Source organism: Acipenser ruthenus, chromosome 5, assembly GCF_902713425.1.
Source record: "Acipenser ruthenus chromosome 5, fAciRut3.2 maternal haplotype, whole genome shotgun sequence".
Lineage (NCBI taxonomy): Eukaryota > Metazoa > Chordata > Actinopteri > Acipenseriformes > Acipenseridae > Acipenser > Acipenser ruthenus.
The window spans coordinates 27,094,650-27,383,007 of record NC_081193.1 but is presented as its reverse complement, the minus strand read 5'-3'; the positions used below and the strand labels follow the sequence as shown (position 1 = coordinate 27,383,007).

Genomic DNA, 288,358 nt, shown 5'->3' with positions numbered 1-288,358 from the left:
AACATGATGTGGAAATTATGAGTGTCTTCTGATGGTATTTCAACATATATGACAATAAATCATACAAGCAAGACTTATCCGGTTCCTGCGAAATGGACTCCGATATATTATATTTTATCTTTGTATCTTTAAAATTGCGATCATCTTTGTCATAAAGCTCTGGGTATTTTTCCACGGTAAGTATTGTTTTTTCTTCCATCATTTTGGCTACTGCTTCACCCTGGTGGACACCGTGCACTGAAGCTGTTCTCTGATTGCTCAGTTCCCTAGTTGCCAAGCAAAGAAATTGCAAAAAATAGGATTCAATCCTGGTGTTGCCTGTGGTGTGAAAGATACTCTGCAAAAGTACAGGTTCTATTAATTTCGTCGCATCGCTTCTGGTGTGTAGCGACTTTTGTATGTGCACTTCCGCTCCCATACAGCACCCCCATAATACTAATTGGAACTGCTCAAATATTACAAATGACACCAGGAGGCTTTGGCACCACTGGAATTACCGGAACAAATGAACATTTCCATTTGTTAGACTTAACCTCAATCATATAACATGATAACTAATTATGAGGAAGTTACACCTTGAAATATTTCACACCAAAAATATATAGGTTTCCTATTGTAGTGAATTACAAGTTATTTTTGTTTAGCCATTTTTATAACATTATAGAATTATTATTACTCAGATTAATTTAATTGCTCTAAAATGTGAGTAATGTATTATTGTAATTTGTGCACTCTTTATCAAATGAACTTTGAAAAGCTCAGTACAATTGACAATATTTGTAGACATTAAGTATATTCTAATGATGAGTATCACAGCCAGTGCAATTCAGTGGTCTGTGTAAAGCACAGTTACAATCTAATCTAGGCAACCAGGAATTCTTACACTGTTACAAAATAATCTTGTAACATTGATGTTTACCTCTTCTCTATTTTATATGCACAAGTGTAACAGTGTTACTTTAATGTATTTTTATTTGCACATTCACAATATTGTTTGTCATTTAGTATTACTTAGATTATTATGATTTATTATGAGTGTTGCTTTTGTTTATTCACTATTGGATTATTGTTTGATCACTACATAAAGTGTGTGTGAATATTTAATTTGTTTTGTGTTCCTACCCCTGCATGTGCCTTGAGTGAATGATCCTGCTGAATTTCAGAGTGTGGAGTTGATTTCTAGTGATTGACAGCTGTCCTCCGAGCAGGAGCAAGACGACAGAAGCGTTGATTGAATCAATTTGCGCCTGCGGCTTACTTCAAATGGTGAACCAGGTTGGAAAGAGAGAGAATGGAGAGGGCAGAAAGAAAGTATTCCTATCTCTTGTGTGTGCTGTTGTTTCTTTCTTTCTTTGTCTGTTGTTGTTGTGTGATTTGTGTGAGATATAAGCTACCTTCAGTCTCTTGTCTTTTTAATTCTGGTTTTATTTTTGTAAACCTAACAGGTTGCAGACCTCTTCAAATATACATTATGAGCTATAAAAGGTCTTGTGTTAAAGAAAATGGGTTGAAATTATAATGATGCAGGAATGCTATGTTTTAAAGCGAGGGTGATTATTCTCCTTTGTACGGGGAAACTGAGGTTTGCATGTTATCTAATGAATAATGTACAGGAATTTAAAATGTGTTAAAAACAAAACGGAGGTACTTGAATTAATTATAAAAGTGACTTGAAAACTAATAAGAATGAAACGAAACTAAACTAGTTTTGAGAGTGCAATATGTTTTATGGGTAATCCTTTTTGTTTTATGTTATCAGTCTTAGGTTTGTGATTTCTAAATGAATGCTGCATGTAAATAGTAAGATCAGGGTCTCATACTGGTTGTGGACTGTTTAATTGATACAGGAGGGAGGTCATTTGGGCTAATTTGTATTCCTGAGGTGTGTACCGAGTAGCATCCTCTGTACAATAGAGGGTTTGGTGCTGATTGGCTGGTCATGTAGGCAAAAAGTTTAGTCAATGAAATGGTAAGGTAAGGGCTGCCTAGGATCATCCCGGCTACAAGTGCTTATGTGTCCCCTCACACAAGCACTTGTAGTGCATGGAACTACTTTATTCTGGATTGCCTTTATAGCTGGGAGGTAAATTAATTAAATCATTCTAGGGCATCTCTCACCTCTATATAAAAACTAAAGAGAGTGGCATAGTTGGGACTACAATTATTACCTGCCATTGACTGTAATAGTAGTGATGAAATAAGTCAATGAATATAGTATGTATTATCTTTTGGTAGCAGGGTGGGCTCTGCACTTCCTCGCACCAGCTCCCTTGTTCCACCAACACTAAGAATTTAAATTACTGATACAGGGATAATGGTTGAACAACTGTTAATGATTCCATTCAGAGAAAATCAATGTGAGACTATGAGCTGGTCTGCATGTAGCAAATATTATCCTTTGCAGGTGTGAATATGTTTATTATCAATTGAATTCAGTCTGGTACATTAAGTGGAGAGAGTCACAAATCAGTTTTTGTGATGTATACTAAGTCAGTACATTTTATGTTAGTTACATTACTGTTTGAATACATTTTGTTGTCAAATATTATTTTTGCTCAAATCTTAAATTCAATAAAATGAGTTCAGTGGAAGCAAATTCGTAGTATCTTTTGTTTTAGCTGTTATATAATATATATATATATTGTACCCTTGAGCAAGGTACTTTACCTAGATTGCTCCAGTAAAAACCCAACTGTATAAATGGGTAATTGTATGTAAAAATAATGTGATATCTGTATAATGTGAAATAATGTATAATGTGATATCTTGTAACAATTGTAAGTCGCCCTGGATAAGGGCGTCTGCTAAGTAATAAATAATAATAATAATAATAATAATAATAATAATAATATATATATATATATATATATATATATATCATCCATAAAAGTAATGTCATTGAAACACTTAGGAATTCAGTTTGTTCTGAAACCAGGTCTTTCATGTCAATTCTCTGAAGAAAATCGGATTTTAAAGGAAAACACATGGTCTGTTTTGCACTTAATACTTATTAAATTGGTTTCATTTTATGACAAGTTTCACAGCTGAAGGAAACATATGCCTTTGCACATTTGTGTTAAAATAGGTAGGGAAGGTCAGAGAAAAAGCTTTAAATGAGAATTGTTTTACATGTATGGACAGAGCACTTTCCCTGGAGAGTATCTTTTGAATTTTGTTCTTGCATTTAGAATCAAGTGATTGAGACGAAAAGAGATTTTAAATCTCCAATGGCTTTTAAAGCACTCAAAACCCATTGTGAACTTTCAATGGTTATTGCACTAATAACCTACACAATTGTGTAACTGAGCAAAAAAAAAAAAAGTTTGAACATTATCTGGAAATAATACACATTTTAATTCCTGCTATGCTTGCCATTCCTAGATGAGAATTTTTTTTTTTTTTTTACTGCAATAGACATGGCCTAATCTAGCAATGTTTCCTAGAGATACTCTAACATTCTGGGCAGACAGTAAACTGTAGGTCAAAGGTAATATCCATATTTGTGATACCTGTGCTTGGTTCAATGACAAGATCAAGTTTATAATCACAAAAAGAAGATTAAAAGGACAACTATTTTGACTAAAGTCTTTCAGTGTCTTCAAATTAAGCTGATAGCCAGAGAGCATCTTGCATTCTTTTTTATGCAACCTAAATATTGCAGTCGTAACATTTGAAAAATGTGCACCATGGTTTCAGAATGTGTAGATCTAGGTGGTGTATACAGGATAGATAAATGTAACTGTGGGAAACTTTGACACATCCACAATGTGTTGAGGAGTTATAACATAGCTTCAGTTTTGATAAAACCAAAATCTATTGTCAGCATAAAATAACAAATGTCTTCTCTATGAAAAGCAGCAGTTGCAGAACCTGAAGAACGTAATTATGCAGGTGTGAATACAGTAGGTCAATTCTCTGTACTGTAGAAACCAGTGACATAAGTTTCAGTGAGTAAAAATAAGTAAAAATCTAAATAAAATAGGCAAGAAAAAATGCTATTAAATAGAGCAGTACCAGGGGATGTATAAGGGCAATGTGATGGTTTTTGTTTGACAAATGTATAAAAGGAGAAGAATGGACATCAAGAAAGCATTAATATATTGTTGTAGACTCTGACTCATGGGCTTATGCTGTGAGCTAAAAGAAAACTGAATCTAAAAGTTGACATTATAGCGTTTGTTTTGCCAAAATTCCCAGCCAAAAGTCAAAATGGAAATAAGCCTAAAATCACAAGTGTAGAATCCAATATGAGCTTAAAAAAAAAAAAGAACACTGCAGTTAGAAAGGGGGAGGGGGCCTTACAGCTGACAGTTGGGTGTCAACCTGAGAATTAGCTTGAGAATTCAAACTGGAATTGGTTTAAGGATGATATCAGATTCATTTTATTAACTTGAAATAAAACCAACTCAGTAAAAACGTCATTGTTATTTAACATTAATTATCTCCTGAAATGTAACTTTTTTCACATTATTTCTTTGCTACAAGACAATACTTGAGAGAAAAAAAAAAGTGTTCTCTGACAACCATTTAATTTTCCAGTAGATTTAAAAAAGTTCTGTGAATAAGGCACTTATATTGGACTATTAATTATTTAGAAAACAGACCTTTCGGCATTGACACAGATGGCAAGGGTCAACAACTAAAGGCTGGTTGATGGACAGAAGCAATTATGTGTAAAATCTCTGGCATATAGAAACACACTTAGAGCAGATAGAGCCCTTATTTCACTGCTAAATAATGCATGCCCTTAATATTTAAGTTCTTTAACCAATGATAATGAAAACCATTACAAATACCACACATGGTTGTCAGCGTCCTCTCAGTCTGCTGAACATAGAATGTAGATTGCAGCCAACAGTGGGTGTAAAGCAATGATTAGATTTCTGTGTTTTAACTTCCATCCAATTGTCAGACCCCTGGGTATTGGGGATGACTATCCTGAATTATTTTCTTGCAGAACTGCCACAGGCACCAATTTGAAGTGAGTACGCTTCAAATAAATGTTAATGTAATTGGGTTAAGACACACAGGTTCACTATATCTGGAGAGGCAGATATCCAGAGGGCCAACTTACATACAGAGAAGGAACCAGACACAAATTTCAATAAAACATTGACAGATTTTATTCAGGAAGAAGTTGTACAAAAAGTTAAATCTAAAAATCTCCTTTTTACCCTCCCTAGTATCAGCAACAGTAAGTTGAATAGCATGCTTAGCAGTATTGTATACTTAATACAGATATAGTTTACCATCTGGGATGGACAAAACCCTCAGACACAACCTTTGCTCACAAAACCACAGGCTAGGCCCAGTGGGAGGATTCCACACCCACTTCCAACCTAAACTTTCTAGCTAGTAGCCAATTAGAACCCCAAGCGGTTCACTGGACAAAAGGGTAGCTGTCATCTGTGGGGGAGTGTTGCCCTTTAAAGTTTAAGGCTCTCCACACTAGTTTAACTTCTCATGGTTTACTACACAACAGTTGTTCAACAGATACAAACACAATAATAATAATAATAATAATAATAATAATAATAATAATAATAATAATAATAATAATAATAGCAACTATAGCAATAATAGTAAGAAAAGTAAAATCAATAATCTGTGTGTCCCACTTTAGTTAATTTCCCTAGTTCAGAGAAGGCAAGATGTAGTTGACATTGTTTTAGAATTAAGTTGCATAGCACCTTCTGTGGTTTTAAAGGTCATGAATGGGATCTGCAAAGTCCACAAGCTTGTTTCTCACAGGATCAATAATACTAGTACAGAATTAAGAAAGGAAACTGACCCAGTAAATTCACTTAAACTTTAGAGTTTATAAATATACTTACCACACAATCCTCTAATCCAGAGGCTTTCAACTGGAGGTATGCATACCCCGGGGGGTACTTCTAAAGGTCATAGGGGGTACGCAGCATGAATCAGAAATGCAAACATTAAAAATGAAAGTAAAAGAAAATAATGATCTTTAATTGATTTTTTAAACTATTATATATTTTAGCTCTAAACCACTGCATAAATATTTCATTTTTTTTGAGCAGCTCAAAGTTACAGTCTGACTATAGTTTCAAACCTATCATCCACCAGTGCACGTGCATGATTTCAATTGAGCGGAGTGATACAAGGGTGGGTGAAGCAGGCATCTGGCCATTCTGCCTATGGAGAGCTCTGCTCAAAGTGTCTTTGCTGCTCATGACAGTTTTCAACTCATCGTATAATTGAATACAAATCAGTAAAAGCACAGTCTTTCTGCATTATTTAGAAGTATAAATGCTCCGGTAAACATAAATAATCATCACAATTTTTATTCTATTTATTAGGTGCAGATGTATTTTAGTAATAGCAATAGCGGCCGTGTACCATCGAGTCAAAAACTGATACATTTTCACAAAAGGGTCTATAGAAAGTGCCAAGCCACAGAAAGTTCCACAGTCCCTGTGAATAATTTGTGTTGGTGTGACCGGGCAAGGCTGGTCTGCGCTTTTGAAATATGAGACCCAGATGCAGCAGCTGTAGTTTAAGTGCTCTTCTGTACACTTTTAAAAAATAACTCAAATAAAATCAAAACACAGGAACAAATTAAAGAGTTGAACAAAACATTACTACACCAAACAAAACTCTTCAAAATAAACAAAACGGGCACCCAAGCTACGGCTATCACAGTGCAGTTTTAACACCTCTCTCTCAACAAACATCTCCTCCTTTTATACCAAGTGGCCAGGGGTGATTGACAATCGATCAATCACCACCTGACTACATTCCACACACTCAATCCAATAATTAATCATTCAATCCAACAATCAAGCAATCAACATCTATGTGGCGGTGCAAATGGTGGCCATCTTGGTTACAGGCTGCCCTTCACCAAGATGGCCACCAGCCACCAAACTCACTCTCACACAACTGTGCACCCCCATGTACAGAGTCTATGCTCTATTAGTTGGCTTTAATCAATGTTAGTTATTATAGTTGTTTCTTGTGGTTAATGTTTTTGATGTTGTAAACATCTTAAATGGCAAACAATTGTGCTGACTGTGGTACCATTCAGTAGAGTGAAAACTGTAAAGGGGTATTTGAGCTGAAACCTCCAAATTGAAGGGGTACAGTTTAAAAAAAAAAAAAAAAACTGCTGCTCCAGTCCATACGCCCAACAGCTATACTATTGGTCAGGAGAGGTACAGAATGAAAATTAGTTTCATTTTATTAATATTTTATTTAATCTAGAAGGTTAACAGGAAGGCAAGGGAACATAAAATGAAAAACACATATGCAGTCACACTTATGCCTCTAAAATAGTTTCTCCATCACATACAAATATTATAAAACATGGCTGGCAGTGGTATACAAAAATAGGGGCACATTTATATTTCAGGTACTTTGAATGCATGTAATCTGCCTTTTCTCTGCAGCAGTCAAATCATAAGTGAGCAGAGGCTGGACATAAACAGTTGCCAGTCTTGAGTAATACTGATATACTGTAAATAGCAATGCAGGGCGTTTGGTGCAGTTTTGTTGATAAACTTAAATAATGTTATTAACTATGCACATTACAAAAACGTAATTATTGAATCGATTATCCAGTATTTATATCAATGTATATAATGAGGAATGGAATCGATCGAAAAATTAAATTTTCAATTTAATCGTAGCAGCCCTAGTACATATGCGAGTTCCGGTAGTTCACAAACACTTATATAATTTATTGTGAATTCTGAAATTGAAAATGTCTTACATATAATGTAGTATTGAAGTAGTTCTAATAGATTTCCTTTACATGAGAGGTTACACAAGCAATCTTAAAATATAATCTGTGAAATGCCAGTGGGCTATATTTCTGTATTAAGGCATTACACTTGTTGTTCTGCTCCATGAAGCATACCCTGTGTGCTAACGGACCACGCTGGCACAAAAGCGAACAAGCAGAGGTGGGCAGAATGGCCTTTCCTCGTTCTAGAATTTCTTATGGTCTTATGTATGGTTGATTTGAGTCAGTTAATAGAGACTGGGTCAGTCAATACAAATCAGGAGTGCTTGAAGAAAAATAGCCTATTAATTGATGTATGGAGAAAAATCATTGAAGAAACCCATGGAAGCCCAGGCCTGTGCCTCCCAATGCAATTCTCTGTTGCTGCTTGCAGTGCTTGATGCGGTTTCCAAAATGCCCTTTGAGGATTGAAAGTTTAATTCTGCAGGAGCTGAGATCACAGCTTCAGCATCATTCATCATCTTTGAATCTGGCAAGTATGACAACCATCTGACCAATATGTCACTTTCCAGAATTTCTTGGTTCGATGGAAGTTGCCGGCAAGGGGACCAGAGCATATTACTCATGGGAGGCAGGGCAGTTTTCCACCTCTTTTAAATTTTGCAAATACAGATTGCCTGGTAAATGTTTCCGGGCATTTGTAATTGAGTGTGAGAACAGATTCCACAAGATTTAATGAGGAAAAAAGTTGTTGCTTGTGCGCCACATGTCATTTTCTTAGTTTACACTGGAGATTATTTTATTAATATCTCCAAACGTTCCCCAGGTGGCCTTTCAATAAGCACGCAGGGAGGTACAGTATTCAATCTGGTACACTATTAGGCCTCACACCTCATCAGCCAGATCTGCAGGGTGGTAAACACTAAGGAAATGCTGTTGTTCAGTCATTAGTGACTAGGGAATTGGTCTGTGTCCTCTGGAAAACGATCTGGTTTACTCCAACAGGAGACAAGCAATGTATGTTTCCTTTACTTTGCTAATGAATGCTGACAAAGTGCAGCCATTTGCTAACATTTACAAAAACGTCATTAGGCAACATGCAATCTGTATCAGTATTTAATTTAAAAGAGATTTATCAGGTAGGCTTGTTTATATAAATCTGATGTTTTGTCACCTATTGGCTTTCTGTTGTTTCCTCCTGAACAGGATTATAAATTGCATGCATGGGATCAGCTGTAAAGTTTATGTATAGATGACCAATACAATTCCTGGGCTACTATGACTGAAGATTTGTGGCTTCCCATAAATCTTTATATTTAACAGTTTACAGGTAAATTAATTATTAAAAGAGCAAGTTGAAAGGCTAAAATTTTACTGTACTGTTAAGTAACATTTTTGTCCAGCACGAAGTGAATAGGATGCTTGTATGTTCTGTAATTTTCATGACTAGGGCATTATTTTAATTAATGTGGCTTTCCAGTTAATCATAACACTGTAAACTCAATTGATAGGGTATGAATATGTAAGCAATAAGGCACGACAGGGTATGGAATATACTCATATCCACACGCCCCGGGTGCATTATAAGTCACGAGGCAAAGCCGAATAGCTTTAACCGCCCGGGGTGTGTGGATATTAGAGTATATCCTACTCCACGAAGTGCCTTATTTATATATATATATATATATATATATATATATATATATATATATATACACACACACACACACACACACACACACATATTATATATATATATATATATATATATATATATATATACATACACACACATTATATATATATAAGGTTCGAGAGAGTGTGAAGGAACAGACGCAACGTGAGGGAGTGAAAGAAAAGTTTTATAGTAAAAGAAATATTATCTAAACGATATATTTTGTACTTTATTAGCAGAGTATAAGAGGCTAATTTATTTCAGTAAACCAAACGTTTGCTGTAGACAGTCACCATTTTATGGTATAGTCTTTTTTGTTTATTATTAATTTAATTTTCTGCTGGCGTCTGGAACTGCTGCTGAGACCCAGATAGCACTCGGGGTGACCAGGAGAAAGTCCCGAGTACCTCTGGCCACGTTGGAAAAGAAGATTTTTCAGCTGTCGTGTTTATTGTGTCCTTCTACGAACTTTCCTCGGAACTGTGTTGCTGGTCGTGAGTACTGCTTGAATTCAAAAAAACGTTTTTTGTAAGTATAATTTTGTTGCTTATTTGACATAAATAAGTGAAGGGGCATTTTGTTTTTTTATTATTGCCACTACGTACCCGAGTGACGGTTCAGGCCTTCAACGTGTTATTTCTTTTATACTGATGCATGTGTTCAGTACACGTGAGTACACGTGTGTGAATGTGTGTGTGGGCCCACTGTAGTGCAAGAGTTTAATTATTTTGCATAGCAACGCATATTATTTAAGAGTAAATATATTATTTGTAATATCGATTGTATATTATTTTGCTTATATTTATTTTAATACCTAGCCTTTGTTTATTGTGTGTTTATGTTATTATTAAAAATACTTTATTATTGCCTATTTATTTGAGTAAATTGTTTACTTATTTCTATTGGTGTGTGTTGTGTGAGTGGATACTGAGGTTAATATTTGATAATAATTCCTATTAAGGGGTGCACATGTATTTAGATGTCCCTTACATAGGTGGAGGCACCGCATTAAAGAAACAGTACACCTATATTTCTAACAGACAAATTGTAATTTAAATAAGTATTGGGAACCCAGGCCTCGCCACTTACAGTGAGTTAGGTGTTGTTTACTCCATACACTAACAGGAGTGGGAGGGGCGTTACAAACATACATATATATATACACACATGTGTATATATATATATATATATATATATATATATATATATATATATATATATATATACACACACACACACATACATACATATATACATACACACACACACATATATATAAATGTATGTGTGTGTGCAAATATGTATGTGTGTATATATATATATATATATATATATATATATATATATATATATATATATATATATTATATATATGAAGAATGAACAGCAACCAAAAAAAAATAATTGCGATCGCTCTGCTCTACCGGAGAAAGAAAAAAACTGTAAGATCGTTGTAGGTACATAAAATCCTGAAGAAAATAAAGTACAACGAATACCCTCGGCTGCTCCAGGTGAAGTGGCAGCACAGCAGTGTTTAAATAAATAAATACAGCGGGTCTTTTTAAGTTTACTATCCAATTTTTTTACATTTTTACTTATGGATCATTCCGTGTCAATACATCATTGTCACCCATAGGTCTCAGATTTGGATGAAAATCTGTACAAAGTTAGTAAAACATTTTTACAAAATTTGAAATCTGAACACTCAACTAATAGTTTCATTGATATGACAGTTTACGACTGGTTGAATTGACACAGAATGACAGATAAGTAAAAAAAAATGCTTAAAACGCCCTGCTGTATACTGTACTGTCTGTTTTGTTTGCCTGCTGTATCTGCATTTGTTTGAAAATGTAAATCATTGGGTAGGTTTCACTGGATTTTTCCAGAGATGTTTAGCTTCCTGTTCTGAAGTGAGTTTGTCAGCAGCGTACTCCATATTCCCTTGCAATTGCTTCCCAATCCCTCAATATTACCTTGCATACTGTACTTTATTAAAACTGTGCCAGCTAATGTCAATCTCTTTTCACCAAAAACTTTATATGAGGTACAGTAGAATGAATATCTTCCAAATTAATTAATTTAGAATTATAATAATCCCATGGTTTCCCCCAAGTTAAAAATACAATGTACATTTTTTATTAATTTTGTTATTGTTAAAATATAACATGTACACCAAATAAAATGTTTTATCGTTTAAAAGTCTGTCTGCAGTTAATTTATCAAAAAAATGCTTACGTTATAGTAGCAGGAGCATAATTATTTTCAATGTGGAGTTTAGCACAAAAAATATATATTACTTTGTTTACGTAATTATGTCTTTAATATTCACCCTGTAATCCCATTTGTACACCCACAGACCTCAATGCTGCAGCTTTATTAATATTGCGGTAACTCAATTGTTGTATTATACAACGCCCGGAAATCAGAAATTAAAGCAAACAGCTTTTCCTCCATTTTATTTTTTTATTTCTTCCTCGCAAAGGAACCGCCTACTTTTCTCTGATTGGCTGTTGGTAGGTTACATCACGACGTGGCGCGGAAAAAGTTGAAAATATTTTCTCTTGTGCACCGCTCTGCGGTGCCGCGTACCTCTTCCGCTGCGTGTAACCGCCTTCATTGAAAACCATTGCTTTTGCAGCGCGGCAGTGCTGTGCCACGTCTGGTGTGAACGCCCCTTTACTTTTGTCTATTCTTGCCTTACTGCGCTTGCGCGATCAACTTATTTCCTACAACACCGGTACAGTGAGCAGAACTGCAATATAAAACACGTGAACCCACTTTTGAATGTCAATTTCAGTTCAACATTAACAGTTATTTTTATTCATATACAATTAAACCTTTCTAATCCAGCTTCTCTGCATACTGGCATTCTGTATAATTCGGCATGCTTTTTGGGTCCCAACTAAATCTCCAATCGGGAACGCCAATAAAGGCACCACTAAAGTAGTCCCATTTATAACTTCGAACTACACACCGAGTTAAGCTGCGTAAATTGATTTAATTGAAAATGCAAAAGTTAATTTATTTTTGGCTTGTTTTAATTGAAAAGATCCACCAGGAGGCGGAGTTGAGACGACACTGAATTCATAATTTTTTTTTTTCTGTGAGTGCGAGATGCTATTGTTTCAGTGGAACGGGAGTAAAAAAAAATAATAATTCCTTAATATTTCATAAAGATTTTCTTAAGATGCGCATTTTCCACAGTTGAGATAATTAGTTTGTTTCAGCCAGTCCTGAAAGACAGCACATTTTTGGGGGATTTTGTTCTGTTTTGCTAGCTTCCAGAACATTTAATTGTTCTTTATCCAAATCGGCGTGTCTACTTACTACGTTTGGGATTTTTGTTGCTGGTAACTGGTCACTCAGTTTTATAGTTACTGTACACCTGTAACTGTAAACAAGGTTACCGGTACTTTAAATTCTGTGAGTGCGTAGCGATTGAATATGTGACAAGGATCCAACTGTCTGACCAATCAGATTGCTTGTTTCACATTCCATTGCCAGCCCTGGATTATAAGTATGCAATAAGGCCCGACAGGTCATCCGTATACATCGAATATACAGATGCCTCTGGGCCAGAAGTCTGTATATTCGACATCTTCGGACACCCTGAAGGGCCTTATTGCATTTATAATCCAGGTCAACCAGTGGATTTGAAGAAAAAGTGTAAGTCATGTTTAGGGCAAACTTTAATTAAATATCCTTACGCCAATAAAGTAGTCCCTCTAACAACTTTGAACTACACACCAAGTTAAGCTGAGTAAATTAATTTTATTGGAACATGTAAAAGAAAGTACATCTGTATTTTTGAGATTGTGGACATTGCCATTGAAAAAAATTCACCAGGGGGTGGAGTTGAGACAGCAATAAGTTATTTTTTTCCCCTGTCACTGACAGTGCAGACACACTGTTTGTGCACAACAGACAGGAGAAACAAAAATAAATACGTCTCGGATTTCAGTAAGTTTTCAAGGTATGTGTCTGTGAGGGGTGGATAATGTACAGAAATGTCATTTTGTGTTTTTTATGTAGCGTTTACAAACCGCTAAAAAATACATTATTTTAAGTGCCAAACAGGGTGACAGTATAAAACAGTGATTTTTTTTTGTTGTTGTTGCTGCTATCTTCCAGTTCATTTAATTATTCTTCATTCAAAATCGGCATGTCTACGTACTACTTTGGGATTTTCATTGCAGGTAATTGGTCACTCAGTTTCACAGTTTACATACCTTTGTCAAGGGAAAGTGTGTTTGAAAACAAACAGTGCAGGTATAGGCTTTGGATGTCATGGTAACTACAATTGTTTATTTCTATTTAAATCTGTTTATGTGATTGTGATGTCATTCACCACGTACTGTAGTTGATGTAATGATCTACTATTCCTTTCTATTTTTAACTTCACCATAACGAACCCACTAACGATCCAAGCAGCAAGAACCATTTTTTCAATGGAAATTAGCCCTATTAGAACGATCACTTTTACAAAATCTAACCAGATAAAATTATCTCGGTAGTGACTGACACTGATCTTTCTCCAGTGTGAATGTGTTATTCTGTCAGTGAAAACAAAGACCTTGGTAGGCTAATTCGAAGATAAGGCTGATTCATTCATAGATAACCTATTGTAGTGCGAATCATGTGTGACGTATGCAACCGTGGCAACAGGCGTGAGGCAGTAACAGGCGTGAGGCAGTAACAAGTTTGAAACAGCGTGCATTGAGAAAAGCACGAAAAGATATGTTTTTCAAGAGAAAGGACACGTAACTACTGTATTCAGCATGTAAGTGTACTTTTTATTTTTTTTTCATTTCTTTAACATTTTCTTTTAAATATACAGTTGATCAAGTTGTCTTGAAAGAACTACTGTATACAGATGTTCAATTCAATTTGGGCATTTCTTCAATCACTCTGATACAGCAAATTGCCAAACACTGTTATAGTGAACAACCTGATATAACATTTCTCCAGGTCCCAGAGGGGTTCGTTCTAATGCAGTTAGACAGTGTGTGTGTGTGTGTGTGTGTATATATATATATATATATATATATATATATATATATATATATATATATATATATATATATATATATATATATATATATAATAGCTATTCAAGAGCCCCCATCTCCATGCACAAGACTGAAGTGTCCTCAACTTCGCACTCACATACAGACAACGGGACGCACAGAAAAGTGGAGGACATCATCATCACTGATAATTGATTTGTAATCAGTTATTATACCTTTTAAGTACCTGAAATATCCTTTTCTCTTTTTTCTTATTGATCATTTTGGTACACAGCAGTTTTCCTTTTTCCATATTATATATATATATATATATATATATATATATATATATATATATATATATATATATATATATATATATATCATAAAAATAATCAAAATCAATACAGAATCAGTATATCTGCAGTAAACCCAACTTCATAAATGCTTTACTTTTTAAATCTCAGCTTCCAGCCTCCACTGAATGAAACTTATACTTTCAAAGGGCCTGTCTTTCATTTCAGTAAAAAAGTGATACAGACCAGTACTTTCAGAATAGCTGTCTATATCAGTTCAAAATATTTGAAAAAGACAACTGATCGTACTGGCATACCAAGGCTGTAAATGTCAGTGCCCCGGATGAGGACAATATTCTTCCAATCAGCTTTTAAAACACTCAATGCAGAAGTTAATTACCATTGATTGGTGCTGCTCAAGAGAAGACAGTGTTTCTTGTTTTGAAATCAACACATCAAAAATGGATTTATTAAATATCTGCAGATAAATACTAATTAAAGACAATATCGAGTATGAGTAACAGGTTTATGCACCCCTAATACTTAAGACTTGTTTTTTTTTTCACATTTTTCCATATATCCAGAGAACCGGTTATCCATTTGTAATGAAACTTTCAGTTAATATTATTAAGCATGAATTGTTGAGAATATCAGATTCTGTGGATATATGGGTCTGTCTGTCCATCTGTACTATATGCCACACTTACATTTTTGCAAATATCTGGAAAACTGCTCCTAATTCGTGTTAATTCTTTTTCTATACAATTCCATATCAAACTATTGATACATGGCATGGTCATTAACTTACTGAGAGCTCTAATTTTGAACTTACAAACCTGGCAGTGGATATATGTTACTGATATACTTGTTTTAAAAGTGTCTATTCTTCACCATGCTGTATGGAGTCTAAAGGTGAATATCTTTTAACAACGCAATGGAGGCCAGTGCTCTATCTTGGATTGGTCAACGAATACCACAGGGCTTTTGTTGTTGTGAGAATAAAGAGGAACTATTTTGGAACTTCTTACAAAAGATCCTTTTCCAGACTGGACACCGAGTTTGAAAAACATATGGGCTGTTACAAATAGTTTGAAAAGATTGTATACCCTAGGGAAAGAAAAATGTATTTCCCCCCCATTATATAATTTGTCACGCAATCTATATTTGTTTCTTCACTCTAGTATGTACTATTTTAAGGTGTGCTACATTTTGTAGGTACAAAATAAATGACCAGCTTGTCAGCCTGGTTTTACCATGTCACAGCAGGATGGGTTTAAAAGAGTCTGTCTCTGCTTTCATCTAGTTTCTAATTTAACAACAAACGTAGTGTAACGGAACCTGACCTGGCTAGGTTGTGTTCGAACTGGATTGAAACAGAGTATCGTGTAGCTGCCACCACCTTTGATTAACCGGGACGGTCTGGATAAATAACCCCAAAAGTAGAATGTCATATAATTATGGTAGCTAGGGAACAGAGTGAAGCACCAGGAAAACAGCTTGTAAGCCCGGTTATTTGTTTAACAACAACAATAAATACACTATGAAGTAAGTAACAGATTCAGATGTCCACAGTTATCAGTAGGCTATTTCACGTAACAAAGAAATAAATCTGTTCATAAAAGTGCTTGAAATAAATAGTCATTCAGGAATGAAATCTGCCTTTTGATGGCATCATCAGCCCTATAAATGTTCCCTTACGGGCTGTTGAAAACATAGCCTAAAGGAATCTACCAACAGCAATACAGAGCTACATGCAAGCACGTGGAAGAGGCAAAGAAAGGGCCGTTTTTCAGGCACATGAAAATTTGTTACTGATTGAAGAAGTTTTGAAAAAAATACATACAAATAGTTCAAAACCTGTGTCTTGAATTTGTTTTTTTTAGGGGTGGGCATGTGTGCAATTGTAAAGGTGTTTATGATTAGACATTTTGTGAGTTTAATAAAGGAAAAAAGAAAATCTAGACAAAATATTAAAATGTACTCCTGTTTTCCTTTTATGACAACCGTTATGAATAGACCCCTTAGAAACTAGTGAGAAAAAAAAAAGCGCAGATGGGGATATCTTGGCTCAATAAACTGGCCATGCATATACATTAACACTGATACACAGGGTGGGCGTTATATTAAAACAATTATTGTATGCACACATAAACGAAAATAGGCCTCATTATGTCTGGAAGTTTTACTGAATAGTGACATCAAACAGGGAAACAGTATGGGTCAAAAGGCATAGCTCTGTTTTTGATTGAACATCACCACTTAGTTTACGGACAGAGAAGCTGGATCCCAGGTACCTAGTTTTAAAATACACCCCCACCTTCTTCCCTTCCCCAACAAAGTATGCATTTTTTGTTTGACATGAAAGTAGTATAGGTCATAGACAGACATGGGTTTAAGGAGACCACAACACATCAGTCTGAAGGAGACACAAACAGTACAACATGTCACAGTACACTCACAGGTTTTGGTGAGATGCAGTCAAGTAAGCAAGTCACATGTCTGTGTCGTATGGTGGCTGTGCATTAGTACAGTCTTGGGAGAAGTAGAAATTAAATGTTAGTTACCAACAGTTAGCTTCCCGTTTCAATGAGTGAAAAAGTATTGTGTGCATTTTTCATTGTTTACATCTTCTGTTATACAGTTCCCTTTTTATAATCCCAGATTGACATAACAATTCCTACTCATGAATCAGCATGCTCTGCCTCTTTCGTCTCTTGTGTCTCAGCTAGGTTTGATTGTTTCAATGCCTTTTCATAGACACCAAGGGATACAATTTGTTTTATCTATAAAAAAAATCCACTGGTGGGCTTAACAGGCAATATGGGTCAATGTGTGTACATTATTCGTATATTAGGTCCTTGAGGGGAATATAAAAATGCTAAAACTAATAAAAATATATAATACACTTATCAGTAATAACTAATGTTAACCTGTAGCCCCACTGTAGAATTCATAGACCAAATTGTAAACTAACTCCCTGAGGCCATGGTTTTTATTCATTTGTCAGATTAAAAATCCAAGTAAAACATGTGTATATTTAATTCATAATTTCCTTCGGTATGTTGTATTTTGTAAACGTTGCTAAATCTGTACGGAAAGCCCTGGACAAATTGTAAACATAATTATCACCATAAAGAAAACAACGTGATTGTGTTAGCTGATGTTAAACAGGACTTGAAGTCCTCTTAAGCAGCTTCAAATTACAAAGCATATTCAGTTCTTGCTTGTTTTTACTGAAATAACTAATATCAGTGTATATGTTTTTCACCAATCATTTTTTGTGGTCATTTGACTTTCTAAATAGGGCTACATGTTTCAGTCTAAGGGTTTATTAATTATATTTACTGCTTTCTGGTGAGTGTGGAACAAAAGCCTTTAGGCTATTTTACCGCTCAGTCATATATAAATTTCAGTCAATATCGCCTTGTAATGTTATAGCAACAAAACATGGTTTATTTATAATAGCACTGTATATCTAGTTGTACCATCTTTTCTGTGCCATTGTCTTTGCCAAATTATGACTGATTGGAAAGGTACTTCTCTGCTGTACATCCAACCTGACTTTATGGTCGATGTTATAATTTAAACATCCCACCCTGATGGTTTGACCAACTCAGAAAAACGGAAGCATAAAGAAGGAAACTTGCTAACAGGCAATGACACAGGAGATAAAGCATTTTAACTGTACAAGGAAGCAGATTCAGCTCCCAGAAAATGCTTTCACCTGATTAACTGCACTTCTGAGCTATATAATTCTGTTAACAGTCAGATTCAGTGAGATAGATGGCTATACAAACAGTTTCTTTCCCCTTTTCTGTTGACACTAAATCGGACTGCTTATTCCAAAGATTGAAGGTGATAATGAATAAATACGGTTTAAGAAAATTTTAAAAAAAAGTGTCAGTCAAATAAAAAGTAATATAATATTGTCTTATAAAAATATATTTTAAGAAAATAACTATAACAGTATATCATTTTTGAATAATGTTGTTCATAGGGCTACGTTTTGCAAAAATTGAAGTAAAAACTGCAGATTGTGTTTTATTGTTGTTTGAAACTTATTTATAAAGTACAGTAAATGGGAAACATCAGTGACAGAAACAGAAGGTCACAGGATCACATCATTATTTTTGTAAGACAAATTCTTCAGTGCATGTTGGAATTCAACGTTAGATGATGCTGACCTTGATTTTTTGCTACCAAAATAAATCTACATATACAAACTGTACTTTTTTGCCATTTTTATGGAATTTAAAGTATTAGAATGTAATATGACAAATGAAACTCATATAAAATGCCCACTAACTAATTTTTGTTGGATCCTCTGGAGTACGTGCATGTGCTCATAATTTGAAAAATAGAAAAACATTGCTGGCTTGAAAGCTATTTAAAGTTCTCTAAAACACTGATTTTAAATATCATTTTTAAATTGTTATTATAAATAATATATTTACTTTCATTTTATATTAAACAGGTTTTTCAAAAGTGCATCCTATGACTGTGGCCATAAACACAGGTTTAAAGCTGCTTTATATATCGGTCAGTGCAGAGACCTGGGGTTTGGAATAAATGGCTCACCTTGCTTTTAAGATTTAATATATATTACAAAAGCATAAATAAGTGTTATACATTTATTTTAAATAAAAAATACTGTTAAGTAATTTTATAAACTATTTATTTATGTATCTGCTTTGCTTGTTTTTTTCTCACAACTTACAGTACCAGAACTTTAGGTTACTTAGAATAACCCTGGTCCCTGAAAGAGAAGACGACCACCAAAACATTACATATGGGATGTGCCTGCCTATTGGTAGGTATTCACTGAGCTCTCTATACCAGACAGAGGCCCCTTCTGGATGACATCCTCAGTCCCGCCTACAGAGGGGTTAAAACCGTCATTCCACAGAAGCCATTTTTCTTTTTGCATCAAACCCGTGAGGGCGACCGATGCGACCTTGCGATCTGTGGTCGTCTTCTCTTTCAGAGAACCAGGGTTACGGTAAATAACCTAATGTTCCCTTTCAATTCGAAGATACATTCGAAGACCACCAAAACATTACTTATGGGAAATGTATACCAGAGCCGTTGCGAGGGAGAAGGAACGGCAGCATATGAGGGATGCATCAGAACCACATAACCCAAGGTTAGCGGTGCTAGCGTGCAACCTCAAGAACCCTCGTGCCTAATGAAGGCAAGAAAGGATCTATCACATTAAGGCGATAGAACCTGGAGAAAGTATGCGACGTAGCCCAGCTAGCCACAGTACAAACATTGGACAGTGAGGCCCATTTGAAGAGGGCCCAAGATGTAGCCAACCCTCTGGTAGAGTGCACGGCCACCCGCCCAGGTGGGGACAAGCCAGCATTGTCATACGCAGTCAAGACTGTGTCCACAGTGCAACAGTTGCTGCTTCGAGAGGGGCTGTCCTAGGGTCCGTATACCGTGACAGAAAGAGAGCTGGTCAGAATGACGCAGAGCTCTTGTCCTATCCACGTAACACCTCAATGCCCATAATGGGCAGACAAAGTTCAATCGCCTATCCTCTTCTGAAGAAAACAGAGGTGGATGGAAAGACTCCAGTTCCACAGACTGATTCATGTGGAAGGCTGTGATCACCTTAGGGAGGAAAGCAGGGTTTGTACGTAGTGACACCCTGCTGCCATCCTCCCAAATACACATACAGGAGCTGTGCACCGACAGTGCCTGTAGCTCACTGACCCGCTTTACGGAGGTGATAGCCAAGAGGAAGGCTGTCTTCATAGACAGATACTTCAACTCTATGGAGTCTATAGGCTCAAACAGGGCCTTAGTGAAAGCCTCCAGTACCACATCTAGGCTCCATTCAGGCAGAACGTCCTTCTTAGGAGTACGTAACCGCCGAGTATCCTTCAGAAAATGGATCGCTAGTATATGAGCACCCAGGACACTGAGTCAACGGGGACATGGCATGCAGATATAGCTGCTAGGTACACTTTCAACATAGATGGAGGAAGGCAGGGAGCAGCGGTTTCAGCAGGAAAGCATACAAAAGCACTTTGCGCCACTCGTGGGCTAGGGTATCGACACCTAGTGGACTTCCGCAGCTGCGGAGGGAGAACCACAGGGGGAAATGGGTCATCTCTGCCGTGGCAAAGAGGTCGAATTGGGCTTCCCCGAAGTGTTCCCAAATGCACTGCACCACCTGAGGGTGCAGTTGCCATTCTGATGGTCGAGGACCCTCCCTGGAGAGGAGGTCCACTGCCCAGTTCACCATTCCCAGGAGATGGACAGCCTGGAGCGAAAGTAAGTGCCTCTGTGCCAGATCAAAAGCCGAAAGACAAGGCACCCGAGTGGCGCATCCAGTAAAGGCGCTCCACGTGGAGTGCTGCATGCGCTCTATAGTCTGGACGTCGCGAGTTCGAGTCCAGGCTATTCCACAGCCGACCATGGACGGGAGCTCCCAGGGGGCAGCGCACAATTGGCCAAGCGGCCAGGGTGTCCTTGGCTCACCGCGCACCAGCGAGCCCTGTAGTCTGGCCGGGCGCCTGCGGGCTTGCCTGTAGGCTGCCCAAGAGCTGCGTTGTCCTCCGACACTGTAGCTCTTGGGTGGCTGCATGGTGAGTCCGCAGTGTGAAAAAAAGCGATCGGCTGACGGCGCACGCTTCGGAGGACAGTGTGTGTTAGTCTTCGCCCTCCAGAGTCAGTGCAGGGGTGGTAGCGGTGAGTTGAGCTTAAAAAATAATTGGTCATTCTAAATTGGGAGAAAATAATAAAAAAAACCAATTGGCAACGACTAAATTTATTTAAAAAGAAAAAAAAAAAGCCGAAAGACTATGCGGTGTAACCCCGGGGACCGAAGCCCTCCCTGGTGGTTCACGTATGCCACTACTGATATGTTGTCTGTGTGGACAAGGACATGCCTGTTCTGGAGCACAGGAAGGAAATGTTGAAGCGCGAGGTGGACCACTTTGTGCTCCCGCACATTTATGTGCAAGGATGTCCAGCAACCCAACCAGGCATTAAGGAGAGCAGTACAGGGAAGCGCACTGTGCTGCACTAGGGTGAAGGGTGGCGATAACCTGGTTCTGGACCGCGTGCAGTCACGCAACGGGGCAGCAAGTAGCGTATACCGGAGTGGCACGCACGCTCAAGGAACTGCGGTGTGTTAGACAGGAAGAAAAAGTGTACTGCTTTTTTTTTTTTTTTTTTTATAACTGAGCGCAGAGCTGGGTCCCGGTTGAGGAATCGCGCTTCTTTTTTTTTTTTTAACTGCAAGGCAGCAAAAGAAAACAACACCTAAACACACACAACGGCAAAGGGTAAATAGAAGAGACACCACAGAAATGCGGGTGAACTGAATTTTTAAGTGCACTGAGAGCGGACCGAGACAATCCAGCGGAGTCTCACGAGGTGGAGGATCACGCGTCTCTTTTTCTTTTTTTTTTTTTTAGCTGCAGTAGCAGAGGAAAACACAAAACAGAGGGCGCTGTAAGGTTAGGAAAGCAGACTACAATCGCAAAGCGATGTAGGCTGTTGAAAAGAAAAAGAGTAAACACAGCGCAGTTGAGATTATGATTCCAGGGAAGTGGCAAGCCAGCTTCCAGCAATAAAATTGCAGGGGAGTTCTAGAATTCAAGAGAGAGAGCTGTTTCACACAGGCTTGATCCCAGCAACTGGACAAGGGTGTCTAGCCTGGACTACGTGCAGTCACACAACCGGGGCAGCGCGTAGCCTACAGCAGGGTGGAGCACCGACTACAGGCAGAGGGCATAAAAGCACCGCATGCACTGGGTGTACGGAGCACCGAGGGCGCTATGCGCACTGAGGCACTAGCACTGTGTGCGTTGGACGCCATGCGCACCGAGTGCACTGAGCACCATGCACGGTGTGTGCTGAATACCGCATGCACTACATGCACCGAGTACTGTGCAGCACCGTATCCACGTGCACCTAGTCTGGTTGTGGGTGCCAGAGGGTGCCTTTTTTTTTTTTAGTGACAAGGTAACAAGTCCATGGAGTGGCAAACCATCATGAAACACATTTATAATTTATCAAATAAGGAGTAAATACAATCTAGGCAATTTAGTGTGAGAACAAAGGAACGCTGATTAGTGAATATGTGTCTTAACTACCAACGGTGAATGCTAATAGCTGTCAATGGTTAACTAGCTCTGTTGACAACGACAGTAAATTATGGGTTTGTCAGTGTTGCCTTTAACCTTCTGTAGCTTTTTAAAGTTTGTCACTTTTTTCTTTTCCCACTTCTTCATTATAAAATAGAACACATTAAAAACCTGAAATGAAAATCAGGCTGGCAGTTTGTTGGGAAGATAATTTGTTATTGTATGCATCCTGAAATGATGATCAGAAAGGTGACCTGTGCTCTCCTTGATTAACAAGAGTCTTCATTTTCTTGAGCAAGTCTCCTGACTGCCATAAAGAGTCCATAATACTTGTTTAGCATAAATTGCATGCCCTTCAAAAATACCTTACAGGAAAATGCTACTTCCATAAGTTAATTGGCAGATTTTAAGCTTCTGCAAATAAACATAAATTACATATTTGGTTTTCAAAAGATTGTGTTCAGCAGCTGGACTGTCACTGCCAAGGAAAAGATGGTGCTTTTTCACCTACATACTTGAATCATTATCAGAAATGTAATGATCAAATTATAGGAAAGAACTACCTCATTTTTTCCCCTATAAATAAATTATAAGGCCTAAGGATAAAACACAATTTCTATTACTTAAATAATGACATGTGAAATGCACTGCAGGGTGTAATTTTCATGACTAGAACATTTCAAATACCTTCTTTTACTACTCTACCACCCCTGCTGCAATATTATTCTTGAACTATTATTATTGTCTATTTCTGAGTGATTCAGAGATTTGTAATGGCATGCTCAATTAATGACAATACCTGTATTATTCAATAATAATGTGTATATAGATACTTAAAGTGAATATTGTAGTCACTTGAAATTAACCTTTTTAAGAGGAAATAAACCCTGTAATAATGTTCTCCCATGAATTAGCATACACTCTAAATGAAATCAACAGTATTTTAACAGTTGCGGTAAATTGTTGGTCTTGTATGTACACCCAGCTTCCTGATGTTAAATGATAGCAATATGATCATCTTTTGTATTTCCTTTTATTGTGTAGATGGATATGATTACTTGCTTGTGGTGTTTAAAGCATACTGCACACACTAAACAAAACAAGCTCTTTAATAGTAACCTCTTGTTTATTATTTAAACTATACCACATCTACTGTATACAAAGGCGTTTAAGGGGGTAGTCTATGCACATAAGGATAAGGGAAGACTACTATTTCTTGCATACCTCTAAATCATTGGTTTAGAGATTTAGACTAGTATTTCAAAAGCTAGCATTCTGGACTGCTGTCATTCCCTTGTGCTCTATTCTGCAGTATTTTACATTACATTTTCCTTTTTTTGTTCTGCTATAATTTATAGAAAAAAGCAATAATATTTGCATGCTTTCTGAAAATAGGATATATTTTGTCTAGATTACCGGTTTCATTATGCTGAAGCCATGACAGCTCATTATGGAAGTTTAAAAAATAAATAAAGAAAGAAACAAGCATATTCAACATTGATTCCTAGTATGGTAAATCCATTGTAAATCCTGGATTCCAATATGCTGAGCCACAAAAATTCAATACCCAATCAGATGATAAAAAGAGAATATTAAATATACACATTGTCAGTCTCGCTGTGGCAGTTTCTGCGCAGTGCAGTACAGAAAAAGGTAGTATTCTCTTTCTTTAAACGGCAGAAGAACAGGTAGTAAATATTTTTCACTACTCTGGATGGAGAGGGCCTTGGAGAAAAGCCATAAAGAAGTAAACATAACAGAATATATAAAAAATATAAAAAATACTATAGTACCTTCCAAAAACACTACAGTATCCTATATGCTCAAGTATGTACTGCATTACACTAGTGTTTAAAGGAGGCAGGGATAGAAAGAGTTCATATGTATGTAAAAAGCTGTGGAATATAATAAGAAAAATGGTGCCCAGTGGTTTTAACAGATCATCCAAAGCCTTTTAATCACTGCTGGTTTGGGAGATGTGCAGGATTATTCAAAATAAGTTTAATTTAATAACACACATTTACATAAATTCAAACTTAGCACCCTAAAACATTGACAAGCATTGAAGCATCTGTGGAACGTGGATGAATACCATGGCAGACCTTAGGTGATTTTGTCAGATTTCACAGATTAATGAATAATCTGATGTTATCCTTCACATCCTTAATTTTATGTGGCTTTTTGTTTTACACCACGTCTTGCATTCATTAAATCAGATACATATGTTTGCCTGTTGTATGACTGAACACCATTCTTTAGTCTCATTTGCAAATATTTCCTTTAGGTATAGTATTATAATTAGGACTTGTGTTTTTCGGTTTTTATTAATTTCATTTTTCAGTGCTTATTTTTAGCTATTTTTTTTAGCTAGTTTTATGTAAATCATTTGTTTTCGCAGCTTTTGCTTTTTGCATACTGTATGAAATTATTGTTTTCGGTTAAATTCTTCTGTGTTTTTTTTGTATTAACTCGACAGTACTTGTACACTTCATGTATCGTCTTTCCTTTGCTGTCTTCCACAATGAAATCCTTATGGTCACGGGCATATTCTGAGTTTTCAGAACGTTTTTAGGCATTTTTTTACTTTTTGCCACAATTTGCAATTGTTTTAAGTTCCATGAGCATGTAAATACTCCGGAACTGTACTATATCTTTAAATCTTGCGAGAAAGAACAATCCTCTGCTCTAGTAATTATAATCTAATTTTAAATATTGCACGTGTGTTACAATTCTCCAATGTGCAAAACAGGTCTAACGAACATATTTCTCGTTTTCCTACTGCGCAACTGCCAGACCGCTAGGGCAGCTGGGATATCAAACTCAACACTGTAGTACAGTTGCATTTCAATGTCATTGGAGGAGACAGTGCTTTGGCTGGTTTAACGTCAATTCTTCCTGACGATGTGAGCACCCCATACCACTGCAGGAGGCAGCCGACGAAAATTTCGAATCCTTTTTGCTCATTCCCTTGCCTGAAACATCCTCTTCACAATTTCTACATTTATTCGAATTGCTGTTATCTATACAAACAGCTTGATCCGAATCTGATTTTACAGAACTTGTGGCAAAATATTTTCGTAGCATACTGTCTGTTTTCACACACCACCATTTTGTGAGAATTTGATAACTGTGATGCTACATAACTTTGGGTCACACATCATTAAATACATAATTTTGTTTTGTAATTATTTAAACCTTTTAAATTATTAAAAAAAAAAGTATACTGTGTGGGGGGGGGGGGCACAGACCAATTTGAGTATAAGAAGCTTTATTTGCAAGATAGAAACATGGGATGCGTCTTTACAAGAATCCCAGTTACACCTCAGGGAAAGTAACTAACTGAGCAGTTATAATATGGCATGGAAATTGAAAAGTAGGGAGAGGAGTGGAGTAAGAGGAAGTCTTTAATAATGAGTGGGTCACAATACCAGAGATGAAGAGTGATTCAGCAGCTGAGAATGAGCGTGCAGGCATATAAAGGCTGTAGGTAGAGCGAGAGAAAGACAATTGAGGCATGAGTTGTCCTTAATGACCATGAAGAGATTGAAGACGTATTATATGGAATGATAAAATATGTGACAGACTAGTTTAACAGCAAAGCACGGAATATGAAATTCCTAAGTTGAATATCCTCTTCTTTCAGTATTTCAATAGCTACATTTGGAAAGAGACCAGATGGAAGACCTGAGGGCAATAGAAATGTAAATAACTGTGGCATGATGCTACATCAGCTTGCAGTCGACCCAGAGTGGTAGCTATTCTTAACAGAGATAATTTGTGTCAAGTCAAATTGACATAGAGTAGGCTTCATGAGCAACATTTACACTCAGCTTAATGCTGGCATAGTGAAAATTGACTCACAAAACAGATGCTACCAGGAACGCTTGAATATAATTTTCTATAATCGCTAAATGGCAGATGTTTAATGTGTTGTTTATGGTAACTCAGTTTGTGTTCAGGCATTTTCTATGGCAAGCAAAATGATCATTTAGAGATATCTCAAATTAATTTAGGGATATCATAAATATTTAGAAATATCATTACAGTAAATCATTTACAGATAGATTTAAATATTTAAGACATTTTCAAACAATTAGAGAAATCTTCAAATATTGTAAGATAAATCTCAATCATTTTAGGACAACTTAAATACATTATGAGACATCTAAAAAATATATATCTTTAAATATTTATTTTTAGATATCGTAAAATTAATTACAGCTTCCTTTCATTTTCAGATATCAGTACTTCTTTTAAAGATATCTCAAAAGTACCTCCTGTTTATTTAGAGATATCTGTAATTCATTAAGAGATTTAATAAAATGTCTTGTTGTTCATTATAAGATGTCTCAAATTGGCTTCCTGTTATTTAAGATCTCTCAAATTTATTTTAATATATCTCAAAATAAATTCCTATGCATTTACATTTATCTTAAATGGACTTCCTCTTCATTTCGAGATATCTGTAATTTATTTGGAGATCTCAAACATGACTTCTTCATTTTAAGTTATTATAATTTATTTTGAGATATCGCTAATGTATTTAAAGATGTCTCAAAATGACTTCCTGTTCGAGTCATTTAGGGATGTCTTGAAATGAATTAAAGATAATTCATTTGCAGATATTTCTAATTCTATGTTTTTAGATCTTTAAAAGGACCTTCATTTGAAACAATTCATTTAAAGATATCCATGAATGATTTAGAAATATCTTGATTTAAAGTCTGGAAATATAGTTTGACAAGTGATAATTTGGCTTGCTATAATTTTCATGCTGTAGTGTCATACCTGATCCTAAACCTTAAGCGAAAAGCAAAAAGGGTCAATGGAATGTTGGCTTGTGAATTTCCCATTTATGACACAAAGTTCAGCCCTCCAAATAACTGTGAGACCTCCCTACCATAACTGTCCCACCTGCAAATTGTTCCACTGGGACAGAAATGGTCATTTAAGGACACATAAGTGTATTTCATTTACTAAAATGCTAGATCAAATTTAACTTTTGTGGTGAAGGAAAGAATTATTAAAATGTGGAAGAAAAAAGGGGGATACTTGTATGACATCTGGTTAAACAAGGACTAACCCTTAGGAATAGCAAGGTGCTGTATCTAATGAGGAACATCCATAAGTATTGATGCTGAAGACTGCCAAACTCAAATGCAAAAATAGACAGGACCAGAATATTGAAGGGGAGAAAAGAAGAAATCATTGACTGACTTGTGTTTAATCAAATAGGAGGAGGCTGATTGCCTTCCAGTTTAGAAATGGGTATACCTCTTACTCCTTTAAATCATTTCCTTTCTTAATGATTCAGTTTCTGTAAGTTTTGGCTTGTTAGTCACAGGGATCCCAGCAAGTAGAGTAAGGTGATTTTATTGACTACATTTTTATTCAGTAAACTATGTTAAGTCCATTTTTAATTTATATGAACACTTATCATTTGAATTCTAAACTTTTCATTTTTGATTGACCTCTAAAGGTGCTATAAATATATATAATTGTTGTAGTAGTTAGAGACCATATATTTACTGTAGGAAAAATAACTTACTTTTCCATATATAAACATTATGTATGAGCTCTTCTTTAATATTAGCGCATATGGTTATGATGTTATTTGTGTAACAAGTGGAATGTTAGTAACTACTGCCTGTTGCTGGTCCTCTTGCCAGGGTATCCTTATAAATAATTAAATTGCCTTGATGTGTTAATTTCTGATTAAAGAATAAACAAGTAAAACATTCTACATGTTTTATCATAATGTATAAGTTGGGCTTCTGATTTTCGATACAAAAAAGATGAAATCGGTGGATAGCCAATAAACACCGGAAAAACTGTGGAAATGGTTAATCAATTCACATTGACTTTACCCTTTTCCCATTAAAAAAATAAAAACATACTACAAAAATAATAATAAATACATTTCCCAGTGCTGCTGGACAATGTCCCGCCTTCCTGACTTGTATCTATCATTGATTTGTTCTGAATACTTTAAGCCCACCCCAACTTCTGAGTGACAGCACATTCCAACATTTCTATTGGAGACTCTGCTTGCGAGATTTAAAACAAGATTACAATCAGGAATGGAGACTTGTTAGCGGGATTTAAAACTATATTACAGTTAAGATATGGAGGATTTAAAACAGAATTGTGGCGAAATGTAAAAAAATGCCTATGCACAAAAACCTCAAAAGAATGTGCCCGTGACCATAGGGATTTCATTGTGGAAGACAGCAAAGGGAAGAAGGTACAACTTAAGTGTGCAAGTACTGTTGAGTTACTATACATATTTTGACAGAAAAAAAGCGCTCAAGCATTTTGGAAAGTAACCGAAAACACTAATTTCATACAGTATATGAAAACGACATCTCTGAAAAAACCCCCCCCCCAAAAAACGATTACATAAAACTCGAAAATAGATCAAAATAAGCACCAAAAAATGCAATTAATAAAAACCAAAAACAGAAGCCTATGTATAAGTTATACTGAGACAGTACTGACTTTGAAAAACCAATCACTGTATCAGGCAATTTATTTGTGTTATATAATATGGTAGCTCTATACTAAGGTATTTCAAGTGCTTTATTTTGAAAGATTAAAAACAATCAGATAATTGTTTGGCATATGGCATGTGGACCATAAACTAGAGATCATTGTTATTTTAATGAGTTTCTCACTTGCTATGAATCATTCATTCAATTTTGAAAAGATGGAAATATGGAATATCTTCATAGTTTCAAAATAAATAAACCAAAAGTCAGTGTGTTAGGTCCCCAGACACAACAGAATTGAGAGTAGCAGTCGGCCTAATTGCTCAATGTTCCAAGATTTTAAAAAATATATGTTATCTTTACAATTTTGTAGAGACTTGAAATTTGGAAGGTCCAATAACCACTAATGGGGAAGTTGTTGAGTGACCTTTACTTTGATCTCTTATCCACTATGTCTGTCCAGAACCCATCAGGGAGGTTTTCTTGATACCACAATTGCTCCAAAGCGGCTGAATGAGTCTGTTTCAAATTTAATTGAGCAATGACCTTTCATTTTAGAATCTAATTTAATAAAGGTGACTGACTAGTGCCCATCTTTGACTTTTTTTTTGGCAGATGGCTCCATCATCTTGTGTTCATTTGTATATCATATTTGTAGTTATTGAATGTTATTGAATGTTATTGGTGTTTTTTTACCAGAGATTTCCAAAGACCTTTGGTAGTGAAACCTAGAATGAGCTATCGATCCATTCTTTTGTCCACAATTCCACTTGAGCTCACAACAAACATGTTTTTTTTAATTCTTATATAAGTTATCCACTTAATGTTGTGTCCTTTTCAAAGGTCAAAATAAACACTAACAAACGTAAGTTACAAACTAATAAAGCTCTTGCCGGTTGTGATTTATGTGTTCTCTTACAGCTGACAACTCTTGAGGTTTCCTCTCTCCAAAAAAAAAAAAAAGCCACACAAACACACATCTTTAGAATAAGACAGTGTAGTATGATTAACATTAAACTAATGTAATTTATGATTGCACTTTTGACCGAATGTTGTTACTCATATATGGCTAGCAAATCATTAATGTAAAATAAATTATGTAAATCCCCTTACTTGTACTATATTTGAAAGCAAACAGTTGCAAATATTGATACTCAGAAGTGGTTCGATTCAGGCATCAGTACTGGAATATATTAACTATATGTATTTAACAAATGATAGTTGTTCATACATTTTACAACACTTCCATTGGGGAGGAAAGAAAACTTTTTGCTTGGGAGAATATGGCAGTACACACAAGGCAGATGCAGGTGCAAGAAACTATTAGTTAATGAAATACAGTCATTTACATTTAATCAAGGTTATTCTTTTTATCTTTGGGCACAGAGGAGACTAAGCAATTTGCAATATAATTGATTTTCTTTTAAAGAAGTTTTATGTCAACCCTGGTCACAACACAGATTCTCTGTAGACTGCCTTGGCCCTACGAACATGAGAAACATATACTGAGTTGAAAAGGTATTTTTTGATTGGAAAAATGGGCAACATGTTTTAACTGACAATACAGTATACTATATAAAACTTAGATATGGAGTAGAACCCATAGATGACATACATGTACTTACACGTACAAAAAATATTGTAGAGGTAGGCAAGACAAATGTGCTAACTACTTCTAATTTATGAATCAGAACTTCCATCACATTTATAAACCAGCCTACTTTCTCTTATAAACATGAAACCAGATTTGTGATTCAGCTAGTATTTAAATCAGTCAATTCATCCAAATAGTGCCAGAACTCAATTATGCCATTGTTTAAAAGATTAGAATCAGGGAACTTTATGAAAAAAAAAAAAAAAATCTCTGAAAGTGTGTGCAAGTCTTTTTAGTGTATTTTTCAGGTTTTAATATTTTTTTATATTTAAACAGAGCCAATTAAATAGCCCCCTGTGGCAGGGCTGTGGCCTGCCCCTATAAATAGTATGTTTTGCTTTGGGTTTCTAAATAAAATATGGTTTTGGTTGGGTTTGTAAATAATAATGTGTTTAATTTGTTTAATTGGACGGCAGGGCTGGGAGGTTAGACCCTGAGAACGCTCACGACTGCAGGTTTAACTGTGATCCTTAGGACCAGAGGTAGGGATTCATTTAAGGGATTTATTACTCCTACCCAAGTTTATTTTAGTTTATGCAGGGAGAAGGTTCCTGAAGCGGGACCTCCCTTTTAGTGGGAGTAGCACTTGGCCAGAGCTTGGCCACCTTTTATTTCTTAGTTGTTTTTGCACAATGTTTTTTTTTTTTGCATTTTTGTTATTCATGTATTGTATTGTATTGTGAATATCCTCCCACACTAGGAGTGCCATTTCTGGTATCCTAGTGGCCGCCACCAAGCACTGTAACTGCCGGCAATACTTGTAGTTAATAAAACCTGGATGCCTGAGCAGCGTTTCAGATACAAACCCTCTGTGTCTCTCATGCTTTCTCAGCGGATATCCACACCGTAACAGTACACCCATGTTACACCCCCGTATTATTGTTTTTGGAAACTGTGAATAAACTTTAAGAATTGATAATCAGAAAAATTGACATAGTCATGTGAACTTCAGTGGTTTTGTTCTGTTAGACAATCCTTAACAACATCACAGATGACAGACACAGACAGCTCTGGGGTATGAATGTACTGCTTGTGCATTTTAATTATAAATAAAAACATTTATACAAAACAAAACAGTTTCCAAAAGAAAATGGCACTTGGCCAAAATAGACAGATAAAAATTTTTTAACCCCATCCATACTGCGAAATAACAATAACAAAACATTGTGCTTTTACAAATTAAACAATACGTTTTAAAAAATAATTCAACAAATACAAAATAACACAAATACACACAGGGGCAGGGTGTACCCAGTCACATATCCTCCCCCCTCCCCCCCCTTGTGCGTACACACCTCCCCTCTTAAAAGCCAAAAGTCTTGCCTATAGTCCTGGGCCAAGCACGGAGGCATCAGTAGGCCCACAGGCGGCAATGTTGTAAGTGACAGTGCTGGCAGTGGCAATGCTGTCGGCGGAAATGCTGAGAGCTTACAGGCTGGCTTCTCCAGCCGGGACAGTCCTGGCAGCGCCAATGCTGACAGCAGGGCGAAGTCCTCCTCCAGTGGTCCCGCTTGCAGCGGAAAGGCTGACAGCGGGGTGGCACACTCCAGCAGCAGAAATGCTGCTAAGGGCAATGCAGACGTTCTGACAGTGGCAGTGGCAATGCTGACAGTGGTGTGACATATTCCGCCAGAGGCCACAGCAAATCCCCAGGAAACAACCCCCAGGCGGTAACGAACAGGCCTCCCCGGGTGATGGCGGTGGTGCTAGCAGTGGTAAGGCTGCCCTCAGCGCTGGACACTCTGGTAGTGGTAGTGGTAGCGGCGCTGCATACTCCGGTAGTGTAATTATCTCTCCCTCCTTCCCTGTAGCTGGCGGTTCCCATTTTTTGGGCTCCGGCCCCAGGAATTCTGGCAGTGCAAATGGTGCTGCTGGAAACAACAAAGCCCCGGGTGATGACAAGCAGGCATCCCTGGGCGGTGTGGTACAGGCCTCCCCAGGCGATTCAGGCTTGGCAGCCCTAAGCAGTGCAGGCTCGGCAGCCCTAGGCGGTGCAGGCTTTGCAGGCTCGGGCAGGAGTTGATCCTTGGGAGGTGATGGTGGGAGCTGATCCTCAAGAGGTAGCTTCAGCTCCTCTGGTGATGCTGGTGGGAGCAACAGGTAGTCTCCCTCTTGCGGTGGAGGTGGGAGTTGCAGGTAGTCCACCTCTAGCAGCGGAGGCGGGAGCAACAGGTAGTCTCCTTCTATCTCTGGAGACAAGTGTGGCTCTCCCTTGGTTAATGAAGACTGGTGGGCTCTCCATCGGTCACTGGAGACTGGTGCGTCACTCCCTCTCACGCTGGAGAGAGCGGGGCTTCTCCCTCTAGCGCTGGATACAGCAGGACTTCTCTCTCTCACGTGCTGGGAACTGGTACTCCTTCTCTTCCTCTTCCTGGAGGAGCGTGTAGTTGACCACAAAGTGGCCCCACTCCATGCAGACAGGGTACATGTTCAAGGCCTCGACAGCGCAGAGGTAGACCTCCCAGCTGCCCCTCTTGGGCTTCCCTTTCTTGGGCACTGGATGCTTGGGCTCCACCCTCTTGACCGCTGGATGCTCAGGCTCCACTCTCTTGGGCGCTGGACACAACAGAACATCCCCCTCCTCATCTGTATCCCAGTCGACCTCTGGGCAGCTTTCCTCCTCATGCCCATAGCAACAGCAGTAGGCTCACCACTCATCCTCCTGCTCTGCAGTGGAGTTCTGTCTTTGTACCCACCAGATGGGCGCCGATACCGCTGTACAAAAGAGTCGACTCCCTTGCAGGAGTTGGTATCAGGCTTATGTCTTCATATTTGACTGCGTCATCTACCGGCCCTAACCCCTACCCCAATGCCCGCTACACTCTCGGACTTGCTCACCAGGACTCGGACTTGCTCACCAGGCTACAGGCTTCCTAATGCATGCTGGGGTACCTGCATACCACTTTTCTGACACCATGTGTGGCAGGCTGGCTAGGTGGTGTGATGTCACAGACCTGGAAGAAAACAGACACAGACAGCTTGTGCTTTTACAAATTAAACAATACGTTTTAAATAATAATATAACAAATACAAAATAACAGAAATACACACAGGGGCGGAGTGTACCCTGTCACACCGTCATATTTTCAAATAAAGCCACTACTACTGTTACACTATCTAGTAAAAACAGAAGAATACAAGCAGCATAGTTCTTCTTCTTCTTCTTCTTCTTCTTCTTCTTCTTCTTCTGCTTCTATCATTTAAAACTTTATTTGGTAAATTAAGGTAGGTTTAAGAAATGATTCCTGTACCTTTACAGTGACTATAGACAATTACTCCTGCAATATTAGTTCAGGTTGGCTTGCTAAAATAATGAACTGGTGGGCTGAAGAATCAAACAGAATACATTACAGAATTACAAACAGTCACTCCATTACATAAAGCAATCAGCTGCTAGGGTTGTATATACATGTTAAAATGTTACAACTGTAGTATCAGTAACAATAGCATAAAGTAGTATCACACTTTATTTAAATCTATAACTGTAAAATAGATTTAAAAAGATGCATAAATCTTTTTAAATATATTTCATGTAAATTGACTGTTACATGACATGCTACAGTGTTTTGCTCTCTGGAAATGTCTCAGAAGTTAATTTCTTATGTAAATTTAGTTTTTTGCCTGCAATTCTCTCTCTCTCTCTCTCTCTCTCTCTCTCTCTCTCTCTCTCTCTCTCTCTCTCTCTCTCTCTCTCTCTCTCTCTAATGATGAGATGCACTTCAAATATTCACCAGTGTTGTTAGATTGCAGCTCCCTGCTTGCAGAAAGTCAATAAAGACTGTTAGGACACTTATTTATGGTTTGTTTTGTATTGATGGAGCCTTTTCTTCTAAATGCACTGTAATTGATAACTGCTCATTGGAGAGTTTCTCTAAGGAGCTGCCATTTTGTTTTGTTTTGAGAAAGGTTTTGTCTAACTTACTGAAGTGATTACTCTGTTGCCATCTGAGCTTCAGCTGCAAACAATCCGCTGGAACAGCAGTTGAGTCAGAATTCACTTTTGGTCAAACTGCAAGCGTCCCATTTCTAGACTTTCTATATGCCGTGCCCTATAACACGGAGAGCACAGTTTCCTTTTCTCTGCTTCAAATGGTGCGCTCAACACAGCGCTCTCGTTCCTGCCACACCACTCTCTCACTCCCATTTTTCCCTTACTTTTATTTCCCCTCCTAATGAGCAGGTAATTTACTTAATTGGTTAAAATTAACAGGACAATTAATGCAAAACTAGACATTACACTACCCCCTCCCTTCTAAAAGTCATGTCCCCGCGTCTATAATGCATCACCCAAGCCTGTCCACCGTGTCCAATAAGCTGGTACAGTTCATCAGATAGCCTTTTCGTCACAGTATAAGGTCCCAGATAGAGCTTCTGAAACTTAGGGCACTTACCTCTCCTCCGAGCTGTGTTTTTAACCCACACTTTCTCACCCTCAGAATAGTACTGCATGCTTACCTTTAAATCATAGAATGTTTTCTGTCTCCCTGAGGCCTTCTTCTGATGACATTACACAGTACCATGTACCGAGCTCAGCCTCTCTCCTAGTACCTGAGCATCATAATTATACTTCTCAGAACGTTCTAAATTCATGAGTAAATCTACTGGCATGACAACCTCCTGGGGAATGAACTTAGTGGTTGCCTGTATGCTACTACGGTATGCAAACAGCACATAAGGGAATAACTCATCCCAGTTTTTCTCATTCTCATTGGCAAGCACAGATAGCATGGTTCCTAGTGTCCTATTGAACCTTTCTACTAGGCCATCAGGGTAGTGTGAGTCTTGTGGATCTATAGGAGATAACAAACTTCCTTAAAAAGCCTACAGTCAAAATTTTTACCCTGGTCTGTTTGGATGGTGCTTGGGGCCCCATATCGCAGTACAAACTGTTCTACCAATACTTTTGCTACTCTACCAGCCTCTTTATCAGGGATTGGGAAAGCTTCCGTCCATCCAATGGCCACTAGGGGTAGTATGGAGAGGCCCTACTAGATCTATAGCTATTTTCTCAAAGGGGTGGAAAGCTTGAACAGGCCAAATTGGAGCACGAGGGGCTGCACCTTTAGTCTTAAAAACATTACATGCTTCACATTTCCCCCACCCATTTCTCTATATCCTTTACCCAACCCGGCCAATAGAACCGGTCCCTAACCTTCTCTTTGAGTTTTGTAACCCCCAAATGGCTCCCAGTAACACTATTGTGAAGGGACTGTAAGGCAACTGGTATTAATGACCTTGGCAATACAACTTGATACTCTGAAGCCAATTGATTAGGTTCTCCTAAGCATCTCTTCAGGATGCCACCTTGTATTATTATTATTTATTAGCAGGGCGACTTACAGTTGTTACAAGATATCACATTATTTTTACATACAATTACATTATTTTTTACACATTATTTTTACATACAATTACCCATTTATACAGTTGGGTTTTTACTGGAGCAATCAAGTACCTTGCTCAAGGGTACAGCAGCAGTGTCCCCCATCTGGGATTGAACCCACGACCCGCCGGTCAAGATTCCAGAGCCCTAACCACTACTCCACACTGCTGCCTGACTTGTATAGTCAATTGTCCCCACGACCCCAGGAACTTCCCCAGCTTAGGGTGGTTTCGCAGCTCTGGGCCTTCGGTCTTCTACTGAATGAGCTTACACAAGTCAGAGTCAGCACTCTGGGCTTCTTGAACATCTCCCACATGCTTGCTTGCTTGAAAAGCCTAATTTAGTGAAATTACATAGGCTGAAGCAACAGTGATCTCTGGTGGTCAACGCGATAATGCATCTGAATTTTGATGCAGACGTCCTGGGTGATGTATAATTGAATATTGAAATGGTGCTAACCGTTCCAGCCACCGTGCCAATTCGGGCTCTTTAAAATTGTGCAGCCATCGCAATGACCTATGGCCAGTTCGCAAAGTGAACTCTTTTCCTAGCAAAAAATTTCAGAAATACTCACAAAAAGTCACTTTGTAGTAGCGTAGTTGTGTTCCTGCTTGGTCAAGGCACAGCTTGCATAAGCTATCACTCTTTCATTATCTCCATCCATCTGGGATAGCACCGCTCCGATGCCCATATTACTGGCATTTGTGTCCAACAGGAACTGTTTATTCATTTCAGGGTATGCCAGGACAGGAGAATGAGTCAAGCGCTGTTTTAGTTCATCAACAGCATGCTGGCAGTCTGTAGTTCACTCAAACTCTTATTTAGTCGATGGAGAGGTTGGGCTTTGGTGGCAAACTCCGCTACAAAGCGCCTATAATATGAGGCTAAACCAAGGTAGCTTCTTACATCAGTGGGAGTCCTTGGTACAGGCCAAGATTGAATGGTGTTGACTTTACTTGGGTCCACTGAAATCCCCTCTCCGGATATCACATGCCCCAAGTACTGGACTTGGGCAGCAAATAACTGGCACTTGCTTGGCTTGACTTTCAGGTTAGCCTGTCCCCAGGCTTCCAAGTACTTCCCCAAGATGTGCCAGATGCTCCTCAAAGGTCCAGCTGAAGACAAAAATATCATCAAGATAGACCAAACATTTGGTCCACTGCAAGTCAGCCAGTACAAGCTCCATCGAGCGTTGGAATGTACTTGAAGCATTGCAGAGGCCGAAAGCCAAAACATTAAATTCATACAGACCATACTTTGTTGAAAAGGCTGTTTTCTCTCGGTCGTGGGGGTCCATCTCAACTTGCCAATAGCCACTGGCTAAGTCAAGAGTTGAGAACCACTGGGCTCCAGGCAAAGTGTCCAGCTTATCATCTATTTGGGGGAGAGGGTATGCATCTTTTACTGTGACCTCGTTCAACTTCCTATAATCAACACAGTACCGAAGCTTCCCATCCTTTTTCCGCACCAGTACCACCGGGGCTGCCCAGGGACTGTGTGATGGCCTGATGATGTCACTATCCAGCATCTCTGAAGGTGCTTGTTGACTTCTTGGAAGTGCACCGCAGTTCTCCTGGGTCCCATCTTAATAGGTCTGGACAACCCAGTATTAATTTGATGATACACAAAGGAAGTTTTGCCAAGGTCATCATTACCTGAACTAAACACAGGCAAGTATTTCTGTAACTGCCTCGTACTGAGCAGTAGATAACCCCCAATCTTGTAATCCCAATTCCTGAACTAGCACATCCACACTGGCACATGAATCCCATCCTCCACCTGATTAAGCTGCATCACTGTAACTCCTGTAGTGAACTTGGCAATGATTGTTGTTCCCCTTGTAAATTAGCTACACCTCAGCCTGTAATTTGGCTTCAGTGTAAGCAACAAGCCTTTTGTAAACAGCTATCAGAAAATTGTTCACGTTCAGCAATTCGTGCATGTTCAACATTCAAAAAAGCTTTGAATGTAGGCTGTGGTGACCTGCTTTTTCATGGTTCTGACAGGTACTGTAATATCTTTTGTACAAAGGATATGTACTGTAAGTCCCCAAAAACACTATTACAGTAGTTTCTACATTTTTAGTTTCAGTGTTTTGATCTATTTGGTGTTTTTGATTGCAGGCAGTAATGGTCTGAAAAAATACTCACAATATAAAAAATAACAGTATAACAGTAACCAGACATCTTTTCTTTTGCTTTGCTGGTTCTTCACTGCCACATCCTAGTACCTTTGCTGTAGATAAGAACATAAGAAAGTTTACAAACGAGAGGAGGCCATTCAGCCCATCTTGCTCGTTTGGTTGTTAGTAGCTTATTGATCCCAGAATCTCATCATGCAGCTTCTTGAAGGATCCCAGGGTGTCAGCTTCAACAACATTACTGGGGAGTTGGTTCCAGACCCTCACAATTCTCTGTGTAAAAAAGTGCCTCCTATTTTCTGTTCTGAATGCCCCTTTATTTAATCTCCATTTGTGACCCCTGGTCCTTGTTTCTTTTTTCAGGTCAAAGAAGTCCCCTCGCTCGACATTGTCTATACCTTTTAGGATTTTGAATGTTTGAATCAGATCGCCATGTAGTCTTCTTTGTTCAAGACTGAATAGATTCAATTCTTTTAGCCTGTCTGCATACGACATACCTTTTAAACCCTCGATAATTCTGGTTGCTCTTCTTTGCACTCTTTCTAGAGCAGCAATATCCTTTTTGTAACGAGGTGACCAGAACTGAACACAATATTCTAGGTGAGGTCTTACTAATGCATTGTAAAGTTTTAACATTACTTACCTTGATTTAAATTCAACACTCCTCACAATATATCCGAGCATCTTGTTGGCCTTTTTTATAGCTTCCCCACATTGTCTAGAGGAAGACATTTCTGAGTCAACATAACTTCCTAGGTCTTTTTCATAGATTCCTTCATCAATTTCAGTATCTCCCATATGATATTTATAATGCACATTTTTATTGCCCGCATGCAATACTTTACACTTTTCTCTATTAAACTTCATTTGCCATGTGGTTCACATGGTCTGATTGTAACTGAACCACTGAAGTGAGTTTCAACTACAACTCATGAAACAGGAAACAGTAGCAACACTTGTTTTTTTGCATTAGAAATAGCTGTATATTCCAAATTGAAGAATAAAATATAAGCAAAGAACCAAACGAACTTCCGCAAAATAAAGGGGAACTTTCAATTTGAAGATTGTTTTACCTGACAAAATCATTGCAACATCTAATTTAAACTTCTGGGATGAAAGTTTTGTCTTTTTCTTTTTCTTTTTTTTTTTTACTAACAAGATTGTCTGTACTTTACATTATTTTTTTTATTTTCAGCTCCCTGAGGAAACTGCCACCAAACCACATATCCAATCTTTGTAACTGTAAAGTTCACTCTACATCAAGGAAGCTTTCTTTGTCAGTGGATTTTTGCAGTCAAGAGATGCAATGTTATGAGCAAGATTCCTTTTTCAAGTCACTAGTTCTTGTCAAAAACAGCTACAGTGTGGCTCTCTACTTATTCAGAGAGAGCCAGGAAATTAGTTTCACATGACTGAGTCAGCACAGAGGCTTGGGGAACACCAATCACCCACTTCCTTAAACACTTGTTTATTTGTTACACTCATAACAAGGGTAAACAATACACTGGTTTAAAAAAAAGAAGTAATCTCAGGGCACCTTGTCTCAAAGCATTCATTCCCTTTAATTACTTCAACCACACTAGTCTGTATGACTGCATGTTATTTACTTTAATTTCCTTCTTGGAATCAACTAACCTTCCTGTCTTTCAATACATCTATGCCTCCACCTACAAATCTGTCAGATTCTACTCAAAAGTAACAGAAGGCTCTATGTACTTCAGTGCACGGATGTTTAATGAGTGGGTTGTCTAGATCTTAAAATGGTGACATTAATCAACGTAAGTTGATGTCATAGGATCTGAACTTCACAGAGGCAAGAACAACAGAAGCAGACACAAGCACAGCAGGCCAGCATATTGAGATCTTTGTGTGGAGTTCATGAATCTGTTCTTTGGCTTTTTTTTTAAATTTGACACCAGTGGCGCTTATAGGAACAATACTAAACTATCATTTACATTTCTGCAACATGCATTTCAGTCTGATTCTTAACAATCCTGTAATTTAAAAGATAGATGTTAGCAACCATTTGATTCTGTTTTTATTTACTCATAAAAATGTTTGTGTTGTTACAGCTTTGCCAGTTCAGCAAGCAACTGTGAAAATTAACACATATTTATTAAACCTTTTCTTTTAAATACAGCCTAAAATCATCAATCATAGTGGCAAAGTGTAACACTTCATCAGTTTATATTTAGGACAGTAAAAAACCTACTAATACAATAAATATAAAGTTGAATTTGATTTATCAAATTGAATACAGTACCATTCCTTTACAAATTAGAAATATAAATCGTAGCACATATTCACACAAGTACAGTATTGGTAATTTACACTTTGTAATGCATATTTGTTAATTAAATTAATCATGTAAGAATATATCCCCGCAAAATGCAATCCAGAACATGTCCCAATACATTTCTTATTGATAAATAGTGTGTGAGACTTCAACAGAAAAACTTAAATCATAAGCATAGAGAATAGGATTAATAGTACCACTTTTATCTAACAAGGCATAAAAAGGAGAAAGTTCTTATTCAGATGATCAAAAAATGAGGCATGAATGTTGAACACAAAGATTTAACTGATTATGAAGGAACAAAAGCAATGATTCTTTTTACTTTTATTTGAACAAAATATTCCTTTTTATAGTTTAGATGTCATCATTATAGGTATACATTATTATTTCAGCACGGAGAATCCGCAATGAGTGAATGATTTATTGATTGCAATTGCAGATGATTTAATGAACTGTGATGGGCGCTCAGGGCCCGATTGAATGATAAATTTGTCCGGAGGCGTCATCCGTGGGTGCTTGAGGGCTACCTGTGCGAGGCCGGCTGGAAAAACAGCTACATTCATCCCAGTGCTGCAGATAGGAAGTGGCTATTCGCCACCTCCCCCCAAAAGACGAGGCCGCCAAACCATGACTGGAAAAATAATAATAATGATTAACGCACCCCACAGTGGCGCACTGCCACCTACCCCCCAAAATATTGAAAAATTTATCAGCTGAGACACAGCCTGCATGACTGCGCTGGGGGAAAGAACCCAGCCTGACCATGCACCTCGCAGAACTAAATACAAAGCACTCAGCACTCAGGTAAGGAAAAAACCCTACTCACATATTTTTTATTTTTGATGTAGGGGGAAACCTCACAGATTCCTTGACTGAGGGTAGCCCTTCCTCCAGGCTCTAAGCTCCCATTTCAGCCTCCAAGCGCATGACTGAGAAGCCGAAACTAAAGAAGCGACAAGGGAGAATATTACACAGAGCCTTTATGCGCTTGCTGATGACGTTGGTTGGGGGCGGAATCTCCTTGCAATTAAAAAATTGAGAAGAAAGAGCACATTTTTTAACTAAGTGGAATACAGTATATTCTGTAAACCTCACAACTCTCGCTATACAGGACTATATAGCACCCAATTGTATCAGTACTTGCATCATCTTGTACTTGCACTGAACTGCTCCACACTTTGCTGTATTTTACTGCTGCTCTCAATCATAATTATATTTTCTGTATCTCGTACTTGATTTTACTCGTATTCCCATTTTTTGTAATTGCTCGTATTTGAAATCGTTCTTATCCATTTATTGTACTTTTACTACTTGCTCTTATTGGAATTTAAGTTTAAGTTAAGTTTAACTGCTCTTAGTCGTAATTACTCTCAAATGTAATTATATACTGTATTTTTTTCTCATTTGAATTTGCTCTTACTACTGATTTTATTGTATTTTATAACTGCTCTTATTTATAATGTGATATTTTGTAATGTGATACTTTGTAACAACTGTAAGTCGCCCTGGATAAGGGCATCTGCTAAGAAATAAATAAATACTAAATAAATAAAAAATAAATTCTGTTTAGACAATGTCAATTTTAATGCAAGTTCGTTAAGGGATAGAATACACCATTTTCAAATAGGTTCAAACAGCCAGAATAATTATATTCATCCATTTGGCTGATAGAAGGAATAATGAATCTTGTGGACATCTAATCATTCTTGCCTCCCTTCCCACAGATCCTCAGTATATGTAGGCAGATGATCTCAAGAAAGACAAAGAGGATGTAGATTTTGCTCTCATGTTTACTCCACTCTACCACTTGGCTCCTGCAGTTTTGTCTGCTGGTGCTGTTTTCATTTCACATCTCATTCAAGGAGAGAAATAAATTATACACAGACTCAAAATAGCATACATGATCTATTACTGAAACCTAATTATATATATATTAAGAGCATTACACAACTGTATATCACTGGCAGGAAAAGACTACAGCACAATAAGAAAGATCATGATTTATTACAGTATGCACATTTTAAAAGTGGCTTTTCCTATTATTTTCCCAACTAATTTTAAAGACCTTTCAACACATTCTTTACAGGATGTGCTTTGTGATATTTGTTCCTTTTAACCATAAACCCACTTATTAGCTTACTTTGCAACCGGTGTAACGGGATGTTACTATGTTTAAGTTATAGCTGTGTCCCACCTCCCAAAGTCAATCTCATAGTTTCCTATTCCTGATTGGTGGAGCCCGATCGTTTGTGTTTCCAAAGGCTCTTCCACTTGAGTGCAGACACGAGAGGAGCCCTCCAGCTCGGCGTAAGGAAAACCACCGTCAGATTGTGGCAGTCTGTGCCTGTCTGAGACTCTGGATTCACGGCTAATCAGTACGGCTCCCTACTGTACCTAAAACAAACCTGTTAATGAAAGAGAACCACATTGGAAAATAAGTCCTTTGTTTATTTTTAATAAGGACTATTAACAACATTAATACACCAGACATTGCTCTAACTGATTTTACTGCTTTTTTTAATGGAATGTATGTGATCTGGACACTTTTCAGTGTTTGCATGAATTGAAAAAGTGAATCCAATAAAAATTCTCTAAACATGCACTTTTGTTGGAAAAAGCAGGGTATTTGCATATATTTTTGTATTGATGAAGAGTGTGGAAATTGATGGCTAAAGGCTTGGTTCAGCCTGAAACAAAACCAGCTTTTAGATATCATAGTTGCTGAGTTTACATGTTTAAAAAAAGGACATCATTTTAATAATAGGTGGTCCAGTGGTTAAAGAAACTGGCTTGTAACCAAGAGGTCCCCAGTTCAAATCCCCCCTCAGCCACTGACTCATTGTGTGACCCTGATCAAGTCACTTAACCTCCTTGTGCTCCGTCTTTCGGGTGAGACGTAGTTGTAAGTGACTGCAGCTGATGCATAGTTTTGACCACACACCCTAGTCTCTGTAAGTTGCCTTGGATAAAGGCGTCTGCTAAATAAACAAATAATAATAATCTCTTTAATCGTAACATTTTTATTATAAAAATGTTCATAGCCATATACAGTATATATATATATATATATATATATATATATATATATATATAATTCAATAACTTATATAAGTATAAGTTAATGTGGAAATATAAGAAAAATAAACATCAAGGTTAAGAAGATTAAACTGCTAAGATATGTTCACTAAAACAAATGTGTTTAGGGCAAGAGCATCAGAAACATCTATTCCCAGCTGTACTACCATAACTAGTTTTTCATTTAAGAACAAAATGCACAACACTAAAGTGTTCTTTAATACTAAACCATCTTTCGCATGGGTGAATTAAATCTATTAACATAATGTATATCATGTTTTGCTCTTTGATTTTTGTACAAAAGAACTATCATTGGAGATTGCTTTTGTTTCACAATATACAGTAGTAAAGCTATTTATAGATGGCTGGTTGTATAAATATGACAGTCACCATTTATAAACCAGGGTTGAGGTGAGAAGACTGTTTTTTGCTTGCATATGATTTATTTAGCAATGAATAATTCAGCAATCACTAGCTCTAAAATTCCATATTCTTGTGAGGTGTCACATTTAAAATCCAAACTGAAGAATTCCAGTGTGTAGTTAGGTGGGAGGCATGACTAATGTATTAATTTAAAGGGGTCAACCTTAATGGAAAAAATGCTCAGTATTGCATATTTGTATATATTATGAGAAAATTGTAAGTGAATACTGTACCTGAATTACACTCATGCATCTGCCTCTTCCCTTCAGATTTAGGTCTAGGTTTTATGGATAAGATACTGTATTATAGAAAAAACACCTTAAAGACTATGTAGGTCATAATTTAACTGTCAGGTAACATTTTTAGTGCCAATATGCTTTGAACATAAGACAAAATCATCTATTAATACAAAAAGCTAAATACAGCAAAAGTTATGACCTACTAGAAGGTAGAAATTCCCTATAAATAGATTCAAGAAAAAAGTGTAAATCATTGAAGTCAAAAATTTCTTCTTTTCTGGTCGGCATTCAAATATTACCCCACAAAGAGGACACTGAGGCTACAGGAAGCACGTACGCTGGCATCAATGAATTAACAATACATTTTCAAGAAGCTGCAGGGACATCTGTCTGTGTGAATACAGTCCGTGAGTCTGGATACCGTGGTCGGAATATGAATACTAGTATACAAGGAACAGCATCAGTGGAGTCTTGAGCATTGCAAAAGTAGCACATGGAGTGATGAATCACTGTACATGATGATTAAAGCAGATGTCTTAGACTGGCGTCAACCTGGTGAACAGTAGTCAATGGCAAAAGTTAAATTGGTGCTGTCAGTTCTATCATGTTTTGGGTCTCCTTCTATTGACTTCGACTTAGACCAATATTTACAACAAAGGACTGTGACGGAGTACACCCCGCCCCTGTATTATTATTTGTATATATGTATGTTTTGTGTTGTTGTTATTATTATTATTATTGTATTTGTATGCCGGTGGACGAAGCCGTCTGTCCTAATTGTTATTATTGTGTTTATGTGCAGGCGGTCGAGCACCGTCCTTTTATTATTTACTGTTTGAGACCGGCGAAAAAGACGGTCTTGTAATGTGTAGTCGTGGGGATGGGGTTAAAATCCCTTCCCTAGATCTCGTGTGGGAATGTGGCTGGAGCCTTAATAAGGTAATTTATTTATAGGTAATTAAGGCTCCTGCCACAAATATAAAAGACCCACTCTCGACTCAGAAGGCAGAGAGTGTCAGAGGCGAGACGTGTTTTGCAAAGTAAGTAAGTAAGTAAGTAAGTAAGTAAGTGAGTGAGTGAGTGAGTGAGTGAGTGAGTGAGTGAGAGAGAAAAACATTTGCTATATACAATATACTTGTCAATGTTATTGTTTGTTTGTTTGTTTGGCTGGCCCTTGTGCCCTTTTGTTTGGTGTTCTGTTTAAATCTTTTGTTTTATTACTTAATAAAACACTGAGCGCAGCCACAGTGCTTCAGTTTCAGTGAATACTTTGTTTTTGACTGATGCTTCCTGAACCTGACGTCACCACCCACACGCCACACAAAGCCATCTGTGACAAGGACACATGATTGCAGAACACTGTTGAGATGTATTGGTTCATGAGATCTTAAGGCGGTGTGTTTGCGCTCGATCTGTAACCAGGTGGTTTCAGGTATTCTGTCGTGGCCAGCCAAAGATCTGACCTCAAAGGTATAGCAGGTTGTGATATGCATACACTGACAACTGATCACAGCTGTCCAGTATTCTGGATAAGAAACATAATGCAATACTACCTGAAAGCTTCAGAAATCTTGTATAAAGTGTGTCTAAAAGAATAAAGACAGCACTTAATGCAGTTTTGGTGCTATCCCTCACCACAGATTTAAACTTGAGATAGACTGATAGTGCCTTTCTTTAGAGTGGAGAGACTGAGACAGCCCAGAATGTGTGTTTCCTAGCATGAAAGTGGCATTCCCTGAAAGAAAGGATTTGTTAGTTGGTAACACATTCATTTTGAGGCACTGCTGTAGAGCCGTCTGTGAGGGAGGGAAAATAGGCTCTCTATCTTTTGCCTTTTCCTGCTGGCAGCATAAGGCTGTTGTGAGAATTCTTTTTAATTCAGGGTCAGAAATAACATGGTCTATTCCTGAGGTAGCAGAGTCACAGTCAAGATCGCACTGGGGAGGATTGTTAAGGAGTGAATAGGGAATTGCAGATAATCTGAGGTGACATTCTCCATTTTAAATCCACTGATGGTTTACAGTAAATGGTGGTCACTGAATGACCCTTGCAAAACACAGTTTAAATTTGATCCCGCTACTTGAGTTTATTTGTAGCTCGTATCTAGAGAATGTTACCCCAGAAATGTCATGGTGTTTCAATAGTATGAAATTAAAGGGTACATAAGGACCTTTTTATTTTATTGTGTTACATGTTCCCATGTGTTGCTACAACTGCTTACATAAGGTGTGTGTATTGTTGTTTTGTTTTTGTTTTGTTTACATTTTGACCACTTTTTTAAAATTTTAAATTACATTCCAATGTACCCGCATGGACCTCTCAGAACTACATTTCCCATTATCCTCCTGCTCACATATGTAACTTAGATGGATTTACCAGTGAACAGGAAGAAATTGATTTTGCACTCCATATGCTTTTTAGGTCTGGTAGATTGAGTGGTGAGCAGTGGGGTCCTGAGTAATCAAACTGCTCCTGGATTATATACTCCAGGGCATATTTATGGGTTTGCGTATGTTATGGGGTGTAATTGTCACCTATATATTATTATTATTATTATTATTACATTTCTTAGCAGACGCCCTTATCCAGGGCGACTTACAATTGTTACATACAATTACCCATTTATACAGCTGGGTTTTTACTGGCGCAATCTAGGTAAAGTACCTTGCTCAAGGGTACAACAGCAGTGTTGGGGATTGAACCCACGACCCTCCGGTCAGGAGTCCAGAGCCCTAACCACTACTCCACACTGCTGCCCGTTATATAATTAGTTCAACCAAAAGAGCCTGGTACTGCTGGCCTGATACCAGCTGAATTCTGGGTTGTGACAGCAGTGTAAGCATAAAGTTTGCAGACATTGTAAAAAAGTGTAAATTAGCTTTGATTTCTTACTATTTCTTCCTCCTTTTAACCACCAGAATATATACATATACCAGCTTCATAGATCATAGAAATGGTATCACTCAGGGACTGAGGAAGGAGGGGATATTCCGAAGGCAGTCCCTTCATGGTATAAATAGGATTGCCCATTGCACTGAGTGGATTATAAATAAAGTAATGGAAAATCCCACTTGCCACTTCATGGTTTATGTGGCAATTCCTGACTGGATTAGTCTTCATAAACCTTTTAGAAGGATGGTGTAACAGGGGGAGACCTGTACTGACTCTTCTGAGGTGTTCAAAGTGCTGCAGGAAGAGGGCAGCAGCCAGTCAATATTCGCCTGTCAGTCATGGCAGTGACACGGAGAGGTGGGAGAGAGGGTGTGCGGACTTTCCTTCTCTCTGAGTGGCTGAGAGGCGAGTCTTGGGGGGATTGCTGGCCCTATAAAATAACATTCTGCTGTTCCCTCAGGGCTGCCCTTTTGAAAAGACGTACAGACGCTCTGGTCCAGATTCGAGACACGGCCGAAGAGGAAAACCCCAAAAGAAACTAAAGACAAAAGAAAGAAAACAGGGTTAGCGGGGAAAACCGTGGGCAGACCCCATCAGTATTTTTTAGCAGGCTGAGGGAGCGGTGAGGGTAGGACGGAGACCCGGACCGTGCGGGTAGCAGCGGTCAGGGTGAAGCTGCCGAGTGCATCACCTTTTATTTGTAGTTTTTGATTACTGTGTTTTATTTTCCTTTTTTCTTTTCTCCTTTTGCTTATTCTTTTGTTTGAGCACCTGCGAGTGCGCCGTTACTGAGAAACAGTACCGCCTCTGGTATCTCTGTGGCTCTGCAGATCATTGTTGATAGGCAGACTACAGACAACAGCGCCCTCTGCGGGCCAAAAAGTGGAACTGCCCCACCAATAATAAAACTGGGCACCTGTGCGGTGTTTTCAAGTTCACTTGTGTCTCCCGTGTGTCAGTGAATTACCCACCACCCTTCTACAGATGGGTTATCCTTTATGTTCTGTATTCCATTGTATGAGCTGTTTTTAAGATATTACATAGGATGACTCTACTGTATCCTTCTCTGGAGGTATGCATACCTGCACTGATAATAATATTGACCTTAAAAGAGACCTATCAAATAATGTAAATGCCTATATTCAATATTTGTGCCCTTCTAGTTATTGTTGTTCTCGAATCTTAGTCAGCTGTTTAAGAATTAGAATAATCAGATTACAAACATAATTGCAATTAGAAATATTACGATCCTTATTGGATTGGAAATACAAAATCTCTGTGCGGCAGACAAGCTTTATAATACTTAATGGCATAGGTCCCAAAATCCTTTGTTTAAAAGCGAACCCTTTGTAACAACTTATCTATAGTAACGTTTTGGCATTATCCTTAATTTAAAGTTTATATACATAGGAATGGATGAATATGCTGGAAAACAATTACACTTGTTAAATAGATTAATTAATGATTCATAAATGTGGTTAAATCATGATAAGGACATGTTGACTGCAAATTTTACATGTACTAGTCATTCACTAATTTACTCCCCTGAATTTTGTGCAAGTCAGAGTGACAGTAGCATTTTGTTATGAAACTTTGCTTACTCATAATGAACACAGGTATTTAATAATTTGAAGAATAAGATTGCAAATATAATTTAATCAAAAGCAGCGACATTTTTTTCTTAATTTAATGTCCTTTGGTTTCTATTTGAATTGATAATGCAGACATTTGTATTCATACACAGTTGATAAATATCCCTGATAGTTGTACAAGATGTTCATTGGCTTATTTAGTAGATTCATAATTGTTTTCCAATTCTAAAGATAGGAATACAAAATCTGAAAGAGAATAGAGAAGCAAATAATATGCCCAGGCTCAGTGTACTGCCTGCACTTTTAATATAAGGTACCAAGGTGCTATGTATTAACAAAATCAAAGATAAACATGTGGGGCCAGACCAACATTGAACAAATGCACGATAAGCAACTGTACTGTATATTTTTCTATATCTGAAATATTAGCTTTTTATTTTTAATACAAACCTTACATGGGGACAAAATCTTATTTAATACGACCCATGGAACTTTAATAATACGAGTCCATTTGATTCACAGGGACTGTTGAGCACTTGACTCTGCTCTTACAAACTTAAACGTTAAAGAAAGTGTTATAGGTGGTAGTCCCACTTTACCAAAACATATTGGGGTAGATGTACGAAGGTGGGCCAGTCGCAGCGCAAACATACCGCAATTTGCATTTTTGTTGCAACAATTCTTAAAAGTGCACATTTTGATGTATGTACTAAGAAAAAATATGTTAATGATGACAGCCTCAATATAGTAATTTAAATATTATTTGCGTCACCTTAGCGAGATCTCTAGCGAGAGTTCTGCGACATTTTTTCAAATAAAATAGCGGCAGCTGAGTTGTGGTTTGGTGCAGCAGAGAGTGCCCGTCTATACATGCAAGGGTGTAAGAATCAAAATAACACTGTTTTTGTTAAACGTCATCTGTACAATGCATTCTGTTCCGTCTTCATTTTGCCTATTTTAATACTGTTATATCAGATTCTGTAGTGGGGCCCCACCCCCAAAAAGCTTGTCATAATCAAACAGAAGCAGTAGCCCCTCGCTAAAACGGACATGTTATTCCGATATAAGGAGGTGTCGAGTTTAAAAGCAATACAATAAAATCGTACACACATACATTTACAGTTCACAATGTATTTTAAATAGAAATCATTGCGCTGAAATAACACTAATGTGTTTTGGGTACACTACACATTACATTATGTTAAAATATAAATCTGTACAGTACGCCTATACACTATACAATACAGTAGTAAAATCAAATGAATACCTAGCGCACTTTTTTGTACTTTAGCCTACTGGTAACACAAAATAAATCATGCTGCTGCATTGTACACATTGGTATACAAAAAGATTATTTTAAATTATAACTAAATGATTTTACGTTTTTTTTCTTTTCTTTTTTTTAAATTATTATTTTTTAACTTGGTCTACTTAGTAGTCTAGACAATTAACACATCATAGCTCACGGTCCTATACAGATGGCACATGTGTGCAGTCTATTGCGCCCAACACGCTGGGAAAACCAGAAATGTCATATAAATGTGTTTTCAAGGCTTGTAAGTACACCCTGACTAGTGAAAATTAGGTATTTGGGTGTTCGTCTCAAATACATTGAGCACAACTGGCAACACACGAGAAAAAGCGTACTGGGAAATGCCAGCAACAATTGCGACTGTTTAAAACATGCTTTCAAAAGTTCTGAACAAATTGATGCAATTGTAAGTGTCGCAATTGCCTGCAGCTTTAGTACATCTCTTTACAATATTTTTGATCCCTCATTTGCATTATCTCCACCCTGTTTTTGCGAATTTCTACAGGAACGCCCAGAATTACATATTATTTTAAGGCTAAAGCGCAAATAAGAACTGCGGCTGCAAACCATTCCTTAAAATCATGCTAACAACGTTGCGTTTGTTTAACACATTTCATGCTACACGTACTTCTGGTTTGCATGTGGTTTGCAAAGAGTGCGACAGACGCAACACTTTAGTACATCTACCCCATTGTACTGTATAAGACAAAAATATTCCCCTGCCCAGGAAAGCTGGATAAATCCATCACTATGCAAATGTTTATCAGCCAGAAAGAATGAGCAGAGTTCTATTATCAGGGACAATGGTTTCCCAAACAAAGAAACATTACCATGCATATATTTCAAGTCCAGTAAAAAACAAACAAAAAAAAACAACAAAATGGGATATGCAGTGCAGCAATGACTCAAAGTGAACAATGCACAGAAATGCTTGTCCTTTTATTACTGGAGGGACTGGGACTGGGACTGGGACTGGGACAGCCCAGTGTAGCCTTAGAATTGCTGTATGAACTGACCACAATCTCCAGCACAAGTATATAACAACATATAAGCTTACAAGTGCATACCAGCTTGTGTTAACCAACACTAAAGATCTGTATATACAGCAGTAAACTAATCTTGCGTATACCTATTATATATGTAAATTTTCAGTATAAGACAATTCAATTATTTAATTAGATTTTTAGTTCTTTACCTACAATATAACGCTCTGGGATAAACTACAACTGGAGGCCATTATGATAGAAACCCAGCAAAATTCTGAAAATAACAATTGAAGAGTTTAATTAGTCAGTACATATAACTTATTATTATTATTATTTATTTCTTAGCAGACGCCCTTATCCAGGGCGACTTACAATTGTTACAAGGTATCACATTATACATTATTTCACATTATACAGATATCACATTATTTTTACATACAATTACCCATTTATACAGTTGGGTTTTTACTGGAGCAATCTAGGTAAAGTACCTTGCTCAAGGGTACAACAGCAGTGTCCCCCACTGGGGATTGAACCCACGACCCTCCGGTCAAGAGTCCAGAGCCCTAACCACTACTCCACACTGCTGCCCCTTATTAAAGCCACTAAACCAAACATGTTAAACACAAGGCAACAGCAAAAATTTCAACAACATTACATGAAGGTTACTGTATGTCTACTTACCAGATATTCAACAGCGTATAATTGACCTGGATTTTATGAACTGGAAGTCCCATTCTATATTATGTTTATGTTAACACAATATTATACTAAAGTTGTACATTTAAACATATAAAAATATTACATTTACATGTCTTGAATATTAGACCCAGTTTATACATGTGGGATAATGCAGGACGTGTCATTACTGCATATATGCAAGGCTTGATTTGACTTGGTATCTCCAACAAGATTTGGCATTTACCTGAGAAATGAGCTGAACTGTCTCATCTAGTTGTACAGAGCATAGAAGATCTTCAGTCCAGTCATTTTTTTTTATCCAACAAATAAAACAAGGTGGTTACAAATATTGTCAGATGTGTCACATGTTGTAATGCATTACCATTCCAAGTGAAGTACAGTAAGAAAAGAAAAAAAAAAATCTCTACCTAGTTATTTCAGATGCTGGCACATTTTAACAAATTATTTATCCAACAGCATTGAACTGGCTGCTGGTTCTTCTTTTCAGCATATACATATATATTAAATACAAACACATTGTTGCCACAATGATAAAATGAAACAAGAAATTCAGACCCAGATACAGGCATATTCTAAGGAAGTGACCCCAGAGTTTGAAGAAACAGTTCCTTGATCATTATCTTATTCAAGTAGGATGTCAAGTGACGGTCCACAAAATTCTTCAGTTGTCTATCTGGAATTGTTTCTGGACAAGTATTGCACCAATTGCTATGTCTCATCACAAAAAAAAGAATTCCTCTTTCAAGGGTTACTGGAAATCAATCCTTTGTTTAAACAGGTAAGTCAATTGGGAAGAGAGTTTCATTTTCAACAATGACCTGGCCAAGACACTCACCAGACTGCAGCAGTTCTTAGTGTTAAATACAATCACAAGCATCAGGAAAAACATAAAACAGGACAAAAAGGTTCCATACCTTATATATTTGTATGCTGTAGATTTATAATGAAAGCTTGCTTTCTATAGAATACATGCTAAACGTGCAACAATGCATTTACCATGAAGACACTTTTGGTCCTTTATCTCAATGCATTACTGTAGGCTATTTCAAGTAAACCAGCTGATGTGGCTTTTTCAGTTTTTCTTGTTTAATATGCATAGTGTGAGTGCATTGCTTTTGTCCCCACGTTTAGTTATTTCTACAACAGGCAATGGTTGTATACTCTGAGCCTAAACACTGTTTTTACTTAATACACATGCATGTCTATAGACACACGCATGAATCATATATAATGGTGGCAGTTTGTGTTACATTGCGGTGGAAAACACATTCATGCTGACATGTTTTTTACATTATGTCTAAAAGATGACTAACATACATATATGTAACATGACACTATGCAACCTTTCCTATGGTATAACATGCTTAATTGATTCTGCTGAAACAATCCTGAAAGGACTTAATGTATCTGTTTATTCTGTTATCTTCCCCTAAGCATTTGAATGTACTGTATATACTGTATGCCATATGGAACATTTAAACATTTAAATGCAATTGTCATCTGTTTGCCCAACAGCTGTAAAAAAGAAAGCAACTCCCATTCAATTTGAATACTTTTGTTAAGAAAGGTTATATATATATATATATATATATATATATATATATATATATATATATATATATATGGATAAGGGCGTCTGCTAAGAAATAAATTATATATATATATATATATATATATATATATATATATAGATAGATAGATAGATAGATAGATAGATAGATAGATAGATAGATAGATAGATAGATAGATATAGATATAGGCATGGTGAGGTGGTGCCCTGATCTGTGGGCAAAAAAAAAAAAATCTTCACCCTTCTTGTATTTATACAGTTTAAAGTGCAGTTTATTTAACCAATTACTTTTTTTTTACTGTAACCCATTTTTCTTAATGCTGTGAAAATTTCATAACTGAAAGATTAGCTAACAATTGTGTATTTTTAAGTAAATCTATTTTCCATTTAACTAATAAACTTGGTTTATTATGGTCTAGAATTGAGTATGTTATTTACACATCTAGGAAATATCATTAACTAAATTGCAGAATAAATAAGATGGTAGAACAGGAGTGTATTAAACCAGTATAGAGGTGAAAGGTATATTTACCATGCTTCGCCAGAAAGTTTTTGGAGAGAGATATTAATATCTGCAGCCACTGTCCTTGAACTAATTTAAAAAACGCTGAAGCACTTAGAAGTCTTAAATGCTAAATAAAAAATTAATAATCGTGCCATGGGAATATATACATTTCCCCATTCCCATTAACAATGCTAACATGCTTGTATTTTTATATATCTGATTAGGTAGAAACTAGGGAAATCTGTGTTACATGCAGTCATTTTCACAGTGGCTGAGCAATTAGACGCCTAACAATCTACAGTTCTATAGCTGTGATCCCATTAGACTGCAATTTGAACAGCACATAATAGAAAGCATATACTGCCCTCTGATTACTTTTTAATTGTGGTATTCATATGATGTGGGAAGGGGGAGGGGGGGCTTTAGGGCAAAAACATCACTGTTTCAGGGCACAGTGGTTATGTATACTAAATAGTTTAAGGATTAACATTAAATTACTTTATATTATCCACTCCTAGTTTTAATACATAGTATCCTTATTTATTATTATACAACAACCCAACACTGCTCCTCCATTGTTTCCTATGGAGGTCAGCCTTTTTTTATTACTCAATAATGGTACTGTAAATAAAGCCTGACTGAGAAAGGACTCTAATTAATGACACCTCTTCTAAAACCACTGCTAACTGATGCTCAAGCACTGCTCTTTCAGTGGACTACAATGCTTATTTCAGACAAAGGTAAATAGATCTTTAAAAAGTTGTTGTGTAATAGTGATAATGGCATTGCTGTAGCATGTTCCTCTGTAATAATGAATGCCTGCATTCAACTAATGACTCGCCACAGCAATGCCATTATCCCTTAATAAGGTATTTCACATGAAAATTGCGACTGTCTACTGGTAGTTACTAAATAAGGGTGTTTCATCATAGTGTGTATAAAACTAAAAAAGCAGAGCGTTCCTTTATCATGCTAGGAATTATAAAAATACTTATCTTCTTGAAATAAACTCCAATATCCAATGGGAATCGACTTATTTTTCTGAAGCAATTATTATTGTTGCCAATCTGTTTCTATAGTATGGTTTAAAAAGTTTTAAAAAATGTCATCAATGTATGACTGCATTTAGATTTCTGAAATGTTCTAGTAAAAACAACAATGTGTTTCTTAAAAAAATAATAATAATGATAATAATCTCTTGAAATCATGAGGAAGCTTTGTTATTTTTAAGAAAATAACAAATGCAATAGTCATGTGATTTAAAAGAACTTCCTTAGGAGGTATGTTTTAGGTTTAGCTGTCTAACATGAATGAGAGAGATTTACACAGTTTAAAAAGTATAAATCTACTTTCATTCTGTAATTCAACTGACATGTATGTTCTTTTTGTTCCTGATTTGTTGTAAGTACATACTGTAGAGCTAAGAAAAAATACAAGTATATGTATTTTGCATTACTCTGAAGAAGAGACACAATCTTAAAGAAACAGTTTAATTGCTGCAATGTCTTTCCTTTTACAGAACTCCAACTCCCAGAATCCACTGCAACACTTCAACTCTCCTGCTTTTCATATCAGTCACTTGTTTTCAATGGCTCTGCGTTCCTTCATTTGCATTTTACCTGTGGCATTAAATAAGTGCAGCATTGAAATGCATACAAACAGCACTCTGTACATTTTTCTTAACATTGTAAGAAAAAAAATACATTGCAAGAAAATACATGTTTACTCTACAGTTTTTGGTCATTCATAGCACAATGTGGCACCTTTCTATTACCCCGCACTTTATAATAGATATTTACTTAAAGTTATCAAGCTTCGAAAATACCCCACTCAGATAATTTACATTAACAGACAAACACTGATAGTAAGCAATTACGATGTACGATGTGAGATACACAAGTCATGCAAACACAATTTTATTTAAGTAGCTCATATTATTGTAGTTCAAGGGAGTTGACTATCATGTCATTTCTAAAGGTACAGGAAACAAAACAAAACAAAAAAAACAACAACACAGGCTTGAAGCAAGATGGCAGCTAGATAATATGGTGTCATGCAAGTCAATGGAACATGCAGATCTGTGGGCAATTCCGACAAACCACGCCAAAGTTATTAAAGTGCAGTTAGGGGTTATATATATATATATATATATATATATATATATATATATATATATATAACCATTATATATATAACCATTCAAATGATTGCAAACACCATTAAAAGGGTAGTGAAGGGATTAACAAGTCAAATTTAAAATGGCAATTGTAGCTATATGTCCATTAATCTCCCCCATAACACAGTTAGAAGGAGGCAGAACATCTTTGGAAAATATAATTTATTAATGCTCTTTATTTTTTTTAATAGTTATCAAAGACAATGTGTTTAGTATGTTTTTGTTTTTGTTTAAACTGTGGCAATGCAAATTAGACAAAATGAGTGCTGGGGCCGCCATTACTCCCAGTTTGGCTTTTTATACATTACAGCTCCAGACCCAAACAACTACATGTTTGACGTCAGTTGCTATTACAATACTGAGTCATACAATTTAATGTATAAAAGATTAAGACACATGTCTATTTAAAACAATGTCTAATGCCATCGAGGGCAATTGGCAAAACCTTTGTCTACTCTCTTACACTTCATTATTATTAATATGTTATTTTTTAATTGTATGTAGACATGCTTTATTAAAACAGAAAAAAATGCTGTACATTTAAGTAGCATGACGTACTTAAATACATAGTCCTACTTGGCATTAAAAAAATAGAAAAATATCGAAATATGTAATGTTGTATATTTTCCAGTACGGTAACTTAAAAAAAAAAAAAAAAACATGTTTGATGCATTTTATCAATCGTGTCCACTTAAAATATAAACTGTTTAAGTTTTCCAACAGAACACATGCATTTTTGCTCATTCTTCCTATTATTGCTAGAACCTCCCAGTCTCCCACACAAACTCAAATTGCATAATATGTCGCGAGAAGAATTATAATTTGACTCTAACTGTATAATTGTGTAGCTATGAATTAATGCAGTATATCTTCTGAAACAAACAGGAATTCCTCATTTATTTGACACATACGAATTATACAGGCTTTCTGCACAATTCTAAAACGGGTTGAATTCTGAATTGCCGTGGAACAGTTATACATTTAAATAATATTATACTATGACTGTAAGTAATGTAACAAATCGCTCCTTACAAAAACACAAACGCTCTTATCAACTCCACCATAGCACAAAGTTGGGTGACGACAAAGTAGTTACGGCCAAATAATTGCAACGCAAGAACGAATAAATAAATAAATACATAAATAAAATACCGAGCTTCTGCCCCTTTAACACCCGTCCTAAGCACACTTCCCATCCCAACCCCCGCAAACCTCAGTAGCAATAAACCAAGACCTGCGACTTTCCCTTGTGGTGCTGATGCGATAGCTTCTGTAGCTCAAGAAACTGTAGATCCAGGGCAGATTTACCACCCTGTCTCCCTTTCAATAAACTGGAATTAGTGGGCAAAAGGGAAAAAAAGTACCAGACGCAGCAAGTAGCGTCCTACGTGCTTTATCTTTGTGGCTGTGACGTGATATTGCAGACCCAGTCCTGAAGCTGAGAGAACAAGCGAGCCAGAGAGCGGTTTCCTATCTCACTCAGCATTCAAACATCTTCCCTCCATGGCATCAGCCAAGGATTTTTTTTTCGATCTGCTGCCTGTCTCTGTCTCTGGAAAGACACGCGGATAGAAAACAAGGAAGGAAAGAAGACACATTTATTTGCTTGCATATATATTTTAAAATATATAATTATATATTCTTCAGCCGATTTGTTTATCTCTTTTAATTACTTTAATTGAAGGCACCCGAAATCCTTTTTCCCTGTAATAAAATGTGGACATTTGGTTCTGTTTTGGTGGAAGAAGCAAGGGAAATGATCCAGACTGGAAATTAATAGCGACCCCCCCCCCTCCCCCCCTTTTAACTCATCGTTTTTTTTTTGTTTTGTTTTGTTTTTTTGAACTGGACTTTTACTGTGGGCAATGGGAAGTGATTATTTTAAAGAAGGCAGCTGGTTTTGATGTTATAACGAGAGCATGTGTGCTAGTATGTTTGAAAAATAGCCACTGCTTCCGGAGTGTAAGGTAATCTTTTTCCTTTCTTTTCTTTTCTTTTATTATTATTATTTTTTTTTTTAACATAGATTGTATAGCAAAATTGAGTCTGCTAGCTCATCAGCCAGGCAACTGCTTAGGTCCTTGAACAGGCGACTGCAGCTCTGTAGTTTGAAAGTTTAAGCGGCCCAGATAAAAAGAAGAAAAATGACCCTTTTAATCAATGTAGTATTGATATTTTAAGTCTAAACAATATGAGTTTGGCATTATTGCGATATATATATATATATATATATATATATATATATATATATATATATATATATATATATATCAGGGTTAATGGGAAGTTAAGAGAGGTGAAATACAGTGTGCTTCTTTAGTAGGACATTTGCTAATAATGGAGTTATGGCGCCGTCTATGTTCCATTAAATGTGTGTCATCTAGATGCCCAAGCTAACCCCCCCCCCCCCCCCCCCTTTTTTTTAACTTATCTTTGATTTTAAAATGTAAAGATTTGCCAGCAATTTCCTGTGTTTCGTAATTTACATGTAGTCTATATTACAAGTGTGCAAGCATGCTATACAAATATTACATAAGTGTTGAAAAAAAACATAAAATGAAGCTTTTTTATAATAAAACACACGAAATACTATCTTAAAAAAATAATATAAAAAGATTCACTGCTTGTTGTGGAACACTGCATATTGGAATGCTGCGCACCATTTCGTATTTTAGGCTGTTATAATAAAAGGGCAAGCAAAGTCCTCTGCATAATCTACATAAAGTAGACATGGGTGTGCGTCGTATAGTTGATTCCATAATTCAAACCAATTCTTTCTTAATAATCATAAATCAGGGTCATTAGAGAATCCGCTTAGAGAGTCTCTGGACACCATCTTTACTGTTTAACGCCTACACACTGCTGTGACTCGGCACACAGCTGCATTGATTGCAGGATTATTCATGCAATCAGGACACCACACACCATTTTAAGCCAGAAAGACGTTTTTAATGGAAAACGTTAACATGTTTCAGACCTAAATATGAAATACACATGACAAAGATGTGCACATCCTAATAATGTAGAATGGGGCAGGTGAAAAAGACTCCCACCCAGTGCATTTGATTCGGTTGCATTTTAGGGGGGTGGTTGGTTGTTGGTTGAATTAGTAAATGCAAATATATCCTGGCACTGAAAGACACATAACAGAATCAAACTTGATATTTTGTTCAACTTTCTTCATTATCTTTCATTAGTGGACAGGTTTGTGAGGGGGGTTGGGGTCACTGTTGTATCTCTGACTGTACTTAGGCACACTGGACACTTGATTTGATAAAAAAAAAACCTAGCTTTTGTGAGGCAGACCTAAACAGATGCTAGTTTGGTTGATTTCTCTCATTTTCACACTCACTTGAAATTAAATAGAATTTAGTTATTCTGTTGAATGTTTTCCAAAGATGCTTAACTTCTGGTTTTATTGAGCGATCTGAACACTTCATCTGCGTGTGTAGTCAAATCCACAGAAGCCGGAGTATTAGGCTACACAGTCGTGGGATGTTGATTTACAATCAGGAAATCTAGCAGGCTGGTTTATATTGAAATGACATGATGTATTACAAATACACAATATACATGTGTTTCTATTACTTGTATAGATCATTTACTTTGTATACAAAAATGACTCGCGCAGCAGGAATGTGAGTAACGATTCAGTACTTTTGTCAATAGTACAAGCATTATTAGACAGACGTGACAACACACAGAATAATGTATTTGATAAACTCAAACTATATATCTGAACAACAAACACGTCTGAGAGATTTTTTTTAAATACCCGCTCTATTGCATGTAGGGCTTGTAGTATCCCTTAAACCAGTTGCATGAAACTAGATTTTCACGTAGCATTCTGTTTAAGGGCGTCTGCTGATTTCAATAATACCCCCATTCCTATACAAAAGCCATTCGTTAATGGAAAAATTAAACGGTAACTATTTTAAACATGTTCTTTTCATGCCCATCTGTTTATTAGTGTTTAATATAATTGAAAATTCGCCCATACCAAATTTGATTTCAGACTAACGGGATTATGGTGCTGAAATTAAAGTAACAGAGCACTGTGGTATTGAAGACAGTGAACTGCAGCGCTGGTTGTACAGCATACAGTACGTTCTACATATTTTTTTTCGATCTTAATACAATAATGTATTAATATTTTTCTATTTTAGCTTTTCTATAAAAACATTAACATTATTTACCTGAAACAATAACAATAAAAAATAAAATAAGAATACAATTGTTACTTTTCCAGATAACCTGAGATTACATAATGAAATTCAGCAATAAAACCCCCCGTAAAAGCCTTTACCAGTAAAACAAAACAAATACATACATTACTACATAAACAATAAAACAATACACAGACTTTCACGCTGTAAAATAAATTTATAAACTCCGTGGCGTTTAAATAACTAGTAAATCCTTCCTTGCACACCGTTGTGGAAAGGGTGTTATTAATATTTTTGTTATATGGCTTCCACATGATGGCGCTGTTTGCCAATAGTTAATTTTTTCCTTCGGACAAAAAACAGTTTTCTACATTGTGTTACATGGTAACCTATCACAGAGTTGGACAGGAATTTTCTTTCTTAATTTTATTGGGCTGCAAAAACACTGATAATTAGAGTCTAAGGGAAAGGGGAAGTACAGGGAATAACCATCAAACTGTCTATGTATGGATCAGACGTTGCTCTCAGGGTTCAATTCAAGACTGTCTTGTGTCCTCCTGCAATCCTTTAGTGTTTTACTTGCATTTTTGTTTCCTTCTTGCAGGCCAAATGACAAAGGATGAGGGCTATTCGTAACCTGCTGATTTATATATTTTCCACCTATCTCCTTGTTATGTTTGGATTTATTGGTGCACAAGACTTCTGGTGTTCCACTTTGGTCAAGGGAGTAATTTATGGATCTTACTCTGTAAATGAAATGTTTCCGAAAAACTTTACAAACTGCACTTGGACGTTGGAAAACCCAGATCCTACCAAATACAGCATCTACCTGAAATTTGACAAACGTGACCTAAACTGTTCTAACTTTTCTCTGTTGGCTTATCAGTTTGATCATTACTCTCACGAAAAGATCAACGATTTGTTGAGGAGCAACGAATCCATCGTTTACCTGTGTGATTCAAAGAGCAGCTACATATTCTTGCAGCACGACAAAAATTTTGTGCAGCTCCGGCGGGTCTACCCTTATGATTTCCCTGGATTGATACAGAAGAAAGAAGACGATCAAAAGTCTGTTTTGGAGTTTTTAGTTCTAAACAAGGTCAGCCCTAGCCAGTTTGGCTGTCAGGTGTTGTGCACATGGTTGGAGACATGTTTGAAAGCTGAAAAGGGGACTGTAGAATCGTGTGGGATAGTGTATACAAAATGCAGCTGCCCTCAGCATTTGGGAGATGGAGAGTTAGAAAACGTATTTCTGCTTAATAACGTGGTGTTGCCTCTGAACGCTCAAACAGAGGGATGTCTAACCGCACAGCTCAGGACTGCGCAGGTTTGCAACCTCAGTGCCGAAGTCAAACGACCACCAAAAGAGGGTAAGCATGTCCATTTTCACATCTTCATAGTTGACGTATTTGACTGTTTCTGTACTTTTTTTGTAATAACCTAATTTATATAAGTTATTCCATAATGTAAACAATGCCATTACGTACTGCATGATACTTGAGCAGTTAAGGACACATACGAAATACATTGCGTCATTGGCAGAGCAGAACTGTCAAGATCAGGTTTTTAAAATCATCAGTCTACAGAGTGGTGTGATTATTCTGATGCCTTGTGTCTTTACAGTACTGGCTAACCTGCTCTTTCCATTCTTTTATGAAAGCGATGAAGAACTCTGGAGAGGGTTTTACTGTTGGCAGAGTGGTGATAGCTCTCTGCATGCTGAGCAGGTGGCAGAAAAACATACTGTGCAGACAGTCTAGGTGTTATGTAAGAATTTCATGTCAGATTATGTACAGTATTTAAATAGATTTTAGGACCATATAGGTAGCTAGATACAGGTGCTTCTTTGATATTTTCCTCCTACCCCACTTTTAAAATTATATCATGATTTCTAATTCAACAGTTCAAAGTACATTTCTATAAAATTAGATAGTGTTGTGCTTCAAAGTACATTGTTGCTACAGTCAGTACTGTGGGTTCAATGCAAATTCCCAATTTCTTACCTGCTCACCAAAGAGCACTATTCTATTGATATAAACAGGGGTGAATCGAAATAACGCCACCACTTAAATATTACATTTGGACCAGACCCAAATTGACAAAAAATACACTCAGGAGACACACACATTGTTAGAAATGTTGGTTTCCTCAAACATCCTTTGTTTTTTGATTGAAAGTATTGTGCTATTTTGATCTGCCACTGTTAAGATCAGTAGTTCTCAAATTTGCCTAGGTGGGACCCCATTTAATGTGACTTTTGTCTGATGTGACCTCCATTGAAAAATGTTCTAACTAATAAATCATAGTTCATAATCCTAATTTTGCATTGATTGCACAGGAAATTCATGAATACTAAAGCAAGATGCATCGAAATGTCTCGACTATAAAAGAAGTGCTGCTATAGTATATGCACTGTAGCCGTTATGTATGGTACTGGTTTTCATGTGATGTGCTCATTTATCAACCCCCCTCTGAAACCTTGCCATGATCCCACAGGGGGTTACGAACCCCAGTTTCAGAACTACTGGTTTATATCAACTGAGTATTGACCAGCTCCCTGACTATTTTTGCTCATTTTGGTGGTCATAATACAGGCATCAGGTGTATATTCAAGCGAATTTAACTCCAGTAAGAAATAGTATTTTATTTATGCAAATGAACAACAGACTTCATTTTTATGAGGCTTCGTATAAGAAAAATAGTAATAACAATAAACAGACCCAGAGTTTTCTATACAACACCCGTCCTGCTAATTAGCTGCTGAAATTGCTTTTGTCACACTTGGCGGCCATTTTCAGGAGGTCATTATAGAGCAGCCAATGAAGAAATCATAGGTCACACAGGTGCACGGCAGTTGTTTGGTGAACACTTGTTAGATTAAAGCCAATGGAAGAGACTGTTCTTTTTCTAAGGCTGTAGGTGGAGGCAATTGAATGTGTCCATGATAAATAATGCTTTTAATGCTTCCATCATGAAAAAATAAATAAATAAATAATGACTTGCGCATATCCAAAGTAATTTAATTACATTTTTATTTTGAGTTTGTCCAGGTGAATTATCGTCAACTGATTGGGAGATGCTCCAAAAATTTGGCGTCAGTGATCAGAAAATTGGGGGAGGAGCGAGGGCTAGGTTTTTGCACACCAATGGGGTATTGGTGTTTTAGAATGGAACACTGATTTGAGGACACTTTTCCTATACAGGAAGTATTATTGTATCAGACTTCCATCGTCATTATGAGTTTAAAAACTACAGAGGAAAACTGAAAATTGAATAAACAGATATATCCTCTTAATTGCTTTCACTCATTGTTAGTAGTGCCAGTGCAGCAAACCACAATTTAAATATGTCATGCAATCGTCCCCTTGTGCTTTGTTTTTCCACAGTAGCTCACTGTTTTAATATTGGTACCAGTCAAATTAAAACTGGTGCATTCCATTTCGCTGTTTCTGGCAGACGGAAATTAAGTACTTAGCGTATTCTGACAGGCAAATACATTTTCATAAAATTCTGAATTATGAAACAAGTCTTGCTTCAGAGGCTTTCAAAAGCAATTGTTATTTTTGTTCTGCCATTGTCTTAAACATCAGTCAAAATAACTTTCCTAGTTTTGTGTTTTGCTATTTCATATTTTTGATGGTTTTTTGTTGAAAAAAATGACACAAAGTATTGGATCTAGGGTGCTTTTTAGTGCTGGAACTAATGTTTCTAAGATAATTTTGTAATCAACCAGACAAAGCTTTTGGGATTGTAAAAAAAACAAAAACAACATAAATATTTCCACATAATCTGGTGCAATCTGTTTAATTGTTAAAGAGGCATTTAAAAAAAAAACCAGAAGCAGTAGTTTAGAACAAAGAAAAGACATAACATGTTTGTTTATTTGGGTAACAATTAACAATATTAAAGTGTATTAATCTAAGGTTTGTTTGAAGTTCAAAACTCTTTAATGAAATAGTAATGATTAAATAAGCAAAGGGGGAATTCTTCTATTTGAAAATATTTTGTTCTCAATATGTTGATAACCGCTTATCAAAGCCTACATCAGCTTATATTTTTTAAAGATTTTACTTGAAGTTCCTATTTTTAGCTCAGGGTTGAAAATCTCCTTTATCTGGATAACCACTGGATCACCAGCAATTGAAATGAGCACCGTTATGTCTGTTGCTTGCTGCATCAGTCAGCTGAGGGTTTTCTGATTAGAAAACTGATTGCTAACAGCTCACTGTGGCTCTGTTTTAATGAAATGGCGGTATTGTGGTACTGCTGAATGTACAGCACTGTTTTGGGTTTCAGTTCTCTTTTTGCATATTTTGCTCTTGCTTTTGCTGCACTTGGCTAAAAACTAAAACTCTTGATAAAATGGGATTCTTTATTAAAAAATGTGGTTAGCCTACAATTCCAACTGTTTGAGTCATTGGGGGAAGAACATTATTTTGTACGTGGTTAGTCTGTAGATATACAATGCTATGACAAATAGATATAAAAAGAGATTTTAATTTTATGTGCTGAATTTTAACATTTAGGGGGTTATGTAAGGATACATGCAAAGTGATTTGCGGCTGCAAAACACCAAATCGTTTTTTTTGCACACACAAACTGTGTTTAGCAGCCGTAAAATGGGACTTTAGTGGCCACTAAAAATGTGGTGTATGTAAAGGATGTTTTTCACCTGCCGTTCTGCACCCGCTATCAAATTAGCACTTTGCCATCGTTAATCCATTCAAATGATATTGAAATGTATTCAAATGAAGAAAAGAGCATGGAATTGGGCAGGGATCTGGAATACTATGCGGGAGCAAACATTATAATGAGATGTAAGGATTTTGCCTTGAACTTGCAGGGCTCTTCATTTAGATTTTTTACTACTGGCCCCTTGGGTCACTGAGGTAGTGTTTTTACTGGTCCGGATACAGTTTTAACTGGCCCAATAATAAGTGCAAAATTGTATCACCCTGCTCAGCAAGGTAATAGCAGAGTAACGTATTAGGTTGTGTGTTAGCGCCATTCAAAAATAAAATAATCAATCTTATGGATTGTTTGCCATTCTGATTAGGTGTATACCATATGTTTAAATGGTAATAGCTGATCTATTTTTTTAAATCTGGCTTTTTGTACATTTAACATGTTTTGTCTAGATGACACTATAAAAATAAAATAAGTTATCATCTGCAAAGGGGGAAGAAAAAAAAAAAAGCTTTAGCTTGCATGCATATTCTTTCATGATGGTTTTTCATTTCAGTATGTTTAGTAATGTGTACGGTAACCAAAGAGAGCCCACGTCTCAAATATAAAAGTGGCCAAACAAAGCCTTTCAATATATGCTAGTATTGTAGTTATTATAGCCATTGAACATGCACACATTGGTGTGCTTGTCAGAAAATGAAAATACTGTATTCAAGATTTGAAAATGTGTATGTACAAATGATACTCGTTTTTTACAAGCAAACCCGCAACCGAGCTGTTACCATATGGTCACAGCAACGCTAAAAGGTTAACAGATTTATACTAATCCTAATAATAAACACTATTCAAACAATAATCAGAATAAAAAATAATTGTTCTCAGAGCGTTGTCGTTTGTAGCCTCTCCCAAGTCAGCGCCAATCTTATTGCTGATACGAACGAGTCCTGTAAAGATTGTGAACGGCATTTCTGACCTGAACACATTGTACCCCAAATCAAAACGTTAGACAATTTGATCCCGTTGTCCAGCTTCCATGTGGTGTATCTGGGTATTCATCGGTGCATCTTTTTTCGCTGCAGTCACAGCAGCAGACAAACACCTGCTATCTTGCAAACTATTACTGTACGACTGGATATGAGGGCAACTAAATGTTGAATTCCCAACAAAAAAGCTGCTGTTTTAAGTCTGGGTAACTGACGTTTGTTTCACTGTCATCATGAAGCCAGATTTAATTATTTCTTCCACTCCACTCTATATTTTCGTCTTAAATCTTTTTTCATAATTTCTTTCTTTATCATTATTGATTTGAAAAACTTTTCTTTTGGCTTATTGGTGCAGTTGGTTGCTTAGTTGTAAAAAACAACAACAAAAAAAAACGAATTGTAAAAAATTGCCATGTTGAGGTAACGAGTATTACTAACTGTACTTCAGTACGTAGTCTCAGATGCTGACTGTACAACAAATACCACGTGCGGCGAGAAAGTCCGGACGAGTTCAATTACGCCGTTATCAGGGGTGGGGGGAGGGTATGTTTTTAAAAATGGGTTTGTAAATTTTTTTTTTCAGCTTTTTGGCACACTGACCCATTTTCCTGCGTTCATAAAATGGAAGCCATGTGGACTATACTATATACATTATACAGTTAAATAATGTTACTGGCCCAGTCGGGCCTGTGGTGCTTCATAACTACCGGCCAAACTGCGATCTCTACCGGCCCCGGGCCACCAAGCCATGGTTAATGTCGAACCCTGACTTGGGCAATTGCTGAGCCTCCAAAAACTTTGCACCTCCTCTTACATGGTGCAAACCATTGTAGAAGTGAGTAATTAACAGCTGTATAAAAGCACACATCTTCAGAGACCTGTCATTGGCTTCAGAATGGCTGCTGTGATACACTTCCTGATGCAGCGATGCTTGGCTCTTGTTGAGGACAGGCAGGAAAACCTTCAGAGGAGAAGGGCAAGACGGAGAAGACCCTGCATATTCAAACCCAGGGTCACTTTGTTTTGGATGCTGGAGGATGTGGTTGTAAGGTGTTATTGTCTCACTCATCCTAGTCATCCTAGACCTAATAGGTGAATTTGGCCTGTTCATCACCTGATTGACTGTCCTCCTGGTAACACCGACATCATTGACATTCTCCACTATAGAGGACCATATGGTCTCTTTGGTAGCATAACTGATGTTGGCTTTCATGGCGTAAGAACTCTCAGCTACTCCGCAGAAAACTTTTCTTTTCCGTGCATCAAGAGGACTTTGCTGCCCTTCCTCCGACATAATTTTTTGCTTGGTTTTATTTGTGTGCTCCACAAATCTCATACAGTGCCCACTGCTGTCTGCACTCCTAAATCACCTCACCTTTCGTTTAAGTGCGGCTGCTAAATAGCCCGATGCACAGATGGCGCTGATTACGACCCTCGTTATCATGATTGCAGCTCATTATTTGTGCTTGTTGAGTAATTTGCATTGCTCTTAAGTTTACATAGGCCAAAGTGCTAAATAATTAGATTTTGCAGCCGCAATAGTTTGAAAAAAAGTACCTATATACTTTGATTCTAATGTTCAAATCTGTATGCAGTTTAGCATATCTTGAAAGTACTGTGCTATTTGTATTGTCTTTGCTATTGTATTATCATATTATCTTTGCATTCTTCAGTTGGATGTGTGTTTACTAATGTCTTCAATGACAAATAATTTGACTAACTTATTTTAGTATTAATAGTTTATAGTTATCAATTCATATTTGAATGTTCCAGCAACCTTTATAGTAGTGTTAACCAATCCTTCAAAAATGTAGAGAGGCAGGATTAGACAAGGTTTACTGTGTATTTGGTTGCTGTCTCTTTAAATAATAAGAGGTATTATATGTCAAAGAATGTCATAATTAGATCACAATTTCATAAGCAGTTGTCTTTATATAAATGAATTGTAACAGAGGACATTTAACAGTGCAATAGATTTTGAAATGCTATTAAAATGCTGTTCTAATAAATAAACTATTGAGAACAAAATCACATAGTATAGTAATGTGAAAAAAAGTTATCAAGTACATTCAACAGATAAAACAATACTTATTACAGTACTTGCATACTTAAAAACTTAAATTGATGTTATGATTAAGCTGTCTTTCTAATTTTAATTGGTACTGTATAGCATAAGGTGTATTGTATTATTATAAGTCATCCCGTTTTGTAGTAATTGGTGAATTACCAATTTTTTTTCATTTAAAATTAACCACAATGGCAATGTGGGCCATCAATTTGGTTAGTACAGTGCGTCATCAGTCTTGCTAAAGAAAATCAATCATCTTTGTCCCACATAATATTGTTTGTGTCTAACTATAAAAATGCTACACTACCTGCTGCTGCTTATCTGTCTTCTCTGTACAGCATGCACCTCCTTCAGTGAATTAACCTAATGAAATGTTAATACTGTTCAAATAAATACACTCCATTTAACTATGCAGTAAGGAATTGCAGCTATTAAGGAGTTGTGATCACAGGTCTTTTAAACTATTAACTTCTTTGGGGGAAAAAAAAACAATGTTCGGTGCTGAATGGGTTTCAACCAAGACACACTGTGTGCGTTTGACCTTCTGGCAGACAATAATCCCCTTAAAGGCAATGCTGATCTTTCTTATATGACTAGGAATCTCCAAATGTTAAGGTAAATCACTGCTTTAGCTTTGTGTTGTAAATCACACAAGAGAATTGCAGAGGGAGAAATCTCCTGTCTTGTCGCAGTTGTAGTGCAGTTAAACACTGCTGTTTCACCCATGCAATTATTCATCTGAGCACGGCCAGCCAAAATGCATTTACAAAGGGATCTAGCACACAAGACTAATTCCAAAATAAAAATGACAGCTAAGTGATACTACATTGGTTTCTGACTTAACAGCTGAAAGCATTGAGAGACTCTTTAGGTTAAGTTAGATGAAATAAAAAATCCTTGCCTTTTCATAAAATTGAAAAACAACTGACTGAGCTTCGACCATAATTATAAAACAACAAATAGTGGTACATTTAGAAATGATAAAATGACATTTAATAAATTAAATGACAAACATTTTGACTAAAGAAATGGGTCAGAATTAGTCTAAACTGATGAACTGGATGGACCAAGGTGGCCTATGGCTGGACTGGATTATGAGCATGTTTCGCACACAATACACAAGAAAACACTATTGATTTTAGCAGCTGTCCAAACCATGGTGTCTTTGGTGGAAGTTTTCATTTGGCATAGTAACAAGATAAGTGACTAACGGTAAACTATTTTGGAAAAGGTTTCTTAAAGTAGAATTAAGGACTAAACCAGTTAACATTCTTCCTTCAACATGTTTTGCATGTACGCTGGACTTTAGTGTTCTGCTATACCTCATTTAGGAAGCCTTGATACGATACCATGCACAGTATCATGATATTAGATACTGTCATCTTATGAAGTACTCACATGGTACTTCAAGAATGAGGCTTGAAGTTGGAGCAATAAACCAAATGAGCAAGATGGGCCAAATGGACCCCCTTTTGTTTGTAACATTTCTTATATTCTTAAAATGTCACATACAACATAATACCTCCATGAATCTAAACTGTTAAAACTGCTCACTGGATTTCTACTTGGACAGAAAGAGAGAGAGGAGGAGGAGGAGACGTTCCCAAATATTTAGAAGTCACCTGTCTTTTCTGAGCATACACGCAATGTATGCAGCAGTTTCGCCTCAACAGACAAACAATCACTGACATCTGCCAACTGCTTCAGGCTGACCTGGAAGGAGACATGCGGAGAGCACACTGTTTGCCTGTAGCACTAAGGATATCCACTGCACTAACATTTTATGCCATGGCTCGTTCCACTGTGGGTTATACTGCAGGGATAAGTCAGTCGGCTGTATCATGTGCAGTGCAAGATGTAACTTCAGCTTTGGTAAAGCAGGAAGGAGAATTAATCAATTTCCCTGTCTCTCACGAGCTGCAATAAAATACAAAGCAGGGTTTTCTTGGGAGGTAGGGGTTTCCTGGTGTCCTCAGAGCCATCGCTTGCACACATGTTTAGCTACGCACATAAAAACAGAATAGGTACCTTTACATAAATCGTAAGGGGACCTATTCTGCAAATCGTGTGTGATGCCAACAATTACATCACAAATGTGTATGCAAACCATCCTGGTTCGGCTCATGGCTCGTTTAATTGACAGATGGCAGCTGCGTTTCAGCGGGATGACAGTCTGAGAGGCTGGCTGATAGGGGACAACGGGTATCCACTGAAACAGTGGCAACTGACACTGCTGTTCAACCCCACGACCAATAAACGTACCTTTTACATGTGCCTGTCAAAATGCGATTCCGATGTTTGGATGTCTCTGGGTGAACACTACAGTACACTCCTCAGAAGGTCAGCAATATCATCCTGGCTGGTTTGGTTTTACATAACAAAGTTCTCTGTAATGGATGTGATGTTGAACTTACAGAGGAAAGATTACAGGGTTTGAGGGAAGCAGATGCTGAACTTGAAGCCCGTAGTGGAGGTTGCAGATGCTGCAAGTGCCAGGCAGGTCAGACAAAGCCTTACAGCAGGGGTACTCAATAGACGGACCACTGTCCGAATCCGGACCGCAAGTACATTTTGACTGGACCGCAAAGTCATATGCCAATCTATGTTTTACTTGCATTCACATTGGAAATGCTGTGAATTTTTCAGACAGTACAGTTCTTATGAGAGTGTGGTGCGCGAGGGTACAGTGGGTGTCGCTGTCATAGTAAGTAGCAGATACTCAGTGCAAGATATGAATGAAACAGTATTAGCAGCTCAAATGCGTTGGCTGCTGTGACGTCAACATATCCCTTCTCTATGGCTAATAACACAAAGACCAAGAAAACAATGACAAGTACCGGTGCTACAAAGCCCATTTTTGTTAAGTAGCTTTTCCAAACTGATTAAAAAATATTACCGGTAAAACATACAATATAATGCTATTTTTAAAAACACAAACGAGTCAACGCTTATTTGTGTTACTGTTGGTACGCCTGACTCAGGGAAAGCACACAGTATGGTGCTGTACTGTACTACTGGTGTGTACGAAACTTTATTTTGCAAACAATGGTAGCGCAACGGACAGAAACCGTCCATGAGCCACGACAGATTTCTCATCAGTCCAACATCCACCAAAATGTGCTATGTGTGCAAAACTTAGCAATGAGTATGCTGATTGTATTGGCAATTAAAATTGTCAAATTCTGCGATCCAAGTCAGGCTTACAACACATGCAGTTAAAGTGTTTCCTGTCTCAAGTATCTGCAGATCACACGATGTGTGCGGATATTCATTCTCCAAGACGAACATTATTAATATTAATATCAGTGTTCTGTTCTGCAAATATTTGCATCTCTGTATTGCTGTTGCTGAGCTCACTTGTAACTCAAGGCCCTTGAGGACCTGCCACTTCTCCCACTTACTATGAGTATTAGCTGATTTATAAATGTATTAAATGTAAAATTACTGTGTTTTTTGTATTATTTGTAAGGTGTTTTTATTTTTAATTCACTAGAAAGAGAAAGCACAGTGATTTTTCAGTTCAGGTTTTTTCTTCTTGTGCTTCAGTTTTGTTTGCTACAATTTGCTTTGTTTTTGCAATTTTTGGCTCTGCTAACACAGACACATAAGAATACAGTAGTTCTACAATTCTATGGTGATAAGCATAGTAAAAATGAGACAGAGTTTTGATTCCCCCCAAAACTCCTTTAAACCTAGTGAAGAACTCTCAAACCAACAACATAGCTCTGTGTTGTTTGTCGGTATGGGGATGGGAGTGAAAATGTGCTCCGGACCTTGACCTTGCTGTAACCAAGAATTTTGGACCTTCACTAAAATAATTGAGTACCCCTGCCTTATAGAATACTTTTTTTTTCGTAGCCTTGCTTGAGGAGCTTGGTCATCCTCCTCACATGCTGAATAAGATGTCTGTGTTATAAAAAGTGCAAGCGCAGCTTTTCTTCAGTTCAGATACTGTATCACAAGGGAGAGACAGAAACGGAAGTTAGACTGAGAAGTTGTTTACAGTTTGAACAACCTATTTACCGTAGAAATAGTGCATGAATCACTAGTATAGGGACATGCTGCAGGAGCGTTATTCAAGCCAAATGTCTCTGTCAAAACAGCATCCCAGTGCACCTTAAATAAGAACATACAACATTTTACTAACGAGAGGAGGCCATTCAGCCCGTCATGCACGTTTGGTTGTTAAAAATCTTGCAAACAAAGTAAATTAGACAAAAGACAACCACTCTGGCTATAGTAATAAATTGGTGGTGTTTTCTCCCTTATTTTTCACTTCTTTAAAACACTTTTGACATTTTGGCTGTCCGTCTTCAACCAGATTTCCGTTGTTATCTGGCTGAAATCCAAAATAGTTACACACCAAGCTTCTCTCTCTGGCATTCGCCATGATTGATGCAGTCATTTAATTTTCCCAGAACGCGCAGCGTAGTTGGTCACTTCCGCTAAGAGGAAATGAGTAAGCTTAGTTCATATTGTTTTTAAAGCACACAATTACAGAGTTTTGTTGTAAAAGCTTAAAAAATCGTGATATTTCGATATTTTTATTTTACCCCGATTAGGTATCATAGGATTTTGGTACCGTAGGTATCAATATACCACGGAACACTATCGAACTTTAATCTCAATTAATCAGTAGAAGCCTGATTTAGAGTGTTGCTGTCTGTTTTTTTAGTTGAGTGGTTCCCAACCTTTTCCAACCTTGGTGTTTAGATTTTTCCCACAGAATATTTGCCACACATTTTTTCACATCCGCATTCTGAAACAAATTATGTGTATATGTATTACATGTAGAAAGTAAAGTATTTATATAACATACTTAACTTAATGAGATTCCTGGGCTTGGATTGTTGCTACCAGGTCAGCAAGGAATGTTGTCATTTTGCGCATTGAAAGCTGCTGATGGCAAAGTTCCTGTTTCTATTGTTTAATTATTTTTTTCACATTCTGAATGCTTTGTAGATAAATGGCATCTCAATTTTGCAGGTTTAAGAGCTTTGCTTGACAAAACCTCCTGACATAATACACTGGGTCATCCTCGGATCCACTAAATGCTAGTTCTGGTCCCCGCAGCTGCTATCTCTTGTAGCAAATTAATCTATCCATTTCTAATTCAACGTATTATTTGCCAAATTTGCTTGAGGTACTATATAAATAACACCAGAATACGAAGACGAGGTGGATGGGAAGCAATTTGAAAAATTTTGAAATTATTGGAGCGTGTACAGGATTTTACTTGCCACTTCTGGTGGGCTGTGATGTGTAAATTAATCAGGATTGGTGGTGCTCAATCCTAAGGATTTATAACATTTTATTTCCAGAAGTAGTGTTAATAGAATTTCCTTATGGCATATAGTCTTGTGAGATATTAGACCTGACTGAATAAACCCATATAATAACATGGAGCTGAAATCAATCATTCACACTACGGTACAGTTCACAAGTCAAGCTACAAATATAGTCTCCTTTTGTTTCACATTAACTTGTTACTATATGCAGCTAACCTCTCCAAAAACGTATGGAAATAATAGGTATATTCCTATATCCTTGGCAACACTGTAGCACATATTTTATGAAAAGTACCAAAACTGTGGTTTCAATGTTTTTTGTATTTTTTTTTATTTCCTCATTCTAGCCAAGTTAGGAATATTCAATGCAGTGTGTTACTTTTATGTGGAGTGAAAAGGCTGGGAGAGCCAGATTATGTTTTTTTCCCCTGAACAGTGAAGAATGAGCACAGATTAGACAGATGTGCATTTACGTGAATGCTAGATGTAGATTTTGTTTTTTAAATAATCCTGGCTAAAAACAAAAGTCTAAGTTTGACAAGACAAATAATGCTTTCATAATGTGCAAGTTATTTAGTGTTTCACATTAGAAAGCTGTTTCAGTTAATGGTGGCTTTGAAGGTCCAAGGTCATCTAGAGTGTGCAATGGAGCTTCCTGATTGGTTGAAGGAAATCCTGAGGTTCTTAATACTCTTTTATTTCCAGGCTTGAACAATTCACTACAGTACAGCTGAACAGTCAGCAGCAGACATATTATCTTTTCCAGACCTTAGCCTTTTTGCAACTTGCACAATGACTCAGCTCGCCAGCCTGGACCTAGCCCACAAATTTGGCTTCTGAAGGCTTGTTGACATTTCATGTTTCGTTGCTGCAGTGTCTGAAAAAGGGGGTTAAAATATTATTCTCAATGCAGGTTGTATTCTACAGCAGATCAACAGTAATATTTAATACAGCATGTCTAAAAGTAGAAGAACCTTTTAGTATTGGTTACATTCATACTTGTCATCCTTGATTGATGGTTCACTTAGGGACACTGCATGGCATAAGCTACAGGTTTAAATATGACAGATTTTCACAGCAGGGGCATGAATGACAGAACATTATGAATAGCTTCTCGTTTGTGGGTTTGCAGGTAGTTTTTTTATCCCTTGTATGCAAGAAGAACATTTAATTGGCTTAATTCCACTTTTAACATTTTGAGTATAGTTTAAGTAGACCTACATCTTGTCTTCTTTTACAGATTGAGTAATACATAGACTACCTATTCGTTTTGCTGACTACTTAATTAAACTTCTTGGCTTTTAAACACTAAAGCTCTATTTTATCTTTTTTTAGACATAAAAGTATATAGTCAGCACTCACATATCCAACCCTATAAAATTTTGACTTCAGTGCCGGTTAAACCCGTGTGATGCATACCTGATTATTTCATTTTGGCCCATTCCAGTCCTTCGCTGAATAATTCATTAATGTCTATCATCATTAACCTTCTATTTAAACCCCAATCTCACACTCCTTCTCGTGTTCTTGCATACACTGCGATCCATTCTCTGCGCAAAATTTTAAAACTCTTAATTTTCAGCATGAACCGACTCCAGTTCAGATCAGGAAACCTCCCTGCTGGATTCTCCTCAACAATATCTCATTAATTCTCCATTGGAAACTCAGTACCATCTACTTCTAATGCAGCTTCTCCCAGCAACCAGACCCACTGCCCCAGCATTACGGAGATCAAAACGCCCCTGCCAGCATGCTGAGCCTCCGGAGCAGCTATTTTACAAGGATCAGCCTCTCGCCTAACTTTTAAAAAACCCTGCACGACAACAATATCAACATTCCGGCTGGAAGCTGTAGTATGTTGTTCAATATTTATTGTACCTTTTATATCTGCTACACCATGCTGCCTGCTTCTCAAGCGCACTTCCGCAAACTCGCTCCCAGAGCTTTAGGACAGGCAGCAGCACCGCCCTCCTCTTCAGTCATGGTCACTTGTCTCCTCCCAGCACAGCAACCAGGAGCGCAGCCCACAGATCCCAAATTTCAGCTTTATAAACAACATTTTCGAGGACATGGTCCCTCATTCACCCCTTCGCTGTCTTGTTTGTTTCAATTAATACACGGAGCAACGATATGGACAAACAGATCACTGCCAATGCTGCAGCAATCTCTATCAAGCCCAGTATTCGCCACTCCAATCATGGCGGCCGTCTCGGTTCAACACTTAAGGTCTTCACAGCTGACTTTCCTACTTACAACCTGGTATCAGCTCCCTCAATGGTCCATAGCACGCGACTGTAGTGAGAAATAAAGTCCAGCGACCACATATGGCTTATACTTTCGATACTTTTGCAACATTAAGGGCTAGATTCTCAAAGCTATTTTCCAGCTTATTAATTTATTTTCTAAAAGAACATGTTCAAGTACAGTTCTAATTTAAGACTGCTTGCAAGTACTAAAAGATATGGCTAAGTTGTTGTTTTGTCAAGTTTATTTTGAAAACAGGCTTCACATTGATATTCGTACTGGATTTTCCCATCCTGTACATTTCCAGTTTCACCGCTACTGACTAAAGATATTTTCATAATGTATCATCGCACGTTCACACTAACTTACACTCGGTAACCTCGGATCCTTAATTTTCCAAAAAAAAAACCCAAAAAAACAGACCTTCTATCTTTACCGGGTCATTTCACTTACGCAATTGGCAGCATCCCCCAGGGTAGAGCCTTCATTTCACGTCTCCTCGCTCTTTTCTACAGCATCAAGCCAGGAAGCTAAGAAAAGCATATCCACGCAATGCAGGAAGGACATCAAAATGTGTGCATTATTAATTCTAAATTGGAACAGGCTTTCACTATTCTACGAAGACTACATCTCAGCCCCCCATGACTCGTCCCTTTTCACACACGCCTCATTTCTAGGATTCAGGGGTTTTATGAATCACCAGATTCCACACGCTCATTGCAGTAACAGCTCCAGCCCCATTGCAAACATTCCATCCCACAAAGTTGTCTTGCACCACAGGCTGTAACTGCTTTCAATCTTCTGTGCTCAAAACTGGATTATTCTTGCCCGTTCAATCAAGACTGGATCCTTGCTTTCATCGCACATGCAAGAGACTTTCTCCATCTGGCTCTAGGCACAATTAAATCATACAAAAAAAGGCAGTTTTTTCCCCTATCTTGCTGCCTATCCCAACAGTCCGTCTCACCCTGCAAGGAATCATCAAGCATAGGCCGAATACAATTTAGCATCAGTAATTGCATCCGGTTCTCATTCAGCCTCTACCATTAGGCACCACACTCTCTCCAAACATTCAAAAGCAAATAATAGGAGATATCCGTTTCCTCCAATTGGAAACATAGTTTAAACACTACCTTTCAGGTCTTACCAAATAAATAATCGACGGTAAAGATATCAGTGTTGCACCCAAGTCACACGGCATTAAGTTCCACACCGCTGTCAAGAGCCAGATCAATATCTATTCTACATTATCGAGCTCTGTTAGATACAGGGGTACTGTGTTCTATAAGTACTATAAAACATTGTCCACTAAAGCCACCGCCATATCAGCAGAAGATAACCATTTTGTCGATCGGTCTTCCCCTGATTTAGTCATCTTTTAACTGCATTTTCAGCAGTTCGCGAGCAGAGTTCGCAGGCGTTGGTGCATTCACAGCCCATTCTACCTCCCTCTGTCCAAAAATACAATCACGATACAGCATCAGAGCATTTGGTATAAACATTCCAATCAGAAGGGCTATTAATCACAATAATCAATTATTCTACCCCTTTCTAAAGTCAATGGTTTTATTCTAATCATAACCTCTAGAGGGCAGTATAACACCACAAGTTCTTTACATTTTAGCGGGTCCTCTTTCACTGAGTAAGTTATGTATTTTCAAATCAGGATCAATTTTACTTCAAAAGTTAATATTTCATTCAATGTGAGACACATGTTGGATACGGAAACCATGTCCTACTATTATCAACGTTTCAGTCATGGCACCCCTCTACCCTGCAATGGTCAATACACTCATAGACTGCTCCTAATCTCAGAGCAATGCATTCTTCATCCTCAAGTTATGCAGCGGCCTCAGATCTTTGCATTCTTCATCTCTGCCCAATCTTCGGCTCTGCCTTAACACTCGAAGTCCAATATTCACATTCAGAAGATCTCTGTGCTCCGCAGCAGTCCACTGCACACTACCGATGGCAGTCTACCATTCACTAGTACATATAACTGCTACAGCAGATCTCTGCTTTCTACAGCTGGCCCACAGCACGCTACTGACAGCACTCCATCGTTTACTTCCTCAGAGCTCCACACTACTCTTAACCCTTTGCGGTCCATTGTCGGACTGGGTCCGACATTGCAATTATTCCTCACAGGTCCTTTGTCGGACTGGGTCCGACATCATTATAGCAACGCAATAAACGGATGTTTAGTCGTTTTTTCTCCGGAAAAAGCCGAGAAAACCATTCAATTGCCGAGTGGGAGCGACAGGAGCCGAGACAAGTCGAAAAAAAAAAAAAAAGGCGTATCTCATGAATAGTCATACATGGTATCAGGTATCAGATAACGGGGCGTTCATAGTAAACAAGCTGGCTGAGTGCGTCAGCGCACAGAGACTATCATGGACATTTGCAGAGCTTTTTTCAGATGTTATAGTAATAAAATAATGACTTGGATCGCATTATTGAGGAGTTTGGTGATAAAACGAGTGATCCGGAGATGATCGATCGGTATGTACGACTATTATTATTATTATTATTTATTTCTTACATAGGTGAACGCTATAGCAAACGAAAGGGTGGGGCGGGGCTGGAGATGCCTAGTGAGTGCTTTGTTGATATGCAGGGCCATTTAAACCCGTTTGACTGTGAAAAAAAATACTTTTAAACAGCGCGTATAAAATTAACTGCGCGTGTGAAAATTAATTAGACCTGGCGTGCCTGACGCGCAGTCAATAAATGGACTGCAAAGGGTTAATTGCTCCTTAGTACAGCAGATCTCGGCTTACTGTTGCAGCAGGCAAAAGTTGCTTTAGTTTACCTTTAAATCTGCAACTGTCCTCCTCCAGAGCTCCCAACGCTCCACCTTGCCGCCAATACTCAGATCGTGGCAGCCATTTCCGCTTGACTTCCTCAGCAATCTAGTCGTATATCCACTCAGCCTTTCAAATACTACAAACTTTAATACATGGATGAGAGACCTGGTACGAGACTGGAAATCTGTCTTGATTATGAGTTAAGGAGTTCCACTATTAGGAGAATGACTGGAGTTGTGAAACCCAAATCTCTGAATGTGAATTTACTTTTTCCATTCCAAGCAGACATGATAGTAGCAAACCACTGATCGATCCCGTATTAAACACATAGGATGGTCTCACCACTCTTGTCTCCAGAACCGGCTTCCTCCCCAAACGTTTCGGATCGAGCAGCTACTTCCGCAGCCAGGTAGCCCGGAGTGGGGTCTACCTGACTGCCGGGGCCACCAGAGGTTTTCCCCTTCTAGGAAGGGGTTTTTCCTCTCCACTGAGCGTCAGGTAATCACATAACCATACCACACCAACACTATTTTAACCTCTCCTATTTGTCATGTATGTCACTTCCTTTCCCATCTTTTCCAGCTGTATCTTTTATGTTACTGGCGCAACTCTATTGTTTGTCTCATGGTGAGGGTCTCTGCGGGGAGCCGGGGGTCCATCCTTTGGGGGGTAAGTGCAGATTCACTCCCCCGACCTCAGGTTGCTACGATACCTTGACCTTGCTATAGGGGGGTTCTCACTGAGTGAGTCCGAGGGGACCCCCCGGACACACTATTCTTTCGCAGCTCATGCGCTTTTTTACCTCACCATGTGAGGTGTTGTCCTTCCTTCGCTAGGGACGTGGCCTGCTTTACGCTCTCAGTGCCCAGTCCCAGACTAACCCATCTTTCTGTTGCAGATTCCCTGCAGGAGCCTTTTTCCGGCTTCGGAGGCCAAGCCTCACCTCATGCGAGGGCAGCACCAGAGCAGTCAAGGAATCCTTTTCTATTCTCCTTTCAGCCCTACGATCGGGCCATTCCTATTGCCCCGAGAGGCGCCTCTGCCGAGCAGAGCAACTTTTATATGTTTTCAGATCCTCAGGAATGCTACCTTTGACCAAGCTCCATCCTCGGCAAAAGGAGAGCCCTTCGGTCGGGATCTCTTTCTATCCTAATTTAAGCGGGGCCCTATCTGGCCCATCTAAGCCGAGTTATGGGATCAAGCCTCTATCCTTGGCCGAGCATCACTCGCTCGGCCCGTCACGGCTAATTTCCCCGTGAATTAACTTTTACATTACTGTAGCTTGTCTTCTTCACTTTGTTTTTGCTGTATTTTCATTGTGTGAAATTGGAGCAAGCTCTGTGTAACTGCACAATAAAGACAGATTGATTTGGCATGCAAGAAGAAAAAAAGACAGATAAACAAGTACATTGTAACATTGAAGAGATGGGCTTTGTATCACAAAACTGGTGACAGTGTTGGAAATTGGTAAAACGCGACTGTCGTGTATCTTAGTAACGGATATCCTTGTGCTGACTGTACACTGTTCTTTTTATATTTCAAAAAGCATAAAAATTAAAAGAAAAAGTGAATGAAAAAAATAGCACAATTTCCAGCCACAGTCTGTCATCTATAGTGTATCTCTGAAATATCTGCACATTCAAATTTTATGTATAAAATAAAAGCAAAGAACCAAACATTTTCAACAGAAGAAAATTATGTCCCATGATAGTATTGGTAGTTCTAAAAATAAACAATAATTTTAAAAATGTATTTTAGCACTGCTTTATACAAAATAATGATGTGTAAAAACACAGTTTCTCATCTTGAAGTCTGACAATCTTTTAAAAGATTATAAAAATTAACTCTATAATGGTACATTATACAGGACCAAAGGTGTCTCAGGGCCCAGGTAAGTGTAAACTTTAACTCTAATAAGAATATTTAAAGCCAGCTAACCCAAAGTTGACTTTGGTTATACTTGTGTAAAATCAGTATTAAATAATAAGAATAAAAATATATTATCTGCAGTAAGTTTGTCTTAGAGTTGTGTGTCTTTAGAGTCAAATATCACTGTAAACGTGCAAATAGCACATTCTTCTCTTTATATCAGGTGACAAAAAATGGGGTACAGTCAGAGACTCCAGCTTGACTGTGCAATAGTCCTGAAAATGACCCTAGATGTGCAATGAGCCAACTGGCTTGAAAAATAGGAACTATAATGCCAAGACACTGCAATGGTAGCATCCATAGATGTTGACAGTTAGAAATATATTGGCCATAGAAATTCAAATGGGGCAAACGATGGACCAAGATTCTCCCAAGGTGTAATAGAAGTTCACAACACTCAATGGGAAATGTCTAAACCTAAATAAAACCCATAAGAAACAAACCAGTATTAACAGGTGTCTAATAACTATGTGAAAGCTGCTATGAAATATATGCTATTGCTGGGTTTTTATCAACCCAGGAGCAGTAGAAACTTCCCTTTTTATAAGTAAACTAATTATATATTATGAGTAATTGTTTTTAATCATTTAATACTATTCTATGTTGTGTTAAGACTTTTTTGAAACATACAGAATGCAGTATAGTAATTTTTTTGCTTGTGTAGTTCAGGATCCTGCTGAGAAACTATGTTTAGGGACTGCAGCAGATTGATCTGGTTGTGGTTTAGCTTAATACTTTTAGCGAATGTATTCTAGTTTAAGGAATGCAAAATTGGATAACTACAGTACAAGCAAGGACAAAAAGGAAAAATATACCTATGTACTATGTTAGTTTTAGTTTTGTGATTGCAGCTAACGGGCTCAATTCTGTCACGTTTTATAAAAGTAAAACCGGTTATTAACATACATTCATTATCTGCAATTGTCCCTGTTTTAACTGATAATAGTTTATAATAATTAGGTTTACTGTAGTTTTCGTACTTGGGTTTTTGGTAGTAACATTAAATAACATTGAAGAAGATACTTTTGTGTAAAATTACTTGCTAACATCTCAGTAAAAACAAATTCGATGGTTAAAATAAAGTATTGCCCCAATCCAATTTACCTTTTTTTGGTGGTGGGAACACTGAGGGAAATTATAATGTAATGCAATTATCAAAGCGAATGTGGAGCAATATTTACTGGGATTCGACAAATACATCATCAATCTCCTCCAGCTAAAAGTTAATTAAATTGGGCCCTTCATTTGGAAGAGTGTTCTAATAACAACAGAAACTGTCCATGAATTTTATGTACCCCTGCATGTCATTGTTATTTTCTTGGCTGTAATATTCTGAAGGCTTTGCAGTCGTGTCAATAGACTACCCCAACCCCACCACCTCTCCTATTACTTGCCGTCATTGGGAAATGTATTACTTTGCACACCACTTAACTCTGGCAATATTTCTTGCTTCATGCAAAACTGCATCCTTTGACTAATATTTCTGTCACTGCACATATTTACGGCATTGATTTGCTTCCAAGTATCTATTTTTTTTTCTTAATAGTAACCGCATTCTGCTTTGCATGCAAATTATCCTTTAATTTTACATAAAACCAGTTTGCACTTTTCATTTACGTGCAGTTATCTGTAAAAATCACACATTGAGAGTTCATGTTTGGAGTGCATGATTTGGTGTAGGGTTTACAATTAAGCAAAATTAAATTTTAAAACTATGAAGAAGTAGCACCCCAATTATCAATTCATGCATTTTAATTTATACAGACACAATGATATTTGATCTACACAGCCATAGTGGTATTTTGATAAGCATGGATGGCACATGTATTTGGGTGCTGAGTTTAGTTGTTAGCTGGAGAACAAAACTCAGTGGAGAACATAAGCAGACTTTTTAAAGGCTGTCCCTTGGCACTGCTGCAGTTGATGACAACATGAATGACGGTGGCTTTTGCACTTTAAAAAGAAAGGTTTCATCAGTGTAAGGAGTTTGTGGAGTCTGTGTGATGGACTTTGCCTACAAATGAAAGATATGTTGCAATAAGGAGGCTGTGTGGTCCAGTGGTTAAAGAAAAGGGCTTGTAACCAGGAGGTCCCCGGTTCCAATCCCACCTCAGCCACTGTGTGACCCTGAGCAAGTCACTTAACCTACTTGTGCTCTGTCTTTCGGGTGAGATGTAGTTGTAAGTGACTCTGCAGCTGATGCATAGTTCACACACCCTTGTCTCTGTAAGTCGCCTTGGATAAAGGCGTCTGCTAAATAAACAAATAATAATAATAATTGTATATGATAATATATATATATATATATATATATATATATATATATATATATATATATATATATATATATATATATATATATATATATTGACTAACCATTTACTCACACATTTTTTGTAAAGGGTTACTGCGAAAGGTAACATGTATTATAAGTCTAATTACAGCCCAAAATAGGACAAGATAATTAATGTTTTTTTTTTTTAAATCATTTATGCTTTGTTTATAGCTGCTGTTAATTTTTTCATTATATTTCTTATAAAGGGTATGTTGAAATAGAGGTGGATAGTATGCGTTACCTTTATATATATATATATATATATATATATATATATATATATATATATATATATATATATATATATATAGTGAACGTACCGGTAAATGAAAGAACACATCAATGTAGCATCAAATCTTCTAAAGGTGTCAGTTTATTTACTACTACTGTTTGTAATTTTGAAAACACTAAATTGGTCAAGGGCCCTGTGACAGGGTAGCGTCACAGCCCAAGCTGTAACCAGCAGCAAAGAGACCCAGAGACAGAAACCTGCATATTAAGCGCTGGTTTATTAAACACAAAATAACACAAAACACAAGAACAAAATAAACACGGCACAAGGGCCAAAATAAAAGGTTTAAACAAAAGAACAACACACTTGTATGCTGGGCATTAGCCTTCACTACCACATTGCAAAACAATACAAACAGCACAGCACAGACACTCATGTACAAGCTTCTCCACCAACAAAGGATTTCTGGCTCCTTTTACACATGTGGCCACTCCCCAATTAGCACCAATTACCTAACTGGGGAATGGCCATGTACTGTTTGAATTATTATTTAATTTTCGTTGCTTGCGATGGTTCCAGACTGTGTTTTTTTCTTGAATCAGTTTCCTTCACATCAACACTTGTCCATGTTTAAACAGTGCAAGTTAATTTTCACTGTATTGAATAAAATATTCTCAACAAACATATAACCAATAACAGTAAGTGTACAGATTATAAATATATCATGACCTATCTATATTTACAAACAGCTTGGCTGCATGTGTGACTTTACCATTGTACTACTTTTCCACTGCAACGATGTTATAGATACAATGGAAAGGTTAGCAGGATCCTTTCACAACTTTTTGTTTTTAGAATTCTGTATATTCTGCTCACTCACGATGTTAGATATTTTATGAAATACAAGGGTCATGATACGATACGAGGGTCACAATACGATACATATCATGATACTAGGGTCACGGTACAAGGGTTAAAATATGAAGGACACAATATCACGATACGAGGGTCACGAGTATCACGATGCAAGGGTCACAATAGGATACGTATCACGATACAAGGGTCACGATATGATATGTATCACGATACGAGGGTCACGATATGATATGTATCACGATACGAGGGTCACGATATGATACGTATCACGATACGAGGGTCACGATATGGATATTATACGTATCACGATACGAGGGTCACGACACGATGCATAACACTATACGAGGGTGTGATGGGGTGCAGCCTATTTTGTGGTGGTTCTGTGTTTTTTGTATTGTTTAGAGTGGATGTGAGTGAGTTTGGGGTGTGGTTCAGTGAATTTATGTGTGAGGAATGTGTGGAATGTGCCTGGGCTAATGAGGTGCGAATTGCCCAATTAGCCCAGGCACCTGTATAAAAGGGAGTGGTTGGGTATGTTAGGAGGAGAGTGTTTGTTAGGAGGTGAGTGTTTGGAACAGTGAAAAGACGTGTGTGAGAGAGTGAGTGATTCTTTCTGTATAGTTTATGTTTAAAGCCTGTTTTTGTGTTCGTCTTTTTGGTTGGCCACCGTGCCTTTTTATTTGTGTTTTGTTAATTAAAATATTTTGGTTTCACTGCACTTTCTGTCTCTGAGTCTTCCCTCTGCTGCTATCCTGCCACAGAGGGTCACAATACTTATCACGTTACGAGGGTCACGATAGGATATGTATCACGATGCAAGGGTCACGATATGATACGTATCACGATATGAGGGTCACAATACTATATGAGGGTCACGATACGATACATATCATAATATGAGGGTTGCGATACGATACGTACCATGATGCAAGGGTCACGATATGATACGTATCACGATACGAGGGTCACAATACTATGTAATTAATTTACTATGCGTACTAATTTGGCCAATCAGATCGCTGAAAATGAAATGGGAACCAGTTTAACGAAAACAGTGTATTAAATGATTCAATTAAAAGTCATTTTACATTTGCCACTCCCCTCCAATTCGTGGCGGTATATGGACTTGGCATTGAGTAAAGTCTAGTGAAAGATGGAGAGACCCGGTCTGACATTGAGTCTAATATTAACTACGGTAACTCAATATTTTAGTGTAGAACTGAAATAAATATAATTAGAAAATAAAAAAAATAAAAAAACGGTCGTGTACATTAATACAAAGTGAACCGTGTGACGGTCAGCATTGTCTGTCTCAAGAAGTCGGCAGAACTCAGCAAATCTATATTTGCACCGTAGAAGAAAATCTCTCACTGCCATGATTTGCAATTTTCCTTAAGCCCTGGACACACTGCCCGATGTGATCAATAGCTACGCGGTTTTTCAATCGCATCAGGCAGTGTGTTACAAGCTTTGACAGCCCCATAAGCATTGTACTTTTTAACTGTTAGACAAAATATTTACAGAATACTTAAAAACTGATTGATATATATACATAAATATATATATATATATATATTTATTTATTAAGATGTGACGGTCGCATCAGGTAGTTTGTTCCGGGTTTTATTCTTAAGCGTATTTCTGAAATTAAAAAGATGTTATTCCTAAGGTGATTGGCTACTCTTGTAATTATGCTGCATGATTGTAAAGTGACCAGCACCTACATAAGTACTAATGTACAATGACCAGCCCCTGCACAGAAAATGCATAGTTAATTTACATTTATTTAAAACACATACTATTTTATGTATTCTGATTGGTCCAAATCAATACGTGTACTAGATATGTGTTTTTGACTCAGATGGCCTACCATAGAATTTTGCTGTCACCCTCCATAGCTTGATGAGACGATCAAGAACATTAATAACCCGCCTCCGCTCGACTTCCCGCAGGCTTGATGTAACATCCTTAGCTACACACTTGGTATGTGAGGCTGCTAGGGTACATACTAATAAATAATATTATCTGATTATCAGTATTGACACAAATGAATGCACAAACATGATTGTTATATCAAATATATGCATATAAAAAAAAAACACGATATAGGTCACTATCGATAATCGTATCGTCAAGAAAAGTATCATAAGAACATAAGAAAGTTTATAAACAAGAGGAGGCCATTCAGCCCATCTTGCTCGTTTGGTTGTTAGTAGCTTGTTGATCCCAGAATCTCATCAAGCAGCTTCTTGAAGGATCCCAGGGTGTCAGCTTCAACAACATTACTGGGGAGTTGGTTCCAGACCCTGACAATTCTCTGTGTAAAAAAGTGCCTCCCATTTTCTGTTCTGAATGCCCCTTTATCTAATCTCCATTTGTGACCCCTGGTCCTTGTTTCGTTTTTCAGGTCAAAGAAGTCCCCTGGGTCGACATTGTCTATACCTTTTAGGATTTTGAATGTTTGAATCAGATCGCCGCGTAGTCTTCTTTGTTCAAGACTGAATAGATTCAATTCTTTTAGCCTGTCTGCATACAACATGCCTTTTAAACCCTCGATAATTCTGGTTGCTCTTCTTTGCACTCTTTCTAGAGCAGCAATATCCAATATCACGAGGTGACCAGATCATGGTGTATCGAGGTATTGGCACACACCCCTAGTAATAACTCGTGATTTTTGATGAAATATCTAACAATGAATAGCTACTCTGTGTTTAATTTATAAGACATTAATCTGGTCTGAAGTCATCATTAAATTATTTAAGTAAGATTCTCTTAATGCATTCAGCTAATGCATTTTACCCTGAGCAATCTGAAAAATCACAAACTGTCCCTAAATACCGTACCCCACTTGACCCTACATACAGAATATTAAAGTATATTAGTTTTGAAAGTAATCTGATTTGGATGTCTAGGTAGTCAAAGCATACTTTTTGGTCCTGAATAACTTTTTACCTTCCCTACAGGAATAAGATATGGGTAGATACTCTTTAGGGTCCTTATTCAAGCTTGTTAACCATCTGCACTAATTGTGTTCATCTGTCTCACTGTCACAAAAACATAGGACAACAGGCTTTGTAAAAGGTTTTATTTTCTGCATTAAAACAAGGACTGCTTTCAAGGTTCAGTGTTTCTGAAGAGAAAAATTACAGTATCATTAGAAGTAAAGCGTTCAAAGTAAGAGGATTCAAGTAAGAGGTCTTGATGTGATCTACAAGTAATTATGCACATTGAGCAATGAAAAATGAATGCTTTTACCAATGCATTTGAAGGTATGCGTGGAAATACATATCACTCAAAGGACGAAATGGTTAATGTAGCCTTTGGAAAAGAAGGTACAAGGAAATGTTATTTAAACATAGTGTTATAAAGTGGTACATAGTCAGAATGTGAAAAAGTGCCCCGTGTAACGTCAGACAGTGGTACGTTGTCACCTTGAAAGTGGTACACTGTCAGATTTTGGTACAAGTGCAATCAATTGCGATCTGATGGGTGTTTTCCTTTTGTCAAACAGAGGTACATTTACCATTAATTATACATAATTTTTTTGCAAACTTAAACTGGAAACAGACAATCAATTTCTCTAAAAAGAAAAAGCAATTAATGACAAACAATACAAAATGAGAAGTCCACCGCTAACCTGTACAAGTAAAATAATATTACAGAACCCAATGTATTGCATTACATGATAAATATTTGCATACTATTTTCTTAATGGAGTATAGAAACATATTTATACATTATGATCTGTTTTAAATAAGAACTTTTATAACAATAAACCACATTTGTGTTCTACGATTTACTGTTTTTCAGATAAACATTTAAATATTTAGGAACATTTGTTGTATAGTTTTTCTGCTTTAATAAACATTATGTTAATCATAAAATATCTTGAAATACCTATTTTTAGACTGTCAAATGCTGTGAAATAAGCAAATTCTCAGTGAAAAAAATACAGCCCTAATTATAACACACACAAGTATATTTCAGAAGTATATTTCAGAAATACAAGCAACGTAGTATAGGTTGTTTGTTAATTTGCTCTGTGCTCTTCAAGTGAACCACACAAATAAGATATGTTTGTGTGGGGCAGGGCCTAACAGTAGCCTAATTGAGAGGAACGGTTAGATCCTACAGTACAGGAATTGAACTAAAAGTGACATAATTTAAAGTGAAAATAAAGTTTGCAAAGCTAAAAAAATACAGATAGCAAATAAGGTACCAGTTGTTGTAAGACAATTGTTCTTTAGAGAGGTGGGAGTACAATTGGCCAAGTGTTCAGCATGTTACGTGGCTTGACTGACAAACAGCCGCTGGTTTAATTGTTATATTTGCTGCAAAATAATAAGTAGACTACAGATGGTTGTTGCATGGAATGGTTGCCAAATGCACAAGGGCACATACTGCAGGCCATATTTTGAGACACATACTGCATTCTGAGAGGTCCAGAAAAAAAGCAACTGTTTAAAGCTAGCAAGAAAGAACTTGGTTGCAGAAAGGTAAGTTGAAATATAATTCATAGTAGTTTGTTGCTACTTTAACCAATTAAACTGCTTGTATTTGTCTCTGAAAATGTTAAAGGCTCCAAAAAAGTCTGCTGTTTACTGCAACCAGCAAATTAAAGAAAAAATGGAAATGTAGAAGTATGCAAAAATCACATATAGTACTTTATGATAAAATCATATACTGATAATGAGAGCCCTGTGAAATTCTTTTTTTTATATATATATCATTTTCGTTTTATTTTTCACAAACTTAGTTTTATTTCATTTTATTACAGATACACATTAATAAAACAACTCAAATAGCTGTATATCAATAATAGTATAGTATGCATCATGTTTTAACTACACACATATTTTTTATTAAACATGTTGACAAAAAGACCTCGCACAGAAAAATAATTCAGTTACCATAATTTCTCATCGGCGTCAGTAACGGTAACATACAGTCTCCCACTCTTTTTAATTAACTGCCTTTTTACAGTAAATACTGCCCATGCCCTCTATTATTATGTGTTTATTTAGCAGATGCCTTTTTCCAAGGCGACTTACAGAGACTCTATAAAAATAACATAAAATAAAAACATATATATATTTACACTGCCCTACTATTGTGGGGCTGTCATAATAATTGCACACACAGCAATCTACCCATTAGAAAAACAATAGGAATTGTATTTCAATCCCATTGTACTGAAGCAGGGCTCCAGTACACAACAAGCTTGGGGATTCTCAGTATTTAAACACTAAGCAAAGCACATTCATTTATTGAAAACCAAAACAGCAAAGTGTGCACCATTTGAAATAAAACAAAGAACTAGCATACTAATACAAAATACTGTACAAGCAAACAAGTCATATTTTCCCCAAAAGGAATATACAGCTAATACTTTTTCGACTCCCGTTCCAGCCAACAGTTGCAAAATCTGCACATCGTTATTTTGTCACCATCAGCTGCGTGCATCCCCTCTTTGCAGTGTTGCTTAATTGTTATGCTCAGTTTAGACATTTTAGAAATAATCATCTCTTCTCTTCCATCATAATTTTAATTCCCAAACGACTCACTCCAAATTATACATCTGTGCAAGTGCTAGTCAGAGCTTCCGTGTCCCTTCAGACTGTCTATGGTAATGGCTGAGCCTTGACAATTATGATTGCAAGTATTTATTTGAAGTATTTTTTGTATAAACCTCCCAATTTAAAAATGTAATTCTATGTTTGCTTTATAATGATTTTTTTTTGTTTTATTTCGTTTTATATTTGCATTTGCATTTAATTTTATTTTGTTTAATATGTTGCATTTTGTTTTATTATGCTATTTCGTATTCGTGAAAAACACAGGGCTCTACTGATAATTCAATTTGATATTGATTTTGTATTTTAAAGTCAGATTGTATTTTTGATAAAATATATAGTTATGTATTATTCCAATAGTTGTTCAACTCTGACATTGTAGATAAGGCCAAACTGCAAACAGATTTAAAGGCAACATTTATTAACTGTGAACTTGTATGTTGTTCAGCGGACAGGAGCTAGGGTCAGTAATATCTGTCAATCTCCCTATTTAAACCCCAAGGCATGTCCTTATTATCTGTCTTGCATTTTTCGTTTGTGTGTCGCTATGTTCGTTTTTCGCTACACATCTGACAAATACTGCTGACCCATCTACCCTCGACACATCTGTTTTAAATAGATTTAAATATACTTTCATAATGATAATTTTAGTGTACAAATATTAAAAACTTCTTTCAAAGGAAAGAATTTTCCTTTTAATACTATTAATACACTCCTTGTCTGCCGAAAGCATGCAAGGTTGTGACACAGACTTGTGTCTCATCTCCTCACGGAAAACTCCATTTAATTTCCCACCACTACATTCTGCCATTATTTAGTAATTTTAAATATGCAAGCCTAACAGCACACCGGTTTCTACCATCAGAACCAATTAGTGTACTGAAGAGCTTTTAAAAGGCATAGAGAGTGTTATGGCCCAAAGCCAGAAAATATACTGTATTCAACATAATATGTATTTGCCCAATAAACATGCCCGATAAGTATGCAAAGGCCTCAGTAACGCTACGGAATTGCTCCTCTTGAGTTAGCATCCTGTCATTTCTGCAGTCTGGCCTTGCTAGTTAAAAAATAAGTGCTGTGATTAAACAGAAGAAAAACTGCCTTCCAGTTTCTCATTTAAACTGTTCGTTAAATTAGAATTAAAACAAAAAACAGAAAGCTTGCATCAAAATGCTACCAGCAATATATGTTTTTATTACACCCTTTACATAATTAGGAAGCAAAACGTGGAGAAACAAGAGAAGAGGAACGTAAAGACAAAACGTAAGTGTATATACAGTGCAAACAACTTCTTAATGGGAATGTTACCCACTGGTGATTGCATGAGATTTCACCTTCCTATCGGCAGTGATTGGCTAGCGCAAAGTCATTGAGTCGGATTACGCTAGCGCCAGGCGCTAAATTCGATCAAAATCACTCTTGGGTTAGACAACTCCATGCAGCGCTTCGGCAATGCCTTTGAATGTTGCCCTTACACTTGCCTCCGTGTAATCAGTGCTCAAAGCCATCCAAAATAATTCAAATCCTCTCACTGGTGGATAGTTCAGATTCCTATGTCTAGATCAGTGATTCTGTAATTTCCTACAATATGTTTATTCAAAGATGTCAGGAGGGCATTCATAAAAAGCAGATTTATAAAATCAGTTGAGGAGTTACCATTGAAATGATGAGACAGCGGGTAGTTAAAGTCTTTAAATAACTTCATACTGAACATGCATTTGTACAATAAGAGTTTAAACCACCTCAACATTTCAACATCATATACTGTACCTTCATCAGGAGTATTTGCTGTAATCTGCCAAGTGTTTAACCTGTAGTACTTTGTATTTAATCATATCCTGATGTAACTATCACTATTTAATCATATCCTGATGTAACTATCACTATTATCTGCTGTATTATTGAATTGTGGTTTGTCACACTTGTACTTTGCTTGAACAAAAGTTATTGTATTTCTTGCTCTTATTGTATTACTTGTATTGTAACACTTGAAATGTATTTGCTTACGATTCTAAGTCGCCCTGGATAAGGGCGTCTGCTAAGAAATAAATAATAATAATAATAATAATAATAATAATAATAATAATAATAATAATAATAATTTGAAAACTATTTGAAAACACTTAAGTGAGTGATGAATAAAGCTTTAAAATACCTCTTGACTCATTAATACTGGCAAAATATAACTTGGGAGTTGAAAATGAGGTTTGGTTCAGACATGGTTAATTTCTAGTATTGGTTCTAGTATTTTTTTCAATTTTGATAAAATAAAATAATAATGTAATAATATAATACTATATATATATATATATATATATATATATATATATATATATATATATATATATATATATATATGGACTTTATAATATAAGAGATGTGTATGAAAATGAAAGTTTGAAAACATTACATTATATTAGCATACTTCATTTTGGCCATTGAAAGGTTTTTGGTGGCAGGTTTGATGCATGCGGTGGAGATCCACAGTTGTCATACCTTTGTCTGTAGGTCTTAATTGATTAATGTGATATCTTGTAACAATTGTAAGTCGCCCTGGATAAGGGCTTCTGCTAAGAAATAAATAATAATAATAATAATAATAATAATAATAATAATAATAATAATAATAATAATAATAATTGCCTGCTGGAAGGGACCGAGATAACAATAAACAGTTTACCCTAAACTGTCTGGGTACTGGGAAGATGGATTTTCTAGCCCTGCTTTTAATCAAATTATTGCATAAACCTGAAGGCAGACTGACTTAAAACCATTTTTTATTCGAAAGTCGTTTTTAACTGCATAGGACCCACCTACATGGAGACAATTCAAATTGACTTTTTCACTATGATCTGCACTAATCGCCTTGTGCACATGCAGTCTGGTTTTCTCAACCATGTGTGGTTCATCTGTCATCAATAACACATCAGGGAACAGGGGAGTGAAATTTCATTTATTTTTTAAAAATTTAAAGCTGTAAATGAAATAAAATCACTTAGTCACTATGTTAAATCTAACACATTTGGAATCGTTTTGCTTTGAGCTTTAATTTCAGCCATTAATTAAAAGTCTGACCTAAATTCATTTTTAGCCCACAAGCTAAATTGTGACATGCAAACTGGTAGGGCTACACACCTACAATATGACATTCATGAATCTCTCTCTGTGTGGTCATTATCCAGGATTTGTTTCATAATCTTCAGGAGGTTTGTGCATATTATATATTATTTTATATTACTATTGTTTAGATGTACTGTTTTGTGTTTAAACAAAGTTTGGTATTGTTATTGTTTTATAGCATGGATGGGGTTAAAATCCCCCATCCAGCTAAAACGTGTGCATAATGTGGCCATTTCCCAGTTAATCAAGTAATTACCAATTGGGAGATGGCCACACATATATAAAAGTGGAAGGTTGATGAGAGTGGAGAATAAGAACGAGACATGAGTGAGTTTAAAGAAAAATAGAACTACAATTGCTACTCCTGCTGGATTTCGACCACCACAGTACTTGTTTGTTTCTGTGTTTTGTGTGTCTGTTTGTTTTGGCCATTGTGTCATTTTGTTTTCTGAAAAGTGTTTTGTTTTCTGAAAAGTGTTTTGTTTTGTTCAAACTTATTTTATTTAATAAATGCCCGCATCGGCGCCTCACTTGTAATACCGTGTCTGTGTATTTCCTGGTCTGACATCACCACACGCCATCCAGGTCACAAGGTTAAATAACCATCACAAAATATATTTATGTTGGGGTGTCTGTTATTCTTATAAATGCAACCTTAGGCATTGAGCACAACCTTAGAAAGCTAATATTTCAGGATTAAGTGTTGCTCAAGTGACAGTTACAAAGAATTAAGTAATCTTCTAATTATGTGTTTTTGTAAAGAGATTCCATAGAGAAAATAAAAGCTATCAATAACCTTGCAAGAGAAGTTAACAAATTCCTGGTGTGTAAAGCCCACAGCTTGCAGCAAGACTCATCCCATCTGTACTCTTCCAAATGATGTTCTGAATATATGTGTAGAAAATCCATATTGTCTATAATAATCTATATATCCATGGTGTTTGTCAGGTCTCCTTATATTATGCTGTGTCCCTTTGTTTAGTTTATTTGTTAGTTTTTGGTATTTTTCTTGCTTCCCATTTGCCTGTATTTTACAGATATTTGTGTTACTTCAGCTAGAAGTGTGAAGGATAGATAATTCCAAGCTTTTCACTTCCATATTTCCCATCTCCAAAGAAACTAATTACACATGGAAGCAGACAAGAAAGGAACAAGATTTATGTCAAATGTCATTTAACTGAAGGTTGTGGATGACTTCCATTTGTAACCCTAGTTATATCCATATTGACTACCAGTATAATTTAAACCTAAAATTGAATTAAAAAAAAACTGAGATAAAGTAAGATGATTCCCCATAGAAATAACAGCTGTTTATAGTGGCATTACAAAAAAAAAGCTATTAGAAACCAGCTGTTCAAGTTTCTTATTGCACTATCCATATCATAAATGCCGGGGGATTTGTAGGCTATCAAAAATTGTCATTAAAGTTCATAACTGGTGATGGCTATAGTCGTCCATTAGGACAAAAGGTTTAAGAGCAAATCCCAAGTAATGTGTTCAGTGCTTGTTTATTTATTTTGAGGCATAGTCGTTCTTTTTGGTTGCTTTTCTAGCACGTTCCTGGGTGTATTCATTAAAAATGCATGCCATGGAAGTGAAAAATGCAAATTACCGTATTTACAGTATTTACATTATTAAAAAATGTAAAATACAATACATGAATAGAAAAATGACAAAGAACTCACAGATTGCAAAAACAGGATTTACAGTTTAGTGTCAAGACTTTAGCAGCAAATAAGAAATATGTTCTGACAAACAGAATTATGATGCTGCCATTGTGTAGTTTATAGTTTTAATTTTGAATATTAGATACTTTGTGCTCAGACACGTATGGGTGCATACATAAACAGACGTTGTCCTCTCCTGTTCCACATTGATGCCCAGTATCTGCAAAACTGTGTAGAAGTCTCCCTCGTAGAACAGGGAGTTGCTGATTACGTGATTTTGTATGCCACCTGCTGGCAGGAGACAGAAAGCACTTTTGGTCTGCTTCGAAGCTTACTGAAGCTTGTCACGGATGAGAAGCGATCAGAACTAAGAAAGAAAATGATACCACACAAAACAAGAAGGGACTGAAAGGGACTAAAAAACTGCAAATGGAGACTTTACATTTAAACTTAAGGACAACTGCATATCTGTATTAATACTGTCATAATAGCAACAGAATAATATGTGTATGAATCAGCAAATATGAGCAGTACTGTTTAAATGTACAGTAACTGCGCAATACCACAAATAAGCTGTGAAATGGGGATGTAGCTGAGTGGTCAGTATTTGAGATTACTTCACATCAGGTGGCATTGAGCACATCAGCTGGTTTAGCTTGTTTAGGACTGTTAGCTTTGCCTTGGGCCCCGAGATATCAAGTACTCCCATAGGGTCTCAGTTGCAGTAAAATTTGGACTGGATACAAATTTCACTGGGTAGGTTTGTCATGCTGGACCAGGACAAAATGGTCATTATTATATTGTTAATCACATCTAAATTCCAGACCCTAACTGAATCATCCATGTTTCAGTAACAGCCACAAGCATATAGATTAGATCCTGTAACTTGGAATTGCCATCTCTTGTTTTTGTCAGATATGAATGGTTTTTTGACTGGAACTTTAACCTTGAGGCCAGTTTCTCATAGCAACCTCCTTGTGTTGTCAGATGTGTTTTCCATCACTTCTTTATTAACTTAATTGGATGTTTTGAATGTCCATTTTGTTACATTGTTCTTAGCTTCACATTTGGGCGGGTGATGTAAGGATATGCACTAAGTGATTTGCGGGTGCAAAACCCCCATAATGCTTCCGTAAATCATGTTTAGCTGCCATAAAGTCTGATTTTACCGGTTGCTAAAAATGCGTCGTTCTACACCCGCTATCAAATTTGCACTTTGCCATTAATCCATTAAAATTATATTGAAATGCATTAAAATGAAGAAAAGAGCATGGAATTGGGCAGGATCTGGATACTAAGCAGACGCAAATATTATAATGAGATGTAAGGATTTTGCCGTGCACTTAAGCAATTGCTGATCCTCCAAAAACTTTACACCTCTTCTTACAAGGTGCAAACCATTGCAGAAGCGAGTCATTAAGAGCTGTATAAAAGCACACACCTGCAGAGACCTGTCATTGGCTTCAGGGTGGCTGCTGTGGTACACTTCCTGATGCGGCGACACTTGGCTCTTGTTGAGGAAAGGCAGGAACACGTTCGGAGGAGAAGGACGATGAAGAAGACCCTGCATATTCAATCCCAGGGTCACTTTGTTTGGGATGCCGGAGGATGCGGTGCTAAAGCGTTATCGACTCACTCCGCAGGTCATACGTGACCTCATAGCTGAATTGAGGGATGAGCTAGACCCCAAGGTCAATCTAGGGACCGCTATCCCTGCACATGTGAAAGTGCTGTGCTCTCTGCACTACTTAGCTTCTGGTTCTTTTCAGACCACAGTTGGAATGTCTGGAGGGATAGCCCAATCCACCTTTACCAGAGTGCTGGCAAATTTTTGGATGTCATGCTAAAAAGGGCAGGACAGTACATATCCCAGATGGAGGACACTGCTGCTGTACCCTTGAGCAAGGTACTTTACCAAGATTGCTCCAGTAAAAACCCAACTGTATAAATGGGTAATTGATATCTGTATAATGTGAAATAATGTATAATGTGATGTCTTGTAACAATTGTAAGTCGCCCTGGATAAGGGCGTCTGCTAAGAAATAAAAAATAATAATAATAATATCATTTCCTAAGGATATTAGCATAACAGATGTTGGCTGAGGCTATTCCAAACAACTCTGTTTAATGCTGAGTGACCTCAGCTGTAAGGCCTCTCAGCTCCTTCTCAGAAAACGCTTGTTCTCTTTTCTGTGCACTAAGAGGACTTTGCTGCCCTTCCTCTGACATTTTTTTGGTCTGTATTTTCGTGCTCCACAATGCAATTTGAATTTTGCATCCACAATTATTTGCACTGCGTCTATACTTACATCACCCCCTTTGTGGTCTTCTTTGGCCTCCCCTCAAAGTTCCAGGTTCTGCCAGTTTTCTTTTCATTCTTTTTCTTGCACCTTTTGTCTTTAAATAGTACATTTTATCTCCATTTGTCTCTGTTCTAGTTTCTGTCGACAGTTTGCAGATTTGGTGAAAAGAATTTGAATCTATAAACAAAATATATACTAAATATCTTTATTTTTTTACATTTTTGTTTTGCTCCCCTAAGATATAGAGATACATGCAGGTCACTTTTAAAACCTCTGATTTACTATTGGTGATAGCAGGACTAGACAGAGTGACAAGACAGCTTCAAGCCTTAAGAAATGTAAATAAACCACTTAGGCCAAATGATTACGACATGTGCCCTGAAATGTAAACTATGGGAGAATGTAGCATAAAGTCACCCAGGAATATTTTACTTTTAAGATTTAGTTACTGTGCACAAGTAAAAACAAGTAAAACAACTGGTAAACTAAAAACAAATGGAAAAGTTAAACAAAATGCCACAAAGGTAATATGGTCATTATTTGCATTATTTCATAAATATGTTTTAGTAACAATCCTGCTGTAGGATATTGGTAAGATACTGTAAGAATAAAGCTGTGTTGCAGTTTTAGCAATACAATTATGTTGATTATAAAAATATAATTCCTTTGTTCAAGATAATTAGATCTAAGCAAATAAAATATCTAGACAACTAAAAGTGCCTCACAGTATATTCACCAAAAGCCTTGTCATCTTGGTGCTGTAACAATTGTTCATTATGCAACAGACTCGGGAGGTAACTCTGTAATGTATTCTGTGTCATATACAGTGCCTATAGTAAGCATTAACCCACCTTGGACGTTTTCACAGTTTGTTGTGTTACAACCTGAAATCTTGATGCATTTAAATTGGATTTGTTTTCCTTTGTGAAAAAAAGTGGTCGGCTGATAGCACACGCTTCGGAGGACTGCGTGTGTTCGTCTTCACCCTCCCGAGTTAGCACAGGGGTGGTAGCGGTGAGCTGAGCCTAAAATAATTGGCCATTTCAAATTGAGGAGAAAATAATAAAAAATAATTGGCAACGACTAAATTATTTAAAAAAAACAAACAAAAAAAAAAAAACAGTAAGTTGCTTAAATGGAACACCTTCATGAAAAATGAAAGAAATGCTTTAGCATACATGCAACATCCCTTGAACTACCTCCTATTGATGATTTTCTGTTCATCCAGTTTTAGAACAAGCCTCAACATTGCATTCCACCAGGGTGCCGTGATCTAGGCCAGCTTCTAATAGCAACCTCCTTGTATTGTCGGACATGTTTGATGTTTGGAATGTTTGGATTTTTTTTTACATTTAGTCTTTTCTTCACATTTGGCGGTCTTCTTTGGCCTCCCATCAAAGTTCCAGATTCTTTGTCATGCACCTTTGTTCTTTAAACAGCACATTTTATCTCCATTTGTGCCCTAGTTTCTGTTGGCAGTTCACAAATTTGGGGTACGAAAATAAATAAATAAATAAATAAATAAAACATTTGGAGGAGAAATAAACAGCATGAATTCCTTCATACTGACTGTGTCTTGTGTTGGCTACATGTTCTATGGCCATAAGGGCCATTTTTTTGGATTTCACTTTGCATGTTGCTCCTTTTGTGTCCTGCAAGTTGTACATTCATGTTATCATTATATTTGATGCTATGTCATGTTTAAGTGGTCTAACTGCTCTATAATCACACTGTGGCCAGAACATCATTTTAAAATCATATCACTAATATTGGAAATGTATCTAGTATGATAAAAAAAATGGATAACTAAATAGTTAATTGAGGTGGAAAGACTATTAACAGTGTTTTAATTTCCCTTATAACACTTTAGTTGACGTGCTACAGCAGTTTCTGATTAAATACATTTCAACTATTTGTATATAATTTCTGGTGTCAAAACATGTCTTTATTCTAAAAAAAAAACAATTTCCCAAATGTTTGGAGTTTCAGAATCTGTAGAAAATCTAAGTAAATATGGCAATAGTTAAACATAATGTCCTGAGCATTCCAGAACTATTTCTCTGTGCTTTGTTCAGGGCAGCAGTTCTCTAAAAATCATTAACACTGCTTGTGTTGTTTGCGTATCGCTATGCAGCATGGTAACCTATAACTGCCAAACCTTATGATAAGCCCTTTCAGGCTATCTGTAAATAGATGTTAATTGTGTAGTTTTTTTTAGTTTTTTTTCTATAAAATTCAAACAATCTTCACCCTGTTTTATTGTCTAAGTGTGTAATGCTACATAAATGTATACCTTAACTTGAAAAAAGGCCTTAATTGTGCAATGGGTGATACTGACTGTAACTGAGAACAATGGTTTCTGTCACAGTTATATAACTTTGCAGGCAGGAAGGTTTTTGCTGCTGTTTCACAACTACTGTAAAGAAGAACAATAAAAGCAATTGAATGTCTTTAAAGGGAACATATACATGATTTATTTATAAGAGGGTAAGATTTCAGTAACTGGACCTTAAGTAAATGCAAAACAAGAGCTCTGTTAAATGATCTAATTAACCTTTCATCATTCAACTGCTAGGCTGTCACCTAGGAAACCATACTTACCCTAATTTATTAGTACAGATTGGTTTTTTTTAGCATTTCCTAAGACTGTTCATGTTAACATCTGAATTTAGTCAGAGTGCTGCTGTAAAATAAAAATAAAAATAAAATAAACTTCAAAGTACAGCTCAAACGCTTGATACAATTGACACAAACGTTCTTATATGCGTTGTGATCTTCAGTATTCTTCAGTATGTCAAGAACTGAACTTCTTTGTGTTGACATTATTATTGCAGTGGAGACAAACTGTAACCTTACAGTATTTATCCACTTACAACAGTTTAAAATTGAAAAGTGTCCTTTTTTTAAAGTATTAAAGCAAAACTGCTTTTAATGAGGGTGGGGGGTATGCTTTGACTCTGAAGACATTACTGAGGTGGAATAACTGAGGCATGCAAACTGAGAGTTTTTTTTTTTGTTTGTTTGTTTTAAATACTGTGGGCCTCATTTACGAAAGGGCGCTAAACATTATGGTGCACCATAATTACAATTAGTGTGCACGTTAATGATTTCCGTATTTACTACTGCAATTGTATCGCAAAATAGTGGCCATATTATGGCACACACTGATTTTATTGTGCCACACTATGGTAATCAAAATGAATATGTGATGTGTATGGTAATGCATGATAATGAATTTAAATGAGGCACCCCACTCAGAATAATAAGATGAGCTTTATTCACACCATATTTACTAAAGGGTGATAATCGTAATGTGCACCTTAAAGTGAGCAATAATTAGTTTGTTTCGAAACCAGGCTTTAACCACTGACAGGCACACTATTTAAACCTATTTTTCTGGGCTGAAATCTATCTGGCATCATGGAGGCATTACTTGCAGTAAAGTTTTATATAGAGCAGTGGAAAATACCTGTAAATAAAAGGTTATATTAAGCACGAATAAGCGTGAATTAATGTTATCATTTATTAGATTTTATTTTATAGTTCGTTAAGTTAGTACAAATTATAGAGTGGTTAAATAAAACACTACACCAAACAAGGTAGAGTATTACAATTTAAAACCTATAATTTCGAACTCCTCTGCGTGCAGTTTTAGTTTTAGTTTGCGTTGCCTCTGTCTGTCCCCTGTGGAGGGCTGCATCTGTTGATCGCTCATTTTTGGTCAATGTAAGCCACCTCCACCTTTCACAAGAAGATGCTGACCAAAAGATACGGTTTATATCACTGTGGTCACGGATAAGTCTTGCACATTATCGTGCGCTTTAAATAATCGCTCACAATACATGTAGTGCACGCTATGGTATGTAAATGAGACAAACAGTGTGCAATTAAATGAATGTGTTCTCTGTTAGTAAATAACACAGTACATTTAGATGTATGGTGCCCTTTCGTAATGCTATAAGATATCCTTCTTTCACTTTTGCACGTCATACATTTTGTACCAAGTGAATGAAAATGCACAATAGGTAAGATTATTACCATACTTTAAATTTGTCAATACACTAGCTGCTTTAGAAAACATGAATGAACTGTACTATCAAATTCTAAGTCATTTCCCTATACGCCTCAGTATAAATGTACATCTTTTTCTGTGTGTTTGTGGCTTATTTTAAATCTCCTTGAACGTTGGTGATTGGTACCGTACTCCTCTGCCAAGAAAGCCATCTGGCAGTAACTAATATTCATTCATATTAGTCTTACTGGGGAACTGTACTCACCCTACCTATATTTTCAGGGCAAATAGATGTAATTGCTGTTGTGCTTGTTAAGAACTAGATAGACCATAAAAAGTTTATCGTTTAACACAGAATACATAACAGCAGTGGTATAAATAGAATAGCTGATATCATGCTATTACGTTTGTATAGAACATAGTACGGACGTTCTGACAAAGCTACATAAGGAGGCTTGGTGGTCCAGTGGTTAAAGAAAAGGCCTTGATACCAGGAGGTCTCTGGTTCGAATCACCGCTCAGCCACTGACTAACTGTGTGTGACCCTGAAAAAGTCACTTATCCGTCTGATAAGTGACTCATTAATGATACAACTACTAATAATACATACATTTTTTACTGCTTTTTAGATTATTGCTCTGGCATAAGTGTATAAAGTCATATCGAATAGTCTAGCATCAGCTGTCCTACAGATACTCTGTTTATCACTATAGATGAAAAATGTATCTACTAGAATTTAATTGACTTTTTTAGCTTAATATAAATTCATTACAAATAAAATGAAGAATTAATATTATTTTTATATGAAATTAGATTAAATATTACTCCTCATTCCCCTAGTTTATTGCATAACACCTCCCACCCCCAAGAAAAAAAATAAAATTCCAAAACCTTACTTGAAATTGGTCATATTTTGTAGGTAATCCTCACAAGCATCTAAACAAGTAACTTCCAGTAGACTTCAGAATGCATCTATGAATAACATACCATGATGTAAATTATTTTGTGAGTTTCACCAGGAGAAAAATATAAATTACTCTTTGCTTTGCATATTTTACTATCTCTATCCTCTTTTTGAAAATGTTTTACAGCTCAATATACATATTCTTTACTGTGTGTTAGTTGCTAAAATGTGTTCCACACCTAGTAATCTGGAAATCATTTTTATTTCAGAGGTAGTGAAATCCTATTAAACTTGTGTGATATTTCTGGGTTAGAGCTGTATGTTGTACTGCAATTGAAAAATGTAATCCTCTCAGACATGCCAATAAGGAAATGCGCAAAGATTTTTCAGATGTTGGGATTTGACATTAGCATTAGTATTTTTTGCTGCACCTTCGTTTAAAAAGTGGCAGAATTTACATTTATTTTGTGAATTAGTTTTTTTCAATGTTAACTGTTTTTAGGGGCTTTGTAATTCAGTATTTTCTGTTTATCATAATAACGTAACGAAAACTTATATTTCTAATATAATATCTTACTATAAAGCTGTGACATATTAAACTGACATTATTAATACTATGTACAGACGTGCTCAAATTTGTTGGTACCCCTCCACAAAAAATGAAGAATGGGCACTTTTCTCTGAAATAACTTGAAACTGACAAAAGTAATTGGCATCCACCATTGTTTATTCCATATTTAATAGAAATCAGACTTTGCTTTTGATTTTTTATTCAACATAATATTGTAAATAATAAAACAAATGAAAATGGCATGGACAAAAATGATGGGACCGCTAACCTAATATTTTGTTGCACACAATTTTGTTAGAGGCAATCACTGCAATCAAACGTTTTCTGTAGCTCTCAATGAGACTTCTGCACCTGTTAACAGGTAGTTTGGCCCACTCTTCCTGAGCAAACTGCTCCAGCTGTCTCAGGTTTGATGGGTGCCTTCTCCAGACTGCAAGTTTCAGCTCTTTCCATAGATGTTCGATAGGATTCAGATCAGGACTCATAGAAGGCCACTTCAGAATAGTCCAATGTTTTATTCTTATCCATTCTTGGGTGCTTTTAGCTGTGTGTTTTGGGTCATTATCCTGTTGGAGGACCCATGACCTGCGACTGAGACAGAGCTTTCTGACAATGGGCAGTATGTTTCGCTCCAGAATGCCTTGATAGTCTTGAGATTTCATTGTGCCCTGCACAGATTCAAGGCACCCTGTGCCAGGCGCAGCAAAGCAGCTCCAAAACATAACCGAACCTCCTCCATGTTTCACTGTAGGTATGGTGTTCTTTTCTTTGAAAGCTTCATTTTTTCGTCTATGAACATAGAGCTGATGTGACTTGCCAAAAAGCTCCAGTTTTGACTCATTTGTCCAAAGGACATTCTCCCAAAAGGATTGTGGCTTGTCAATATGCATTTTAGCAAATTCCAGTCTGGCTTTTTTATGTTTTTCTTTCAAAAGTGGAGTCCTCCTGGGTCTTCTTCCATGTAGCCCACTTTCGCTCAAAAAGCGACGGATGGTGTGATCAGAAACTGACGTACCTTCACCTTGGAGTTCAGCTTGTATCTCTTTGGCAGTTATCCTTGGTTCTTTTTCTACCATTCGCACTATCCTTCTGTTCAATCTGGGGTCGATTTTCCTCTTGCGGCCGCGCCCAGGGAGGTTGGCTACAGTTCCATGGACCTTAAACTTCTTAATAATATTTGCAACTGTTGTCACAGGAACATCAAGCTGCTTGGAGATGGTCTTGTAGCCTTTACCTTTACCATGCTTGTCTATTATTTTCTTTCTGATCTCCTCAGACAACTCTCTCCTTTGCTTTCTCTGCTCCATGTTCAGTGTGGTGCACACAATGATACCAAACAGCACAGTGACTACTTTTCTCCATTTAAATAGGCTGAATGACTGATTACAAGATTGGAGACATGTGTGATACTAATTAAAGAAACTAATTAGTTTGAAATATCACTATAATCCAATTATTTATTATCTTTTCTAAGGGGTACCAACAAATGTGTCCAGGCCATTTTAGAATATCTTTGTAGAATAAGCAATAATTCATCTATTTTCACAGCTTCTTTGCTTTATTCTATGACATACCAAAGGCATGCAAGTATACATGATAAAATAGCTTTTAATTTCATCACTTTTCAGGAGGAATGAAGCATTATTTCAATGAGCTGTAAGGGTACCAACAAATTTGAGCACGTCTGTACATGTATAATAGCGATAACTATATATCTGCACTATAAAATATTTTATACAAAGAATTTATTTCTTTAAACACGAGTAATATTTAAAGTAATTAAATCATAACATTGCTAACACTGTCCTTCCTAAAACAATAATAAATCGGGGAGAATTCAGTTTCTTTCGCAACTGGGTGTCTGGAGCTCTGTGTGTTTGCTGTCACCATTGCTGTCTCTGGCAAACTCATACTCCAGTCCCCTCCCCTTCCCTGCCTGGGGCGTGCCCTACGATAATGGGTCCCCTGGAATACTGGAGAATACTGGTAAAGGGTTCCTTATTTACACATTAACTCTGGCATGTCTGCAAAACCACATCCATTATCTTAGCATAATGCTGTGAAATCTTACATACATACATATGATGTATTTTGCATCAAAATTCTCAAAGTAATGTTGATGTTACTATGTACATATATTATATTTGTATAGTTTTCTTCCATTATTTAAAGGTTTGGTACCCTTTTTTTCTAAAAAAAACTGTCATTATGCATTGCATATTTTAACATACAATGCAGGATTTTCTTAAAATTAAAATTCAGTGTGCATGCTGTTTACTGGATTTCAAAACTAGAGAAATCTGATCTCATAGTACTCCTCATAAATCATGCAAATCTTGCTTGAATGCTGGGGGCTGCAGGTACAAAAATGCTGACCCAAAACAATCAGTTCTCAATCAAGTTCATATTGAGACATTGTGGAGTGCTCCAAACTAGAATGGAATGAGGAATGAAATTATGTCTTTTCCGAAGACATTACTGAGTAGTATGAAAAAATAATCTATAATCCTGTTGATGATACTGTATATCATATTCATATTACACTCAATTTGGGGCTGTAAAGTATTCTTTTGTACCAAGAAAGCATAATTGTATTTGACTACAAGACACTACTACGACAAGCGTCAAACTGCAATGGATTTGTTTCTTGCTGTTGTGATACAGTACCATGATGTATTTCTGTATAGAAAATATACCACTGCACTTATTGCTGAAGAGGGCCATTTCATTTATTGACTTTAAATGTGGTGCACAGCTGTATGTCTTAGTTAAGTTCCATTTCTTGTGTAAATTTGAAAAACAAAAAGATTCAATTTAGATACGCCACTTCCTCAATCACTTAACTGCAATTATATCACAACCAGTGGAAAGCTTTTTTATAGGTAGTCATCCAGGTTTTGTATTTATATAATGGTTCCATTGAAATCAGTTAACATAAGCTAATTCATTTACTTCAAATTAGTGGAATCATTGATGTAAACCATTATATATTAATACAGTTACGTAACGGGTATTTTTTTTCCTTTGTAGTCTTTCACTTTCATTGTCTAAAAGCTGTATTGTTTACACCTGCTGGGCAGCAGTGTGGAGTAGTGGTTAGGGCTCTGGACTCTTGACCGTAGAGTTGTGGGTTCAATCCGTGGTTGGGGACACTGCTGTTGTACCCTTGAGCAAGGTACTTTACCTAGATTGCTACAGTAAAAACCCAACTGTATAAATGGGCAATTGTATGTAAAAATAATGTGTAAAAAAATAATGTAATTGTATGTAAAAATAATGTGATATCTTGTAACAATTGTAAGTCGCCCTGGATAAGGGCACCTGCTACAAAATAAATAATAATAAACCCTAGTGGGTGATTTAAAAAAAAATAAAAAAATAAAACTCTTAAATGTTATGGGAAAACACATCTTGGTGCAAAGTTGTAATTCTTCTACTGTAACCATTATTCTTTTATATTATGTTTGGATGTGTGTGTATGAACCACATGGATAAATAGAAGCCACGCCAGCCAGAAAACAAAGAAAAAATGCACGTATTTCTGTCTGCTTGACTACCTTATAGTTTTATCTGGTTATGATTTGTTTGTCTTACAATAAATGTATGGATAAAGGTCTGAACTAAGTGCATACGATAAACCATATTTAGCCCTATGCAAATATATATTTTAAAATCTTTGTTAGTTACACAGAAGCAGAAGTTTTAGAACACTCTGAGCAATAGGCAACAGTGTCTACTGTCAGCTTGGAACAAGCAGGGTCGAATATCTTCAGTGTTGCCCTATGTACAGTATTGGATAGGGCCATTGAGTGAACATGGTTTAGCAGATGAAAATTAAGAAATAAAGAAGCAGAACACAACAGTAGAATAATAGAGCAATTTGTGTAAAACAGGGGGTTGTTCATTAAAATGATAATAACAAATAATATATGCTGAATTGCAATAGAAAATAAGAGAACATCTGCAGTTTTTTAATTTTCAGAAGTTGTTTTGTGGGGGCGTATTAAAAGGGTTGTTTGCTGGTGAGGCACTGTATTAAAATGTATAATGGTAATGATTCAATTTATTGGTATTAAAAATAATAATTAGTAGGGGTGGATATTGGGACTGAGAATCTGTATTGCAATATATTGCAATACTGAAGACAATATTACGATATGTATTGTGATACATATTGGAATTCAGCGCTGAATGATGCTGATGCTGTTGATTTTTTTTGCTACATATATAAACTGTGCTTTTTGTCATTTTTATGCAATTTAAAGTATTAGAATGTAATATGACAAATTAAACTCTAATATGAAAAGCCCAGTAACTAGTATGTGTCGAATCCTCTGAAGTACATGCAGTGCTCCCAGTTTTAAAAATAGAAAAACAGTGCTAGTTTTTAAATGTAATTGTTACATTTATATTATAAATAATATCTTTATTTTCATTTTATATTAAACATGTTTTTCAAAAGTGCGTCCTATGACTGTGGCCATAAACAAGTTTAAAGCTGCTTTATATACTGGTCAGTGGGGTTTGGAATAAACGACTGACCTTGCTTTTAAGATTTAATATATATTACAAAAGCATAAATAAGTGCTACACATTTATTTAAAATAATAATAAAAAAATAATAATAGTGGTAAGTAATGTTAGAAACTATTTATTTCTGAATCTGCTTTGCTTGTTTTTTTCTCACAACTTACATTACCAGAACCTCTGTTTTTTTTTGTTTGTTTGTTTTTTTTTTATATCTGATGTGATCAAATGCAGTTGGTCCAGGGAACAAAAGATTGAAGATTGCCAACATTTTGACGTGTAAAACCTATTAATATACAGTAAATAAATATTTGCGATCACACATCAACTAATCTGATTAACAATTACATTTTTACAGGCAGAAAAAAGCTGACAAGCGTTTAACACTAGGCCTCATATAAAGAGAGACGTAAGTTACAGTATAACTGAACACTTTGCATCGCACGTATATTTTACAGACTGAAAATAAATAAATCAAAAAGAAAGTGGTGTGTGAACACATTACCATATGATCTGGCAAATAAAATGACCAGATAGAAAATGTTGATTCATGTAGTTAACCTCTGTTTAATCAAACTGCAGCCGCGCCTTCATTTTGCCTTACTGCACTTTTTCCCCGGTCTACTAATTCCTCATGACACCGGTATTGTTCAAATACAGGTTATTGTATTGCCTGATGAATATTGCTATTATCGCGCACCCCTAATAATCAGTAAGAAAATATTATCATTAGAATATGCTGATAAATTACAGTTAAAGCAGACATTTTATTTTACTTTTGTGCCTTTTGCAGTTTGCCAAGTGAAAATCTTGAAATTACTTCAATTTGTAACAGAAAATAAACAGTAAATAATCACATATATTACTTGGAGATTTAAATTGACAATGTTACTGTGTAGTTTATTTATTATAAATCTACTGTAATTAAAATTGATCTTGTCTCTGATTGGCTTTGAGGCAATCATTAACTGATAGGAATGGACTGATTTTCAGCACTGCTATGTTAGAACCAAGTTAGTCATACAGTTACAGTTTTCATGTGAAACAAAACCATACGTATGTTTATTGTATTATCATGTTATTTCCTAATTTTAAAAGGTATTGGCAAATCATTGTCTCTTGTTTACATTATCCCACCTGGTTTTTGCTTTAATTTTTTTAACCATATATACCGTATAATGACATTCGTTGGTAAAGAGTGAAGAAATAAGCTGGAGACTCACGATAGAGCTGAACTGTGTGTGGGTGAGGGTCAGCTCCTCCTTGTTCAATGAATGGAATGAGAATTGTGTGAGGTTTAGATTTGTACACAGTATATAAAAACACCTTTGTATAGTTTGCAGTATCAAACTGCTGGCAAGACCAGACTTTTTGATCAAATGTCTGCGTATGAGGACCGATTTACCAAAACAAATCATGGGATTACCAGTCTGGTATTAATGAACATACTATGCAAAGTTTTAACAAATTCCATTCATGTAAGATACAGTAGTTCTGTATAACATGTATCACATTTTATCTTTGACTACTTGACATCTAGTCAGAGTATTCTTTCTATAATTGAATATTTGGCAGGCTGACAAAAAAAAGGTATCTCAATGTGTATAGGAAACCAGAAGCTGCTCACCTAGACTATCAGAAGAAAAAAGGGAGATACTGGATCATCCAATACAATTAATTAAGGGGGTATGTATTGAGCTGCAAGATGCCAAACAGCCTCCAGCCAGATTGGTGTTTTGGCATTTTCTTGTACTTGGGTCTGAATAAACAATAATTATTATTATATTGTTTAGGAGTTGAAACAGAAGAGTGTTTCTGTGTCAACCTTCTGCTGCAACTTTACCGGTTGGCAGAACCCTGTTTTACTAGCATTTAACAATATGTACACATTTGTATGTTCTATGTTTTCCTCCTGATTCATCTGTTAGAATTATTGTTGCATGTATATTTAAAGATTCCACGGCAGTGATGCAACCAGCATTGACTAAAGTTAAACCCTTTGCTCTTGTACCTGACTTTAAGCATGTTGACATTAATTACAAGGCTGAGGCTAATGTGGTCCAGTGGTTAAAGAAACGGGCTTGTAACTTGGAGATCCCCAGGTTCAAATCCCACCTCAGCCACTGACTCATTGTGTGACCCTGAGCAAGTCACTTCACCTCCTTGTGCTCCGTCTTTCGGGTGAGACGTAGCTGATGCATAGTTCACACGCCCTAGTCTCTGTAAGTCGCCTTGGATAAAGGCGTCTGCTAAATAAACAAATAATAATAATAATAATAATAATAATAATAATAATAATAATAATACTTGTATGTACAGTAAATGACTCTGGTACTACAGTATGTTATCTGGATCCACTGCCACTTGTTGGACGGAGGTGACCACCAGACACAATATGAATAAATAAATAAATAAATATGTATTACTTGTCATGAAATGAACAGAATAAGAGAAAAACAACAGGCAAGTGTATGTAAATAAACTATAATAATAAAGCAGCAGACAAACTAATGTTAATAAACTGTCAGACTAAATTAACACAGCACCCCTACACACATAAAAAATGCAGCAGCAGCTCTAGATTAATTATGAATACCTGTACAGGAGCAATATTCAAGACATGCACTAAATTATTTAACAGAATGGTGACGCAACTCACCAGAACGGAAAACGCAAAATTGCTCAGCGACTTGTGTCTGATTCAGGTTTTTTTCAGGAGCTCGAACAATTTCCAACTTTTTGAAGCAAGAGAAACACTGGCATGTTTTGCTGTTTGTTTACATGCCATTTTGTAGCGATGAGGTGCAGTCATGGAAATCAGAATACAAAACGAGGCAATGATAAGATGTGGTTCTGGAAAAATTGAATAAACCATTAAGTGTGCCTCAAGACACTCTTGCGATGACAAGTCACATTTGAAAAGATTGATAAACCATTTGAATTTAAGTTTAATGATGATGAGTTATCAGGTTACACAACAGTACAAAGCAGTGCCAAAAAGGTGTTCTTTTAAGCAAACTTCCTGTTCCTTTAGGCGAAGTGTCCTCTTAGGAGGTGTTCCTATACACAGAGACTACTGCATTGAAGTGGTGTGTCTTAAAAAGGGCTGCTGAGTTCTGAAATTCCAATTAATGGCTCTTTTGAGGCCCAGGGTCCCCAGGACTCCCTCATGGCTTTTCTTGAAATAAATAGAATAGAGCTGTCATCCACCAATACAGTTAGCAGTCTTGGTTTAGGCTGAAAGCTTGAGCTTTTTTGTCTTGGCCAACCTCTTCTGGAAATTCTTGTGTGCTGCCTCTGTTTCTGGGAGCAAGTCCAACCTCCACCCTCAGTTCACCTAACTAACTAGCCTGCTAAACTGGAGCTGGTATGGATTCTGACTGAGGGTAGCTACTCTCCATGCCTGTCACACCTCCCCTGAGATGTGCTGTTTCTTCTCAGTTGTTGGGCTCTCTTTTGCTGCAGTTTCCAGCCCGTCTGGCCTGAACTTTGTCTCCATTTGCCTCATCTGTCCTTCTTAACAGTAGACTTCCTAAATTTGACAAATAACCCTTCTTTGTGGTATCTGGTATGCAGATGAGGAAGATCAACATTTGCTTGGATATTGTTGCCAGGCAACTAAAAACAGCAGCAATAGTGTGATTTTACCTTGAAGATCTATCCCGACTCAGTTTGTCAATGAGAAATATATATACAATAATATTTATTTTAAAATGTGCAGGCAACACAAAATACAAAAGTATTTAAAGGAAAGATACTCTAAAAAAAGAAATAAAGAAACATGAAAGAATATCATCCAGAACTCTGCTGCCCGCCTGGTGTTCTCTCTGCCTCGCTTCGCCCACGCTACTCCACTACTCCGCTCGCTCCACTGGCTCCCGATCACCACTCGCATCCAGTTCAAGACTCTTGTACTAGCCTACAGATGCCTTGACCAGTCTGCACCCAGCTACCTCCAGACCCTCATCTCTCCCTACACCCCCACTCGACCTCTCCGCTCCGCCTGCACTAGAAGACTAGCTCTACCACCGCTACGCTCCCCTGCCTCCAAAGCCCGCTCCTTCTCCACCCTTGCTCCGCAGTGGTGGAATGACCTTCCTACAGATGTCAGGACTGCCCAGTCCCTGACCACATTCCGGCGCCTCCTTAAGACTCACCTCTTCAAAGAGCACCTGTAGAACTCCTCTGTTTGTATCCTGGGACACTATCACCCTTCATGTAAATGTGCTTTATTTTGCTCTTATCAGCCCCTATTTTACTGCATTTAATCCTGTACTTCAGAATACTGTAATCTGCCAAGTTTTTAACCTGTAGTACTTTGTATTTAATCACATCCTGATGTAACTATCACTATTTAATCATATCCTGATGTAACTATCACTATTACCTGCTGTATTATTGAATTGTGGTTTGTCAAACTTGTACTTTACTTGAACAAAAGTTATTGTATTTCTTGCTCTTATTGTATTACTTGTATTGTAACGCTTGAAATGTTTTTGCTTACGATTGTAAGTCGCCCTGGATAAGGACGTCTGCTAAGAAATAAATAATAATAATAATAATAATATCTACAAAACACTGCCTGGTCACATTTCTCTTTTATCCTACAATACAGTTCTGAACATTTCATTCTGAAATGTTGTTTACTGTTTAGTATGATTTGCATTTCTTTCACTCTTTACTGTAAAAATAACGCTTTCAATTTTGGGCAGGTATTTTAGTGCTACAAGCAATTGCCATCCAAATCCATTGGTTATGATAATAAATGGCCTTTTCTATTGTCTCATTTTAGAGAACAAGGAACATGAAAATGCCATTCATACGGTTGTAAGCAATGTCCTTGCTTATTTGTGGTGCTTATACAGCAACCAGTATGTGTGTGTGTGTGTGTGTGTGTGTATTCTCGTCTACCTATCTAAGTGCGCACTTAGGTGTGGTTACACATCCACCAAGTGGGGACTCGGTAGCCAAGTGGGGACCAAATCCAAGACCCCACTTGGCAAAGCCTTTAAATCAACTTAAAATTATGCCTAGACCCCTCTTGTGAAGTTTTTTTTAAATGATCAAGTTGGGACCTGGGGGGTCCCCAAGTGTGTAAATTTTTTTCTCAGTGCTGCACCTGTAGACTGGTGGTGGTAGTGCAGTGACTTACACACACATGTGGTTCACACACTCCGCCTTTGATGTTGATGGCTGAGCCAGCTGGGAAACCAGCTCACTGAGCTATTTAAATTGTTTGATTGCAGAATCACCTGCTTCACCTAATTAGTCTTAAAAAATAGGTGGTTATTTTGACGCTGAGTGGGGCCGTACTGAACACGCACATTACGTGGCTTTTTATGAAGGAATCATAATATAAATATTTAACAAATAATTACATTGAACCATTCTTGGAGATAGAAATGCTCCAGTTACACTTGCTGTAAATCTGGAAGGCCACGATTTGGTAAGTAAAATTGGAATGTTACTGTAATATCATTCTAAAAACTTACAAAGCTGTTGTAAACACCATTTTTAATACAATGCACGTTTAATTACATTCTTATGATGTGTGCTATATGAAATTTTAGCATAGCCCCTGCTTAATTCCCATAAAATTAATCAAAACAATTACAGAAATGTTAAAATAATTGATGTAATTATATAACAGATCCATATGAGTTTTTTAGGGCAAGTAATAATTAATAGGAACAAGTTGTGTGCAGTTCATTAAATATGAATATTAAAACCTGAAAAGTAGGTTTATTAATCAATAATGTATAGTCCCAGGAATGAAAGACCATGGAGAGATCCAGAAAACAAAATTGTTTCCATGGCAGGATTCTTGCCCCTGGAGCCCAATATGTCCTCTCCAAAAATAACCCTGGCATTGCATTAATAAACCTAGTGACGCAGCGGATATCGTCTAGTCTTCATTTTTGCAAAGATATCAACCAGGACATGATTTTTCAGTTGCCATTAGAAGCAGACAAGGATTGGTCATCAAACACTGACTATAATCTTTTCCTCCATTTTGTCCATCATCAGAATGTGGTACGCGTACCAAAACGTGACCCGTGTAATGTCAGAAAGTGATACATTGTCATATTGAAAGTGGTACACTGTCAGATTTTGCGATCTGACGGTTGTTTTACTATTTCAAACAGGTACATTTACCATTAATTATACATATTTTTTTTGCAAACTTAAACTGGAAACACACCATCAATTTCTCTAAAAAGAAAAAAAAAATCACGACAAACAAGACAAAACGAGGAGTCCACTGCAAAGTTGCAGAAGTAAAAAAAATCTACAGGACTCAATGTATTACATGTGATAAATATTTGCATACTATTTTCTTAATGGTGGAAAAATATGATAAATTACATTAATAATGATGTAAAAGACTGGAAAATAAAAAAATATATATATGTAAAAGACCGAAAACAGCATAATATACCAGATCTGAAAAGGCGCTTCCCTGCTTTCTTAGCAGATGTTGTTTAGGCATTCGCGAGCAACCGCAGTGCGCTGAGTACCACTTTTTATGACATACCTGAAAATAACACTACGCTGGTGGAGCGAGTTTAGCTTTAAGTTTTCTTCAACTCAGGTAACTTCTTAATGAGTTGAAATGGCACTGGCTGTTATGCTATTTGAAATCAATTTAGTTGCTGTGACATGATAGATCTTATAAGTAGGCTTGATATTAATTGGTAAAGCTTGTTAAAAGTCGAATTCCCAAAAAATATGAGTTTGACTGAAATAAATTTATATACGATAAACGTCGGTAAAACCACTCACTATTTTTTATTTTCTTACCAAAAATAATCATTTAGAAATCATCATCTGTGTAGTTTTTATACTTACTGTCTGTCTTGTCTCTGAATGGCTGGGGATGGCAGTCATCTCAGTGGTCTGTTAGTACTGTAGTTTCACTATCACTGTCATTTCATCCTGTTGTGACAGATGTCATTGACTGAAGCAGCTCTAGAGTGCTCTCATTCGTTTAAATGACTGTCAGTCATCAAGACCTGCACTGACTGTGCACTTTCATTTGCCAGTTACAGCGCTTGTCATTCAAAGCGCCTACTTTTAAATTAGCGTGTTAAGGTGAAGGTAAGCTTTTGCTATAGGTATACGGTGACAGTTACTAGTTTGTTTTGAAAATGTGGCGCAAGGATAAAACACATAATGAGTACTGTACACAATACCCTGGCTGACAGCTGAAGTCTGTGCAGCAGGATGAAGTGGGCCTGTCTGCCTTACCTTACAGTAACAGTCCAGCTGTGCTGAAGCAGGAGAGGGATGGAGCTCTGTTCAACTATCTAATGTTTTGTTCTGTGCATATTTTTTTATTCTCAAATGTATGCTATAAAAGTCTGTGTAATACACTTTTATGTGCTGCATTTTCTATGGTTTATTTGAGACAATTTTTAAATATGTGTAGGATCTTTATCTTCACAAGGTATAGCTCTGCTGTGACCAAACATTATTTCAATTAGAATGTTGGTAACCATGGTTTTGTTGCATGTTGAATATGATAAAGGGGTTTCGCTATATGTGACAAAAATTAAATAGTAGCACGCCTACTTATAAGCTAATTACATTTACTGACAAGTTTGCAAAACACATCATAAATACTTGAACAGAATTATTATTAAAACTTACCTTTTTCTTTTTCTTTTTTTTGTAACACAAAGTACCTAGCAGCTGTTATCATTAATTTTGAATTTCAACAAATGCAAATTATTGCGATCACTTGGGAGAGACTGTTTCTATGAGGTTTTTTTAGGCAGAACAATTTTAAAACATAGTAGCACTGCAGTGCCATCAGGCTAGTCGCTGCACTTTCAGTGTCCCGAAACACTTTCCTTTAAGCCTTTTAACTTCTCACAGATACTACCATTTGGGGGTCCCCTTTGCGAGGTTGGAGGGGGCGGTCCTGTCGGCCCTTGGCAGCCCCTCCCTCCCCCCAAATGACGCACCTGTCTTCATCGAGCCTTCTCAGCCACACATCAGTACGCTATTATTATTATTATTATTATTATTATTATTATTATTATTATTATTATTATTATTATTATTGTTATTTATTTCATAGCAGACGCCCTTATCCAGGGTGACTTACAGTCATAAGCAAATACATTTCAAGTATCACAGTACAAGTAATAATACAATTAAGCTGTGAGTATGATACAGTAACTCTGTTAAGCACATGTACTGTCCTTACTCATGAGTAAATCCTTTACCAGCTTTGGAAAAACGTTACTTTACGATCACATTTGTCCATACATAATGTTTATGCTATTATATAAACCTACTGTTAAATTAAATAAATGCTGTTTGTTTTAAAAAATATTTATTTTTGGTTGTACCATTCATTTACTAAGAGTATACAAACAAGAAGTAACAAGTATCATATGACACACTTGCAGAAATTGAATTTTAAGCTGGTGTCACTAGTACATGAAAATGAAAGACCTCACAGTCCTTCTGAATGTAGAATTATCATGTGATTAGAAATTATCATGTAATTACGTGATAACTCCCCATCATGTAATTACATGATAATCATCACGTAATTACATGATATATATATGTGTATTTTTTTATGTATAGCAGCAATGCAATTCTTTAATGGTAATGGAGTAGGCATTAAAAAAAGATCCTTCTGTTTTAACTGCAATGTTACTTTGAACTGCTGTACAAAAACTTATTAAAGTATTAAAATAAAATCAAAGACAACAGCTATTCTTATTCACTTTATTGACCACAGCCAATACAACTTTGAAGATAAGCACAGAAACAGATCATATATACGAAGATAAGCACAGAAACATAACTTCTATTTTAACATTACATTCTCAGTGAACATGTTAAAACTTCAATATAAAGCTATACAGATAAATAAAATAAGGAAATGCATTAATAAGTTATAAAACAGTTCATTTAATATTATAGGCACCTTTTTGTAGCGGTTGCCTCTGATGTTGGTTCCAGTTGGATTTGTGGGTGCATTCACGGAGATAATTCTGCGCAGATTCTGCAAAGACAACAGGGCTAGCCAGAGACTGGGCATTGTTATGTTGGGGAGGTTTTTTATTGTGCACAGTTTCCTAGTAACTGAAGACATTGTATTCTGGGAGATGTAGTTGTTAGTGGAAGTTTTAGGGGAGGCAGACAAGCTGCGCAGCAAAATTGCTATGCGCATATTTACGCATTTATTAAAATTGATTGCGTATTTATGATTTTTTTAATGGGTAATAACCACAGGTATGCAGCTTATCTGGACCACTGCGTGTGCGAGTCCACACTTATGAAGTGCGTAACGTGCTAATGTTCAGAGCGATGGAAACATTCCATTGGGTAAGAGTGGTGGGTCACTGTTTGCTGCAATACCACTGTGTCTGCCGCCGGATCTACAATATCACTCCCAAAATCAATAGATGTCTGGAACACTAAACTTACTGCCTGCCCACCAGCAATTATTTAATCAAACTGTTCACAAGTTATTGTGTGCCAGAAAAGCTTTAAAACAACAAAACTGATCAAATGTACATGTTGGGTTGTCTGTGACATTCTTTATGGTGAAATCATGTAATAGTGTGTAAAATTGTTTTCAGCTATCTTGGGATCCTGCATAGAAGCAGTCATTCTTGGCAGCAATGTTAAGATATGATTCATTATTGGCTTACCATACCACTTATTGCCATATGGAACCTATTACACATTCAGCTGCAAAATGTAATGGACCATTATGAAATAGCTAATTTTCTATGCATATATAAGCAGTGGTTGATGCAATTTTGCTAATCCAAATGCACATGCTTCCTAACGACAGCTTGTTGAGAAGCTAGACAAACAGAAGATTCCTATTGAGTTTGTTATCAGACTAGGAAAAATATAAGAGGTATTCAGTATGTTTTACATGCTTTATAACTACAATAACATATCTATCTCGGCACTCCATGTCAACCAGTCTGTGGAATTGGAGGCTGTTCATCCACCTTCTTTCCAGTGTGACATGGAATGACAGCTCCATACGCTCTGCCCAGTGTGGACCCTGGCATGTTACGTTGACAGGACGAAAAGTTGGAGGCAGTCCAAACAAATTTTTGTCTGCTATGGGGCAAAGTCCTATGGTAAAGCCCTGTCTAAGCAGAGGCTGTCCAAATGGATAGGAGACACAGTCAGGACTGTGCCAACTTGCCCCCTCCAGAAAAGCTCACTGCCCATTCCACCAGTGGCATGGCAACTTCGTAGGCTATATTCCAGGGGGGATATCAAGGACATTTGCAATGCAGCGGTGTGGGCTACTCCACATACGTTTACTAGGCTCTATAAAGACTTAATGTCGTGAATCTTCAAAACCCTGGTTTTGGAACTAGTGTTAAGGGCGGCTTGTCGCTCAAACCTTACAACACAGGCATAGAGGTGAGTTTCTCCCTCAATTTCTTAGCCCTAGCTACTTGTTACTGAGGTTCTGTATGGTAACGCACACGGCAGCCTCTCAGCTTAGCCTTGTAGCATTCCATTTGTTCTGCAATATTGCCCTTGTGATCGCTCTGGCACCCCCTACCCATACGGTAATGGTTATATTTCGTACTTGAAAGGGAACATTAGGTTTTTATCATAACCCTGGTTTCCTGAAATAGAAATGTAACCAATAACCTTCAAGGCTGCTGTGTCCATGATTGATGCAGGCTTGAAGGAAAAATTACGTTGAAGTGACCACAGTGTTTTTATGTCCTCGGGAGCGGGCCATGACTGTGTCACAGGCTCGTCGAGCAGCTTTGATATATCTTATTCAGGTTTCGGGTCTTTAAGGGTCTTCTAGATAGTAACCTTTCCTTTGATGCCCAAATCTTCTCTGTCGTCAAATCCTCCTTCAGCCACCTCCGAAAACATCTCAAAGGTCCATCCCTATCTTTCCCTCCCAGATGCAGAGATACTCCTCTCGACTCATCATGCATTCATCTCCTCTAGACTCGACTACTGCAACTCTCTCTATGGTAGTCTTCTGTCACGCACCATAAACCGATTGCAGCTGGTTCAAAATGCCGCTGCTAGGATCCTTACCAGATGTAAAAAACATGATCACATTACCCCCTGTCTTGCCCAGCTGCACAGGCTACCTGTAAAGTTCAGGATTACTTTCAAAATTCTCCTGCTTGCCTACAATGCCCTTCTTCACACAGGTCCAGGGTATCTCTCCAACCTGCTGACGTGCTATGTCCCAGCACGCAAGCTGAGCTCCTCTGACTCAGGTTTGCTTGTTATACCCAAGCAAAAGTGCACCACACTCGGAGATCACTATTTTAGCTTCATGGCTCTGACTCTCTGGAACTCTCTCCCATTTAGCTCTCACAGTCACTCACTTCAAATAAACTCTCAAGACCCACTTGTTCTTGCTTGCTTTCAATGCTTTTCAAGCCTGATATCTGTTATTAGCTGTTGTCTAAATTGCTATTTCAGGTTTTTCCCTCCATCTTATTTGTATGATTCTGTATGACACACTCATCCACAATGTTTAGAATTCACATCCTAACCTTGTATTTGATGTATTATGCCTGTATTTAATGTATTTGCATAGTTTTTTACTGTGTGTATTTAATGTTCCCTGTATTTCACTATATTTAATCTATTATGCATTGTTCCTCACTATCTTTGTAAAGCACTTTGTGATGGTGGTCCACTATGAAAGGCGCTATAGAAAAGAAATATTGATTGATTGATTGAAATACCCATATGGTAATGGTTACATTTCTATTTCAGGGAAACACAGTTATGATAATAGCCTAACTTTCTCATAATTTCAGTGTTGTCTACAGAAATAGCTATAGTAAATCATGTATTAATGGTGACCACTTCTCTTATCGTCAGCCAGTCAACTTGTATGTTTATTTTCAGTGCAAGTGAATGATAGAGGCACCTGGACTAAGTAGCCTCAAGTGAGGAGTAATTCCTTTGATTATCAGTAATCAGGGTTTTGTTGTTTTTACTGCTTAAACACAACATTGAGTGGATTCATGCCAAACTGTAAATTCTGGGACCTAAAAGCTTTTTAAGAAAAAAAAAGAAATGCGCAATGAATAGATTGATTTACTGAACATGTAGAAATCATTTCAGCAACCAGTTAAATCATTGCAGTTGGTATATCTCAAGTCCAGGCCCAGATTTATGAATCAACAGTTAATTGTGGAATCATACAGTATACTGGTCCTTAGTAGTTGGCATGGAAATTAGAAACACATCTATAGAATCCTTTATGTCTAGTTTATATAGAGCATCCTGTCTAGTTTATATAGAGCATCCATGAGTGGACATTGGCAGCTTTGTGTACTTTTACTAACATTTGTTGTAGGCCAAAGAAAAGGGTATTAACTCTCAAAGGATGCTGATGATCAGACAGGTCATTCACTCTTGTTTTTTGTATTCTTTGAGAGTCTTCCTTTCTGGGAACCCAGCCTCTTCACGGTACATTTTCTGCTAATTTGACCATGCAATCCCTTACAAACAAGTCTTCAGTGAAAAGCTTTTGTTATTATCTCAGATAAATCATGAGAAGCATTTAGAACCTTGTCATCTAATACATTTTTAGATAGTTAAACAATAATTAACTACTATAAGCTTCTTTTTCAGTGGTTTGTCTTTTCCTAGCCTTTTATATAGAATGTATTTGTCTTAGTAAACATTTCTCTTTCACTTACAAAGATATTTCAACAATACAGTTTAATGCTGCTCAAATGAAAGCACGTAACAGGGAAACCAATGCTACGTTATGCAGGTTCTTCATGTCAACAATCACTGTTGCTAAGTAACCAAGGTCCCCACAGGGGCATTGAAGCATTAAAGATTTACTAGCGTAGCGAGTGGACGGCTTATAAATATACTTTGGTCTTAGTATGTCTTTCGTAGCAAATCTAATAAGCATACTGGCTTGTAAAACATTGCTTGATTATTTGGTTTATATTTAAACACAGGATAGCCACTTCTCTTTGATATCATCATGTAAGCTAGATTTAGTCAATAACTCTGAATGTTTGTTAAAGAACTCTGCTTTAGCTAGGGCTTTTATAGAAAATTGCTGAGGAGTAGTGTATAAATAACAGATTGTATTGTTTGCAAATTCACTAACCCTAGCAATGTGTCTTAGCACCTGTGCTTTTTAAGAACCACTAAAACTAAACATAATCCTTGGAAGACAATTGACTTGTGATTAATCTACAGTGGTTTATATTTGTTAATGATTTGTCTCTAATACTGTACCGGTATGTAAAGAAATGTATGTCACTATCAATGTCTAACTGTATGTGAAGAAATGTACGTCAATGTTAAACAAAGAAATTTTAGATCTCACCAACATTCTAAACAATATTTTAGACATGATATAAAGCAACAGTCTACAGGATAAATGTAGTCATGGTCATTCCAGCAAGTCAATAACGTGCACCAATTTACAGATTTATTTTGTTGGAAAATCTTATAAACAAGATTTAAAATGATACTCATGTTATTTGTCTAGGTCATCCACCACACTGAGAAAAAACAGTTACAAAATAATTTTGTTGTAGCCTTCAGACACATTCTTACCATGTGTTACACAACTCCTACGTGTGATTTAAGGTATCATCAACTACAAATTGGGAAAAAATAAACTATAATTCAATTCAAGTCAGTGTTTCTGTCTCTGCTGGGTATGAACAGTTCCAATACATGGACAGCAAGCTTGCTTCAAACTGAATTGATGTATTAGGTGCAAAATACCATGCAGGCTTCTCTGGCTGTTCTTGAGCCTGGTCAAAATTGATTGTGTGCAATAAGTGAATGACTGAAGGCTAAGATTTGTATGAAATACAGTAGACTGGGCTCTGACCTGGTGTTGTGACCAAGACCAGGGTGTAGTCTCTATCTTAATTGGACGTCCCTTTGTAACCATTGGCCAGCTGGTCACCTGGTTGACAGTTGAGCCTGTTTTGAAAGCTCTTTGTAATTAGGGTTGCCACCTTTTCCACAGACCAAACCTGGACATATTTCTCAGTCAGCCTAGCTCTATCAAAACTGCAGTATACTGTAATACAGTTTAACTCAATACCACCAGATCTTACCTGAGACAAGTAGCTGTGGTGATGAGTAACGCAGTAGTAAATCAATGCAATTTCTGAAGCGGTGATTCTGTGTTTTTATTTTTTTTTATAATAATTTTTGAGCCTGAAAAGGCCATTTGTGATAGTCAGAATTATTTTAAAGCCATTGTGTCATGGCAAATTTTGCTCCCACCCCTACATTATAAATATTAACAAACGTTATTAATAGAAGTTAAAAACTACGGCACTATTGGTTGTGTCGGTAAAAAGAGACAAAATTAGTAAATGTACTCAAATTTGGTTTGGGGTTTTCAGTGTTACTAATGGCTACCGCTAAATATGCAATGTTTATACATACACGCACGCATATATGTGGTTTGTAATGTAAAGCATTAAAATTCAAATGCTGGGGGCACAGTAGAATGTACAGATCAGTGCTAAACAGTACATTTCTAATAAGATAGTGGAAATCCTTTAAGCAACTAATGTACCGTATAACAAGATATTTTAGCTGGTATTAAATTTGCAGATTTGCTGTCTTGGTAGGTTTTGACGGTTTTTGAATTGGCATTTTTCACTTCGCACGTTCACAAAGAAAAATGTCAGTTTTGTATTTCTGCTTTTAATTTAAAAAATATTCAGATACATGTAAACTTAATGAAATGTGTCTGCTAAAACAGTATCTCATTTACAGTAACTAGTTATAGCATCTACAATGTCACTGCAGCAATTTGGAGAACAACAAAGGCCTTCAAAAATGAGTTACAATATTTATCGTTCTTATATGGCCCTTCAATTTTAAGATATCAGTAATTGGAAAGGATTAGTAACTGCAGTACACTTTAATGATAGGCATTTGCTAACTCTCAGTTTTAAAGCTTAGCTATGGTTCATTAACATAACACAGCGGAATGATCACAATATCATATAGTAATTGTAGGACAGTATTGCACGTGTGAAAACTTTAACAATAAAGCCAAAACTAAAACGCTTTAAATTTAAAACTGGTTAATAGACTAGCAAGCACTGGCAAAATCAGCTTTTTTTATACGGTGCAGAACTAATTTATTTTAACATATTGTTTAGGGACTTTGCGATACCTGCACGGTAGATTGTAGAATCTACACGTATCGACAGTAACAATCCAAAGCAAATTTGCACCATTGTTACAGATTTTCTAACAAGTCTGGCATAAACAATTTTGGCTGCTCCTTAATTAACCCCTTGTAAAAAAAATAAATAAATAAATAAATAAAACAAAACTGCCTAACCTAAAAAAGAACAGTCCTACAGGTACCACAGTAGCAGGCGTAGTTTACACAGCCTCAGAGTTTCTGATCGCATCATAAATTCCAGATTTCCTAAATCCATTGATGGAAATTTGCAGTCTGCTTTAATTTTTTTTAAGCAAATTGGTTTCTTCACTCACTGCCATTCTCATATTCACTTTGACAGCCGACACATTCTTTCCCTTGTCCAGCGCGCACATCTTTAACCTGTGCTGAATACCACCAGTCTGTCAGAGGGCGGGATCGCACATGGTATGCCACACTCTGATTGGTGGAAGTATCATTGGCAAGCCAATCCAAACCGCCAATAAAGCCAAAATAAGTTCCACTCCAAAATATCCAGTTATACGGTATGTCAAAGAAAATATTAAAGGAAGGTTGGTGTTTCTTATGCGTTTCACTTAAAACCGGACATTAGGGCATCCGGGTTTGTTAATTCCTGCCACCTGGACACAAATGCCAATTCCCGGACTGTCCGGGTCAAACCCCGGACAGGTGGCAACCCTATTTGTAATCCTCACACTTGTCACTTAAAAATAATTATCATAAAGCCAAATTAAACAATATTTTTATCATGTTAGCCCTGGCCATTTTATACCCTGTTTTCTAATTAAATATGTACAGTTTCTCTATTAAACATTTGTAATATGTACAGTTTCTCTATTAAACATTTGTAATTTTAAGATATTTCCATAAAGTAAATAACCTGTTCACTAAAGTTTAACAAGGTGTAAACAGATTTTTTTTTAATGACTTGATCATTTGCATGTAGTACACTACTATTTTTGAATGAAATGGCTGACTGCATAGAAATACCTCTAGGGTACTGAGCTTCCCAAGCATAGGAATGGCTTTTTTATATTATGCAAAATATGCTACCGTAACCTAGTATTTATATAATGGGAAGCATCTCAGGGGAGTTCAGTATATAAATTATAAAATTAACCACCTTTTAAGTAAAACACAAGACCTATACAATATAATCAATCACTATAATATCAGTTGAGAGTGAAGCTATTTATAAAACCTGGGCATTATTCTTTTTTTATATAAACTATTCAGCCTATGTTAAGATATTGCATGAGATTAAAATTTACTGTAACTATTCCTTCAACATTTTATTGAAATATGCACTAGATATGAAGGGGCTGATTTGATCAACATATACTCTCCTGGCATTTTATAGTACCAGGGAATCCACCTGGATGGTACAGTATTCATTTAGGTGCAATACTAGGTTAACTGTGTTTTGGTAGTTGATGCAATCCAGGGTGATTTCCAGTGCTGTAAAGTACTCTAAAATACAGCAGAGGTTTATCCCAGCAAAGTATAGTAGAATCTGTCATATCCGATCCTATAAGATTGGATACCCTCTATTAACTGATGGACCGCTGGCTTGTGTCATTTACACATGCTGCTACCAACTGAATGGCACTGATGGAAACTTACTACTTATTTTAGTTGGGTCTAAAACAGTAGATTCAGCTCTTAGTAGGACAGAATGGATTCAGTTGCACATAAAAAATATATATATATTTTTTCACTTTTTACATGCTGTCACTTTTCGCAACTACCCATTTTAACCATGTTAAATAAAAGAAAACACAAGATGAATCTAATTAACGTAGCGTTAAAAGGCAGAAACAAGATTTTTTCACAGACGTCCAAAGCCAGTTTGTGTTTGTGTGTGCGCTTTCTTGTTATTGTTTCTGTCTCGGGCCACACGGTGCAAAAAATAAAAATAACATTTTTTTTTTTTGATTACTTTGGCATAGAATGAGAAAGCATAGTAAGTACTGTTTTTCAAAGCTATTTTGTAAATTGCCAGATACTATTTTACTGTGCTTTGTTTTGCAATAATTTTCGTGCAGTGTACGTGCAGTGCTGTACTTTGGTGTTTTTAGGCACACTAATGTACCTGTTAATTGTTCATTTTTAATGTCCTGACATTAATAAAGCAAAAATGTAATATAACGAAATACAGTGTTTTACATAAACGATGGACCCTGGAACCTATTACATCAGCTATGACTGGTTCTACTGGGAAGTTAATATCTGCAGCAGTGTGGAGTAGTGGATAGGGCTCTGGACTCTGGACCGGAGGGTCGTGGGTTCAAATCCCGGTGGGGACACTGCTGCTGTACCCTTGAGCAAGGTACTTTACCTAGATTGCTCCAGTAAAAACCCAACTGTATAAATGGGTAATTGTATGTAAAAATAATGTGATATCTTGTAACAATTGTAAGTCACCCTGGATAAGGGCGTCAGCTAAGAAATAAATAATCTGAAACACTTACGATAATACTGTAGCTCTGGATGAAATTGCTACCGGAAAAAGAAGGCAGTCTTGACAACAGAGCACGGTTCAATAGACGTCAGGCTCTTTATTTACAGCAGCAGGTACACAGCTCACAGCTCACAGCTCACAGCACACGATTCTCCACTCTCTGAATCCACACACAATCACACACCTGATGCACCCTTTTTTATCCCCCGCTAAGACCCAGACATAGAAAACACAAAGTTGTGAGGCTTCAACCATTTGGCACCCACTGACCTTTAACTAACAACATTATCACTTTCCTCACCCAATCAGAGTCCTGTACAGCTGCATGGGGTTCACGTGAACACCACCTGGTGACCCCCATGTAGACTGCCAGATCCAGCGCCAAGTCCCAGCACCCTGTCACATGGTGCAAGCAATCAAGTCCTGCAAGTTAACAGTTCCGGAATGGAATACAGCCACAGACAAAGCTGGTCCATCTGCATCTGCCGCTACAATATAATGGCAGGGACAGTCAACACATGTATATATAAAAAAAGTTTGAATACTTCTTTAAGTAGGCTATCCTGCTACAGCCACTTATCTTTGCTAATTGAGACACTAAAACTTGTATTCTGTGTCTTTGACAGTTTCCTTCAAAAGATAAGATGTTAATCAGACACTTTGCTAAGGCTGCAATCATCATTGCTTGGTTTAGAAGCTTCTTTGCAGTAGACACATTTTTATTTTTGCAGTAGAAAAACGCAAAGGCAAAATGGCTGTGATGATGGTGATTGACAGTAAGGTCGAAGTGGATGGAAAGCTCAAGTGTGGGGCTAGGTGGGAAAGCTGAGTAGTACTGAGACTTGTTTTGTACAGGACGTTGAATACAAAGGTGTTCATATGAAATTGGCCATGTCCTTCACTTTGTTCATAGGAACACGAATATAACTTTAACCGTATACTGTAATTACAATACTTGTCAGGAACTGTATTAATACTGTAATGTACCTAAACTGCTGTAAATCACAAAACCAGTTTACCGACTCATATAATTAGTATGGTTATTATCAATCCATTACTAAAAATAACTTATTGGTCTGTAATTATTATCTGTGGAAGATAATTAAACAAGACAAAATTAAGTTGTAATAAGAAGTAAAAATGTAATGAATTGTTTATATTTCCAAAGTCAGCATTTTGCTGACCTCATGCTATACATGGGTCTTCATAAAGTGTAAGAGTGGTCCATTCTGATTTCATGCATATTTGATGTAGCCAGTTAGCATTGTTTCCAGTCTGATTGGCATGCATTGACAGCTTTATTAAAGAAATATTTCTTTATGGTACTCTGCTACAGTGAAAACAGGTGTTAAAATGCAGCAGCACATGTTGTCTTCTATATTAGTAACAAAACATCTAACATACTGCTACAGCAATTCATTTTTGGTTTGTTTATTGTGTCACTTGTGCGACACCTCTCAAAAATAAACACTGACTACTGTAGTACAAACCCTTTTTATAATTATTATTAGTTTATTTGGCAGACACCTTTATCCAAGGTGACTTACAGGTGTTACAGGCCAATACAAGGTATCAGTGCTCAAACAATATTTAAATACAGTGTAGTTCACAGTAAGTGCAAATACTCCTAGAATACTATATGAGATAACAACTTATGAGTAAGACAATTTGTATCTATGATGACATGACAGTAGTGCAATATTGCAAGGATAGTGCATCAGCTGAGCTTCCAGTAACATGGTCTAATGAACTGCTTTAGGATCTGGGTGAAGGTTTAATTGGTTCAATTTAAACCTGGTTAGAATATAGACCTCGACTTAAGAAGCTCACTTAGCCCATCTCTATTGGTCTTGGCAATGGAAATCCTTAGTTGCAATTCTTGAGGAAAAACAACAAACTTTAAATGCAATGCTGTTAGTACGGTATAAAGTAGAAACTATGTCTCCAAAGATATCTTTAGCATCTTGTGTATAACATTTTTTTTTCACATGTTTATAACAGTAACCAAGATTAACAATAATGTATTTAGTATTCAAAACAGTATTTAATAAACAGTATTTATTAAACAGAATAAACAGTAGGCTAACATTGATTAAAACAGCCTTTTAGAACTAGTTTGAACTCTGTTCATTTTCTATTTATCTTATGTTATTATGTGTGTTTTGTACAAAGCAGCATATTCTTAACTGCACTTCTAACATATCGGTAGGCATGGTAATTCTTCATAAATTGTGTACGGTAAAAACATCATACAACTGATTTATTCATGAATTTTTCTGAGAACATTATTGATGTGGTAATAGCTGAGAAACAACTGTGATTAAATGTGTTAAGAAAAAAATGATAAACTCACAGACAAGTGCCCTGTATTCTTGCATTTACTTTGAATAATAAACCTTCACTTTATTTTCTTTTAGGATTAGTTGCCAAAACAGCTTTTTTATTTACAGTGCTAGTTGAATATATTTAAATTGTTTTACTTTGTTTAGTATAGGTCCCTATTCAATCTACGAGTAATGTATGATCTAGACAAAAACAGATGGTACATTAGTTGAATTTGCAATAATTATGGTGGGTCATAAGGGTAGACCTGAAAATTTAGAAGGAATTGGCAAATATTTGGCCATGTTTCACTTCTTGGCTTGGAATACAAACAATCTGGAAGTATTTGTGGGTTCTGAGTATACCAAGCCAAGCCCCAGAGCCTTTCAACCACTTTCAAGAGTCCTTGCCTTAGTGGTTTGGAGTTGGAATATTACAACAAGAGATATATTCTTTATATAGTTGTGCTTCTTTTTGGACAAACATTACAATTGAAGGCTGGCTGATCAGTTTCATAGGGCTTGAATGTTTCGTTTTATATTTTTTGTGTATTATTTAACACCACTCATTTTTAGTTTCTATAATAAATTGCATGCAAGTTTCACTAATACATAAGAACATGTATTCGGCCCATCTTGCTCGTTTGGTTGTTAGTAGCATTGATCCCAGAATCTCGTCAAGCAGCTTCTTGAAGGATCCCAGCGTGTCAGCTTCAACAACATTATTGGGGAGTTGGTTCCAGACCCTCACAATTCTCTGTGTAAAAAAGTGCCGCCTATTTTCTGTTCTGAATGCCCCTTTATCTAATCTCCATTTGTGAACCCTGGTCCTTGTTTCTTTTTTCAGATCGAAAAAGTCCCCTGGGTCGACATTGTCACTACCTTTTAGAATTTTGAATGCTTGAATCAGATCACTGCGTAGTCGTCATTGTTCAAGACTGAATAGATTCAATTATTTTAGCCTGTCTGCATACGACATTCCTTTTAAACCCGGGATAATTCTGGTCGCTCTTCTTTGCACTCTTTCTAGAGCAGCAATATCCTTTTTGTAACGAGGTAACCAGAACTGAACACAATATTCTAGATGAGGTCTAACTAATGCATTGTAAAGTTTTAACATTACTTCCCTTGATTTAAATTCGACACTTTTCACAATATATCTGAGCATCTTGTTGGCCTTTTTTTATAGCTTCCCCACATTGTCTAGATGAAGACATTTCTGAGTCAACATAAACTCCTAGGTCTTTTTCATAGATTCCTTTTTCAATTTCAGTATCTCCCATATGATATTTATAATGCACATTTGTATTGCCTGCGTGCAGTACCTTACACTTTTCTCTATTAAATGTAATTTGCCATGTGTCTGCCCAGTTCTGAATGCTGTCTAGATCATTTTGAATGACCTTTGATGCTGCAACAGTGTTTGCCACTCCTCCTATTTTTGTGTCATCTGCAAATTTAACAAGTTTGCTTACTATACCAGAATCTAAATCTTTAATGTCGATTAGGAATAGCATAGGACCTAATACTGATCCCTGTGGTACACCACTGGTTACCTCGCTACATTTTGAGGTTTGTCCTCTAATCAGTACTTTCTGTTTTCTACATGTTAACCACTCCCTAATCCATGTGCATGCATTTCCTTGAATCCCTACTGTGTTCAGTTTGAGGATTAATCTTTTATGTGGGACTTTGTCAAAAGCTTTCTGGAAATCTAAATAAACCATGTCATATGCTTTGCAATTATCCATTGTCGATGTTGCATCCTCAAAAAAATCAAGCAGGTTAGTTAGACACGATCTCCCTTTCCTAAAACCATGCTGACTGTCTCCCAGGATACTCTTAAAAAAGTATTTGCCCCCTGTCTAATTTTCTGCATGTTTGCATATTTTTGACACTGAATGTTATCAGATCTTCAACCAAAACCTAATATTAGATAAAGGGACCCTGAGTGAACAAAGAAGTATTAAAGAAAGTTATGCAACACCCAATGCCCCTGTGTGAAAAAGTAATCGCCCCCTTAGCCCTTTGCAGTCCATTTATTAAGTGTGTGTCAGGCACGTCAGGTCCAATTTATTTTCACACGTGCAGCTAATTTTAGACGCGCTGTTTAAAAGTATTTTTTTTCCAGTCAAACGGGTTTAAAAGGCCCTGCATATCAACAAAGCACTCACTAGGCATCTCCAGCCCCGCCCCGCTATAGCTTTCACCTATGTAAGAAATAAATAATAATAATAATAATAATAATAATAATAATAATAATAATAATAATAATAATAGTCGTACATACCGATCAATCATCTCCTGATTACTCGTTTTATCACCAAACTCCTCAATAATGCGATCCAAGTCATTATTTTATTACTATAACATCTCAAAAAAGCTCTGCAAATGCCTGTGATGTTCTCTGTGCGCTGATGCAGTATCAGCCAGCTTGTTTCCTTATTTCCACCCCATTATCTGATGCCAGGGGCAAGTATGACTATTCATGAGATCCGCCCTATTTTTTTTTTTCGGCTTGTCTCGGCTCCTTTCGCTTGAATGGTTTTCTCATTTTTTTTCCGGAGAAAAAACAACTAGAAACCCGTTTTTTGCGTTTTTTTGATGATGTCGGACAGGGTCCAACAATGGACCTGATAGGAATAATTGCAATGTCGGACCAGGTCCGACATAGGACCGCAAAGGGTTAGACTCAATAACTGGTTACTCCACCTTTAGCAGCAATAACTGCAACCAAACACTTCCTGTAGTTATTGATTAGTCTCTCACGCGCCGTGGAGGAATTTTGGCCCACTCCTCCATGCGGAACTGCTTCAACTCAGTGACATTTGTGGGTTTTCGAGCATGAACTGCTCGTTTCAGGTCCTGCCCCAACATCTCAATGGGGTTTAGGTCTGGACTTTGACTAGGCCATTCCAAAACTTTAAATTTCTTGTTCTTCAACCATTCTGATGTAGACTTGCTTGTGTGTTTTGGATCATTGTCTTGCTGCATGACCCAGCTGTGCTTCAGTTTCAGCTCACAGACGGATGGCCTGACATTCTTCTGTAGAATTCTCTGATACAGAGCAGAATTCATGGTTCCTTCAATGATGGCAAGGCATCCAGGTCCTGATGCAGCAAAACATCCCCAAACCATGACACTACCACCACCATGCTTGACCGTTGGTTTGAGGTTCTTACTGTGGAATGCAGTGTTTGGTTTTCGCCAGACATAACTTTGTAACCTTTTCCAGACTGATAGGCATCAACAACTTTTTTTCCGGAGGTTTTCAGGAATTTATTTTGCTGACAACTTCACTCTGATGGTAAGGGCCAAAGTTAGTCAGTTTATATTGGACAGGGCTGGCCCAAATCACGCCTGGTTGTTAACCAAAGTACTCAAACAGCTGACCCTAATTATCCCTTTAATTGGGTTAAGTTAACTGGGGGGGGGGGGGGGGGGGCAATAACTTTTTCACACCTGAAGATTGCATGTTTGCACACCAAACAAATGAAAGAAGCACCAAACTTTGGTGTCATTTTTTTCTCTCAGACTCCCTCTATATACTACTACAACCCACAAAAAAATCTGACCAAATACAATGTGAAAAATGTGCAAAAATGCAGAAAATCAGACAGGGGGCAAATACTTTTTCACGGCACTGTCGGTAATTTTCCATTTTGAATCTTACTATAGTTTCCATAAGTTTACATATAATAGAAGTCAGGCTTATTGGTCTGTAGTTACCTGGTTTGGTTTTGTCTCCCTTTTGGTGGATCGGTATTACGTTTGCAGTTCTCCAGTCTGTTGGTACAACCCCTGTGTCAAGAGACTGTTGCATGATCTTGGTTAGTGGTTTGTAAATAACTTCTTTCATTTCTTTGAGTACTATTGGGAGGATCTCATCTGGCACAGGGGATTTGTTTATTTTAAGAGCTCCTAGTCCCTTTAACACTTCTGCCTCTTTTATGCTAAAGTTATTTAAAACTGGATAGGAACAGGTCGACATGTGGGGCATGTTGTCCGTATCCTCCTTTGTAAAAACTTGTGAAAAGTAATCATTTAATATATTTGCTATTTTTTTTTCTTCGTCTACGATTTTGCCATTTTTATCTCTTAGACATTTAACCTCCTCTTTGAATGTTCTCTTGCTGTTATAATATTGGAAAAACATTTTGGAATTGGTTTTAGCCCCCTTTGCAATGTTCATTTTTATCTCACTCTCGCTCTGTAAAGTGCCTTTTTTCGCTGAATATTTTTTAAAAATTGATCTATTAAACCATTTTGGTCATTTTGTTTTAGATTTAGATTTATCTACTTTTGGGATGTAATTGTTTTGCGCCTCTAGTACTACATTTTCTAAAAACAGCCATCCTTTTTCTGTGGATATTTTCTCTATTTTACTCCAATCTACTTCTGTTAGTCTCTTTTTCATACTGTCATAGTTTGCTTTTCTAAAATTGTAAACCTTGGCTTTAGTCATTACTTTTTGGGTTTTAAAAATCACTTCAAATGAGACCATGTTGTGGTCTGAGTTTGCCAATGGTGCTCTGACCTCTGTTTTAGTTATTCTGTCTTTGTTATTTGAAAAGACTAAATCAAGGCATGCCTCCCCTCTAGTCGGTGCCTTGACAATTTGCATTAGGAAGCAGTCATTTGTCATTTCTACCATTTCAATTTCGTCCATCTTGCTCCCCAGCCGGGTTTTCGCATCTTATATGGGGGAAGTTGAAATCCCCCAATAGTATGGCTTCTCCTTTGCTACACGCATTTCTAATGTCATTGTATAACAGATTATTTTGCTTGGTGTCAGAATTTGGCAGTCTATAGCATGCTCCTATTATTATGCCCTTTGAATTTTTGTCCATTATTCTGACCCATATTGATTCGGCGTTGTTTTCTTCGTCCAGATTTAACACCTGGGCTTCAAGACTATTTCTTATGTATAGCGCTACCCCTCCGCCTCTTCTGTCCTGCCTGTCTTTCCTATACAGTGTATACCCACTAATATTATATTTGTCTCCATTACTCTCAGACAACCAAGTTTCTGTAACACCTATCACATCGTAGTTACTTGTTAGTGCAGTAGCTTCAAGTTCTAACATTTTGTTTCTGAAACTAGCATTTAGAGAAATAAATTTAATGGCTGTCTTACCTGAGTTGTTGCCCTTGTTTTGATGTGGTCTCCCTTCTGTTTTTTTGTTTTCTCCCCCCTTCATTTCTAGTTTAAATATACAAAGGTTAACTGTGCTGAAGTGAGGATGACCACATTTAAGATTCAGCCAATGTACAGTAGAACACTGGATGCATTTTTAATCCGTAAATTGGAAGAAGTAACTGATTTGGTTTTACGCCCTATTACCACCCGCGTATCTATCACACCATGTTGTTGGTTTTTTTCAACCCACCCCAGTCACAAATCACTCTAACGAGCGTATTCTATTACATAGGTCCACAAAAATTGATGATTGGTCTGTAGCAATGTCTTTGCATACCACCCACTTCTGAAAGCTGTTTTCTTTATGTAGAAAGAGAGTAGTGGATGATTGACACTATATAAAATATATTGCCGAAACCCAAGGTATATCGGTTTAAAAAAAGAAAAAATAATAATTTTTAAATAGATCTTCGGGTGTGTTTTTTCAGTTATTATCCGTTAAAACGAAAACTTCACACCCTATATATATATATATATATATATTGGTATCTTGGGTGCTAAATCATTGGATTAAGAAACTCCAAAGCCTGTCCTGAGCCTTAGCTCAAAGCATGTTGACCTTTTGTGGAGATATGAGGAATTAGAAATCAAAGATCCAAGACTAAACCCCAATTTAGCCCCTGTATTTACTATATGACACTGGCGGATAAGTGTAGTAACTTCCATCAGAGCCTCACCAATGTGAAATCTCAGTTCGCCGTGTAAACGACTCTGTTGAAAAGAAGAACAGAAAGATGTTTCAGTTGGAACGAATGAATTGAAAATGGTTCAGTTCTTTGAAACCCCATTCCTTGGTACTGATTACTCTTGCTATTTACTTCTTTTAACTTTTCACACTATCCTTTTGTTCTCAAGTATGATATCATCAGTGTGAAAATGTTTTGAATTGAAATCCCTCTTTAGCAACAAATTGTTACCAAACAGGCAGAGTAAGATGAGAAGATCATTTTTCAATATGCTTTAACATATTGTCCACTGACAGTAAAGAAAAAACAGGGTGGGAAAACATATGCTTTAACATATTGTCCACTGACAGTAAAGAAAAAGCAGGGTGTGAATTCTTATTGTTCTAACATAGCAAATATAACATTTAACATTTAGGGCAGCAGTGTGGAGTAGTGGTTAGGGCACTGGACTCTTGACCGGAGGGTTGTGGGTTCAATCCCCAGTGGGGGACACTGCTGTTGTACCCTTGAGCAAGGTACTTTACCTAGATTGCTCCAGTAAAAACCCAACTGTATAAATGGGTAATTGTATGTACAAATAATGTGATAACTGTATAATGTGAAATAATGTATAATGTGATATCTTGTAACAATTGTAAGTTGCCCTGGATAAGGGTGTCTGCTAAGAAATGAATAATAATAACATTTTAATTAAAAAAATAAAACACATTTGTCTACTTTTATTACAAAAGGTGGTGAGTTTTTAAACACAACCAAAAAGTATAAATTCTCATCTGATTTTCAAAAATTATTTTTAAAAAAATGCAGTTGAAATACTCAGTTATTTAGAAAACTACTTGCTTCGTTCAGACCTTCTCTGAAATTCTTTAATGGTTTGAAATATGGCACTGACAGAGGTTGTTCAAAGTACAGTAGTAAATTATGAATGTAAATGATGAGCATTCTAAAACAGGCTTATGCTAAAAGCCTGATGAAACAGATCCAAAAAACAGCATGATGAAAGTATACAGAGTGCAAATGGACTTCTATAGTGTTTTGCTAATGTGAGAGCACCATCTAGATGGTTTCTAGTGGTACTGCAAGGTATTATTACTAAAAAAATGAAAAAAAAACACCCCAAAGATGATATACAGAATAAGTGTAAGAAATCATTTGTCTAATCTTTTAGGGAACCAGTCCCTTTTTAAAAAAAAAATGATTTCTGTTTTTTTTTTATTAAAATACCTCTGTACAGTATGTCATCTACTAAAATAATATATGTACAGTTGTCATTTACTTAATTAATCTTCCAGCCATCTTAAATATATGTTATACTATCCCCACCAAAAAAGCTTTGTTTAATAAACAGTCTGAAAATTATGCAAAGCAAGCTGAAATGCTAGCTGTAGAGTTAAAAGAGAACACATTTTTCTTGTTTCTACCAAGTGCTATTCTGAATCCATTATACACATTATATAGCTTCTACAGTGCTATTTAGCTGATAGCATGTCCCATGCTAGTAATAGCAGCTGACTCTGTAATCTAAATGAATTAGGCAGAGATGGTTTCACTGCATTATCTTTCTATTCAATAACTGCGTGGGATTGCTGTGGTTGTAACAAAGACTGAACCAATTGAACCATTTTGGATCTCAGCAAATGGTGTCTTCAAACACATACGTTGCAGTACTATTGGAAGCGAAATAGATGGTGCTTTTCCTGTAAATAAGAAAAATGTGCGACAGACTGTGCCAGGAGTGATGTACAAAATGAACAAGCAAAAAACAGAAATTGAGAATGACCACTACGAGAATATGAATAAAACAAAAAAACCAAAGAGAAATTGTTAACCAGGCAGTAATGACCAGTAATTACTCATTTTTATAAGATGTTTTTACATTTTGTATTATATAATTGCATTGCCCTAACCTTGACCTTATGAACAATTACTACTTTGAAACATAGGAAATTACATACAATTATCTTATTAATTATCCAGTAATCCCATTTCATATAAAACGTGACTGAAAAGCAATTTGCAACTGTCCAGATTGTATTACACTTTTTAACCCTTTTTCGTTTTCTTCTTTTTTTTTTTTAGAAAACTAAATACAACATATTATTAAGAGTTTTATATGAGGTAGAGACTGTGCTTGTTAGAATTAGGTATTCAAATAAATACCACTTTACAGATTGGTGTGCAAGGAAATAGAAGTTGAACTGAAAAAAGTAAATCAGTCATATATGAGTATAATAATCTCATAAACTGGAAAGATTCTCCATTTTGATATAATGACAAAAAGGTATATAAAGTACTCTAGAAAATGGAGCATGAAATTGGTTATTGCTCATTAGACTGCTCTATCAAACTTGCCATTACTGGAAGTGTGTAGCAAATGCATAATCCAGTAAACCATCCACTGATTTTCTACCAAGTCACTCAGTCAAATGTGGTGGCCTAATTTATTTTATAGACAGAAGTTATGTAGTGTGAACAAACTTCCTGGGTGCCTGTGATACAATGATTTTAAATTGTATTGAGTATGTTTTACTATCTTTTTTTTTTACAGATTTTTATTTCTATTATACATATTTTGCTGCTTTTATTTATTTATTTATTTATTTATTGCATTTATATAGCGCTTTGCATACAAAAGTATCGCAAAGCACTGTACAGTACATAGCAGAAAAAAAGAACAAACCACAATACATTTGTATAGCATGTCACACGGGGTCAGTAACTCATACAAATAATTAGGCGCTAATCCATTCAGGGCCTTGTAAGTTAACAGCAAAATCTTAAAATCAATTCTATACTGCACTGGGAGCCAGTGTAAAGAGGCCAGAGCAGGGTAATATATTCATTTTTCCTAGTTTTAGTCAGAATTCTAGTGGCGGTATTCTGAACAAGCTGCAAGCAGGATACCACATGTTTTAGGACATCAGAAAAAAGTGCATTACAGTAATCAATTCTAGATGAAACAAAGGCATGTATTAGTCTCTCGGTATCAGATATACTGAAATAATTGGTCTAAGTTTGGCTACATTTCTCAATTGGTAAAAAGATACTTTAGTAACTTCCCTAATATGAGTTTCGAATGAGGGATCAGGATCAAAGATGACCCCCAAACTCTTAATTTCTAGTTTTAGATTTGATGGATCAAACAAAGGCATGCATTAACTTTTCAGAGTCAGGTACAGAGAGAATGGGTCTAAGTTTGGCTATATTCCTCAAATGATAAAAATAAACTTCAGTCATTTTTTTTAAATATGAGACGCGAATGATAAATTTGGATCAAAAGTGACCCCAAAATCCTCATTTCTAGTTTTAGATTTGATGAAAAACTGCTGAACCCTGACTCATGTAACTCAATGCTTTTTATTTGGTTCTGACTGCCCAAAAACATAACCTTTGTTTTGTCTGGATTCAACATAAAAAAATGGAGACATCCAACACTTTATATCAGCAAGGCATGCAGCTAATAGCGGCCCAGAAGAGGGGTTGCCTGGATTTACAGACAAGTACAGTTGTGTATCATCAGCATAACAATGGAAGCTAACTCCATGTCTGCGAATAATGTTGCCTAATGGTAACATATATAAAGAAAATAGCAAGGGGCCTAAAATAGAACCCTGAGGAACACTGCAGATAACTTCAGATAATACCAATGTATTCTCCCCAATGGAGACATACTGGAATCTGTTGGAAAGATATGACCTAAACCATAATAGAACACCACCTGAGAGAGCTACCAAGCTTCCAAGATGATTCAATAAAATTAAGTGGTCAACAGTATAATGAAAACAGCATGGGACCTAGAATGGAGCCCTGTGGAACACCACAGACAACTTCCGATAATGGCGATTTTACCTCCCCAATAGAGACGAACTGAAACCTATCAGAAAGATAAGATTTGAACCAGGTTAGGACAAGGCCAGACAGTCCTACTGTGATTTCAAGATGATTCAGTAGGATGGAATGGTCTACAGTATCAAATGTAGCATTTAGATCAAGAAGAATTGATACTGATGGAAAGTCAGAGTCAGAGCTTATCAGCAGATCGTTCACAACTCTGACAAGGGCCGTCTCAGTGTTATGTGCAGCACGAAAACCTGACTGAAGCTTCTTGAATATACCATTAAGAGTTAGAAATTTTTTTAATTGAATTGCAACAACTCTCTCTAGAACCTTATCTAAGAATGGTAGGTTGGAGATTCGCCTATAGTTATTGAGGACTTTAGGTTCCAAATTGTGTTTCTTAAGCATAGACTTTACCACAGCTACCTTAAGTGCTGAGGGAACTATACCGGAGGAAAGTGAACCATTTATAATTTTTAAAATGTGGGTATTAATAACACCAAGAACATATTTTAATTGTTTTGTAGGAATAGGATAGAGAGAGCATGTAGTAGCTCTCATATGTTGAACTAGCTCTGTCAGTTCCTGTAAGGTAATCAAAGAAAAAAAAAACAATAGTAGCCTTAATAGGTGTAGTTGGTAAAATTGTGCTAGAGTCCTCCTTAATAGAAGGTGTCTGTGGAATCTCATTTCTGATGTCTAGTATTTTATTTTTAAAGAAATGTGAGAAGTCATTGCAGCTGTGAGAGGAGCCAACGTCAAGGGTAGGACTATTGGGGGAAGGATTAATTAATTTATCTAGGGTAGAAAAATAAATCTAGGATTATTTTTATTTGTTTAAATTAAATTAGAATAATATGATGATTTATTAGACTTCCCAAAACATTTGTCCCCGCCTCTTTGTTGTGGGGGAATGGAGATTACTCATTTATTTCTTTTCATCGTTCTTAAAAACTTCTTACCACCCTCTGAGTGCAGCATCAAACAGAAAAAATCTATGCATAGTAAATGGAGGTATTTTGAAGGGGGGGTTCACTTTGCTTTTATTTTTGTACACAGATGCATGCACATCACATGCATTATTAAAAGGAGGTTGGCTAACCTGTCAGATTCCAGTCCTGGCCTCAGGGTAATTAATAATCACAGCAGGAAAAAAGAAACAAAGAAATGATAAAAAAAAAAAAAAAAGATTACAAAAAAAATGAATGGTTGGTTTTAAAAACTTCTTATTGTATCAGAAGTGTCCTTGAGGAAGTGAGGATCAGGGCAGCCAGACACCAAGGCAAGGTGGCAAACTGTGATGGCCTCCCGAGGAAGGTGTCATAGATGAGGTCACAGAGGGAAGGATGGAGGAGCAAGTAACAAGGCTAAATAGGAGATTTTTGAACTTGGGTTAAACAGGGGCTCCTATTTGATTTAAGGGTCATTTGCACTACCTCCTGACTGCACCAAGGCTACTGCACTGTTGTACTGAGGTTAAAGAATCATTGGATCTCTGCTCCCCCAATCCCTCCTCAATATGTATATATTGCACAGTAATTTAGTTAGGCACAACAGGGAGTGGGCTACCAAGAGATAAATGTACGAGAAAGAAGCAAGTAAAATGGAAATACAGTAATACAGTAATACAAGTAGCTGGCTCTTTCCTTATTTGCTTACTATTGCAATGAATATTTTTATTTTGTGTTTATTTATTAACATGTTTGTTAGTCCCCAAGCATAATCTTATAATCTTGCTTTATTTTTCTCAATGAAGAAAAGAATTACACTGGACAATCAAACATATGAACATTTGTAATGCACTGAGTAAGAAAGATAAGTATTTCAAGCAAGCTCACAAAGCACTAGAAGATTACCACCACTGTCTACAGCGTAAAAATAAATGTAAAGTGACTATGAAAGCCACCAGCAGAGTTAGTAACCTAGACCTCCATTTAGTTCCAACTCTCTTTCAAGTGCGGAAGTACAGTGCGTAGCAACAAAGAGCAACTCATTAAAAGTTACATGTGTGACATGCTTGCAGGCAGACGGGCATGCATGAAAATGCTGTACGCTTGATTTAAATTCAAAGTCCTCTAAGTATAGACTCTTTTCATGCTAGGTTAGGCATCTGACATGACATCTTTTTCTTTAAATACAATTCTGCTCAGAAATGGTCTGTGGTTAATGATGATAATCATTCAAGTCTACCCTCGAACTAAATGTCAGGCTAAAGACCTTTGAAGCTTATATAATCAGCAATGTTTATTTCAAGCCTTTATTTAAAACCTCACATTTCCATGGAAAAGTGGGAAGGAAGACATCTTGGTAATAGTTTTGGACGCTGACTGAAAGGTTACGAAAGCCAGACTGGCTTAGTAAATCAAGGTGGATAATACCAGGTTTGGAGGTACAGTACCTACAGGTATCAGTAGGAAAAAAAACTGAGGCTGAAACATCAAGCAGTGGTGTTCCATAACAACACAACAAATGTATTTTTGTTTTATTTATTAGCTGATCCTTGGGGTCGGCCAAGCATAAACAGCTGTATCACTCCTGAGCTTGCATTTTTAAAATGTGGTTTTTCTTATGTTCTGTACAAAATGGCAGACATATATGTGTTTTTTTTTTTTTTTTTTACCCTTTCAGTATCACCATCCAGATGGTTAACCATCTGGGGTGTGAAACCAGCTAGACCTGCCATAAGTGCAAACTTCTGTACATTTATTTATTTACTTTTTTCCTTCAGTATATGTCTGTTAAACACAATTACTTATGGCTGATTTCACAAACTTTTATCTTGGACTATCTAATGTTATCTTAGGTAAAGTTTTACTGTTGACAGGCACAGTCCAGAACAACTATTATTTTATATTTGGATATCGTAGTTTACAGTAAGCAGTAGCTGGCCTACTTGTGACTGCACTGACAATAGGCCTTTTTTGGGAGAATCTTCGGCTAATTAAGCAAAGTGGTGGTTCTGGCAGGGAACTCACTTTAACCTTAGGTCAAATCACGTAAACATCAATGTATTTTAGGAGCTTCCAATACCTGATCAGATTATCAGTCGAATAGCTAGTATCTTATTTGTCTTTCGATAAACAATACGTCAAGGAAAGGATTCATATCTTACCTCAATCCATTACGTCCCCTCTGTGTTCCAGACTTCGCCTCCTGCTCCCCAGCCTCCACCTGCTTTTTGGATTCGTCTAATGGGGGAGGGCAGCCATCCTGCCCCCTGCCCATGGCTTCCCTATGCTCAGCCTCTCCACTTATCTGCAAGCTAATTTATGGGCAGGGGTACCTCGAAAGGAGAGGTCAAAGGCCAAAGAAAGTAGTATAAAATATGTATATTGTAGTAGTGTTGTCTACTCTATGTTTTAATAAATAATCTATTGCATGCTAGGTCATAGAAGTCACTGCCTGAATGTAAGTGGGATGCAGGGACTGTGCCTCTAGACTGAACACTTTTTAGCAGTTGCTTAGCAGTTATTTATATTCGGTTCGTATAGCACCTTGGAATGTCAGAACGCTGAAGCCATCATATATTGTATTATCACATTAACGGCTTATTATGGACATTATTCTCAAGCAAGGCTTTTATTGTCAAACTAATGTTAAAATGTAGCCGAATGCTGCTTGACTCATGGCATCATTCAGTTCTAGTTGGAAGCAAAAAAGTATATTGTTTTGAAACTTGTTTCTACAGGTACCACGATGACCCAAGATACTGTATGAGACATCCTTATGTTTCCATGTTTTTAGGACCTGGATAGATATAAACACAAACACTTCAATTCCTGAAACTAGTATGCTTTGTCAACTTGAGTGGTCAAAGCTTTGTAATGATATATCATTTTTATATTTTGTTATTCAGCACAAGATCATGAATCCCCTCACTGTATTTAATGATCAAAGTAATATTAACATTTAAATACATTTTAAATATATAATTAAGTATTTAAAGAATAAGTTGTTACTATTCAAATACTGTTCTAGTTTGTTTTATAAAACTGCATTTGGAACTTGATATGCAGTAAAACCTGTCAAGCCCAGCCCCTCTATAACCCGCCCCTCTATATTCTGTATAATTCTGCATGATTTTTGTGTCCTGACCAAATGCCTACTGAAATGAACGGTGCGTTACTCTCTATAATCCGGAACCTGTCTATTCTGTCTATTCGGCATGATTTTTAAGTCTCTTCTGCCTAAAATCAATTCACTAAATCTGACTGTGCAATCCAGGTTAATTGAAATTGTGAATTGTGCTGTTGTTGAATAGCAAATAAATGTATAAAAGCCCACACAGCAAACTATCTCTTGAAAGAAAATGTGCACATATCAAAAAATCGGAACCTTTACCAAAACCAGCACAAAAAGTGAAACATTCTAAATCGCAAGGCAAACCGTTTCAGACGTTCTGAAAAGAAAAGATGCCTACTTAAAAGCAGACAGAGAAAACTTGAATGTCAGCAGAAATCACCTGAATCCCAAATGCAAGCACAGTACAAACAAGTGAACATCTTTTTGTGGAAATGGTTTAAAAACGGCTTGCGATAATAACATATACAGATTTTATTGAGGGTGTTGTGTTTAAAGTTTGCTGAGCCAGTATTGTGTTTCTTACACTGTAATAAAGTTGTTTTTTAAAGCGTTCAAATAGTTTCATCATTTTACCTTTTTTAGGTACAGTATTAGATTTTTTACATTTCTGTAATCCAGCACACTCTCTAATCCGACACAATTTTCTGGTCCCAAGCAACACTGGATTTTACAGGTTTTACTGTATGTAAAATGTATTTTTAGAAATGTAAAACTAAAAAGTGACATTATTTTTCTGCAGCATTTGACCAAAAAGATGCAAGTTATTATACCAATATAACATAAACTCATCTAGTTGCCTCCTAATTGACAATGCGTTGGCTCATTTTGTTTTTGTGTTCAGTTTATGCAGCCTTATCCTTACAAGTCAAACAAAATAGCAGCCTAATTTCATATCACACCATAGAACAGAATACATTTGTCAAATAGAAGATCTTCTTTTGACATACCGGCAATTACCACAATAGCTTATAATTTCCAACTGAACCAGTCTCTCCTGTATTTACCAGCTAATTGCTAAAACCATGAATTTGTCAGAGACAGTGGATCAATAGGTTTGCAGAGCATGCCTTTTTATTATTTTAAGCCATCTTGCTGATTCCAGAAGAGTTTCTGTATTATTTATTTATTTAAAGCAGTGTGGGTTTATTTGCATGTTTTGCTATGTTTTTACTCCGTTTCTGCATTAAATATAAAGTGGTGCTCTATATCATGTATATTTTCATACTATATAACGTATTACCTTTTTAATATCCAATTACGTATCTTGTGTATTATTCCCTCTTACAGTCAGAGAACTGATTGGTTTATATCACATTTCATTACTGCTCTGATGAGAAAGTTTTATTGGAGGCTTCACAGGAAGAATGCAAAGCCTGTTACTTGAGCTGCTGTAAAAGTGTGTGCACCTTTACCCCCCAGTGTTGTGAGTCAATATGCTGTAGATTGTTCCCATTTCTTAATGGGTCTTCCTACACACGTAATGGGCTGTGAAGAAAGTGGAAATGACTGCAGAATTTGCAGTATAGTACGGGCTTTGAAATCATAAAAAATTATGATAAAATTAGTATGGATAAAACTGGACCAATGTAATGTGTTCAAGATGAACTCAAGACATAAAAACTGAAACCTTTGATATGGCCATCTGGCCAAGGTCTGACCATGTTTTGAATCTATTGGTCTGGGTAAATAAAAAATTAAAATGATAATTATCTGTAGTCACAATACAGGGGAAGAAAAGTACACACGAAAAATTATTTCTAGCAGCTACTTTCTCTTTACTAGACCAAACAGCTCTGGTAAGAGGTTTTCCTGTCTTGCCCTGAAGCCAGTTATAACAGTTTTCTATCAGAGTAGCAATTTAACATGCAAAATTGCAATTGAAAGTGGCAGAAATTTTTCAGGGAATGATGCAAAAGACACATAGTAGGATATTAAACAGATAAGAAATATTATGAAAAATGGTGACATTTTTAATTGCATAAAATACTCCTTTAAGATGCACCTCACATAATAAACCATATAAGCTACCAGTATTGCTAAATGACCTAAATAACTGTGTTCTTTTGTTCTAACCATGTAATCATTATTTAAACAACTTGGAAAAAATGTAAATCCTTGAAAATCTTGTACAAGCATAGCTTTCATAAACCTTTATTCTGTCTTTAGAATTTGGAATGATGGGAGAGCATACAATAAAAAGTCAGCGGCCACGATCAGTTCATGAGAAAAGGGTCCCTCAGGAGCAAGCTGATGCTGCTAAATTTATGGCACAAACTGGTAATACATTAGTTATATTTTCTTTCTTTTTTTATTTACTGAAATGAATTTCAGCTTAGCCACTGCATGTCTTCTAATCGCAATGCACTCTTAGTGTGAGCTGTTTTTTGACATCCCCAGTTACACACAGAAGCCGACACATTTTAAAACCCATTTAAAAATCTTTTGTTAAACAGATAAACAAACTTCAGGTTCACCTCAGAATGCCATTTAAATAAGCAATTGAATTGGGTTTTCTGGTTGTTTTCTGTTTAATTAAGGACAAAGCATTAATATCTTTAACACTGGGACAGAGATGTTATGTTTTGGCTGCTTCCAAACTTAAAACGTTTCGCTAAAAGCTAGAGCTTTATTGAAACTGGAAGAATGTTACATTTGATTGGTAATAACATTTAAATAGAGCAACAATTCTGCCAGAAATCATGAGGTAAAACTATTAACAAAACTAAATAAAGTAGAAAAAGGTGACACAATGAAGACATTGAAAAATATTTATTTTTGAATGTCTTAATTTCTGAGGTTTTCCTACAGTTTTACCTCTGCATTTATGATTGAATGTTTAAAATTATGGATTGCCAAAAATCTTGATAAATGTTTCAGATTGGGTAATTATTGCATGTTATTCTTTTAATTGTTTCTTTAACAAAGTTAGAATTTAAAATAGGTTAAGAAATATACAGGCTGCAAAACTGTGTTGTCATTTTTTGGCACAACTTACAAGTCATTAATGAATTAAAGATGTATTGTATAAATGTGGTCATACTGTAATTATATCTAAGCATAGGTGTGCTCATCAAAGCTTATGTATTTTACATATAACACTTGTTTATTTGATGTTGTGCAAGTTCCATTGAATTGAGCTTTGAGCTGCTATTTGCCTTTTTTAATCATCCATTACTTGCCTTTTATTTTTATTTATTTTTTTATGACTACTAATTTACTGTTTTCCTGCAGGTTCATGTAATACATTGTACCACACTTTATGGGCAGTTTGGTTTTATATTGAATCATTTCACCCTCCAGTCTTTTATATCAGCAACATCTTCATTTTTAATGTATTTTAAATATAAGATTTCAATTAATGTGAGTGTATTCAGAGCACAGATAATATACATGTAGTTTAATTTGTGGTTGCTGCACTGAACCATACATGCTAGTGTATGAATGCATGCAAAATCCACGTCAAAAGATGTCATTGTAATATTGAAAGAAAATGTACAGTCTTTGGTGACTGCTTAAGTGCACTTCACACAGGAAATGGGTGCCTGTGTATAAATTAAAAATAATGATCACCTGAAGTCACTAAATATGTTTGTTTATTAATTTTCTCCTTTACTGTTTATCCCCAGGAAACACTGTTATATAGTTAACAGGTTAAACAGAGAGTGAGAGAGAGTGAGAGAGAGAGTGAGAGAGAGAGAAAGAGAGAGAGAAAGAAAGTGGTCAAATAAAATTACTAGAGATGTAATGTGCATCACAATACATATAATTTGATTTTAAACAACAATGGCAGTTAATATGATAGCTTCTATTAAGAATTATTACTTGGGTTTATAAGTGTTTTTACTTTTCTTCAAGAAGCTAAAAATAATACTTCAGATTATCATGGATAGATGGTTTAAGAAAGACATTTATTACTGCCAGGTATTGCTGTATTTTCTCAGACTGGTGTTCTATACATTCTCATTCTGCTGAAATATATGATCTTTTCATCAGGACCAAAACCTTCACCGAATAACAAAACCAGCTAAAACTATGACAAAGATAGATGATACTTTTGGCATTTGGAAAGTATAAACTTAATGGATTGGCTTAGCCAGTCTGATTCCCAATGGAGGGTTCAACTCACTGAAGCAGCAGCCTTGTTTAGATAGCTAAAAAAACATTACAAAAATGAATAAATATTTAAATGCATTTTCTGGTAATAGCAATAGGTTTAGTATCCTCTACAGTGGTCAGTCCTGCTTGACCTTGTCTTTGGCTCAGGACACTGCTGCCACAGTCAGATAGTAAGCAGGACTCTCTACTAATGCTAATTTATCTTTTTCAGAGCTTTTTTTTTTCCTAATTTGTATCATAAGTGAATCCCATCCTATGTGTCGGGTAAAACAAAACAAATATTGACCACCCTGCTTATTTATCTGTCTGTTGGGTAGCACAAGTCTAGTTATAGTGGATAATAAATTACTTAAACATAGATTTTTGATTCTGTCATTCAGTGATAACATCATCTGAAATATTGATTTGTGATTAGCTCAGCACTAGACCATTACATTGCATTGCTGTCGGTCAATTATTTTTTTTTCATGTACTGCAGTAGCTTAAATTTCATAAGCTAACATAATAATTTTAATTTATAACACTTCCATGTGGTGCCTGCATGTTGTTTTTTTCTGTGGCATTATTCTTATTATATTTTATGTCAGTAACCTTAAACCGTTGGACAACTATTAAATAAAAAAGCAGACATTGTGCATCGTAAAGCAAACAAATGAGATAAAAACACAAAATTAAGCACAGTGATGTTTAAGGGATGGTCTGTATCCAGTATAGCTATTCTGTCGAATTCTTCACAGTATTGTTTGTAATGTTGTGCATTAATTGATGTCACCCTTCTTCTACACAGGTGACTCTGGCACAGAAGACTGGTCCCAGTGGAGTTCATGTTCAGTTACATGTGGTCAAGGGTCGCAGGTGCGAACCAGAGCTTGTGTATCACCTTACGGGACACACTGCAGCGGCCCTTTAAGAGAATCGAGGGTTTGCAATAACACTGCCCTCTGTCCAGGTAGTGTTAGCAGCAGATTGTTCGCTGTTACCTCATTTTTCACAATGACAAAAAAAAAGAATAAATCCTTTCATGCTTTTTTATTTCTTATTTTGAACTATATGCCTGTTTTGTTGTTTTTTTTTATACAGGGATGTGCAATTCATCAACTTATTGTGATTTTATTTTAATTAAAGCTGCCTTGCTTATGTTTTTAACCCAAATGATCAAAGCTGATTCACAAAGAATCATTACCATTCTAATGGCCTAATCTGAGCTTCATGGCATCACTTGGCCACATCAAATTTTGAATCAGTCAGAATCTCCTGTTTTTCATTTCATGTTCCCAGGTACCTGGAATGCAAAAGTGTATCAAAATAAAGGGCAAGCCACAGCTATAAGGGGTTTGTTTCAACTAGCCTTTCGATTGACAATCTGTGACCCCACTGTTTTAAGCCAAATGTTTATTATGTTTAAGCGTATAGTTAATGATTTATTTAATTTACAAGACATTTAATTATGCATTTACAAATATATAGTATTTTTGTTTACTAAAGAGGATAACTTTCAAGGGAGTTTATTTATATACATTAGCTTCCACAAATAAGAAACAAGTGAGCATTTCTAATAAATCACACCAGGAAGGAAAAATGTAATTGCCTTTACATTTTTAACACATGCAAAATTACATATGGTTAAACAATGTCTAATTCCGATATAATTGTTAAACACATTTATAAAAAGATTACTCTTAAGGCCTTTGGACACTGGATCCGTTCAGTCATTTAGAATCTGTCATCCGAAAAAGTCGTCCGTCAATCCATTGCACACTAGATGCGTTAATATCGTACTTCAGAGTGCTGATGTGCATTAGAGGCTTTGTAGTAAATATACAGTGCATATAGAAAGTCTACACCCCCTTGAACTTTTTTCACATTTTGTTGTGTCAGTGCCTCAGTGTTTCATGCATTTAAATGAGGATTTTTTTCCACTTATCTACACACCATACTCCACACTGTTAAAAAAGTTTTTTTATACAAAACTGAAAGATCATAATTAGATAAGTCTCCACCCCCCTGAGTTAATACTTGGTGGAAGCACCTTTGTGTGCTGATGCGCTAGGGAGGCAATAAGCTGATCCCTCGAGCCAGCATTACACTTCAGCCATCAACACCAGACAGAAGGATATCTACATCATCGTATGGAAGGAAGCGCAAATGGATAGAGACAAATATGATCCACATTAGTTTACTGTAAAGCTATGTCTTAGTTGGTGCTTATCTTGGCGAGAGCCGAGTTCAAATCAGCATGAAGTTTTAACATCTACTCTCATGTAATGGAAATCCACCCCCCCGAGTTAATACTTGGTGGCAGCAATTACAGCTGTGAGTCTGTTGGGATAGGTCTGCACACCTAGATTTGGCAATATTTGACCATACTTCTTTACAAAACTGTTCAAGCTCTGTCAAGTTCCTTGGGGGGCGTTGATGGACAGCAATCTTCAAGTCATGCCACAAATTTTCGATTGGATTTAGGTTGGGGCTCTGACTGGGCCACTCAAGGACATTTACCTTTTTGTTCCTTAGCCACTCCAGGGTAGCTTTGGCTGTGTGCTTTGGGTCGTTGTCATGCTGAAAGGTGAACTTCTGTCCCAGTTTCAGTTTTCTTGTAGAGGGCAGCAGGTTTTCCTCAAGGACTTCTCTGCACTTTGCTCCATTCATTTTCCCTTCTATCCTGACAAGTGCCCCAGTCCCTGCCGATGAGAAACATCCCCATAACATGATGCTGCCACCACCATGCTTCACAGTAGAGCTGGTGTTCTTTGGGTGATGCGCTGTGTTGAGTTTGCACCAAACATAACGCTTTGCATTTAGGCCAAAAAGTTCCATTTTAGTTTCGTCAGACCACAAAACTTTTTGCCACATGGAGTGTTTTTTTGCATACTTCAAACAGGATTTAAGGTGGGCTTTCTTGAGTAATTGCTTCCTTCTTGCCACCCTACCATACAGGCCAGATTTGTGGAGTGCTTGGGATATTGTTGTCACATGCACACTTTGACCAGTCTTGGCCATAAAAGCCTGTAGCTCTTGCAAAGTTGCCATTGGCCTCTTGGTAGCCTCTCGGATCAGTCTTCTTCTTGCTCGGTCATCCAGTTTGGAGGGACGGCCTGATCTAGGCAGGGTCTTGGTGGTGCCATACACTTTGCACTTCTTAATTATTGCCTTGACCGTGCTCCAAGAGATATTCAAGGCCTTTGATATTTTTTTATACCCATCCCCTGATCTCTGCCTTTCAGCAACTTTGTTGACAACTTTGAGTTCTTTTGAAAGCGCCTTAGTGCTCATGGTTGAGTCTTTGCTTTGAAATGCACTACCCAGCAGAGTGAACCTACAGGAACTGCTGAATTTATCCTGAAATCATGTGAATCACTACAATTTAACACAGGTGGAGGCCACTTAACTTGGTGTGTGATTTTGAAGGCGATTGGTTACACCTGAGCTCATTTAAGATTGCTATTACAAGGGGTGTGGACACTTATCCAACCAAGCTATTTCAGTTTTTATTTTTAATTAATTTTCTACAAATTTCTAGAATATTTTTTTCACTTGGAAGTTGTGGGGTAGGATGTGTAGATAAATGAAAAAAAAACTATTTTAATGCATTTTAATCCCAGGCTATAAGGCAACAAAAGGTGAACATTTTGATAGGGGGTGTAGACTTTCTATAGGCACTGTACCTAGTTTCAGTATTTTAATAATAAATAAATAAAATTCTGTTAATTCTTACATAACTTTGAACACAAAAAATGTTAAATGTACTATAAACTTAATGATCAGCAAATGCTGATGAAAAAATTATTATGTTTCTACTAGATTACAATAATGTTGTTATGCAATACATAAAAAAAAAAAAAAAAAAAACATATGATATTACACAACACGGTTGTCATATCATCAGGAACCATATGACCAATATTTAATTTTTCAAACTCTCGCTCCAGTAATAAATATATATCTAAAAGTTGCGAAGCTAGCAATGAGCTACCGAAAATACTTTCCATCACTTTCATGCCCTTCTTTTCTGACTGTTAAGCCCTGACCACTCTTGCCCTGTCACGCTTCTTTCTCTGATATGTGTCTCCAGGTTAGGCCATTGTTTCTTTACTTCCTCGACTACAATTGAAATAAAAAGTATATGCTTGTAATAACCTATACTGCACAAAATCCATGTTTTCATGTTTTATAATACATATCATTCATGCCCAAGTCCATGGCAATGTCTTTCCATATGTATTCTTGTTTTTCAAAGTCTTTGTAATCTTTGTTGGATTTATCATAAAGTAATTTTTGTTTGGCGGCACACACAATTATATTTTATATTTTGTTCAGGGTACTGCAAGAACCCACGTGTCTTCCCAGTTGTTTTTTGGTTTCTCCCATCCCATTTCTCTCCAGCTCCTTCAGTTACCATTGGCCTCTTGGTTGCTTCTCTGACTAATGCCCTCCTTACCTGGTCACTGAGTTTTGGTGGACGGCCTTCTCTAGGCAGAGTCGCGGTTGTGCCATATTCTTTCCATTTTTTAATAATGGATTTAACGGTGCTCCAGGGATGTTCAAAGTTTGGGATATTCTTTTATAATCCAACCCTTATTGGTGCTTCTCCAGAACTTTATCCCGGACTTGTTTTGATAGCTCCTTGGTCTTCATGATGCTGTTTGTTTAGATATGCTCTCTAACAAACTCTGGTGCCTTCCAGAAACAGGTGTATTTAATCTGAGATCATGTGACACTTTAATTGCACACAGGTGGACTAAATTCAACTAATTATGTGACTTCTGAAGGCAATTGGTTGCACCAGAGCTTATTTAGGGGTGTCACAGCAAAGGGGGTGAATAGTTATGCAATCAAGACTTTTCAGTTTTTTATTTGTAAATAATTTTGAAAAATATGTAGACTTTTTTCCCCAATTCGAGATTATGGACTATTTTGTGTAGAGCAGTGACAAAAAATCCTAATTAAATCCATTTTAATTCCAGGTTGTAACACTACAAAATGTGGAAAAGTCCAAGGGGGGCGAATACTTATGCAAAGCACTGTAGGATATCACAATAATGATGTTACAATTTAAACTTACAATTTTGTTTGTTTGACTTTCATACACAATTGAAAATCTGAAATAAAATTACAACTCACTACATCAAATTAACCGAACCCACTTAAGATTGCTCCCTCCTGCATCAGCTTGAATTGCACCCACAGTGTACAGTAAGTGTTGTGCCATTGTAGACAGCCCCCCCCCCCTTTCATTTGAAACACAATTGTATACACTGGAGATCAAAAATATTTCCTGTCATGCATTTTCAGTTGGTCTTGAAATAAGGATTATGTACTGTTACATAACCAACAAAGGCTACAGTACTTCCGTCAGGAAAACCCATGAGAACAATATTCAATAAAGTTTAGACAACAAATACTGCATTATACATATTTTCATTACATCTTTGTCCTTTGGCCTCGCCCTTAGAGGTACCCCTGCACGTAATTTAGTTTGCTGATAGTGGAGAGGCTGACTGTAGGGAAGCCATGGGCATGGGGGCAGGATAGCTGCTCCCCTTAAACGAAGCCAAAAAACAGGTGGAGGCCAGGGAGGAGGTGAACTTTGGCGTACAGTGGAGACTGATATATTGAGGTAATGTATAAAGCCCATTGTAGCTGATCATTTGACGAGTTGTTTATCGAATGACAAATTAGATACTTGACATTTGACTGATGAATGTTCTGGTAATGACAATATGCTTGATATTTACGATTTGAAACTAGCTTAAAAGTGAGTTCCCTGCCTTAACCACACCTTTGCTAAATTTCCCTTGGCATTACACATTAGCCTTGTAATAACAACTACATTTTATTGTTTCATCTCACAATTTGTCAATACACAACACATACATAGAGCAGCTCTGTATTTCTATGTGTAAAACATACATGTGTGACAGTTACGTCCAATAGGCGATACTGCATGGCCTAAAAGCTTCTGCAGGCGCAGTACTCCACTGAGATTTTGAGGTGTCAGAATGATGACGACCTCTTTAAATTATATAAGCAATCTAGGTTGTTTAATTACATTCCCATTAGGTGCAAAAGACTTTCTATCAAATTTGCCACTTGGGGGGTTGCTTTGGGGCAGCATGAAATGCAGTTTGATAGTTTTTTTTTTTTTATTCCTGAAGTAAGAATATTTTTAAAACTAGGGAAGATTTCCTGAGAAGTTACTCACACCCCATACCATATTTTAACTCCATGGTGAAGCTTAGTTGTGGTCTGATCATATAGGGGATTAACTTTCTCATGCATGATTTGTCTTGGCCAACTGCAGTCTTTTATAACATATGTGTTGTCAGAAGAGGCTTTTAATTTCCAGAAGGGATGTGTAAATCCTAGTTGACAAGTGTACAGCTAACGCATTCACTGTCACATTTTTTTGCCAGACTGCATTTACCGCAGCTCATGCCTCCTAGACAGGGAGTTGTGTTATTTCAGTCTTTTTCCATAAGGCCTGGCCTTCTACGTACTGGGCTCATTAAAACTTATTGGTTGAACTTGCTCTCAAACTGAATATCCTTCTTCATGCAGTCACAACATTTCTAATGTTCTAAAAAGCTTTCACCCCATGTTGAGTGAGAAATATTAGTTACCTCTAGTGCCCAATGTGCATATCCCACCTATGTCACAAACCGCTACAGTATAGTAAACGGATCACCTAATTACAGTAAATATCCAGTTTAGAGAATGCAGTACAAGTCAAACTGAAAATGCATAACTAATATAGAAAACAAAAAAACAATTCTTCATGTACTGTAAACTACAAGAGCTATAATTTGAGAATTAAAATGTCTTTTTAATATATATATATATAAAGATTTGACACCAAAATGTGTGGTTATCGCATGACTGCAGATATTTCTGTAGTAGACAGCATAAGGGTATGTTACTAATGTTTTCTTCTAGTTTATATTCACTTTGTACATCACATTCTGTTTTAGTAATCATATCTTGGTCAGAAGTTTAAACTTGTGGTCTCAAAAGGGCTGTCAAACATGTCTTCAGCTGGTAAACCAGGACACCCATTTGCCTCCCCCTGCAACACTGTCCCCAGTGGATGCAAAAAAATAGGATGCTGTGTGGTCCAGTGGTTAAAAAGGAGATCCCCGGTTCAAATCCCACCACAGCCACTTACTCACTGTGTGACCCTGAGCAAGTCACTTAACCTCCTTGTGCTCCGTCTTTCGGGTGAGATGTAGTTGTAAGTGACTCTGCAGCTGATGCATAGTTCACACACCCTAGTCTCTGTAAGTCGCTTTGGATAAAGGCATCTGCTAAATAAACAAATAATAATAATAATAATAATAATAATAATAATAATAATAAATACCACATGTGTTCTATGTGATATTTATTGCTGGTGTATTTCTTATATCTACTGGGGTTAGTGTTCCATGAGGACAGGGCAATTCTTGCAGTCTTTTGTACCAGCTGAACATAGAGAAATGTCAGCAAGATATTATGAATGATACAGAAAATGATAAAGTGATTGTAAACAATAAGAAGCATACATTAGTTAAGATAACTCTGGTATTTCAGTACATCTGTACTTGTATTTCAGTTATTTAAATTTCTAGCTTAAACTAGATTAGTTAACTTTGCTTCTGCAATATTATATGGACTAAAAGCAATTACCTGTAATTAAATGTGTATTTAAACATACAGTATATATCACTGGAAAATGTTTAATTTTATGAGCATAGCTCTACATTAAAAAAATGGATGAAAAGGAAAAAATACATTGTTTCTTCCCATGTTAACACAATGACTGACTGACATTGAAAATGCACAATTCACATGAATTGTTGAGATCATTTTTATTACACAATTTGAAAATCAGTATAGTTGGTCCCCAGCTGAGGTGAAAACCTTTGACTAAATACCACTCTGATTACATGATTATAATTATTATTATCTATTTCTTAGCAGACATTTCAAGAATCACAGTACAAGTAATAATAGAATTAAGAGCAAGATAAATACAATGACTTTGGTTCTAGCAAGTACAAGTATGACAAAATACGATTCAATAACGGAGCAGATAACAGTGTCAGTGATAGTTACATCAGGATATAATTAAATACAAAATACTACAGATTAAATAACACTTGACAGATTACAGTACTCTAAAGTACAGAATTAAATGCAGTAAAATAGGGGGCAGATAAGAGCAAGTAAAGTGCGTTTAAGGAAGAGTGATAAGTGTCCAGAGGGAAAAAAAAGATGAGTTCTACAGGTGCTGTCTGAAGAGGTGAGTCTTGAGGAGGCGCCGGAAGGTGGTCAGGGACTGGGCAGTCCTGACATCTGTAGGAAGGTCATTCCACCACTGCGGGGCGAGGGTGGCAAAGGTGCGGGCTCTGGAGGCAGGGGAGCGTAGAGGAGGTAGAGCCAGTCTTCTAGTGCAGGAGGAGCGGAGAGGTCGAGTGGGGGTGTAGGGAGAGATGAGGGTCTGGAGGTAGCTGGGTGCAGTCTGGTCAAGGCATCTGTAGGCTAGTACAAGAGTCTTGAACTGGATGCGAGCGGTGATCGGGAGCCAGTGGAGTGAGCGGAGCAGTGGCGTTGCGTGGGAGAAGCGAGGCAGAGATAACACCAGGCAAGCAGCGGAGTTCTGGATGAGCTTGAGCGGACGGGTGGCAGACGCAGGGAGGCCAGCCAGGAGGAAGTTGCAGTAGTCTAGGCGGGAGAGTACCAGGGCCTGTACCAGGAGCAGCGTGGCATAGTTGGTGAGGAAGGGTCAAATTCTTCGTATGTTGATCAGGAAGAATCGGCAAGTGCGTGCCAGAGTGGAGATGTGCTGGGAATAAGAGAGGCAGGGGTCCAGGGTGAGTCCGAGGTTTTAGCTGAGGACGAGGGAAAGAGTGTGGTAGATTCCAGAAGAACGGAGATAGAGAGATTAGAGGAGGAGGAGGAGGGAAAGAAAAGGAGGTCAGATTTAGAGAGGTTGAGTTTGAGGTGATGCGAGTGCATCCAGGAGGAGATAGCAGACAGACAGGTAGAGATACGGGAGAGGATGGTGGAGTCAGAGGTGGGGAAGGAGAGGAAAATCTGAGCATCGTCAGCATAGAAATGGTATGAGAAACCATAGGATGCGATGAGGGGGCCCAGGGAGCAGGTGTAGAGAGAGAACAGGAGAGGACCCAAAACTGACCCTTGGGGGACTCCTGTTGAGAGAGGGCGAGGTGTGGAGGTTGCTCCACGCCAGGTTACCTGGTAAGTGCGGTTGGAGAGGTAGGAGGAGAACCAGACCAGAGCAGTGCCAGATTCCCAGGTCAGCGAGAGGGGATAGTAGAATAGAGTGATCGACAGTGTCAAAGGCAGCAGAGAGGTCAAGGAGAATTAGGACAGAGGAGAGAGAGGCAGCTTGGGTAGAGTTTAGTGAGTTGGTGACAGACAATATATATAATATATATATATATATATAGTATGTGCCTCAGGATCTGATAGTGTGTTTCAAAGCCTTACAGCCATAAGTGTCTAAGTGCTCAACAGAATGATATTTTGGATTGTGCTGTATCCCCTTGCATGTGATGAGACATCAGCGGGGTGCCCTTGAAATCATCCCTTAGCAGCCTAATGTAGTAAAACATCAGAAAATCCTCCTTGTCTTTACCTCTGTTGTTTCCCGGTCTTTCTCCTATGATGTGGTGTTTTTGGGTTGCACCAGCTCTTATCTATTATCTTTTTTCCTTTTCCCAGAATTATGCTGGAAATTACGACAATGCAATCAAGAACTCGACATGTTCGCTGTAGCCTTGCTATAAGCCTGGGGTTTTCTGTGTTCTTGGCAAGCCAAGACGCCTGTGTTTGGATAACCATTGTTCTATTTGTAAATGAAATGCATACTTGTAACTGTAACTGCAAAGTCTGCTTATGTCTGTTTGCAGTGCATGGCTCGTGGGAGGAATGGTCACCCTGGAGTTTGTGTTCATTTACATGTGGTAGAGGGCAAAGGACAAGAACAAGGACATGTGTTTCGCCACAGTATGGGGGTAGAGCTTGTGATGGACCAGAAACACAAACAAAATTGTGCAACATAGCCCTGTGTCCAGGTTTGTATTGAGTATACAATTGATAAAACAGAATGTGTCCCATAAACATGTTTTAATCCTTATACGATATTCAGTACACCTGGTATAATTACTGTCGCTATAAGGCTAAAGGCCTGGTCACATGGGTGACTTTTGTCGACGGCAACAAGAGGAACACATTTGTTACCTGCGTGTTGCCTTGCAGTTTGCGGTGGTCACACGAGAGACAAGCATGCAGTCGCCAAGCCGGCAACACACAGGCAACAACTTAATGCAACCCAATCATAATGCAGGTTTTTGTCACAAGACTGCGAAGGAAGACTACTATACAAAATGTCTATATATTTAATATGCCAAACATGATAAATATATTGGTATTCATTATCCTAAATACTGTACTTATAATTATAGGCTTTCAAGAGCAAGAAGGCAGACCTGAGATTTTTTTATCTTTTTTTTCACTTAGTTTACTGTTAAAATGAAAGATGTTATGATTGGGGGTTAATGTAGGAATGACAGGTATACTGCATACACAAATCAATTTAAAATAAAACATATATTTTTTAAATACACTACACATTTATTTTATTATTCATAGCTTAAATATGTTATTGTAATCATGGACATTTAACATTCGCTTATCCACATACACACTGTATTGCATAACTGCATATAATTAATTGGATGAAATGCAAGAATCAGAATATATCCTATACGCTGTCTGTCTGACTTTATGGTCTTCTATACTTATTATCATGTGACACTACTATCAAATATGATTGGCTTGTATTGAAAATGTTGCCCTTGTGTCCCCTGAAAAATAGAAGTGGGAGACACGTTGCCGGAGTGTTGCCGAGGCGACAAGCCAGCAATATCTGTCGTCTCCTTGTTGCCATCGATAAGTCACCCATGTGACCAGACCTCAATGGTTAGCTAGTAAAGATTTTTTTAATGTAATTTGCCGAAGAATACTGAAATAGGAAAAAAGAATACTGAAATAGGAAAAAAAGATATTGTATTCTGCATACCTCATTGGGAAAAATAAATAGTGATGTCAAATTAGACATTGGATTTGACTCAAAGATTGCACTGGCAGCAATAAACTGCAATGTATCTACTATTGTACCCATGTGTATATCTAAAGTAAGTGTGGTTACCTGAGTGAACCACAATATCTCTAGAAAGGTACCGTTGTTCCCATAGTCAGCCACTCAATGTAGTGCATTAATGAACAAGTATCAGGTCTTTCTATTTTAATTACTGGGTTAAATATCACTTGTTTTGAGCATTGCAGTGAAAAATGATGCACTGTTGCATTCCATCTCATTTCATACTATTGTATGTCCTTTTTCCCCCACTTTGTTTGATTTGGGTTCTGACTGATGCCCCAGTTGATGGACAGTGGCAGGAGTGGAGTGCGTGGAGCGAGTGCTCAGTGACATGTTCCAACGGGACCCAGCAGCGCACCAGGCAGTGTTCTGCAGCAGCTCACGGGGGCTCTGAATGCCGCGGACACTGGGCGGAGAGCAGAGAGTGCTATAACCCGGACTGCACTGGTGGGTGTACAGATCCACATATCCGGTGGTATTGTTATTATCATTAGAAAGAGAAGGGTTCTAAGTGCTATCTGTGTAAGCCCAGTTGCAATATTGAGCCTACTCTACATTATGTATAATTAACTTGGGTCTTATTTACAAGAGTACTATTTTAATTGTTTAGGCTTTATAAAGTACTGTAACACTATAAAGGGTCATTCCCTGGCCTTTCACACTTTTTTAAAACTGTTTTGCGACACTGGAGTTAGGGCATTTATGGCCCTTTAACCCACTTGCTTCCTTTCTAATACTCACACTACTTAAGTAATTGACATTCATAATGTCCTATGTGTTGATTACACATAAGTGTTGTGAGTAGACAATCACCCAATTGCAAATTACTTTAATAAGCTGTTTCATCAAACCAGTAAAAAAAATCTTGTAATTTCAGTCTACTAAGGGGTAGGGCTCCCACATTTACGATTTGACCTCAATCAAACTCCTTTTCTTGGTAGCGATGAATGCAGTTTTTTTTTTTTTGTATCCAAGAATAGATAATTACCTCCTGTAAAAAAATGTGCTCGTATTTTTCACATAGGAGTGAATATAACTGCAAGTCCTGTCTAAATAGTACATTTGAAATACACTCATAAAGAATAGAGTTGATTTTATTGTTTAATATATTCACTAATGAGACAAGGGCATTGGATGGATTAATTTCTAATTGCTAATTTCATTGCTCTTCATTAAAGGTGATACAAATGATATGATGTTTTTAAAATGCATTGCAATATATGTTTGAGTACTGGATAAAATGTATAAAAATGATTCCAGTATCCTATTTTACCCCTAGTGAATAAAGGGTAGTGTCTAATAACCAGATCACTAACATGTTAGCATGTGTTTCATTATTTTGTAATGGTTAGTTAGTATGCAGCTCCAAGTCGATCTGTGAAATTGTTTTAAATGTGTTTAAAGACATGTTTTAAAGACAACAGTAATTGTTTAAAGATAGGCTACTATACAGGTTGATTCATCACCTGCACAACTGGAGGGTACATGGTAAATAAACAAATAATAATGGATGATGATATGCAAAGGAAACATGTCTGGGAGAGACTCTGTGGTGCACCGTTTGGCCACCAGAGGGTTGTTCAATAATGTCAGCATTTAAGTGGAACTGAAAACAATGCAAAACAACAAATTATGAATCACCCTGTACTGTATATAACTACCATAAGAAAAACAACAACAAAAAAGTTAATATCTTTTTAAAAGTTTACTATAGTAAAACCATAGCAAAGTGTAATTATTATTAATATTATTATTTATTTATTTATTTATTTATTTATTTATTTATTAGCAGACACCGTTATCCAGGGCGACTTACAATTGTTACAAAATATCACAGTACAAAGTATCAAATTACAAAATATCACATTTCAGAATATCACATTACAGATAATAATAATAATAATAATAATAATAATAATAATAATAATATTCTTAATTATATATAGCACTTTTCATGACAGGTCATCAGAAAACGCTGTACATAAGAACACAAAATAAAAATAAACAATACGAAAAATATCAAAACATTAAATCTAAAAAAAGCCAGTTTAAACAAATAAGTTTTAAGGTGAGATTTAAAAACACCCAAGGATTTAGAGTCCCTAATTTCTTTGGGAAGGGCATTCCACAACCTAGGGGCATAGGAACAGAAGGCCCTATCACCCACAGTTCATAGTCTGGTCGTGAGGACACATAAGAGTCCAACATCAGTGAACCAAAAATTGCATCTAGGGGTATAAATAGACAAAAGGTCAGTTATGTAAGGGGAGACATACCCTTCAAAGCCTTAAAAGTCAATAGCAAGATTTTAAAATCAATGCGAAACTTAACAGGATGCCAATGGAAGATTCCAGAACAGGGGTAATTTGATCACCAGATCGAGACCTAGTCAAAACCCTGGCTGCCAAGTTTTGAACACACTGCAGTTTGTTTAGGGTGTTCTTGGTAACCCCAGCAAGCAGGGCATTACAGCAGTCAAGTCTTGATGAGACAAAGGCAAGGACCAGTTTCTCTGCAGCAGCCATAGAGAGAACAGGGCGTAGCCAGGCGATATTCCTAAGGTGAAAGATAAGAGCAGCTGTAAAGTACAATAAAATCAGTAGCAAAAGATCAAATTCAAATAAGAGCAAAACATAGAGAATACAGTAAATAATTACATGTAAGAGCGGGTTCGACTAGTTAACTTATATTAAAAATATTTGCTTATACGAGTAAAGTCAGATATGAACACGTAGCTAATCTACTATACACTGGACTTGCCTGACCTAAGCACCATGTTACTGGATGCTCAGATGATGCACTATCATTGCACTATTGCACTACTATTATGTTATTGTAGATACAAATTGTCCTGATCCTAAATTGTTATTTCTTATCTCATATTGTATTCTAGTAGTGTTTGCACTTACTGTAAACTTCACTGTATTTAAATATTGTATTGCCCTGTAACACCTGTGAGTTGCCTTAGATAAAGGCATCTGCCAAATAAACTACTACGACTACGACTAGTAATAATAATAATAATAATAATAATAATAATAATAATAATAATAATAATAATAAAAGCATGGTAAAGGATAAGTAATCATTGTGAAGCACACAGAGTCATGGTAAAGCAAATAATAAATAAATAAACCTGGTAAACATTTCAGGGAAGAAGGGGGGTTGTGTCCCTATGGTTTAAATACAGTACATTTGAAGAATAAAAACAAAAGTAATGTAAATAAACCTTTCTGGAAAAGTATACTGCCCAGGAAGTTAAACTTTGTCTGGATTATAGTAGATATCTTTTAGTAGGGGGTACAGTATGATTCTTAGTAGAACGATGGGTATCTATGAATGCAATAAATTACATTCAAACACCACTCTAGCCTCTTTTACTGAAGAATAAGCAAAAGTAATCAGAATCCAATGAATTGACAGGAGTAAGCACAATTCTCATGTTAAGGGCTATTGAAATAATCAGCCTAATTTGAAAGGGATGAAATGGATAAGGACAAGTGAATACATTGTGAATACCCTGGATTCTGTATGTTTACACTTCCAGAGAGTGTGGAAGGTTTTAATACATTGCTGTATTTGATATTCAGTTCATTCAGCTCCTGAAATACACAGGCTTATGTTTTTGTGTTATAACATCATCAATATACATAACAGCATTTTTTTTTCTCCTTTGGGATATATGCACCATCATTTATTTTCATTTGAGCTAATTTCTAATTAAAATAAATGGTCTGGAGGGAAAATGGATTGCTACTATTAACCAATCCATTTGGAGAAGGAATTGAGCACATACATCTATCGGTATATATCTTTTTGTTTATAAATATTGACTTTGCAAAAGGGAGAGTCTTTGAAAAATGCCCATTCCATTTTAGTCCTAAATTGACGTACATTAGCTGCAGCTCACATTAAACCTCACTCAAAATATCTTAAAATTGGTATAGGGACAAGCCGTTTGGATTTAACCAATACATGTTAAAAAAACAAAGCAATATATTGTTTGTATCATATTTTCATAATAAAACTATTAGAGATTCAAGATTAATGTGATCTGCAGGAAACTGACTGGACAAAACATTGCACAGGCAGAGAGTCCCAGGTAAGAATAATCGTGTGTGTGATTGGCAGATGGGGAAGCCACTGATGTATTCATTTATCTTATAAATCTCTTTCATTTCTAGCCAATGGACAGTGGAATCCTTGGGGGCACTGGAGTGGATGTTCGAAGTCGTGCGATGGGGGCTGGCAGAGGCGGATTAGGGTTTGTCAGGGCGTGGCTATTACTGGACAACAGTGTGAAGGAACTGGTGAAGACGTCCGCAAATGCAGTGAGAAGCGTTGCCCAGGTACAAATATAATTGGGCAAGAAATCAGTTATCTTTGAAACGGTACTGCCGAGGAAATCAAAGGCTGATAAAACATTTACAATCAGCTTTGCTCTCCAGTAGCCCATGATCTTTGTGTGGCTTTATTATTATCGTCACCTGGTTTAAAAGCCAGAGGTTCTTTTTGATGCCAGGTGATTATTGGAGCATTTGCAATTATGACAGTGATTGTACTCCTTAGTTATCATCTCCATAGAGGTTTTTACTATTTCATAGATGAGGCTCGCAAAGAGGAATTTTCTTTCAGGCATGTCTTTAGAAAGGTGTTTATTTTTTTTTTACTCAGATGCATCATAAAGTTTACATTACATCTGAAGGTCTATTACAATGTTTATCTGAGGTATTTAGAATTTCTCTATTTTTCTCAGCTTTTAAAGAGTAAGTAGCGGGATTTCAGAAAATACAGCTTTATATGTCCCCACATGTTGCTACAATGTACCTGTCATTTTTTCTTTTCATTGTTAATATCCTGACAACTATTTAGACTTATAACTTTAAAGTCTGTTTCAAAGTTATTTTTAAAATGGCTGCTGTAGTGCACTGGGGTTTGAGATCTGTCCTCTAAATCACTGCAACATAACATAACAACAAGTGCTCTGGCTTTTCTGTTCCGTACCACATCATGGATTCTTATTGCTGCATTACCTGTCTGACAATGTGGGCAATAATCCTTACACTGTCAATGCACTACAGCAGCCATTTTGAAAAGAGCTTTGAAACAGACTTTAAAGTTATAAGTCTAAATAGTTGTCAGGATGTTAACAATGAAAATTACAACTGCTATATTTAAACAGTTATAGCAACACTTGGGGACGTGTAACGCTAGATTTTTCAGAACCCTGCTACTTACTCTTCAAGTGGAGGGGTGATATTGCACAGCACTGTACAAGCAGCAGTACAAGTAAGAACACTGCCCTCTAGTGTGTAAACAATATTATTTTAATGAACTGATTGATACAAGGGGAGCACCATATTGTATTGAATGTGACACTGGCACATTAAACGTGAAAGTGAGATAATATATCTCCGGTTTAAAGTAAAAAAAAACTAAAAACTAAAGAAAACTAAAGAAAATGCAGAACAAAATTACCTTCATCATTGTTATAAAACAAGGTAGCAAGTGGTAAGCAAAGTGTTTTAAAGGCTTGGTTATCACTTTAAATTATACTCCCTGAGAAAGCCCTAGGTAAAAGGCACATTATTGGCACCTGGCATTTCCTCTGGCCTGCTTATAAATCAGTTAATTCATCTTTATATCTGGCATAACATGCGCCTACTGCACATTGTGTAATAATTGTACTACCCAAACTTTTCTCTTATCTTTTATAAAAGAAAACTTAATCAAAATTAAAACAGAAGAACGTCCACCACCTAGTTCCTGGCATTATTGTTGTTATTAATATTATTATTAGTATTATTATTAGTATTCATATTACTATTATTAAATTCAAAGTGGTTTTCTGAAATGTTAACCTTTTTGTCAAATTTTTAAAAATATATTATATATTTTAATGAATCATTATTTTTTTTGATTGACGAATATTAACGCAACTTGTAATACTGACATTGCCTGTGTGGTTAAGTAATTCATTTTAATATTACAGTTAATTTATTCTGATGTAAATAAAATTATAAGTTCAGGTCTCTAGTTGTATCCCAGTTGTTCTCACTGATTTAAAAAAAAATCATTAAGGTCTGTATCATTTAAATTTTTGTACCTGCATTGTTACAGAAATAGGAACCACCAGAGTGAAATGATTGAGAGTCTGAATGGGGTTCAATTGGAGTTGATTGTGTCTGAGCAGAAAATCATTAATAGGCGTATACCACACCCAAGCAGGTTTTCAATTACCCATGAAAACCTTTCAACTGACCTGTGCTGCTTCAGATGTAGATTGCTATCAATACAAGAGTGATACTGCATAAGAAACACTTTTTATAAACATGATTATAAGGACAGAAGGTTTTTCAATTACTATAAAAAAAAATATATATATATATATTTTTAATGTGGATTTTGTTTTAATTACATATACGAATAAGCAATACAATGTATCTGAATGTCACCAATGGCAGCAATGGTAAAAGTATTAGCATTTTTACAGCACCGTACGAGATATGTCCTGAAGACTACGCTTTGGCAATGGTATGGAGAAGAACACCATCGGGTGACCTGGCATTCAATAGGTGCCCACCGAATGCAACAGGTAACTAAATAAATGAGTAATAGCGAATGCATGGTGCCCTGGCAAATTTAGCAGAGTATAGGCTCCTCCTACCTGGCTTAAAATTATGAGACTTGTTTGAGAATAAAAGCAGTTTGCACAAAACTATCTCCTGATTATTAGTCATTCCACTGCACCAGCTGAGTTGTCTTGATGGACCCCAGCAACGTTACAGTATGTAGGGTCACCATAGACAGCCTATGCGGCACTGATTTGACAAGTCTGCAAGGTGTTAAACGGTTCTGGTATGTGACCTGATACACACATATCAGTAGCATCTATGCGCTTTGGAATATGAATTTTAGTGCACGAATAATTTTCTGGTTCTGGTTGGATATATGACCATTCCTCAGTGACTCCTGTCTCTAATTTCTTCAGGGAAGTTGGGAGTAGAAATCTGTGTTCTTCCAAATGAAGCAGATAGTTATCATTTTTTAGACTGTTTCTCTACAAAAACATCAGTAATTTGTGCAGTGATGAAAAAAGAAGTGCCTGCCCAGCATGTGTCTGCTTTCAACCCTCTATCATAGTCTGTCAGATTGTCTGGCTGACTAGCAACCAAGAGATGCAGCTTTTATGTATTACAGAATACTGTAACAATGCCCTTCGCAGCACATTATTATTATTATTATTATTATTATTATTATTATTATTATTATTATTATTATTATTATTATTATAATTATTATTATTTATTTCTTAGCAGTCACCCTTATCTAGGACGACTTACAATTGTTACAAGATTCAAATTAATTTTACATACAATTACCCATTTATACAATTGGGTTTTTACTGGAGCAATCTAGGTAAAGTACCTTGCTCAAGGGTACAGCAGCAGTGTCCCTCACCTGGGACTGAACCAACGACCCTCCGGTCAAGAGTCCAGAGCTCTAACCACTACTCCACACTGCTGCCCATGTAATGGGTTTATAGTTAATGGAATATGTGCATACATGTTACTTGTAGTGAACATTCCCTGTGAACGTCTAACGTGCTGTTTTAAAAGAAGAACATGTTGCATTTTTTTCCTTTAAATACATGATATTTGATACCAAGAGGGTGAAAGAAAACTTTCAGTTGGTATGCCTTATTACTCATTTCAGCTCAGCAATGTCTTTGGGTCAAAGCATGTCACTAGTTAGTTAATGATGGGAAAAGAAGGCATTGAAAGGGCTGAGAACTAAAGTATCAGGATTTGACCCTGAAGACATTGCTGAGGTGAAATGACTTGAGAATGGTACCAGATATCATGAAAATACAAAATGTCACACATGTGACCTAGCAAATGGAAGTGCTCAGCAGAATTACAGAATTATTACATGCAAAATTATGTGCAACCTATTGCTGCCATTATTTTTTTTCTTCCTTTTGGTTATTTGTATGACTGTTTCAGTTATGATACAAATGTGTCAGCAAATATTAACATTTAAAGGCTTTAGGGAAGAGATGGACTTATTGCTTTGGTACTTCATGACGAATATGCATATATAATTATTTTATCATAATTAGCACACTTATTTAGAACCATTTTTTCTGGCTAGTTACTATGCTGATATGTTATATAAAATATAGCAAATACTTCATAATTGCTAGTTAAAAGCCATGATCAAACTAGTTCTGTAACTATCTTTGCACAGGACCAGTAGACAGTAAAATACACTCTCATGAGCAACAGGATAACACTCTACACCACTGTATAAGAAAATGAATATCCTCTCTCTCTTTCCCGTTATCTTTTAACCTGATTTTAATGCACTCCTGTATGCAGTATTGCTGTAGTGCATGACAGGCTTCTCTTTCTCTGTATGATTCACAGGTACCACTAGTAGACGCTGCTCTCTTGATCTTCACGGAGTGGCCTACTGGGAACAGCCAAGCTACGCCAGATGCATAACAGATGAATACAGACACTTACAGCATTCAGTAGGTGCAAAGTCAGCTTCATTGCTTTTGCTCTTGTTTATAGCTTGCCCTAAATTACACCATTTTGTACAGCAAAGATTTACTGTTTCAGATTACAAACTGAATTTAAACTGTTAATAATGCAATTTTCCCTACCTAATTAATTTTTGTTTAAAAAATAAATAAATAAAAATAACATTTATATCTGTATACTAATTCGGATGAACACTGTAAAAAAACAAAAATGGTGTTTAATCATCTTTAGTACTCAGGAGGAATGTGATTATGGCAATCTTTAGTACTCGGGAGGAATGTGATTACGATCTTGTTGCTCAGCTTTTAAAATATGTAATACTGAACTGAATATCATGACCTTTTGATTAGCAACCCCCTTTGGGAGGTAGTCTGCCAGAAGGAACTGTTGTATTGTATTTACATCACATTTGATTATACACAGTAATCGTACAGTATATTTTTTACACATTATACCGTATGCATGTATAGTTTTGGAACCCCAATTGCAAAGCTTTTACATGAAAATATGAACTGTCACCATCTATTAATTGGTATGCTTGTTTCTTGCATTCACTGCTTACAGTATTGTATTTGAGGAGCATGGTGCTGTAAAAGAGGCATCACCGACCAGTTTGACCTTAAACAACTTTGTTCAGATTCAGTCAATCTTTCTCTCGTGTACTAAGACGATGACTAGCTGTTTTACGGAGGATATATATATATATATACATATATATATACAGTGGTTTGCAGAAGTATTCACCCCCTACCAATAATGTCACATTTTGTTTAATTACAAATAATGTATGCAGTTTTTCAAATGAACTTTTTTTTTTATTCAAAGCTGTAGTGGTTAAACTGAACACTGTTTTATATGAGGAGGAGGTTAAATGTCAGCAAAACTTGCAAAGAGAATGTACAAAATGAAATTTACTGGTTGCATAAGTATTCAGCCCTTATCAGTACTTGGTAGAAGCACCTTTTGCAGCAATTACTGCTATGAGTCTTTTTGGATAGGTCTCTACTAGCTTTGCACAGTAGGATGGTGAAATGTTTGTCCATTCTTCACGGGAAAATTGCTCTAGTTCTGTTACGTTTGTTGGGGATCGTCGATGGACTGCAATCTTCAAGTCTCGCCATAAATTTTTGATTGGATTCAAGTCAGGACTTTGACTGGGCCACTCAAGAACATTAATTCTCTTCTTCTTCAACCACTCCAGTGTGGCTTTGGCTTTGTGTTTCGGGTCATTGTCCTGCTGAAATGAGAATTTCCTCCCCAGTTTCAGAGTCTTGGCTGACTCAAACAGGTTTTCCTTAAGGATTCGCCTGTACTTTGCACCATCCATTCTCCCCTCTATCCTGACAAGCTTGCCAGTCCCTGCTGAAGAGAAGCATCCCCATAACATGATGCTGCCACCACCATGCTTGACAGTTGGGATGGTGTTGACTGGGTGATGTGCAGTGTTGGGCTTGCGCCAGACTTAGCGCTTGGAATTTAGACCGAAAAGTTCAATTTTTGTCTCGTCTGACCACAAAACCTTTCTTCCACATGTCTGCAGTATCATCTACATGCTTTTTTGCAAACTCCATACATGCTTTAAGATGAGGCTCTTTGAGTAATTGCTTCTTTCTTGCCACCCATCCATACAGGCCAGCTTTGTGTAGGGACCAGCTTATTGTTGATGTGTGAACACTGACTCCCATCTCAGACACAGAACTTTGCAGATCTCTCAAGGTCATTGTTGGCTTCAGAGTGACATCCCGAACCAGTTTCCTGCTTGCCCAGCTGCTCAGTTTGGGAGGGCGACTTGATGTGGGTAGTGTCTTAATGATGGACTTCACTGTGCTGAGAGGGATCATCAGCGCCTTTCAGATTTTCTTGTACCCGTCTTCTGCTCTGTGCCTCTCTACCACTTTATCTCTGACTTGTTTCGAAAGCTCCTTGGTCATGGTTGCTTTGTTGGATCACTATGTGAGTTGCAGCTTGAAAGTCTTTATATACCTGAGGGAAATTATCTACAAGTTAAACCACTTTGAGTACACACAAGCTGAAACCATTTCAGTAAGTTTGTGACCTTTCAAACAAATAATTTGCACCTGAGGTGATTTAGGGCTGCAGCAGCAGCCCTAAACTTAATTATTTGTATTCTATATGCATTTTAACTTTATCAATGTGGAGTAGTTTGTGTAGATTATACACGTAAAGTCTAATTTGAAAGCGTTATGGAGTACGCTCAGGTGCCAACAAAATGTGAAAACTTTGCAGGGGGATTTATACTTCTGCAAATCACTGTGTGTGTGTATATATATATATATATATATATATATATATATATATATATATATATATATATATATATATATATATACACACACTGCTGTGCAAATGTCTTAGACATGTATTTTTTTACTGTGATGCATTATGAGCATCAAGAATTTACTCAAAGCCTCCACTAGTGTTTTCTACTATTATGACAACCTTGACTTGCATAAAGGAAAAACATTGAGTGAAATAGCTCGCTTCACTCGATTTTCAAGGTGTGGTATCCGAAGCATAATCAACAAGTACAGAGAACATCATCTGTAACAAACCCAGGACTGGAAGACACAAAAAGCTGTCTAACAAGGATGAGCAATATTTGAAGATAATACCCTTAAGGAATAGAAAAAAGACAAGCGTTGAATTGACAACAGAACTGGCAGAAGGCACAGGTGTCGCTGTCTAATCAAATTATTAAAGGGCAAATGAACGGTAGTGAGAGCAGCTTTCTCACAATATATATACAATTCTCACCTGTTATAACGCGCCTCGTTAGCAAAAATGACCCAAATACGCTACTCTTACTAAAGATTTTGACCATAAAAAAGACCCAAGTCATTAAAATTGTAATATCTAAAAGCACATTTCCTAAAACAGCACAATGAGCTCTCCCTCCTCACTCACAGAGCCTCTCCCACACACCACCTCTCCTGAAAGCCCTGCGGATCATTAACTGCATTCAAATAGGCGAAATCCACCTTTAACCTGATGACCACAAGCACTCTGAACAGCACAACCACATCTGCCAGCCCTTCTCCGGACAGCTTATTCTCCCGAGACTTTAAAATGGACAATTTTGCTAGGCCCTGTGACGGAGTGTCCCGCCCCTTTGTTTTCCTAGTCCGGCTCCTAGAGGCGTTGTTTATCCCGCGCAGGACACCGTATGTGAACAGGTGGGCTTGAGTGGCATGTGGGTGGTGACGTCACAGACCAGGAACAGAAACCAAAACAATGAATGGCGGGCACTCAGTGTTTTATTAAATAATAAATAAAACAAAAGATTTAAACAGAACAAAAGACATGAAACAAATAAACAAAAGTATCATGCTGGTGAAAACCAGCACACTTAGCAGTTGTTTCTGTTTTAATTTCACTCCTTGCTCGCTCTCCCGTACTCTCCTCTGTACACTCTCCCCGAGGGTAGAGAGCTGCAGGTTTTTAGATTCTGGCCGAGGGGTTACCTAGCTGTTAATTAATTATCCTATTACCCCTCGGCCATAGTCTGCACGATTTTAATAAGGATGTGTGACTGTTAGCTAGTTAAATAAATCACTAGCTGATCAGTCACACATCCTCACGAGGTTTTTAAAATCAAGAAACACAAAACAATAACAAATACGCGGCGCTTTGCCGTAATATAAACCTACAAATCATAATATAAAATAAATAATAAACAAAGGGGCGGGACACTCCGCCACAGGCCCTTAATAAAATTAATTAAAGCACATGTTCGCCGTCATTTAAAACTATAGGAGGTTCCAAAAATATAAATCTGTCTTGTAAAAGAGATCCCCAGCCCCTGCAGCAGCTTTGTCAGGAGGTGAAACAGCGGCCTGAGTCTCTCACAGTCGCTTTATGTATGGAAAACTGTCTCCTCCTGCCCACAGAAACTGCACACAGAGCTGATAGCAGAGTCCACTGAGCAGGAACCTCCATGTGGCCAAAATGCCATGAAGTAGCCTCCATTGTAAATCTCCAGCTCTCTTATCTAAGGGGCTTCCACACTGGGGCTTCCTCCTCTCCCTCAGACAGATGGTCCCTCCATTTGGAGTCAGACACTCCCCTTAATATTTTAAAACAAGATCTTTATATTTAAAATATACAGACTTTTGCTCTTGAGCTCATGGAAAACTCTGTTTTTAACATTACATAGTTTTAACAGCTTTCCATCCTCCTGCTCTTCCTGCTCTTCCTCATCTACACAGGGGGACACCAGCAACACCAGGAAGTCTTTTCTCTGACTCTGCTCTTGTCCTCGAGTCATCTCATCCCTCAGGACCTCTCAGAGCCCTGGAGAGAGACAGCTCCTGATCTCAGCCAATATCCTGTCAATCTGTCTCTCACAGTGCCAGCCCAGCCTGCCACCTAGTTCGGCAGCACTGAGCCAGCGAGAAAGCCCAGGAGACATAAGGTGGGACAGTCTGGTCACACCTGCTCTCACCAACCTTGCACACAGTGCATGTGACTGAAGACAATGTACCAATGTTAAATAAGAGAGGCTCTTCCAACAGACCCTGGCCTGTCAGAGTCTCCTCCTCTCTCTTCACCCTTACAATTTTCCAAATTTTAAAAAGATTAGCATAAAATAGGGGCAGGTTAGAAACATGCAGAGTACTGTGGTCAATAACAAACATGTGTCTTCCTAAGTTAAGAAAGAAGCAGGCTACCTTCCTCCAGTGAGCCTCCTCCCCAGCATACAGGAGCCACTGCACTGCCATCATCCTGAAAGCTGCTACCCTGCTAGCAATGCTGACCAGCCCTTGTCCTCCTTCATCTTGGGGGAGATACAGCACCGCTGGTTTCAGCCAATGTCTCCCTCCCCCAAAAAACTACAGAAACAGCTACTGCAACTCCTTTGGGAGGGCCCAGGCACATTAGTCTGTGCCACAGCATAGAAGCTGCCAGGTTATTAATTACTAAGACCCTCCCCCTGTTGGAAAGGCTGGCCAGCAACCCTTGCCAACTCTGAAGCCTCCCTTTCACTTTATCTACCATGCCCTCCCAGTTCTGATCCATAAAGGTATCTGTCCCTAAGAAAAATCCTAACACATTTAGCCCTGTTCTGTTCCACTTTTGCTGATGATGCTTTTTGAAAGCTCGCAAGGCACTGCTGTAAAACCTAGACGTCTTTGTTACTGTTTATAAAAACATTCACATCATCAGCATAGGCAGGGCTCTACCCAGCCTGACAGCCTGCTCCTCTGCATACCCAGCAGAGGCTCAATGGAGAGGGAGTACAGCATACCAGACAGGGATCAGCCTTGTCTGATGCCCCTGCACACTGGGAATGGACGGTTCAACCCACTATTAATTTTTAAAACACTAAAACATTACTATATAAAAGTTTAATATGATTAATGAACACAGGGCCAAACTCAAAGGCTTGCAGGGTTTTAAATAGGTAGTGGTGGTCAACACGATCAAACGCTTTTTCTTGGTCTATGGAGACCAGCCCCACATTAAAATCACCCATTTTGGTCAAATGAGTTCAATGAGTCCTTTAGCTTATTCGACAAACTTTTTTATATTATTTTTAAATCGACACATACTAATGAGACTGGTCTCCAGTTCTTAAGTTGGCACAGGTCTCCCTTCTTCAGCATCAGAGTGATGACAGCCCTGCGGCAGCTGAGTGGCAGCTCTCCAGCTTTCAGGCTCTCCTGCAGCACCAGCAGCAGGTCCGGCCCCAGCTCCTTCTAGAAGCGCTGATTTCAGCTGGCAGTGCGTCACAGTGGTGGTCAGTTTCTGTAAAGACAGCTGTGTTTCCAGACTCCCTTGCTCCTCCTGGCTCAAGCTGGGCAGTAGCATCATATTTGTGTCAGTCTGGTCACAGAGCTCTCTGGAAAACAGCTTGGTGTAAAACTGTACCGCCGCCTCGCTGATCTCTTCCTGGACAAGTAGCTCCTGCCACCGGTCAGTCAGACACAGGTCAGCTGCTTGCTGCTCACTCTCTTTTTTTCAAGTCCAAAGAAGAAGCTTGTGGGGGCATCCATGTCTCTGGGCTCAATAAAACATGATCACACTTGTGCCCCCTGCATCATGTCCTCCAGCAGGCTGCCCAGGGCTTGCTGCGTCACTGCTCCGTTCATTTTCAAGCTGAAGGATCTCTCTCCCCAGCTCTCTCACAGTTGCGTTCAGTGACTCGGTGGCACCCAAGGTGTACTGCAGGCAAAAAAGCCTTATTTGTGTCTTCCCAATATCCCACCACTGCCCCATATTTTTAAACAGACTTTTTTGCTATCGCCAAAATTAACCAAAAATCTTTGAATTGTTGTGTGAAGGTCAGGTCCTGGAATAGTTTTGTATTGAAATGCCAATCTGCTATTCTATGAGTTTCTTTGGTTATTATAGCTGTTATCAGGATGCAGTGATGGTCAGATAAGCTGTTTGGTATTATTTTTGCTATTGAAAGAATGTTTAAATGTTTTCTTTTTGTGTACAACCTGTCTAATTTCACCCTTGCTATGTGTTGGGAGATTCTGTGTAACCAAGTGTACTGGCGAGTGGTGGGATGCAGACACCTCCAGATGTCCACCAAGTCACTGGACTTTAAGATTGCAGACAACTCTCTCGCGGATGGGGGATGAGGTTCTACACTACTTTTATCTTTGTTAAAATCGACTGTGCAGTTAAAATCACCTCCCACTATTAAAAAGTGTTCATCTTCAACTGTTAAAAGAGTTTGCTTTAAAATATTAAAAAATACAATCCAGTCCTTCCCTATATTAGGAACATAAACATTAATACAATCATATATTGTTTCTCCTATCTTAGCCTTCACTCGTAAAATCTGTCCTTTTATTATTTCTGTGATGTTTAAAACATTAGCTGCCAAGCCAGGTACAAACATCCCAGCACTAGTATTGAACCCATGACTAAGTACACATTGCCCTCCCCATGCCACTGTCCAGTCAGCTTCATTTTGCCTGTCGGTGTGTGTTTCCTGCAAAAACGACACACTCACCCTCTTCTGTTCTAAAAACTCAAACAACTGTGCCCTCTTAAAACCGTGTCTGCACGTTAATATTAAAAGAGATGAAATTAATTCTATTCATGGCAGCTAAAAAATTTAAAACAATCAAACAGAAGCAACCAATAAGATATATAAAATTATTACAGAGCTTAGCCATTTTAAAACGTTGGATTTCTTTTTATCTTTTAACATTTTCCTAACACTTTGTGCTAATTTTTTCAGCCTGTATCTCTTTGGCTGATCAATTTCTTTTAATGTCACTCTTCTTGCGACTATATCAGCAGAATACAAAAACAATTTAATGTCTGGGAAAAACGTTTTTACATCCACCCCTCTCCTACCTTTTGTCAAGTCTAAAAAATCATTGATCTGCTCTACTGAATATAATTTTCTCTTGGTGATCTGGCTGTCAGGAATTTCAGAGAGCAATGAGGAGTCCGAAGCCTCACCTGCCTTCGCCTCATTCATGTCCATTTCTTCTTGTTCACTGTCATTTTCCCGATCCACTTCGGCTGCTTCTGCTATGCGCTCAGACCCAGTGCCGGACTCCTTTCCCTCTGAACAGAGAGGTGCCGCTACCCCAGGTTGAGACCCAGAGCTGCCGCTACTCCTCCCCGGGTCCGAATCACCAGCCCCGGCAGCACAGGATTCCACTCCTGCAGTGCCGCGGCCACCAGACAAAGACCCCGGCTCCCCAGACCGGTCCTCCCCCCGCTCTGTCCCTCAGAGCAAGCGGGTTGAGGAGGCAAGCGATCCAAAGAGATTTTTTTGTATTTTTTTTTTCATTGTTTACTGTTTATTGTAAACGTTACCTCTTCACCTTCTCATCTCGGCTTCGGCTCTGGCTCTGGTAGGGGCTCTTCCTCCTGTGCTCTCTGATTTCCCCCTGCCTCCTGTCCTTCCTCAGTCTCTCTCATCGGGCAGTTCTTTCTCTGGTGCCCTTGACTTCCACATTTGAAGCAACGCATTGTATTGGAACTAACAAAAACAACACATTTCCTTCCTTCTATATTAAACATCCAGGTGACATCTATTACAGTATTTATAGTATTAAGCAACATGTAAGTCTGCCTTCTTACATCTTAATCTTTCATCTTTGAGTTTCAGAGGTATACTCTTGATCAGGGACATTAATTTTCCAAATCTACCCAGCACTCTCACCAACAACTCATTTTTCAGAAAGGGCGGCACATTAGAAAAGTTACGGGCGTTGCTAAAGGGGATACCTGCACCAGGGCTCCTTTTAGCACAAACCCTTCCTGTACCAGTTTGTCTACAACTTGTGTCTTTCTAAAAAAAATGACTAACCCTTTGTTTATTCTAGATGCTGGCACCATTTTTTCTCCCCTTACCACCTCACTGACAGCGAGCAGGCAATCCTCCACCGACCCCACGCTGTCGGGTACACACTGACAGCCGTGCCGACGAGTCAGGCCTGCTCCGCCCAACTGAGATGCTATAGCTGTGGCTGAGCCGACCTAAAATCAGCACAAACACAACCACAGCAAATTTAACAAACAGACAAGCAAACAAACAAACAAATAAATACATAAATAAATAAATAAATAAATAAATAAATAAATAAATAGACTATTAGAAAACTAAAACCATTAATGCACTAAACAATCCGTAAAGTCACTCAAGTTTCCACTCCTACCCCACTGCTTCCTCCAGCTCCTCCCACAATCCACGAGACAGAAAGAGAGAGAGAGACAGAGAGAATAATAGATGGGCTTCAGTGAGTTACAGGAAAATAGTTCCATCTAGGGTTTATGTGACATCATAAATTATGAGACCAAAGGTCGAGTAGTTTATAAACTGTCACAGAAACCCGAGATGGAATTATTTTCATTCAACTCACTGAAGCCCATCTATTATATTTTTATAATAGATGGATATTATCTGTGATAAAAAAGAGTTAAGGTTCAAATTGAAAGTTAATTTAATGAATAATAATAATGTAAATTCAATATTAAAGAATCTCAAATATAATTTTCTTTTTGATAATTCAGGAACAGTGAATTAAAATGGGTAAATAATAACCTGCAAAAAACTACGTATTTTTAAGGAACGGTGTTTCAATGGGGTATGCTTTTTATTTTATTTTTTAGTCACAGTCAGAGTTGAAGATTATTTGTCTTGTTCGCTTGGTTGGTGTTGCCGTTGGTGGAGGATGACATGTATAGAATAAATATACATAATCATCAAGTGCTGAAAAATAAATTGGAAATTTGTGATAAAAAAAGGTTAAAACTAAAGAGTACAGCAGCAATCCCAGTTTGGCAGTGATACAACTAAACGAAAAAGGAGAAACTACCAGAAAAACAGCAGAAAGACTCGGTTTACCTGTATGGGCTTGTGACGGGGTACACCTAGCTCCTGTGTTCATTTGTATTATTTTTGTATTGTTGGTGTTGGTGTTATTATTGTTATTGTTTGGGTGTGTATTGTGTGTTGGTATTAGGGTAGGTGTGTGGCAGAACGGCAGGATGAAAGCCCTGCCAGGACATTGGTGTGTGTGGTGTGGGGAGTCTTGGGTGGCAGGGAGGGAATTAAAATCCTCCCTGCGGCCGGTTTGAGTCCAGGCTATTCTATTGCTGACCATAGACGGGAGCTACCAGGGCATGGCACACAATTGGCCGAGCACCGCCTGGTTGGGGGGTGGTGGGCCTTAGGTCGGCCAGGGTGTCCTCGGCTTACCGCGCACCTGCGACCCCTATAGTCTGGCCGGGCGCCTGTGGGCTTGCCTGTAAGCTGCCCAGAGCTGCGTTGTCTACCGACGAGGTAGCTGCATGGTGAGTCTGCAGTGTGAAAAAAGCTGTCGGCTCACAGCACACGCTTCGGAGGACAGTGTGTGTTCGTCTTTGCCGCTCCCGAGTCAGTGCGGGGGTGGTAGTGGTGAGCTGAGCCTAAAAATAATTGGATATGCCAAATTGGGAGAAAATAATAAAATAATTAAAAAATAAAAAATAAAAAAAAATCCTCCCTGCAAACACACATGGGAATGTGGCTGGAGCCGACAATTGAATGAATGTTTAAATGATTAATTAAGGGTCCAGACATGGGGTTATAAATTAGGTGTTCACTGGGGTTAGAGTGGATTAGTGTTGAGAATTTATGTTGGTGTTAGTTGGTGAAGGTATGTGTGTTGTACTGTTTTGTATTGAGGTATCGTTGGTGTTTGGGAGAGTTTTTGTGAAGCCGCGTGTGAGTGAAAGCACCGACTCGGCCTGAAACCACAGGGTATGTGAAATGTTTGTAGTGTTTTGTTCAACAGTTTGTTTTGTTCCCAAGTTTTGTAAGTTTGTTTTATAATGTATAATTAAATTGTAGAACAGAAACAGAAACTACTGCAACTAGCTCCAGGTGTGGAAGACCAAGAAAGATTTCTGCAAAATCTGGAAGTATCGTTCGAGCAGCCCTGCAAAAACCTCGGATTACTGCGAAAGATTTGACACAAGAATTGAGAGAAGAAATTAATGAACAAATCAACGATACCTTAACAAGATGAATGTCTATTATTATTATTCATTTCTTAACAGATGCCCTTATCCAGGTTACAAAATATCATGGTACAAAGCATCACATTATAAAATATCACATTACAAGTTATCACATTATAAAATATCACATTACAGAATATCATAATACAGATAAGAGCAGTTATGAAAGTACAATAAGATCAAATTTAAGTAAGTGCAAAATAAAGTATACAGTAAGGTATAGTAAGAGCAAGTATGACTAAGAGCAGTTATAACTTATATTAAATATTTGCTTATATGAGTAAAGTCCAGTAAGAGCATGTAGTAAGTATGATCAATGGATGAGAATGATTTCCCAATAAGAGCAAATACAAAAAACATGAGTATGGTTACCTATAAGAATAAAATCAAATAAGATACAGTTATAGTTAGGAGCAGTAGTTGAATGTGGCAAGGTATGGAGCAGTTCAGTACAAGTACAAGCTGATGCAAGAACTGGTACAATTGGGTGCTGTATAGTCCAGTATAGTCGAGAGTTGTGAGGTTTACAGATTCTGTCTGAACAGATCTGTCTTGAGGAGGTGCCAGAAGGTGGTCAGGGACTGAGCAGTCCTGATATCCGTGGGTAGGTCGTTCCGCCACTGAGGGGCACGGGTGGAGAAGGAGCGGGCTCTGGAGGCGGGGGAGTGGAGGGGGGTACAGCTAGTCTGCCGGAGGTGGAGGAGCGGAGGGGGCGAGAGGGGGTGTAGGGAGAAATGATAGTCTAGAGATATGAGGGAGCAGAAAGGCCAAGACAGAGATAGGTGAATGCAAGAGTTTTGAATTGGATGCGAGCAGCGATAGGGAGCCAGTGCAGAGAGCGGAGCAGTGATGTAGTGTGGGAGAAACAAGGAAGGGAACAGACAAGGTGAGCAGCAGAGTTTTGGATGAGCTGGAGCGGACGGGTAGCAGAGGCAGGAAGGCCGGCCAGGAGGGAGTTGCAGTAGTCGAGGTGGGACAGTACCAGGGCCTGAACTAGGTGAGGTGCGTGGAGTAATCAGTGAGGAAGGGGCGAATTATGCGTATGTTGCTGAGGAAGAAGCAACAGGAGCGTGCCGAGAGTAGGAGAGCGAGGGTATGGTCAGACGAATCCAAAATAGAACTTTTTTCTCCAAGAAAGCAACAATATGTTTGGAGGAAGACAGGAGAAGACTTTGAAGAAAAATCCATCATGTCCAGTGTTAAACATGGTGGAGGTTGTGTGATGGTTTGGGCTTGTTTTTCTTCCTCATGAATGCTGCAAAATATCAGGAAATGTTTCACTCTCATTTGTTACCCAGTGCTAGAAGGCTTATTGGACGGAAGTTTGTATTCCAGCATGAAAATGACCCTAAGCATTCTGCAAAGTCTACAAAGGAATTTCTGACAAAAAGGAAGGTTACAGTTATGGATTGGCCATCTCAGTCCCCAGACTTGAATCCCAGCGAGATGTTGTGGATTGACTTGAAGGCTGCTGTTGCAAAAAGGAAACCAAAGTCGATTGTAGAACTCAAAGCTGTATGTGTTGAAGAATGGGCAAAAATATCTCCGGAAAGACACTAGGAACTGGTTTCAAAATACAAAAAAGACTGCAAGCTGTAAAGGAAGCAAAGGGTGGGCACACAAAATACTCATTTTTATTTTTTCTTGGAACACTTAAACAATAGGAAAGTTCAAACACTGCCACAAAAGCCCTCCCTGATGGTCGGAAAAGCTTTGATATTAAGGTCAAATAAGTCGTGCGGACATATACAAACCTTCTTTTTTAATTCACACCATATCCCTCATTGCCTCTTTGGTTCGGGGCTGCACATTGCTGTTTAGATTCCCCAAACAATCTTTATTCACAGTACTGGTATAGAACTTATAAATATCAGCATTCTGTTATTGATACCTCTGAAGTTTTTTTCTCTCCAAAGGGGTGATTTATAAGACAATAAAAATCTAGTTGAAATAAGTTTAGATTTGAGTATGACTGCTTAGATCATTAAAATTAACCCCCTTAACAGAGAGAGGTCTTGATAAAGCAATTTCAAATGTCTTATCTCCATATGTCCCTGCAGGGGGCACTGTGGAACATAGTGAGGACTTTAACAATATAAAGAATAGACTGGCAAACATTAAATATTGATTCTATTATGCTAAGAGATTCTCCACTAATGGAAAGTGGCTCTATATTTCTATTTTTCTCCAAAATTGTTTAAATTACTGCATTCAATGCTTTATCTTGCCTCAGCAAACTCTGTCTTCATGTCTAAAACCATTAATGGACAATAATGCTGCACTATACAAAGGCTCAGTAGTCTAAAGGCTCAGTTGTCCATTAATATTCAGCATCAGCTGCCTCAATGAATTCAACATGTTCTTGATCTAAAATGTAAAGGCCATAACTGTTACAAATGGTGCATTCTATGGCTGGTTCATCTGGGTTTCAAGGCTGAATATGCTTATTGATTATGATACATTACTGAGTAAACAGATGAATGTACTTGTGACAGGGTAGTGTCACAGCCAAGGCTGTTACCGGCAGGAAAGAGACCCAAAGACAGAAAGCTACAGTATATGTGCGTATATGCACTTTTATTTAACAAAACAAACAAAAAAACAGAAACAAACAAAACACGGCATGACAGCCAAAATAAAAGGTGAAAACAAAATACTTGTTAGCCCTCACTGCACTGTTGAAGACCCATACAAAAATCACAGCACACATTCTTCCAGCAAACAAAGGATTTTGCTTCCTTTTTATACATGTGGCAACTCCCCAGTTAGCATCAATTACCTAATTGGGGAATGGCCACATCTGTGATTGTTGGCAGGGACATATTTAACCCTATCCCTGCCAACTTTTACATTCCCACACACACACTATTAACAGCAGCAGGGCTTCTGTCCTGCCACAGTAATGTTTTGCTATATGGTCTAATTTGTACTTTTTATCTTGCTTTACCAAATTTACTGTTGCAAACAAGAAAATATAATTGCTTCTAAATAATAAGAATACTACATTATGATATACCATACTGTATACTGTAGTAAACTCCATCACTCAGATGTAAGACACTTCTAAATATCTGTCTTTATTTTGACCAGCTACAGTGCCTTGCGAAAGTATTCGGCCCCCTTGAACTTTGCGACCTTTTGCCACATTTCAGGCTTCAAACATAAAGATATGAAACTGTAATTTTTTGTGAAGAATCAACAACAAGTGGGACACAATCATGAAGTGGAACGAAATTTATTGGATATTTCAAACTTTTTTAACAAATAAAAAACTGAAAAATTGGGCGTGCAAAATTATTCAGCCCCCTTAAGTTAATACTTTGTAGCGCCACCTTTTGCTGCGATTACAGCTGTAAGTCGCTTGGGGTATGTCTCTATCAGTTTTGCACATCGAGAGACTGAAATTTTTGCCCATTCCTCCTTGCAAAACAGCTCGAGCTCAGTGAGGTTGGATGGAGAGCATTTGTGAACAGCAGTTTTCAGTTCTTTCCACAGATTCTCGATTGGATTCAGGTCTGGACTTTGACTTGGCCATTCTAACACCTGGATATGTTTATTTGTGAACCATTCCATTGTAGATTTTGCTTTATGTTTTGGATCATTGTCTTGTTGGAAGACAAATCTCCGTCCCAGTCTCAGGTCTTTTGCAGACTCCATCAGGTTTTCTTCCAGAATGGTCCTGTATTTGGCTCCATCCATCTTCCCATCAATTTTAACCATCTTCCCTGTCCCTGCTGAAGAAAAGCAGGCCCAAACCATGATGCTGCCACCACCATGTTTGACAGTGGGGATGGTGTGTTCAGGGTGATGAGCTGTGTTGCTTTTACGCCAAACATAACGTTTTGCATTGTTGCCAAAAAGTTCGATTTTGGTTTCATCTGACCAGAGCACCTTCTTCCACATGTTTGGTGTGTCTCCCAGGTGGCTTGTGGCAAACTGTAAACGACACTTTTTATGGATATCTTTAAGAAATGGCTTTCTTCTTGCCACTCTTCCATAAAGGCCAGATTTGTGCAGTATACGACTGATTGTTGTCCTATGGACAGAGTCTCCCACCTCAGCTGTAGATCTCTGCAGTTCATCCAGAGTGCTCATGGGCCTCTTGGCTGCATCTCTGATCAGTCTTCTCCTTGTATGAGCTGAAAGTTTAGAGGGACGGCCAGGTCTTGGTAGATTTGCAGTGGTCTGATACTCCTTCCATTTCAATATTATCGCTTGCACAGTGCTCCTTGGGATGTTTAAAGCTTGGGAAATCTTTTTGTATCCAAATCCGGCTTTAAACTTCTCCACAACAGTATCTCGGATCTGCCTGGTGTGTTCCTTGTTCTTCATGATGCTCTCTGCGCTTTAAACGGACCTCTGAGACTATCACAGTGCAGGTGCATTTATACGGAGACTTGATTACACACAGGTGGATTCTATTTATCATCATTAGTCATTTAGGTCAACATTGGATCATTCAGAGATCCTCACTGAACTTCTGGAGAGAGTTTGCTGCACTGAAAGTAAAGGGGCTGAATAATTTTGCACGCCCAATTTTTCAGTTTTTTATTTGTTAAAAAAGTTTAAAATATCCAATAAATTTCGTTCCACTTCATGATTGTGTCCCACTTGTTGTTGATTCTTCACAAAAAATTACAGTTTCATATCTTTATGTTTGAAGCCTGAAATGTGGCAAAAGGTCGCAAAGTTCAAGGGGGCCGAATACTTTCACAAGGCACTGTATATATGAAGACTGTTGTACTTGTAATAGAGGAATTCCTCCTGTACTGCCAACGTCCTGTAGTACTCTGAATGTGTACTGTAGTTAAAAGAACATTAAGATTTAAACCTATTTGTTATATTAGATGAATGCAGATTTAGATCTCAAAGCGTGTATGTGAATGTGTTATCTCTTGGATACAGAGGGTCATTACACTACAACAGTAATTGACTGATCTGAGTGGTAGCTCTTCTTGGTATACAAAGAAGGTTTCTATCAACAATATTTTTTAGAGGACACACTTCGTCTAGAGGGCACTCTTTACTAAAGTGTTTTTTTTTTGTGTGTGTTATTTTAGGTTAAAGATCACCTTGCCAAAGGACAGAGGACTTTGGCAGGAGATGGGATGTCTCAGGTGACCAAAACTCTTTTGGATTTAACCCAGAGAAAAAACTTTTATGCTGGGGATCTGCTAGCCTCTGTGGAAGTTCTCAGAAATGTTACTGATACATTTAAAAGAGCAAGTTATGTCCCATCTTCTGATGATGTACAAGTAAGTTACTAATTATCGATTTAAAGCCAAGTTACAGAAAACAACTGTGCCTAAACATACAGGGCATTAGGGTAACAAGACAATTCTAGTTAGTGCCACATGCTCATTTTTCATATGTGTGCTATTTGTGGAGAAATGTGCAGCCCTTAAGTGTGAAAAGTAATATTATATTGTAAATATTATGATGGGATTTGAGCTTGTGGCTTGTCTCCAGCAGGGGCTGATTCATTATTGATGGTGCAGTAGTAGTAAATAAGCACTCAATAAGAACCTTAAGACCCCTTAACAAAAAGGTAGATCTGACCTTATGAGAAAGTTTGGCTAATAAACTGATCCCTGGTGTTTTACTGTACACATTTGTGTTTTCTTCAGAAATGTACTAAAGAGACTGACATGTACTGCTAGATGTTTGATTCTCATAATCTTGGTACACAAAGGGACCCATTTTACTGATCTACAGTAAACAGTAGCTGTATTTAGATCAGTCACTGTTCAGATCATTTGAATAGAATTACTATAGTTCCATGGACATTTCGCAGTGCTGTGAAGTTTGTGCAATCTCAGCGTATGTGCAGTATTACTAATCACATACTGTATAGCTATGCCAAACGTTTTGCATCACCCTATAGAATTAACACATTTTGCTTCATAAAGTCAAATAAAACCCGCTGTTACGTTAAGCTATTGAATTACATTCTGCTTTGTAGTTTTCCATATACTGTACTTAACTAAAAACTAACAAAAATGTAAAGAAAATGACATCACGAAATCTAACATGAAATACTGTAGTTTGTTTGATTACATGATGTTAAATAAAATATCAAAATTATGTTGATATAGTTTTTTAAATGTTTTATTAATCCTGCAATTTCAGGATAACTGTTGGACATAGCTGTATATTCTGTGTTGCAGGTCAAGAGTCAGCACTCCTATCTGTGTATCTAATTTATTTGTTTCTTTGTCATGGTTCGTTTTCTACCACAGAACTTTTTCCAAATAATCAGTAATCTTCTGGAGGAAGAAAACAGGGAAAAGTGGAAAGATGCACAACAGGTAAGATAAAGTTGAACTTAGTAGAAATTATTCTGTTTTATCCCTATTCGAAACTGCTCAAGGCATTAAGACCAGAGTTAAACTGCCCAAGGGAATAAGATTGGGTTGGGTTAACAGGGATCTGAAGATTTGTGGTTATGGGTAGTATGGACGTGAAGTAATAATTTGCAAATGATGACCTATGTAAAACACATTAGTTATGGGCCAAGTCTAGTTTCTATGGACAGACATCCTCACGAGTGGTTTTTAGCTTGCATCTTCTATTATCCAGGTTACAATGGTGAGTTTTTTAGTAGTTATCTCTAGTTCAAGATGTAACCAGGAGGGGAGTTGGTTTGGTCTAGAGTATGACTAGAATGTGGAGGTTTGTTTGAATCTAAGCTTGACCAGTGACTAAACCACTAAGGGGGTGTACATAAAAAACTGTAAAGGCACTAACTGGACTAGTAAGCGTTTACTTTGGTACTTAATAAGGTTAACTTAATTTAACCTTATTCATTCATCAGCAGACAGACTACATTTAGGAAAGACTTTTAGATTTCCAATACTGCCGCTTCTTCCTGTCAGACAGTCTCTACTGTTGTCTGTAAAAGTCCTTAATGCTTCTGCAATAAACCCTGTAATGGGATCACAGGGTTTAAGGGTTGTCATGTCCAGTATGTTTTTGCAGATTTCCTTGTTTTGATGTATTTATTTTTATTCACTGCTGTAACAACTCTTAATGGTCTTTCATCTTAAAAATTGTAAATAAATAAATCGAATATTTTACAAAAGAAATTGATCCTAAATATATTACTTGAAACCAAATGAAAAACACACATTTCTTATGTACCAGGTTACAGTATATTAACATGAACCCATCCTTCCTTAGCTACTGTAAGGTCTGACTGAAAAGTTTGATAATTTATTGCAGTGACTTTCATGTACCCTTGCTGGTGAACCAAAATATATTAGTGCTTATACAGTATTACTAAACAAGTTTTTGTCTAGGAGCACTGTTTTCTATTGCGTTTTTTGGTCACATTGTGATGTAATCTTTAGCACATGTCAGTAGGTACATGTGACATAGGTTTTTCAATGAGAGAGTATAGCACAGCCAACAATGTTCAGAGTTGCATAGAAGTCTATATAGAATGAGTATAAAGAGGTGAAAGCTGCAGATCTGTCTATGTAATACTGAGTGACAGTGTCCAGTAAGTATTTTAATAAGTTGTAGAGAACAAAATAATTCCATAAATCATATCTGTTTTGCACTTCCATTAGTTAAGTGCATTGGTCTCAGATGTGCAGTTTTAAAAGAAACACCTGTTACAGCAAACATGTATTTTAATTTTACTACTACCTACTATAGGTAAAGAGTTCTCGGTTTCTATGCCTTATTCTCACTTCCTGGGTAATTTCACCTCTTCTTGGTTGAAGCATGTCAGTCAACAGGAGAAGGAGCTGCAAGCAAGTGCAACACTACCTGAAAGTATGACTTGCAAACTGTGATTTTGTTAACTTAGTGTAGATATTTTCAAATAAAAATGCATGATTATTATAACGTGTTTCTCTCACAATTGGACATTTGAAACCTTTCTAACTAGTGGAAGTTCCAATTTTGTGGAAATGTGGCAAAACGCAAACGTAAGGGCTAAGTCAAGTGCTTTAGGTTTGTCCTGGTTTGCCCTGTCTCCGTCATGTTGTGATTTTAAAGGGAGTTTGAGCTGGGCGCTGGGGAATTCCTTTAGCGCTGACCAATGAAGAAAAAGGGTTAGCTACAGTCACTTTAAGACAGCAAGATCAAGGTGGTAAAGAACACTGGGAATTTAATAGTCTCTTATTTTGAATCAAGCTAATAATAAGTTAATTATTTAATTTGATTTCAAATTCATGTCTGAAAGCTCATTTGAAATCAGATGAAATCCCCACAAACTCTAAAGCATCATCATATCAGCATAATTGTCAGATCATGGTGATCTACTTTCTGTTGGTAATGGTCTCTACTGTTGTAAACACAATAATTGTGGTGTGAGATGTTGGGTCATTTGCAATGAACATTCTGAGTTAGTGCGCATAAAGTGTACTAAGTTGCAGACTAGCTAGTATGGTACATTCCTGAGCATCATACCCAGCTGTGCATTAAGTTAGTTCCAATTGCAAAAACAAACAAGTTGGGGATCAGCTGATCCTCAGGTTTGGTACGCAGCAGAGGAACAAGACTAGTTTTGCGTGGTATATACAAAATGTATTTATCTGCGTAATTTAATTAACAAAGACCATTAATCAGAGCAAGAATTTATCAAACCTGTAAATGTAATCAGATATAAAATCAATCATCTAAGTATATAAAGGTGTAATATTCATTGTATTCATGGCGGTCGTGCACAGAATTACTCAACAGAGCAGAAACTTTATTTTGTCGAGCAATGCCAACAGCAATTGAGCATCTTGCCATCCTTTGCCCCATGATATACAGCCTAATTACATCGTTTATGCACAATTTGCTTGCCCAATAGAAGGAACTATTGATAGTGATAGCATTGGGGTTGATACACAAGAATCTGTCCCAGGAATGCCAGGTAATGTTCATTGCAGTTTAGTCAGCATATTGGCTATTATTAAATGCAAATAGAATGTTATATTAACAAATATTTTTCATAATCATCTCATAGCTACATGTATTATAATTGTACATTTATTATATACAAAACAGTCCAGTAGTGGAAGACTCAGCATGCTGGCATGTTATCAAAATAATAATTAAGAGCACAACCCAAATATTATACAAAAGACCTTGCAGTACTATTTACTGATGCTTAGTGCACCCTCTAAATAGATCAAAATAACATGTGATGGTAATTTCAGCTGTTTATAAGGTGCATTAATCATCAGTAAATAATACATATTGGCATATTTTTTGTAAAATGTTTAGGTTGAGTTCTCTATAGATTTTTCTACACTTTACTGTAGGCGATTCAGGAGTGGGGAGGAGGCCAGGCTGTGGAGCGCAATTCCTTTGTGTCCTCAGTCCTTGGTGGAAACCTTCCCTCCATCTGCCGCTCATCCACTGAGACAGCGTTATCATCTGTACCAGAAGGGGAACGGGCTCACACATCTTCAGAACCAAGAACTATACTTTTAAGAAACAAATTTCGCAGGCGTAATACCAATTAAGCCTTTACTGAAAATCAAACAATTGTACTGCTCCATAATGCACAAAACAGTGCAGTACGATCACAACCAAACAGTGACCAGATTACAAATGAATCACATGTTGATAGTGACACTTCTTTTCTTGAGCAGGCAAGCCAATTTTCAGATCCAGAAGAGGGACCATTGGGCTTGGGGGCTGAGGAGGATGAGATAGATGAGTTGGGCAGGGGGCGGAGAGGGAGAGGGGTAGGGCAGATGTAGTCCAGAGGCGAGGTGGGTGGAGGATGATCCAAGACGCATGGGGGCGTGCTGTACGTCAGCGAGTTCTTCCTGCGTTTGAGAGAAAAATGCTGGAATTATCTGGAAAAAAGCACATTTTAAAAAATAAATTACTACATAATCAGGAAGCAAGAGAGCAACAGTCACACAATGAGAAAATGCAAGTGAGAAAACTAAAGCAGAAAGCTTACAAATCAATGCATACAAAACGTAATCATAGTCGCCTAACATCTTTGCATCTATCAAGTTACAGGAACAATGAGGCACACTTATAAAGGAGACAGCTTAATATCCAATTTCCACCTCCATGATTTCAATTTAGCGACCTTGGAGTGACTAATAAAAGTTTTTCATTATTGTGTTTAATTCACTTATATTTCAAAATTGAAAGCACTACTAAATGTTAGAAAAATATTCTGTATTCTATATATTTGATATCGGTTTTATTAATGGTTTCATTTCAGAAAACTGCTTTAAATGAGGTTTCTCGTTTTAACTTGTTAGTACGATAGCTCTTCTGCTGCAGCCCCTTTCACACTGGCATGATCTACTTGGGTCAGAACCTACCAGGGCAGGACCCAGTGTCATGCGGGTCGGGTATGTGATTTTACATGGCTTTGGATAAAGCAGGGTTGACCTGGGTGACAGACACAAGTAAACAATATGGGTATCAATGCCCCGGAAGCAGCTTGTTATGGACGCTTCCATCCAAGCTTCTCTGGATAGAACCGTTGGCCCAAATGTTAATTGGAGCAAATGTTTCTTCATCCCTGCTGCAATTTGGCTCATGGTGTTCTCAAGTAACAAAAATAGGGCTAAACAGAATAAACAGCAATGTTCCTTGCGGAAGTGAAACCTTCACGCAGGCATGGCTGTTTGTTATTGCATCGGCTCACAAACAGCAGTCAAGCATTTTGTCTCACTCAGCCCGGGTCAAAGCGTGTAGACCCACATCCTGAGGTGGGTTGCTGGGACCTGGGTTAACCCGGGTACGACACAGGTACGTTTGTGACCCGGGTAGGAGTGCCAGTATGCAAGGGGCTTTAGTCTAAAAAGTTTGAGGGTTTAATTTAGTACTGTATATCAGGAACATCTAGGGGGCAGCAGTCATCATCTGGAGTTTGTTGCAACTGGCAACATTTTTGATAAGCACCTGGGGACTATCTGGAAGTTCTTGGTTCTTTGCAATTGGTGCTAACTAGCGTACTAGTTTAGTATAGTCCTGAAGTACTAACCACTGGGTCATCCGCAGCTTTTTGTTCATTGAAATTGTCCCATTATGTTTTTGTTTGTTTGTTTTTTGATGGAAAACACAGTGCAATGCTTTCTTTATTGATTCATTTTCGAAAAAATAAGAGGAAATACTACTTGTTGTTTAAACACTTCCATTTCTATTTTTGTTTTCATTCTGCTCCTATTGTAAGTGTACGGTACAGTATTTTAGCGTGGGTGATATGTATGACTTTCAGTTCTTATTCATTGTTTTGCCTTACTGCAGTTAGCCATTCTGTTGCAGTGGTATGTTATCTGTCAGGCAGATGTGGGAAACCTTCTTAATTTGTCTTCCACATTGGTCTGGCTATGTTGCTGTTAATGGTGTGACTGACCTATTGTTATTGCATGCCAGCCTATTTGGGATGTTGCTTATCACGTTTGTGTGGGTCTGCTGTCACTTGATACTGTATCACCAGCATCATACAGAAATTGGACCTGTGTGTTTAGGTGTGCAGCATTAAAATGAGCTTGGAGTCATATGCCATCAGTCAATGAGGTATTGTAGGTACTGTATGTTTATATATATATATATATATATATATATATATATATATATATTTTTTCATTTCATTTATTTACCTACCCTTATGGATATGACTTCAGTACCATTGAATTCACTATTATCACCTAAAATTGCTACAGTTGAAAGTGTTTGTTGAAAGTTGTAAGGAGGTGTTTCAATTTGAAGCTTCTCAATGTCTTGATAGCATGACTGAACAAAATTCAGTTTGCACAGGACCAGTCAGAAAGCCCTTAACACTTGGGCAGTAATAGAAAAAGAATAACTCAGCATGCAATATAGACTATAAATAGGCTTGCTACTATTCGAGTTTTATGTTTTGCCAAATCAGTGATTAATATCGACGTTTATTAGAAAGAATGTACCGTTTTTTTTTCTATCTTTATTTTTCAATTCAAGCAGAGAATGCGTCAAATCGACCTTTTTGCTTAAACAAAACAAAAACCCCTTTATCATATTCAACATGCAACAAAACCATGGTTACCAACATTCTAATTGGTCACAGCGGACAATTTTTAAATTTGTGTAGATAAAGATCCTACACAAATTAAAAAATGGTCTCAAACCGTAGAAAACGCAGCATAGTGTATTACACAGACTTTTATAGCATACATTTACGAGTAAAAATAATATGCACAGAACAAAACATTAGATAGTTGAACAGAAATAACTTGCACTTACTATTCTGAGTCTGAGCTCCCCCCTCTCCTGCTTTAGCACAGCTGGACTCAGAGTCACTGAAAGGCAAGGCAGACGGGCCCGCTTCATCCTGCCGCGGAGACTTCAGCCATCGATCAGGATATTGTGCACAATATTCATTAAGTGTTTTTCTCTTATACCTAAAGTAAAAGCTTACATACACCTTAACCTGCTCATTTCAAAGTAGGCGCTTTGAATGACAGGCGCTGTAGCTGGCAAATGAGAGCATTCTAGCACTGCTTCAGTCAACGAGATCTGTCAGAACAGAGTGAAACTACGGTACTAACGGATCACTGAGATGTCTGACAGCGACCCCAAGCCATTCAGAGCGGAACTGAGACAGGACAGACAGCAAGTATAAAAACTACACTAACTAAAGAGGATTTCAAAATGATTATTTTTGGTGAAAAAAAAGCTTTACCGATTTTAATAACAAAAAGCAGCAAGCCTAATTATAAATAGGGCTTCTGATTTTTGGTGTTTTACCCCAACTTTTCTACTCGCCTTTAAGAATTCAATTGAAGCCATTTGTGTATCTCATTCCCATCGGAAAAACGTGTTAATAGTAAAATTGATTTAATTTACAAGTTTTTTTCTGTGAAACAACTAAATGGACATTTAACTCGTAAGTCTTACTGTTTCATTTCAAAGCAGAAGTGACTCATCTTTATTAATGTTAATACATTTACGCATAGTGATTGTAATAAAGTGTGTCAAGCAGAAAATACTTTATTTTTCATATAGCTTTAATAAAGATTAGTCGCTTATTAACATGTTACGATCTAATTTGTTCGTCTTCTGCTTGTAAATGAAAAAATTAAGTCTTGGCTGATTTAAAAGCCCATTTAGTTGTTTCACAGAAAGAAAAAAAAACAAATTAAATCAATTTTACTATTAGCATGTTTCTCAGTTGTGATTGAGAAACCGTAAAAACGGTATCAATTGAATTCTTGAAGGAGGAGTAGAAAAGTCTAGGAAAAAAAAAACAAATTAGTCTAGGTAAAAGCCCTAATTATAAAATACAAATGAAGGGCTATATGGGCAGATAATAGTGACAGAACACTTTAATTTAGCAGGAATTATCATTATCATTTTTTTAGTTATGAACAACCCTTTAACACAACTTGATTAATTTAAAAAGTCAAGGCTTAAGAATAATGCCATGAATATGCACTGAAATTGGCAATTGTTCACCAGTTTCTTTTCACCTGGAAGGTTATTTTTTTTTCCAAAAAGAGTTTTTTTTTGTTTTTTAACCCAGTGCATTATCGGTCAATCAATGTTAACATGAATGGGCAACCATTTAAAATTCCATAACACGTGAATGTAATACAAGTTTCAAATGCAATTGGAAGTAATACCAGCCACTTTTTTTCCGTTCATCTGCCCCATCTAAAGTTTGTCTTTTTTTTTTTTTTTTTTTTACAGATCTACCCAGGTTCAGTGGAGCTAATGATGGTAATTGAAGATTTCATACACATCGTGGGGCTGGGGATGAAGGACTTTCACAACTCCTATCTGATGACTGGAAACCTGGGTAAGTGAGGAAGGATTTTTGTAGGAGCATTTGCCATTCATGGAAACATTTATTTTGAAACATTGATTAGGCCCTGCTCTGATGTCAATTCCCTGGCAAACTAAGAATTAATGGACATGATGTCTGTGAAAAGTAAGGACATCAATCAATCTCATAATTAAATCCTGAAACCAGCTCCAGCATAAGCATAAGATTTTTTTCGATTACCGCGCACATTATTTTCATACTCTCATAAGTATGCCTTGAATTTTTCTGTGTTTATTTTCCTCTTAACAGTTTGCCTTTAAGTCTTAAGCCGCCACATCCTAATTATGGGGCAGCAGTGTGGAGTAGTGGATAGGGCTCTGGACTCTTGACCGGAGGGTCGTGGGTTCAAATCCCGGTGGGGACACTGCTGCTGTACCCTTGAGCAAGGTACTTTACCTAGATTGCTCCAGTAAAAACCCAACTGTATAAATGGGTAATTTATGTAAAAATAATGTGATATCTTGTAACAATTGTAAGTCGCCCTGGATAAGGGCGTCAGCTAATAAATAATAATAATTATGAGAACATTCTGTTAAATTAGCAGGAAAGACCAACACAACACAAAACTGACACATTGGAAGCTACCTAGATACATAGGTCCACAGATGTGTGATAAATGAGGTGTCAGACTAGAATACAGAAACTAGTAATGTAAACCAAATTAGCGTTTACTGGAGATGTATGCAATACAATATATTACAAAGACAGAAGAATGTTTTCAAATTAGTTTACTTTGACAGTGATACTCCTAGCAAAATCTTTTCAAAATGCGATACACCTCCAACCCCGTTTCCCTAGCTTTTTCTGTTACAAAACAAATACTACAAAGTTACAAGATCATAAGACATTTTATGACGGGAATAAGCTAGTAAGCCCATCAGAGCTCACAGTTTTCCTGTAAACTAAGTCGTGTGGCTAACAGCTAGAAATATCACAAGGCATTATCAGTAATTTATTCCACACATTAATATTAAATAATGGTAGCTAAGTGTTGCCAGTTTTCTGGGATTTCAAACAGAAAATGCATTTCTATTGCATTTGTTTTTACTTTAAAACTAAATAAACAACCCTGCTGTGTAATTTAAACTCATCTTACATTAACTAAATAAGTACCAGCTTTTTTAAACAATTTACTGCTGCAAGTCGTTCTTTTGAACCGTGATAAAGTCCATCATAGTCTTTTGTTTCAGTGAGGCAAATTATGTTTGCTGGGCTTCAATAAGTAACTGCCTCAGGAGAACTGATTTTACAGAATCCTTCTGCTGTTCATACCAAGACCGCAGGCATTAAGTCTATATTGTATTTCACAGATAAAACTCGTCAGGGAGCCGCGGATAATTGAAGTCGCGGATGAACGAGTGGATAAATTAGGTTCTACTGTATATAAACTGTAAACAAAATGAAAAGCCAAAACTGTTTATACTCTGTGGTAGTTGAAAATGAAGTATTTTAATTGTTGTTGGCAAGATACGTACAGCATGAGCCCAGGATCCAACCAACCTCTTTTTCATAGAGGCTTGCCGTAGTTCTAGTAGCGAGGCTCAGCTCGCTACGCTAATCCTATTGGTCTCTCAACCTATATAGTCCAGACTCACCTTCCAATACTTGTTCTGCAAGCCTTTCTCCTCCACCTTACCATTGCCTCCTTTGCAACTGTATCTCCCTTCTGGGGGTCGGTGGTCCTCCATCACCCGGCCTTGGTGACCTCTGACCGACGTCAGAGATCGCACCTCAAAAGAGGGCGGCTCCTATTGGTCCAGAAGGTGAGCCTAACAGTCAATCATCCCACACTACACTTTACACCTTACAATGCTGAGCTTTGATGTTGAAACAAGAAATATACCCATGATCCTTTTAGGACATATTACAACAAATGGCAGGTATACAACCTGTGCATTTTTCTGAAGTGACTTTCAATCTCTAAAGAATGTGATTTTTAAAAGAAAACTAAAGCGTTCATAATATAGTGAAATTTAGCCCTAGCATTTAGTTTCAGATGACATTTACATCAATTTTTGTTTTCTACGCTTCAAATTTATTAGAGGAAAAAAAAAAAACACAACAGTTTTAGTGAACTCCTGCCTTTAAGGTTTTTATGTAACATATAGTTTTTTTTATGGCTAATGTACCAAAGTTCATATTTTTGTCAGTTATGGCATTGTGCTGTTTTGAATTTTGTGTTGCTCGGAGCTCTTTCAAAGTGTAACTTCCATAAAACTGACACATTAAAACTAGAGGAAATTATAATAAGTTGTTTATACTTTCTTTTTTTATTTTCTTTTTATGGAAAACACAGAAAAGTGCTTTCTATGTATTTTAAACAGAATTCTCTCTGTCAGCATGTGCTCATGATATCCCCTTTTCGAAGAACTCTAATCAGCTTCCTCTTATGATCAAACACCTCTAATTAATAAAACATGCATCAGTGGATTGTTGGCCTGGAAACTTTTCTTATTTAAATCTCTTCCATTCCTGACATCTTTTTATATTGAAAATAGATGCACTCATCTTCCCCCGCCTGTGTAAATTGTCAATTTTATAATACGTAAATGCAAGCTGCAAACAAAACAAAAAATATACAGCCACAATACCCAGCTGATAAAGTATTGAGATTTATTAAGCTTTTTTTCATTGTGATTTGTGATGGTGACTTTGCCATGTGCAATAAATGTTTATCTTCCACAACTATAGCATCAATCAAATAGTGGAAAGGTGACCTCTATCTAATAGAAAAATAATATATTACTGGATCCGTCAGTAGTGTTGGTTTTAGAGAAAAATATATATCTACTCAAGACCCGTTATATGAGGAGGACATGATACAGCCTGAGAGCAAATATTATCATTTCAATAAGATCCTTCACAACGCCATTATTTTTCTTCAAGCACAATACCACACAGCTAAAGAAAGAGAACAGCATAAAAAGTGATTCCTCATCATCCAATGTGAATCCATGATGTGGAAGAATCATTAACTAAACCAACCTTCTGCAGAGTGCTAAACCTAGGATTCATTACAGTAGGTGGCCCTTGGAGAGTACCTTTACCATGTCATTTGCAATAGCAATGCAGTGACACTACAATGACAATGCAATGATTTAATGCTAAGGCAAAATAGTCTAAATTTACCACTGTGAAAATATATTCTTCATCAATACTCTTTCCGGCAGTTAAACTTACTGTTATCAGTAAAAACCAAACATCAAATAACACTTTAAAAATACACATTTTATAACAAGACGGTATATTAATTTGAAGGCCAAATTAGTCTTATGAAATTTGAATGAGTTCAATGCAAGTTCACCTTTTTTTTTTTGTTTTTGTAATATCAGTCAAAGCACATCAAAATAATCTCATTATATTAAACATGAAGGTACAAGCTACATAAACTGTTAGAAAATGAAGTTTTTTGGTCATATCACAAAAAGGCTTGTTACTAACTGGTTGTTACTAACTCTTAGCATTGTTTGCCTTGTCTTGTACTGACTGGCATATGTATGCACGTGCTACGGTAGGGGCACTGAATTATGTCTTGCCATGGACTGAAACAATACATATCATGCTGTCTTTCCTATATTGTCCTCAGTGGGGCACATTAAGTAAAACTACAGTGAAGATCAACAGCCAATTTAATTTCAGGGCATTAACCTTTTTGGTAAAAACAATAATGGTTATAACTATTCTAATAGGAACTGGAGCAAAACAGCTCATCTAAGATGGACACAAAGTAGTTTCCTTTGGCGTCCCCTGGCGATAGTAGTAGAAGAAGAAAAAAAACAATTAAAAAGCAAGTTATTCTAGGAAGCTGCATCAAATTGTCAGAAACAGACCTCCCTCTAGAAACATTTCTGATCGGGCTAACCATTTAGATTAATTATTGAATTCTGTGACAACTTAACTAAATAATAAATATTTTACAGCAAATAGTGTCATATTTCGAATAGTATAACAGCTACCTGTTTATTGTCCCCTCATAGGCTGAGTATTGTACATCATAGTTACATGTTTACTTACATAGAAGAAGGCTTACCCAATTGTGATAAAACTTGGTTTAATGAAAGTGTAATAATATGCGGATAATGTAGAGGAGCCACTCCATCCACACATGCAACACTTTTTGGTTTTGTTTTACTGCACAGTAGATATAGGTCAATGTGATCTACTTTTAGCACAGAGGTTTTGCTTGTCATATGACTCGACTTGCTGCATCTGGTGTCATATCACAGCTTTGCATTATCATGCTTATTAGATTTTTTTGCTTTTTTGTCACATTGCTGCTGGGCTATTTATACTGTATACAGTATACAAGAGCGCTCAGGCATAACAATTTCACTTGTATTCTCTTTATTATTAATTATTATTATTATTATTATTATTATTATTATTATTATTTAGAAAACTATATTGCCTTTTGCAGAAATAAATTATATAAAGTACTGGTATGGTAAATATACCCACAGTTACAATTAGCTCTGTGCATGTCTCCATTTGTAATTGGAAGATAGGTAATTGCTTCATTATAGACATTTCACTGAAGCAACTAATATTGTACTGTAATTCTTAATACAGTAAATGGCTAAACAGCAGAACTGTAACAGAGTACATTATAATGTGTGTGCGCGTGCGTGCATGGATGGGTGTGTGTGTGTGCGTGCAGGTAAGCTAACAAACCCTTTAGTATTTTTATTCTGTTTTAATTGGATGTTACTATGAATAGCATACATTTGTAGTGTTCATGTATGCATTTTATATAAATCTTCAGCGTGGGAATAAAATGGGAATAAAAATTATGTTTGCTTTCTAACTGAATACAATATATGAGTTTCAGATAACTGTAAAGTAAGGAGTGCATTTCAAACACTGTAGCCAGGTATACCCATGGGCCTCCAAACACTCTAGCCAAGTATACCCAGGGCTCTCTTCAGACTGTTTCTTTGAAGAGTGTTTATAAACATTCTCTCAGGTAAACAGTGAGAATACATGAACATAAACCCTCTCTGAAAGAGTTGTAAAATGTTTAATGAATTGATTGCTTAATTGATTAAAATAGGCCTTGTTTGCAAAATATTCCTTAAAGTTTTGTGAATCTGGCTCATACGTTTTATATTAGGATTTTACTAATAAATCAGTTGAATTAGAACAAAAATGTTTTGTTTGAGAGGGGGAACTTGGCACACAATTCAATCAGTTGATAAGAACACTTATCAACAACATGTAAATAACAAAGTTCATTTTGTTGTAAATACAGTACTGGTATTAAATAATGTAACAAAAATATAAGTACTTTACCATTTTTTCTAACAATGCTAGTGAGCTTGTATTGTTTTATATTAGACAACTTTGGAATCTTTTGTGATGTGTTTGTGTGGTTGGGTTTACTTATATTAGGTGTTTCATACAGTTCTTCAAAATGAAAAAACAACACATTATTAATTCAGAGTGTTTATTTATTTAAGGGCACCTACAGTATGTACAGTTTTTTGTTTTTTCTGGTTTAATTTTTTTCTGGTTTCTTTTTCCCCTTTAGAGTAGGGCACTGGACCAACAGACGTGAATTCCAGTCATTGTTAAAAAAACAAATACAAATAAAAATATCCTCAAACTATCACTACACTCTTCTAGTCTGATGTGAAATAATGTTCCTAAAATCAACAGATTTTTGTTTTGCACAGTTAAGCTACTAAAAAAGGGATGTATGCTCTGTGGACGTCTTAATGGCCAAAATTAGTGACAATTTTAAAAGGAAAGGAATACCCCCTACTGGGTACAGCTTAAATGTTATTTCAAAAGGCTTAACGTGCTCTAAAACTGAATGTGTGTGTGTGTGGGGGGGGGGGGGGGGGGTAAATGAGTCAGAGAGGCAAGACAATTCTGTAGATTATAAACAAGCCACTTTTTTTTTTTCAAACAATATATAACACTTCCTCAGATTGAAAATGCACATTACATTTCATTAAAATGGTCTTGGATGAGACTACTCTACTGAACTGAGAAGATGTCCAAAAGCATTAGTAATAAAGTAAATACAGGATAAATGCATTACATAGCAATTAAAACTGACATTTTTTTCAAAAAAAAAGCCCTATTCATTCAACAGCAAGGTTTGAGAGCTAATGAGTAAATGTAGTATTCCAGTATTTTAGGTAGTTTCTTTCTACAGATCATAAAAAAAGAAAAATGTACATTATAATCAAAATTTATATATATATATATATATATATATATATATATATATGCACGTATATAATAGAAATAGTCAGCCTTATGCTGGCACGATCGGTATATGAATGAAAGATACTGTACACACTCTGATTGACGTGGTTGTGACTGGGGAAGTTGAGAGAATGTGTGCCTGCAGGAGGAAAAGGAGGCAGAATCACTCTCTAAAAGATGTTATCCTGCTGAAACTACAGGTTTGTTCCAAAGACCGTCTGGAAACACGTGGCATTCTGTACAGTATATCAGGCCACTCTGCTGCCCTGATAATGAAAACACACATATAGTTGTTTGCATTTTCACCCCAAGTGCAGCATCAGAGTTTAATGACGTGATGTGGTTTTCAAACCTTCCGAGGGCTATTAAATGCATTCTGGTGCAGCTTCAGCAATGCTTGAGCAGTTTTAAAGCAAAAAAAGTTTATATTTTCTGTACCAAGCCCTTTTCCCTTTTTTGATCCTCACTATCTGATACCACTGTAGCCATTGGTAGTGCCATTTACCCGAGCAGAAGCGAAGGGGTTGGCAAGAACTAAAGAAAACAATGCCGTAGGCATATATAACAGCACCTCACTCCAGGGAACTTCTCAAATGGGACTTAGACAAAAACTCTGAGCAAAGGGCCTTCTTTCCTGCACTTCCCCTGGATGCTAACGCAGCAGATTCTCACTCCTTGCAACATTATTTTTACTAGTCTAAACGCTTCCCTTTATTAGCATCACACATCCAGCTCACTGCAACAATTCTAACCCACCCAAGTGTGCATTCTTGGTGACTGGCAAGGCAACCCCAAAAATAAATACAAACAAATCAAATATGCTCAAGCTGACGGAGCAACCAGAAACTAGATCAATGTAACAACTATAGTTATTTTCAACATTTGGTTATGCAAGAGCAACAGGTTTTCACTTGAGATATCTTCAAAACCCATTTGTATTTTTAATGGGTGTATTTTTTTTTCATTGGAATGGGATCTTACTTGCTTTGTTTTAGAAAAATACTAAAAAAAAAATACAATGTATCACTCATGTAGCATGCCATTTTATAACTTTATGGCTGAGAGTCATAATTGAAGCATTGAGAAAAACCCTATATTTGCATGCCAACCATTTTTTGAGCTATTCATTAATTTTATGAATCATATTTACCCTTTTGTTGGTGTAGTCATGGTAGATATTCACTAGATATGAAGGAAGGAGCTCTATTCAAATTCACAGCTTAAAAATGGCAAATATAGGTTATTCATCTCAACGATTCAATTATTGTTACTCTGACCTATTTAGAAACATAGCTCTTAGGATTTTTCTTTATTAAACCTGAATGGGATTAATATAAAATAAACGCTGACCAAAAAAAGAGCATAAACAAACAAAAAAGATGATGCAAGCATTTGCTATATTACATTTTCTAACATGCTTTAGATGATGGCTGCCTTATTTATTTATGTATTTATTTTTCACCAGTGGCTAGCATTCAGAAACTTCCAGCAGCATCTGTTTTGACCGACATTAACTTCCCCATGAAAGGCAGGAAAGGCATGGTTGACTGGGCAAGAAATTCTGAAGATAAGGTGGTTATTCCAAAGGGACTCTTCACACCTCCATCAACAGGTAAAAATGAGTTCCCAAACACGCTTGATTGTATCTATTTAAATGAGTTACTCACAATTTCCATTTCTGGATTTATTTTACAGATCTAGATGAATCCTCTGTGTTCATTCTTGGAACTGTGCTGTACAAAAATCTGGGACTTATTTTACCATCCCCAAGGTGAGCTTTTTAAACAGTGTAGTACTTGTCACATTGCATGATAATAAATGTTTCATAATCCTTTTAACCAAATATTAAATAACATACTGAACTGTTCAAGTCCAATGTGTTATGACAGGAGCAGAAGAGCCACTCTGGTGTCACTTATCTCTGATACCTTAACCTATTTTTTTATGGGTTTCAGCATTAATTAAATTGTGTTCAATACACAATGAACACAAGTCACTGTACAATATCCTTCAATAGGGAATGGACTTTATGGGAGGCACCTTTACTTATTTACTGTATTACTTACATTTTTTAGGAAACGTTCTTGAGGGTGTCAGAATGTAGTCCATAATTGGTTGGGCTAATTTAAGACTTTGGGTGGGTATTCAATGTATTCCTCATTCTGTGAGGTCAGATAGGTCACACCTGTCAAACTTGTTTATTTGAATACTAGTTGTCACTGCCTATGTAGTCCTCTAGGGCTCTGAAGTGTGTGGAAAGGCTGGTCGAGGTACTGTACTGTGTGCCGGGCACCAAACACTAACCTCTAAAACTAGTTATTGACATTTCTCATAGTATTCCTCAGGAAACCCTGAAGGGGACAATTGGCACTTCATGAGGGGAAGTTGAGGTGTTCGGCAATGAGAAACAAAAACATGGACATTTGATAACAATTCTGATAAATTGAAACGTCAAGAGGAAAGAAGTCATTTGGGACAATTTGTAATATGCTTTTTATTTCTAATACCTAATTTTAGGCCTATTGCACTGTATTCATATTAATAGATTGGGATTTGAATTAAACACAACACCTTTCACCCCATTCAGTTATTTATATCTTTCTTTTTTTCTTTTTATTTTACCTCAGAATAGAACTGTACATGTGACTTGAAAATGTCAAAGAACAGTGCAGCATTTAAAAGATGTCATACTGGAAATGTCATTCACATTTGCTTCTATTCTATTTGAACACCCCTCGCAATCCCTACTTTCCAAAACATTGAATGCAGCCCTGTAGCAAAAAACAAACACACACATACAGTAGAAGCATTTTTAAAAACACAAAAAAACATTTTGTCATAATAGCATTAATAAAGCCCTTAGTGGGCATTACCAATGTGTTTGATCTTGTCTACCATTAAGTGCCCCTGCCTTTGGCTCAGGACACTTAAACAATGTTGCGGTCAATTATCTAGCAGGTAATGTCTGCTTCGGCTCATATTCATATTTAATATGGTCGGAGCCTGGCTGTTACTGATGAATAGAAGGGACCGCAGGGTCCACTCGTATTGTCTAAACGCAGGAACCTATCTTTGCATGGGTCAACCATCTTTTATCAGGCAACTCGGTAGAATATAATGTAAATAGAAAATGTGTTTTCTGGTGAGGCTTCTTTTTAATTGTTTTAATAAAATAGGTTTTGTGACACTCCGTGAAATTATTATTGTTTGTTTTTTTAAATTGTCATTAGTGAATTCCTTTAAAAAAAGACTGTGAATGCCCCTACTTATCTCTGTCTGGAGAACACACTCACACAAACACACCTTAGCCTGTTACATCATGTACACCAAGTCCTAAGTCCCGCAAAGTAAGCATGTGTACCAGTGACCTGGTCAGTACCAGAGCCGGTACCACAGGGTTCTCGCCAGCCCTGTTGAGCATAACGGTACATTACGTTGTTACCTGGAAAAATGACGCTGTATTCAGGCCGTTATGCTGTATTTTCAGTTTGCGTAACGGCCAAAAAATAATAATAATCCTGTGAAACATTGTTGATTATTCCTTTTTGTGATAAATGGGTTTGCTTAAAATACTTGTTTCAGCTCTCAATACTCTTCAATGGGCTGGTTGTGACAGCATTTTCTTTAGTTTGGTGTGTGTAATGTATGCGACACGGAGGCGAGATTGAACTTCACTGAACTTTATTAGCACATTCCCTCCTGTTGACGGATGAGACTAGATCCTGGGTGCGCCCTGATACACAGCTCTGTAACAACCAACACTGTTGCAGATATCTATTATTATATGGGTTAAATAAAAAAATAAAGCAATCTTCCTTTTTATTTTAAGGTCTTTAGAAAAAAATCTAAAGTTCCACAATTTTACAATAATCCTTTTGTATGACTTCAGTTTCCCATAGATAGATTTTCATATAGCATGTAGTGTAACCAAGCTTCCACTATTCAGGTTTGTTGCCCCTTTAAAAATAGACCCAGGACACAGAAACTTGATGTTTTGAAAGTGCTTACACGCTAAAATTTTTTAATACAAAATAAACAAAAAGAAAACAAATACCTAGCTCTTTTTTTTTTTTTTTGAACACTAACTAAAACACATAAACAGGAACCTAACTAACAAACAGGACAGCTATGCTGTTTACCTGTTAAAACAAAATAAAAAAAATAAATAAAAAAACACAGTTTTTAAACAAATAACACGAAAAGGTTTTACACAGTACCTTTTTCTTTCAATACGCTTGAGCACTCTATCAAGTGGGCTTCTTCACACACAGCAGCCCAGAACAGACTGGCTGCGCGCATTTTAAACCCTGCACCTGGCATTAATTTACAATCATTACCAGGTGCAGGTGATAATTACACAATAATGAAGACAAATGAGGGCTTTTCAGCCTGTGTCCTTTTGGGAGGTGTAGTCCTGTGTTCCCCCCTTGAACTACACTTTCTCACAGTAGGTTTTAAACTATAAAATGTGGGACACGTCTTTTAATGGTGCAACAACCATATATATCGGAACAACGACAACAAAAGCAAAACTCCACAATCACATGATCACAGTAACGTTTATTAGAATATTTAAAATGTGAGATGATGCATGTTATTAGTATAGCTTTTTTTAGTAATCAATAAGGATCTCCATGTTGCCGCCGCCCTTGCCACGATCCCTGCTCCTCCCACCACCATGCTGTGAAAAATTGCTGGTGAGAACCCTGAACCAATGACCTGATCGGTACCAAAGTAGGTACTAGTCCCCTTTATTGGTCGGTACCAGTCACCTGGTTCATACCAGAATTGGTACCAGTGACCCAGTTTGGTGCGGTTCAACATCAAGACTGTTACTAGTGCTCAATTTTTGTGTACTTTGTGTACACCACAGTTTTCAGCACCAGTCTGCATATCTGACACCAAAGCAGCATGACTCGCCCCATTCGTCACCTGCAGTGCGGTCAACAGAGTCCACACTCCCTATTACACCGGGAGCTAGGAAGACTGAGAGCCTGTGCTCCTCTAAATTCTCCATCCTCTGGCTCAGAGAGCTCCCCCTCCTCCACCAAGGAAGAGGAACAGAAGCCGTCGTAGCAGGCATTCTGGCAATACTGACCAGGTTAAGGGGCAAATGGAACAGCTTTTTGAAGCTATGAACCAGCAGCAGTCCCTTTAGATGAAGCTGCTGCGATGCCCCCTGTGTTGTCTCAGTACCCAGGGTTCAGACACCATTGCCTGACCCACAACCAGCGCAGGAGGACGCCTTGTCTCTTGCTGCATCTGAGGACATGGACACCCAAGAATTAATCTTCACATCCAAGGACACAGAATCAGATATCTTTTCGCTCCCACAGTACGCCCCTCCCTATCGGAGGAGCTCACCTCCATTATCAGACGTGCTAACACGGCCCTGCTGGTGCCTTGAGCCATGGAAGATGAGCCTAAACGCTCTATACTTGATAGGTTGCCTGCTGCTGTGCGTCATCGCCTGCTCCCCTCCCCCGGTTCTCCCGGATTCCATCGCCTCTCTGGTATAGATGCCTAATCTAGCCTTGCTGCAAAGAGATGTTTCATGTCCCAATAAGCAATGCCGTGTCACTGAGATGATGCTGAAAAGGGCTTATGCACCTTCAGCATTTTGCACACCTTGGTAGCTATAGTAGCATACTGGTGGTCCATGCTGCTACAATCCCTGTCCTCTGACCATAGGCACTCGCCCCTCCAGTTGGACAAGCTGAGCCTTGTCAATAACCACCTGCTCCAGTAGTCTAAGTACAATGGTCAGGCTTTGGCAAGGAACATGGCTGCATTGGTGGTGGCAAAAAGGCAGCTCTGGCTTGCTCAGGCATGAGTGCCTGACAAGGACGAAGCATTGTTACTGAATGCATCTGTAACCGGGGCATACGTTTGGGCCGGCAGTGGATGAGATGCTAAAACGCTCTCACCAACCACTGGGACGCCTCCTCCCCAAGCAGAATCCCCCAGTCCGTTAGCCAGCAAAGCATAGGCAAAACAGGCACCCCCAGCCCCAGAAGCAGATTCAGGCTTCTGCAGCCCCTGATAGCGTTAGTGCACAGAACCGTTTTCATGGTGCACAACAAGGAGGTCAGCGCAATTATCGGTGCCCTGCTCACAAGCTGCAGCCGCAGGCCTCTACGAGCCAGAAGCCTAGGGATTTGCTGCCACAGGTCCAGAGCCCGTTCTAGCACACCCATCTGGATTATTGGCGATCATGCACCACGGACACCCTCAAGACACTATATTAGTGTCTCAGGAGGTGGTGGCCCTACTTCAGAAACAGTCAATTTCAATTGTTCACCCTCTCAGCGAGAGAGTAAGTTAGCCTGTTTGTTTATTGTGGAGGCCAGAACTAAGGTTACTCTGCGTACTAATCCTGTTTTTCTCCCTAAAAGCATTTCTGCTTTCCATATCAACCAGTCAGTGGAATTGGAGGCTTTCCATTCACCCCCTTTCCATTCTGACAGGAAGAGAAAGTTCCATACGCTTTGTTCAGTTTGGGTACTGGCGCATGATGTTGACCGCACCCAAAGTTGGTGGCAATCCGAGCAATTGTTTATTTGCTTCGGGTCGAAGTTCCACGGACAAGCCCTGTCTAAACAGCGTGTGTCGAGGTGGATTGCAGACACTGTCAGGACTGCATACAATCTAGCCACCTGAAAAGGTCACTGGTCACTCCACAAGAGGCCTTGCGACCTCCTGGGCGTTATTCCAGGGCACATCTGTCGCAGACATTTAAAACGCTGCACCAAACAGGGTTTTATTTTTAAAACGAGCCAACTGTTCAATGAAATGACTGACCACAGAACACAATCACAGTTAATATTTTTTTATATATATATTTATAATAATATATAAAAAAAAAACATAGTGTTCTTTAATGCTTTACAATTAACCCCGCAGTCACATAACAGAACTGAAGGAGTACTTAGGGTCATTATTGCACTGTGTAGGCCAAACAGTGTGTAAGTGAGATATGTATAAGACTGCTGACTAGGTACAATTTAAGTGATGTCAAGCATAACCAATTTAATTATGTTTTATGTTCTGTTTCTGTTTTGTTTGTTGTTTTTCTCTTATGTGGGAATACTCAGTGGAGGCCACAGTTTCTTGTTGGAGCAGTGGAAGCTAAAGTAGCTCTGGGATTTCTCACCAGTCTCTGTCAAAACCAGCTAACTCCTGGACCATCTGCAGCTGCCTGCTTTACCCACACAACAGCTGCCAGTTTTAATTGGTCAAACATGAAATAGAGGTTCAAAAACACCTCACACCTAAAGATTATATCGATTAGCAAATATGATTATTATATATATATATATTTTAATCAGGTACCAACTTTATCTGTTATTAAACTTACAAATAGCCTGATCAATGCCATAGATTAAGTCTTGCAGTTTGAAAGAGGGATTCCTTTGGAGAAATTTGTTATTGATTAAAAAATAATGTATTAACTGAATCAGTAGCAAAGCTTCTTAAGGTTAGGTTTATCTAAGTGGGCTGAGCAGGGGAACAGCCATGCTCTCCTTTAATGCAGCACCACAGACAATAAGTGCAAGAACGTAGAAATTGTTTCACCAAGGTTCGAAAACCTTTACTAATGCTTTAGTTTTTGCTATTTGCATGGCTTAAAAGCATAGACAATGCGACTTCGAATCTTGAGCTTTACACAATAATAATAGTAATATAAAATATATATATATACTGTATATATGTAGATATATAAAGAATAAAAATGTAATTAAAAAAACGTTCTCTGTATGGTTCATTATAAATGAAAGAGCCCCACGTTTGCTATGTCAGGCTACCTTGACACATCTGTCAATTGGGGCACTTTCACAGCAGTTAGTTATATTCTAGCTGGTAGTATCCACTGTCATATTATTGAAAAATGAATATTATTATGGCAGTTATTCAATATATAGATCTCTTAAACTAGGTTAAAATAAAAAGGAAATATTTCAGTCCCAGTAAGAATTCTGCATAGCAGCTTATTTTAAGGTTTCAATTTTGTATCAGCCTAAACAAATAAAGTATTCTCTATTGTAATACAGCCCCATTTCCCTTGCACTCATTACAAGGCTGAGCACAGAGAGCACAGTATTAAATATGGCTCCTGACTGCAGCACTATAAATCATCATCTCTATAGGAGTTGTATTCCAGTTTATTTTAGATTCCTTAAGGGGTTCCAGATATGAATAATATTAATATATACTCTAGGATTGCCAGAGGCACAGGAACAAAATGCATTAGAAGCACAAGTACTGTCTGCAGGACTTGTGTACTTAAAAGCTTGAAAGTGGATTTAATATGGTTTGGGAATGTAAAAAATAAGTATAAGGTTGGTCAATTTGGAGCATAATCCGTCTTGCTAGCTAAAAAAAAAATGAGAGGAAATGAGGAAATTGCTTTGACATCATTGACATTTACAAAATCTTTCTGGCGAATCACATGCCAACTTGTATTTATTTAAAATTGTATATTATCAAACTAAAATAAAATCTACCATTTAGCAAATCATGAAGTATTTTGCATTATTATTATTATTATTATTATTATTATTATTATTATTATTATTATTATTATGTCTGGTAGATGTTTAATAATAAATGACTGGAGGGTTAGGATTAGGCAATCAGGTTGTGTGCATCATGATACACAGGGAAATGTCCACTAAAAGCAAATGGGACTTTAGAATCATGAAACTCGCTTTAAACGACAACATAGGCTACATTTCAGCCTACCTAAAATATAACATAAAAATGAATTTAAAAATGTCTTCATACACAATAACAAATGTTGTTTTTCAATAGCACTTATATCCTCTGCAGTGGTCACTACCTATCTTTAATGAAGTGCCCTCACCTTCCACTCAGACACTTAACTGTCACTGCAGTTATTTATCTAGCAGTTACTTATCTAGCAGGCAATGATAACTGCACAGGACATTATTGCTTAATCGACTACTAAGATTGGACTTTGAGAAAACCTTTCATTCGTTCCCTGAGATGCATGCTCATGAAATATAAGCTATAAAACATACCACACACACACACAAAAAAAAAAAAATACTACTCAGCAATCTGTTTAAGCAGCACGGAAACTCATGTATATTTAATGTTTGAGAAGACGCACTGAGGCCAGCACTTGACACAAAAAAAAACATTAAAAATAAGAGGAGAAAAATCTAAGAGTTTAATATTTGATGTGTTTATTTAGTTCAAGTTGTACATTTACTATTTTCACTAAACATTAATCATTTAAACAATGTATTCTGTGTTTTGACAATTAGAAGATGTAGCAATATTCAGGCAAACTGCCACTTTGTAACAGCTTTTTCTTTTCACTTTTTTTTGTTGTTTTGTTTCAATGTGTTCGTTTTAGTTTACAGGAAAAAAAAACGGGTCACAATTTGAAACACCTGTGATATGATTTATTTATTATTTATTTCTTAGCAGATGCCCTTATCCAGTGTGACTTACAATTGTTACAAGATATCACATTATTTTTACATACAATTAATTATTATTTTACACATTATTTTTACTAGAACAATCTAGGTACAGCAGCATTGTCCCCCACCTGCGATTGAACCCAGTCAAGAGCCCTAACCACTACTCCACACTGCTGCCCAATAAAAAGAAAGATCTTTATCTCGTAATATGTAAAAGCTGCTGTTTAAAGACAGCTAGACTGCACAATTACTGATGTTTCTCAAGGAATAGTATCAAAAAGTGATAGCACTATAGGCCAAACATTCCTGTGCCATTAAAATAACTTGCAGACTCAATTAATTTAATCACTGCCCTCCTCCTGCTGCCTATAACCTTAGATCGTACTCAACAGTTGGATGTTGAATGTGACGAATAATTACGCCTTGGTAGCGTCAGGAGAAAAAAAAATAAAAAATTCGCAACAATCTTAAAGCAAGTTTAACATAATACAGGGGTGTTACAAGATATGTATTCCAAACAGATTACAGTACTTTGGAATGTAATCTATAAACTAGACACAACTTTATGAAAAACGTGTGTTGTTTTTCATTGCATCTTGTTAATACTGTACCACCTAACCTTCACTATCTGTGAAACACAATGCGGAAATCCCTGCCTAAAACTTTAATAATAATAATAATAATAATAATAATAATAATAATACATTGATTTACTTACCACAACATCCATACATCATTGATGATTTTTTTTTTTTTTTTTTTTTTTAACGTTATTGAATATTGTTAGTCATTATATAACAGTTCATTTTGAAACTCCAAAGAAGTGCAAAATGCAGTCAGTTTTCTCAATGTGCACAATTTATTTACAGGCTGGTTGCCTGGATTATTTTTGTTTGTTTACATCGAATACACAGGGGCGTACTTACAAAGCATTTTCAAGTCTGATTCGCTGGTAGGATGGGACCAGCAAATCAGATGCTAGTTAACACGAGCAGGAAAAGAAGAACACGCCTACGCTTGTCTGGCAGAAATACTGTAAGGCAGGGCGTGCGGTGTGTTGTTAAACTTAAATAATGTTATTACGTATGCGCGTTACAAAAATGTAATTATTAAATCGATTATCCAGTATTTATATTGATGTATATAATGAGGAATTGAATCGATTGAAAAATCAATGTTTCGATTTAATCGTAGCAGCTTTACAACAGAACCCTTACTAATTAATTAATTCATCTAACGCTAAGAAAGATGTGTCGTTCCTTCAAATAAGACATTGGTGGCTCCCAATAGTCCTTCTATATTATGGCACATAACTGCTGCAGCTGCCTTATTAATCATCCCAACAGTAACATAATGGTTTTCAATAATTACAAGTAGTCTCACCACCTTTTTCTGGGAAAAAATTGTTTCATATGGTCTCCCGTTGCAGACTCATCAATCTTATCATTTTGAAGGTAGCGGCCAAAAAAATGCCTAGGCAGCCCGTTTTCTAGAAAGATGCCAGTTCTTGTCCTGAATGGCGAGGTTAAACACACCTTGCTTGAGTGATATGCAGTTAAGTATTGTTCTTAGGCTCAGCTTCTCTGTCTAGTGCAATAAATGGTGATTCATACTTTAGAAAAAGAGCAAAGCTTTAGCAATGAATGCCTAATATGTCTTCTTTTCTTTGTGCACTCAGGATCATTATATATATATAACGATGAAGCCCTGATAATATTGGTAGTAGGATATAGAAAATATACCATTTTCCAATAGTACCATTTTCCGTGCTGAACACTGATGAACATCAGTTGTGTGCTATGTTTGTATTGCACTGTGCAGGATGCTCTTTGTCCTTTTCATTCATGGGGTTTCCATGCGAGTTTTTTTTTTGTTGTTGTTGTTTTTTAACTCGAGACATTTACACGAGAAATGTCTCGTGTAAAATGCTTTTTTGGGGTTTCCATTCGCTCACTTTATTTTACTCCAGTAAACTGGGCTTTTCACCCGACGTCATGCAAATTAATGGGAAAGCTGCAGGTTTATATGTAAATTAACTATGCGTAAAGTACTCGTGCTGTTTTTAAAGATTACTAGTGAACTTTTGTGAAAATGTGCTTTCCATGCGCAGAGAACTGGTACACGAGTGAATCTAATTTCTAAGCTGCTGTAATAAAACAAAATACATCGTGCCTGGCTGGTTAATAATGTGTTTTACTACTCATGCCAAAATGTTTTTTTAAACGTTATTAGCACTTGAAAGGAAGGTGGCGGATACTGATGAAACGGACTGAAGTGTTAGTTCGTTCCCAAAATTGTCACAAAAAAAGCGACACAGTTTTTTAAAACAAGCCCAAAACAAGCTACCCTTGTTAGGGTATGGGTGTGTATGCAAGTTCCAACCGGCGACTCTCAAAAACAAGCCCAATTCTGCTTATTATAAGCGGACTTAGCAACTGTGAATTTGACCTCAGTAGCCAGTTACACTTTGACAGGAGCGATCAGAGGAGGCTCGTGCTGTCAGAGATTTTCTCCTTTCTTTGAAGTTGTGTTGGATTTACTGTTGTGTCAAATATTAATGATGCAAACAAATACAACACAATCAATACATTCATTTACAATTTTATTTGGTCAGTTATGAGAGGGCATCAACAACTTGTTGGATGATGTTGTGCTGTTTTGGGCGATCGAGCTGGCTCATGACATCCAGTTCACAAACTAGATTTACTAACGTGAAGGGCAGACACACGTTGTCTTTGGACATAGCTGGGATAAAAAAAAAGGACAGGAATTAATTCATTTAGACATTTAAGCAGCAAGGGTATTCTCAAACAGCTGCATTACTACTATAATAAGGGCAGAACACAGTTCATGTTAAGTGATTTTATGCAGAACTGTAAACCCACAAGAGATATATAACATGACAGAGAAGACGCAGCAAAACACATTAATAAAAAAAGCCGCCTGCATTATAGGGTGAACTACTCCACTGCTAACCATAAAATCGCCCATCAGCCACTACTTCCTGCCATTTTTTTCAGCCACAAACCTGATTTACCCGAGTAATTCTCCCAAACGTGCACACGCATGGCCATTTCACGTGTAAATTGACCCGCATGGAAACCCCATGATTGTCATCTGTCAATTAATGTATATGTTTCAGCAATCAAAAAAGTATTGCTTCTGTGCATGTCCACTGAGATGCCGCGGAGGATATCAGTGCTGTAATGGTTAATACTATAACACAGTATTTTTGGAAATTACTATGGTGATTTTGTATCTCATGGAGAAAAATACTTTTAACAGATGTTTAACAAAAAAGTAAAATGCAAGTCACCTGTACTGTATATTTCTGACACTGAGATTTGAAAATGCTTGACTGTTCAATAGGCTGTGTAGTTTACAAAAACATGCTAAATGAAGCCTTTAACCAGGTTGAATTCAGCCAGGTCTATATAGTAATCAAATCAGTAGCACCCAATGTAAAACTGGTGTTTTTGGTGCCAATCCTAGAGGATGTATTGATATCCTGATCCACAAATATAGGTCTTCAGTCTCTTGCATCATCAGTCGAGCGCAGTGTATAAGTACTAACACTTACATTTATGAGTTTTATCGATTGATGTCTAATGTTAGTATAGATACACAAATGCACTTATTGAAAGTCTGCACATACCGCAACTGTTTAAGTTTTTGACTGGGTATGGTAGACAAGTCTGAATGATATACTGTTAATTGTTAATTGTAATACTCACAGGCAGTCCACTTTTGCATATCAGAATAATTGTATTTTATGTTAATTCTATTGTTAAGCCAGCTTTTCGAGTAACTGAAGGAATCATGCTCAGACTTTTCCTCTTTTACCCAGACCAGTCAAGAATCATTTGTACCAATAACCTCTTCCTTCACTGGATCTCAGTCTCAGATGGATTCCTGTGAATACAGAAAATGCGTTTTACTTTAACAAGATTAGATGACCCATGAGGTCCTAATTAGACCTTGCCGAAGTGTGTATGTTAAATGCTACCCTGTCGAACGTGGTTTTACTGATCAATCAATATTTTTTTCTTCTTTTAAACTGTTGAATTCTTCTTCTTCACAGAAACCATACAGTTGTGAATTCCAAGATCATTGCTGTTACTGTGAGACCTGAACCTAGAATTGCTGAATCCCTTCTGGAGATAGAGTTAGCTCATCTGGCTAATGTGAGTACTAGAAGATTGTTTTACACATGAGTTGCAGTTCTATTGGTATAATAAATATAATTATACTCAACTTACTCACACCTAAGTCCCCTAGTTAACTGCCTTGTACTGGTTTCTTGTTTAGTTTGCAGGTGCATTTTTTGCTCCTCTGTTTTCCCTGGAGAAAATGTTAACAACTTGATGCCATTATTTCAGTGTGTGTGTTGCTATTTTGGTGCCATATATTCGATGGAGACCTTGTGTAAATCTGAAATCAGAGGACTGAAGCCTTGTTAACTACAGACTGTAAACGTTTTGTTGTCTGACATCAGCTATTCAGAACAAATTGTTTTACCTGTACACAGCAAAAAAAAAACATAGCCTTCAAAGTTGCAACCATAATAAACAGCAGACCTACATATTTTAAATTGAAGCTGATCAAGACAGAAATAAATCTGTCAAGGAGCAAAATAATGCAAGTACACCTAAAAAAAACAAGAGCGAGAGAGAGAGAGAGAGAGAGAGAGAGAGAGAGAGAGAGAGAGAGAGAGAGAGAGAGAGAGAGAGAGCGAGAGAGAGAGAGCGAGCGAGAGAGAGAGCGAGAGAGAGAGAGATCAGTGAAACCAAGGAAATTAATGAATGTCCATTTGACCCAGGGTGACCCATTTTTTTAATGCACTGTATAAATATAATTTTCTTTACATTGCTATCATCAACTGGCCTTATATATATATATATATATATATATATATATATATATATATATATATATATATATATATATATATATACCAATGAAGATACAACTAATTAATCAATAAATAGTTTAATTGGTTTAATCATTAATATGCAGCTATCCTGAATTAGTTCTCTCTAATAAGATAATCTCTTAAGTGCTCACTTGTAATTAGAAAGACATTTTTTTAAATGATTTTGCCCTTTAGTTAATCACTTCTATGAAACTGAATGGGTCACAGACTTCATCCAATGCTATTTTGTTTCCTCAAGAATTACTTGGGCAGACTTGATAACTGTTTATTACACCACTTAAAGTAAATTAATTTTGCTTTTGGTATTTGGAATGTAAATAGCCCTTGGACTATAACTTTGTTGTGCTAAAAATGCTATTGTTAACATCTCACATGCAATTTATTAACATTGATCATACTTTCTTTTTTTTAGGGATCTATGAATCCTTACTGTGCACTTTGGGATACCAACATAATGTAAGTTGCATATACATTATTGGACTAAAATAAATGTGTTTACCAATGTACCATTGTTACTTTCCTTTCACTATATATATTGTTAACAATTGAATTAATCCATATACATAAAATCTGTTTCTGTTTGCTGTATTGCTGCACTTTACAGCTTACTATGCCAGTGTTCACTTGGAAACTTGCCACAGGATTATTATTTTTACTAAAGGAATAACTAAAGGAATAACAATTCCTTTCCAAACTGAATGTTTAATGAACAAATCAGATAAAATGAATAGCGCTGGTAATTTCATAGTAAAATGTGATTTTATAACGACCATTAATTAGTATTGTGTTCTGTCTTTTCAAACTTTTAAATGACGTAAAAATGGCTTGGTGCTCTTTAAATTGAAATATAATTTAGACCGCCTTTGTAGTATTAACAATGCACTGTATTTATATCAAAAAGCCAGTACATCTCTATAGATATTTTTAATGGTGTTATGTGCCTGCCTTGTGGGATTGCAATAAATGTTTGTCTTTTTATGGGTAATTACCTTCCCTGTAGAGATTAAATGGACAGATTAAACACTTTAAATTGTATACATCATAAAAAAAAATATCCAAAAAACATATCAGATAAAACTGGGCCTAACTTTATAATGCATTCATGAGAACTGTGGAAGTAGTTCTTATTACCTTACACACAAGCAAGAACCACTAATTGTAGTAAAAACATTCCTTAAAACAGTCTTTAAAGTTTGTGAATACAGCTCTTGATGACTCATTGGAGAAATAATACACATAGGTAATACTTTGTTGCTTTAGTTTTGATTCCTCTTCCTATTGTATAGCTTTACTGTCACATGCACAAGAAAATTATTGCTCTGGATGGATCATGCTACCAATCTGTAATAAAGATATTTTCTGAAAATATTGGCAATTTCCATAAAACACTGGGCCTATTGATCTGCCTTGACAGTGTTAACAATTTGTGGCAACATTCACATAAATTCTTAACAGCTATCAGTTGCTGCTATTACTGCAGTATTGTGTAACACGGCCTGGTGTGGCTAAGGAATGACTCCCTGGATCAATGGATTTGTAAGCAAAATATATTAACCATACTCAATTTGCATTGAACAAAGAAATATCCCCTTCAAATTCCATGTATAAATAAAACAAATATAGAGTCTCTGAACAGTAAATATTTAAGATGAGTGGTAATGCCCCAAGTGGTTTGAGGAGAAAATAAAATGTATACCAGATAAAAGTAGAATTCATGAAGACTTACATCATGGAAACTCAGTTACATATTTATTAGACAGTTTGAATCATTTCATTAATAAATAGTATAAAAGTGTCAGGTCCAAGTCACAATTAGCCTGGGGTTTATGACTTGTTATACAGTATAGTAAACTCAATAAAAAGAGACTTTGCAAACAGCTTTACATTAAAAGATAGATTTAATAGAAACGTGGCTGTTGTGTCTTACAGAATGGTTTACAAGAATTTAAGTACTTATTGTAGATTGTGTGAGCGGTTTTAAAACAGTGTGGTTTAGCTCAGCAGTGTGTGGGGGGTGGGGGTGGGAGATTGAATAGCCTCCAGATCTAGAATAAACGGATTGTGAAGATATAAAAACCAAGGATACAAAAAAGATTTTCCGAACGAAAAATAAGCTATTTTCCATTTCCAAGTCCTAAACATGAAAGGGATTTGAAACCTGTCGAGTTAGATTATACAAGTGGAGCTCATTCAGTCCTACAACATTGCCATTTTTTATTCCCACGCTAAGACATGAATCAGACATGAAAAAGCTTGTATCTTTTATTATTAGGAAATGTGTCCCATGGTGTGTTAACAGCAAAGTGGCATTTGTCCCCGTGTAAAGCATCACTGTGAGCATGAGACTACTACTAGAAGGTCCTCTTGTCATATACTTTCAGATTCTACTTCTTCATATCTGAAAGAAAATGCAGCCATATTCATTTTAGTAACAAGAAAAAGCAGCGTTTCTGGTTTAATTTGCTTGATTTGCAAGCCCATTGATTAGCCCAAATAAAATAAAGACGTTGTGTCTCTACGTTCATGCAAATGTCACACTTACATTTTTACTTATGTCAAGAGAACCACTTATCCATCTTGTTTTTGTTTTTCTGTCTTTCCTTGGTCCATAGTTCTTGAGATATTGTACTCTGTTGGCTCCACCTGCTTCTATACTATACCAAACAAATACAAATTAAAATGTATTTATTTAACCCGGATAGAACCTTTGAGATATACATTTCATTTTTGAAGGGGGTCCTGGCAAGAGAAGGCAACAAGAAATAACATAAAATCAATTGCAAAAAGAGACACATTTTTCACAGGACAAAAAGAGTTGAAACTATTATAAAAACAGTAATACAAAACAGCATAACAAAGTAACAATATTCAAATTGGCATGATCCTGGTCATAGTCCGTATTTGCAGGATTTGAAATAAATATTTATGTTTGAAGGCAATGAATTCCAAAGATCAGATGCCTGGTATACAAAGGAACGATGACCCATATTACATCTCAATTTAGGGATTTTAGAAGTAGGCACATAGTTTGATCTTAGTGGATAGGTAGAGTTACATGTCTCTAACAGAGATGTGAGGTAACTTGGAGTGTTCCAGTGTACACTTATAAACTAAAGACAAAAAAATGAGACAGCTTTATATTCTCCAGACCGAACCACCCAAAGGTTACTTAGAGAGTACAGTGGTGCTGGTTGTAATTTGCATTCATTATAAATCTTGCAGTGCTATTATAGATGGGAACCAACTTTGTCAGAACTGTATGGAATGCACGTGTGTATACAAACTCAGCATAATCTGTTAAAGGTAATATGGTTTGGGTTACCAATCGAGAAAGACCTTCCTGAGAGAAGAACTGCCTGTGTCTGTATAGAAAACTAAGTTTAACTCTGCATTTGCATATCAGATATTTAATATGGTATTCAAAATTTAGCACTGAATCAATAATTATATTGTGTTAAAGTTTCAAGACTAGTGCCATAATTTGATACAAGAGTAAGATTATATTTAACATTGTGCAATTTAGGTGCAGATCCAAATAGCATGGTTTTAGTTTTAGTAATATTTAAAACTAACTTGCTGTTTACTAGTTGTAAGGCATCATAGTCTTTTTGAAGGTTATGTTGGATTTCACTCAAACAATGTCCACTGACATAGAGGACTGTATCATCCGAATATAAATTAAATGTGGAATATTTAGGAACAGCAGAGTTGAAAGGTTACAATGTCACGCAGGAACCAGTCACACATTGCAAAACAACACAGTTAGATTGAGCAACAGAGATTAATGATAAAAACAACATTTTCATAAATGTCGTATTGAAGCAAAACAACATGAAACCATTCAGAATGATACAAAAGGAAAGGGAGTTGTTACATTATTATTAATTGGCATATAGTTAACATATCCCTAATTAAAGTAAAAAAACATAGCCAACAACACAAAGATCTTCAACACAGCAATAAGAGGTCCGGTGGTAATGCTGACGCTCGAGAGTTCATTTACCAGTAGCTCTGACGAGTTGATAGTGTATACTGGCAGTAGCTACGGTTTAAAATGCGTGCACCAATCTGATAGCTGCTGACACTTCCTTAGCTTCATTAGGAAGGTACGATGTCTGATGGCTTATTAATATTCAGTGTGAATGTTATTCCATCTCCCAATGCTCCTCAATGTATAATCCAGCATGCCACAGAATTTGTTTTGCTATTCATTTTAATTCTGCTGTTGCCTTACCCACTGTAGCTTAGCCTCTGCTGCATAAGCAGACGACAGGAGCTATACATTTCAAACCTGAAAAATCATTAAATAATCCTTTTAGGTTTTTATTTTAATGACATTTTAGTTTAAGGCATTTTAATAACTGGAACATGTTGTAAATTCTAAGTACCGGTAGTTGCTTAAGAAGTATGCAGGGGATTTAAATAACATTTAAGGATCATTATGATTATCAAATCTACTTTGCTCCAGTTCAGCACTATATCCTATTTTAACACCACACACTAAAAGTTCCTGTAAAGGAATTAAAATCTGTACAGTACTTTTTTTTCATGTTAAGAAACAATATTATCTTTACAATGCTACTAAAGGCTGCCTAATCATGTCAGACTTTAAAAATCCATTAACACTAATGTGAAATGACAATGTGGTTTGTGTTTCAGGGATCTATTTGATTCTTTATTTATTTTGTTTATTTAGCAGACACCTTTATCCAAGGTGACTTACAGAGACTAGGGTGTGTGAACTATGCATCAGCTGCAGAGTCACTTACAATTACGTCTCACCCGAAAGACGGAGCACAAGGAGGTTAAGTGACTTGCTCAGGGTCACACAATGAGTGGCTGCGGTGGGATTTTTTACTGGGGATCTCCTGGTTACAAGCTCTTTTTTAAACCACTGGACCACACAGCCTACTGTTTAATGCTTTGCATTATGAATTTAGGTTGATGGAAGGTTTTTTAAATCCACTGTCTGAAAATAGTGTTCTTGAAGCTAAGTGCTTATTTATGCACGATTGTAATAATGCTTTTATACATTGCTTTAGCTATTTATGAAACACTGCTTTAGGCTACACATAGATCACATGCAAATAATTGAGCTTGATACCTGAAATGCATATAATTCCAGGTCAAATAACAACATACATCACAGCAGTAGTTTCATAACCCAAAACTGACATTGTTTTTACAATGTTATAAAGGTGATTTGTTGGAAAAGAAATGCACAACCAGAAACTTTTTTTTTAAATCCAAATTTCTGGGGGACCATGGTACGAATCTAGTAGTCTGAAGCTTTTTGTGAAAATTAGTCATCACAAAACTGTACAATTCTGGATGACTGACACTTTTGTCAAAAAGTGTGGCATAGAGGTTAAACTGCTCCCCCTCCCCAAAAGGGCTGCCTCTCCAGACAGATTCAAAGCATGGTCTCAGAGCAATGTGGGGAGGCTCATGTTACCACTGCTTGTAAAGAACAAGAACTTCGGTCTTCAGTGCTGCCAATCCTGCAGCTTGGTATGGAATTTAAGAAACATTTCTCATCCAGAAAACCATGATAAAGACTTCTCATCAAAGCTTTAGTCATATTTTTAGTACTACTGCCCAAAAGAACCCTCAAAGTATTCCACATTACATAATACAATTATGACGTGTCATGACAAAACTTTTTTTTTGTAAAAATACTGATTTCCCTACATGGTTAAAAGAAAGACATTTCAAAGTAGTCCAGTTACATTGTACAATATTATATTCATTATTGGATGTTAGCTGTTTTATAACTCGCCCCTTGGTATAAATTTTACTTCAGTTTTGTTGTTGTCTCAGTTTAATATCCAAGCTTAAATAAATAAAACTGTTGACATGAATATAAAATTACTGTACTAGTCTAAGGGCAAAACAGCAGAAATCGGATTAAAATTGCTTGGCATGCATGTCCATGTAGCCCATTAATACTTGTTTTGTTCTTTATCCTCAAACAAAAAGAAAATAAGTGCTTACAGCTTATGGTTGTGCCTCTACAGAATTGGTTTCAGGGTCATTTAAGGATGTCCCGAGGGGAGGGCAGCATCAATTACAGTAATTCATATTTCGTCACATTTCTTACGCTTCCTCCGTTTAACAAAAGAACATGTTGTGAATCACTGACAGACGCCCACAGGATGATGCACATGCAGCCATACAGTCAGTGATGCAAGAAGCATATTGGGTTTTCACTGATACACTTCCAGTAAAATTAGCCCTAGTTATTTTCCACCACTCAATCCAAGCATTTAAGGTGTACCACTCGAAATGGAAAATACTTGGAATGGTAAAGAAGGCTTAGGTGAAACACTTTTGCACAGTAAAGTGGAACTCGCTTAGCTGGAGGACTCCCTGATAATGCTATCTTGCTTGTTAATTGCACACCTCGATTGTGTGTTAGTTACTGGTAAGAAGGGGATACTTCCTGTTAAAACAATTTGTGTGCTTTTGGAACCGTGACAAGTCATTAAACAAGTTAAAACATGTCTTAACATGACGTAGATCTTGGACTGTCCAGCAGTCCTTGTGCAATAGGTTCCAATAACAACAACAGGCAGCTGTATGCTGTTACAGCTTTGCTAAATAGAGTAGGCATACTGTGAAGAGTTAAACTAATACCTTAAATGGGCAATAATTTAGGCTTGCAAGTGTCTTGACATAAAGTACAGCTGTGTAGCAGTGAAACACACAGTACATCAGACAATAATAAAAAATATATATTATTTAGACACACCTTAAATACCTTACCTTTTCTGGAAGATGGTACACTTTTTTATGAATACAAAATATTAGTTCTAGAGCTTTGATTTAGGTTGATACATGGCAATAAAGAAAACTGGATAACATAAAAAGTGCAATGAAAGATGGTTCATAAATCTTCAACTCAACTGCAATAAAATACAGTATCTTCTGCTTTTGAGTTTGAAAAAAAAGAAGAATAATCTTACACTATGAGCTTGGTTGTCTGAATTAATATCGAGAGCCTATGACCCAATTGTATTATTTGTACACATCCTTGTGTTATTAGACAACACCCCACCAGAACAGCCACTGCATAGAAGAACAGAATAGAACACCAGGGAGGTTCCACATGGTTCACCAAGAAAAGGCACTTCTATGTGAAATGCAGGGAGCTTGCTGGCTTTCAATCCTGGTTGTGCTGAGTTGCTGATTTTGGCTGGGGAGCCACAGGGAGCGCTGCACTGGCCATCAGCTGGGAATTGTTCACTTTATGGGCCAGGCATCTCAAGATGAAGACTTCCTGAGCTGGACCCTTGCCTTCAGGGTTTCAGTAGGTTTGTAGCACGCATTGCTTAGGTTCAGACGATTGGTTTGGTAACAGGAGAATAATGACCCTTGCACACAGATGAGTTATGGCGGCTTAGAACCAACACTGATGATGCATTTAGGTCTGTGTGAATTGCCTATACCGTCTTAGAGCCGTCATATGTTATGCTGTCTCTGAACCACCTCGTGAGGTGAGGGATGGGAAACCGGCAGGGACTCCTTCTCCTCATCAAGCAACAGCGAACCCTGCTGGCCAGACACCGAGCACATTCAGAGTGGATAAAAAGCAGGGCTTATCTCTGTTCTCCGGGATCGGTAGCCCGCCCACCACTGCTCTGGACTGCTCGGCATAAAAGCCGTTCTGGCTTTAGACTTGTGAGAATAGAGGACACTCACACGCCCTCGGAACGTCTGTGCTGTGTGGGGACTCACTGCAGTGAGGAGAAAAAACACAATTGGACATTGCAAATTGGTGGGAAAAATAAATAAAAATAATAATTGGTCACTCTAAATTTTATTAAAAAAAAAAAAAATGTAATTTTTGGGTAGATCTGTTGACAGACAGGTTTAACAGTTGTACTCACATGATCCCTTTGGCTGTGTGAAAGGGTTATAACATTATTATACCGGCATATATTGCGCAATTTTGTGCTGTGTGAATGGGTATTTTAAATCATTTTTTAAATGACTCTGAGATGGCTCAGTAATGGAATTTGTGTGTGAAAGAGGCTTAAGTCACCCTTTGAGCTCTTAAGTGGGTTGCACAGTGAGTACTTGACTCTGATGTCCTACACATTTTAGGCATTAACCCTAAAGAACCAGGCAATTATTTTATTTTTATTATTTTATTATTATTTGTTTATTTAGCAGACGCCTTTATCAAAGGCGACTTACAGACACTAGGGTGTGTGAACTATGCATCAGCTGCAGAATCACTTACAACTACGTCTCACCCGAAAGACGGAGCACAAGGAGGTTAAGTGACTTGCTCAGGGTCACACAATGAGTCAGTGGCTGAGGGGGGATTTGAACCGGGGACCTCCTGGTTACAAGCCCTTTTCTTTAACCACTGGACCACACAGCCTCCTCATTGGAGACTTGTATATATTTATGGGATATAGCATTTACAGTGGAACTAGATTGTCAAAGCTTTTTACTCCAAATCATCTTTTTTTCACATTAACTTCTCAGATGTTCAATTTAGGGGTCTCAAGTGGTTTCTTATTAAAATGAATTGGTGTGTGTGTGTTTTATTTCTTTCAATAAGAAATTGTGCCAATTTTCAGAGCAAAAAACTTTTAGAATGTAGTGGTACCTGGTGGCTGATTGTTGTGTTAATGTACAAATCCTAAAAGAAAATTCAATTTTGTACACAAATGTATTTACAACAGCCCTTGTATATGTTATACACCAATAGGAAAAAAAAAACAGTATTGCATTCTACTAATTAACTAGTATTTAACATTAGATTTAAGGTTGTGTCCATTCATTTTATAATTAAGCACAATGTTTACATATGTTCTGTAGGTGTGGATTTCCAGTGATTACAATTCTCTAAATTCAGTTTCAAACCCCCACAACTTTAGTGGAAGAAAATTCTTGTTTGTATGTTTAGAATCTTGGTCTCAGTCCCACTTGGCAAAGGGTCTATTGTCTGGCCATTGGATAAGACATTTTTAGTTAGACTAAGGGAGAGCTGCAAGGGCACATATGGGGGAGGTAGTGAGTTGTGAATAATGATGAACACACAGAAGGTAGGCAACTGGGTCATTTTTAATGATTACGTTTTGACTGGGAGAGTGCTGGGTTGGGGGTTGTCCCGTCTCATTTTTCAAAATTCATGTTCATGTTAATTATTATACTGTATACTGTTCCAAGACCATTCTAATGCATTGTACCAGTTAAATGAAACACTATTACTGGACTCTTTATTATTAGTGTGTCCTTACATTTTAAGCATGTATTGTTTTTGAAGAAGATAAACAGGTATAATGTAATTGTTCATACTGTGCAAGCTCATTGGAGTGTGTGACAACCAAAGAGCACACAGCTGAGAGTTTGTGCAAGAGGACAATGATAGCAGTGGGGAACTACATCACACAACTTAGCAACAGTAAATATTTTTATGCACATTTGGGTATACTGCATACAGAACAATAAATAATACATATTAGTTCAGCAGTCCACAATATATTTTGAAAACACCTACGTGTTCCTGATGAAATGCTAAAAGTTATAGTTTGCTCATATGAAAAGTCCATTGGTCATGTGTCTTCAGTTGAGTTTGGGGAAAGAAAGTTACATGGCAGAATCTGCTGTTTAAATGTGTAAATGCTTTGTACAGTAGACTAAATAAAAATAATTGTCAAATAATATTTATAGGTCCTGACTACTTGTAATTTTTGCTGTAAGCCATATGGGTTAACAATGATGTCTTACTGGCATCACTACAAGTGATATTTCCCTATACAAATTTTAATTTGAATATGGTTAGATACTCCCAAGTTGACCCAATTTTACTTACATTAATTATGGTGTAGTTAATATACAGTATTCATATTTTAAGTGTGGTTTATTTACATAAGTGAATTCTGATTGTACTGTAACATGCTGCCACTTGATATAAGAACCCCCCTGTGCCAGGTTTCATAAGGGTCCTCTAGTGGAAAGCATTTAATAAATAAATAAGGAGACCGCACATTAAGCCACACCATTTAGAGTACATTTGCTGACGTTGAATAAGAAACCACATGTAATACGTCTTCACTATTCTTACAAATGCTCTGAATTGAGTCATTGCCGTAGGCATTGATTTAATGGCTTAGGAAATGTTTTTACGTCATCAGTTTCTCACTTAAGTTATTGCTGCGTTGGTGTGATCCGTTTGTATGATAGAATTAGTTCAAACTTTATTTGGTGTGTTTGTGCTTCAATAATAATAATAAAAAAAAAACATAACAAAGAAACCAATAACATAAATTCCTTATAAGCACTTGTGACATTAAAATGCATTTAAATTTTGACATGGGCACCTGCTGTTAGATGATGTCTGATGTCTGTCAAAGAGGTCCAAAACATTCTTTTCCAGAGAGTTGAACAGGTAGTTTTTCTTTTTGGTAATATGTTCTGCTATTTTTATTTTTTACAACACAGATAGCTTGATTGATAGAATATATTGTTTCATTCAACCTGTCAGGATTGTAACTAAACTTTGTGATTAAGGACAGGAGGTTTTTTTTTTTATTTAATAGAAATATGAGTTAAGGTTTCCCTTTTAATATTTTTAACCAACAACTTAATATACTGCACAATCCAAATTGCATTGCGGCCAAGCAATTATTTTGCACTGCGGCCTATGTAAGCTTAACAGCAATGCAAATTACTCAACACGCATAAATAACGAGCCACAGTCATGATAATGAGGGTCTCAATGAGCGGCTGCACTTTAAGCCCTGAACACGCTGCGCGATGTGATCGTTGCATCTCAATGGAGGAGGTTGCGTCGCAAAAAAAAAATCTTTGCGAGCGGGCATCACACACTACCCAATGGAATAAAGGGTCGCACAATTTGTGAGGTTTTCCTTCTGATCTGCCCTGGATACATACAGTACAGCGGCAATGGACTGACTCAGTAGATGAAAACATGGCGATTGCAGTACTAATATCTACAATTTTGGCTAGAAGGTGACGTGATGGTGAAAAACGCATACCACTGGAGACATGCATGTATTCTGTCTTTCTCTCTCATATATTGTAGTGAAATAGGTTAACGCAGACAGGCGCATCACACAGGGCGAGGCAATCCACACACAGGCAGAGGGTGGGTGCGAACCCGCGACCTCTCGCACTAATACCGCTGTACTAATACTCGCACTAGTGCCGATACCGCTGTACAAAAGAGCTGGCTCCTTTTGCAAGGAGCGTATATCGGGATTATGTCTTCGTGTGTGATTACATCACCTACCAGTCCTGCTGCTGCCTTCCCCCGTGCACGCTACAATATTTATATATATACTGTATATTGTAGCGTAGCCTCTCCGTAGTCGGCTCGTTTGCCTTTTAAAACAAAGATAGACCCAGACACAAGAATTGCACAATGAAGCATTTTCGTGCACTTTTATTACAAAACAAAATAAACAAAACAAAACAAAAGCCTAGCTCAAACGTAGAGCCTAAATTCACTTTAACAGTCCCTAACTATCAGACAGGAATTAACCCCGTCCCTTCCAACCACCACCAAAACGCAAACACCACGCAGACTTTATTTACATGCAGAGCTCTTGCTCTGCCACAATTATATAACAATACATGCATGTCTCCAGTCATATGACCTAACGCGGTGAAGTAATTGGTTGCTGACTTTGAGACTTGCGAGTGGGTATAACACACTAGCTGATGCGAGGGAACCGGATGGTAAAATATTAAACATGTTTAAACCTTGTCAGCCAAATGAAATCCCACTTTACACCAGCTAAACAGGTCATTTTTGGCAGCAATATGGGTGTTTTGCAGCCACAAATCACTTTGCACGTATCCTTTACATCGGCCCCTAAATGTAAATACATACATAGTCTACATTCTAATTACTGTGAAGTGCATTCAAATGAAATACAAGAGCAACAATTGTGGACATAAGCAATGCCCAACAATGCCTCTGTCTACTGGATTTCACTAAGCAAACGTATTATACATAAAGCCTTTATCTCTAGGAAGTCATTCTTCCTGCATATCTGCCATTTATCAACATATGAGTCAGCTCATACAGGGCAGAACTCATTTAAGTAGCCGGCAGATTATTGTTGTGTGGCTGCCACAAGTGACTGCAATCATCTGGCTTTATTTGAGTTGTAAATATTGGCCTGTGATATATTTGCAGGCCATCCTTTAGTGCAGAAGAAAACAGATACAAATTTGGGGATTTTGTTTTCCCATTTACAGCTTTGTAGTTATTTTCTCCCATGTTACAGTGGTAGGCATCATGCTGCTTAAGTGTACATGTAGCATCCATTTCTACTAAGCATTGTTGATAACCTTATAAAATGCTTTTCTGTTCCCTTATTAATGTATTTTAACAACTAGTATGAATTGAAATGCTATTGGGAGGGTTAATTTCTCATAATGAAGGTAATATGCATACAATTGGACATGCACATCCATAACACTATATACCTGATGAAAAAAAATGAAAATAAATGTTTGTTTTATTTGTTTTTCTTTTTAAAAATAAATGAATCAGGGTGCATGTACCAAATTACACTTATTGCTTATTTTCTGTGTTGACGGTTTAGTCATTTTAATAAGTAATAAGAAAGAACAGATAAATATGAAAAGATCATCATGTCTGTAATGATGGCAGAGTTTGGTTTAAATGATTAACAGTGGCATTTATAACAATTTGTTATAAAAAGTATGACATGCTAGCACATAGGTGTTTGTTTCCAATTTATTGTGCATAAAACAAAAAAAAATTAAAGAGATCTGGTTTATCACTTTCAGAATAATAGATTAATAAGCAGTTTTACACTGGAGTTATAATAACATGTTAGGTGATTGAAGAAAAAGCAGTATATTAAGCAAAATAACCTAATAGAAAGCACTCAGAATCAATTGGTTGTTCTTTGTTCAGTATTTGGAATTTTAGCTGAAAACTGTGTCAGGCTATTGATTTAAGTGATTGCAGTTTTTTTTTATGTTGTCCTGCCATAAAAGATTCAATTTCACCATTGAAAAATTGTTGACTGTAATGTAAAGTGGGGATGAACAATATACAGTTTGATATTACTTACGTTAGGTGTGAAAAAAAATATATTCACAAGTGATAAAACAAGAATAGCAACAAGAATAATTGACAACATGAATAGGCTCTCAAACATTTCAAATTATCATCATCTTCCTGTTAAGTCATTTAAAATATATTCAGGTTTATATACAGGTAGGCTACAGGCACTGATAGACAATCATATAGACTGATAGATGGATAACTAGACAAGCAAAATATAAAAAAGATTGTATAATTACAATGAATCCTAGTCCAGGCAGAATGCAGGTTTTAAGAAGCAAAAAAGGCTGCTTAATTTAATCTATGACTTATTTTGGAAAATTATAATCCAATATTAAAGTCTGAATAGCACAGCCTAGTTTAGACATATTTTCTCTGCGGGATTTAAAGGGGAAAAATGTAATAAATAGAAGAAACCTGTTTTTCTTTAATTTTGCATTTGCAAAAGAAAAGAAAAAATATGCTGGGGTGGTACCATCATCGCTATTGCAGTGGGGTGGAATATAGTTATGTTCTGCCTTACACTCTGGTATCAAAAATGACAGAATCAAAACATGTACAGCTAAAGCAAAAATAAATAAATAAATAAATAAATAAATGAATAAATAAACAGATTAAAATATTTCTGGCTATTTGCAAGTGTTGGATAAAAAAAAACACAACAACAACAACAAACAAACAAACAAACAAAAAAAAAAAAACATTGGTGCCTTGGTTGTGTTGTATTACAGAAACCCTCCCCTCCACTGTAGTCCCTGCAAAATGAATAGAGTATCCATCTGATGCTGTCCGTTTCCAGGGTGAAATTTTCCCTCAGGAAGCATCCAAAGGCTGCTAATTAGAACGGCAAGGGAAAAAAGATCAACCAAAAGAAACGGCGGGGTGTGCTTAAAAAATGAACAACAGTACATCAAATGTAATATACAGAAGAGTTTGTTTAGTTTGAATCCAGAAATATTGGTATAACAAACATTTTAATTTAACAACCTTTAGATGCATTTAAATAGACTGTTATTTCAGGAAATGGGTAGGTGTTACTAAGATGAGGACGCTGTACAGAGGAATTTAATCAATCAGAACCACCGGCGCTGGACAGCTCCTTCTTTTTTTCTCGCATCGCTTAAAATGTGTTTCTTTTTTTCCCCTGTCAATATTAGTGTCTTAATTGCGTGCTGTAATTAAACAAAACAAAGAAATAAAAACAGTAGGTGGAATGGTTTTACGGATTTAAATTCTGGCTGCTGTTGGAAACTATTTGTTTAATCGAGCTTTTCTCTGATTTGATTCATTCTGCCTTTTCTTGCAGGAACGATTCTTGGGGATTCTGGTCCACCAAGGGATGTAAAACTGTGCTTACCGATGCATCCCATACGAAATGCTTATGTGATCGTCTATCTACCTTCGCCATTTTGGCTCAGCAACCAAGAGAAATAGTAAGTAGTATAAGGGGAAAAAATCCTATTGTGATATGAAAGCGATAACCTGCAGTCCACAACGTTCTTTAAGCTGTTCCAATTAAATGCAAATGGTAGGATTAACTAATGCTACATTTATGGAATTCTAGTGTGCAGTGTCTCACAGCAATTGTGGAAAATTAAGTTCCAACTGTGATATGTTCTGTTTCTGATTGTATATATTGCTTTGATTTGTATGATACTGTAGCATGGTTGTTTTAAATATGCCTCACAAATAAGGTTATCTCTGCGTTCTCAGAGCCTGTGGGAAGTGTAAGTGTATTTGCTATAGTGTATTAAAGAATGTATAGAATGATATAATGTTTTGTGTGTTTAGTTCATTCTAAAGATCTTGCTGCATGAGTTGTAATGATAAGATGTGTAACTACATAGATAAGGTTTATGTGTTTCTTATTTGATTGCATGCAAAAAAGGGCAAGTGGGTCTTTTGCATAATAACATAAATCGGAAAAAGGGCCCTGCCATGCATATGATTGAATACCAGTTATAGGCAAGGGCAGAGGTAGATACTGTACGCCACAGGGTAAATCATTTACTTGCAGAATTCTCAGATTAAAAGTAACCTTTTTTTTTACTACAGAAAGCCTTTCTTAATATAATTGGAAATCATGTATTAATCACTGCATAATATAAAAAATAAAAAAAGCTGATGGATGTATGCATTACAAATATATATATATATATATATATATATATATATATATATATATATATATATATATATATATATAATGCATACATCTATCAACTTTTTAATTTTTTTATATGTATTCATGTTTTTGTAATTACACCATCTTCTTATATTCTGAGGCCCTGGATCACAGTCTGATCCATTTAGGATCTAGATGGTCTAAACGTTCAGGATTATAATTCTTTAAGTAAAGCAAGACTGTAGTTTAATATATAAGACCTACTAAAGGCTAAAGGTAAGTAAGTATTTTATAGCATGAGATGTAACTTTGGTTTCTGCGCTAGAAGGCAAATAAAGTATTTTCTTCTCTAATAAATATTAACATTATTTTAGCACTATGGACCTATGAATTATTTCTTCAAAGCAACATATTGTACTTTGTTTTAAGTCTGCAGAAGGAGTATACATAAAAGGTTAAATTATACAGTATAAAAAGTAATGTTGTGCAATAATACTTAATACCAATTAAGTGGTATATCTAATCATTTAAACTTCTTAGAGTAAGAAGATGAATGTATAGCATCAGTCATTGTTTTACTTGCACATTGTACACTGTAAACTTCATAAAGCTATTCACTGGATTTGGCAAATGACTTTGTATAGGCCATAAAAAAACAGTTAAAATGGATTTCAAAGATCAATCAAAGATCAATTCATTTCGTACAGTTTGAGCTGCTGGAAATGCTCAGATTCACTTTGTGGTCTGCACAAGATGACATCTCTTATAAAAATAAGAGACGCCCTATACCACATAACATATTAACTTACAGTATAATCCGATCAGTGATTATAAAGGTACAGTACTGGTAAGAATCACAAAGCGAATTACTGCAAAGTAATATTATCACCATTTCTTTCTGAAAGGAGTAAAACACCCATTAATGTAACAAAGCAAGAATTTAATTTAAAAAGGGCTTTTGAGTATTCTTATGTTGTTTGTCTCAAGTTTTGAGGGGTATAAAATGCATTTTTTAGTAAAAGTCTTTGTAATTTCCCCTCGTATACATCTTTAAAATTAGTTTACATTAACTGTACTTCTGTTAAAAGTTTGGATTTTTTATTGATAAGTATGTGCATGTATGTAAAGAAGAAAAATCAGAGGAACGCTTGTTTCAAGTTGTCAATGATTTGTTTTTAAGTGTAGTGAACTTGGAGATTACAAATTACATAACACAATATGATTACACTACACTTAAAAATATACTTCTTATATACACACACTTTTATTGGTACCAGTATATGGCATGGCAAGATCGCCCAATCACTGGCACAGTTAGAGTTACAGAGTTTCAGTATTACCACTTAATTGATGGTGTTTAAAGTTATAGATGGGTAACCTTGTACCTGCAGCTTTAGTCATAATTCTGTCATTTGGTAATAGAGTAACATTCTCTGTATTGTGTTTATTTTACAGAGCATGGAGTACTCAGGCATCCCTTCAATTACATTAATAGTAGGCTGTGGCCTGTCTTGTCTGGCGTTGATCACCCTCACAGTGGTGTATGCAGTGCTATGGAGGTCAGTACTGTTTTAATTGTGTAAGCATATACAGTATATTTCCTATACCATATACTGTGTTTTGTGTTTCTGCAAACCCTGTTTAATTTTGGATGGGGGGGGGGGGGGGGGGGGGCGTGATTCTGTTTGCTAATTTACTTTTCTTTTCTTGTTTCAGGTATATAAGATCAGAAAGATCAATAATACTAATAAACTTCTGCTTGTCAATCATCTGCTCAAATATCCTGATACTGGTTGGACAGACCCAAACACAAAATCCGGTAATTTGTTTAAAAATACATTAACTTTTTGCAAAATGTTCATATTGTGTGTCATGTTTTCTATCATAAAATGACATTTAAAAAACTGTAATAACAGCTCCTGCTATTTATTAGAAATTACTAGCCATATATTTGCTTTTAAAACATTTTTTGTTGTTGTTTATTTTATACTTTCCTTCAAAGTAACAGAGTGTTTAAAATGTGTCTAATAATTTACTAACTGAATGCCAAGTTTCCATGGCCAGATTTATCTCCACCAAGCACAAGCATCAAGCATCTTTCACCTGTTGCCTAAAAGTCACTTGAAAAGCAATCTCAATAGTCTGACAGAAAATTCAGAAAATTAAAATGCACCTTTGTTGTTTTGGCTCATCCAGTAAAGGCGCTTGAGTGGGTGAGTAAGTGCATAGTAAGTCATACGATCAGGAGCTCATTGGTTCAATCCTGGTCGTGCTGAGTTTCTGATCTTAGCTCGGTGCTCACAGGCAGCACCGCATTGTCCTGGCAGACTTCCCAGTTTAGTGGTTTTGTAACATCAGTTTCTTAGACTCAGTTGGTAAAAAGAGACACTTCACAGGGTGGTGAGGTGACATTCAATTTGGGCATTCTAAAATTAGTTATAACTTTGATTACAATAATGATGATAAAAATTCATAAAATCCCCCTTGATTTGGGCTTCATATTTAGTTGTCTGGTGAGTTATTATATGAGGTCCACAGATGTGAAATGCTAATCCACGATGTGTCCGCCAGTTGTCTTGCTCATCTATTTAAAACAAAATCTTTAGCAGCCTCTTCCCCAGTTCACACTTTAACAGGGGAGAAAAGCAATGGCATTTAGATGAACTCAGGCTTAGTCATAAGTGTTTCAGTGCATTGAAGAAGAACATTCTTTCACAGTTCAAAATAAAGTGGCACTTTCCGATTGAAAGTTTTATGTAAGGCTGCATATTTGTTTCCTTTTTTTATTATAAGAACCACTTATTTCCCCCCTGCAGTATGGACAAATGTAAGTATCTTGTCCCATAAGCCTCTCTGTGGTTAAGATTTATTCCTGTGTACTGGGTTTAGCTCATTCTTGAAGGATAGTTTGAATTATAATGAAATGCCCTTATTACAAGTCAAATGATTAAATGTGTTTTGTGGAAGCATCACAGTGATTTGACAGTTGCTGTTAAAGAATGGATTAAGTTGCCTTGTCAGAAATCTAGCCGGTCATTGGAACTAATTCTTGTCATATTAGGTTTTAAGTGTCTCTTCCTGTCTCCGTAAGTGTCTGAGATGAGAACTGCTCCATTAACTGCCAGTAGAATCCCTTGGTGTGAACCACCACTATAAAGAATAGCTCAGCCCCTTTTGGTGTGACAGCACAGATTCTGACTGTCCACTGACACATTCATTTGGAAGCTATTAAAGTAGTTAGAGGTTTAAAAAAAAAAAATCTGAGGGGATGAAAAACTTCTGATTTAAAATTTGAATTTTAGCCTTACAATATGTAGTGCTAAAGTGTACTTTACATAGAATATCGTACAGTCTTCTGTACGAGACGCTGACATTAACACCACAAGAGGACAGAGCAGCTGCTAATAATTATATGTAGTGTCTAATTATATATATATATATATATATATATATATATATATATATATATATATATATATATATATATATATATGATAAGGGTTATAGAAGGCATTTCTTACCTTAATTTGTTTAGTTCAGTGTTTCAAACAGGTGTTCTGTTGCTTTCCTGTGCACAAAAACATGTATATTGTGCCTAAAAATCACTCCCCTTTTAAGGGGTTGTTATTTACGATTTGATGCTAACTGAGTTTATACTTAATACACAGCTGTTGTAATTATACAAGTAAAATGTGCATTTTCTGCAAGTATTTTTGTTGCAATTTATGAAGGGATGTTTTGTCTTAAAGGCCTGTATATATAAATATGCATCTTAAAAGACTATTTTATATCCTCAATGTCCTTTGAAAGCTACATATGTCCACATGTTGTGTGAATACTTATATTCTGTGGTTTCTTGCGCAGTACATTGGACAACCCATCTAAAACATCTTGGGAGATCCCTAGGCTTGTATAGTGTCAGAGGAATTATCTTTAAAAATAAATAACAAGCACATGTAACAGACTCATGATGAAACATAGAGGGAGGGTTATTTTATTGTAATTAGAATAGCATGAGATTTCTACAACACTGAGCTGCATACTTTTCAAGTTCAGGATTACATCTGCTTTGGTAATCTATCAAAGATAGCTAAACAGCAACCCTTACCTTTTCCAATCTCTCTGGGGTACCAGAAAGGACACCAGAAAAACATGTTGCTGCCCAACACAGTACATGTAAAAAGAACGGGGATGCTGGGAAATAAGATACACCATGTAACAGAATGGGACCATCAAGATTCAATAAAAGCTTGAGTATCTTATAGATATGTACAGGCATTAGTAGCATAGTTTAAGGCCGAGGTCAGATTTACTTAGCCTGGTTAATATTTGCCTTCATCCAAAGCCACTTTTATTCTGGTAGCCATTTCTTCCAATTGTGTTCAATGAGGTGACACCACATGACAGTTGTCAATTTTAAGGCAAAACACCTTTTTGAATTGCACAGCACTTAAACGGAAGACAAAATGTAAAGCTCTGAGAGTCCAATGCAGTTCATCTCAGTTGCGTAAGTGCAGTGTCACCTTTATGTAAACCGGGTCTTGACCTAGTGATTTGAAAACTACATCACAGTACACATAACTCTCTGTGTTGCCTTTTTTCTACCTAGACTTTGAAGCTAAGGGCTGTAAATCTCTTTATTATGCTCCAGCAATTATTGAGTGCCTCTCAGTGTTCAATATAGTGCTGACTGCTGTTGTCTTGATTTAATTTTCCCTGTTTTAAATAGGCTCCTTTTTAAAAAAAAAAATAGATCCGTAATTAGATGTTGCCCAGTCGTCTTTCCTTCCCTCTGTTGCTGCATAACCATAAAGAATGTAAGGCCTACATACATACAGCATATATGTGTGACTATATATATATATATATATATATATATATATATATATATAGTCACACAGTATAACCTCATTTATCCACACCCCATTCATCTGCGACTTCAATTTTCCGCAGCTCCCTGACGAGTTTTATCTCTGAAATACAGTACATTTTTGCCAATGTAGACTTACCGCCCACGGTACACACACTGACACACACACATAACGATGCATGCATCAGTCTGAAACCTGTGGAGTTAGAGGAACCCATTAGAGGAAAAACAGCCACACAGAAGGATATTACCACCTCCATGCTTGACAGTAGGTATGGTGTTCTTTTCTTTTTACGCCTCACCAGACTTTCTCCAAACATAATGACCAGAGTGACGAAATAGCTCGATTTTTGTTTCATCACTCCTCAAAACCTTTGATCAGAACTCATATCCATCATTCAGATGCTGTTTTGCAAATTTAAAAGTGATTGTCATTGTGACATTTTCCTAAGAGTGACTTTTCCCTTGGCCTTCCACCATTGAGACCTTCACTGTGCAATACTCGACCTATGGTTGAAATGGAAACCCCAGTCCCACTTGCAGCCAATTGAATATTTTGGCAGTCAATCTACTTGTTCTTAGTGAAAGAACCTTCTTTCTTCCAGACCGAGGGAGCGTTGTGACAGTACCATGAGTACCTCTTGATAACACTATGTAACACAATTTTTGTTCCTGGGTAGTAAGTGTTATTTCCTAATTGCTTATGCCTCAAAAGTATAGAAAATACCAGGACAGTGATATTTTTAAATTTACCTATTTCCAATGAGAAAATCACTTTCACGAATCAGCCCCCAAATGTAGTCTCCCATCATGTTCTCATTATACTGTCCTTGGTAGCGGCGTTCAAAGTCCAGTATATCCTTGTAGAAGCGCTCGCCTTGCTCCTCCGAGTACACTCCCATGTTCTCCTTGAATTTATCAAGATGAGCATCAAGGATATGGACTTTGAGGGACATCCTACAGCCCATTGTGCCGTAGTTCTTCACCAGAGTCTCAACCAGCTCCACATAGTTTTCTGCCTTGTGATTGCCCAGGAAGCCCCGAACCACTGTGACAAAGCTGTTCCAAGCCGCTTTCTCCTTACTAGTGAGCTTCTTGGGGAATTCATTGCACTCCAGGATCTTCTTTATCTGTGGTCTAACAAAGACACCGGCTTTGACCTTTGCCTCAGACAGCTTAGGGAAGAAGTCTTGAAGGTACTTGAAGGCTGCCGACTCCTTATCTAGAGCTCTGACAAATTGTTTCATAAGGCAAAATTTGATGTACAGTGGTGGCATCAGCACCTTCCGGGGGTCCACCAGTGGTTCCCACTTGACATTGTTCCTCCCCACAGAGAACTCGGTCCGCTGTGGCCAGTCCCGCCTGTGGTAGTGCGCCTTGGTGTCCCTGCTGTCCCAAAGGCAAAGATAGCAGGGAAACTTGGTAAAACCGCCTTGGAGACCCATCAGGAATGCCACCATTTTGAAGTCTCCTATGACCTTGATGCCATCGCAGAAAAATGCAGATATGTATCCACTTAGGCAGCTGGAAATAAACTGAACTGGTGGGCTTAAGGCCCCTGTATTTATACTACTATTTATATTACTGGAAAGTTCTAGAAAGTTCTAGAAGTTACTCCAAGTTTACTCAGCACTGAATCTATCTGGAATGTTCTGGAAAATAGGTAAATTTCAAAATATCACTGTCCTGGTCACAAAAGCAAAGTTTGTGGGGAATACTAGCCATTTTCTATACTTTTGAGGCATAAGCAATTAGGAAATAACACTTACTACCCAGGAACCAAAAAAAAAAAAAAAAATTGTTACATGGTGTAATAGAAACAATAGTTGAATGTAATGACACCAGTCACCCTATTCCTAACCCTTTTATACTCCCTAAGAATGTTCACCTACAATCCAGCATTTTATAGACTTTTCTAGAATTAGGTTCTGCATTACCATATTTAAATTTCTAGCATCTTGTAGACAATACTATCATAGCATCAAAGGGTATGAATACTTTTGAATTAGCATTTTTGGAGTTTTGCAAAATAATTGCTGAAATAAATAATTGTAGACAGCTATTTCTTGTAACTTTTTTCCCTCATCCACAAAAGCAAAACTTTTGCTACAAAAGATCTTTCCTAAAATTATTTGTTTTCGAGAAATTTCTAGAAATTATACATTTCCATTGGGGTATGTAAACTTTTGACTAGAACTGTATGTCCCTCCAAGCAGGTGGATAAACAGAGTTATATTGTGTGTGTGTGTGTGTGTGTGTGTGCGTGTGTGTGTGTGTGTGTGTGTGTGTGTGTGTGTATACCCTGAATATATTTCTTTGTAAATGATGTCACATTACAATTAGCTATAATGTTACATTACTATTCTATTAGTTATTCTGTATCTTTACTGTTTATCTATATATTCAAAACAGTAATAGTATAGAGTGCTGTTATATATTTTCACCCACTCAAGGTCAGTGCGCCCAGGAAGTCTACTTGTGGGTAGCCACTCAGACCTCTCATGGATATCAGCTCGTATCGTACAGCACCCTGTATGATATTCTATATATCTCAGTAGCTGAGCAATGTTCGTTCCTTGCCTGCAGGTGTGTAATACCCCTCATCAGCAGACTCCCATACATTGCATAGTAATGATTGCCAAATAAGATACCTGCCAGTGGTCGTACATTACAGATATTAAAATGTGAAACCAAAACCCCTTATTAGATAGGGGTGGCTTGACATCTAGAGAGGACAGCTTGAAAGAGTTGTTTCTATTAATACAATTAACTGATTTTATTTGTACTATCAAATACAGTGTCTACACATTTTGGGGGGTTCTTGGTAAGGGTTTTAACATAGAAAGTGAATGTAATTTTTCACTACCACCCTATTCACGATCTGACCTTTGTCAGTAACAGCATGTTCTGTGAAAAGATCCTGACCAAGGAATAGGCAAAGGTTGGGTTGATATTGCTTCAAGCTGATCATCAGTGTCTGGAAAAATGTTAACTCTGTTTGACTGCTGCAGCCTTGAAGACACCTTGGTTTTTTTATGTTTAATAGAAAACAGGTCACCAGCTGGTGAAAAAAGTGTCTGTGTATAATAGTGATGTGGGCGCTGAAGGCTAGATAATGTCAATTTTATTATCTCTTCTTTTACAACAAAACTGATCTGTCATCGGAATCCTGAAGCTGTAGCATGTGCTTTTACTCATGATGAAATGTAGAAAATTAGAATAGTGCTGAAAAAAAAAATCCATATAGGAATAGGAAGATCAAATAAGTGTGTTGCAAAAAATGCTGCTCTATTGCCTTTACTTGTTAGTTGTTAGGAACCTGTATTATTTCCTTGACCAATATTAAACTGAACCAAAATTCTTACCGAAATACATGCAAACTACACTTTTTCTCTAGGTGGTTAATATGGCTAAATGCTCTGACTTTTTGTCAAGGTTGAAGATGTCTTTTGGACTGGGAAGGATGTTTTTAATTTTACAATAATTATAATAGAGGCAGCAGGTCTGTGCGCAATGAGATTAATACATTGTTCAAAGCTAATTACCATACTAAAGTGGATTTTGTGTTTGTTTGTTTTATAGCTCCAATTATTGTTGTCTGTGTCAAATGATATTGTTACAAGACCGAAGAACTGGTGAATACAGAACTCCTACCTGTTCTGTTATTATCTTAAAATGGTGTTGTCATTAATCCAGTCATTTTCTAATTCTTTCGTGTCATAACAGACATTCTAGCTAAAACAAAACAAACAAAACAAATACTGTGAATTGGTTGTATTTGTATTATATATCTTCAATATCTGTAGGCAGTGTTTACCACTGAACTATGTTTTGCAATCAAGTTAGTGAACGTATATTGCTATTTTGTTATATAGCATTTATTTTCCTCCCTGTAAGCATTTTTAGTTTGTGATGAGCATGTTTACTTGTGGATGAGCAGGGATGTAGCCAGAAAGCTCTTCACTTTCAATGCTCTTGACATTATATCCAGAAGTCTTGTTTTTTTTTCTCATTCCCTTATCACATTTCGCTGTGAGTTATTGTTGGCTGACAAGCCTGCCATGTTTACATTTTAAATCTACCAGAAGGCTTTACCCACTGGCACCCAAGGCATTGTGGGAATTCATGCAGAGCAGGATGTTTCAGCATGAAAATGCCCTTGTTTTTCAAACATAGTTACTTTATTTGAAATGTCAATATGCAAATAATTGTGCATTATTGTGTTATGTACATTTTCAGAAAAGGCCAGTTATATTTGGGTACCAGCAGGATGATTAACAGATCATATTATCTTAAATGGATTTGGAACAGATATTGGGCAGTGATCTTGATTTTTTAGCACACTGGTGCTGTTGTGATATCTTAGTGCTAAAGTCGATTGCCAGTACTATTATATATGTTATTACTCAAGCTCATGCTTCAGCACCTCACTGTCTGCGCACTATAATACCATTGCAGAAAATGCTGTAATTGAGGTTAACACTTGAACAGTCTGTAATCCATACATTGTAGTACTTTAGTCAAATTCCGTTCAGAGACAACTAACATGGCGCACAGCCTTGCCCCATGAATTCATGTGGGCCTAGCTCAGGGACCCCCTGTGGCTGCTGGTTTTCATTCCAACCGAGCTCTCAATTACTTAACTAGACCCTTAATTGAACTGATAATTTGCTTAATTAGACCTTTTTATTTGTTATCAGTTTTTCAGTTGCATATTTCAAGTTAGCTATAATGTTTTATAAGTAACTTGAACTGCAACTGTTTAAGAGATGAAAACTAGTAGGGAAAAAAAAGGTCTAATTAAGCCAATTATCAGTTCAATTACGAATATAGTTATAGTAAGTGACTGAGAGTTCGGTTGGAATGAAAACCAGCAGATGCAGGGGGTCCCAAGGACTGAGTTTGAGAACCCCTGGTCTAGCACTATTGCACTTCGGAGATAGTAACATTTTTAACATTCAATGCTACATTGAAATACTGTATACTCATATGCCTTTGCAATGTTGGGCTTCCCAGAACCTACTGTTATTCTTTGCGCATGTTTTATCTCCAGGCTTAGAGCAATATGCAGCATTTCTACTGTCTTCAAGCTCCTACAGCTCTGGTTTCTTAAGACCTAATTTCTTACCAGCTCTAGTGATTCCATACAACATGAATAGGACCACGTATGCCATTATTAGCGAGCCTCAGGTTTGGTATCAGCAGATAATATTCACCAAAGCTACAGACTTTCTATGTGCTCGTCATAACAAGTTAACATGAGGGATCTTGCTATTGAGAAGCTATAATGGGGCTGTAAATTCTGTTAGATGGTGATTCAGAACAGAGCAAGGTTCTTCTGTACTGTAGGTCAAAAATAAAATAATATTGGCTAAATGAGAAAAAAATTACAATGGAATACCTCCCTACATATGAGATCATGCTTTAGTCTTAAAGGTAATATGCCACATACAGCCAGTAAGCATAGTATAAGTTCATTCATTGGGTATTATACCATTTTTTTATACCCTAGCAAAGTAATCAGGTTTTTGCAGCCTAGTGTGTACTGGGTTCACCAAACACATAGCTGTGATGCAAATTAATGCACATCTGCCTCTTCCTAGTATTTGACACATATTTCCTGGTTTATATCAGTGATTGTTGTTTTAAAAAAAATACTGGTCATAGCAGACCTGGGATACATATTGATTTTATTGAAATATTTCAAATTTAATATTTCAAATAATGTTGTTGTGAATATTTATAAATATTGACATTTTTTGATTTCTGTTTCAAATATATTTATAAATGTGTTACAATGATGTGAAACATAACACATTAAGTTTTATATGAACATCTATTTAGATTTATGTTAAAATATTTTAAAATAAATATTTGAGGTCGGACAAAATCTTGAAATATTTGATATTTATAAATTCAATCTCAAATATAAATATATTTGTCCCAGGTCTGGTTATAGGAGTGACACAGTTTTGCTCTGCAAGATGCCATGGCAGAAATGTATCTTTAAGATACGGGGGTCTATTCAGCAGATCTGCATTCTGCGACTGTTTCAATTAAATTAGGTCCAAACCTGTAGACTGTTATATTTAGGTATTTAGGTTTGAGCAAGGTTTTAGAGCTTGGAGAGGGTGCAGATATGGAGAAAGATAGCAGCATTGCCTGGATTCTGTACAGTAAAACATTGGCATAGGCAAACTGAATCCACTTTAAAACCAACATCCCAGTGCTGTCCCTGTGTTCATCTACAAAAAAAAAAACACACCTAATGTAACATCATTCACGTTTTTGCAGAGTACAATAGAAATCCAAATGAATAGTCTTCTGTACTTTATTGTTCTTGATACTGATATTCCAATACTGAAACTGAATGTATCCTATGGTGGTCTTAAGATTGACATGTTGATCCATTATAATTAGTTTTGGCAGAGATAGTGACTGTAAGTGCTTATTAAGGTAAGATTCAGGACTCTAAATAGCCTCTAGTCTCGCTATTGGTTCAGCTCCTGCTCTCTAAGCTCATGATTTAGCAAATCCTCCATCTTATTTCAGCTGCCAAAATTACTTCCCCAAATCCCAGGAGACTCATTGTAAAGGAGATGTGGTTCAGATAATCATGTGAGAACAAGAAGACATTTACACATTCCTTACAAATAAAGTATACAAGTAGATTCTCTAAATATAATATTTAACCATTTGTTTCTGAATAAAATAATTGTATTATTTCAACACCCCTTAGTTTGTTTTTGTCACTCACAAATACAGTAATATATATATATATATATATATATATATATATATATATATTTTTTTTTTTTTTACTGTGTATTCTGTTGCAATTTGTTTGCTATGAAAAAAATCTAGATGTTACGTCTCCAACGGTTGTTCTTTATAAATATTTTAAATACATCACTGTGAAACATCAACAGAGTTTTATGTATGAAATACAAGTGCAAAAATATAGCTCCATTTTTTTGGTATTATTTATTTTAAGTGTGCAGTCGTTTTGAGTTTTACCAAACCCAACATTCAATTCCAATTTAACTGTTTCACACAGTTGCTATGTATAATACTCCAGATGCATGTAGCAGCACATTCCACAGCATACTAGATCTTATAATATAAGATGACAGTTACTTAAAACTAATTGTAAATGTAGCAATCCTGTAACAAGAAAGATTACTATTACAAGTCAAGATACAAACAACCTCACGAGTGCTAGTCATCAGCCAGAGAGGACTGTGAAAGTGTCGTTTTACATAAAGAAGTATTGTTTTGCATATGGATTCCAGTACCTAAATGCTCTATAGGTCTGTATTGGGTGATTTATTGTCCCCCTTATTAGCTTCACTAAGCACAATAAAAATACAGCTACTGTAGAGGTCTGCCTTACAACAGGTTTATGAGGTTTAGGAAGGCTGCTGTTTGAATCATCATCATTAAAATAGACCCTTAGGTCTTTATAAAAAAAAAAAAAGCTATTTTCTGGTATAGAAAATATAAGCATTGATTTAGTACAGTGCACACAGATCACCTTTCTGTATTGTGTATTAAGGTATAATAGCTAGATTGCTTCTAGTTAAAAATGTGTCTTTCTCTATTGGGAAAAATAATAACTATTATATGTTATTGCAACAGCAGAACTAAACTCTTAACATTTTTTTTTTACTTCTGTCTATGTCCCATGGAGATTTTTAAACATGGAATTATATGAGGTGTAAGCCAGTTAACCATGAAATTTCCTGATTTCTATTAAACATTATGTTTCCTCCTTTAAGTACAGTGCATCAATTACCTGCTTAAAAATTAAGATAAACACTTTGAACACTGAGAATGTGTTCTCAGTAAATACTACATGGCATAAAATCGAATTAAATATGAGTTTAAAAATCTCCTTTGGGGCATCAAATTCTTAAGTGCCTTCGTCTCAGAGAATGCATTATTTAGACACTGCTGTCTTGGTAATTGAAATCCAAGGCGGATCAACAAGACAGGAGGTCTAACTAATAGTTTTCCTTGACAGGCGTATTACCTATATTTAAATGCTTGCTTTTCAATAAAACTCAGCATGTCATTAAATGAATTAAGCCAATTTAGCACTTAAAAAAAAAAAAAGTAAAACCCCATTTTATCTGAGAAATTGGGATTGTAGGATGTTGTTGTTTTAATGTAGCTTTTGCTGACTGTACATTAATCCTACTGTGAGTTCTTGTCACAAAGACGGCCGGAGTGGGTGGCGTCAGACCAGATCCAGGAAATAAAACGACAGAGACTTGGGGTTTTGGTGAAGCCCGCGCTCAGCATTTAATAATTAATTGACAGAACAGAAAATAAAAGGTTTTAAACACAAAACAGGACACGGCACTTGCGCCAAAATAAATAGAAAAACAAAAACGGACTAACACTACAAACGGTGCACGGACAGACAAACAAACACGGTGAGAACAAACACTTATATTTACGCTTTTACTTTTTTCTCTCTCGAACTCTCTCTCGAACACCCAACCCCGAGTGAGTGCTATGTGTCTCTATATATACTGTTGTGCTGGGATTCAATTACTAATGAATTATTCACTTCAATCCCAGCACGTGAATTCATTACGTGCAACCCAGTGCTCACATATTATCACATACTTTAAATGCACGTGAAGTGATAGTGCTATCCCGTGCCTAAATATAATTATACAATTTTAACTCACACGTCAAACACAGACCCGTTTATATCCCGTGTACCAATGACTATACAACAACATTTAACACACCACACGCAACATACAACATATAACACACAAATGCACACAGGGGCGGGGCACATTGCCACAGTTCTTAACAAATGTTTTGATGCAGAAATGTGATTTATCAGCGCATCATATTACAAATATGAATGTTTTTAACAGGCATAAAATTATATGTTTAGCATTGCCTTTGCATTGCAGGGTGCCTGGGTGAACACCTTTACTAGCAGTTAAACCGAAAGTAGAGTTGCACTTATACAATAAGTAAGGCTGTATTTTATTCACAGTTATCATGAATTTCATAATTTCCTTGAAATGTACCCATTGCCATGTAATATGTAGTTTCCAGTGAAAATTACCATTTCTGAAAGAATACTGTAAATATAAATATTTTTTATCACTTAAAAATAAATACAGCAAACATTTACCTTATTGATGCCCTACCTGTTACACTGCATTTAGGATCCTGGCAGCCAGTTTAGTTTGCTTCAGTTAAATGATTGAACACACTGCATAAAGCTACATGATTCCTTTAAAATGTCTTCAATGAAAAAGACACCAGCTGCATCAAAGATCAGAAATATTTCTGCTAATGATTGCTCTGTCCATGACAAGAACAGGAAATTGTTCACATGTTTGTTGTTATTTTTAAAATTATTTATGTTTTTATTTTGTTTGATAATTCACTGATGGTGAATATAGAATGTCTTTAAAAGATGGACGCAAAAAAATGAAATATTATACAATTTAGCATTTACTGTTTTTCAAGTAAGCATTTTAATATTTAGGAACATTTGTTGTATAATAACTATAGAAAATGATCAATTTTGAATGTGACAATGCTATTTTTTTCTACTTTAATAAATATTATGTTGAATAGTGAAAGATCTTGAAATACCTATTTTAAGACCGTGAAATGCCGTGAAATAAGCTATTTATTACAGTGAAACAAATACAGCCCTAGCAATAAGCAGTGGATTTATGTAGAAAATGGTTATTGCTCTTTGGTTAACATCTTGAAAGTTATGATTAAAGAGAGAAAATAATCCAATCAAAGGTGGCTTACAGCATACGTTTTCTTGAGTAGTTGAGAACTTCACTAAGCTTTGTAAAAAAAAAAAAAAAGTAATTGGTTCTTTAAAGGAATGCAGCATGTCTCAGTTTTCTTAAACCAGGACATTGCTGGTGAACAAAAGAAAGCGAGATTTTGTTTCCTATTGAATGAGATCAGAGTTTAGCACTCTTTAGAAGATCTGATGATTTATATAGTACTGGCTAGAGTAGCACTGTATATGATTACATCTAATACGACTGAAACTGCAGAAAGGAGAGGCATAGGAAATGAACAAAGTTTAATGATGAAATTAGATAGTGATTAAAAAGATTGGATCAAAACACAGGGTAGCTGCCAAACATTGAGTTTAACTCCTGTACTGAGCTCAAACCATTTTTATGTACTGTAGTTGTCTGACCAGAACCAAGCATAAATTACGATTCCCTGTGCAGAATGACAGTATATTGTTAGTTACAGTGCTTCTACAGAAAACTAATGTGTAATATTGGTAACACATTATTCTGGATACAGAGGGGCGCATCTAAGGTATTGGAAATATGGTAAATGCTTTCATGGAAGGAGTGGATCTATATATAGACGTTGTGAGAATTCCTTTGGTTTTTAAGCTTCACATATATTATTATTATCATTATTATTTATTTCTTAGCCAACGCCCTTATCCAGGGCGACTTACAATTCTTACAAGATATCACATTCTTTTTACATACAATTACCCATTTATACAGTTGGGTTTTTACTGGAGCAATCTAGGTAAAGTACCTTGCTCAAGCATACAGCAGCAGTGTCCCCTACCTGGGATTGAACCCACGACCCTCCGGTCAAGAGTCCAGAGCCCTAACCACTACTCCACACTGCTGCCCATATATAGTAGTTATGTTTGGGAATGACTAATTCGAACTTCTGCAGTGTTTGAATGTTTGTTCCCCCGATAGAATTGAATGTGTTAAGAGTTCAAATACATAGAAGTTCAAGAGTGTCTGGAAGAACAAGGTGTCCAGGAAACACTGGGAATTGTTCTTATTATGCCATTGAGCATTCCAAATGAGCTTGGGCAGTTTCTGGACAGTCGTCAAGCATAAAAACAAGTGCAGTAGTATTCTTGATCCCTGTATTCAGAATGATTATTCTGCGAATCTACTGTACATATTCAGAATACTGTGTACCACATACTCGCAGAATACTGGTATCCACAAAAAACAGCATTCCGAACAGAAAAGTCAACAAAACGATGGGCTACTTTTTTACCCTTCTATTTTAGCAAATATTTCAATATTTATCGTGTGTTTTTTTTTTTCTAAGGCATAGGGGTACCTATGCATTTGTTTTTGTTTTGTTTATATTGTATTACATGTAAATGAGCCCTGTACATATATTCTTGTCAGCAGCATAACAATGTCATTTTATCATATGTTATCAACAACATCATTTTAATTTCCCTGTTTTTTGTTCTCTATTTTAGTGAAGATGTTTAAAATGTTTTGTGGTGGTTTATGTAAGTAGTACCTGTATCTGTGGCAATACTGGCAAATGTTACCATGGCAACAGATTGTGTGGCCTATAAGCAATTTTGCATTACCCAACATAATAAAATAACTGTTGAGATGCACATTTTTAAGGCTATGTTTAATGTTTATAGAAATTATGCTGTAAAAAAACAATTAGTGTAATTATAGGATACTTTGACAGTTAAAAAACACATGCATCTCATTGTTTATGTACTGAAACTGTTGGGATGAATAAAAATAAATAAATCCTTGAAAAATAATAAAGTATCCGTTGTCTTAGTCTGGTTATGCCAGACATTGCAGAACATTTTATCAGGGGGAAAAGCTTTATCATACTTAGTAATTATAATTTTCTTTTTTTAAAAGTAAACTGTATGTTGGGCATCTGTGCCTTTATTTTTAAAACAAAGAAAATGTATATAAAAAATAAATTGTTAGGTACTTTAAGTACAGTTGACAATTGTTCACTGGGTGAATCAACTTAAGTAGCAGTGAACTGTGTTAATATATATACAGTCAACCTTGGTTAACTCGACTTGTGGATAACTCGACAACTTTACTTAATTCGACAGACAGTCTTGGTCCCGAATTGAATCTTTTAAATCTTGTTTGAAAACATATTTGTTTGGGTCTGTTTATTTGTAGCTGGATTATATATTAGACAAAGGCTTCTTTATATTTATTTTGTAAAGCGCCCCGGAATTTTATTAGGCTTCCAAGCTGTAGGCTGGGGAAGCCTAATGTTTTTGTTAGGATTATTATTATTATTTTTTTTTCTGCCAAAACATGCTCAAAAACTCACAAAATTTGGTACACTGGTAGATGCCTATGGATGATAGTCGGTGATATTCAGCAAATTTGCGCAAGTCACATGGTTCGGCAGCCATATTGGATTTTGTGGAATTTGTTAAAACGTCTATGTATCGGAAACCGCTTACTGCAGAGTTCTGAAAATTGCTATACATGTTGAGGGATAGTCCATGATTAACTGTTGTTAATATGAAGCTGATTGGTTCTGTGGTTTGGCAACTACATTGATTAATGACATAAAATTACCATAAAAAATATAAAATCATCAAAATTCAAACATTTTCTTCTCTGAAACCGCTTATCCGATTGAAACAAAAATTGGAATAAAACATCTCAGTATTGTCATCTGTTACGCTTGTTCAAGGGAAGTTGCTACTGTGAAAATCATGGCGTCCACGCTGCATGACATCATCAACATACGCAACTGGCTATAAAATTGCCTATAACTTCTTATCGGCTGTACCAAAATGCACAAAATTTGACACGGATGTTGGGGACTATGTGATGTTGTGTCATGGAAATATGGCGGCCTTTGGTCACATGGTGTGGCAGCCATCTTGGATTTAATGAAAAGTTTGGACAATATTCAAAAGTCTTTTTTCTCATGAACGGTAAATAGTACAGCTGTGAAAAATTGTGTACGTAGTGCACTCATGTCCACGATTGATTGTACTTAAGGAAAAATGGATCAGTCACATGGTGTGGCAGCTATGTTGGATTTTGTATAAAACACTTAAACAACAACTGCTCATGAGCCCTTTGGCTGATTGACATGGATCTTGGGTATACGTTATCTTTGTACTGTCCTCTAAAAAAGATAGTCAGGAAAAGTTCCTACATCAACAAACATGACCGCCATGAGCCAATCAATATGGGTGACATGCCAGGTTTGCCAATTTTTCACCCTGAAATGACACATTCCCACCACTGGGGACAGCTGTTAACATGGAAAAGTCTGCAAGGTATAGAAAGAATATAGCAAGGTATAGCAAGGTATAGAAAAAAAGTATGTTTGTAATTTATTAGATGTGACTTTTGTTGTTTTACAAAACTGGTGTGTTTATATGAGCACTATAGGTAATGCAAGTAGTGTAATGTGTAATGCATGAATAGTTTTATATAGTATGGTTAAGTTCTGCTAAAGGTCAAATTTAAAGCTGGCTGTAAAACTTCCCATAATTTCTTATTGACTGCAGATGGTTGTTATATAAGATGCAGAGTTCTGATTGAAGCCAAAATGAGCATAAGAGATCTAAGTATGATTATCTTTTTACGGTTGTTCAAGGGAAGTTGCTACAGTACAAAACATGGCTGCTGTGGGCCAATGAGATTTCAGTATTGGTCACCTAACCAGTGATTCCAATATTTTGGCCAAAATTGACACAGTCAGCTGTGTCCAAAATGATTTGTGATAACATTTCATCTATAACAACCAATGCGCTTAAATTTCACGCTGACTGCTTGGAAGCTGTAAAGTTGCTCATTTATTATTATTATTATTATTATTATTATTATTATTATTATTATTATTCAAAAAACAACCCAGCATAAGAAAACCTGTTGCCCTATTTTTTGATTAATATTGTTGCCCCTTCTTGTGGTGGTTTATGTAAGTAGTACCTGTATCTGTGGCAATACTGGCAAATGTTACCATGGCAACAGATTGTGTGGCCTATAAGCAATTTTGCATTACCCAACATAATAAAATAACTGTTGAGATGCACATTTTTAAGGCTATGTTTAATGTTTATAGAAATTATGCTGTAAAAAAACAATTAGTGTAATTATAGGATACTTTGACAGTTAAAAAACACATGCATCTCATTGTTTATGTACTGAAACTGTTGGGATGAATAAAAATAAATAAATCCTTGAAAAATAATAAAGTATCCGTTGTCTTAGTCTGGTTATGCCAGACATTGCAGAACATTTTATCAGGGGGAAAAGCTTTATCATACTTAGTAATTATAATTTTCTTTTTTTAAAAGTAAACTGTATGTTGGGCATCTGTGCCTTTATTTTTAAAACAAAGAAAATGTATATAAAAAATAAATTGTTAGGTACTTTAAGTACAGTTGACAATTGTTCACTGGGTGAATCAACTTAAGTAGCAGTGAACTGTGTTAATATATATACAGTCAACCTTGGTTAACTCGACTTGTGGATAACTCGACAACTTTACTTAATTCGACAGACAGTCTTGGTCCCGAATTGAATCTTTTAAATCTTGTTTGAAAACATATTTGTTTGGGTCTGTTTATTTGTAGCTGGATTATATATTAGACAAAGGCTTCTTTATATTTATTTTGTAAAGCGCCCCGGAATTTTATTAGGCTTCCAAGCTGTAGGCTGGGGAAGCCTAATGTTTTTGTTAGGATTATTATTATTATTTTTTTTTCTGCCAAAACATGCTCAAAAACTCACAAAATTTGGTACACTGGTAGATGCCTATGGATGATAGTCGGTGATATTCAGCAAATTTGCGCAAGTCACATGGTTCGGCAGCCATATTGGATTTTGTGGAATTTGTTAAAACGTCTATGTATCGGAAACCGCTTACTGCAGAGTTCTGAAAATTGCTATACATGTTGAGGGATAGTCCATGATTAACTGTTGTTAATATGAAGCTGATTGGTTCTGTGGTTTGGCAACTACATTGATTAATGACATAAAATTACCATAAAAAATATAAAATCATCAAAATTCAAACATTTTCTTCTCTGAAACCGCTTATCCGATTGAAACAAAAATTGGAATAAAACATCTCAGTATTGTCATCTGTTACGCTTGTTCAAGGGAAGTTGCTACTGTGAAAATCATGGCGTCCACGCTGCATGACATCATCAACATACGCAACTGGCTATAAAATTGCCTATAACTTCTTATCGGCTGTACCAAAATGCACAAAATTTGACACGGATGTTGGGGACTATGTGATGTTGTGTCATGGAAATATGGCGGCCTTTGGTCACATGGTGTGGCAGCCATCTTGGATTTAATGAAAAGTTTGGACAATATTCAAAAGTCTTTTTTCTCATGAACGGTAAATAGTACAGCTGTGAAAAATTGTGTACGTAGTGCACTCATGTCCACGATTGATTGTACTTAAGGAAAAATTGATCAGTCACATGGTGTGGCAGCTATGTTGGATTTTGTATAAAACACTTAAACAACAACTGCTCATGAGCCCTTTGGCTGATTGACATGGATCTTGGGTATACGTTATCTTTGTACTGTCCTCTAAAAAAGATAGTCAGGAAAAGTTCCTACATCAACAAACATGACCGCCATGAGCCAATCAATATGGGTGACATGCCAGGTTTGCCAATTTTTCACCCTGAAATGACACATTCCCACCACTGGGGACAGCTGTTAACATGGAAAAGTCTGCAAGGTATAGAAAGAATATAGCAAGGTATAGCAAGGTATAGAAAAAAAGTATGTTTGTAATTTATTAGATGTGACTTTTGTTGTTTTACAAAACTGGTGTGTTTATATGAGCACTATAGGTAATGCAAGTAGTGTAATGTGTAATGCATGAATAGTTTTATATAGTATGGTTAAGTTCTGCTAAAGGTCAAATTTAAAGCTGGCTGTAAAACTTCCCATAATTTCTTATTGACTGCAGATGGTTGTTATATAAGATGCAGAGTTCTGATTGAAGCCAAAATGAGCATAAGAGATCTAAGTATGATTATCTTTTTACGGTTGTTCAAGGGAAGTTGCTACAGTACAAAACATGGCTGCTGTGGGCCAATGAGATTTCAGTATTGGTCACCTAACCAGTGATTCCAATATTTTGGCCAAAATTGACACAGTCAGCTGTGTCCAAAATGATTTGTGATAACATTTCATCTATAACAACCAATGCGCTTAAATTTCACGCTGACTGCTTGGAAGCTGTAAAGTTGCTCATTTATTATTATTATTATTATTATTATTATTATTATTATTATTATTATTATTATTATTATTATTCAAAAAACAACCCAGCATAAGAAAACCTGTTGCCCTATTTTTTGATTAATATTGTTGCCCCTTCTTTATAAATCTATATTTATTTACACAGAATTATACAGAAAAAACAACTGCGAGCGGTGAGCCGAGGATACAGATAATAATTGGTCATGCTAAATTGGGGAGAAAAACCGGGGTAAAAAATTGTCGACGACTATATTTATAAAAAAATAAATAAAATAAAAAATAACTTAAAATTGTCTAAATAAAATAAATCATTCATTGAGTAACAGCTATATTCTCCTTATAATTGTAAATACTATTATAGTATTATACTTTTAGTACATAATGCAGTTATATGACTAACTTACTTTCTATGCAAAATCTGACTGCACTCATAATGTTGCATGCGCTCGAGTATATTATTAAAATGGTGCCGCAGTGAATTCATTATGGTATGCTAAGAGGGTCCGAGGAGTGCGATTAACGCACGATTTTACGAAAAATCTTTTGTAGCAAAAGTTTTGCTTATGTGAATGAGGAAAACAAGTTAGAAGAAATAGATTATTTATTTCAGCAATTTTTTTTTTTGCAAAATTCCAAAAATGCTAATTCAAAAGTATTCATACCCATAGTATTCATAAGTATCCCAATTTCTATTATCAAGAAGTACAAGACTTATGGTACTGTCACAAAGCTCCCTCGGTCTGAAAGAAAGAAGGTTCTTTCACCAAGAACAAGTAGAAGAATTGTGAGGAAGGTTAATAACAATCTGAGATTGACTGCCAGAGGTATTCAAAGTGAATTGGCTGCAAGTGGGACTGGGGTTTCCATTTCAACCATAGGTCGAGTATTGCATGGTGAAGGTCTCAATGGTCGCAAGCCAAGGAAAAAGCCACTCTTAGGAAAACGTCACAAGGACAGTGGCTTAAAGTTTGCAAAACAGCATTTAAATGATGGATATGAGTTCTGGTCAAAGGTTTTTGGAGTGATGAAACAAAAATCAAGCTATTTGTTCACACTGATAGTCGTTACATTTGGAGAAAGTCTGGTGAGGCGTACAAATTAAAGAACACCATGCCTAATGTCAAGCATAGAGGTGGTAATATCCTTTCATGTGGCTGTTTTTCCTCTAATGGCAGAGGAAATTTAGTTCCAATGGTAAAAATGGATTCCATAGCATACCAAAAGATATTGGCCAATCATCTGAAACCCTCTGCTACAAAACTTGGTTTAAAGCGCAGCTGGACATTCCAGCACGACAACGATCCAAAGCACACATCAAAATCTACTTCAGAATGGTTAAAGAAGAATAAAATCAAGGTTCTGGAATGGCCTAGTCAAAGTTCCGATCTAAATCCGATTGAGAATCTTTGGTATGAGTTGAAGAAGGCTGTGCACAAGAGAAGTCCTCATTATTTGAATGAACTGGAACAATGTTGCGTTTAAGAATGGTCAAAAATCACTAAAGAATCATGCCAAAAGCTCATTGACAAATATCCTAATCGTTTAAAATAGGTTATTATTGCTAAAGGTGTCTCAACTAGCTATTCATTTAATTTTCCTTGTCAGGGTATGAAACTTTTGAATTAGTATTTTTGGAGTTTTGCAAAAAAAATGCTGAAATGAATAATTGTAGACATCTATTTGTTGTAACTTTTTTCCCTCATGCACAAAAGCAAAACTTTTGCTAAAAAAATGTTTTCCTATAATTCTTTGTTTTCGAGAAATTTCGAGAAATTATACATTTCCATTGGGGTATATAAACTTTTGACTACAACTGTGTATATTTTTATGTGTCTGTAAAACAGATTTTGTTTTGGCACATGTACGACTAACCTTGAATAAGATAATTTCACATTTCCTCCTACTTGCATTACTCTTGTATAATAAGGTGATGGTATTAGTTCCATAGTTACATAGACAGTAGGCTCAAAGAAAACAACATCCAGCAATCTGACTATAAAAGGCACTATGCCAAGTCAATTTCATTTAAGAGTCCTAGGGTACCTCCTCCCCTTCTCCTTTATATTTATCTAACAATGATTGGAAGGTTGTCATGCAAATCAAGGCTTTCCCCCACAGAACAATAGGTGCGCATGTTTACACATTCCACTTGTATGGCATACTGATGGTACATGTTGTTTCTAGGCTAGCTTTAGCAATCTTTTGAACCGCCTTTTTAATATAATATATGATGCATTTAAATATATTACAACATGACCAACAAATACCCATGCTTCATAAATTAAACTACTCAAAAATTTGACACAGATCACCTTTTTAGTTATCCCTGAAAACTTGCAGGTATCAGGTGTGCATAACTTGCAGTCAGTTGTTCATGTGATACCCATGAGTTTTTTCATCAGAATTCCTGTAAAATCTTTGGCACAACAGCATTAGAGCCAATAATTAAACACTGAGGAGCTGGCTTGTAGTGTGGGGATGCTACAGGCTGGGGCATTCTAATGTCTAGTAGAAGTGTAATTGAGCTTTGTGATCATCAGCACATTTTGAGTGGTATATATGTATATTATATAGGACTATTCATTTCAAAACATTTCTAGCAAACAGGACTATGGGGATAATGTAGCTTTAGAGCTTTGATGCTTTGTTCTACTTTAGGCATACATCACTGTGACTAATATGTAATAACTAATTTCGTAGCTGCATATTTTTTATTTTTTTTGCTTGTATACAAGTGTTGAATTATGCACTAAACTACTGTAGTGTGTGTTTGTGTGTGTTTTGCACTGCAATGCAGGTAATATTAGCATATCAACAATAATAATACAATAAAACATGCACACGCTCTTGCATATCATCCCTCTGAAATTGCAAGCAGATTTTTTTTTTTTCTTAAGGCATGCACATTTTCTTCTTTGCTGGGGTGTTTATTACTGTTTAGCCACCTCTTCTAAATTGTGCTGTACAGAATGTTGTGCTTGACCTGAGGACCACACTAAAATTGAAAGAGAATCTTCCAAACTATGACATCTAAATGAAGTTTGAACCTTATGATACAAAGGTTAATTAGACAATAAAAAGAAAAAAATGCTAATTTCCTCATAACTAATTTTAATTTGTAATGCAACTATAATTAGTGACTAGAAGCTTTAGGGGAAACATGTCACACTATGAACCAGGTTCACAGGTTAAACAAAAAATATTTGTTTGGAGTCGCTTGGATCGTCTAAGTCATGCATGAAATAACAAACATAAGCTTTAGATGAACAAATTACTACAGTTAAGGACAGGCAGGCGGTTTATTATCAGTAGCTTTCATGATCTAATCCTTGGAGAACAAAACACTATTGTATTTTATAAGGTTATTTAGAGTCTGCGTTTGCAGAGCCTGAAATGATTTCCCTTCTTTACAAGAATCCCCCTTGCATCACTCTGTCTGATATAGTTGCTGTATCTTTACTTAAATGAAAGAATGTTTTAATCATCTTCCCTTGTAACAAGCAGCCCATTACAACACAGACGTAGACTATTGTGCAAATGTGAACTGTTGGAATCCATAGGGCAACAATGCTTTCATGCTTGCCATAACTGTATAACATTTGACTGCAACATATATTTGATGATTACACTGCTTCTTACAAGAATCAAAGAGTGTAGCAACAAAATTATTAATGATTAAAGGCAGCAGTGTGGAGGCAGCAGTGTGGAGTAGTGGTTAGGGCTCTGGACTCCTGACCGGAGGGTTGTGGGCTCAATCCCCAGTGGGGACACTGCTGCTGTACCCTTGAGCAAGGTACTTTACCTAGATTGCTCCAGTAAAAACTCAACTGTATAAATGGGTAATTGTATGTAAAAATGATGTATATCTGTATAATGTGAAATAATGTGATATCTTGTAACAATTGTAAGTCGCCCTGGATAAGGGCGTCTGCTAAGAAATAAATAATAATGAGCGAACTTGACTCAATTCCCCAGGTGGAAATTAGATGTATTTGCTACTGTGCATTATGGACGGGTTTGTAAATCTGAGTTGCCAAACACATCTTTGACAGAGTAGGATATGAAAGGTTTTAAGTTATCCACCCAAGGTTCTTGCACGCATGGTTTGTCGTGACTCTCAGGTTTGCAGTTGTCTCCGTCCCCATAATACAGAACTGGAAAACATGGGCCTGGGAATGTCTTGAATCGGATTGGACTGACTGAACACTAAACTGAATTGCACCCCTTTCACGTGATCTCCTGTGTACAGTTTCGTGTTTTGCTGAAATCCATTTCAGGCTTTCTTGCTGACTGCTTCCCAAGCATAAGCAACTGTGTTTGAAAGACTCAGAGAAGAAATGGCCCAGAGAAGTTTAATGGGTTTGTTCCTCTGTCTACTTGGCTGCACTGTAGTTACAGTACTGCTAAGATTAACGGTCTACTGGTTGCTTGTTAATTCTTGGCAGAATTAATAGTAGTTTTGATGTTGGCTACCAGTAGTTTTCACTTCACACTTTCCTAGGGCTTAGTGTTCTGGCACGGAGAGCACAACATGCCTAGTTTGCAATATTGAATAAGCAAACTCAGTAGAAAAACATAGGCAGTCTTGGATGTCATGTGATCTTCATGAAATTTTGCTTTGTGGCTGTTAATGTTTGTTTCTTATTGTTATTGTTAAATTGTCAAAACTTAATAAATGAAGACAAAACATACCATAACATTTAAGACGTTGTACTTTATTGGAACCCCCAACATTTTCACTGGGATCCCCAACATTTCCTCTGGGACCTTCAGTTTTTTTTTTAGTTGAGAGCCCTGGTTTCAAATGCCTGATACCTTTTAGTAAAATGGCTGTACTGTAGTTTACGTAATCCATCATGTCTTCTAAAAAGCCTTTTTAGGTAGTGCTTTTTATTGCCATGCACAAAATACTTGTTTTAATTAGCAAGTGTAAGTAGGTTCTGTTGAGCACTAATGATGTTGTTTTAACCTCTGTATAGTGCCTGTCATTTCCTTGTCATTAAGAAGGAAAGAATTTTTAATGACCAAAGCAATTTCTGTATTTCCTCTCTTTATTGACAGGGTGTCTGTACAATGACCACAGCGTTTTTACACTTCTTCTTCTTGGCTTCATTCTGCTGGGTTTTGACAGAAGCTTGGCAGTCTTACATGGCTGTTACTGGGAAGGTCCGGACAAGGCTAATAAGGAAGCGTTTCTTGTGCCTTGGATGGGGTGAGTCTCAACTGCAGTTCTACCTGAACAAATTCACACATCAAGTGGAAGCAGAGTATCTTTTTTATTCAAATAATAAAACATGCTTTATTAAAATTGTGTTACATACTGAATGTGGATACCCAAGACACGGAGTGAATCGAGTTTATTCTTGACCAACTGAGTAGTGTGTTTGTGTGTACCCATTTATACTATTAATAGTTCATTCAACGGGACAAGGATTATCATCTCGTTCCTAGGGCCAACAGCCAGCATGTACCTAATAACTTGCTAGCATGGAGTTATCAACAAATCATACAGGCTGGTTATACATTTTCTATCCTGTCATACGAAAACATAATTTTGCATTGTACCTGTGTTCAGCCTAGGGATGATTCAGCTTAAAATGTATAATTATTGAGAAAGACAGGAAGGGGCATTTCAAATGTACACTTAGAGCAATTATGTATTTCTCTAGTAACCTAGCAACACAGCAAGACTCATTTGTCCCTGGGTGGGTCCTTTGCATGCACGTGCACACACACACACACACATACACACATGCAGACAGAAAATGATTGGCAGTAGATCATATAAAAAGCTTATATTCTGAAGGCAGCTCCCCATGCAACTTAATTTAAAAACAATGGCCCATTCTATATGGCAGCAGCATTAAGTACATTAATTGCTGGCGTCCTTTAGAGTCTTCTCATGTAGAGTATCATAATTTAATTGTATTTGTTCTATTGAATATAGTAACATTATTACAACAAGGGCAATTGTGGTATTTCTATAAAAAAAAAGCTATACATAACTAAACACGTTTTTAATTAGAATATATATGTACTGTAGTAAGATATCCATGGTTTCAGTGTGCACCTGCAGCTAGATGAAGGCAGCATTACATTTCAGACTGTACAGCACTGGGCAGTGGGAAATTGGGGGTGTTGAACAGACAGATGTATGAGAAATACTTAATTACAGGGTTAAGTAGAAGAGATACATTTCATTGCAGCAATCAATAACCAGGCTGACAAAAAATTATGTAGATTCAGATGTATATGAGGTGGAACATTACTGTACAGCTGTGGCCAAACATTTTGCATCACCTAGAATTTTAGGATTGAGACATAACAAAAAAAAAATATATATATATATATATATATATATATATATATATATATATATATATATATATATATATATATATATATATATATATATATAATTTAGATATTTTATTTAACATCATGTAATCAAAGAAAGAAACTACAAAATGATATTGCAAAAGTCTACCGGAAACCTTAATAGTAGTACAGTATTTCATGTTAGATTTAAAAAAGTCAATTTTTTTAATTTGACAATTTTTCATTAAGTATATGGAAAAAATACAAAGCTGTGTGTAATTCAGCATGTTAATGTAAAATGATTCAACAGGTTTCATTCGACTTAATGAAGCAACATTTGGTGATGCAAGACTTTTGGCCATAGCTGTACATACACATCAGTATATGAGTTTGAGTTTAATCACAGTGGGCCAGATTCTCAAAGCTATTTACTCCAAATTATCATAAGGGCAATTTTTTTCTCAATGGTAAAAACACCAAGTAATTGTCTAAAACGAATAATAAACAACGAAATACTTCACTCAGCCCCTGAATTAAAAGTCTTATTTGTATATTTCTAGTTTGGTAAGTTTATTGGATATGTTTCCCCTCTCTGAAACAAATTGTGCTAATGACAAATTGGAGTAAAAAGCTTTGAGAATTTAGCCCTGTGTGTTTATAATGATGCATTTGGTTTCCCTGGTGGGAAGACTGGGCTCAGTGGTGTCTGTAACAACCCTCCATTTTCTCACCAACTGATAGTTCAGGTGTGGACCCAGCTTAATTAAGCACTAAAGAGCTAGAAAGGACGCTTATCTAATTGAGGGAAAGTATACATGAGACTCCATCTCTCTAACCAACTTATTTTTTTTCAGGATTACCAGCATTAGTTGTTGCTATTTCCATGGGATTTACAAAGGCCAAAGGCTATGGAACACCTCAGTAGTAAGTTTACTTTTATTATACAGTAATAGTTACAGAAAATGTATTTCACATTTTTTTTTGCCTGCAATATTTTTCGGGTTGCGTTGTTTATATAAGGACAGGTTCAAATTCTAAATTATTAATTTCTGAGCGCACAAATAGACTGAAATGGTATGGACAGAATATTAAGAGACATTGTGGTTGTTTTTGCAAGAAAGAGGTATTTAGTAGGGGGGAAAGTTGTTTTGAGACATCTGGAACACAGTCAACTGCCTCAGGCCCATAACTCTTCAACACAAGCACGGAGAACCCAGACAGGTTTTCAGTGTATGACAAAGCACAGACAGGATCTGTGTTGACTAGGAAGTTAATAAGGGACCTCAAAGGGACAGGAGATTAAGATTATTTTTTTTAGCACACAGGCATGGGTTGCGTACTGCCAGACAGGGATAGATAGCCTGCCTTATTTAATAACTGCAAATAATAATCTTTGTTGAAATTAATTATAAGGGTTTACAGTGATTTAGTGTGTGAAACCACTCACAGATACCTTTATTTAATGGATTGCTGTCTTTTTGGGTGTGTTTTATTATTTTTTTAATAAAACGTGTATTGATGTATAGTGGATTCAGCATTGTGAAATGTATTTATGCTGAAAAGATGTTACAAGCATCATACCAATATTAAGATATGCAGGCTCTGTATTCGCTGGACTTGCCATCCTTTTAGTGCCACTTACTGTGAATGTCAGCTAACTCTTTAAACTAAATTATAGTGCTGGGGAAAAGGAGTGATTTTATAGAATAGTTAAAGGGTTACAAGTTGCTTTATTCACAACTTCTTAAACAAGGTTTTCTACTAAGGTATCTTTTATGGTCTCTAATTTCTTATGATTTGTGTTCCTATTAAATATGAATATATTAAGCATGTTTTGTCAGCAGTTTCTTCTCCTGTAAACCTTTTCATGTAGAACTATTCCATATGGCAGAATTCCCCAGACAGTAGATGATAATATAACTGTATACTGTACTTGGTACCTCACCATTAATGTAATGTTCGGTGTTAATTTTTATGGGTAAGTTATTGATGCCTTGTGTTCTTTCCAGCTGCTGGCTGTCTCTTGAAGGAGGACTTTTATATGCCTTTGTTGGACCCGCAGCTGCTGTTGTCCTGGTAAACATATATGTCATCAAAAGTAGAGAGAAAAAAAAAAAGTTTCTAAGAACAGAGAATGGATTATTGTCAGTCAACACCTAAAGCCAGCTGTAACTTTAATTAAAACCTTCTTTGATATACAGTATATATATATATATATATATTTATATATATTTTTTTGTTTGTTTTATCCCGTCCTTGGTCGGCAAAGGAATAGTCTGGACTCAAACCCGCGATGTCCAGACTATATGGCACATCCTGCACTCCACACGGAGCGCCTTTACGGGATGCGCCACTCGGGAGCCCCTTCTTTGAGATATTATAATGTGCAGAAAATTTAATTTATCATTTTTGCAGCTTTGAATGCCCAGTAGTTTGGGGTGTAAAAAGTAACCAGGCATTAATAATATAATTACTCTTCCAGGTGGCATACTATCATTAAGAAGCTGAAGTGTAACTGAGTAAAACTAAAATAGAAATATAATGCTCCTTGCAATGTTGACCATACATTCTTGTTTAAATTCATGTAAACTGTCACATCAGTGTAAATGTTTAACAAAACTAAATCACAGCAACACAGAATGTGCAATGATTGTACAGTTATTAACAAAAATAATACTGGAAACAGGACAAGGCTGCCTGGGCCATCAAAATTCTGCCCTTCCTGCCACAAGGGGCTTAACCGTGAAAATCCAGTAAAATCTACTTTTAGAGAAAAGTGTAAGGTACTGCACGCAGGCAATACAAATGTGCATTATAAATATCATATGGGAGATACTGAAATTATGAAAAAGACCTAGGAGTTTATGTTGACTCAGAAATGTCTTCATCTAGACAATGTGGGGAAGCTATAAAAAAGGCCAACAAGATGCTCGGATATATTGTGAGGAGTGTTGAATTTAAATCAAGGGAAGTAATGTTAAAACTTTACAATGCATTAATAAGACCTCATCTAGAATATTGTGTTCAGTTCTGGTCACCTCATTACAAAAAGGATATTGCTACTCTAGAAAGAGTGCAAAGAAGAGCAACCAGAATTATCCCAGGTTTAAAAGACATGCTAAAAGTATTGAATCTATTCAGTCTTGAACAAAGAAGACTACACACTGATCTGATTCAAGCATTCAAAATTCTAAAAGGTATTGACAGTCAACCCAGGGGACTTTTTTGGCCTGAAAAAGAAACAAGGACCAGTGATCACAAATGGAGATTAGATAAAGGGGTTCAGAACAGAAAATAGGAGGCACTTTTTTACACAGAGAATTGTGAGGGTCTGTAACCAACTCCTTTGTAATGTTGTTGAAGCTGACACCCTGGGATCCTTCAAGAAGCTGCTTGACGAGATTCTGGGATCAATAAGCTACTAACAACCAAATGAGCAAGATGGGCCGAATGGCCTCCTCTCGTTTGTAAACTTTCTTATGTTCTTATATGTTCTAAAAGTAATTATAGACCTAATTTGAACAAGATCCTGGTACAGAATTGACTGAAAGAATCACCACTTGTATAGTGAGTACCACTGATATAAAGTAAGAAATAGGCTGGAATGTGATTTAAAAAGAAGGCAGTGATAAAACTCTAGTAGATGGACACATATATTAGGTAGGCTTTATCCTGAAACAGCTTGCTGGAGCAGTTTCCCTGATGGTTAGCATCCTGCTTCCTAAGAAAACTGACATGGTAATCACTGTTCAACATGCACTGAGAACCAAAGTGACAGATGATGAAATATAAACCAGTTTTGTTGCTGCACAGGGTAAATCCTCAAGCAGCTGACAGAAAGGTACCACACACTTGTCAGAACTTGGTGATAAACCTGTTTTTTTATTTTTTTTATTTAACTAAGTGATGGTTTGTAAGCTAGCTCCTGATTGGTCAGTCTGAGGTTGCAGCTAATTAGATTTATATGCCCAGTGAGGTAGTTTTGAAACTGCTGACAGTAGACAGAGCTGTCTAGATACATTATTGGTTATCACAGCTCAGTACATTTTTTCTTTGTGGACTTTAATATGTTAGTAATACTTGACAATGTTGTGAGTGGTGTTGTGAGTTGTTGACAACATGGTTGCCAATATTCCTGTTATTGGAAAACCACTGTGGGGAAAAAAGCAATTATGTGGGGTTGATACTGTCCACTGATAATGCTGAGGAAAAAACATTTTGAACAGGGAATAGATATATAGAAAAAGACAACCAGAGGAAATTAAATAGTGTTTTGAAGTGTTCCCTGGAAGCGGATGTGTCTTAATACACTACAGCATGTCCACAAAATGAGATGAAGAATATAATAGTGGATATGAGAGGAAACCACAGAGGACAGAAGAAACAACATTCAAAGAATATGAGTGATGAAAAAACTGTTATGACAAAAATGCAAAGGCAACAGAGTTGGGTTTGTTAGCGACAATCGTAGACTGAAAAACAGGAAGTAGACGGCTTTCTAGACAACAATCAAGAAGAGGTCACTGCGGTCCGAAAGGCTATTCCAGGAGAAAACATCACCCCTAGAGGGATTGTCAGAGCATTGTTTTATATCATATACATGAAATGCCACAGCCAGCAGCACCAGCATTGACCTAAGAGCTAGCAGACAACACAAAACAACTGGATGGTAATACAGAAAAGCCATGAAAACCATAAAAATGTCAGACCGTGAGGGAGTGATATTACAACAGTATTGTTTATGAAGAAATGTGACTAGTGTGTGGTGACCTAGTTCACATCAACTGCACCTAAAACATGGTATGTAGATGTCCCCTGTAGATTGGCAAAGACGACTGCAACACTCAAGGAGACTTAATTCAGTGTGACAGCTGATGGAGAGTCACTACAATACCTGGAAAGGTCATCTCCATCTCTACTCAGGGGAGAATTAAATCAGCCGTCATCTAGAGTATGCCTATAAGCCAACATGGATTTTTTCTTAGTAGGTGATATGAATACAGAATGTATACTGTATACCGGTATATATGTATGGTGGTTTGGGACATCGTTCATGTTTAACTCTAGATGAGTGGTTGTGATATTTTAAATTTAATATATATATATTAAACTAAGTGCAAGCAGTAATCTGAATGACCCTAGGCAGTAAAACAGAAAGAAAAATCCTGTAAAATATGTTATATTTGATGGTTACTGCTGTTGACGCTGCCATGGCAATGTAAGTAGGTAACAAAGACAAAATGCACGGATTACTTTTAAGGGCCAGTTTACTGTATTTAGGGCTCACTGTATCACCCTAGAGAGGTGTCAGGGATTAAGTGTCACAAAACTAAGGGCAGATTGAAAATTCCAATAGATGTATAAGAATTTTTTTATATTTAGTATATAAATTATATAAATCGAGGCATTCACCAAAACATATCACTGGTTGAATGTGCATTTCCACTGGTTAGTGTTTATTTCAAGTTTAAAAAGTAATTTAATTATTGATGTTGCAATGCTATTATTGTTCAATGTCAATATGTGTTCTCTTAAGATAGCATTCTGGTAATGTTCTGGCTATTAAATGAATATGTTGCTCTTATGTGTTGTCTTCTAGATCACCTCTGTAAGCTAGATGAATAATAGATACCAATAATAATAACAACTATGTAGGCTATTGTTACAAAATTGATTTCTGCTTTCACAGGTCAACATGGTGATAGGCATTCTGGTTTTCAATAAACTTGTATCCAGAGACGGGATCTTAGATAAAAAATTGAAACACAGAGCAGGGTAAGTAGATAGAATGCAAATATAAATAATGTACCATGTATTTTATGTTCTGCTGTTTGTTTATTAAATGGAAATCAGGCATTTTCTCCTTGCTACTGTAAAATGAACACCAAAGCGCATTGAAGAAATACAATAGCTGTGCTATTCCTTTGGTAGTATCAGTTCATGATGGGAATGCTTACAGTAGTGTGGTATAATAGTGCATCTGTCTGTTAAAAGGCATAATCTGATTTGGGACTTCACTTCAAATTTTGCTAGCATGCCAACATTTTGCTCTATTTTTATGTTGTATTATTTACAGGCAGATGAGCGAGCCCCATGCAGGTTTAACATTAAAGTGTGCCAAATGCGGAGTTGTTTCAACAACAGCTTTATCTGCTACTACTGCCAGCAACGCCATGTAAGTCTCTTGTATTGGCAGTTATATACACTATTTGATTTTTTAAATAACATTAGGGAATTCAAATAGCTAGCCAAGCAGGGAATATGGCTAAAAATAGACTGATGCAGTTTATCATAGAACATTTTGCACTGGAAAACCAGGTATAATGGTGAAAAAGAAATGTCACGTGCATGTACTGTCACAATGATTCTATCTACCGTAATTACCAACCCAAACATACCATAATCTTTGAAATATAATGCGCACACACACACATTTCTGTGTGTTAAATACAGGTGCACAGGGTAATACAATTTTATGATGTTACAGGGTAGTATATAAGAGATGAGGTCCACACTATACAGTGAGGTAATCCAAACTTGTTCAGGTTTGCAAGTCATACACAGGGAACGTTATACACAGAGTGCATTTTTATACAAGGTGTGCGTTATTTTGCACGAATTACTGTACAGGTCCTAAAGAATTTTTGAAGTAAGCTCCAAATCAACATGTCTTAACATACGCTTAGGCACTTGTTTGTTTTTCTCCTTCATAATGGACCTTTAGGCTGAACCCCCCCCCAATGCCCAAGTGTTGTGGGGGACTCAGTCTTTCGGGCCTCAAGCAAACCAACAAACTTGGGAAGAATCTTTTTGGCTCTCATACAAATAACATTTAACAACATAAAACCTTTTTTTCTGTTTAACCCACCAAGTTCATTGTGGCTATTGTCTCTCTTATAAGTTGTTGAGTAATTCTCAGCACTGAGTTAAGTCTTTACATGAGTGGCTTATACAAGCCTAATTCAGTAATCTTTTTTTTAAATTATTATTCTTTCCTGTTTGCTCAGGGCATCCCTGTGGAGTTCGTGTGTGGTGTTGCCGCTCCTCGCGCTAACCTGGATGTCAGCAGTCCTGGCAATGACAGATAAACGATCCATACTGTTTCAGATACTCTTTGCAGTGTTTGATTCATTACAAGGATTTGTTATCGTCATGGTCCACTGTATCCTCAGAAAAGAGGTAAGAGTAAATACAGGGCATTAACTGTAACAATGTTCCCTTGACTGGCATGGTGTTTCTGTTGCCAGGCTCTTTGTAAAGGCAACAAGGTACTTTACCTAGATTGCTCCAGGAAAAACCCAACTGTATAAATGGGTAATTGTATGTAAAAATAATGTGATAACATGTAACAATTATAAGTCGCCCTGGATAAGGGCGTCTAAGAAATAAATAAGAATAAGAATAAGAATAATAACATGAGATGTCATTTTGTAAATCTGTAGATTGCAAGATGCATTCAATTGTTGTACCAATGGGTAACCTTAGTAACAGTATCCCACGGTGCATGGGACCAACCACACTATCCTCTTTCTCTTGGTCTACTGTTGCTACACTCTTCCTCTGCAGCATATACTGTATATATCCACTGTACATACAGTATAAGCATTTAGAAAAAGCTACACTTTTTGTGTTGTGCTGGACAGTTAAGTTCGGTAGCGGCTCCTGACTTTAATAAGTGGGGAGGCTAAACAACAAAACCTTAAGGTAAACGTGTGTGGGTGTGGGGGTGTGGGGGGGGGGGGGGGGTGTGGGTGTGTGTGTGGGGGGGGGGGGGGTTGGGGCTTGACTCAGACGGGGGGAATTACAGGTGTAAACTGGTATTAGTTTATGTGCTCTCATTTGTTTCAAGACTGACCTGACAGAAAGACTTGTTCAGATAAGTACAATAAGCGTACTTGTGTGCACTGCAGTTACATCCTGCTGTGGCCTCCTTCCCTCTTATGACGAGCTGCCACTGGTTAAATTATTGTCACAGAGAGAGTTTAATACTTATGTTCAATTTCTCATGCACAACTAAATTCAAGTGATGAAATATATGTATTTTTATTACAGGTCCAAGATGCATTCAGATGCAGACTAAGGAACTGTCAAGATCCAATCAATGCTGATACAGCTGGTACTTTTCCCAATGGGCATGCGCAGATCATGGTTAGTCTTACCTTTATTCTTTTATTCACAATGCACTTAAAAGAAAAAGAATTGCAACCAGTTCAAGTTAATTTTACAAAACCAAATTGCATATTTACTGTATTTTAAAGAAAAGTTCAGGAAATTACTTTAGTCGTAGAAACTTCACATCTTTGTATTTGAGAAACATTAGCAGCAGCGTATGTTATGAAGAATATAAACTTATAACACCATTACCTTAAAATCATCCAGATATAAACAGATCACAAAAGGTGTTTATGCTATTTAAATGATTCTAGATTTGGATGATGTCGCATATACAGTTTGTAGATTTGACCACACAGTGGATACAATAAGAAACATTTCCTAATCCCTAATCTTATTTTCTCTGTATTTTAAACAAGGCAATAAGACACCATGGGTAATGTTCAGACATTACTAATGAAATAACCATTTCTTGCAGGTGTTCTTGTGACCTTGAATTGGTGTTATCCTCTTTGCTTAATTTATTATGAGGTTTTGTTTAATCTGAAGTGATTCCTTAAAATGAAGAATTACTACTGTGGGGTTTATCTTCTTCATACCCCATTCTGGGTGAACTGTAATTAAAGACGGTTTATAAACATACTGCTTAACAAATGGCTCCAATTTAGACAGTTTTCGGCTGGAGTGAAAAATGTAATTTGATTTAAGTTATTCATCACGTTTGTCACTTGGTTTTTTATCTTATATCCTGGATTACTAAAATAATGTAATGTTCTTTAAGTTACCTTTGAAATGAGATGTCAGTCTCTTCATTCCGTGTTAACACACTCACACATTGTCACTGTGACCTGTTAATAATATTATAATTTTGCAAGCTTTACATACATTCAAAATAACATTACATAATCACTAAGTAAATGGCAAACTCACAACTGTGTTTAAAACACATTCAGCAATTGTAGCTTAAAGTACCAACCATAATTCTTAAGATTTTTAATTACAATATACAAAAAAAAATAAAATAACAAGCATAAGTATAATAAATGTATTGTCTCTCAACAGACAGACTTTGAAAAAGATGTGGACATTGCTTGTCGATCAGGTAAGGCACACATGGTTTACTTTTACAAATGAGGTGCTAATTAATATAGATTTCAAATAGTAGACAGCCATTAAAGTCCGTTCAGTTTTTAACCAAAAGGCTGACATTGTGTAACCTCTTGAATTATAAATACTTGGGGTTTTCAGTAACAAAAATAAATAAATAGTTCATACAAATTTGTAGCAACTGGCACGCTGCAAACAATCCAGATACATTATATGTATTTATTTATGTATTTATTTGCACTCATATTGGTCTATTAACCTCCCTTGCCAGATTAAATCCATATCCATTAGTTTACTAGGGGACAGAAGGGCAGTTGCAATTATTTGCAACATTACAGAAGAAGAACAGTCATAACATGTTCCATTAATGATAACAGAATCGTACTGAATGAACCAATAGACACTGCTAAGCCACTGTAGCATTATGCTACATTATCAGGACTACTGTGATTTTTTTTTTCTGTTGTCGTTGCTGGTTATATGTGATCCCTTTTTAAAGTCCATTTATTATTCATGATAAAAAAAACATGCATCATGAGTGAATCATTTGCTTGCTAAATGTAACTGAATTGATACAATCAATCCAAAACACCTGCTTAAACTGAAACACTTTTGTATATAGCTGGTATCTTGCTGTTTGTTTAAAAATAATGTTTACTGTATATCAAAGCTGAAACAGAACAAACACGTTAACTGCATTTTCAATGCTCTGGGAATTAAACCCTCTAGAAACTGTGTTTATTACACATGATGCCTTAAGTAAAGTGAATTAGATCGAATCTCTCTATAGATTTGTTTTTGAGTAAGGCCTGTTCTAAACCATGAAGGTCAAACATATTGGTTGACTGTTAGAAACCAAAGAGGTTTATTTTAACAGCATGCTGTTTAATGTAGACTGCAAAACAAGGCCTTGGTTGAGTTAAAATGTGAAACACCTCGTAGCAATTGCTGTCGATTTTCTTCTGCTATTTTTGTGATACACATTCTTGTTGCTATGGTGATGATGTAACCAAGCAGGGTTTCTTGCACCCTGTGGTCAGCTGACACCATGCCTTAAAGGGTACATCAGCAGTTCCGAATATTTGGTCATTGTATAATAATCCGTATGCAACCAAAAATTTGCATAATGACGCACTGCCAATGTCCAAAATCATTCTTCTGGAGCATCTCTTCTGAACCAAATAACTTGACTTCCTCGTGTACTGTCAGATGTACCACCGCATGCCCAATGAAGCGTTGTGTAAGCTATATTACCTCCGTGTGGAAACACACTAGTCTGTGTGACAAACATGGTCCGTCTAATTTTCCATAAGGAAGGAACTTGTACCTGCTTTCGTTTTGTCTATTAGACATCTTTCACACTGTATAAGTTTCTTTCACATGTTGTATTTTGATGTATTATTATGATTAATGTTGTATTCAATAAAACATTTTTTAAAAATGAATGTATGTGCTGTGTAAGTGGTTGCCGGGGTAAAGAAAACCAAGACAGAGTTGTTCTCATTTCCAACTAATGAAGGGACCTACCCACAATTATAGCAGCACTGTGTTATTTCAATATACTGTACGACCCCAAAGTCTTAGGTAATAGCTCCAGCTGATTCAGAATGTTTTCAGAATGGACACGTATCAAACAAACTAGCAGAGGAGATTCAGAAGTGATGTATTTCCTTTTGGAATGAGGTCTTTGAGGATGATCCGACCTAAAAAAATTAATATTGCATTTTTTCATCCTTCGTATTTGGTTTTCATTTGCATTTCCTGACGCAATACATGCACAATCATCTACACACCGTGTAGTGAGAAAGTTGAATTCGGCAACAAATTCCATCTCCCTATCAGTTTCTGAACAATCTGATGTTGAAATATTGTCTGGCATTACTTCAAAGGTTCCCTGTGTACAGTCACATTGTGTTGCTGAGAGAAATTTGAATTTAAACTGTTAATGACACAACGTCGATATTTAACAATGAAAGCGCACATGATGCATAATTTACTATACGGCGTGAGGTTCCATTATAATAACGTTCGTGGTTCCAGTTCAGCCTGTAAATCCCCACAGCTTGTGGCAGTGGAGCGGTATGTTTTTCTTTCCATTTGTAGATTTTTGCTTGTCATTGTAACTGGGTCTGTTTTTGTTATTTCTGTATACCCCAAGGTGTCTGATAACAAAAACACCCAGACACAGTTACAATGGCAAGCAAAACTCTACAAACGGAAAGAAAAACATACCGTTCCACTGCCATATCGAAGTTGTGTCATTAACAGTTTAAATTCAAATTTTCCTCGGCAACACAGTGTGACGGTACACAGGGAACATCCGAAATAATGCCAGACAATATTTAAACATCAGGGAGATGGAATTTGTGGCCGAATTCGACTTTCCCACTCAACAGAGTGTAGACGATTGTGTATGCATTGTGTCAGGAAATGCAAATAAAAATCAAATATGAAGGATGAAAAAAATGCAATATTTATTTTTTTAGAGACAGATCATTCTCAAAGACCTCATTCCGAAAGGAAATACATTTTTTCCGAATCTTATTTGCTAGTTTGTTTGATACGTGTCCATTCTGCAAACATTCTGAATCAGCTGGAGCTATATCTAAGACTTTGGGGATGTATACTGAAATAACACAGTGCTGCTATAATTGTGGGTAGTTCCTTTCATTAGTTGGAAATAAGAACAACTGTCTTGGGTTTTCTTTTTCCCGCAACCACTTACACAGCACAGACTTTCATATTTTTTTTTTTTTTATTGAATGCAACATTAATCATAATAATACATCAAAATATAACATGCGAAGGAAACATGTACAGTGTGAAAGACAGGTACAAGTTCCTTCCTTATGGAAAGTTAGACGGACCATGTTTGTCACACAGACTAGAGTGTTTCCACACGGAGGTAATATAGTTTATACAACGCTTCACTGGGCATGTGCCGGTATGTTTCAGAGCACATGTGAGGGTACATGCGGAAGTCATGTTTTTTGGCTCAGAAGAGATGCTCAAGAACAGTGATTTTGGACATAGCAGTGTGGCATTATGCCGATGTTTAGGGGCATAGGGATTATTATACAATGACCAAATACATTCGGAACAGCAAGGTGGGATAGTTTGTTTTATTTTTCATGTAGTGCTGATGTACCCTTTAACAGAGTAAACAATGGCAAATGGATTGTACTGAACTACAGTATGTTCCCCTCCTTCAGTTCAAAGGAAACTGCACCAAACTATTGCTTGTGAACTTGAAAGCATTTCTAACCCATGTACATCTGGAGCCTTTTTTTTCCAATACATTTGAAATTTTATACAGTGATGGTATCGAGCTAATTTGATTATGTACAAAATGTAGCTTAATCAAAAAAATATATTTTTTGTATTTTCTCTTAATTCACTTTATTTACAGAAACTATTTACTAATTATCTACACATTATTTTGCATTTCCAGTTCTGTTAGGTATTCCAGGCTGAGAGTATAAATCCACTCGCATACTGCAGAAATAACTCCAGAGTCAATTATATCTGATTATGAAAGTTTTTTATGTGCAATTTCCTTTAAAACTGAGTGATTTTGATACTTAGTGCTAATGTTTTTTAAATATTCATTAACTTTGTAATTACCCAGATCCATAGCTATGTCCTGGTTACTGGAGCTTGTCTGTAATATCTTGTCTTGTGTTGTGTAGAAACTGCCCTTGCATTAACTAACAAATAATTGTGCCCCAGTGCATTTCTGCTTGGCTTACTGAACATGAAAATTAAAGAGTGCAGTACTCCCTGTGTTTATGTAAGGATGCAAGCAATTGGTAAAATTAGTCAAAAAGTTGTTAGACATATAGAATACTTCAGTGGGAGGGCACTGATTTCTACAGATTTATTTACCATCCACTGTAGTAATTTAGTCTGGAAATCCCATTGACTCGTTAAGGCTTTTGCTGTGCTTATAATAAAAAGCTAGTTAACAGGGCCTGTAATGATCTTAATACCAACACCCTATAGCTCTGTGTTACTCCTGTTGGGGTTTCCATTCAATAATGATTTATTGTCCTGTTATAAACATGAATATTATTTTTCACTTGTCAGTTCTCCACAAAGATCTGGGACCATGCAGGGCTGCCACAATAACAGGAACACTCTCCAGGATTTCTTTGAATGATGATGAAGATGAAAAGGGTCCAGAAGGCATGAGCTATTCAAACTTGCCGGGAAACTTCATCTCCAAAGTTCTCATCCAGCAACCATCAGGACTTCATATGCCCATTGGTATGAACGAACGGACTGACCAGTGCATCAACGATAGCAGCAGCGATTTGAGACGAACTGTTTATCTATGCACTGACGATAACCTGAGGGCAGGAGACGCAGAGCTGATGCATCCACAAGGCCAGATGATGGAGAGTGACTACATTGTGATGCCAAGAGGCTCAGCAAATGCTCAGTCTCTGATGAAAGATGAAAGCAAATTAAATATTGGCATGGACACTTTACCACACGAAAGGTTAATGCATTATAAAGTGAATCCCGAATTCAATATTAATGCTCCTGTAATGGATCATATTAATATGAATTTAAATCAGCAATTTGCTGCACAGGAACAAATGCAAAACATACAGTTTGAACCGCGAACAGCAGTAAAAAACTTTCTTGCAGAAATGGAAGAAAATGCAGGCTTATCAAGAAGCGAAACTGGATCTACAATATCCATGAGTTCTTTGGAGGTGAGTACACATTTTTGTTTTTTAGCATCTATGAACTTTAAATTTGATTTACTGGAACACAAAGCTGTTTCAATGTGTCCTTAATGAATTAATTCAACACTTGTTAATATATTTGTTGTCATTCTTTTCTTGTATTGAGCATAATTACATTTCTTTTCATTATTTTTAATAGAGAAGAAAGTCACGCTATTCTGACTTGGACTTTGAAGTGAGTATGATCATTATAGTGACATCTTAAATTTTAACATATTGTTGCAAATATTGAAGTTTACATGTTTCCATGTTTCATTGACTTTGATTTCCTGCAAACCACAATACCAAATATTGGAACCTCCAGCAAGGGTTGCTTTTGTTGTCATTAACAATATATCATGTAGCTACTAGGGCTGTCAAGCGATTAAAAGAAATAATCTCAGTTAATCTTGGTTTAATTGCATATTTAATAGATACAATTACTGCATCCATCTCATTCAAGTTTGTTTTATTACTGAAGCTATTATTATCGACCTTCGCTATACTGCGGGTTTGGATATATCGCAGTCCCGGAGTTGGCTCCCCATTTTTACAGTCTAAACATGGAAACATGTAAACTTCAGTCTAACTGCGCACGCCTTATCTGCAATATACAATATACTTAGCTGCAGTTTTTATTTTAGCCAATGAGGTGTTCACTTGTGGCAGCAATGCACTAGCAAGTCACAGGGCAGTGATGTCAGCTCTCTAGCAACAAGCCTCCTATGTTGGGAATGGATTCTTTCAATGCAGCGGGTTTGTGCATTTGAGAAAGGAGAGGAAGACTCATGAAATTAATTGGAGTCTTAAGTTGATGAGAAGCAATTACCCTCTGCAATTATCCTCTGCAATACATTCACTGAGTAACGGTTATATCCTCCATAATTGTAAATAATATTGTTTAAAATAAATGTGATTATTGAAATAAAAAATATCTACAATGTTAACGGGTCTGCAGTCGGTAGCTATCCAATAGCACTGGTTAAACTTATAGTATCATATTTATCTTGATTCAATTTCTAAAAGAGTACTCTGTCGAAACTGACAGGTTTAATTTGTTGTTGTATTGTTGTCTGTAGCAGAAAAACTACAAGAGTGTATTTTGAGAAGTGAAAGCATGTTTAGCACGCAGGTGGTACTGCAGACTAGATGCACTTCAGTGATACTGGAACTCACTTTGACAGTAGATACAAGTAACCCTCTTTCTATCCAATGGACCATCAAAAAGTTAAGAAAAAAATAAACTTCCCATTCACAAGTCCTTCAATTTGAGTGCTTTGCTACATTAATGCGGTTTTGTGACTCATTTTATATTCAAACGATGACTACAGTCATTCAGTCCTGGCATGCACTAAAATGGTGCTGCAAGAAATGAATTACGGGATGCTAAGAGGAACAAGACAAGAGTGCGATTAACATGCATTAAAAAAATTAATCTCCCAAAAAATCAACGCGTTAATTGCAGAAGTTAACTGATTGACAGCCCTAGTAGCTAAACATTCTGTATGCAGTGTGGCCTTTCTGTACTATGTTTGTCAGGGGTAACGTGTCCCATCCTAAATTGTTTGATGCTAATGGAATTTTCAAAGATCAGTGGCAGTGCACCTCATTGGGGCAGCAGTGTGGAGAATGGGGCAGCAGTGTGGGGTAGTGGTTAGGGCTCTGGACTCTTAACCAGAAGCAACAGTGATCTGTTTTCTGTCGTTAAGCAATTGTTTATTAATTTATAGTCATTTGCATGTGATGTATTCAGCAGCAATGTCAACATAACCCAAACATAATTACCCTAACAGCCTCATTACTAATTGATATTTAAGGAGACATCAAATGTGCTGCTAAAAATGCCACCATTTTGTAAATTAACATTATGACTAGACAATGTACTATAACTAGGCTTGCTACTGAAATAAATTTATATACGATAAAAGTCGGTAAAACCACTCGCTATTTTTTGCTTACCAAAAACAATCATTTAAAATCATCTCTTGTTTGTGTAGGTCTGTGTAATACACTTTTATATGCTGCATTTACTACGGTTTATTTGAGAGCATTTTTAAATGTATAACTCAGCTGTGACCAAACATTATTTCATTTGGAATGTTGGTAACCATGGTTTTGTTGCATGTTGAATATGATAAAGGGGTTTCGCTAAATTAGACTTTTTTCAATGGCATACAAAGTCTGTTTTTTTTTTTTTAAAAAAGCATAAAGGTCGATTTTACTCATTCTCTGCTAGTGGGAGGAACCTTCCTGATGTGGATGTAACTAGTATCCAACTTTTGTAAGTCAAACCTGCCCATAACAACCACTGCAGAGACCATCTTAAGATGGTCTTCAGAAACAGGAGGAAATGTCTTGTTGGAGGTTTGAGTGTATTATATATAACAAAATATAAACAATGACATTGACACTGTTAATTAAATTATTCAAATTTTTACATTTTTAGAAAGTAATGCACACAAGAAAACGGCACATGGAGCTGTTCCAGGAACTCAATCAGAAATTTCAAACTTTGGACCGATTTCAAGATATACCAAATATGGGCAGTATGGTGAGTAACTGGAAGCTGCTGAAAAAAAATCATTACCAGTGAATTAAGACATCTCTTTTTTCCTGTATAATATTGGTTACTTGCATAACACGGTTATCTTGGGGATTGAAGGGATTAGTAGGGAGCCCACTAATGTATTCATTCAAAGAATAGCCTGAATACAAAATGTTACCTGGCAGGATGTAGCTTTTAAAAAGACTGCAAGGAAATGGTGCTGCAGGCAGACAGGGTTACATGGCTGTCCAACCACATTACAAGGCAGCTTTTCAGTAACAGCTATATTCACTAACAATACATCAGAGTTAGTCATGTCACTAAGCTCCCCTTGATAGCAAAAATAAGCTTTTTTTATTTTAAGAGCTTACGGTACAGACTCTGTGATATGCTTAATTTTATATCATCGACATTTTGGATATAAAGGGCATAACTCAAGGTAAACATTACCTTCAGTTATTAATAACAAAAATCTAAGGTGAGCTGTATATAAGGTATAGAAGATTAATAACATTTAAAAAGATCATTAATTGTATTGCAGTTAACCCTTGGGAGACAACCTTGGGATTTACACACCCCATTATCTACTCCTGTTCAGCATTTAAGAAGGCTGATATCTTAAGGGAGTAAACAAATCAAATACACTATGTTTTAATTTAAAAGTATGGCACATCTTCTTATATATCATAAAACAAAACTGAAGCCCTGCTACATTTTGTATGCAACTTCATTTACTGTAACACTTTATGTGCAACTTTATTTACTGTAACATATAATGTAAGCCTTTGATTGATATTTCCCAGTATTTAAACTATATATATATATATATATATATATATATATATATATATATATATATATATATATATATATATATTCATTTTATTTTTAAAATCTTTCTGATGCTTGATATCATAATTCCTTTTAAAGAGTGGAAAATCATGGACCTTATCTTCTGGGCATAGGCGAGGGCATCTAAGTGTAAGTCATTTTAAAGTTATTGCCTTCATTCACTTGCAGCACTGTACCTCTTCATTTTCACCCAAATTTCAATCTTTCTTTAAATGTAATTTAGCTCTCGTTGCTTGGTAACCACTGCAAGGGCATTTGTAACAGAACTGATAACCATGTTTTTTTTTTATCTTTCTTTCTAAGGTACAGTGCACCAAAACTATTTGTGGACACGATTAGCATCCTTAATGCATTCCTTTGGACTAAGGCATATCAGAGCGCCTTTCCATAAACATGTTAGATTACCTCAAGGGACTATCAGTGAGAATAAAATGGGATAAAAAAAAAATGACGGATACAAAAAGGGCACCAAAGCAACACACTGTATTATTTCTGCTTCTCTTTTTCTGCTTCTGTTTACAGGAAAAGGCAACGCCAAACAAGAATCCATGGGATAGTTACAGTACCCCTTGTGAATATCAGAATTACGCTACAATGAATGCATTAGAGACAGATGCAAAGGATTCATTAGAAATGACACCTGCAGAATGGGAAAAGTGTATTAGCTTACCTTTAGATGTCCAAGAAGGAGATTTTCAAACAGAGGTTTAAGAGACCAGTTTGCTTGCACTGACAACATGAAAGACTTTTTGCAGCCTGACATACATATCTGGACTTTATAAGTGTGGCAGGGACATAATGTGCCAATAAGTAAAGGTCAGTGTTTTCATGTATTCTCACTGATGTACTTAGTGAGACAACCAGGTGTACAATAATTACCATCATGTTTTTAAGTACCTGTGGAATGAGTTGGTAAGGTAATCTTTCTAGATAAAACCTCAAGCAATGGTTCATGTTGTAACAGCTTCATTGGGTTTAGTTTTTCAGGAACTTCACCCTGAAGCACAATGTATATATTTATGCAGGTTTTTAAAGTTTATAACAGTCTGTTTGGCCATTACTATACTTTTTACTTTATAATATAAAAAGCAACGTTTTTTCTGTCATTTAAATGAATGTTTGTTGAGCTACATTCTTCATTGCTGTAAATGCAATAAAGGTAATACTCACTTTTATATGAATAATATATTTCACATCTTTATTACTGTAGGCTTCACTCGAAAGCTTCAATTAGCTTTCTTGACTGCAGTCCTGTATAAAATATTTAAAATGTTGTATGGTGTAAATAAACTTTTGTCTATATATGTTTTACTTGTGCCATTTATTTTAGACACATTTAAGACCAGAGAAAGTATAAAGAAAATGTTCACATTGAAAAAGAAATGTAAATAAAAAGAAAAGCTAATTATGTTCTTGCTGCTTCAGAGGGTGTGTCTGAACTCAGTGCTGAGCTCAGCAGCTTTAGCTGCAATAATCAATTTGGCCCATATTACTTCTAAAGCACATATAAAGGGCCCAATTGAATTAACTTTTAGCAATAACAGTGCAAATGAGCAATTTATATTTCAATCTGATTAACAGATGATGATTAAAAATGTACATGCTTTGTGTTTATACGAAGTATTAAAACTGAAGTATCTGGACTACTATAACAATCGGATTATTTGGTATTCTGATTTCATCTTGGTTCACCATGTTGGATTACACTCTCAAAGCTATTAACTCTAAATTGTCATCAGCACAATGTTTTTAGATACTAAAAGGTTTTGTTTCTCATTTTAGAATTATAGTTGGTGTTTTTTTTCTTTCAGATAAAAACTGCGCTGATGACTATTTGGAGTAAATAGCTTTGAGAATCGAGCCCATTGTGATTTGTTTATATTGAAATGTTTAAAAGTCTGAGTGCAGCCACTCAAGTATTAAGGACCAGATAACACGTGGCTAATACAAGAATTGACACATCAGAATTACTTAAATTGAAATACCTTTTAATCTATACCATGGCTAATGTATTGTCTGTTTACTCAAATACTGCTTTAGGGTGGTTTGAGAGTAATCAGGAACAATCAACCTTATTTGTTCAAATTATTTGTCATCATTATCAAGATTAGCTTGAGGCAAAGGCATTTGTGCATTCACAATCAAGTTTGACCCAGCACAGCCAGATTAAGAGCAAAATCCTGGGCGATTTTGTGATCAGTCCAGAAAGACCTTAAAATTGAGCTGTCCACAGAATTGTGCTATATAAACATTTGTTAAAGCCAGACTAGTAGCAAGGCTGTGTTAGCAGCTGTGTATTATAATTGGCCTCATCCAACAAAGTCATATTATTTATAATCCATAGACATTATACTGATAAATACATTTACTGAAAGTAGAAATAGCAGTGGAGTAACATTGGAACAAAGATTTCCAGTAAGTTTGCAATAACAATCATGAATACATTTTGCTGCATGGTTGCAACGCTGGAGCTACTGCAACAGTGGAGGAGTGGAGTGGAGCGGAGAAGCAGGGATGCAAAAGCATAGCAACAAAATTGAGAATACAAGGCAAGTTCAAATACAATGAGATGTTGGTTACTTTTTTTGAAAGGACAAGGGTCTGTCTATAAATACTTTATTTTACTTAATCAATAATATGGTTAATTTCTTTGTCAGCACTGCTAACACACAAAGATAATTTAAATGTATACATTTAAATAACTTGGATTAACACCTTATAAAAACTCTTAACACTCATGTTTTATGCTGTACTGGGAAAATGAAGGGATATATGATGATAAGTAATGGACTGTGAGGGTTCCAGTACAGATTCTGCTATAACTGTAAGCTGCTGAAGCAATATGACTCACATGTTCTTGATAATAGCTGTATCCAGATTGGACATACTGGTATATTCTCTTGAGTGGTATCTAGGAAGGACAAATAGCATCAAGGAGTTTCACCCATTTTCTCCTTCATTTTAATGAGTCATGTCATTGGGTTGAAAACTGCTTTTGTGAGGTATTTTCACATTCACACCTTTTGAAAAAGAAGCTCCCCCTCCACTGAGTTGCATCGAATCTCAGCAGTGTACTGCAAGAGAACAGGACTGAGAAGGCCAAACGGTTTCAGAGGAAAAAAAAAAAAAATTGCTTCAAGCAGCAAGGCTAAATAAGAAAATAAATAAATAAAGAAAATAGAATACAGTGCAGCAGGAAGCACTGCAGAGAACAATTAAGAAATCAATAAAAAAAGCTATACTCATCCTAGTTTAAAATGAAATTGAAAACTAATTTGTAACATTTTAGGCTAGGGACTGCACTCAAGCTCACCTTCCTATCTTTAGCAGATAAATCCCCTTCTTTGTTAGTATTTCTGAATAACATTGTTTTATACCACTTTAGATACTCCTTATAAAAAAGGATGCACCCCGACATCCCCATTAAGAAAGTACATAGTCTCGTGCCCACGTCGGTGACACAGTACTAGGTCCAGCCAAGGCTTGTCCAATATTGCCCACGGCAGAGGGGGGTCTTTGGGGTCCATTCCCTAGGTCGTGTCTAGGAGGGTTAGGTCAGCGCCGGTGGACCCAAGCGGCACCAAAACCTGGGGGCTGGTTTCCAGGGATGGTCTGCTCTGGGGGCAGGGGGGGGGGGGGAATTATCACATCACTTGTGGTTTCAGACACAGAACCTGAAAAATAGTTATTTGGTGTAAGGTTTCAATCGATTAAAATGTACGACCAACACTTGATCACCCCCTTCTCGTTTAATCCTGTACAATACATCAGATACCCTTTCACAACCTTAAATGGGCCTTTAAACCTTCTTTGTAATTTAGGACAACCCCTTCTTTTTCATGCTTGTTCTTTAACCCAAACCAATTCACCCACTGAGTAATATTTAAAGTCATAGACCTCCATTTGATGGCCTGATGCTTTTTCCTGGTTCTGTAACTGTTTGTAGACCCTCAGCCGGTCTAGAAACATATTCACTACAAAATTCATACTCTTCTGAGGGTTTCAAATTTAGCAATACATCAATGGGGAGAGTTATTTCTCATCCAAATAGTACTCTATATGGAGTAAACCTAGTACCAGATTGAACACTGCTCCTGTATGCCATCATTAAATAAGGCAAAATTTCATCCCAGTTAGTTTGGTTGGAATTTATAAATAGAGATAACATAGCAGTAAAATTGGTTAAATTGAGGTTAAATTGTTCGACAAGTCCATCCGATTGTGGATGGTAGGGGTAGGTCCTAGATTTATTAATTTCTAATAATCTACACATTTCCCCGAACAAAATAGATTCAACATTTCTCCCCTGGTCCATATGCATAGATCTTGGGGTCCCAAAACAACAAATTACTTGTTCTACTAATACCCTAGCCACCGTAATTGCCTCTTGATTAGGAAGTGGAAAAGCTTCTGTCCATTTTGAAAAATAATCAGCAACTATTAAAATATACTTGTTCCCATTAGTGGTGACAGGAAGGGGGCCCAAAATGTCTAAAGCTATAAGTTCCATGGGTCTAGAAGTTTTAGATGTGCATAATGGTGCATAAGGAGCCTTACCTGGGGCTTTCCTAGAAGCACACTGCAAGCATTCTCTACACCACCCTAGCCAGAAGAACAGAGTTCTTACCTTTCCCTGTAATTTCTCTGTGTCTAAATGGCCTCCCGTTATGTCATTATGGAACATCTTGAGTACAGAGGCGCCAACGACCTGGTGAGAACCACCTGCATACCTGGAGTCGAATTTGGATGGGGGCAGAGGTACCCTTACCAGCAGTTGATCTTGAACCTGTACTTGGTCCCACATACCTACAAACTCCAAAGTCTCAGCCCCTGTTTCTGTTCTATTTTCTATTCCACTGACGTAGCAGAACAACATCTGGATCTTCCTTCTGGGCTTTTTCCAAGTCCCACTCCTGTTCTATCGATCCAGTCATGTTCGCTGCAACCACTTCCAGCGAGACTGCAGACTCTGCGTCCCAGGACTCCCCTCCTTCACCTACAGTAGGGTCCCTCGACAGGGCATCTGCATTCTGGTGCAGTCTTCCTGGTCTGTGTATAATACAATACTGAAAAGAAGCCAGACGTTCCATCCATTGTGCAAGCTCTCCTTCCAATTGTTTAAAGTTGTGTAACCACCTCAATGAACTGTGGCCTGTGTGTAGAACAAACTCTTTGCCTAAAAGGTAATGCCGGAAGTACTGTATAAATGTTACCATTGGCAATAGTTCCTGCTTGTCTTTAGCAGACCATCGCTCTTTCTTAGTATGAACACGGCTTGCATAGGCAACTACTCGTTCACACCCCTCTTCTTGTGACAGGACAGCTCCTATTCCAGTATCGCTAGCATCAGTATCTGAAATAAAAACCTTTTTGGGGTCTTTCTTTGTACTTCATTTGCCAGATTAATTACCCTTAACTCCTTGTTCAACCCGACAAACCAAATGCTGATTTGGCAAGTTTTCTGATGGCTCCAGCATCCCCTCCAACCTCTCTTGTATCAACTCCTCTATATGCCCCTGAGTAAAATTATTTTGGCTCACAGGGGTATAATTACATCATTCTGAAGCACTTGTTGCACAAAATAACAGGAACTTTCTACCAATCTGGGAACACTGCATAGTCTTTAGATCAAAGGGGCAAGACGCTTTCAGAAATACTGATGGACTCCACTGGTTTGAAATGCAAGCTGTGGACTACAATATTCTGAATTTGAAGTCTTTAATTGCTTTTTGCAAAAAGTTAATAGTTTGACTTATACCAGCAGGTAGGATATGTGTTACTTGTAGCCACCCATATGCTACACGGTTTTCTATGTACATTAAAAAAAAAAAAAAAAAGATTTATTTCTGTAGTGTCATAACGTGTTAATGTGGCACCATAATCTGTTTTGTCTAGGTAGGCTACGGTAAAATAAAAGTGCTAAACATGTTTTAGCATTGTACAGTATGTGTAATACAGCACCATGATTCGTTTTGTTTTGCGGGTAGCCTGTCAAAGTAAAAAAGAAAGTGCGCTAGATTACTTATTTGATTTTACTGCTGTGCTGTACAGCTACGGCCAAAAGTTTAGCATCACCTAGAATTTTAGGATTGAGACATAATTAAACAACAACAAAAAAAACCGATATGGACATAATTTTAGTATTTTATGTATCATGTTACCAAATAAATTACAAAAGTATATCATAAAAGAGTACCAGAAGCCATAATAGTAGTACAGGATTTAATTTTAGACAAAACGGTATGTAATTCAATCATTCAGCAGGTTTCATTCTTTGAAGCAACATATGTTAATTCTACTTTGATGCAAAACTTCTGACCATAATGCCTAATGTGCAGATTTATATTTATGCATAATGTAAGGTGTACGGAGAATACATTATTATTATTATTATTATCAATTTCTTAGCAGACGCCCTTATCCAGGGCGACTTACAATTGTTACAAGATATCACATTATTTTTACATACAATTACCCATTTATACAGTTGGGTTTTTACTGGAGCAATCTAGGTAAAGTACCTTGCTCAAGGGTACAGCAGTACCCACCGGAGATTGAACCCACGACCCTCCACTCAAGAGTCCAGAGCCCTAACCACTACTCCACACTGCTTATCTCAGCGCAATGATTTATACATTTTAAATAAACCGAGCACTGTAAATGTGTGTGTGCGTGTGATTTATTTTTACGTTTTTAAACCCGACGTCTTGATATTTTGTCTCCAAACAGGTGTATGCCATTGTTACCTCTGACAATTGGTACAATCGCTCGGTAACAATCCGTTACGGTAAATCACATCTAAAACCATTACTGGCCAGTAAAATAACCAGACAGTAGTTTTATAAATCACGTGTTAAATATGGTCCAGTCATGTAATTGCCATAAATTACTGCAGTCTTTTATGAATATGGCCCTAAGTGTTTTTCATGTCAGTGACTTCAAAAGGGGTATGATATTAGGTGCCTATGCAACCTGCACATCCATCAATGCAGTGTCTGCATTGACCAATATATACCCACCCCCAAACAATCTAACATAAATAGAAAATGTGTCTGTGTGTACAAAATCAGTGTCTACCACGTATTGAACTTCCTCTGTTCCCTTATTGATATCCTACAATAAGTAATATAAAACTGGATCTTTGTCATTGTGTTGAACGTACAGGGACGGCTGACTGCTTGCAGAAGTACAACCTCCAGGCTGAAATGTACTGTTCTGGTTTATCTGTATTGGTAATGAAATGTGTAATTTTTCTACACGTTTTCCTGGGGCTGCCAAACGCCAAAATCAATAGGTGCCTAGAGCAACAAACCTTCTACCTAAATGCAAAAGTGCTAATGGATTTTTTCAGCAGGATAATGCCCCATGCCACAAGGCTAGGATTGTCCAGGAATGGTTCCACGAACATGACAGTGAATTCAGCTTACTGCAGTGGCCTGCCCAGTCACCAGATCTCAATTCCCCTGTATGCTTTAATAATTTGTAATTTTTAGAATTTAGTATCAGAGTCAAACACATGAAAAACAGTACAAGCTACAAACAGTGCATGTTCTGTGTGTGTGCATTTTCTGCCGTGATCAGTAGTTTTCACAATGTATCTTCCAATGTGACCTTGTTTTGTCTTAGCTACTGCAATTACATTAATCTTTAATCATTGTTTTTTTTATTGATTCAAACTAACAGTTCTGTTCAATCTCAAGCCAGCAAGGGCCCCCAAGGGAAATCCTAACAGGGCAGGTGGGGGCTGCTTGTAGTAGATAAATGAAGATAGGCATTTCCTGTATTTATTCAATAATACTGCCAGGATGCACTAAATCAATGGCCCTTGTCTTAATAAATATTATATATATATATATATATATATATATATATATATATAGTGTGCTCCCTCGCTGTAATGTGGGTCTCAGGGGACACACAATATGAGAGTTATAACCGAAGAGTGTTATAAACGGGGGAGGAGGTGGGACACAACACACATCTGACTAAAATACAAAATAACTCCTTCTCTATAATGCACATATAGTGAAGTAAAAATGTAACTTTCTGTGAATTAACCATGCATAAAGCACCATGTAATCAATGCTATATTTTTTACAAAAAAAAAAAAAAAGGTAAAATTCCCACTCATGGATCATTTTAATTAGCAGTTTTTAAACTAAATAGCCTGGTTAAACAGCGGTCAGGAGTTCAGTTCGAAGCAACAGACAAGCAAACAAAGTGCGAGAAGGAGAGGGAGGAAGGAGAGGGGACGAGGGAATGGGCTTGCCCCAGGTTTGACTACTGGAGCGGGGCTGAAGGAAAGATAACTATGTAACAGGCCTAGTTTTATTTACTTATAAAACGTTCAGATACTGTATCAAAACCCAGGAGATCTCTGTACTGGTACAGCAGTCTTATATGATGTCAGCATGCTCTGTCCAGGGTTAACAGAGCATCACATCTGTCTGTCAAAATACAGCAAGAAGGAAATGGGTTGGCAACTGGCATCTCTGGCCTGTTGTCAAGTAAAATATTCTTTATACCTGCATATTGCTACTCAATGCAAAAGACCTGCTGCTTCTGACAAGGGGCAACATTTTATATCTGGATTGGAAATATGCTTAAAGGAGGTAAACACTGCAAAACTCATTGTTAGTGGGGTCAGCTGTAAATGTAATTCCAATGGAATAAAACATTGGAGCACTTAAAGCTACAAATGATTATCTACAGATAAAACAAACAAGAAATGGCCAGAGCCTCAAGCCTGCTGAGCTGATTATGCATGCACAGTATTTATAAATTGAAGGATGCTCAGTGAATGCATACATAAATACGCCTGGGGAGATAATGCATAATTAAGGCCCTGTGTAAATCGCGATTTCACGGGCTGCGCGGAAATCGTGAAATTAGCGCAATACCATGATTTTTACAATATTCTTAAATACAAATACATTTCATAACTATTTGTATTTCATACAAAAAAAATAAAATCACATTAACAAAACTGTACAGCTGTAGATCACTACCGAGAATCGACTGTTGACAGGCATTTAGATTGAAGTACGGTATTCACCGAACGAGAAAGGCGGAAATCCAGAGCAGTACTGTGACTGCTTTACTTGCAAAGAAACAAAAAACGGTGACTTCCGTGTTCCAAAAGGCAACTGAAAACCGTGAAGCACGAAACACATTACATTTTGACCTGACAGAGCCGTTTGTTCACGCAAATATCCCTCTTGAAAAATTGGACAACCAAAAGTTATGTAAATTCTTCAGACTGAGTGTAGCAAATGGTGAATTGATTCCTTCATCAGCCCAGCTGAGACATGAATACTTACATAAAGCTGCTGAGTATCACAAGTAGGAGATTATGGAACTGGTAAAACAGTCAGGTTGCTTGTCAGTGGTCACTGACTAGTTGACTGATGCCCAAGATAAGTATGGGTTACACATTGTATTTGTTTTGCAAGACCTAAATGGTGAACATGTATCTGACATACTAGACCTGAAGCTGTCCTTGCAGATATACCTACAGGCTGTTAATTACAACACCATTTCACAAGCTATTGTAAAGTGCTTGAATGACGTTGATTTTGATGATGTCAGTGCATTTATCTCTATATTTGATGTTTTAAAAAAAATAAATAACCTGTACACATAATTAATAAAATAGTTTTCACCTGTACACATCATTTATAAAACGATTTTCACAGGGCCTTATGTATAATTACTGTAAAACTTCAAATAATTGCCAAGTCTCAAATAATCACCTGTCTCCAATATGTGCCAGGTCTGCTGCAAATATTGTAAATAAAAGCCAGGTCTCTATTAAATACCGGGTCGCTGTCATTGCCATTGAAGCTGAGGAAGATGAGGAGGAGTAATGAACTGCTAATATGTGACAGCGATGAAAGTGACTCAGAATAAGTGGCGTGCTGTCAGGACCTTTAAGGTATTCCCTGTTGACCAGACAGTACCAAGTAAACCATCAGTCAAATGACATTACGTTGCCTCACTCACTTGTGTACAGTGTGCTTGCTTATACTATGAAACATACTACTCTAATTATTATTTGTTCATTTGTCTGACACCTTTATCCAAGATGACTTACAGGGTTTACTAGGTCTAGGGGTTTCCTGAAGGGGATGTGATCAGCCACTAAGAGATCTGCATTTCCCCCGCATAAGTCTAAAACAATGACCAAACGCTAGAAAAAAAACATTTGAGGGTATACTCCATTTCAGTTGAAGGTCTTGAGTGAGTTTAACCAATAGGCAAGTCGAAGATTGTCCTTTTTTTTTTAGACAGGCGACCAATCAGGAGTGAGCATATATATATACACCACACACAATTATGGTTCATTCTATACATCTTAATAAGTATCTCTTTTTTTATTAAGTATATTATTAGTAATCTATTAACACATAGCACTTTTTAAAAGGAGCAGTGTGTAGCAGTGGGTTGCAGGACTACTCTGTCATGTTGCTCACAAACAAACCTGAAAATGATGTGGACACAAACACTGTATCTGTGAACAGTGTGTGGAATTCAACCAGATAACAGAATTATTCCTGTCAAGTATTTACTGTAGGATGCACTGTTGTAGTGTTTATGCCTTACAGGTTTGGTGTCTACAGTACATACAGTATTCTTCTGTACTGTAGATGTTCCTCTACTTGAGCGACTATCAGTGTGTAAAAAGCAGGTAAATATTTTTGCGTGAAGGATCTTGATAAAGTTTTCATCTTGTTTCATTCAGTCATCGATAATGCGACAGACTGTTTGCTATCTTTGTTTTTTAACATGGCTCGGTCTTAGTATCTTACCCACCCACTAAGTGAAATCCATTTCCTCTGGAGGTTGCCAGGGGAGAAGACCATACCTAAACAATGAAGCCTTCAAGGTCGATCAGGCATAATGTGACCTGACAGACAGTGTGCACAGAAAGCTTTTTATATGGCACTTCAGCTTTGTGGAGATGTACTAGCCTATGAGTGTTTACTGCACAATGATACACTTCAAGACTGCAGGCCCAAATGTACGTTTACTCTCCTAATGAATTGTTACAGGTTACATGCATTAATATTGTTATATACTGTCTCAATCCTGTGGTGACATTAGTAACCATAACACTAAATATGGGGCAATTTCTTGCTACCTCAAAGACAAGAAAGATATTGCAACCGAAAATGGGATTCTATTTTATATGTGCTGTGCATAATGAGCTCAAAGGATCAGGGATAATCTTGTATCCTAATTTTGTGTTAACTCCATCTAGGAGGCAGTGTTATTACAGAGTAATGAAGTACTATAATGTGACAGCAAATCTGTAATTGTATTTGACACTTGTACTACAGAATTCAGTCGATCAAGAAAACATCCTGCAACTTAAATGAATTGCATGAATTTTATTGATAAGAATGTGTGCATGCGGTTATACCGACATTTTTGCCTCAGACCTATTGAGTGGTTGACGATTGCCTAACCAAGTAGACAAGGCAACCAGAACCTCCTGAGGATAGAAATAGAGACATACAATGGGAAGGTAGAGGGATGGAAAATAGTTTGCAAAGGAGACACCTGTTTGGATAATTAGGTGTCATGTGATGCAGGCTTTCCCTAACTTCACATTTCTAAACTTAATTTAGCAGTCACTCAGGGTTTTTTTTTTTTTTATATAACTGTCCTGTAATTACTGTGCCTTTAAATTTGGTAAAAGAGCATCACTAGACCTCCTGAAAATCAGAGAACCTCTCTCTCCTCTAAAAAGAATAAGATTGTGTTCTATTTTAAAAGTCAGCTGAATGAGCAAGTTAGAATAAAGCCCTATTGCTTCTGTGCACAATGATATTTACTAAAAATGAAATCTATATGTAAAACAGCTTGGTTTCTAGTTCAGAGTGTGGGTGAGGCAGTGGCTTAGCTAGAGGGGTGGTTTTAGGGGTTTGAACCCCCCCCCCACCACCCTGAATTTCATTATTTAATGATGTGGGAGAAAAAAAAAAAGTCAGTCCCCTGCGACACTGTAAACCCTTAGCTGTTTGCTTCTCTGCCTGTCTCACTTAAAAAAACAAAAAGCAGTCAAACACATATCTAGTTGTGATTGGGCAGAGTCCTGTCATTTTTACACCAGATTTGATTGGACGCCTTTGATTGGACAACGCGTGTGCACGTACTGTTCAAACTGTCATGCGATGAGACGTCCAAGTCGAAGATTAATATAGAAATTATGGCCTCGGGGGACTGGCGAAAATACAAAACATAATTGCCGACTCTTAAAAAATGAATGCTTTTAATGGTGCATGTGAAGCTGTGCATCACTCAAAGGACAAAATGGCTATTTTAGCCTTTGGAAAAGAAGGTACAATGAAACTAGTTATTTAAACCCGGTTCATTGTTTACTACAATATTGAATTTAATTGTTAATTTACCGACTTTCCTTGATAAAATCTAATCCACGTCTGGGAGGTTACTAGACCAACTCTGAGGACACGAGGGGCTGCATTCTTGAAATGTTCTTAAGAAAAAAAATCTTCTAAATCCAATTTTTTTCTTGACAAAAAAAATCATAGGAATTTTCTTAACATTTTTCTTAAGAACATACTTAAGAAAAACTTCTCCATGTATTCTTTAACTTTAAGATAACTAAAACCTTGTCTTAAAATAAGTAGCTTTTTGGAGGTATGTAGAAGAAATACATATTAAAATGTGTGGATAGTTAAATATATTTTTACATATTTTATATTATTGTGAATCTTAAGAATTCCCAAATACAATTGTTTTTCATTATGGGTATGTTAGTATTTTAGGATTTCTTAACCCGTTAATATAGACATAAATCATGCTATAACTAACAATTTAATTATTTGAAGGATTATTTATGATATCCTTAATATCAATTAATGAAAATATGTATGCAATGTGCTATATATTGATGTAAAATATTGCAACTTTTTCTAGAATGGAGGCCCTGTGGTTGATCTTACAAGAGGCAGAGAAGACAAATGTGAGAGTGAGCTGAGTCAGCAAGACTTAAAGGGATTTAAAAATGACCTGCCTTTTAGTCTGATTGACAGGTCACTGCAGCCAGCGAATGACAATTTAAGAATTACTTTTGTTTTGCTTTTACAGGCAGTTACAAAAAGGAAAATATATATATATATATATATATATATATATATATATATATATATATATATATATATAAAATCAGACTTGTAGGACTCGAGTCACGGCTGCAAAAGACTCAGACTCGACTCGCCCTCGACCTTGTTTGACTCGGACTCAGACTCGAACATTCGGGATCTGTGACACGGATATATTAACGAGAGTCCTTTTTTATTTTCTATTAAACAAGTAATATTACAGTTACTAGGAATAATAAAAACCCACCTAACAAAACATTATCCAATCACTGGTTAGCCCTGTTGTCTTTGCAGCCAGTCATAGTAAGAATAAAAAATTGGAAGCGGGTTAGGTTGTAGTCCCACATCACAACTGCAACCACCGCAGAACAATTTTTTTTTTTCTCTTTTGCATTACGTTTTATAAGGAATAAATAATGTAATGGTAAACAAGTAAGTAATTATTTGGCTTTTAACAAGCCTTTCTCTTTACTACTTTAAACCTTGGAAGCACTGTAGAAATACATTTCTAAAACTGCATTCTTTAAAAATATGTAATTTGATTTTGCTGTGCTCCCAGAATCTCTGAAATATAATTAGGGTTTCTGATTTTCGTTTTTAACCGATAAAACCCAATAAAACACCCCCGATAAAAAATAAATGAAATTGGTGGATAGACAATAAACACCGGAAAAAACCGAATTGTGGCAAAATGTACAAAAATAGCAACAAACAAGGAGGATGGGACTGTCAACAAGAACCGCAAACTGATTTTGAAGAGAGTCGAAGACTTTTACAGAAAATGATAAAGATGAAAAGAGCAATGCAGCAGATGACGAAGACAAGACGGAAAAAATGCAAACCTGAGGAAGATGTTCCAGAAGATGTTCTTCCGGAACAAGTGAAACATGATATCAAACATATGAAGGCAGGAAAGGCACCCAGAAAAGACGGCATAATGATTGAGATTGTGAAAGAAGGAGATGACGAACTGACAAAAATACTGTCACATATTTTTACAGATTGTATTAAGCAAAAGAAAGTGCCAAACGACTGGAACAACGCATCAGTGATACTTTTACATAACAAAGGAGATAAAGAAGACCTCAAGAACTACAGATCTATTAGCTTACTTCCTATAATCTACAACATTTTTACCAAGATACTCACAAACAGACTTCAAGATAAATTTGACTCGACACAATCAAATGAGCAAGCAGGATTCAGGAGTGGATTTAGCAGAATGGATCATCTTCAGGTTGTACAGTAAGTGATTCAAACCAGCAACAAGTACGAACTACCACTTTGCTTGGGATTCATCAACTATGAAAAAGCCTTTGACTCTGTTTACACAAGATCTGTATTAAGCTCTCTGAAAAAACAAGGAATTGAGAAAACGTACATAGACTTGATCAGCACCATATACAAGAATGCAACATCCAAAGTAAGACTCCATAAAAACAGCAACAAAATCAAGATTAAAAAATTCCCCAAAGCTCTTCACGGTCACCCTAGAAGACATTTTCAAAATACTGGATTGGGGAAATAAGGGGCAAATAAGGAGCCTACTTGAATCACCTACGATTTGCTGATTCATATTTACAGCATGCCCAGAAGAATTACATTCAAGAATACAAGAACTACATGAGGCTAGCATCAAAGCAGGTTTGAAAATGAACCTGAAGAAGACTCAAGTCATGTTCAATAAATATACCACTCCACAAGCAATTGAAGTCAAGCTTGAAGAAGTCAATAACTACATATACTTAGGATTGTTAGTTTCAGCAAAGGAGAACCAAATGTGCAAAATCAACAGAAGAGCAAAAATGTTCTGGAGTGGCTTTGGAAGATTAAGCATGGTTCTGAAAGGGAAACTACCCTTATGCCTCAAGAGGAAAGTCTTCTACCAATGCGTGCTGCCAGTGCTAACTTACGGATGTGAAACCTGACTAAAAAAAAATGCAAAAATGACAACGGAGTACGGAAAGGTGCATGCTAGGAATAACAAGAAGAGACAGGAAAAGGAAGGAAAAAGAGTGAAAAACTGAAATGGCAGTGGGCTGGACATGTAGCAAGAAGAACAGACCATCACTGGACCAAGGAGATACTTGACTGGATCCCAAGATATATAAAGCGACCAAGATGAAGACCTCCAGGAAGATGGCAAGATGAAATTAAGAAACACACCGGAGCAATGTGGATGAGGGACGCAGCAGACAGGCTTCTGTGGAAGAATCTTGGGGAGGCCTTCATCCAGCAGTGGATTGAAAAAATCTGAAGATGTGTATATATATATATATATATATGTGTGACCTCTTCTCCATGCATTACATTGCATTAATGTTTTTTTTTTTAATTATCTTAAAAATAGCAAAATAGCAAAAACTGCCAGTACTTGTGTAAATTACAAACCCCAAATATTCCTCCACTATAGTGAAGACTATTTCATTAAGGTCGTGTTATGATGTAGAACAAAGGCTTATTTATATTGTAGCAAGTTATGGGTGCCATTCACTAACTTACTGTTTTCAACTACATTTTGGCTTGTTTCCTTGTTAGCTCAACATGATGTGTCCCGACACAGGGGATCAAATCTAGACCCTCCGGTTCCAAAAACTAAACTGGAAGAAAAGCATTAAATGTCCTGAAGATGTTTTGTCTGCAATGTTTGCATGTGCATACAACTCTGTTCTAAAGAGGTTTAATTACATCAGGCATCAGGAGAATCAAAAAGGATGCTGTAGCAGGGCGGTAGTAAGCCCTGCTTATTGATATGTGTTTTATTTTCAGAACGAGGGTTCCCCCTCCATCCCTGTGTTATTTTGTGTTTGTTTATTTTGATGATTATTGTGTATTATATGCATGACGGCGACTGCCGTATGTTTTGTTATTATTTTGCATTTTGACGGCGTAGCCGATTTGTTTTGTAGCGTGGATGGGTAGTCCCATCCACAGTAGTAATTAAACTTGTGCAGAAGGTGGCCATCTCCCGAATTAATTGATTTAATTTGTTGCTAATCGGGAGGTTTTATAACATGGTCACCTGTTATAAAAAGCCTGCAGCTCTCTAGCTGGGTGTGGGTGTGGGTGTTAGGAGTGAGAGTGGAGAGAGCGAGGAGAGAAACGAAACTTAAAAAGAAAACGTAAAGAAAGATTCCAGGAACAGTGACAGCAACTGCCCAGCCTGACCTGGGATCGTATTATTTATTGTTTATTTTGTGTTCGAGATTTGTTTTTGTTTACCCTTTTATTTTGCTCGGTGAGCACAGTGTTTGTGTTTAAAATATTTATTTTATTTTTGGTTCTCTTTAAATAAAACGGCGCCCGCGCCACTGCACCGTACCTTTTGTTTTTGTTGTGCCTTCTTCTGGTCTGACGTCACCACTCGTCATCCCTGTCACAGATGCCAATTGGATTGAAACTGTTACTGTCGTCTTATTAGTCAACAATTCCCACACGAGATGAATAGATAATGAATACACAGTCCAGTGGCAGTGGAAGGGCTGGCGAAAATCTCGCCAAAGGAGACAATAAACCTTGAAAAGTGCTCACCACTAAGAGACAGCACAATACCAATTTTAAAAAGTTGCCTGAAAAATAGCACACTACTGTGTCTCTTACCTGAATGGAGAAAATATTGTGTGATTTTTGGTAAGAAGTTGTAATTATGTTCAAATACCATATTAATAGAAAGACCAAGCAAGGCTATTTACCCTGAGATCTGTTCTACAGTTATTTTTACAGAAAAATACAAAAGGTAATTTAGCCCTCTTTCCATCCATGTAACAAGCAAGTTTATAATTTACTCGGTAAAATTACTACAAAAATAGCAGCGACATAAGGAGGAAAAAAAAAGGTTTTCAACTAATGCAGCTTCTACCGTGTAAAAAGCATTTCCCTGTGACGTTTAATGTCATCATAGCCTAATTTGCATGTGTCGCAAAGTTTTTGGCTTACTCTCATGAAATATATTCGCTAGACGATTCTCCATTACATATTTTTAGTCACACTCTAGTCTCCCAAGTAAATATACTAAAACTTGTCAGTCCCCCTGTGACAGGGTCTTACGTCACTTGCGTGGATAGCCGCTGTTTACAACACAGAGAGACAACTGGGAGGTGGATTTGAAACGCCGGCACAGGCGCGCAGGATTTATTAACACAAACAGAAATGAAAGTAAAGGTGGTCATGTGACGTTACCAGCGATGGTACCGCACAGAGGACACATACAGCAAGCTGTACAAAAGGCAAAATAAAACACAGTACAAAAACTACAAATAAAAGGTGCCCCAGAGGGCAAGCGCTAGCCTTATAAACGAGGCGTCCCGCTCCAGGAACCGGCTACACTACGTAACCCTCGCTATACATCACATGGGATCACAATCCCCTAACTAACCTACTCATGAGCCGGTATTCATACAACGACTCGTGCTGCTTCATACGGCCTTGGCTGGGCATTGCCTTCACAAGCACCGCTTGCAGTCTCAGGGTTGCGTAGCTGTCGTTCCTGCAGAGCGAACACTCTCCTCCCGAGTATACGCCGCTCCCCTGTGTAGCATGGCGCTGCAGTCGCCTCGAACCATCTCCCGCGGATGCTTTTGAACTGACGGACACTCGATCAAGACCCGCCCTCCTGCTGATTGAGGTCCAGCACAGCCAATCACTTGCTGCCCTTCCCCTCAACCAAGCCTAGCAGGCAGCAAGACTCAATCGAACGCCCGTCTGTAAAACAATAATTCAATTAAACAAATCAACTCCAAAACAACACACAATAAACCCACTTCCCCATACAAATTATATCACACTAAATACACACGTGCAGGGCAATCGCCCTGCTACACCCCCCTTTCCTATCTTGAAGTAGCTGTGCAATTTGTAACAACACTGTAATGTTTCACAGGAGGCAAAGAAACGATTGTTACAACTGCAACTGTAATTGTAATTATAATTGATCCCAGGTCTGAAATACACAAGCTGCAATTGACCCATATTTAATTTTGAACCAGACATTTAAAAAATGTTCAAATGAAAAAAAAAGAAATCCTGTAAAAATGGAGCATCTTGTTTAATGGAGCGTCAATACACACTCAATAAACTCCAATGGTCTAAACTTACAAAATGTACCAATGGTCTAGACTTACAAAAAATAAATGAAAAATGTCAATGCTTTTACATCTTCATAAATAAAATAACTATTAAAAACAACTTTTTTTCCACTTATGTTCTTAGCTTGTTAGAATTTTTTTTTTTTTTTGTTTAACATTTTTTTTAAATAAAATAGCAGTACAAAAAAAAATACCAACAAATGGGTAGAACAGTTTAACTTAAAATATGTAAACAAATCAAGGAAGTTTTGCCATCATTATATCTATATAGGTAATCAAATGTTAAAACATTTTTTTTCATACATCACACTCATTTAATAATGTTAGAAACTACCTCTGCCAAGCGAACTTGTCATGCAATTAACAAGTCAAATAAAACAGTTTTCCATACCGTTTTTTGGTCACATTTGCTTGTGCTTGTTTTAGCGTGATAGAAAGTTGTATGGAAAAAGAACTATATATACATTCAATAATGAACACAATTAATAACATAGATCTAACCTGTTGGATCTAATCAGATTTATAAAAATTACTTAAAATACCAAGATTATTCACAATTGCAATGGATCATTAAATTCCGGGTAGATTATATATATATATATATATATATATATATATATATATATATATATATATATATATATATATATATATATATATTATATATATATATATATATATATATATATATATACAGTGCCTTGCAAAAGTATTCAGACCCCTGACCAATTCTTTCATATTACTGAATTACAAATGGTACATTGAAATTTTGTTCTGTTTGATATTTTTATTTTAAAACACTAAAACTCAAAATCAATTATTGTAAGGTGACATTGGTTTTATGTTGGGAAATATTTCTAAGAAAAATAAAAAACTGAAATAAGTATTCAACCCCTGTGCTGTGGAAGCTCCCAGTTTACACCGATGAAAGAAATTGCCCTGACGAGGACACAATTACCTTATGTGGCGGAGTGTCCCGCCCCTATGTATTATTATTTGTATTTCTGTTTGCGGCGCGGGTAAAAGCGCCACGTCTTTTATTGTTATATTTAAAAACCCAGTGAGGATGCATGGCTGATCAGCTACTGTGATTATTTAACTAGCTGACAGTCGTGCATCCTTACCAAACGCGTGCAGACTCTGGCCGAGGGATAATAAGATAATTAACAACTAGTTAATCCCTCGGCCAGAGTATATAAACCTGCAGCTCTCTGCACTCGAGGTTGGGTGTACAGAGGAGAGTACGGGGAGCGGAGAGAGCGAGCAACATTTAAAAAAACAATTGCTAAAACGTGCTGGATTATCCAGCATGACACTTACTTGTTTGTTTGTTTATTCGTTTGGCCCTCGTGCCCTTTTGTT

General features: G+C 36.7%; 1 protein-coding gene across 3 annotated transcripts; it reads left to right on the top strand.

Annotated features, from left to right (window-relative positions):
* Nucleotides 1-57,310: 57,310 nt before the first annotated feature.
* On the top strand, nucleotides 57,311-270,190 carry LOC117402972 (adhesion G protein-coupled receptor B3-like). Of its 3 annotated transcripts, XM_034004724.3 has the most exons (32): nucleotides 57,312-58,190; nucleotides 60,994-61,759; nucleotides 142,453-142,563; nucleotides 145,190-145,351; nucleotides 154,314-154,478; nucleotides 155,849-156,013; nucleotides 159,751-159,915; nucleotides 162,060-162,161; nucleotides 163,996-164,102; nucleotides 179,673-179,867; nucleotides 180,852-180,920; nucleotides 188,257-188,365; nucleotides 196,071-196,217; nucleotides 196,301-196,376; nucleotides 208,139-208,241; nucleotides 209,403-209,446; nucleotides 223,381-223,507; nucleotides 225,655-225,758; nucleotides 225,916-226,018; nucleotides 250,180-250,330; nucleotides 252,291-252,360; nucleotides 253,446-253,512; nucleotides 257,126-257,211; nucleotides 257,513-257,611; nucleotides 258,444-258,615; nucleotides 259,489-259,584; nucleotides 260,611-260,650; nucleotides 264,742-265,376; nucleotides 265,549-265,584; nucleotides 267,835-267,939; nucleotides 268,864-268,914; nucleotides 269,308-270,190. In XM_034004724.3, the coding sequence occupies exons 2-32, from the start codon at nucleotides 61,009-61,011 to the stop codon at nucleotides 269,494-269,496; spliced, it is 4,602 nt and encodes a 1,533-aa protein (XP_033860615.1). In that variant the 5' UTR covers nucleotides 57,312-58,190; nucleotides 60,994-61,008; the 3' UTR covers nucleotides 269,497-270,190. The 3 variants fall into 3 exon arrangements, with proteins under 3 accessions (XP_033860616.1, XP_033860615.1, XP_033860617.1); XM_034004725.3 differs by lacking the exon at nucleotides 257,513-257,611 and having other exon boundaries at nucleotides 57,311-58,190; XM_034004726.3 differs by lacking the exon at nucleotides 142,453-142,563.
* Nucleotides 270,191-288,358: the final 18,168 nt, after the last annotated feature.

What these genes read in the sequence shown, in the direction of transcription:
- LOC117402972 (XM_034004724.3), top strand. Translation starts at nt 61,009, where the DNA reads ATGAGGGCTATTCGTAACCTGCTGATTTATATATTTTCCACCTATCTC. An exon ending in CAAACGACCACCAAAAGAGG is followed by an intron (nt 61,760 to 142,452) that starts GTAAGCATGTCC and finishes TTCTGTCTTTAG; the next exon opens with AATTTGGAATGATGGGAGAG. An exon ending in AGTGGAAAGATGCACAACAG is followed by an intron (nt 180,921 to 188,256) that starts GTAAGATAAAGT and finishes TTTTTTTTACAG; the next exon opens with ATCTACCCAGGTTCAGTGGA.